This window comes from Rhinopithecus roxellana, chromosome 16 (genome assembly GCF_007565055.1).
Source record: "Rhinopithecus roxellana isolate Shanxi Qingling chromosome 16, ASM756505v1, whole genome shotgun sequence".
In the NCBI taxonomy this organism is placed as follows: Eukaryota; Metazoa; Chordata; class Mammalia; order Primates; family Cercopithecidae; genus Rhinopithecus; species Rhinopithecus roxellana.
This window is the reverse complement of record NC_044564.1, coordinates 391,051-677,140: the sequence shown is the minus strand read 5'-3', so window position 1 is coordinate 677,140 and position 286,090 is coordinate 391,051. Positions and strand designations below refer to the sequence as shown.

At 47.6% G+C, this 286,090-nt stretch overlaps 6 protein-coding genes and 1 pseudogene across 11 annotated transcripts in view; 5 read left to right on the top strand and 2 right to left on the bottom strand.

Moving 5' to 3' along the window:
- GABBR2 (gamma-aminobutyric acid type B receptor subunit 2) overlaps positions 1-49,203 on the top strand; it is a 420,626-nt gene extending 371,423 nt beyond the window's left edge. Inside the window, exons 14-19 of the mRNA XM_010357632.2 lie at positions 24,561-24,671; positions 29,758-29,982; positions 33,139-33,321; positions 37,206-37,335; positions 43,055-43,172; positions 46,544-49,203. Coding sequence (XP_010355934.2) covers positions 24,561-24,671; positions 29,758-29,982; positions 33,139-33,321; positions 37,206-37,335; positions 43,055-43,172; positions 46,544-46,709 — 933 coding nt within the window. The 3' untranslated portion in view covers positions 46,710-49,203. The remainder of the gene's footprint in view (positions 1-24,560; positions 24,672-29,757; positions 29,983-33,138; positions 33,322-37,205; positions 37,336-43,054; positions 43,173-46,543) is intronic.
- A 25,107-nt stretch (positions 49,204-74,310) lies between these two features.
- TBC1D2 (TBC1 domain family member 2) lies at positions 74,311-132,632 on the top strand. Of its 4 annotated transcripts, none has more exons than XM_010357633.2 (13): positions 74,317-75,545; positions 78,843-78,984; positions 86,632-86,767; positions 97,895-98,028; positions 101,890-102,086; positions 109,507-109,902; positions 118,678-118,788; positions 121,050-121,237; positions 122,489-122,965; positions 128,229-128,349; positions 129,988-130,173; positions 131,257-131,378; positions 132,060-132,632. In XM_010357633.2, the coding sequence occupies exons 1-13, from the start codon at positions 75,183-75,185 to the stop codon at positions 132,265-132,267; spliced, it is 2,781 nt and encodes a 926-aa protein (XP_010355935.2). In that variant the 5' UTR covers positions 74,317-75,182; the 3' UTR covers positions 132,268-132,632. The 4 variants fall into 4 exon arrangements, with proteins under 4 accessions (XP_030775955.1, XP_010355935.2, XP_030775953.1 ...); XM_030920093.1 differs by having other exon boundaries at positions 132,064-132,601; XM_030920094.1 differs by lacking the exon at positions 74,317-75,545 and adding an exon at positions 75,556-76,013.
- On the bottom strand, positions 95,868-97,884 carry LOC104657785 (annotated as a pseudogene).
- LOC104657786 (bisphosphoglycerate mutase-like) lies at positions 116,317-118,065 on the top strand. Its single transcript, XM_030920097.1, has one exon. It carries the CDS (start codon positions 116,620-116,622, stop codon positions 117,295-117,297), a length of 678 nt encoding a protein of 225 aa, XP_030775957.1. The 5' UTR covers positions 116,317-116,619; the 3' UTR covers positions 117,298-118,065.
- Positions 132,633-138,294: 5,662 nt separating the features above from the next.
- On the top strand, positions 138,295-206,588 carry CORO2A (coronin 2A). Its single transcript, XM_030920096.1, has 12 exons — positions 138,295-138,501; positions 172,946-173,146; positions 193,115-193,231; positions 196,151-196,300; positions 197,886-198,065; positions 198,807-198,923; positions 200,006-200,110; positions 201,164-201,260; positions 202,335-202,447; positions 202,788-202,878; positions 204,212-204,486; positions 206,145-206,588. Exons 2-12 carry the CDS (start codon positions 172,946-172,948, stop codon positions 206,274-206,276), a joined length of 1,578 nt encoding a protein of 525 aa, XP_030775956.1. The 5' UTR covers positions 138,295-138,501; the 3' UTR covers positions 206,277-206,588.
- A 4,273-nt stretch (positions 206,589-210,861) lies between these two features.
- TRIM14 (tripartite motif containing 14) lies at positions 210,862-254,672 on the top strand. Of its 3 annotated transcripts, XM_030920092.1 has the most exons (8): positions 211,138-211,274; positions 219,944-220,181; positions 220,266-220,361; positions 224,738-224,971; positions 229,511-229,673; positions 232,557-232,649; positions 238,405-238,968; positions 248,913-251,193. In XM_030920092.1, exons 2-7 carry the CDS (start codon positions 220,155-220,157, stop codon positions 238,938-238,940), a joined length of 1,149 nt encoding a protein of 382 aa, XP_030775952.1. In that variant the 5' UTR covers positions 211,138-211,274; positions 219,944-220,154; the 3' UTR covers positions 238,941-238,968; positions 248,913-251,193. The 3 variants fall into 3 exon arrangements, with proteins under 3 accessions (XP_030775951.1, XP_010355936.2, XP_030775952.1); XM_030920091.1 differs by lacking the exons at positions 219,944-220,181; positions 248,913-251,193 and adding an exon at positions 254,570-254,672 and having other exon boundaries at positions 210,862-211,274; XM_010357634.2 differs by lacking the exon at positions 219,944-220,181 and having other exon boundaries at positions 210,862-211,274.
- On the bottom strand, positions 249,802-275,700 carry NANS (N-acetylneuraminate synthase). The gene is made up of 6 exons (XM_010357636.2): positions 275,429-275,700; positions 271,027-271,242; positions 255,931-256,030; positions 254,609-254,763; positions 251,901-252,167; positions 249,802-250,032 (listed from the first exon to the last, which is right to left on the bottom strand). Exons 1-6 carry the CDS (start codon positions 275,558-275,560, stop codon positions 249,823-249,825), a joined length of 1,080 nt encoding a protein of 359 aa, XP_010355938.1. The 5' UTR covers positions 275,561-275,700; the 3' UTR covers positions 249,802-249,822.
- Between the last annotated feature and the right edge of the window lie 10,390 nt (positions 275,701-286,090).

Genomic DNA, 286,090 nt, shown 5'->3' with positions numbered 1-286,090 from the left:
AGCGATTCTCCTGCCTCAGCCTCCCAAGTTGCTGGGACTACAGGCATGTGCCACCATGCCTGGTTAATTTTTGTGTTTTTTAGTAGAGATGGGGTTTCACCATATTGGCCAGGCTGGTCTCGACCTCCTGACCTTGTGATCCACCCGCCTTGGCCTCCCAAAGTGCTGGGATTACAGGCATGAGCCACCGTGCCCAGCCAGATATATTTTTTAAAAGCACAACATATCTTACTATTTTGCACTTAAAATTCTCCAATTTAAAATAAAACCCAAATTTCTTACCTTGCTACAGGTCCTATACAATCCAGTCCCCGCTCTATATCTGACTCCATCTAGTTCCTCTCCCTGTGCTCACCCCACTTTAGCCATGTGGGCCTTCTGTCTGGAGCTCTAACACTCCCACTTTATTCCCAACTTTGTGCCTTTGCATTCATGATTCTTCTGCCTGGAACACTCTTCCTGCAAACCTTTTCATGTCTGACTCTTTCCTGTCATTCAAATCTCAGCTTAAATGCCACCTCCCTGATCACCAAATCCTTAAATGTCCCCCAAAATTCTTTCTCACTTCCCTTATTTCTCCATCACATCGCTTATTCCTCATTCTCTCATCTATTTTCTATCATCCACTAGAATGTGAGCTCCGTGAAACAGGGCCCTTAACTATCTTACTCAGAGCTCTTTCTCCATGGCCTCCCACAGGGCCAGACAGGCACATAGCTCAATATGTGGTTGAATGGATGAGTCAATGAAAGCACAAAGGAAGGCATGCATGAATGAATGGATGGATGGACAAGCTTCCCTGGCGTGATTCTTGTCAGCATTGACAACAGCTGACCAGGTAATGTGGTTGCTCAGTAGCTGGATTGAATATTGGATGAATATCTTGATACTAAAAAGAAACATAAGTAATATTTTAAAGGTGAAGAGGAAGTTTTGTTGTTGTTGTTGTTTAATGATTTCAAAGAGAAGCTAGACTCGTGGTTCTCAATCCTGGCTACATCACCCAGAAAATATCTTTTTGAAAATACTGGCCCGGGTCACACGCCTCAAAATATCTGATTTAACTGGCTTAGAAAGGACACTGTGCATCAGGAACTTTTTTAAGTTGCCGTGGGTTCTGGTGTGCAGCTGGAGTTAAGACTCTCTGGTCCAGACTCTCACAAATCTCTAGGAAGGGCCCAAGACTGTACCTGGGATACCAGGGTGATAAATAGACTCAGGACAATAAATTTTTAAGATTGGAAAGTAAGAGAAGAAAAGGCTGAATCCAGAAAATCTGAAGTCCAGATGGTCCCTGCCAGCCAGAGAAGATGATGATGACAAAAGAATCGCAGACTCAGAGAGAGGCCCACCTGAGGAGTTCATGTGTGCAGACCCCAAAGAGCTACACGGGCCCTCTGGTCTCATATTTTTCTGAAAATCCTTGTGTTAGCATTTGAACAATTGTTTCCCCAGTGGGAGAGAGAGAGCAAGGAAGGGGAAAGAAGGAAAAGCTATGAGGTTTCTATTTCTGCAGCATTGTTCGTTGCAATGGGAAGACAGAGGGTGAGCAAGTTCCACACCAGAACTTTAGGCAGTTTTGTTTGTAAGTACTCTACAATCGCAGGGAAACCACCGGCCACAGAAACCAACAGGGAAGCAAAAGGACAAGGGAGCCACAGTGTCCGGGCACCTCAGCACTCACGGTGGCTCGGAAAGGAACTGCCAGACCTGTGGTGGGATGTTCATTCTTTTCTGCCCTCGTTTAGCTTGAAGTTTCTCCCTAAAGCAATAGTGGATTAAACTTTGAATACTAAGTCGTTTTGTCCTTGACAAAGGATGAAACATTTAATGTGCCCCAAAGATGCTCAGTTCATGTCACAGGAGGCTGAGACAACCTGTGAACCACACCCAAAAGTTCAGGGGACAGAAGCCAGAAGAAACATGATTATTGCTGGTCATGCCCAAATCTCCTTTCCCAGCCCACCCACCCACACTCTTGCCCTTCTCTGGACTGGTACCCCAACTCCAGGCCTACCCCACTCACATACAAGCACTCAATAGTAAGCAAACATATACTATAATAATAACAGTGTCTCACATTTCAACAGCATGGCAGAGTTCACAAAGCACCTTGACATCCCCATTTTAGAGATTCATCAGAGGAAACTGAAGCTGAGTAGGTGACCTGACTGGCCTGAGATAACCTTGCTTGCTACGCATGAGAACTGGAACCCGACCCAAGCCTTGTGGTATTGGATGAGTCAGTATCCCTTCCACTGGGGTTGATCCATTCACACTTCCTGCTTCTTTTTGCATCAGTCCCTTTGTTTTCTTTTTCTTCATTGATGCTTTCAAAATTATTAGCATCCAATTGTGCATAATGTTCTCTTATAAATGCTTAAATCTCTTTCACGTCTGTGATTATCTGGTTGATGGTTCATGAGAGTGAACAGATATTCAAATCCAGCATGTTTAGATCTGAGAGCATCACCTTCCAGTCCAGCTTCATCCTTAGTACTAGATCTACTCAGCCTTCTTCTAGGATTTCAACAAAGCTGCATTGTCTTAGGAGTAACAATAGCAAAAATAATCATAGCAACAGCTTTTCTTGAGTGCATGCTACGTGCTAAGCACTGTTCCAAGTGGTCATTCAATCTTCACAACAACCCCATGTGGGAATTACCATTATTATCCCCGGTCTACAGATGAGGAAACTGAGGCACAGAGGGGTTAAATAACATGCCCATGGTCACACAGCAGGTAAATATACAGCATGTAGCCCTTCGTGGTTAAGCAAGTGGACTCTGGAGTTAGGCTTAACTCCAGATCCCAGTTCAGCCACTTACTATGTGAAGTTAGGTTAGTGGAGTGGGTTGAATTGTCATTCCTCCTAAAAGATACCTGCATCCTTACCCCTGGACCTGTGAAATGTGGCCTTATTTGGTAAAAGTGTCTTTGCAGATGTCATTATGTTAAACATCTTCAGAAGAGATCATTTTGGATTAGCCGGGTGGGCCCTAAACTCAGTGACAGGTGTCCTTATAAAAAACACACACAGAGGGACACAGACACAGGGGAGAAGGCCATGTGGAGATGGAGGCAGACACAGGGGAGAAGGCCATGTGGAGATGGAGGCAGACACAGGGGAGAAGGCCATGTGGAGATGGAGGCAGAGTGATGCAGCCGCAGACTGGAATGCCTGGAGCCGCCGGGAGCTGAAGACACGGCAGGATTCTTGAGCCTTCAGAGGGAGCACAGCCCAACAGACATCTTGACTTTGGACTTCTGGCCTCCAAAACTGTGCAAGGATTAATTGTCTATTGTTTTAAGCCACCCAATTTATGGTAGTTTGTTACAGCAGCTCTAGAAAATGAATATCGTTTCTGAAGGCTTCATCCTTAAAATGGGCCTAGACAGGAAAAGCATCCACCTTATGGAGCTTTGGGGAGGACTAGAAGGGATGCCTGTAACACTTGTCCACACCCGGTGCCTGGAGAGCACTTGATGAAGATTAGCCCTCATACAGAGCATCGTTTATTACCCGGCCTTTGGCTGGCCTGCCCTGAACCCTTGCAGAGCCCACGGAAGCCAGCCCTTCACGTTGCCATCTTCTTGTGTCTGGCTCGTTGCCACTGGGCCCCCAGAGCCTAGCCCAGAGCATTCCTGGCTTAGGAGTCTCAGAGGAATCAAATCTGACTCCCAGACCCAGGCTGCAGAGCCCTCTCTGAGCCATCATTACCAGGGCTGCCAGAGCGAGACTGTGAACATCCACGCGTGGCCTTTTAATATTTCACCCAAGAAGTCATTTTCTTCCATGATTCAGACACAGAAGACTTGAAGAATTAGAGTGAGAAAGGTACTCAGGGCCTGCATGATTTCTGCCGATGGGCGTGGAGGATTTTCCTGTGTCTGTTCAGGCTCTTTCTTTCTTATCTGCGTCTTACAGCAGACGGGAAGCTGGCTGACAAGAGATTGCATGTCCATACCAATTATTAAAAATATATGGCAGGCTTCTGGAAATACATTCACGTGCCAAGGAAATAGAATGCACTCACCAGCCCAGGCCCCTGCACTGTGGGCTTTGGAACAATGCGACAGCTGTAAACACAGTGATACAAGGTTTGGACCAGATTCTGCCACCTCCCAGCTGTGTGACCTTGGGTGAGTGACTTACCCTCTCTGAGCCCCAGTGCCCATAGGGGAAGTTCATTCCTCCCTCACAGATTTACTGTGAGCGTTATTAACTGAGATAACATGTTCAAGTACCTAGTTCTGAGCCTGGCACATAAAAGGAGGTCAATCAGTGTGATTTCTGTTTCCACCCCCTGCCCCAGAATTTCCTGACTCCATAAGAAAACTGACATAACTACCCTGCCAGCCTCCCAGGTCCTGAGGTGCACTGCTGCCAAGAGCAAACGTGCAGGATAGATTTACACCTTCCAGTGCACTTCCACGGCCATCCACTCATTTAATCCTGCAGACTCTGCTGCAAAGAGTGTTCTGTTTCCATTTTGCAGGGGAGCACCTGGAGGGCTCTGAATCACATAGGTGGTAAGTGGGGCTCAGAGGTGAGAAGCCAGGCCTGCTAATCCCTAAAGCTAGGCTCCTTCATACCCCATGCTGACTCTGAAATGAGCTGATGGATGGGAAGTTGCTCCATAAGCAATAGAGCTCTATCCCAGCCTGAGGGCTGGACTGGTGTTATCTCCAGCACCTGTCTGTGATCAAGGCTCTTTGCTACCTTTTTGTCCATGTATATTGTCCTCACTTCCCCCTTCTAGGCATGAGCTGGTTGGATCAGTCTCATTAGGCTCATTCCAAGGCAGTCTGTGAACTTGCCGCATGTGTGGTTAAAATGCATGCATGCTCCCACTCCCACTTCCCATGTGCCTTCTCATGCTCCACACTCTCTGCCCCACCCACACTCACTGGCTCGCACATCCAGGAGGTGCTCAGCACAGCCTGTCCTCTGTTATGAAGAAGGCTTCGTGGAGCTCAGGTGCACCATAGAGCCACTGGAGAGACCTGTGTCATTCATTCATCTGCCAAACCCACATTTACTGGGCACCCACTATGTGCCAGATGCTGGAGCCACAATGAGGGTTAGGTGCAGCCCCTGCTCTCAGGACTCCCCCAGTCCAGGGGGACAAGTTAATTGACAATGGCAGTGTAGGTGGTAAGTGCTAGAATAGCTCCGCCTGGGGCCTTGTGGGAACGCAGAGGAGGTGGCTGCTCATCCTGCCTCGAGAAATGTTTCACCAAAAAAAAAAAAAAAAAAAAAAAAATGGAGAAGAGGGACTTTTCCCCCCAAGTCTTCAAAGAACAAATGGGATTTGGATAAAGAAAACAGAAGCTGTACAAAATAGTTCATCCTTTCCTGAAAACATTAAACAGAGTTACTATTAGGACCCAGCAAGTTCACTCTTAGGTATACACACAAGAAAAATAAAAACATCTGCTCAAAAACATAGACACGAATGTTTATAGGAGCGTTATTTATAATGCCAAAAAGTAGAAACAACCCAAATGTTCATCTGCTGATGAATGGATTAACAAAATGTGGTCTGTCCACACAGAGAAATATTACTCAGCTGCAAAAAGAATGAAGTACTGACGCATGCTATAATGTGGATGAACCTTGAAAACATTATGTTCAGTGAAAGAAGCCAGACGGAAAAGGCCACATATTGTATGATTCTGTTGGTGTGAAATGTCCCAAACAGGCAAATCCATAGAGACAGAAACTAGATTAGTGGTTGCGTAGGGCTAGGGAAGGAGAGATGGAGAGTGATTGCTAATGGATACGGGTTTCTTTTGGGGGTGATGAAAACTATGAGATAGTAGTGCTAGTTGCACAGCATTCAGACTATATTAAAAACTACTGAATTATATACCTAAAATGGTTTAAATTGTGAATTTTGTGCTATGTGAATCTTACCTCACTTTCAAAAAGAAAAAGACAGGAAAAGATACATAAGGACATTCCAGGTAAAGAAACCGTGAAAGCAAAGGTAGAGAGAGGGGACATGCTTTTGGAGAACAGCAAGCGTCCAATACTGGAGCATGATGCACTGTATTTTTCTTCTGTGGCTTCACAGCTTTAGAAGGCGAAATGATTGTCAGGTCCAATACCTGTAGTACCTGTTAGATGTTGTTGGTTGCAAGTAACTCAAACTGGCATAAACAATAGAGGGGATATATTAACATCTTGAAAAGGTCCAGCAGTAAAGTGGGCTTCAGGCACAGTTTGATCAGGGATCAGTTCCATTTCTGTGATTCTTTTGTCCCTGCCCTCCTCCGTGTATGAAATATGTCATTACATTTGCTTCTGAGATGTTACGGAGATATGAAAAGAAAGATGCATTTCAACTAGAGTGACTTTAGAAGGTTTATTGGACAACATAGAATTTTTGCCAGGTCTTCAAAAGATGGATAAAACCTCAAGGAGTCGATATTCCAGGTAGATGAAACCCCTTGAGCAGGAAAATGTAGGGTGTATCTGGAGAAGAGTTCAAGAATTGGTTGGATCTGGCAGCTTACGCGTAGAAAGTAGATGCAGGGCTGGAGGGAGCTTGAACTTTAACCTGGAGGCACTGGAGAGCCATATAGGAAACTCAGCAGTGGAGAATGTGATGAGCTCTTGATAATGCCTACTCTAGTTGTCAGATAATATTATGAAATTTTTAATTTTAATAGATATGATAATATCGTGGTTATGTACCTTCATGCTGAAGTGTCATGGAGTCTGCAATTGACTTTCAAACGGTTTATGGGGAAAAGTGTGCGTGTGTGCGTGTGTGTGTGAGAGAGAGAGAGAGAGAGAGAGAAGAGAAGAAAAGGAGAGGAGAGGAAAGGAGAGGAGAGATGGGGGAGGGAAGGGAGAGAGGAGCAGATATGGCAAAATGTTAGCCATCATTGATTCCTGGAGGAGAATACATAAGGGTTCGTTGCACTGTTCAGCTTTTCTGTATGAGAAAAAGAAAAAAAAATGAGAGTGGGAGAGACAGACCACTCTGAGAGAGGGACAAGCTCAGAAGGTGGTACAGTGAGGGGGCAAGAGAGAGTGAGCCCTGAAGGGCAGGGCCAAGATACCCCATTGGTGAGATGCCTCAGAGGCAAGCCACAGGGCTCAGGGTGGGTGAACGTGGCTGGGAATATGTATAGGCACAGTAGTCCAATGACTCTGTAGCTTCCAGCCCAAGGGTCCAAAAGGACCCTGATGCCTAGAATAGAGCTTGAAGGCAGCAGAGGAGGAGAAGGAGCTCCCAGGCAGGGCTGGTTTTGCTTCCTCCATAATTAACGATTGCCTATGTGACTAGGTGTTGAGTCATAGAATTTCAGAGCTGGAAATGACCCAAGAAATCTAAACAAATCTCTCATTTTCCTGATGGGGAAACCAAGGCATAGATTTACCTGGACTTCCAGGGTCAGATAGGTCTAAGGATAAGCTACCAGTTTAAACCATTCCTACAAACATCCTGGTGACTCTCCACGGCAGAAATGACCTGAGGAGACACCAGTTTGCTCTGCCCTTCTTTGGTGAATCTTTGAAACCTCTTCTGAGTGCATGTGTCATCAGGGAGCTGCTGCCTGGGCGGGCTGCCACAGGGGCATTTCACTCGGGCCAGGCACTCGCTGGTCTAGGGGCTTTATACGTATCGGGCCATTTAATCCTCAATTCTATGAGAGAGATGCTATGTCTAGCCCCATTTTACAGATGGTAATGATAAGGTTACATGGTGGCCACAAGGTCACATCATTTGTAAGTGACAGAATTGAGATTAGAGCTCAGGCAGCCTGGCTCCAAAGCTGGCACCTTTAACCACCTTGCCACCCACCATACCCCCTATCTCCTAGTCGATTGGACTTCCCCACATTCTCAGTGACTGACTGACTGATGAATTGATGTGTTTATTGTCCAGGGAGAGGGTCACCAGGTAATTCTGGCCCCAGCCTCATTGGTATGTCTGCAGTAAGTCAAGGCCTATTTATTACTCATAGAGTATTTTGGGGGTCCATGATAAAGAAAAAATGCAAAACTTAATTTCACTTCCCTGCTACACTGCTCATTCTTTTTTAATAACCCTCTCTTATCAGCCTCCTGGCAGCTTTTGCACTTCCTGTGCATGTTAATTACTTTATTAATTACATTGATATCTTTGGTTCTGCCCAGCATTTCTTGGTACTTTTTGTTTGCAACGTGCACCCATTTTGCCTTGTTCATTGGCATATGCGGGCCCAGTTCCCATTTCTAAAAGGGATTCTTTGAGCCTCGGTAAACACATGGCTTTCAATTAGTCGAGCAATCATCATTTCCCATTTTCAAATCAGCCACGTCACTAATAGAGTGTTTTTAACATTCTCCCAAATAGAGGCTCTGTATTGTTAAGTTTCTGACATTGTTCCTCAATCCTTGTCTTCTCTCCACGTCACAGCTCAAAGAACCCCATACCGCAGCACGGAGTGAGATGCTAGACAGTAAGAAGTCTAGGGGGAGGAAGCAGGGGAATTGAACCCTGGGGCAGATGGAGACAGGGGTTTGTGAGATGAGGCTAGAGGGTGGCCTTGGACCAGGTCCTGGGAGGCCTTAAATGTGACCTTGAGAAGTACGGACTTTATCCTAAAAGCCAATATCCACCCAAAGTATATGGTTTAGAATATTGATCCCATTAGCTGTCCTAAAATAAAAGGGAATGGAAGATCATAGGGTCTGAAGTTTAAGAAATCCTCAAAACTATGTATCTGCCTCTTGGAAATGTGTAATATACTTTTAGTGTGTTAAAGGTTCTGGAAAGTTCTGCAGTTTTATTATTTATTTATTTATTTAATTTTGAGACAGTCTCACTCTGTCACCCAGGCTGGAGTGTAGTGGCGCGATCTTGACTCACTGCAACTTCCACCTCCCGGGTTCAAGCAATTCTCATGCCTCAGCCTCCCAAGTAGCTGGAATTACAGGTGCACACCAGATCTGGCTAATGTTTGTACTTTTAGTAGAGACGAGGTTTCACCATGTTGACCAGGCTGGTCTCAAACTCCTGACCTCAAGTGATCTGCCCACCTCGGCCTCCCAAAGTGCTGGGATTACAGGCATCAGCTACCGCGCCCAGCCTTATATTTTTTAGTTAATAAATTTAATTTTAATTGTTAATGTTTAAATTAGCACTTCCAAAACTTGTTTGGCCATGAGACTATTAGCCAAAGAAGTTTTAGAAATGGCCAATTTAAAATTTTAGCATAAAATTAAAATATGTAGCATATTTATATTACCTATTCTAAGAAGTTGAATTCAGGAAGTGCTGCTGGAAGGGCCAAGGAGCCGCTATGGGTTTTGAGCAGGTGGGGGCAGGCTTAGGTTCTGTTTTAGAAAGTGACACCAGCAGTCGAGAGGGTAAGGGGAGACTGGAGGCAGAGGAGAAAACGAGGAGGCCCCCAAAAAGTTCCCGCAAGACATAATGATGATCTAAACCACAGGTTTCAAATGTTTCCCTGTTTTCTTTCCATTTATTTCAAGCTGCATTGTTGTCTTAAAATTGGAAAATCAGTGTTGCTATAATAAATCATAGCACAAGGATTTTACTCAGGCATAAAATCTGAATGAGAAAGCAATCTGCACAGTCTTCCATCTTCAAAAGAAGCGTTTAGCCCAACAGGGTGTTGAAACACAATAGCCATCTGTTTCTGCAAATCCCCAGAGCTTATCAAGGCTTTTCAATCACACAGACCCAGATTCAGGGCCCACACCTTTGTAGTTCTATGACCCTGAGCAAGTAGGCTTTGCTGCTCTGTGCCTCAGCTTCCCCATATAGTACAAAGAGGAAATAATACTTTTCTCACAAAATAGTTTCAAAAATTGAATGAGGTGACATACACAAAGTGCTTAGCAAAGTGCCTGACTCGTGCTGACATAAAAAAAAAATGTAATTGCCCTTTTGTATTGGCCAGGCCCAATAAGGAACCTCTAAATCTCAGTAGCTCCATGCAACAAGGGTTTATTTCTCGCTCACACAAAGTCCAGCTGTGAAGCCAGGTGGTTCTCCGGGGCAGCCATCTTCCATGAGGCAACTCTGGTCTGGACCACAACACAAGGCAGCAGGCCAATCTTGCAACAGGTCTTCAGTGCTTCAGCCCACAAGAGTCAAATGTCACTTCCACCCACAGCCCATTGGCCAGACTTAGTCACATGATCTCCCACCCCCACCATCTAATTATAAAAAGGCTGAGAATATGCATGAGCAGATGGGATGTTGGTAGGCATCAGCTTCTACCACTCTACCTTTTCTTTGGTCAGTTCCTTGAGCCTCCTTGAGCCTCAGGTTCCTCCTCCGTAAATTAGGGCTAATACTTCCTGTCCTACCTTGCATGGGATTGTTACAGGAGAACATGAGATTATATATGGGACAAATGCTAAGTTGTAGTTAGAGGCAGTTATATGCTCACTGCTTTGCTGTGCCAAAGCTACGTCACCTTCTTTGGTTCACAGAAAAAAATGTACAACTTCAACTTTCCTTAAATCTACATTCCTATTCTTATTCCCCTGGCTCCATCTTTCCTCTGGATTGCCCACTCCCTTCTCTCATTTGGCTCTTCCCAATTACTTGTCGTGAGATCATTAAGGTCGCTATCAGTAGCCTTTGGTAGCCTATTTCTGGAATTTCGCACTAGGCTGCATATCCTAAAAGGTCATGAAGGGTATGACAAGGTGGTCATGAGCGTATTTCTCCCGGGCAGCAGAGGAAAATATTGGCACTTCTGAATCACAGGATGCATGGGCCCTTAGATCTTTGAAGAACACCAAAGAGGTGTGTGTTTGTGCTTGTGCATGTACGTGTATGTGTGAGAACATCACGTGCATGTGTGTGTGACTATTTCAAGCCCCAAAATTCCATAAACGTGAGCATTAACCATGTAGTCTGCTGAGCTCCATGCTATGGTTTGGCTGCCAGATAACTAAGGCAAGTTCAGGAACAGCCCCAGGTGAACAGGGTACTATCCATGGGAAGAGGATAACTGTCTTGCCCTACTCAGATCCCCTTGTAAACCTATAGTTGGCTCAGAGGGCACAACTGCTGTCTTTAACCTCAAAATTGCTGTCCTAGGCCGGGCGCGGTGGCTCACGCCTGTAATCCCAGCACTTTGGGAGACCGAGGTGGGTGGATCACCTGAGGTCAGGAGTTCAAGACCAGCCTGACCAACATGGGGAAACCCCATCTCTACTAAAAATATAAAAATCAGCCAGGTGTTGTGGCATGCACCTGTAATCCCAGCTACTCAGGAGGCTGAGGCAGGAGAATTGCTGAAACCCAGGAGGCAGAGGTTGCAGTGAGCCGAGATCACACCACTGCACTCCAGCCTGGGCGACAGAGTGAGACTCTATAAAAAAAAAAAAAAAAGAATTGCTGTCCTAGAGCCAAGGGAGGAGCCCCAGAGGACAGAGCCTGGGCCAGTGGCAAAGGTCTCTGAAGTATGGATTTCAGCTCAAAATAAGGAAGAATGTTCACGTTTAAGTCCAATCTAACCATAAATGAACTGGACTTCCTTAGGAGTTAGTGAGTGTCTCATCACCAGAGGTATGCAAAGAGGCTGGACAGTAGGCCCTTGGCAGAGACTATACCCTAACAAAGAGACATGAGAGAAGACACTTGAGTCTCTTCAAGCCCAAAAGTTGTGTGACCCTATAAACTAGAATAATGTGACCTCAGAAGACTTATATGTGTGTGAGTGTGTGTGTGTGTGTATGTGTGTGAGTGTGTGTGTATGTGTGTGTGTATAAAGTTCACAGGTTCATTTCTATATATTTGTTGCCAAAGGGTATATGAGAGATGAGTTGAGAACAGGTTTATAGTTAGAATGAAATTGGAGCATTCTGAGCATCACTGGTAACTCCGTCATCAGAGTAGGATTGCAGGCAGGCAAGAACCTGGCCCAGAAAAATGAGCTCCACTGCAGAGCACAGAAGGGGGGATGCACACTCTCCCATGGCCTGCTGCTACCCAGAGATCCCCACACACCGCCAGCATGGCCACAGCAGCCATTACAGCATCCTATTTTGGAAGAGTCTTTGCAACATTGCACTTTTGTGGCTCCCAGTACGCTTGCCTCTCTGAATGACAACAGGAAAATGAAATGAGTGTATTGTTCTGGAATGCACCACTGTGGGGTGTGCGTGTGTGTGTGTCAGCTCTGTAGTCTTTTGTCTTACTGTGCTCTTGCTTCATACTAAGAACAGCCCTCAAAGCAGGTGACCCCAGCATTTCTCAGAGGAGAACCTGGGGCTCAGGGTGAGCATGTCACAGTCCTGGAGCCAGACCCTGGTTCAAGTGCAAGACCCATGGCCGTCCGTTACACCAGGGCGCTGTAGTGTGCCCAGGCTGCCTTTAGCCAAGGACACACTGTAAAATCTAAGATGTAGCAGGGAACAGGAGAAGGAACACTTGAAGTTCATCCAGGCAGCAGCCTGCCTTTCTCCGTGTGAGCTGGGAGTCCCAGAATCAGCCAGAGTCCCAGGGAGGAGCATGAACAACAGACAGGGCCCTGAGCCTGGAGTTAAGATGCTTGAGTTTCAGTTGCCCTGAACTCTTGATATGTGACCTTGGGTAAGTTCCAGCCTGCTCCTGGGCTCAGTATTCTCCCATGCAAAATGGGAGTGAGGCTGATGACTAACCTCCTAGAGTGGTTGGGCAGATCTAATGAAACTGAAAACCTTGACATTGAATGCACACACTCAGCTCTAGTAGAGTAAAATAGTTCTGTCCAGGATCCCGCATGCTACAGAGTCCTGATTTAGAGGATCTTCACACTCTAGTTCTGTCACCTCTCCATTCACGCCAAGCTGGGCTTGGACTTGACAGCAGGGAGTCATGACGAACAGCCAACCCGGTTGTGCACTGAGTTCTCAGCAGAGCCCTGTGAGAAGGTGATGAGAGACACAGCCTCTGCATGGCCACACCAGGATTGGAGCTGGACAGCTTGGGCAGGGCCCTCTGGGAGCTCTACTCACTTTGGGGCCACAGATCTGACCCCAAGCCCAAGGCCAGTTACCACCTTCTCCCCCAAAAAGAGGATCCTTGGCCAGAGGAGTCTGGCCTGGGGTAAGGTGCAGCTGGGTGGGGCACTTGAGCAGGCACTCCTAGGCCAGGCAGGAAGTATGGGGAAGAGGGCTGCCCTTGCTGGCTCAGGGCCACGATCAAGTCTAATTTAAGGCAGGGCTTCTCATCCTCTTTCACATCACAGCACCCAATATTCGCACAGCACCCTGGTGACCACAGAGCCTGCTTGTGGCTGGTGGTGCCTGGCCCACCCATGTGCCCCAAGGCGGAGGAGAGCACTATCTTGGGGCCCTTATACCCAGTCCTGCCACATGACCAGGGCACACTGTTGGAAGATCTAGATTTGTGGTTTAAAGGTTTGAAGAGGTGTTAGGCGGACCTAGGTTCAAGTCACAGCTCCGCTCTCCTTCACTCCTGTGTAACCTGGAGTGGGTCACTCAGCCTTATGGAGCCTCGTTTAATGTCCCCTAAAATGGGGTGGTGCTAGCGCTCATGCCTGCGGTGATTGAGTGGGTGAAATGAGACTGTGTATAGCACACTTAGCAGAGAATCTGGCCCACGGTGAACAGTTAGTGAATGTGAGGGGGTCAGAGGAGGTACAGATGACGGGTGGGAGTGACAGCGAAACCGGAAAGAACCCAACACAGGTACCTCCAACACAGGCTAAGTCCTCCTGAAAAAGGCAGGAAGGCGGGTGTTTGGGACGGTAGATGTGGAGGAGCCCCAGAGGCCTGGAAGAATGGATGCAAGCTTCACCGTGCTATGAAGAAGGGTATCCCAGGGCAAGGAAACCCCACAATAAGGGCACCAGGAGGAGAGATGATGGACTGAGTCATGGCTGAGACTGGGGAATGGGGACAAGTCTGGACAGGTATGGAGGGTCAGATCACAGCATTGGGGGTCTGGGATCATGGGGCCTGGACGTCTTCACTGCAGTCTGGGGAGTCACTGAAGGTCTTGGAGCATGGGATTAGCATAGTGCGGATAATTACTTGGAGGCAACATAGAGGAGGAATGGGATGGGGAGAGACAAGAGAGGAGACCAGGTCCTGACCGAAAGCAAGAGCCTGGGGCAGGAGGGAGGGCAGAGGGGAGAGAACTTCACACAGGTGCACTCACCTGTATGTGACAAGCGATTGGATGTTGGAGCCGGGGTGGACATCAAAGAATGAGAAGGGCTGGAGAGACACCAGGTTCTGGTCTTACCTGGGCAGACAGTGGGCTGCTTTCTGAGCTAGCCAACCTGGAGGAACAGCAGGTTTAAGGGAGAAGGTGATGAGTTCAGACTGGGAGAGGCTAGGCAGGAGTAGAGGATGCCCCTGGTGGCTGGAGGCAGGGAGCGGGTAGAGGGCCAGCCCGGAGGGCCTGGAAGCAGAGGACCAAATAGGGTCTCCTGCATCTGGCCACCAGGAGTTCCCTGGAAATGATGGGGGAGCAATTCAGCAGAACTAGGCTAGAGAGCGGTGGGAGGGGAAGATGATGGATGAGAGTGTAGTCTCCTTTTTCAAGAAGCTCACTGAAGGGGAAGAAAGAGGGAACCAAGAGGCTGAGAAGCAGAAAGCAGGGAAGGAGGAGTTTCAGGCCAGTGCTGGGCTACGGCCCTGGGCAGGGGAAGGAGGCAAAAGCACACGAGAGAGAAGGTGATCGAGGAAGCAAGTAAGGACGAGGTGCTTTTCTCTCCCAGTCATTTAGTACTAGGTATAAGCCACACAACTTCTCCAGGTTTAATTGACAGCTCTCAGGATCTTACTGTACCATACTGTGTCTGAGGGACCAGGCTCCTCTTCAGCTCCTTTTGTCTTTCTCTGTCTCCTGTCATCATTCTCCCCATCGTCTGCCTGCTGGGTCAGGGTCCTCGGTGGCCCCCACCCCCCACCTTGGCTCTGCCTGCTGCTAGCAGGTCAGGCTTGTCCCTGGACCACAGGAAGAAAGCAGGGCTCCACTCTCAGGACAGAGGCGGTTCAGCCACTGGTTGCACCCACGTGCACCCCCAGGCAACACCATCCTGCTGATTTCTGCTAGGTTGGGGCACAAGGGGTCCAGGCTGCCCCATCCTGCTGAGGGTGGGGTATAGGCAAGAGCCCAGCAGCCAGGCCTGGAGCTGTCTGCTCCTGTCTGGTGTTGCTACCACGGAATCACTGAATGTAGGCATGGAGGGGACCTCTGAGGGGAAGGGATTTGCTTGCCTGAGATCAGGAAACAGAACTGTCCACTCAATAATGTGGCTTTGACAAAACTCGGGTGACCATGTGAATAGTTTCTTGTCCCACATCAGCTAGGACCTCCTGGGTGTTGAGATCCAGGAAGGATTGTCTTAGACCCCCAGGGCCGAGTCCTGGGGAGGTCCTGAGCCTGCTGCAGACTCCTGCCCTTTCCCAGGCCTTTCCTGTAGGCTCCAGGTCCTATTCCTGGGTCACAGATGCACAGTGGTCCCCTTACCCGTCAAGCAGTTCCTGAATTTTAGAAGAACTTCCTGAAGGTGAGGAGCAGGCACTTTCCACAAGAGGCATGGCTCTCCCTGGGGACATCTCATCCGGCTGCCAAAACAGCTGCTAGTTCCAGGTTCTGTTCTGGGCCTGCATTTCTCCATCTATAAGAAGAGAAACTGGATCAGTTCAGAAGCCCCTTCGTGTTTGGAAATGGGGAGAGAGGAGGGAGATCAGGGCTGTCACAGTGACTAGAGGACATTCATGGCCTTTAGTACCCAGGGTCCAGGGGTTCTGTGCCCCCTGCCCAGCACAGAATAGTCCCTCACAGCAAAGAATCCCCCTCTGCCTCCCCAAAGAAAAGTGGCTGGAAGTGCCCATATTGAGAAACCCTGGTGAGTGATCTTACATGTCCCTTCCAGATCTCTGATATTGAAGAAAAAAAAAAAAGAAAACACCCAAACTTGTAATCATAACATTCTACAAAAAAAAACCTTACCTTGAAATGACAGCTTCTAGCTTTGCTGCCTCAGAGGTGTGAGGCTGCTGCTGTGGAGATAAGCAGTCCAGCCCCTGAGGGATCTGGAAGGTTCCTCCCAGCTCTAGCACTCTGTGGCTCTCTGCAGCAGGAGATAATAACGATGCTTTCCACATCGGGAGCAGGCTTTCCCGTCTCTCCAGCCTGCGAGTCACACTGCACCTCCTTTGATCATCTTGCCAGCCCTGGGAGGTTGTAGATGAGGAGGTTATGGCTCGGAGAGGCTGGGAGACATGTGCAAAGTCACACAGCTGACAAGAGGTGGACTTGGGATCTGAGCCCTGCTCCTTTCCCCTCCCTGCCTAGGCATCCTTGTTGGCATCCCCCATGTCCCCCAAAACAGGCCATGTTGACTCACCTGCCTTCCCAGGAAAGGAAAACCATCTCAAGACTCTGAAATGTAGCCTGGAAAGGCCAAACATACCCCCTAACACGCGTACACACACACACACACACACCCCCCACACCCCACACATACCCAACACACACACACACCCCCAACACACACACTGACACAAACTCACATTTATATGCACACCTACACTCACCCCCAGCAGAAAAACCTACCAATTTTAGGCTGGGCACAGTGGCTTACGCCTGTAATTCCAGCACTTTGGGAGGCCGAAGCGAGTGGATCACGAGGTCAGGAGATCGAGACCATCCTGGCTAACATGGTGAAATCCCGTCTCTACTACAAATGCAAAAAATTAGCCGGTCGTGGCGGCAGTCGCCTGTAGTCCTAGCTACTTGGGAGGCTGAGGCAGGAGAATGGCGTGAACCCAGGAGGCGGAGCTTGCAGTGAGCCGAGATCGTGCCACTGCACTCCAGCCTGGGCGACAGAGCGAGACGCCATCTCAAAAAAAAAAAAAAAAAAATGCCAATTTTTCCACATACTTAAAAAATCAACATTGGAAATGTTTACAAAAAGAAAAGGGGCAGGGATGGTCCAGGGAGAAAGTTCTACATGCCAGCTTCTGGGAGCTGGTCAGAAGATGGAAAGCACCCCCTCCCTCAAAGGAGCACTGGCCGGGCCAGGCCTAGGAACCCGTTCCAGCCACAGCGGTGGCAGGAATAAAAGGTCCAGTCGACCCCAGCTGAGATCCCCGTGATGAGAGGCAAATTGGGTGGCCCTCTTCATGTGCACCCACTGGACTACACCCTCCCTGCCCGGGCTGTCTCCCCGCCCGGCCCTGACCGCCCTGGCCAGCCCTGCACAGGACGCAGAGAAGACATGATTGTCAAGGTCTGGTCCAGGGTCAGAAACATACAGAGGAGCCCTGTCAAGTCTGGCCTTGTGCTAAGTCATCACTCTATCTGTGTCAGAGGTGTGCAGGTGACAAAGAGAATCTGCATTCTTAACCAGACTGCTTCTAAGTTGAGAACCAAATGTTACCCTATTGTTTAAAATCCTTTAAGGCCTTGCTGCCCAAAGGGTGACCCCTGGATCAGCTCCTCACCTGGAACTGCTTAGAAATGCAGCATCCCAGGCCCCAGCCGGGACTGCGCACCTGAATCTGCATTTTAACAAGCTCCCCAGGCTGTTCGTGCTCACGTTATCGAGTGAGAAGCCACGCTGTCCTCTCACTTATCACACTTCAGCCTCTCTCACCACATGAGGGTTCCTAAAATATACTGATGTCTTTGCATTTCAGGTTCTTTTCCCTTACCATGCCCTCTACCATGTGTGTTCTTCCCCTAGCTTTTCACATGGCTGGCATTTCTCATCCGCCAGGTCTCAGACTAAATGTCACCACTGCAGAGTAGCCATCCCAGGCTACTTGATCTGAAACAACTTCCCCCATTAGCACCCCTCCAAGGACCCGTGGTTTCCTTTAGGAATATTTATCATCGCTTGTATTCACAGGTGTACTGTGTGGTTTGTTGAATGCCTGTGATGAACAGCCCCCATTCCACTGGAATGTACCCTCCAAGAAGGCAAGCACCATGTCGGTCTCATTCACCCTGTACCCCCACACCAACATGGTGCATGACACACAGCAGGCATGTGACAAATCCTCATGGAGTCGATTTCAAAGGAATGAATGTAGGACAAATACAGTCATGAAATGTAGGACAGATAGAGTCATCCCCCAATGACTCAGACTCCCATTAACTACACTGTAAATTAACCCATGGGCTCCCTTCACAAATGGGAAACTGAGGTCTAGAAAAGGGCAGGGATTAGCCCAAGATCATCCAGCAAGTCTGTAGCAGGACCAAGCCTTTTGACCTTTCTGGCCTCAACACCTCCACTCATGCTCCAACTCCCTGCCTGTCAGTTTGTGCAGCCGGACAGAGCGGGATATTTGCAGGGGGCACTGACCTACATTGTGAGTAATTGCATTATGCAGAGGGACTCTCGGGCCAGCTGCTCTCCTTTTGCCGCACAGATGGGAGAGGCTTTCCCAGGCAGCTTCTGCGTGCCTCCTGCTGAGCAGCAGCCTGACCAGAAGTCAGGTGTGCGCACTTCCATCTTCTGGCCGTCCCAAACCGGTGTGACCTCACTGCTGGACACGGTGCCCTGCCAGGCAGGAAAGAGCATTTTATCAGCCTGAGTTCAGCTCACAGCACCAAAGCACAGCGTTCACCCTAAAGCTCTGGGGGCTTCAGGGGAAGCCACTATTGAATGTTTAACGATGAAGTTCTTCCTCCCTCAAATAAGCACTTAGCAGTTTGTAGAACTGGTTACACCCACTGTCTCCTCCGATTTGACACAATGATGCATGTGAGAGGAGGGTACATTAGGGAAGGCTCATGGTGAAGGAGGAAGGAGTGCTGCTTTGAGAGTCACACACCCCTAGGTTGAATCTCAGCCCCGAGACTTACTAGCTGGAGATCTTGGGCAAGTTACTTCATCTCTCTGTGCCTCTGTTTCTTCATCTGTGAAATAAGTATAACACCTTGTTGGATTTTTATGACTTAAACAAGATGACAGGTGTAGAGTTCCCAACCCAGCAATGAGCACATTATTGTCACTCATGAGAAGGCAGCTCTTGGTGTCCTTATGGCTGATATTATCAGGTGAAGTCAGCCCCCTCTTTCTGAGGCTGCCTCTCATGAGAACTGTCCTGGTCTTACTGGAATGGGAGAGCCGTGAGGACAGGGCTCTTGTCTATCCAGGTTATAGCTGCATGCCCCATGCCCAGAACAGTATCTGGCAAATGGTAGTGCTTAACAGTTATTCACTGAATGAATGAATGAATGAATGAATGATTTCTTAGGCAATTGCCAAAGACAGCAACAAGTAAGAAAGAAAAATAAAGAAAAAAAGCAGCCAGGCACAGTGGCTTACGCCCATAATCCCAGCACTTTGGGAGGCTGAGGCGGGCGGATCATCTGAGGTCAGGAGTTCGAGACCAGTCTGACCAACATGGAGAAACCCAATCTCTACTAAAAATATAAAAATTAGTTGGGCATGGTGGTGCACGCCTGTAATCCCAGCTATTTGGGAGGCTGAGGCAGGAGAATCGCTTGAACCCAGGAGGTGGAGGTTACAGTGGGCCGAGATCGCACCATTGCACTCCAGCTTTGGGAACAAGAGTGAGACTCTGTCTCAAAAAAAAAAAAAAAAAAAAAAAAAAAACAGTTGAAAATGTTTGCAGGCCAGTTATCCAGAGCAAGAAAAACGTTCTTAGGGCAGTGCAAATGCTGTCCTGCAGAGAAGAGGCCAAAGCCTGGGCTTAGGCCCTGCCCCTGATGTCTGCAGGATCAGCACCCTGTGCTCGCTGGCCCTGGCCTGCATGGACAGTCTACACTGGGAACAGACCAAGAGCAGTGCCCAAGTATAGCCTGAGTCCTTCCCCAGAAGCCCCCAACAGCTGCTCCAAAAGTGGGGGAGTCCTCCATGGTGCTTGGAAATCTGGCCTCGTGTAAGGCCTTTGGGTGCCTTCCAGAGGAGCCCAAGATGCTGCTGACGGCTCCACCGTTTCCAGCCCCGCCGTGCTACGGTAGTTCTGTGTCCCCAGCAGAGGGTAATCCACCACCACCAGGCTGGACCCTTCACATGGCTCTTCGGTGCCCTCTAGTGGTGCTTTGGTGCACGACAATGACAAGCACTGGGGGTTGGGGGGTGGGTAGCCCACCTGGCCCTGCAGGTTGCATGCTCAGGTGCATCTTTCCCCATGTGTGACTGCACAGACCACTGCGAACTCCAGGCCCAGGCAGAATCGGGATGGATTAGACAACACGCACAGCTTGTACAGTCTGCTTTGTGGTTCAGTACGGGAGTCACTTGATTTTCTTCCAGATGCCCATCCCCAGCCTCACGGGAACAGGAACCTCATCACCCCCAAAACTACCCCAACCCCTGCCACTGTGACCTGTGACCTGTGACAGGGAGATGGGGCTGTGTAAGGACAACATTAGTGACCAGAAGATTTTTGCAGTTGATTTCTGGATCAGTGCCTGAGTATGGGGAAGGTGGGTGTGGGAGCAGCTCTGCCACCCCAGGACCACTGACTTCTCTGAACTCTCAGTGGGCCCATTGTGTTTGCTACCCTCCTGCCAGGACTGTGCTTGAAGTCACTGAGATGGGTGCGGACCTGAAAGGCCAAAGATAAGAATTCAGATTTCAGGATTCAGAGAGGTCAGAGCAGTGAAGGTGGGGTTGGGGGAAGGGCAGCAGCGAAGAGAAAGGCAAAGGTAGCCAGACTGGAATGCCAGCAGCACAGGGGGAAAGACTGGGCTAGCAGCAGTTCTGTGAAAACTACCTGATGGGTCTTGGTCAGCCTGAAGGAACATAGGAATCACTGGTGGAAGATCACATAGAAAGCCAAGGAGATCCCGAACAAGAGGTCAGGCTGACTTGCTCAGCACCGCCTGGAGTGCTGAGCTCCATTCTAAGCCTGTAGGAGTGATAAGTCTGTAGAGCAGTGGTAAACTCCAGCAGGTTGACTGGCAAGGAGGCCTTGTGGAGGACGGCACAGTGGTGTGTCCCCTCTCCATAGATCTTCCCTCCTGTGGAAGGTGTGCAGACGCAAAGAGAGAGCTTGGAATTATTCTGAGGAACCCCAGGGGAGAGATGAGCCCCAGTGAGTGCAGGTCCAGGAGGAGAAGGCTGTGGCTCAGTGCAAGCACTGTGCACCACCTCACCAGGAGCAGGAGGGAGGGGCTCCCTCCACTGCAGTGTGTAAGCCAGACAAGCCTTGTCAGTTTCCTGTGACGAGCACTTCATCCCATTGAGCAATGCTGTGTGACACAACTAATTTTCTCCACACCGAGAATCTAAGACTCCATCATAAATTACTGCTGTTCGTTGTAGAAGAAAAGACATGGTCACTGTTAATGGGTTTGCCATTCATGCATAACTGGAATGGGTCCGTGCTACTGCATTCTGATGTCGGTTTGATTGTCACACATTGGAGAAACTCAGATTCTGCCGCTAAGTCAGTTGACCTTGGGACCAAGCCAGTTCTGTCACCTTAATTAAACAATGAAAGGATGTCAGGAAATCCCCATTGCCCTTAATAAAATGCAGCCCGGATCCTAAGTGGGTGGCAGTGGGGGGGAAATCTCTACCCCTGGCCACTCTGACTTTAGTTTATGGAGATCACCTCCCCCAGGGTGTTTCTCACTGCAGAGCCTTCAGGAAACCATATTATCCCCTCTAGCACTCCAGCCCAAGTGTGGACTCAATGCACATGGACCCAAAGAGGTTGAGCTAAGGCTTTCTGTGGCTTGGGACAGCAAAAGGCAAATCAAGTCTGAGAGAACACACAGCAGGATGATCTGGTCAAAAAATGGCCTGAACCTGCAGGTCCCACCCCTCCTAGCTCCTCCTGCTTCCACGTGGGAGCACCATCTTTCCCCCAGCTCACAGAAGCCCAGGTCACTGCCTGCTTCAAAGGCCATGCCTGGAGAGCAAGACCAAAAAAAATAGTTTCCAAACCACACCTAAGATCTGCCTTCTACCCCTGGGTCCCATCAAAGTAACCCTTCTTCCTAGTGATGGATCCTGGGGATGCCCATGCCTTACCCTCAGGAGTGTGGCTTTACCCTGGGCCTCAACAGCACCACTCCATCAGAATATAACATCCTGAACACAGTTATTTGGTGATATACTGTCAGTGGCAAACAGATGGCAAAGGAATCTTCAACTTAGTAAGTTTGTGCTTGACAGTTGTATGGATGTATCAATTCTGCAACTATTTAGTGTCCAATGTAGGACTGAACAAATGAGTAAATATTTTGATGTTGTTCGAAGCCAGGGATTCCACTATGAGAGAAGAGTGATGAAAATATGGAATGAGGAAGGCAAGCAAGAACTCGGCAGTGTTGGATCTTATCTAGACAGACAGACAGGTAGGTAGGTAGGTAGGTAGGTACATACACATACATACATACATACATACATACATACATACATACATACATTTATTTTAAAAAGAGCTTAGAAGTAGTGACAACTTAGGAACAGTGAGACTATCAAGTGCCTACATCTTGGTTTCTAAACAACATTCTCCACTAAAAAGAACAAGGACTCCTTGGAGAAATGGTTGATTGCAAGGCTGGGAGCAAGAAAAGTTCAAGGAGTACTGGAATCATTACACCAAGAAGTAAGAAAGTGCTCAAAAAATTATGGTGATATGTGGAAAAAAACATAGAAGGTAGCATGAAGTTGTTTTCCACTGGCCAAATCTGGAAAAATTTAAGCATCAACATGAATAAGATAGCAAAGGATTATAAGACATTGAATTAAAAAGGAACGTATTAGGCCAGGCACAGTGGCTTACGCCTGTAATCCCAGCAGTTTGGGAGGCCAAGACAGGCGGATCACCTGAGGTCGGCAGCTCAAGAACAGCCTGGGAAACCCCATCTCTAATAAAAATACAAAAATTAGCCAGGCATGGTAACGGGCGCCTGTAATCCCCGCTACTCAGGAGGCTGAGGCTTAAGAATTGCTTGAACCCAGGAAGCAGAGGTTGCGGTGAGTGGAGATCACGACATTGCACTCCAGTCTGGGTGACAGAGACTCTGTCTCAAAAAAAAGGAACAAACCGATATACATAAATAAATGGGAGGAAAGGAAAGCTCTTCTTTGCAGGAGAATGCCAAGTGTTTAAATAGAATGGTAGAATTAGAAAATCACCATTTTGCAGCTACCAAAGTAATAAATGACTCAGGTAAGAATTATCAATGGTTGCTGAAACCACCGAGTGAACGTTTGTGGGAGAACAAGATACTTACACAGTCTCGAAGTAGCTCCCACAGATTATTTATTAATTACAAAGGGGGAAATAGTACCTTTGAAATGGATATCTGACAGACATCATGTCAACCAAGTGATCACAGATAACATCACAAAGTGCCAGCGCGTCCCCCTGATGTGACTCTTACTTATGTAGGATTCCTGCCAAGAATGCATAAAACCTGAATATAAAACATTCGGGCTAACCCAAATTGAGGGACTTCTACAAAATAACTGAACTAGATTTTTCAGAAACAATGACAGGAAAGACCAAAGTAGTCTGAAGAATTGTTTGAGATTAAAGGAAACCAAAGACACGTAAGTGCAATAATGATCCTGGATTGGATCCTGCATTGGAAAAACCACAGTTGCTTTAAAGGACATTATTAAGCCAATTGGCAAAATGTGAAAATGGATAGTATATTAGATAATATACTGTATCAGTGTTAAATTTTCTGAATTTAGTAAGTGTATGTGATTGTGCAAGAGAATCCCTTGTTCTTAGGAAATACATGCTAGGATATTCAGGGGTGAAGGGTCAGGATATCTGCAATTTACTCTCAAATGGTTCAGAAAAAATTAATGTACCGTAGATATTGTTTCATTCCCTGGGTGTCTTTGTCTTGTTGCCACCATCTGGCCAATTATCTCCCAGAGTTTCCCAATTCAAGTTCCTGCCAGAGAGAATGTGCTCAGGAAGGATCCTCTCCATCAACCCTCATTAGGCAGAGCACTTTGTAGGAGGAAACTTCATAGGTATCTGACAAGCCTCTGGATTGGCTGCCTGGGGTCAGGTGCCCGTTCTTTGTCCAGTCAGCTCTGGCCAAGGATGAGTCATGTGGTTCATAACATGGCTGCCATTACTGCTTCAGCAATGGGGCTGTGGGCAAGAGGGTCTCCTCAGAAGGGTTTGGCAGGCCCCAGGTTCGGCCAGGCCAGTATATCCTATATCTCCAGTTGCACAGAGGTAACCCCGGAGATACCTGAAGACCTCCTGACATAACTTTATACCTCATTCTCACCCTCAAGTCTTTCAACAAATATTAGACGTACCTGCATTGGGCCAGGTTTTGTGTTAGATCCTAGGGGCACAGAAGTGACCCAGTTCCTACCCTCAGGAGCTCTAACTCATATTGGAGAGGCATGAATTATGCAGAGAACTGGAGTGCAGAGTTGAATTGCTACCAACAAACCGAAGGCAGTCAATGCTAGTTGAGGCCTGGGCTCCACACCTTAGCAAAACAGAGATGGGGTCCAAATGGCCCACTGAACAGTGGCATTGGCTATGGCTCACAAGAGGGAAAAGGACTCTCAGATAAGGACCCTGTTGCTGGAAGAGTGTCCTGTGCCATCCCTGGAGTCTCTGTTTTCTCTTTGCACAGCCTGACCCAGCAGGACGGGATATCTCCATCCGCCCTCTCCTGGAGCACTGTGAGAACACCCACATGACCATCTGGCTTGGCATCGTCTATGCCTACAAGGGACTTCTCATGGTAGGTGCAGAGCAGGAGATGGAGTTGGGGGGGACACTTCTCTGTTGGGCCTCTGTCTCCCAGGGGCCTCCATCAATGTAAAAATAAACAGAGCCTCCATGACTAAGCAGTTACTCTCTGTGTACTCAGTGCCTGCCACATGCTATCTCAGTTCCTGCAGCAACCCTATGAGATAGGTACAAATAACATCCTTATTTCACTGATGACACTGAGGCTTGGTGTCTTGCCCAAGGTCACCCAGCTGGTAAGTGGCAGAGTCAAGATCTTAACCAGAGAGTAACCCAAAAACTTGTGGCTGTGCCTCACAGCTGTCACTGCACTGCTCCCAGGAAGAGCAGTCTGCTGCCATCCAGTGCATGTTCATTTCCAGCATTTCAGCGGATCCTCTCTTAAGCCCATGGGAGGTGGGCGGGATCATCCCCATTTAATAGATGAGGAGGGTAAACCTCGGAGAGGCTAAATGATTTGCCAAAAGCTACCTAGTAACCTCCAAACTCCAAACCCAGCACTCTTTCCACTTGACTCATCTTTTAAAATCAAAGATCATGCTAGGGCTATGGCTCATGCTTGCAATCCCAGCACTTTGAGAGGCCGAGGTGGGTGGGTCACCTGAAGTCAGGAGTTCGAGACCAGCCTGGCCAGCATGGTGAAACCCCATCTCTACTAAAAATACAAAATTAGCTGGGTATGGTTGTGGGCGCCTGTAATCCCAGTTACTCCGGAGGCTGAGGCAGGAGAATCACTTGAACCCAGGAAGCAGAGGTTGCAGTGAGCCGAGATCAGGCCATTGCACTCCAGCCTGGGCAACAAGAGCGAAATTCCATCTCAAAAAAAAAAAAAAAAAAATCAAAGATTTTTGATTACCACGCTGTGATATGCCAACATTAGGGAGAACTTGAAAGGTCAGCCCCACCGTATTTCAGCCCAGGTTGATCCTTGAATCTTCTCTCCTATATCCTATATAAACCATGCTTCCACTTAAAGCCCTCCAGTGACACGAAGCTGGTCACTGCACCCTCCTCAGATCTTTCCACAGGGAGGTTAAGCCACCCTTCACCCCTGTGTGATCCCACTTAGAGGCCAAAACTGAAGCCTTCTCCAAAAGTCAAATAAACTGGAATCTCTCGTGCTGCTCAAATGCATTCTTACCTGTTGCCGCATCAGAGAAATGTTAGTGATTGATCCTGTGTCCTTTGAGAGGCCATGCCAGAAGGGTGTGTACGAGGACCCTAGGCAAAGATTGGTCCCCACTTCATACCAGTTGACACCCTTTTATGGTTTTCCAGAGAAGTTTTTTGAGCTCCCAGACAAGCAACAGGACCACTGGGCTGTAATCTGAGCACAAGGGAATGACCCTGGGGGTGTCCACAGGAGGTACCCAATATAGAAATAGGAACTTGAGGACTAGCCAAAGTTCCCGGGTTTGGACAAGGACGCATTCATAGTCACCAGAAGCTTGGAAGAGCTGTCAGCAATGGGTGGCACAGACCTGAGGGCAGAACCGTCAGCCCTAAGCAAAGTTGCTGGAAGGCAGACTCCATCTCCATGTAAAGATGGATTCTTATAACAGGGAGCACTGTCCATAGATGCCATGGAGCCCCTAAAAAGGACAAGCTCCCTGTCATGGGAAAGCATTTCGTGTCAATGACCTACACTTCCCCCGGCCCTGGTTGAATAAAGAGAGTGAATCTAGACACTCTCCATGATCCTTCCAGCCTTGATGTTCCTTGATTCTGAGACTCATTCTGTGAAATTAGATTGTGGTGAATCATATTGACATCTTTAAACTGGACTTATTTGTCATGTTTTGATCATTCATTATCTTCTCCCACCTACTTCCAAAGTGGTTGGAGATGAGAGATGACTGTATGTCTTCCCGTGAAGCTAACAGCTTTAGCCAGCTCATGTCAACAAAAGCTATATTTGATAGCGCAAATGCTTTACCATTTAGAATATGCAAGGAACTGTCCCCAGCCTCCTGACCCTGAAGGTTTATGACTAAAATCCCACTGCCACCCCCCTACTCCTTTTCTATTTTAGAGCCACAGAATCTCAAGGCTGGAAGAAGCACACACAGCCCTTTAGGTCCACCCCACTGTCAGATGTTTTGGCCCCAACCCCCAGCCCACCCTGAGCTTCCCCCAAAGCATTCATTCACTAACTGCTTCTATACCTCCAGTGATGGAGTGCTCATCCTCTTCAAAGGAGCCTGTGCCATTCATGGATAATGTGTTAGTTTCCTTTGGCTGTCATAACAAATTACCACAAAACAGTGGCTTACAAAACAAACAAATATATTCTTTCCTAGTTGTGGAGGCCAGAGGTCCAAAATCCAGACAGTTGTGTTCCCTCTGAAGGCTGCAGGGGAGCATCCTTCCTTGCCTCTTCCGGCACCTGATGGTTCCAGGCATGCCTTGGCTTGTGACTGCATGACTCTAGTTTCCACCTCCGTCTCCACGTGGCCTTCTCTTCTTCTCCCCAATGGTCTCCTTTATGTGTCCCTTATAAGAACACTTGTCATTGGATTTGGGGCCCTTCCAGATAATCCAGGATGATCTCATCTCGAGATCCTTCATTATATCTGCAAATACCCTTTTTCCAAATAAGGTCACATTCACGGTTTTCAGGAATTAAGATATGGACCATCTTTTAGGGCCACCATTCAACCCACAGATGGAGTGCTTTTCTAGAAAGTTCTTCCTAATCCTCAGCAGAAATCTTCCTCAGTGTAACTTGTACCCATGAACCCTCAATCTACTATTTGAGGGCCTAAGAACAAGTTACTTTGTGTTTCCTCCTGACACTCTTTAGAGATTTACAGCCAACAACTAGGTCCCCAGGGTAGCCCACATTTATTGTGGAGACCCTCACAGTGGCTTGGTGGCCCATCGGTAGCATAGCTGATAGAAGGGCACACTGACTCTTGGTCAGAGAGCCCCAGTCCTGATGCCCATCCAGCCCTGATATTCACGCTGTGGGACCCCAAGCAGGTCACCTCTCCTGGCCAAGCCTCTGCTTCTTCCTTTGCAAGATGGCACAGCTACCATGGGATCACAGTGGGTCATGGGTAAAGGAACCAATACAGAACAGGCTTTCAATGGCTGTTGGTTTTCTTCTCTCACTCAGTATCTGGTTCCTGGGCTCCTGGTTCCCTATTTTATTTTATTTTATTTTATTTTATTTTATTTTTTTGAGACAGAGTCTCACTCACTCTGTCACCCAGGCTAGATGGAGTGCAGTGGCACAATCTCTGCTCACTGCAACTTCTGCCTCCCGGGTTCAAGCAATTCTCCGGCCTCAGCCTCCCAAGTAGCTGAAATTACAGGCATGCACCACCGCTCCCAGCTAATTTTTATATTTTTAGTAGTATTGGAGTTTCACCACCTTGCCCAGGCTGGTCTCAAACTCGTGACCTCAGGTAATCCACCCATCTTGGCCTCCCAAAGTACTGGGATTACAGGTGTGAGCCACTGTGCCTGGCCTGGTTCCCCGTTTTAAAAGGAATTTTTAAAAAGGAATAAATCAGGCTGTGAGATAACACATTTAGAGAAAGGATAAAGGACAAGGGAGAGGAAAACAATCATGATTGTATAAAATAAGATCAATTACAAATAGCTTTGAACTTACCTTGGTGCAGACCATTTCAGTCTACAGAGTGCTTTGACATCCATCCTCCCATTTCATCCACACAGAAACCCTGTGACATTGATATTATTATTATTATTCCCCCCAGTCCACAGACGTTGAAAGTGAGGTCCTGAGAGGTGACTGACTTGCCCAGGTCACCCAGCCAACAGATGGCAGAGCAGTTTCCATATCCCCCAGCCTTGTGTCCAGCCCCGCTTCTACCACACAGCACTATGCGGCCATCAAATCTCTAAACACAGGTCCTCGGTGTGATGTTAAATGATTCATGCAGCTGTCAGATGCCTGAAGCTGTCCTGCTGAAGCCACATGGAAGAGGGGCCTTTGTGAGAAGGCCTCTTGGAGGGCTGCACTAAAGCAGAGGTTCCTGTACCAGTCAGCCATCTTGGCTCTTCCTCCTGCCCGCCACACCACCATTCTGCCCTACACCCACCTGCACTGTCCCTGCAGCCCGCCCTCCCCTTAGACCACCCATAAGGGTTAAACCCTCGACACCTTGCTTCAGATCATAGCGGGCCTCTACCCTGTCCACTTCTGTCGAGACATCTATTGGTTATGAGTAGAGCTGCAAATCACAGAAAAACCCAAAATAATAATGGTTGAAGAGACAGGAAATGTTCCTCTCAGGTAAACCTAGTCCAGAGTTAAGCAATCTAGGGCTGGGGTAAGGCTCCCAGAATCTCAGCTCTTTGCATCTTGCAGCCCCCACATCATCATTACACAGGTTCCACATCATAGCCTTGTGATCTAAAACAGATGCTGAAGCTCCACCCATCACATTCCACGCCAGCTGTTAGGAAGGAGGAAAAGCAACACCTCTTCCCTTTAAAGACACTTCCCAGAACATGTGCACACCACTTCTATTTACAGGCATTGTCCAGAAGCTAGTAACACACCACGCCTAGCCTCTAGGGCAGCTGGAAAATGTAGTCTCTGTTCTGGGTGTCTATGTGCACTTGAGGACAATAGAAGTCTCAGACACAAGGGATCTGCTTAGTTTAATAGAAAAAAGACTGGAGTGAATTTCTAAAAACACAGCCCATTTTTGCTACCATATTGCTGTGTGGCCTTGGGCAGACCTCTTCACCCCTTCTGGGCCTTAGTATTCCCTAGAGAGTGAGGAAGAAGGTTGAGATCTTATCTGAAGTTGCCTTCCACTGTGGCCTCGGGCAGGTCTATGCATGAACCAGTCATAGGGGTGCAGGAGAACTGGAGAGCTGTCACATCCCCAGTCTGCATTTGCTTGGCGGGACTCAACTCAGCAGGGTCACAAGTGGAGACAGATGGTGATATCCAGAAGACCTGGCTGACAGCAAGGCCCCCCACCCTCCCTCCCTGCAGCCCACCTCCTGAGTAACCCTCCACTCCACAGCTTCTCAGAGCAGCGGGTGTGTGCCGCCCCTTGGTAACGATCATCTCCCCTTTCTGTTCATCATTTCAGTTGTTCGGTTGTTTCTTAGCTTGGGAGACCCGCAACGTCAGCATCCCTGCACTCAACGACAGCAAGTACATCGGGATGAGCGTCTACAACGTGGGGATCATGTGCATCATTGGGGCCGCTGTCTCCTTCCTGACCCGGGACCAGCCCAACGTGCAGTTCTGCATCGTGGCTCTGGTCATCATCTTCTGCAGCACCATCACCCTCTGCCTGGTGTTTGTGCCAAAGGTACGGGTGCTGGCCCCACCACCTGGCCTCTGCCCTCTGACTCCAGCACAGGGGCATTGCTGGCTTTTCTCCATTCTCTAAAAGGCTTACCCATTCCTTTTTTATGATGAAGACAATTCACATTATAGAAAGTTCAGAAAATGCAGAGTAATAAAGGCCAGGTTTTTCAGAAATCTCCCTTTGTCCCACCACTCAAAAATAATCACTGGTCATGTTTTGTTGGGGTGTTCTTTACTGTTAATGTTTTTCATGTGTTTCCTTCCAGCCTTTTTCTTTTTTTTTTTTTTTTTTTTATTTTTTATTTTATTTTTTTTTTTTTTTGAGACGGAGTCTCGCTCTGTCGCCCAGGCTGGAGTGCAGTGGCCGGATCTCAGCTCACTGCAAGCTCTGCCTCCCGAGTTTATGCCATTCTCCTGCCTCAGCCTCCCGAGTAGCTGGGACTACAGGCGCCCGCCACCTCGTCCGGCTAGTTTTTTGTATTTTTTTAGTAGAGACGGGGTTTCACCGTGTTAGCCAGGATGGTCTCGATCTCCTGACCTCGTGATCCGCCCGTCTCGGCCTCCCAAAGTGCTGGGATTACAGGCTTGAGCCACCGCGCCCGGCCACTTCCAGCCTTTTTCTTAATAGCTAGGATATAATGCTTTTTTTGTTTGTTTTTTTGTTTGTTTTCTCACTCTGCCACCCAGGCTGGAGTGCAGTGATGCAATCTCGGCCTACTGCAACCTCAACCTCCCGGGATCAAATGATTCTCTTGCCTCAGCCTTCCAAGTAGCTGGGACCACAGGCATCACCACCACACTTGGCTAATTTTTTAATTTTTTATAGAGACGGGGTCTCCCTGTGTTGCCCAAGCTGGTCTTGGACTCCTGGGCTCAAGCGATCCTCTGGCCTTGGCCTCCCAAAGTGCTGAGATTACAGGCATGAGCCACCTCGCCAAAAAAAAATCACCGTTTTTAGCAGCCACTTACGTGTTCCATTTATTTGAAGGGCTGACCTTCAGGACCACCTTGAAGAGAGATTTTTCTTCTTCTTCTTCTTCTTCTTTTTTTTTTTTTTTTTTTTTTTTTTTTTTTGAGACACAGTTTCACTCTTGTTGCTGAGGCTGGATTGTAATGGCACATTCTTGACTCATCGCAACCTCCACCTCCCAGATTCAAGCAATTCTCCTGCCTCAGCCTCCTGAGTAGCTGGGATTACAGGTGCACGCCACCACACCCAGCTAAATTTGTATTTTTAGTAGAGACAGGGTTTCACCATGTTGGCCAGGCTGGTCTGGAACTCCTGACCTCAGGTGATCCACCCACCTCAGCCTCTCGAAGTGCTGGGATTACAGGCATGAGCCACCGCACCCGACAAAGTGATTTTTTTCAAACACCATCCTACCTTGCAGTGGGCGGGTGAGCCAGAGGCCTTTCTTCTTAGGAGCCCCTGCAGTAGGGTGATCTGTGTCAAGGGAAGCCTGACCTCAGTGGGTCTCAAAAGTAAAGGAAGGTGGCTGGGCGCGGTGGCTCGTGCCTATAATCCCAGCACTTTGGGAGGCCAAGGCAGGAGGATCACTTGAGGCCAGGAGTTCAAGACCAGCCTGAGCAACATGGTGACACCCTATCTCTACTAAAAATACAAAACAAAATAGCCAGGTGTGGTGGTGCGCACCTGTAGTCCCAGCTACTCAGGAGGCTGAAGTAGGAAGATCACTTGAGCCTGGAGGAGCAGAGGTTGTGGTGGTGAGCTGAGATTGTGCCACTGCACTCTAGCCTTGGTGACAGAGTGAGACCCTTTACCCGCCCCCCGCCCAAAAAAGGAAAGAACAGGACACAGAGTTACAAAGCTGGGAGGGGGTTACTGACCCAATGGGAGGCATCTGCCTCAGAACAGGGGAGAGGAAAGATCGCCTGGGTCCCTTTCAGCAAACAGGCTACCCATGGTGCCTCCATCCTCCTGCGCATGCAGTCAGACCCCAGGCACTGTGAGCTCTGCACTGGAATACCTCTGGTGCACACGCCTTAGTGGTTTACACCCACCCAGACTCCAGGGCAACGCCAGGACTTCCCTGCCTGCACTCTGACATTCTTTCCATCCTGTAAAAGAGGCCAGATGATCTCTAAGCCAAGCTTCAGTTGTGGCACTCTGCTCTGTCACGCTCAATAGCTCCTCATTGTCCTCCTGGCTCTAGGATCAAGTTTCTGACGTTGGGCTGGCTCTCAGTACCCTCGGGTCTCCTCTAGTCTCCCCAGAGAACCCTGTCCACCACCCAACCTGCCCTTCCCCTGCCGTTTCCCCCAGGCTTCCCTGCGTTGGCAGACGCCAGTTCTTCCCTTGCAGTTTCCTTCCCCCCACCATCCCTCCAGACCGTCCTCAGAGCCCAGCAGGCCACGGCACTGTGGTGGGCTGTCCCTGATACCCGCTGGCCTGGTGAAGATTGAGTCCTTCCTTCATCCCCAGCCCACGCCTCTGGACCATGAGGTCCCAGTGAGCAGGGGCCATGGGTCCCTCCACTCCTGCTTTTCAGAGCTGAGCCCAGAGCCTGCCTCGATCATAGATGTTTCTAGAATAAGCGGGTAAGATCAGGGTCAAGTGGCAACTTTTGTTTTCTATACAAAATGTCTTTGGATGCAGCTAAGTGATGCCCGGACTCCTAACTCACGGAAACTGAGATAATAACCAGGTGTTGTTTTAAGCTGCTGAAAAACAAGCTTTTGTCAATGACACAGCTTGTTACCAGCCTGCTTCTAGAACTCATCAATGGTTTAACAAGCAGAGGCCTTCCCTCTCCTCTATCTCTTTGTTGTCACAGCTGTTGCCCTTGGGGCTTATTTTTTCCACAAGGATCAAGGCCTAAGGCAACGTGCTAGGCAGCTGGAAGGAGGCCTCAGGGGCCCTGGTTGGGACGCAGGTGGCATCAGAGTCAGGAGACTAGACTCTTAGTGACCAGGAAGGACACAGAGGCATGGTGAGGGGAAGGGGCCTGCCCAAGGTCACATACAAGTGAGTGGCAGAGTCTGGCCTGAGCCTAGGTCTCCTGACTCCCAGCCTGTGGCCTTCCTGGGGCCTCTTGTCGCCTCCAGAGCAGGATCTGCTGGGAGAGTCTGCCATGTGGGATGGGAGGAAGGACCCAGGGCTTTCTCTTCAACCCTCCCCCCACCTTTGTCCTTTCAGCTCATCACCCTGCGAACAAACCCAGATGCAGCAACGCAGAACAGGCGATTCCAGTTCACTCAGAATCAGAAGAAAGAAGATTCTAAAACATCCACCTCAGTCACCAGTGTGAACCAAGCCAGCACATCCCGCCTGGAGGGCCTACAGTCAGAAAACCACCGCCTGCGAATGAAGATCACAGAGGTACCTCCCTCCGCATCTAGTAGCTGGGGCCCGTCTGCCACTGAAGCCCCTCTGACCCCGGGCAGGGACTCTCAGGCTCCTCTAGACCATCCCTGCAGCATGACCGGGCAGTGTCATCAGCTGCAGTTACAGCTGCGAGAGCCAGGGGCGACATAAGCCACGCAGAGGCGTTTGTCAGAATCCGACATGAGCTCACTGGCCACCTCGCCCAGGCTCTTGGAGGCCAGCACCACCTGATTCAAGCCATCCCCAGACAGAAAGGAACTCAGAGAGATTTGTGAGCTTCTGGATTATTGTAGCTTCCTACGTTAGTGTCTCTTTGCGTCTCTTTGTGTCTCTCTCCCTCTCAGTTTTTCACTCTCCCAGCACAACCCAGCAACCACCACATCTATATGATGTACAAGAGAAGAGAAAGTGAAAAGAAACTTTTCAAGAGAGAGTGCTGCAGACCTCGCCTTTGTCCTAAGGGTTCTCAACTGATTCTTGAATATTCCAGAGAGACCATAGCCCAGATTGCCTTGTGCCCAAGCCTTGTAGACCAGGGAAGGGAAAACAAATGACCTCCCCTCCTCTACCCCTCCCTTTGGGTTGGCGGTATGCCTGGACCCATGCTCTACAGGCTGTGTATTGCTTTAATAAAGGAATTCTGATTAGGGAGGGGGACAGGAAAGGGACCAAGGAAAGTACATTGGTTACAATGGTGGCTAAACAAGACCCCAAAATAAAGTGGCCCAAAGAAAATATGTTTATTTCCCTTTTACCTAATGGCCATGAAGAGAGAGGTCCCGGGTGGGGCAGCTCGGCTCCCCAAGGTCATTGCTGGGCTTGGTTCCTGCCCTCTGGTTTCACCCACTCTCCAGGGTGTTCTCATTCATAGCGGGAGAGCTGGGTGGACGGCATGTCCGGTTCACAGTGTCAGGAGGGGAAGAGATAGAAAGTCCACGTGAGGCACTGCCTCTTAAGCAGTAACACCAAAGACTGTGCACATTTTGGTTCTGCCCTAGTCACATCAGCAAAAACTGACAAGAGCACACCCAGTGACAGAGGAGGCTGGGAAACATGATCTCTAGCTGGACAGCTGCAAGGAAGAAGTGAGACATAGGGTTGCCAGATTAGATACAGGATGCCCAGTTAAATTCAAACTTCAGATCAACAACCAATCACATTTTCAATAAAAGTATAGCCCGAATAATACTGGGATATAATTATACTGAAAAAGAACTCGTTATCCGAAACTCAAATTTGACTGGACATTCTGGGTTTTTATTTGCTAGATCTGGCAGCCCTTTGGGGGGCTCACAGAATTCTGCCACAGAGAGCCACCACACAGTTGTCTGCGCACCTAAAGATGACTGCTTTAGGATGGGGCAACCCACCAGCAGCTGCCAGAGCAAACTAAGAAGGGTTTCTGTCCCCCAAAGCCTATTACAGGCTCTGTTTCCATATCAGACCTCTCATGATGAGTACTACCATGTCACTGTGCATTTTGCTTCTACTTGCACACTTCAGCAATGAAGAGTTCACTCACGTTAGGAAACCCAAGCCACTATTTAAAACTCTAAATTGTTGTGTTATTTTTCCTGGAAATGAATCACAATCTGGCCTCCTGTTGTCCCCACCCTTTGATCCTACTTCTGCCATTTAAGTCACATAGAAAAGAGTATCTCTCTCCCTCCTCCTCCACATGAAAATGTATTAAACAATTTCATGGCTGTATTCCTGACATCAGAACAGCATCTGATAGTTTATCAGATCTCCTCCCTTATACTACAGCAGGATGCTGTTTGGAAAAGTCCTCTAACCATGTTTTTCCTGTGCTCTTGCACCAATACAACAATCAACACAGAAGACTTCTGTGACCACATGTGTGTGGGGGTTTCCCCACCAACGAGCAGCAGGCACCCGCTGGGCGCCTCCAGTTCAATTCCAATACTATGGATCTAGAGATAGCTTCAGATCCCACAGGTTGAGGGCTTAGTCCCCAAGGTTCCCCCTGACCCCCACCCCACCCTCAGATACCGGCCACAAGTCAGACCTCTGGAACTTCTGACCAACCAGCTTCAAGTTGGGACTCCCAGGATCCCCCTTTGGGTTGAATTACTTTGCTAGAGGGGCTCCCGGAACCCAGGGAAACACATTTACCAGCTTATTACCAAGGACACGAATGAAGAGATGCACAGAGCAAGGGATGGGTGAAAGGGTGTGGAACTTCCCTGCCTCCCTGGGCCCCACGCTCCAGGAATCTTCACGTGTTCAGCTACCCAGAAGCTCTTCATACCCTGTTCTTTTGAGTTTTTATGCAGGCTTCATTACACGAGGCATGATTGACAACTGTGTAGAAATGTGATTGGACAAAAACGCATGATCTAAACCCAGCAAGGTCTGTCTGTTCAGACTTTTCTTGGCCTCTCTGTAGTGTTCTTTCCTCCAGGGTATGGGCAGGACTCTCTCTGTGATAAAGGTCTTTTGACCTACAATCAGATTGGAGTCCTGCCTTGAGCAGGTGAGAAAGGACAGGAGAAGGTCAGAGAGCATGATTCTGTTTCATGAGGCCTGTTCCTGAGGCCTAAAATGCCCCAACATTACAACAAAAGACTGTTACAAGAGATACAGGAGCCAGGAATCATGGATGAAAGCCATTATATGTATATAGATATGGTAATATCACAGATGTTCACCACCCACCCCGACTACCACCCCCCACAACTACCAACACTCATATTGCCCAGGCTTCTCTGGGGCTGAATTGCCCCAGGACTTGCACCTGATTTTTATATAACCTGGGAATGGGCCAGGTGCCGTGGCTCACACCTGTAATCCCAACGCTTTGGGAGGCCAAAGTGGGAGGATCGCTTGAGCCCAGGAGTTCAAGACCGGCCTGGGCAACATAGAGAAACCTTGTCTCTAAAAATAAAAACATGGGGATGACTGGAACCCATCCTGATTAACTCCTCTGAGTGAGCCCCTGCAGGTCAGGGTCTCCATGATAGCGAGAGGCTCAGAGCTTGCGAGCCCTGCATGTCTGTCCTCCCCACTATGGGTCCTGTTAAGTATCAATAATAGTAATTATAAGTCCAGGCACAGTAGTTCATGCCTATAAACCCAGCACTTTGGGAGGCCAAAGTGGGAGGATCACTTGAGCTCAGGAGTTCAAGACCGGCCTGAGGAACATAGAGAGACCCCATCTCTACCAAAAAAAAAATAAAAATAGCCAGGTGTGGCGGCGTGCACCTGTAGTCCCAGCTACTCGGGAGGGTGAGGTGGGAGGATGGCTTGAGCCTAGGAGGTCAAGGCTACAGTAAACTGTAATTGTACCACTGCACTCTGATCTGGGTGACACAGTGAGACCCTGTAATAATAGTAATATTATTGTAGTAGCAGGTTGCCCTTATTATGTGTCAGGCACTGGGCTAAACTTTCCATGTATTATCTCGTTTAATCTTCACAACCTCCCCCTGAAGTAGGTACTATTATTACCCCATTCTACAGAAAAAGAAATTGAGACTGGGTTCTCACAAGCCAGGAGAACCTCACTGTAAGTAAAGGGCAGCCTTGGGTTTGCATGAGGCCTGTCCAGAGCCTGAGCTCTTATGTTGTCCCTGCCCTACCTCCCTGGGCTTGCTTGTCTGCTTCATCAAGGCCCAAGCCTACACTGAACACATAATTGCAAAGCCCAGGTCCCTCTCATCATAGCTTCTCCTTGAACAAAGAGCTGTCAGGGTCCTTCTGCATCTCCATACCAACATGCAATAACCCCTCTGATTCTCAGGGCACTTCTGAATACAGGTAAAGGCCCAGCCCTGTGACCCACCTTTTGGCCCTAGTGGCCTAGCTACCAGGGCTGGGCCAGGGACCCTGACTCAACTGGAACCTTTCTCTTCTAGCTGGATAAAGACTTGGAGGAGGTCACCATGCAGCTGCAGGACACACCAGAAAAGACCACCTACATTAAACAGAACCACTACCAAGAGCTCAATGACATCCTCAACCTGGGAAACTTCACTGAGAGCACAGGTAAGAGAGCCAAGGCCCCAGAATGTGGTAGGGACTTTGGTTTCAAACACCAGCTGTTCATCTTCCATTTTTTAGGTGAAGAAACAGGTCCAAACAGGGCACGGGACTCAGACACGCAGAGCTGGCACACCTGGAACCTCTGTCTGCTGACCACAGTTCACTGTCTGCTTTGAGCCTCACCCTGCCTAGGCCTGGGGCTTCAATTTCCCATCCCTCGGCTTCCAGCTCCACACCTACACACTGGGGCCAGCATTCCCAGTGTCCTGACTGGGGGCAGACACATTTTGTTTTCCCTTTTGTTCTTAGTGAATAGTTTACCCTTTCTTCCCTGAACAATATTTCGCGGTTTCAAATATACCTCATCAATGTGCAAGAAAAGAATGGTCAGTTAGTTAGGATAGGATGCTCAATCTCACCACCCACTTGGGAATTGCAAGCTACAATAACACAAACCTGCCAGGCGCAATGGCTCACACCTGTAATCCCGGCATATTGGGAGGCCAAAGCTAGAGAATCACTTGAGTCCAGGAATTTGAGATCAGCCTGGACAACATAGCAAGACCCCATCTCTACAAAAATAAATTTTAAAAAACACACACACAAAAAAAAACCATTTTTGCCTACCTTTTGGAAACAATTTAAAAGGTTACCAGAGTTGGTAAGAGTATTTGGAAATGAGCATTCTCCTGCAATGCATTAGAAGTCAGCCTGGCACTGTCTAAATGCTCCATGTTAAACCTCTTGACCTGGCAGTTCTACTAGCAGGAACCTGCCCCTCGCAAATACTCCCAGGTGTGCAGAGATGAACACAGAGATGTTCATCACAATGCTGTCTGTAGGTGAGAAAAACTAGAATTAACTTAAATGTTCATTATTTGGGGGTGGTTTCATTAATTAAGATATAGCCAAACAGGGTACCATTTTATAGCTATTAAAAAGTGAGGTGAGTCTATTTGTGCAGATATGGAAACATCTCCAGGTGAAAAAAGCAAGATGAAAGCCAACATTATGATTATGGGACACACAAATGCATATACGTGTGTGTGAATGCATTTTTTAAAAGGTTTAGAAAAACAAACACCAAATTGCTAACAGTATTGACTCGTGTGAAAAGAAATGGTATTGTGGAAAGTGAGTGAGAAGGGACTATTTTACATTACCCTTTTTTTTTTTATTTTTTATTTTTTATTTTTTACTTTTTTAAGATGGAATCTCACTCTGTCGCCCAGGCTGGAGTGCAGTGGCATGATCTCAGCTCACTGCAACCTCTGCCTCCCTGGTTCAAGCAATTCTCCTGCCTCAGCCTCCTGAGTAGCTGGGATGACAGGTGCCCACCACCACACCCAGCTAATGTTTGTACTTTTGTTTTTTTATAGAGACGGGGTTTCACCATGTTGGCCAGGCTGGTCTCAAACTCCTGACCTCAAGTGATTTGCCCGCCTCAGCCTCCCAAAGTGCTGGGATTACAGGCGTGAGCCACTGCGCCCAGCCACATTACCTTTTTTATATTTCTCTATGGCTTGGTTTTTTCCATTAGCATGTATTCATCAATTTGTTATAACATTAGTTTAAATCAATGAAAAATCTTTGTTTCTTTTAATTAATTAATTTATTTATTTATTTATTGAGACGGAGTTTCGCTCTTGTTGCCCAGGCTGGAGTGCAATGGCACGATCTCGGCTCACTGCAACCTCTGCCACCCAAGTTCAAGCGATTCTCCTGCCTCAGCCTCCCAAGTAGCTGGGATTACAGGTGCCTGCCACTGCACCCAGCTAAATTTTTTGTACTTTTAGTAGAGATGGAGTTTCACCATGTTGGCCAGTCTGGTCTCAAACTCCTGACCTCAGGTGATCCACCCACCTCAGCCTCCCAAAGTGCTGGGATTACAGGCATGAACCACCATGCCCGGCCTTTTATTCTTATTATATAAGTAATAAGTGGTCTTATTACAGTAGCAATATTCTGTAATTAATATTATGTAACATGGTTATTACAAAAATGTTTAAATTGAGGTAATAAAGAAATTACAAGAATAAAAATTACTTCTAATAACTTTAGTATCTGGTAAAAGTGGGAATTTAAAATTTGTTGGAAAAAAGGAATTATTCAATAAATTTCATTGGGATAAATAGGTAGGCATCTGGAGGAGAATAAGGTAGATCCTAAACTCACAAAAATTAATTCCAATGAATAAAAAATTTAAATATAAAAAGTGAAAACATGAAAGTACTAGAAGAAACCAAAGTAAAATTAAAAAAAAATCTCAGAGAGAGGAGGACCTGTCTCAGTTTGATGCAAAACAGAAATCACAAAAGGAAAGGTTGATAAATTTAGGTACAAAAAGAATGTCTTTCATAATGCAAAAGCCACGATAAGTACAGCCAAAAAAATCAAACAAAGCCAAAAATTAACTCAGATAACAAGCTTATGCCCTTATATATAAGGAGAAATGATATGTAGTAATACAAAAAGTATGTATAATTGTATACCAATTAGTAAGAAAAGACCAACATCTCAAAAGAAAAATGAGCAAAAGAGAGTTCTCATAAAAGGAACTGGAAATCGTTCTTACACTTATGAAAAGATGATCAATCTCATTCCTTATTAAAGGAATGCAAATTAAATCTGCAATGAGATACCATTTTTGCCTCAAAGACTGCCACAGATCAGAGATCAAAAAGCTGCTCAGAGTGCCAGAAAACAGGTTATGAGAGAGGCATTCTCAAATGTTGCTGGTTGAAACAGAAATCATTCAGACCCAGCAATCCCACTTTTGGGATTTATTCTCCATGCCTTAGTCTGTTTGTGCTGCTATAACACAATACTGCAGACTTGGTAATTTATAAATAACAGAAATGTATTTCTTACAGTTCTGGAGGCTGGGGAGTCCTAAATCTAGGTGCCAGTAGGTTCAGTGTCTGGGGAGGGTCCAGCCTCCACTTCTGAGATGGCACCTGGATCGCTGCATCCTCTGGAGGGGAGGAACTCTGCATCTTCATGTGGCAGAAGGAGCGGGGGAAGGGGCAAACCCACTTTCTCAAGCCCTTTTATAAGGGCCCTAACCTCATCCATGCGGGCTCCGCCTTCACGACTTAATTACCTCCTAAAGGCCTCACCTCTTAACACTATCACATTCTTCATTCAGTTTCAACACATGAATCTAGGGGGACAAGTTCAGACCATAGCAGTATGATATACGGTCGATTCTGCTGATTTACAGTAGCGGTAGTTATGTTCTTTCTGTAAAGCCTCCATCAACAGTGGATTGTGAATACTGAACCATTGCTCCTATACAGGATTAGGTTCCTGGGAGTCTCTCACAGGCTGACATCACAAGTTGACATTTTTGTCCACCAATCAACATATAATTTTGTTGTATGCATATTTCTGTTTAAAGACATCTTATTTAGGCTGGGCGCAGTGACTCAAGCCTGTAATCCCAGCATTTTGGGAGGCCGAGGTGGGCGGATCACGAGGTCAAGAGATTGAGACCATCCTGGCCAACACGGTGAAACCCCGTCTCTACTAAAAATACAAAAATTAACTGGGCATGATAACACGTACCTGTAATCCCAGCTACTCGGGAGGCTGAGGCAGGAGAATCGCATGAACCCGGGAGGCAGAGGTTGCAGTGAGCCGAGATCGCACCACGGAACTCCACCTGGAGACAGAGTGAGATTCCGTCTCAAAAAAAAAAAAAAAAAGACATCTTTTTAAATATATATGATTTAATTAGCATTGCACTCATGACCAACAGCACTATAGCTCATGCCTGATGGAAGCTTATCTAACGCATGTATTTTCTGTCCATAAGGCACATCATAGCCCTCTTGCGCTTAGGGACACTAGCCAGCACTTCGGCACTGTGCTTGGGGGCCATTTTCAACAGCAAACTCACCAACACACAGCACAAAATGTGAAAAACATGTCACTAAATAAACCTCCAGAAAGATACTTATTTACAATATAGGAGCTAAGCGCTAAGGCAGTGCATCACCCTGTTCAACCTCAGCTGGGAACGCGTGCATCAGGCAACTCACATTTTCCCACACTGTGCATGTCAGCAAATGACCACAAAAGCATTAAAATATTGATTTGTGGATTACAAATAAATTTTAGTGAGAAGAGGAGGTCACAAATACAAAATTCATGAATAATGAGGAGCAGCTGTACTCACGTAGGTGCAAAATGACATACATACAAGGTTGCCCACTGAAGCGAAAACAAAGACACCAGTGCTCCCTTCCAGACCACATGAATCCGAATCTCAGGTGGGAACCTGATTTTTATATGTCTTTAAATCTCCTTGTATGGTCCTGAAGCACAAAGAGAGTTGAGAGAATTTAAATCACCATGTTTTGTGGCTACACAATATTATTTTGAATGGAGGTCCTATAACTTATGTAACTAATCCATTATTACCAGACAAATTCAGATTAGTTCCAACATTTTAATATTATAAATGATACTCAGAGGCTGGGCGCGGTGGCTCAAGCCTGTAATCCCAGCACTTTGGGAGGCCAAGACGGGCGGATCACGAGGTCAGGAGATCGAGACCATCCTGGCTAATACGGTGAAACCCCGTCTCTACTAAAAAATACAAAAAACTAGCCGGGCGACGAGGCGGGCGCCTGTAGTCCTAGCTACTTGGGATGCTGAGGCAGGAGAATGGCGTAAACCCGGGAGGTGGAGCTTGCAGTGAGCTGAGATCCGGCCACTGCACTCCAGTCTGGGCGGCAGAGCAAGACTCCGTCTCAGAAAAAAAATTAAAAATAAATAAATAAATAAATAAAATAAAAATAAATGATACTCAGTTTGAGGCTGGGCGCAGTGGTTCACACCTATAATCCTAGCACTTTGGGAGGCTGAGGCAGGTGGATTACCTGAGGTCAGGAGTTCAAGACCACCCTAACCAATATGGTGAAACCCCGTCCCTACTAAAAATACAAAAAATTAGCTGGGCATGGTGGCATGCACCTGTAGTCCTAGCTGCTCAGGGCTGAGACAGGAGAATTACTTAATCCTAGGAGGTGGAGTTTGCAGTGAGCCAAGATAATGCCACTGGTGGCACGATCCTGAGTGACAGAGTGAGACTCCATCTAAAAAAAAAAAAAAGAGAGATGCCAAGGTTGAACATCTTGTATATCTCTTTGCATAGATCCTTAATTATTTCCTTAGGATAATTTCAAGAAGTAGAAATTCTGGGTAAAAAGTAGGTCCTTTTATGGTGTTTGACACAGATCAACAGTGCCCACCAGTAAGATGATGTCCATTTATTCTCCCACCAGCAGTTTACTGACTATTCTTTCTCTTTGCAATCTTTGCTGCTCTATGAAAAATATACCTTGGAGTTTTTTTCTTTGTCATTACATCCCTATGTGCCCGTGGAAAAGAATGTTAGAACCTCTTGTTTCTAAGTTATGTTTCCTACATTAGTCGACTTGATTTTCCCCTTTTGTTCTTGGAGAGGAGAACGCGGGGCATGCCACACAAATCCCCAGCACATTGCTTCCATCCCTGACTGCTGACTGCTGGAGGCTTCTCAGCTCACTGCCTGGGTCCCGGGAGAGCCGCTACACAGACCTCAGCTTAACGAACACGGAGGGATAATGGGCTCTTTTGCATTCTCTCTCCTGGGGTATCATCCTACAAAAAGTTGCATTGTTGATTTTTAAAAACTAAGTTAACAGAACGTGTTGTGGTATTGTTTTGCATTCAGATGGAGGAAAGGCCATTTTAAAAAATCACCTCGATCAAAATCCCCAGCTACAGTGGAACACAACAGAGCCCTCTCGAACGTGCAAAGATCCTATAGAAGATATAAACTCTCCAGAACAGTAAGTACCTTCTCCTTGAGAATTATAACTGAAGACTAAATACGTCACTCCCGCACAAGAGTTTGCAATTTGCACCATGTTCTCACATCCATTATTTTATTTGCTTTCCACAGCCATCCCATGATGAAGTCCAATTACAATGCTCTTTTTACAGATGAATAAACTAATATTCAAAAAGAGGAGGTGACTTGCCAAAGCTCACTCAATTGCTACATGCAGGAAATAGGACTTGAACTCACATCTGTCCAACATCAAATCCAATGTTCTCTACTGCAGGACACTGCCTTTGTTACGTGTAAAATTTAACCTTGCTAAATGCATTTACTTGACGGTTTACTGAGACCTCCTGTATGTCAGGCATAGGTGCTAGGGTTACAGCAGTGAAGAAAACGGACTAAAATTCCTATCTTCATGGAGCTTCCATTCTATCTAGAAGGGTGATAGCTTAATAAAAAAGCGAAATATGGCATGTCAAACAATAGGAGCTTTGGAGAAAAAGCAGAGAAGGGGGTCAGGGAGTGTCATTTTAAATAGGGTGGTCAGAGAAGACTTAATGAGATGGTCATATCTAAGCAAAGACCTGAACATCTCTGTTAGCTTTGTTCCCACAGGCTTTAGGCTTTAGGCCTTCCCATCTTATAGCACATCGGAAGCAGAAGTTAGAAATATAAACTTTGGGCTGGGCGCAGTGGCTCACGCCTGTAATCCCAGCACTTTGGGAGGCCAAGGTGGGCGGATCACCTGAGGTCAGGAGTTCGAGACCAGCCTGACCAACATGGAGAAACACCATCTCTACTAAAAGTACAAAAACATTAGCTGGACATGGTGGCCCACACTTGTAATCCTGGCTACTCGGGAGGCTGAGGCAGGAGAGTCGCTTGAACCCAGGAGGCAGAGGTTGCGGTGAGCCGAGATCCCGAGATCGAGCCATTGCACTCCAGCCTGGGCAACAAAAGTGAAACTCTGTTTCAAAAAAAAGAAAGAAAAGAAAAGAAATACAAACTTTGAAACTTGGCCTCTGGAAGTGACAAGCAATAAGGAACCAGCAAAAGCAGCCAAATCACCAATTGCAGCATCATTTGGGGCTCCTTAGTATTAGAGCTAATAGCGTATCAACCCAACTAGCTCCAAGGCCTGGCCAGCTTACCGTCCAGGACAGTGAGTGAGAGTTACATGGAATTTGTCAGCAGTTTGCCTAGCAGTTGCCTCCAGTAGAGTGTAAGCACCTTGAGAGTAAGGTATGAGTCCTTCATGTGTCCCCTGCACCAAACACAGGTTCTGCCAGTGAGTAGGTTCTTGACAAGCATTTGTTGAATGAAGGAAAGGTGAACAGGATCCTCACAGACAGAAGAATGCTCTGACAACCCCAGCACCCACCTTGCCTAGGCAGACAGCCCTGCCCTGGCTTCTTGAACAGGGCACCCTTTTCCCAAGTCAAAGTTTATTCTTCCCTTTTTGTCCTGGACTTCTTGCCAGCATGATCTTGCCTTAAGACACAGACTTCAGCTGACATTATACAGGTTCAACTTTAACTTCAGAATGAGGTCTCCAACACTGTAGTTCCATGCATACCTGTGAGGTGTCTCTTGGGAGGAGTCTTTCTGGAAAATGTGGGCAGCACTTCATCTGTACTCATCTATCTCAGAACCAACCAGTGACCTAAATGAACCCCAAGGGCACACCCAGCTGGCATAAGGCTGCCCCCATGAATTGATTTGCCTCCACCACAAAACAATGTGGTTGAACAGAAGCAGCAAGAATTCCAACTTCCTCAGTTCTGGTTTTGTTTCCATGGGGAAGTTTCCTGAACTCTGTACTCTTCCCTCTTCTTTATAATGGGAATAGCAGTATTTCTTTTGCCTATTGGGTGTTTGTTAAGATCTGGGGTTTTTGTGCTTTGCTTTTTTGCACGTGAGTGGTCAGGGACTGGGAACACAAGAAGCCATAAAAACTCAGTCCCTTCTCTCAAGGAATGCGGTAGGAAAGTTGCACCCATGGAGAGCTGTGCAAGAAGGCGGCTGAGCCAAGCAGAGAAGCAGTCACCTGGGCACATTTGCCGCAAGCAGCCTTTTCAACAAAGTGACATGACAGTCATTAAGACCAGAAGGGTGTGGCAATGAGAAGGGAGTCAGAGGGCAGCTCCCTTTTCCCTTGCTGCTCCTCCATCATTTGCTAACCCACGCCCAGCTCCACCTTGCCTCCAGCTTTTTCTGGCTTCATTTCTGGGTATTTACCAAGGGTTCTGCTTAGCAGAGGAAGGGTTCTCTTAGCAGACAGTGAGCACAAACAAGGTGATATTTAAACTGGATCTTGAAGGAAACACAGTTCATGATGTCAGGAAGCAGAGAAAGAGTCTTGCAGGAGGAAAACAGCAGAAGAGCACCCAGAAGCAGGGTTTCCAGGGAAACTAGCTGCCAGAGGGCAGGGCTTACAGGTGGAGAGAATGGAAGATTCACCTGGAAACTTCTGATCCAGAGACAGAACTTAGGGAGCCCCGAATATCACATCAGTGTCCTTTTTTTCCCTTCCTTGGCTTCCTAGTGTTGGAACGATAACACTAGTTACCAAAGAAGCTGAAAGCCTGTGGGAATTGGCCCAGCAAGAAGAGATGCGGTCCTGGGCAAAGCAGAGGCAGAGGGGAGAGAGGAAGGATAGAGCAGGTGAGAAGTCTTTCAGGGACGGAACTGAAAGCCCTGTGGAGGTTTGTAAGAGTAGAGAAGGAGAAATGTCTGGTTTGCAGCAAAACCCTGTTACAAAGGCAAAACCTTGTCCTTAGTAATACAGTCTCCAACTTACCATTTTCCAGCTTTACAATGGTGTGAAAGTGATACACATTCAGTACAGTATTCAGTAAATTGCATGAGATATTTAACACTCTTTTATAAAATAGGCTTTGTGTTAGATGACATGGCCCAACAGTAAGCTGATGTAAGTGTTCTGAGCACATTTAAGGTAGGCGAGGCTAAGCTAGGATGTTTGGTAGGTTAGGTGGATTAAATGCATTTTTCAACTTACGATATTTTCAACTTACAATGGGTTTATGGGAATGTAACCCATCGTAAGTCAAGGAGCATCTTTTCTGCTAGGACATTTATAATAATCACCAAATCCTGGACCAAAGCTCAAGAAGACTCATCTCCCTTGTTTGTTCCAGTCTCCCTGGTTATTCCCAGGGCAGTAGCTGGTACATATGGGCCCTCATTAAATACCTGCTGGATGGCTGAATGGTTAGATGATTGAATGGACAGATCTTGGATTCAGAGAAAAATATACTCCTGTCATCAGATTTTTTAGCCAAAGCGAGTCCAAGGAACTTTCTGGTGAGCCCCCAGCTAGCCTACACTAACACTCCTCCCTCTCCTTCTCTCCAGCATCCAGCGTCGGCTGTCCCTCCAGCTCCCCATCCTCCACCACGCCTACCTCCCATCCATCGGAGGCGTGGACGCCAGCTGTGTCAGCCCCTGTGTCAGCCCCACCGCCAGCCCCCGCCACAGACATGTGCCACCCTCCTTCCGAGTCATGGTCTCGGGCCTGTAAGGGTGGGAGGCCTGGGCCCGGGGCCTCCCCCGTGACAGAACCACACTGGGCAGAGGCGTCTGCTGCAAAAACACTGTCGGCTCTGGCTGCGGAGAAGCTGGGCACCATGGCTGGCCTCTCAGGACCACTCGGATGGCACTCAGGTGGACAGGACGGGGCAGGGGGAGACTTGGCACCTGACCTCGAGCCTTATTTGTGAAGTTCTTATTTCTTCACAAAGAAGAGGAATGGAAATGGGACTTCTTCCTTAACATCTGCAAACAAGGAGGAGCTGGGATATCAAACTTGCAAAAAAAAAAAAAAAAAATCTAGACAAGGAGAGAGGCACTAGAACTCCAGCTGGAAGTCACGGAGTGACTCAAGCAGCCTTGGGAGGAGGCAAGAGGCTTCTGAAGAAACCGCCTCTGCACTCTGCACACACATCACCGGCTGTGACCCCTCAGGCTAGCCCTTCTCCACTCTGGGGGAGGAGGTGGGAAGGGCCACCAGGCCCCCAGCTGCCAGGCCAGCCGACCCCAGCCTTCCTGGAGCAGGGAGTCTGCAGGAGCGCAGACAGGTACAGCCCTGGCGCAGGCAGGCAGAGCACTGGGGCACCGCAGCAGGCTGACTTACATGCTCCTGATGGGACCTGTGTCACCCAATGAGATGTTTGTTACTCTGGTAAATGCCACACGTTAACACAATAACACCCATTCTGGGGACCGTGGGGATTTAGGGCACGTCACTGCAGACACGCTCTGCAGCATTCACCGACAGTCTGTCATGCACCCACCACGTTGGCCACGTCCTTGTGTTCCTATCGGGTGCTCCCAGTAACCAGGGGGACCACCCGAGCTAATCATGGAATGTCCGTTCCCAGCAAATACAATAAAGAAAGATTGTGCACTTTAACCTCTCTCACCAGGGCCCAAGGGCTGGCTGGGATTTTCTTTTTTCCCACTAACTTTGTTTCTGACCAAAGTGAATCGGAGGCATTCTGTAAAAGACATCCCTGTAGACATAGGGGAGAGAGTTGCTGGCTGAGGGCTTGCCTTGGCTTCCAGAAGGCAGCCTTCCATCCAGACAAGCCAGTGAGCTCTCCCCTTGGGATCACCAGGGTGATCAGTCAGCAGATTGATTCTCATTCATAAGATAATTCTTCCCTTTTAATTGAGCCCCTAAGAGCACTGGCCTGTGAGTCAGACAGACCTGGGTTCAAGTCCTCAGTCCCCTGCCCACTCCCTGCGTGACCTTGATCAGGTCACTAGTGTCTCTCTGAGCCTCAGTTTCCCCTCTGTAACTTGGGGTTGAAATAACACCTGTCCTGCCTACCTCACAAGGTCACTCTGAGGATTGAAACTTGATCTTGTCCAGGAAAACTTTGTACCAAACAGTGCAGCCGCCCTGACCCGTGAGGTATGAGTATGACTCTGACCTTCAGCCCTCCCTGCAGCGGGGGCTGTGGCCCAGAGAAGCTTTCCGCACAGCCCTCTACCCAGAACATCCAGGCTGGAGGGAGGCTCCCAGTGACTTTTCTGACATTCCTAGACAGGTTCATTCTTTGCTCAAGAAAGGCCCGAATGACAGCGTCCAGGATGTCTGCACAACTGAGCAGCTGGCTCACTCCCTAAAGCAACCTATTGGCAGCTTCAACAGGCAGGCAATAATCTCTTCCCAGAACCACTGCAGTCAGGAATAAACTGTTTTCTCCACCAGGCTTTGACAAAAGGGCCCACAGGAATCTTACCGTCGCCAACATTTCAAAGCACCCTATTTCACGTAGCATAGCTTTCTGCTCCCCTTCCCCAAAGAGAGGTTATGGAGGTACTGTAGCTTTTAGGGAAAAAAAAATGTTAACACATCACAGGTCAAGTTGAAGTCATTCTCTGTTTAGGCACTAAAAATCGGTGTTGTCACTCACTGTGTATTACCAGTATTTACTTGCTTTCTTGATTTCACCAAAACCAAATTTAATTTAAAGGACCACATTAATTTTTCAAAGGGAAAGAGACAATTAACTGTACATAATGTATACACACACACACACAAAAAAAATACCTGTAGAAATATTATTCCAGCATACCAGGAAAACAAACAAACAAAAGTATTGGACTGTCGGAGGTGAGCCTGTGCGTCTGTAACCCTTTGTGACTCCTAAGCGTGCGCCGTCTTCTAGGTTAACTCACGAAGTACATTCTCTGTCTTACTGATACTGTAGGTTCACCCATTTTTTTTTAATTTCCTCTCAAAATAACAAGACCCACAGAAGTGACTCTAGCTATTTAATGGTTCTGTTCTTTTATATGCACCAAACACACCGTCCATCTCTGAAGAGGCTTCGGCCTGAAGGCATTTTCCAATGATGTTAGTGCGCAAACGCTTTAAATTAGACTGGAACTGCCAGAATCAAATGTAAATGAGGAATTTCTCGTACCCCTACTGCATGGTATCGATTTTTAATAAATTGTTGCAAATTTGTTTTTATGAATAAAAGGAAAAAACCTGTCGTCTTTAATGCCTACTCATCCCAAAATGCAGGTTAGATCGGGCCATATTCCTCCGCTTGGAAACTCAGGGAACAATTCTGGGGTTGCCTGCTCCGCATTGTCCCTGCCTTCATAAACTGCCCATCCCAGCCTCCTGCGGACAGCGGCAGAGCCTCCCTGTTACCAGGTGACCCCCAACTCTGGCCACAGCTGATTAATTTGAGGGTGGGAACCTGACCCAGGCTGGGCCGGTAAATCACTTCCTCAGGATTCCTCCACGTAGAGAAATTTAGTCTGCCATGAAACAGAAAAAAAAAAAAAAAATGGAGCCAACAGAGAGACAATCAGGACCAAGAGCTGAGTTGATGGTGTCAGAGTACCTGGTTAGCCGTCCCTTCCCACGCTCCTCTGAAAGCACAGGCCTGATTTTGGTAAGGAAGGGGACCTATTGGAACTGAATGTTGCTCCCACCATCCTTGCTCCCACCCCCGGACATAGTGATTGGTTCAGAAATATGCTCATTATCCAAGACCAGCCAATCAGAGCACTTCCCAGGATTTCCGCCAGCTGTTTTCGGGAGGTTTAAAGGCACTCTGGGCCTCTCCTCACCTGTTCAGTTGTTCAGGCCTTCCTTGGATTCTCTGTTCTTCTGATACGTTGCCCTTTTTGCCTAGGTTAGTTCAAGCTGGGTTCCCATCACTTGCAATCCCAAGATTCTTAACTAATATGGAAAATCCACGACCTCCCCAGCCCCGACTCCCCTTCGGGGCCTTGCCAGCCTGTCGAGATTTGGCCCCATGCTCCATTCTAGCCTCATCACCCCATCCCCCTGGAGCCTGTGGAACCACCCCAAAGACTGTTTTATTTCTCCAGGGTGCTGGGCCTCAGCTGGCAGCTCTGACTCATCTCTCTAGATCCCCTTCAATGGGATCTTCCTAGCTCTGGACTGAGGACATTGCCCCTCTCTATGGTACTGGGTACATGCCCACGCTGTCCCCTCCCCATTCTGGACCCTGAGCTCCCTGAGGATGGGACTCATGTCTGCTTCCACGACGTTCCACTGAGCGGCAGTTCCTCCCCGTGGCTCAGAACGGGCTTCAACGAGGCCCGTTGAAGGCTTTGCACAATTGAACATTTTGACCGAGGCGTGTCCACATTGGTTGCTGGGCCTAAAAGGCAAAGCAAAAGCAGAGGTGGCCACAGCAGGCTGGGGAGGCCCGAAGTTCATATGACTGGGTGCAGTCCTAGAAATGGGGGCACTGGACTCACAGACTCCACTGGAGGGCCGGTCCCAGACTGGAGTTTCCCGGGACATGGGATCCTCAACGTGGAGCCTCCCAAGGAGCAGGCTGTCTGAATCCTGGCCCGAGAGACCCCTGCTCAGCGCCTGCTGCTCCACACCCCTGCTCGTGCAGCCTTCCTACGGGATGTGGGTTGTTCAAGGTTGGGAAACAGGCCCAACATGAAGAATACGTACCCAAGGTCACCTAATAAGGCTGTGGCAAAGGCAGGAACAACCAGAATCTTAGGTGGTCTTCCTTTTCTACCTGACCCTGACTCACAGAAATTAGAGCAGAGAAGGATGGCAGTGGTCATCTTGCCCAGCCCCTGCTAGTACAGATGGGGAAACGGAGGCCCAGCAATGAGCCAAGGTCAACCAGAAGGTCACGAGACGGCCAGCATGGAACCCAGATGTCCTGGTTTTGAGACTCAGCTCTTCTCAGTCTACTTCCCAACCTATTCTACCACAGGTAGTGCAACCACAGCAGTGAGACACTGCCCCCATAGAGCCATTTCTCAGCTACCACAGACTGAGAAATTTTTATATAGCCTCACTAAATATGGAGTCAGCCAAGACAACATTTGGTCTCTCCTCTTAACACATCTGAAAGAGAGAAATGCCCCAAGTGTTGAAGATGCTCCTTGTCACATCACTGAAGTGATGCCTTGCTTGGCCATGAGCAGGAAGAGCCCAGACAGCAATGGTGCACTTCACTGCTCTTCATTCTTCTTCAAAAGCATTCTGTCTTCCTTTTGTTATGACTGCCTCACTTCTGAGTTAAAAATAAAATAAAATAAAAGGGTATTTCCCAACCTCAAAGAAAGGCTTTCTGGAGTTGAAGCCCTCTTAGAAAGCTCTGTCTGGGGGTCTCCTCACCCTGGGATGTGGAGACAACACTGGGATCCGCTCTGAGGGAAGAATGGGAGAGGGTTCTGGAAACAGCAAGCCTGGGGCACCAGCCAAGGCCTGCCCTTCCAGGCAGTTCCCTGTGCTCAGCAATTTCTTCTCTACAAGAATCAGGATCCACAGACCTAGAAGCCAGTGCTGGGGAGAGGAGGTGGTGCTGGGTAGATTGTAAAAAGCAGACTGGCGGCCATCAGCACCTCTGCCTCTCCAGCAACCACCTCTGCCTTCCTACAGCTCCTCTGGAAGCACTGCCCTACTTTTGGGGGAAAGCAGCAGGGAGAAAATCTGGAGGGCTGCCCTTGCTTCCACTTCTGGACACAGGATTGGTTCAGGGATATGCTCGTTAACCAAGCCCAGCCAATCAAAGCTTTCCCCTGCCGTTTTTAAGAAATTTGAAATCTTGCCCTCCATGTTGAGGGCAATGAAAAGAGAGAAACTGAGCTCTCATTGCATCATTTGGACTCAAGGACCAGTGATACCTAAAAATACATCCATCCTTGAGCTTCTAGGTTTTAAACTAATACATACCCTTTTCCGCTTACATAGAGTAGGGTTTCTGTCACTTAGAACCAAAAGAAATCGGTGGGATGCAGAGGGGCTCCACGAGGGGTTCACTGTTCTCTGAAACTCTCCTGGTATTAAGGAGATACCAGGAGATATTCAGACATGCAGGAGATATTCACTGGCCTCACACACGCTGCTGAACAGGGAGGTAGGTAAGGATACCCAAAGGGAAGATGGGGCTAAGAAGCCTCAGGAGGCTAAAGAAGGGTCAAGGAGCCAGGCTGAGGGCCAGAGGGCTGGCACCAAGCTGTGTGCCCAGCACTTGTCACCTGCCTGTCCCCTACCTCCTTGGCTTGTCATCCCTTAGCCTTGAGGAGCAAGGTTTGTGAGGTACTGGACAGTAAATGATTAACACTCTCTGGAAGAGAAAATTGGTCCCTCCTCTGCCTCCACCCCACATCTGAAACCCCTGGCAAACCCCAGGGGCTCACTCCATCATACTTGGTCTCCCCTGTCCGTGGTCCTGAGTGGGTCCTGCCCAGAGATGACAATTCACTGGTTCCTCCAGGTCCCACCTTCTGGAGCCCCAAACCCTCAGTGGGGCATCCACTGAGCCCCTGATCTTTGCCAAGGCCTGTGCTAGGTGCCAGGTGAACACTGAGCAGGATATAGGTCTCAAGAAGCTCACACACTAATAGGAAGACAGATGCTTAATGAAGAAATGACAATAGCATGTGATAAGAACCTACTCCAGACTGGGCATGTGTCCTGGGGGACATAACCTCCAAACAGGGCTAGTTTTGGGGGTTTACAACCTATACAGTTTTTAAAGGGCCTCATGTTCAGCTTAATGCTCTGCTGTAACTATTTTGAAATTCTAAATAACTTTTGAAAAGGCTTAGAATTTTATTTTTATTTTTTATTTACTTGTTTATTTTTGAGACAAGTTATCACTCTGTTGTCCAGGCTGGAGTGCAGTGGCATGATCACAGCTCACTGCAGCCTTGACCTCCGGGCTTGAGCCATCCTCCCAACTCAGCCTATGAGTAGCTGGTACTACAGGCATGCAACACCACGCCTGGATAATTTTTTATTGTTTAGAGAGATGAGATCTCTCTAAAAAATAAAATTTTAAAAAAATTTATGTTGCCCAGACTGGTCCTGATCACCTGGGCTCAAGCAGTCCTCCCACCTCAGCATCCCAAAGTGCTGGCATTACAGGCACGAACCATCGTACCCAGCCCAGGGCTTAGCACTTTAATTTCATACAGAAGCCCACAAATTATGTAGCCAATTCTATACCTAGACCTGAAAGTGAATAAAAACTAGCCAACAAAAGACAGAAAGAAGAGGAGGGGAGAGGGAGACAACTAGCAGCCCAATTCTGTGGAATGCATGCATCTGCAGGGGCTGCTGTGGCTGCACCAAGGACAACTAGGTTGTTGTGTGTTCATCATTTACCATGGAATCCATGTGACTTCAGATTGCTGCGTAATCAGACAGCATGCATCCTGTCTGTGTGTGATGACGTGCGTTACATCTCAAAATCATCAGTCTGGTTGCAAATTCCTACACCTTCACTTACCTGGCTGCATGGCTTTGAATGATTCCACCTCTCTGAGCTTCTGATCCCTCATCTGTAAAATGGACATGATACCTCACTCAGAGATTCTCTGACCGCCAAAGAGGCTCATGTAGGAGAAAGTGTCTTGTAAACACTAAGCTTATATTTGTGCTACTCCCAGACAGGAGGAATGTAAAGTGAACAGCTTTAGTAGGTACAGTGGGGCAGCCAACAGCTTAATCTCCTCACAACAGACTGCATCTAGGAAGAACGCCATCAGGGAAAACATCCTGACATGCTATATTAGGGGCAAGGTGAGATTCTAAAGACAAGGCTAAAAGAGAGACAGCAGAACAATTCTGTTAGAAAAAGAACTAGAAATTTGGGGTTAGAAGGAGAGAAAAATGAGAGAGCAGTGGGTGATAAGTAACAGGGCAGTGTGGTTATAAAGCTTTTAAGAATAGGGATGTCAGCTGGGTGCAGTGGCTCACAACTATAATCCCAGCACTTTGGGAGGCCAAGGCGGGTGAATCACCTGAGGTCAGGAGTTCGCAACCAGCCTGGCCAACATGATGAAACCCGGTCTCTACTAAAAATACAAAAAATTGGCCGGGCATGGTGGCACGCGCCTGTAATCCCAGCTACTCAGGAGGCTGAGGTAGGAGACCCACTTAAACCTGGGAGGTGGAGCTTGCGGTGAACTGAGATCATGCCATTGCACTCTAGCCAGGGCAACAAAAGCAAAATTCCTTCTCAAAAAAAAAAAAAAAAAAAAAAAGAATAGGGATGTCGAATATTTGATTTTAAGTCATTTGTGTTGCATGAAGTAAAAACCTCTCTCTTCCCTCTATTTCATTCCCTCCTGCAAAATGTCCCTAAACCTTTGGTTACATTTACTACATGAGTAAAAGCTTTGTGAGTTTTAGTGGAAATAAAGGAAAAGAGTGAATTCTATGTTTAGGTAGAGACCAGAGTAAGGATAAAAAAAAGAAGCAGCCACAAGATGCAGAGGGAAAAATACGTTCTCTGGCTGAGCGCAGTGGCTCTCACCTATAATCTCAGCACTTTGGGAGGCCAAGGCGGGTGGATCACTTGAGGTCAGAAATACGAGACCAACCTGGCCAACATGGTGAAACCCCATCTGTACAAAAATACAAAAATTAGCTGGGCATGGTGGCACGCACCTGTAGTCCCAGCTACTCTGGAGGCTGATGAAGAAGGATCACTTGAACCCAGGAGATGGAGGTTATAGTGAGTCAGGATCACACCACGGCGCTCCAGCCTGGGCAACATATATGACATCGTGTCATATATGTTGTATATATGTATATATTATATATAATGTATATTGTATATGTTATATGTTATATATGATATGTTTCATATATTATATATATACTATTTGCATAAGTGGGAATTTGGAGCAAGAGGTGACCATGAGCCCATAAGCTCTCCCAAAATTCACAGAAGCATTGGAGAGGCACTGGTCTTCTCCAGAGCCAAGTATGGGAGGACTAGAAAGTTAGGATTAATCACATCTAGATCTCACAGGGCATAGTCACCCTTACTTCCATCTAAGTTACATAAGCAACAGGAAACATGTCATCCCATAGAGCCATAAATCTCAAAGATCCTGAATACAACAGTAGAAATACTAGAAAATAAGACCAGCAATAAATGGTCAACTGGATGGCAAAACAATCTCCACACTCAGAGCTTTAGGAATGACATGACATCGGAGAAGCTGCCAGCCTGAAGGCTCTGGCAGTGTTCAAGAGCCATTAGCTTGGCCATCTTTGTTCTCCAAGGTCGTGGCTGTTTTTGGCTACCCTAGTCCACCATGTCTGTAACTGGAGAAGTCTGGCACTATTGTGAAGTTGGGGTTTTTGTGCGAAGAGAAGATACATCTGATTTCCCTCCAACTGAATTCCAATGGAAAAGACCCCAAACAGTGTTTCTCAAACATGAAAAAAAAAATAGGGCCAGGCATAGTGGCTCACACCTGTAATCTCAGCACTTCTGGAGGCCCAGGAGGGAGGATTGCTTGAGGCCAGGAGTTCAAGACCAGCATGGGAACACAGTGAGACTCTGTCTCTACAAAAAAAAAAAAAAAAATTAATTATCTGGGCTTGGTGACATGCCCGTAGTCCTAGCTACTTGGGAGGCAGAGGTGGGAAGATTGCTTGAACCCAGGAGTTCAAGGTTGCAGTAAGTTATGATTATGCCCCTGCACTGCAGCCTGGGCCACAAAGTGAGACCAGGTCATAAGAAGCAAGAAAGTAAGGGAAAAAAAGAAAGAGAGAAGGAAGACAGATAGGAGGGGAGGGAGGGAGGGAGGGAAGAAGGAAGGAAGGAAGGAAGAAGGAAGGAAGGAAGGAAGGAAGGAAGGAAGGAAGGAAGGAAGGAGGAGGAAGGAAGGAAGGAAGGAAGGAAAGAAGGAAGGAAGGAGAGAAAGGGAGAGAGAGAAAGAAGAAAGAAAAAAAGAAGAAAAAGAATGAAAGAAAGGAAAGAGAAAGATGAAAGAAAGAGAAAGAAAGAAAGAAGACAAGGAAGAAAGGAAGGAAGGGAGGAAGGAAGGAAGGAAAAGAGAAAGAAAAAAAGAGAAGAAAGGAAAGAAAGAGAGAAAGAAAGAAAGAGAGAAAGAAAGAGAAAGAAAGAAAAGAAAGAAAAAGAAAGAGAAAGAAAGGGAAAAGAAGAGAAGAGACATATGGACACCTTTTTAGTGTTGAGTTAAATTATTTTTATAAAGAAAGTTACTGAAGGCTGCAGTGAGCTCTGATTGCACCACTACACTCCAGCTTGAGCAACAGAGTGAGACCCTGTTGGAAAAAAGCAGAAAGCGAGAGAGAGAGAGACATATGGACACCCTTTCAAACTGTGGACTTAAATTATGAAATGTGCTCCAACTAGATATAAACTCAGGCTTAGAGCATTCATATAAAATCCAAACAAAATAGAAAAGCCAGTAAAAATCATGTTAACAACATGGATAAAATGGGATAGATGAGGTTTTGCCGAAAAATAAGTGGCAGCTCACCACATGAGCACAGCCCTGACTGCTGCCAGGCATGTTCCTGTGACTTCAGCCAGCCTGGTGTGATGACTCAATTATCACACTGCTTTTCTTTATTTAAACTTCTGTGAAAACTTCATTTATTCAGCATGCTGCAATATCAGTGGGCTGTCCCTGGACTCCAACATACAACTTCCCTATTAAGGCCACCTTTGTTTGTTTTCTCTCATGAGCCATTGACAATAGTGGGGCCATCTGATAATACACACAATTGGAGTCGTGATTGAGTGCAGATGCCCATTAAGCCCCAGGCTAAGTGTTTTGCAAGCATAATCTCATTTAGCTCTCACAGGTCCCCAGGGCAGAACCAGAACCGATTATTACCACCCTTCGACAGCTAAAGGCACTCAGGCACAGCGGGTGAGTGCTGTCCTGGGTCACACAGCTGGGATGTGGAGTGAGTCACAATTTGAACACAGCAGCCTGATCCAGAGTAGACCATCTTTACCACTTCTTTAAACCCTAGTCACGAGTAGCTGGATTCAGATGACCCAGGATATGTTTTTTTTAAAGATTATCTTGAAATAAAAATCCCCCTTGTTTTCATTTTATAGAAGATTTGCAGACCCCCAAGATTCACCCAGGGTATCATCTGAGGCTCTAGGCCCCAGTCTGAGAGCCTCTGACCCAGGCAACATGACCATGAGGAGCCGTTGAGCAAACCAGTGGCTCAGAGCAACACCGGGAGATACACTCCAGGCCCCTGGCCTCCTCAGGCCGACTCATAAACCAGCCCCTGGGAGATCCTGGGCCTCGGGGACACCTGGTTTTGAGGGCAGGGGAGCCTGGGGGAGCAGGGGCAGCTCCATGTTGAGCAACAGTGACAGTGGCAGTGATGACGGCAGTACCAGAGCTCCTGGGTGGCTGTGACAACAGACACCTGTCATGGCTGTGGTGGCCACAGTTCTGAAGGTGCCAGCCCCCCAGTGGGAGTGGAGGTGGAGGTGGGGAGTTGGTCAAAACTAGTTGAAGAAGTAGGCGACCTCCACATCAGGAAGGAGGCCGATTCACTCAGGGCTGGAGGCTGGCAACTCTGCCACAGCAGAGAAGAACCTACGCAGACACAAGCCCTATGCCCAAGCTGCCCATTGACTAGATGCCCCCACCCCAGATCTTCACCCTGGGCCACTCAACCAGGCCTCCAGGATCTAGCAGAAGGACTCTGCCAGCATCCCAGGGCAGGGAAGGCAAGATGGAAGGTGTTCACCCCATCTGCAGAGAAAAGCCAGCTCTGAGTTGTTTCTGTGAAATAAGAGATTATAGACAAACTGATGAGAAAATGGACTGAGAAGAAAAAAGGGAAGAAAGTGGGGAGGGAAGAAAGAAGGAGGGAGGGAGGGAGGGAAAGTTTTGAGATTGGAGGAGTGTCAGAAACCTGCACATTCAACTCCTCTCTCTTTAATTCTTGCTACGATGGCCCAACCAATCAGAGGAAATCCATATCCTCTTCCATAAAGATGATTCCATGCAGATGGTTTCTGAAAATTAGAGAAAATATCCCATACACATCCCTAAAAGCTCAAGTCATTTCCACTGCTCAGTAGAGGGTGAAGGGAGGAGAAGCAACTGCAGGCCACCATCTTCTCACTAAGTGTGGAGAAGGCCACCTGGGGTTAGTTATAACTCAGTAGTGCAAAAGCCACATAGTCTTGGATTTGATTTTAGAGCTTCCATTCTGAGTTCAAAGGACCTTCAGACGTGGGCCGGTATCTCCATGCGGGAGCTGCTGCAAGTCATAATTTCACAGGATTTCTGCAGAACCAGCGCTACAGCATCCACTTTCTCTCACTAGTCACCCCCACCACAGGGAAGAAGAGGAGGCAAGTGAGAGCAGAATTCATGAGCAGCAGCTATCTCTTCTCATCCCATGGGGAGCCGGGAAGGCTTAGATAAGTTCCCCTCCCTCCATAAGATCGGGGATAGCTTAAGTATTCCTCCAGACCCTTTCCCCTTCATCAAGTAAGGGACTGGCACTGCCTTTCATTTGAAAACTTCAGAGCCATTGAACTGCCCAGTGCCCAGGCAGGTCGAGAAAGAGGGCTGAGCGGAGGAAGGAGCACTATGGTAGCTAGTGGCATTCCCACAGCGTGGCGTGGCAAGGAGATGTGGGTTTTCCCTGGGTTGAGTGAGCACTGAGGAAGGTTGGGAGAATTTCTTCATCCTAAGAGGCTGAGAAAAAAAGTAGATGGATGAAGCTCAGTCAGAACTTGCTCACCGGAGGATCATGTCAGAAGGACCCACTGGAAAGCCAGCACTCAGACCCCTGCCTGGCAGAGGGAACAGACAGCCCGATAGGAACAAAAGAAGTGATGCCAGCAGAAAGAAGACTGTAACCTCACACAGGGAGTTACATAAAGCAGTGTTCTGATCCTCTTCCCTCTCCTGCCTCCTTTCCCTGATGTCTCAGAGAAAGTAGAGAACGGGAGAGCAAACCTCATCACCTCCCTCCCTGCCCCAAGCCACGGAAGCCTCAAGTGCCTGCTTGGGAAGAGTGCGCCTTTTTTTTTTTTTTTTTTTTTTTTTTTTTTTTTTTGTACATCCGGAGACTCTTTCCTTTTTATGGCTTTATTGAGATGGAATCCACATACCACACAATTCACCCTTGTAAAGGGTGCAATTCAGCCAGGCATGGTGGCTCACGCCTATAATCCTAATTAATGCTTTGGGAGGCCAAGACAGGAGGATCCCTTGAGCCCAGGAGTTTGAGCCAGCCTGGAAAACGTAAGGGGACTCCATCTCTACACAAAATTTAAAAATTAGCCCGGCGTGGGGGTCGCACGCCTGTAGTCCCAGCTACTCAGGAAGCTGAGGCAGGAGCATCACTTGAGCCCAGGAGTTTGAGGTTATAGTGAGCTATGATTTTGCCACTACAACAGACTGAAATCCTGAAAAAATAAAATAAAATGAACTAAAGTATACAATTCAAAATTTTTAGTATATTCACAGATTCATACAATCATCTCCACAATCTAACTTTGGGACATTTTCATCACTCCAAAAAGAGTTAGATGTCAGTCCCTATTTCTCCCCAAGTACCCCCAGCCTAAGCAACCGTGAAATCTACTTTCTGTCTCTATAAGTTTGGACATTTCACATAAATGGAACCTTGCAATATGTGGTTCTTTGTGATGGACTTCTTTTACTTAAGATAATGTGTTCAATATTCATGTGTTCATTATCAATATGAATACAAAATAATGCATTCATACTGCAGCATGGATCGGGACTGCTTCACCTTTTATTGCCTAATATAGTCTATAGTATGTGTATACGTTTTACTTTATGCAGTTATTATCCATGTTATCAGTTAGCAAACATTTGAGTTGTTTCTACTTTTGGACTATTATGAATAATGATATTATGAACATTCAAGTACAAGTTTTTGTGTGGACATAATGTTTTTGTTTCTCTTGGGGATATAACTAGGAGTGGAATTGCTGGGTTGTATGGTAACTCTAGTTTTAACTTTTTGGGGAACTGCCAAATTTTTCCACTGCAGTTACACCATTTTACATTCTCATCAGCATGTATGAGGGTTCCAATTTCTCCTTATCCTTACCAACATTTGTTATTATTTATTTTTTTAAAAAATTCATAGCCATCCTGGTGGATGTGAAGTATCTCATTGTGGTTTTGGTTTGCATTTCCCTGATGGTTAATGATATTGAGCATCTTTTCACATACTTATTGGCCACTGACATATCTTCTTTGCAAAAATGTCTGTTCAGAGCCTTTGCCTTTTTTTTGGAACAGGGCCTCACTTTGTCGCCCAGGCTGGAATGCAATGGTTTGATAACGGCTCACTGCACCCTAGAAGTCCTGGGGCTTAAAGTAATCCTCCCACTTCAAATTCCCCAGTAGCTAGGACTACAAGTGCAAGCCACCATTCCCTGCTAATTTTTTTATTTTTGTAGAGACAGAGCCTCCCTATTTTGCCCAGCTGGTCTCCAATTCCTGGGATCCAAGTGATCCTCTCACCTCAGCCTCCGGACGTGCTGGGATTATAGGCGTGAGCCACTGCACCCGGCGCCATTTTTAAGTTGAGTAATTTGAATTCTTCCTATTGAGATGTAAGAGTTTGTTAGGTATTCTAGATACAAGTTTCTTATTTGATCCATGATTTGCAAATATTTTCTTCCATTCAATGAGTTATCTTTTCATGTTCTTGAGGATGTTCTTTAAAGCATAAAAGTTTTTAATTTTGATGAAGTCTTATTTACTTATTTTTTTCTTTTATTGCTTATGCTTTTGCTGTCATATCTAAGAAGGTTTTGCCTAACCCCAAATCACAAATACTTCTATTTTTCTTCTGAGAGATTTTAGTTTTAGCTCTTACATTTATGATCCATTTGAGTTAATTTGTGTGTAAGGTGTGCGTAAGGGATGCAACTTCATTCTTCTGCATGTGGGTAGTCAATTATCCTAGCACCATTCATTGAAAAGATCATTCTTTCCTCCACTGAATTGTCTTAGCATTCTTGTGGAAAATCAATTGACTATAAATGCAAGGGTTTATTTCTGGATTCTTAGTTCTATTCCATTGATCTGGATGTCTATCATTTTGTCCAGTGATGCTTGGTAACTCAACATGAAGGGAGAAGCCTGAGATATTATTGAGAGAACCTACAAGTGGGAAAGAGGGTTCCACAGAGTCCAACTGGTCACTGGGAAAAAGTCCATCATTTCATATTTGTGCCTCAAAGAGTTAAGACTCCTCCAACCACTTCTAGTGAAGGAACATTCCCAACCCCAATCATGTCTGCTTTTCCAAATGGGGTACATTGAATGATCCATTTCCCTCAGCTGCTATCATAAATGAGTGTTGCATTTTCATAAATTATTTTTCAGCACTGATTGTGGTTATTCTCTTTTAATCTGTTAATCTGGTGAATTACATTATTAGATTTGCTATAGTAGATATATTTGATGCTTACATTTCTAGGATAAACCTAACTAGGTCATTTTTTATTTAATACGTTACTAGATAAAGTGTGCCATTATTTTGTTTAGGATTTTTGCATCTAAAATCATGAATAAATTTGACCCTTTATTTTTTCTTTTTCATTCTGGCTTTGGAATCAAGGTCATCACTAGCCTAGTAAAATGATTTGAGGGGATATTGCCTCTTTTTCTAGTCTCTGAAAGAGTTGGTATAACATTAGAATTGTCAGTTTGTTTGTTTTTGAGATGGGGTCTCACTATGTTGCCCAGGCTGGCCTTGAACTCCTGGCCTCAAACGATCCTCCTGCCCTGGCTTCCCAAAGTGCTGGGATTACAGGTGTGAGCTACCATGCCTGGCCTAGAGTTGTCAGTTCTTTGAACGTTTAGTAGAACTGTTTTGTAGGTTGATTTTAATCTACTAATTCAGTTTCTTCAACTGTTATAGATGTGTTTGGTTTTCTTTTTCTTTACAAGTGAGTTTTATAAGTTTTATTTTCCTGGAAACGTGTCTATTTCATGGAAGCTTTCAAACTATTAGCATAAAGTTGTTTGTAGTACTTGCTTTTTTTTTAATGCATTGCATTTGTAATTATGTCCCTTTTTCATATGTTATATTGTTATGCGTCCTCTTTCTGGCTTAATTAAAGTTACAAGGTTTTATTTTATTCGTCTATTGAAAAAATACAAGTTTGGGCTTGGTTGAGCATCTCTACTGTGTTTTTCTATATGATTTCATTAACGTGTGCTCTTCTCTTTATTATCTTCTTGGATTTTGTTTTCCTTGCTGCTTAAATTATGGTTGGTTGTTTGTGGGCATGACATCAGTATCTATTAAAATATAAGTGGGTGTATTAGTCCATTCCTGCTGCTACAACAAAATATCTTAGATTGGGTAATTATGAGTAACAAAAATTTATTTCCAGGCCAGGCACGGTGGCTCACGCCTGTAATCCCAGCACTTTGGAAGGCCAAGGCAGGTGGATCAGGAGGTCAGGAGATTGAGACCATCCTGGCTAACACAGTGAAACCCCATCTCTACTAAAAATACAAAAAATTAGCCGAGCGTGGTGGCAGGCGCCTGTAGTCCCAGCTGATCGGGAGGCTGAGGCAGGAGAATGGCGTAAACCCGGGAGGCGGAGCTTGCAGTGGGCAGAGATTGTGCCACTGCACTCCAGACTAGGGGGGAGAGCGAGACTCCATCTCAAAAAAAAAAAAAAAAAAAAAATTATTTCCCACAGTTCTGGAGGCTGGGAAGTCAGTCCACTGATGAAGTCCCCTTTCAGTGTCAGGGGAGGATTTGCCCCTGCTTCCAAGATGGTGCCTTATTGGTGAGTCCTCACGTAGCAGAAGGCAGAAGAACAAAAGGGACTGGGTGCCCTCTTCAGCCTCTTCTGTAAGAGCACTAACCCCATTCACGAGGGCAGTGTGCTCGTGATTAATCACTTCCCCGAAGGCTCCATCTCTTAATACTATCACATTGGGTATTATTTCCAACCTAATGAATTGCGGAGGGACACATACATTCAAATCATAGCAGTGGGCATTCTCTTAGGCCCAACGATTCCACTTTAGTTCTATATTCTATATTAATATTAGAAAATGTTTAAAAAGATATATGCATAAAGTTGGATGTCAGGTGCAGTGACTTATGCCTGTAATCCCAGCACTTTAGGAAGCTGAGGCAGGAGGATTGCTTGAGTCCAGAAGCTCAAGACCAGACCAGCCTGGGCAACATAGTGAGACCTCTTGTCTATTTTTTTTTTTAAAGATGGGCTTTGCAACATTATTTATAACTAGAAACAATTAGAAATAACCTGAATGTGAAGATACAGTCATACTATGGAATACTATTCAGCTGTTAAAAGGAATAAGGCAAATCTAATATCTATTGACTTGAAAAGATCTCCATGATATAATATTAAGGGGGAAGGGATGCAATGAAGAAAAATGGGTAAAGAATGACAACATTTTTGTTTTAAAAATTGCATACGTTCACATATTTATATCGCTATATGTAGTCCCACTGGATGCAGTCATAACCATTTAGTCCTAAGGAGCCACTGCTAATTCCATCCAGAGGTGAGATCCTTCAAAGCTGGGGAAGCCTCATATCCAAGCACGTAGGTGTTCCCTACCTCCGTACACAGCTTCCAACCATAACCTCAGGGCATCACTTCCACCCCTTACAAGTCCTAAGACTGGTTTAGGTGAGAAGTTCTGAGAGGACAAGGTGGGGAGAGGAGTTGGGACTCTGCAGGCCTTGGGAACCATAATGACATTCCCAACCCATGTCCTCTCCCACCCTTTCAAGGTCATTGGTTGTGAGTTATTCATACTTCTCCCTTCCTCAGGGAGGCTGGATTCTGCCCAGCATTCCTTGTGCTCCCCAAAAGTGCCTGGCACCCACTGCTGGCCTCCCAGACAGCCGATCTGATTGACTTCTTCCTCTTCCTGGGTGGGCTTCTCAGGTGGGCTTCCTGGGTGGACTTTGAAGTCCTCAGAGTACCTGAGGTCCCAGGTTAAATGCAAATGTAGCGTCTGTAAAAAATCCCATGCATCAACTTGAAGCAAATGCCTTTCCCAGTAAAATTCTTCTACTTTTCCACGTAGCTTTGCAAAAGTGATATTTTTCCTCTCCCCATTCCCTAATTACCCCAAAATATGTGCCAAAGGGGGAAGTGTGACTTGGCAGGGCAGATGTCCCCATTGCTTAGCATATCAGAGAAGAAATTTACAAGATGTCTGCCTTTGTTTGCCCTGCCATCAAACCTCCAGTTCTGACCATGAGGTTTCTGAAGGAGCACTTTTGGAGGTAGGGAACTGGATAGTGACAAGTTTAAGCCTAGAAACTATGTCATGGGCGACACAGTTTAAGGAAGACTTGGGGATAATGGGGAAGTATGGCATGACAACTGTTACTTCCTAGGGAAACCGTCATATATAAAGCAGGCTGTCTGGCCAGGTGTGGTGGCTCATGCCTGTAATCCCAGAACTTTGGGAGGCCGAGACGGGTTGATCACGAGGTCAGGAGTTTACGACTAGCCTAACCAACGTGGCGAAACCCCGTCTCTACCAAAAATACAAAAATTAGCCAGGTGTGGTGGCGTGTACCTGTATTCCCAGTTATTCAGGATGCTGAGGCAGGAGAATCTCTTGAACCTGGGAGGCGGAGGTTGTAGTGAGCCAGGATCGTGCCACTGCACTCCAGCCTGGGTGACAGAGCGAGACTTCGCCTCAAAAAAAAAAAAAAAAAAAACAGGCTGTTTTACTCTTCAGTTCTCCGAAGGATCAAAGGAGGACAAACTGCAGCAAATTCCAAACAGACAATGTCAGCTCAGTAAACATAACCGTTTACATAATAGAATGCAGAGCCTGGTGAAGAAGGGACCAGCCCATCACAGGAAGGGTTCCAAAAGGGACACTGGAGAGGGAATGTCTGCAACGGGTGAGAGGCTGAAATGGATACAAAATGGATACAAATGGAAACAAAGACCCATGTTGCAGAGGTTGCAAATTGATGATACACATGTCATTTGAAGGAAACAGATGTGTTTTCTTTACTAGTTCAATGTTTGCCTACAAAGCGTTTTTGTGCTGCTTCTTAGTATTATCATTGTATAAATAAAACCTGCATTTCAAAGTTCTCTTGTAAAACATAACAGAGCTGAGAGCCTCTTTTATATGGGACATATGTTCTTCGGTTCACACAGCCTCCGCCACTCCCTATTAATACCCAGTGTCCAAGTATCAATTGACATTTGTTATTCTGCCTACACTGTAGAGCTTTTTTTCCCTTACACTCAGCCCACTTAACTCATATGTATTATTACCTGTATTCTCTGTGTAGGCATTTGAGTGAGTGGCTTTTGTTGCATTCTGTGGTGTCAACCTTCATTTGAAATAGTGATATAGAGCTGTGTTCACCTCACTTCTCCCTCTCACCCTGTGCCTTCTGTCATTGTGAGCTGCCCTGAGATTTGTAGCACATGTGAACAGCACAAGAGGTCAAGAAAAGGCACAGCTCTGTAGCGAGACCCCCGGGAACTCAACAGAAATGAGCAAGGCAGTTCCTTGAACTTGCCACTGGCAGATCATGAAGCCACACCACCTCTTCAGGCCAATGGCCATTTTACATTTTGAAAGGGACATTATTTCTTGTTGAAGGAACATTACTATCTAGTTGACTCCTATCTAGGAGAGCATAGAGTCTCCTGTTACTTAGTGAAATCAGCAACAGGCAGAATATGCACCAGAGAGAAAAACTAGCTTGTCTGCTATCCTGAAATAAAAATAAACAAGAGTTTGAACTAGCCTGGAATAAAAATAAAAGTTTGAACCACAACCTGAATCAAAGGAATGTTGGGAGTTTTCTATTAGCTCAAAGCAAAGTTCCTAGAATTCATAATAATATTGTTAGTAGCTGACATTTGTTAAATGCTTCCTGTGCTAAACACTTGGCACGTTTTATCTCACATAGTCACATAACAACACTATGGGATAGGTGTTATCATTATACAAAGAAACTCAGGCACAGAGAGGTTAACTCCAAGTAAACCTTGAGTGATGGAGCTAGAATTCAAATCCAGGTGACCTGACCCAGAAACATTAGAAAAATATAGGAAAATACTGCCAAGATTTGATATCTAATTTCCCTTGGAAATTTCTTTTCTCTACCCATTAAATGACTTTGCTACATTTCTTGTCAAGCATGCCAAGAACATAAAACACAGAAGTCCAGTTTTTCATTTCTCTGGGTTTTTTTTTTGAGGCGGAGTCTCGCTCTGTCGCCCGGACTGGAGTGCAGTGGCCGGATCTCAGCTCACTGCAAGCTCTGCCTCCCAGGTTTACGCCATTCTCCTGCCTCAGCCTCCCGAGTAGCTGGGACTACAGGCGCCCGCCACCTCGCCCGGCTAGTTTTTGTATTTTTTTAGTAGAGACGGGGTTTCACCGTGTTAGCCAGGATGGTCTCAATCTCCTGACCTTGTGATCCGCCCGTCTCGGCCTCCCAAAGTGCTGGGATTACAGGCTTGAGCCACCGCGCCCGGCCTGGTTTATAAAAATTAAACTAAAAATAGCCCCCATGTTGTTTCATTCTTAAAATATACAATAACTTTAAAAGAAAGTTTCTCTGGAACTGAAGTTCCTTCTGCAGAATCTGTTTCACATTCAGAATTTGAGATGGAATATAAAATAGGAGAATGTTCAATGTCTGCAGTGTCAGATATTTTGCTTAAGGTTCTGTACCTAAATGCTGTGCTTGGCATGCAGAACTGAATTTCCATTATGTTCAGCCAAGCAAGATTTGACTGACGGAGAGGTCATTTATTACAATGATCCTGCCAGGTAGCTTGGGGAGACCATTTTGGCCTCTGAGATCGTGTTATATTTTGAGATATTCGTGCAAAACTAAACTCTCTTTCTCTTTCCTCTAGTTTCCGATAATCACTGTCTGAATCAATATTTATAGAAAAACTATCAGTGAGAAATCCCATTTGCAAATGACTTATAGTTTTAAGTGAACCTAATTTCTTTAAAACATATGTATTTGAAAATCCTATGTGTCAAATAAACATAAATAATGCTAATAATTAATAATGATAGTATTCAAAAAATAGAGATGTGAAGTATATATTTTCCTAACAAGAAAGCCTAACATATTTTTAATAAAACTGTATAACCACATTCCTGTAAGTTACTCCTTCATTAGTAAAAGAGCTAAAATTATCCTGTTGTAAGAGAAGAAAACATTTTGACATGGAAGACAACTCGAAATAGTTTGAAGTATAGTGCTTTATTAGTGCACGTAATAAACTTCTACTGAACACAAATACATAATTTTGCTGATAGAAAATCAGTTTCTCATGCTTTCACTAAATGAATGGGTTAGACAAACATTTAAAATATACTGAATTTAAGGGTGTCAAATTAATAACCTGTACAGGGAATAGTGCTTTGTGCTTTTTTTAAGCCCTTGACAAGAGTTTGAGAACACCAAGTACTGTGTCCCGGAGGGCAGGTCCCACAAAGGCCGCAAGATGTCGCTTTCTGACAGCCTGTTGCTTGCAGCTAATCCTACCACAGCAGAAGGAAAAGAGGGTGAGGAGGAGTGTTGACCATATTTTGTTCTAATAACCAGAAGTGCGTCTGTTAGGATATACAACAATGGATGCGCCTAGATCAACAGAGATTCCCTTATAATATCCCTAAACTTAAAACGTAATTTTTTTTTCTTCTTCATTTTCTTTTTTCACTGGAGCAACCCAGAGTATGTTGGTGTTGATGCAGATGTGGGATACCGAACTAAAATTTTTCCATCATTACTTTCAGTCTTCACAGACATCTGGCAGGATGCCCTGAGGAATATTATAATCCCCATTTTACAGATGAGAAAGCCAAGGCCCCTAAAAATTGCAATTGGCAAATGAAAATTCCAGTGACCAGGTTTCTTAACACCCAACACCCCAGCTGAGGCTTATGCACTCTGCCCCTCTCCCAAGTCCTCATACGGAGGTGGTTGGGGGCAGGCTTTGACTATTTTGCTTTTTGGAAATTGATTTAAAATATTTTATACTAAACTGTCTGATATGAACCCATATTTATTTGTGTGTATAGAACAAGGCTTCAGATAAATTTCGTGGGTGCTCTAAGCCACTTTGGGCTATGTCTGGAATGGGTTTCCCAAGGAAGCTCACTCCATTGTTTAGGGTGTGTATTAGTTTGCTAGGGTTGCCATAACAAGGAACAGACTGGGTGGCTCAAACAACAGAAATGTATTCTCTCACACTTTGGGAGGCTAGAGGTCCAAGATCAACATGTCAGCAGAGTTTATTTCTTCTGAAGCCCCCCTCCTTGCCTTGTAGATGTGTCCTCACATGGGCTTTCTTCTGTGTGTCTATGTCCTAATCTCTTCTTATAAGGACTCTAATCAGATTGCATTTACCTTAATTACGTCTCTGAAGGCCCCATCTCCAAATATAGTCACATTCTAAGGTACTGGGGGTGGGGGTTAGGATTTATTTATTTATTTATTTATTTATTGACAGAATCTTGCTCTGTCGCCCAGGCTGGAGTGCAGTGGCATGATCTCAGCTCACTGTAGCCTCCGCCTCCCGGGTTCAAGCAATTCTCCTGCTTCAGCCTCCCAAATAGCTAGGATTACAAGAGTGCATCACCCAGCTAATTTTTGTGTTTTCAGTTGAGACACGGTTTCACCATATTGGCCAGGCTGGTCTCAAACTCCTAAACTCAAGTGATCCACCCACCTCCGCTTCTTAAAGTGCTGGGATTACAGGCGTGAGTCACCGTGCCCAGCCTCAGGCTTTAACAAATGAATTTAGAGGAGCACAATTCCCCCCCATAACAGGGTGGAAACATTGAGAAGCCTGCATTATCCCTTCCAACTTTTTCCCATGAGAATGAGAGAGTTCTAGTCTGTGTCCTTGTATCTACAGCACCAGAGAGTTTAACGTGTGTCTTTCTTTCTCTAAAAAAGCTTCCTAGTTAATCTTCTATTTGTGTGTGACTCCTTGGTGGCATTTTATGGAAGTGGAGCTGGGAGAAATGATTTCTGATCCCCATTCTTGAGGTAAGGAATTAAATTCAACTTTAAAACAACTTAAATACAGGAACAGATGTATACTTACGAGTATATTTTTTTCCTTAAAAAAGAAGGAAATTCTGCCGATTTGGGACAACATAGATGAACCTAGAGGACATTATGCTAAGTGAAATGAGCCAGACACAGAAGGGCAAATGTTAGATGATACCAGTTATGCGAGGAATCTAAAATAGTTGGACTCAGAGAAGGAGAGTAGAATGGTGGTTGCCGGGGGCTGAGGGGAGGGAGAACATGGGGAGGTGTTGGTCAAAGGATATAGTTTCAGTTATGTGGGATGAACAAGTGCTAGAGATCCACTGTACAGTATGGTGTCTAGAGTTCACAATACCATGGCATATACTTAAAAATGTCCTTAGAGTAGATCTCATATGTTAAGTGTTATCACGAAATAACAATAATAATAAACAGTAACAGGAAACTTTTGGAGGTGATTTATATGTTAATGGCATTAATTGTGGTGATGGTTTCACAGTTACATACTTATCTCCAAATTCATTACAGTGCATACTTAAATATGTACAAATTTCTGTATATCAATCCCACCTCAACAAATTTTAAGAAAAAAGAAAAAGAAACTCTGGACCAGGGATGGTGGCTCACACCTGTAATCCCAGCACTTTGGGAGGCCAAGGCGGGTGGATAATTTGAGGTCTGGAGTTTGAGACCAGCCTGGCTAACATAATGAAACCCTGTCTCTATAAAAATACAGAAATTAGCCAGGTGTGATGGCGGGCACCTGTAATCCAAGCTACTTGGGAGGGTGAGGGAAGAGAACTGCTTGAACCGGGAGGTAGAGGTTGCAGTGAGCCAAGATCATGCCACTGCAGTCCAGCCTGGGTGACAGAGTGAGACTCTGTATAAAAAAAAAAAAAAAAAAAAAAGGAAAGAAAGAAAAGAAAAGAAACTGGCTGGTAATCCCAGCACTTTGGGAGGGTGAGGCCAGCGGATCACTTGAGCCCAGGAGTTCAAGACCAGCCTGGGCAACATGGCAAAACCCTGTCTCTACTAAAAATACAAAGTTTAGCCGGGCATAGTGGCAGGTGCCTGTAGTCCTAGCTACTCAGGAGGCTGAAGTGGGAGGATCACCTAAGCCTGGGAGGTCAAGGCTGTGGTGAGCTATGATCATGCCACTGCACTCCAGATTGGTGACACAGTGTGACCCTGTCTCAAAAAATTAAATAAAATAAAATAAACTCTGTACCCATTAAACAGTAATTCCCCATTCCTCCCTCCCCCAGCCTCTGGTAACCTCTATTATACCTTCTGTCTCTATGAGTTTGCCTTCTAGGTACCAAATACAAATGGTATCATTTATTTGTCCTTTTGTCTGGCTTATTTTGCTTGGTGTAATGCCCTCAAAGTTCATCCATGTTGTAGCATGTGTCAAAATCTCATTATTTATAAGCCTGAGTGATATCCCATTGCATATCTCTTTTTTTTTTTTCATTTTTTTGTTTTTTGAGAAGGAGTCTCGCTGTGTTGCCCAGGCTGGAGTGCAGTAGCGCGATCTCGGCTCACTGCAAGCTCCACCTTCCGGGTTCACGCCATTCTCCTGCCTCAGCCTCCGGAGAGGCTGGGACTACAGGCCCCCGCCACCATGCCCGGCTTTTTTGTATTTTTAGTAGAGATGGGGTTTCACCCTGTTAGTCAGGATGGTCTCGATCTCCTGACCTTGTCATCCGCCCGCCTCGGCCTCCCAAAGTGCTGGGATTACAGGCGTGAACCACCGCGCCCGGCCTGCATATATCTTACAGTTTCACTTTATGTATGTAATTCTCTAATTTACCTAAACTCTATTTTGATAAATGGTGCTATGGTCTAAATGTTGGCATCCCACTCAAAATTCATATGTTGGAACTTAAAACCCAATGTGACAGTATTATGAGGTAGAGTCTGTAGCAGGTGATTAAGCCTTGAGGGTGGAGTGCTGATAAATGAGATTAGTGCCTTAGTAAACGAGGCTTGAGGGAGTCTGTTTGCCCCTTCCACTGGGTGAGAAGGCAGCGGTGGCTGATGTCCTCTGTAATCCCAGCACTTTGGGAGGCCGAGGTGGGTGGATCACCTGAGGTCAGGAGTTCGAGACCAACCTGGCCAACATGGTGAAAACCCATCTCTACTAAAAATACAAAAAATTAGCCAGGGGTGGTGGCAAGCACCTGTAATCCCAGCTACTTGGGAAGCTGAGGCAGGAGGACCACTTGAACCCGGGAGGTGGAGGCTACAGTGAGTCGAGATTCTGTCACTGCACTCCAGCCTGGGTGAGAGAGCAAGACTCTGTCTTAAAAAACTAAATAAAATAAAATGAGGAAATTTAAACTACACAATTGAACAGTATAGGAACCATGCAGATATCATGTACTCTGATGTTGTGATAGGACAGGCACTTCACTTCTATGGTAGTCTCCCCCAAAACATAACCTCATTGAAATCATGAGCCAAACCCAAAGTGATAGTATTCTACAAAACACCTGACTAGTATTCTTCAAACTGTCAGGATCATGAAAAACAAGGAAAAATAGAAATATGTCACAGTGCAGAGGAAACTAAGGGAACATCATGACTAATTATGGAATCTTGAATTGGATCTTGGAACAGGAAAAGGCTATGAGTAGAAGAACAGAAAAAGGCTATTAGTAGAAAACAGACAAAATCCAAATAAAGACTGTAGTTTTGTCAATAATTTTGTACCAGTGTTAGATGTTTATTTCTGCCAAACATATCAGGATTAAGCAAAATATTAACATTAGGGGAAACTGGGTGTAGGGTCTACAGAAATTCTCCCATTGTCTTTGTAACTTTTAAAACTATTCAAAAATAAGAAGTTTTTTTAAAGCCTATTGAGGCCGGGCATGATGGCTTACGCCTGTGATGCTAGCACTTTGGGAGGCCACAGTGGGTGGATCACTTGAGGTCAGGAGTTCAAGACCAGCCTGACCAACATGGTGAAACCCCATCTCTACTGAAAATACAAAATTTAGCCTAGCATGGTGGCCCCATATGTAGTCCCAGCTACTAGGGAGGCTGAGAATAGCTTGAACCCAGAAGGCAGAGGTTGCAGTGAGCCGAAATCGCTCCAGTACACTCCAGCCTGGGTGACAGAGCAAGACTCTGTCTCAAAAAAACAAAAACAAAAAAAACCCTATCGAGAGTTTGCTTGAAAATGTATTAACTGTATGGATTAATTTGAGGAATGTGGCATCTTTACAATATTAACTCTTCCCACTCAGGGACATATTTGTTTTGTCTTATATCCTACTATAAAGCAATAAGGTATTCATTATGTAACTCATTTATGTAAGGGATGTTGTCCATTGTATTTTCCATTTGTTTGCTGCTAGAGACATCTATACACATACGCACAGTTTTTTTAAAACAGGCCATCACTTGAGTTTTTCTGATATATGTAATATATTTGTAATTATAATTATTCTTTCAAACACTTATCATAGCCTAGCTAGAAAACCTAGAACAAATAAGGTATGCCGTTTGTTTTATTAAGAGGTTTTAAAAATCAGGAATGGGGCCAGGCACTGTGGCTCATGGCTGTAATCCCAGCACTTTGGGAAGCTGAGGCGGGTGGATCACAAGGTCAGGAGATCGAGACTATCCTAGCCAACATGGTGAAACCCTGTCTCTACTAAAACTACAAAAATTTGTTGGTTGTGGTGGTGCATGTCTGTAATCCCAGCTACTCGGGAGACTGAGGCAGGAGAATGGGGATTGGAGATTGTGCCACTGCACTCCAGCCTGGGCGACAGAGCAAGACTCTGTGTCAAAAAAATAAAATAAAATAAAAAAATAGAAAAGAAACTGACTGGGCACGGTGGCAGAAGAATCGCTTGAACCCGGGAGGCAGAGGTTACAGTGAGCCGAGATTGCGCCATTGCACTCCACCCTGCACAACAAGAGCGAAACTCTGTCTCCAAAAAAAAAAAAAGAAAAGAAAAAAGAAAAGAAAAGAAATAATTTGTCCCACATTCTGTGCTAAGAGCTTCACACGTATTATTTTACTTAATTATCAAAACAACTCTAAGGGTAGACAGGTGTAGATCCAGGTTTTGTGGGGATTGGAATTAAACAGTATTAAGGGTCTTCTGATTTTAAAAAAAAATTACAAAATTAGGTACGATGGTTATTTAGAATGACAAAATAAATTATAAATGATAACAAATGAAGGGCGGGCGCGGTGGCTCACACCTGTAATCCCAGCACTTTGGGAGGCCGAGGCAGGCGGATCACGAGGTCAAGAGATCGAGACCATCCTGGCTAACACGGTGACACCCCGGCTCTACTAAAAATACAAAAAATTAGCCGGGCGTGGTGGCAGGCGCCTGTAGTCCCAGCTACTTGGGAGGCTGAGGCAGGAGAATGGCGTGAACCCGGGAGGCAGAGCTTGCAGTGAGCCGAGATTGCGCCACTGCACTCCAGCCTGGGCGACAGAGAGAGACTCTGTCTCAAAAAATAAAAATAAAAAACCAAACAAACAAACAAAACAAATGAAGAGCTCTCTAGCATTTAGGAGAAATGCTCCCTGGTTGCAACTTTCCACCTGTTAGACTACAAATCCCAGCGACCCATGCAAGTGAACATAAATTTCATTAACTTCACCGTAAAGCTGTCTGGCGGCAGGTGGGGGGTGGGTGGGGAGAAGTGTTATTATCTCCATTTTTAGGTTGAGTAAATCACTCAATATTGCAGAGCGGGAATCTGAAAATTATGCAAACAGACTCCAGAGCCCTCGCCTTTACCCTCAACGTGCTTCTTGTCAAGATCACTGAGTGCACGTGAGGGTCTCGCTAACGATGGCTGAGGGGGAGACGATGAAGTAAGAGGAGGGGCTGAACAAAGGGCAAGAGAAAGGCGGAATGAAGTTCCTAAAGAGAGGTGGACGGAATTGGGCTCCGCAGCCCTAATGGAGAAACGCGCCTTAGGAAGGAAGGGGAGAAGTTTAAGGGGAAACAGGTAAAATGAGGCAGAAGTTGAGCGAGTTAGTCAAACCCTAAATTCTTTATTTACAAAACAGCCGGGCACGGCGGCTCTCGCCTGTAATTCCAGCACTTTGGGAGGCCGAGGCAGGAGAATCGCTTGAGGCCAGGAGTTCAAGACACTCCTCTCTGCAAAAAACTATTTAAAAATTAGCCAGGTGTGGTTGTGCGCAGTTGCGGTCCCAGCTACTAGGGAGACTGAGGCGGGAGGATGGCTTGAGCCCGGGAGGCGGAGACTGCAGTGAGCTCTGATCTCGCGCCACTGTACTCCAGCCTGGGTGACAGACCCAGACCGCCTCTAAAAATAATAATAGCAATAACAAAATAAAAATAAACAAATGTAATGCACCCAACTACGCCCCGGGAGTGGCACTGGGTTTCCGCAGCGCAGCGGCTGCGCCTGGGCGCCCCAAGCAACACGACCAGCGCCGTCAGGAGGCGAATGGCAGCCAGGACAGAGAGCTGGGGAGGCTACCGCGGTCAGGCGAGAGATAAGAAGGCCGTCTGCGGCGTCATTGACGGGGCTGAAGGAACACCGGGGAGAAGAGTGGCAGACAGCTCCTGAGCCGCACTGCCCGGGCGGCGCGGAAGAGGGGCCTCCCAGCGGTGTTCCTTTCAGCCAATGGCCGCGAGATGCGCCGTCCGACGGTGCCCCGCGCGGCACAGGGAGGGAACAAGCAACCCATGGGGTGCCAGAAAGCGCCATCTTTCTAGGTGACTATGCGAACTACCAGGGAAGCGTAGCCAGGGACAGGCTTCTCTGCCCGCGGTTAACCTCAGTGCCGCCACTACTTTAACCTGAAGCTAGGCAGCACTGCCGCCCTCACTAAAGATGGCTCACTGGCGCAGAGAAAAAGCCGGAAGCAACCGGGCCTTGCGGGGAGCCGACTGAGCGCCGCGGGGGCGTGGCCTGGCGGTGGAGGGGCGAGGCCATCCGCTGTAAGCTGGGCTTGCGGTCTTTCAGTCGCACGCACCGCACCCAGTCCAGACCCTGTGGCGTCCTGGGGGCGGGTCCGCCGCCGGCCGCGCCGCCGCCCTGGTGTCTACCTGTGGGAAGCTGCCCGCCTAGTCTCCGAGATTTGTTCCTGGTGGTCCCGCGGACTCCTCGTCCCTCCGCGGTCTCCGGCTGGCAGCGATGGAGGGCGCCGGGGAGAACGCCCCGGAGTCCAGCTCCTCTGCCCCTGGGTCCGACGAGTCTGCCAGGGACCCACAGGCGCTGCCTCTGGAGGAAGAATCGGGGGACTGCGCCCGGTCCCGGGAGGCCAAGAAACTCTGTGGGTATTTAAGTAAGTTCGGCGGCAAAGGGCCCATCCGGGGCTGGAAATCCCGCTGGTTCTTCTACGACGAAAGGAAATGTCAACTGTATTATTCGCGGACCGCGCAGGATGCTAATCCCTTGAACAGCATCGACCTCTCCAGTGCAGTGTTTGACTGCAAGGCGGACGCTGAGGAGGGGATCTTCGAAATCAAGACTCCCAGCCGGGTTATTACCCTGAAGGTAAATTCCTGGAAGGACTTTCTCCTTCCCAGCGGCGCGAGGTCGCCTTTTCGCAGGGCACGGCTGGGCGCGAGTGTGTGGTGGACACAGTAAATTGATTGGAACTGGCGTCACCGACTTGTTCAAAGAACTTTGTGCTTTGCAAAGGGCATTCCCACCCATTTCCTCATTGGGTTCCCACAAGGCAGGGACGACAGACCCATTCTACGGATCAAGAAACTGAGTTAGAGGGAGATGAAAGGACTGGCCCGAGGTCATGCATCTAGAGAGTGGGGTAGCTTGGAATCCCGTAGTCTTTCTACCTCTCAGACCTCTCAGTGCTGAATCAAAACTTTTACTTTTGGGTGTGCCTGACAGTGCAGTTACTTTAACTTTCTTACCTGGAACCTAAGGAAGTCAAAATATGTTCTTTGCAATCCTCTCTCAAGGCCAGGATTCTGATTCCCGTTTCTTGATGTTTTGGCCAAGGTCAGTGAATGCTGAGAAGAGATTGGCAGGGATTGGTAAGATAAATACTTAGGTTTCACTAATCAACCTAGATTGTTCATCTAGGCATGCCTAAACCTGTTTTCCTATCAGCAGCAAGGGGTAGGTTTTGTTTTATCATCATGTTTAACTGAGAAAGCCCAAAGCAGTAGAAAGGCCACATTCTTTGAAATCAGACGGGCTTGGATTCAAATTGTACGTTTGCTACTTACTAGCTATGTGACCCTGGACAAGTTACTTTACCTCTCAGAACCTAGGTGGTTTGTAAGCATTTGACACATCACAGGCATATACAAATTGCTGAATTAATTTCATCACCTAGAGTACAGCCTGGTACCTAGTGGGGTACTTAATAATTCTTTGTTGAATAAACACACGTGCACACACAATGTGATGGAACCAAGGTCAGAGTGCTCATGTCAAGAGGAGGTGTCTCATAATTTAATTGGAAATACAGATCTGGGCTAAGTGTTCTATGGGCATCAGAGAAGAATGTGCCAGGAGATAGCCTTCCCCACCCCATCCCCATCTTTCCACCCCTCCAACCCCACCTCCAGCTAAGTGGGTATCTGCCCCCGGGTTCAGTTCCCCTTTACTGACTGGGCTTGGCTGGTGACCAGGCTGGGGGACTTGGTTAAAATAATGAAACTCAGGAATCCCTGGCCAAGGAAGGCATTTATGAGGTCATGTGGTTCCTGGGTCTCTGTGTCTCTTCCACAGGTTGACTGCTGTATACAGGGTCTCCAACACATGGTCTTTATAATACTATTCCATTGTTCCTGGCTCTGCGCCAGGCTCTGGGGTGTGAAGCTAAAGCACCTCTGCCCCTGGTTCTCAGACAGCTTAAAGTCTGGTGGGAGAGACTGATGGAGAACCTGCATGAACCCTAAAATGTTCTGTAGAGACACTGTGGTAAGTCTGTGCAAGACGGTGTGGTGACAGGAGGAGTCATTTCCACCGAGTGGAAGGGGCTAGCCCGAAAAGCATCTGGAGGAGGGATACACCCAAGGCTTCAGAGAAGAAATAGGTGGCAAACAGACAAGAGGGAGAAAGGTATTCCAGGCCAAGAGAGCACCGTGAGCAAAAGTAGGGAACCATGATAGAGCCCCGAGTGTCCAGGCAAATCACATGAGCCAGAAAGACAGAGGGGCCCAAAGGATGGAGTTGAAGAGCAGAGCCTGAGGGCGACTTAGGCCAAGTAGCAAAAGCCCAGTCTGACTATTGGGTAGAGAAGAAACTAGGGGAAGGGCAAGGCTGGTACTCAGGGAGCCCATCAGAAGGTGATCAGGAGAGAGTAACAGCTGAACTAGAGCTGTGGCTATGGGGAGGGGGCCAATGGAGGTGGCTCGGGATAGTAGGGAGGTAGAATGGGGGAGATGTCAGGAGTGGCTGGAGTAACTGGCTGACTGCCTGGTTGGGTCAGTCACTGACAGGAGGGAACTCAGGATGAGGAGCCCATGGAACATCCAGGTACATGTCCCCTGCAGGAGACTCTCAAGTTCCAAGGGGACAGGGACCATGTGTGTTGGCTCACCCCTGTATTCAGTGCCTAGCACCATCTCTGACACGTATGTCAGTGCTTAGTATACCCTTGTCAAATGAATTAATAAAATGGGGTATTTGGGTTTGGCTGGAGCTCATCAGCATTAAGGTCATGGGGAAGACCTGGGAGGTGCTGTGGTCTCTCTGGGAGAGTGTATGGAAAGAGAACACTGGTGGGCATCATGTGTCCTATTGGTACCTGCATGACAGCCTCACGGTTTCTTTCACAGACCACCCCCCATCCCCACCCCGGCACAGTGCACACCAGTGAGCCCCTGAGACAGTCAGCTTGCCTCTGTTGCCATGTAGCCTGCTGCTATTCTCATGCGGCCTTTTTGCAGGCAGTTCTGTGAGAATACCCATCCATGCCCGGTGAGCTGTCCATCTTCTGCAGCCCACCTCAACTGATCTCAGGCCTTCTTTATGAAGCCACTAATCTCCTGGCCATAAAATCCAACTTATAGACCAGGGTTTTGGGACCAGCTCTATCACCACATGCCTGGGCGACTTCAGAGGTTTAGTTTCTCCACCTATAGAAAGGGCTGCTCACTCCTGCCTTGCCTCCCTCCTGAAGAATCCAGGAGTTATTGGATGTGAAAGTGGATGCTTGGACCAGCCACCAGCCAGTGCTGGGAGACTAATGACTAGCATTTACCAAGAACTTGTTTGGAGGGCCAGAGCACCTGGAAGGTGCCACCATATCGTCACCATGTGCATGTGGCTTTCCAGTCCCCATTCATATCCGTGATTCCGGTGCATCCCCAAGGCAAAAAGGATTACTCCCATTCCACAAAAGGCAGCAAAGACTTGGAGATGTCACACAGGTGAGATACCATCTCACCTGGGAGATAGTGATGGTACCAGGACCCCACCCAAATCAGAATTCAGTGCACCTCCCCTCTTTCACAGCACCTCCAAATTCCTCTATCCAGTGAGCACATTTTGAGCACCTACTGTGTGTCAGGGACTGTGTGATACCCTTGTCTCATTTCATCCTCATCACTGCCCTATGCAATGAGTCTTATTGTCACCAGAGTACGGATCAGATGAGGAAACTGAGGCCCAGAGCAGCTAAGGAGAGATCAGCTGAGTGGGAGATCAGAGCCTGATGATCTTCTGTGGCCAGGAAGCATACATACCTACAGTGACCCTTTTTTTTTTTCCCTGGGAAAAGAGCATTCCTAAGTCTCCCACAACCTTCCCCTCTTCCCACACCTAGTGCCACCCTGCAGGCACAGGGCCTTGCCAACTAATCCTTGTGCTTCTCAGGCCGCCACCAAGCAAGTGATGCTGTACTGGCTGCAGCAGCTGCAGATGAAGCGCTGGGAGTTCCACAACAGCCCGCCAGCACCTTCCGCCGCCCCTGATGCCGCCCTGGCTGGGAATGGGCCCGCCCTGCACCTCGAGCTAGGTACCCAATGGGCTACCCTCCTGCCTACACATCCAGGGCTCTGGTGATTAAGCCTTTACCCTCCTGCTGGGAATGAGCGGGAGGAGCCCTCTGCTAAGGAAGCAGAGAGCCAGGGATATGACTCAGGATTAGTTAGGGCAAGAATTTGGGCTGAGACCAGGCTGCCTGGGTTCAAATCCTAGTCCTATATAATTTTAGGCAAGTTGTTTAACCTTTCTGAGCTTGTTTCCTTCCCCATAAGATGAGGTTTATAAATTATCCCTACTTCTTAGGGATGTTATGAGGATTAAATGAATTCATATACCTAAAATGGTTAGAACAATGCCTGCACATGGTCAGAACCCAATACAAGTGAGCTATTATGATGATGACTCAAGAAATCAAACTTTCACAGAATTGCCGTGAGGAGGGTTAATAAGAAAATGCAGTGTTGTAGATTTGTGTCATGAGTTGGGTAGATCAGTGATTTTTTTTTTTTTTTTTTTTTTTTTGAGATGGAGTTTTGCTCTGTTGCCCAGGCTGGAGAGCAATGCGCAATCTCAGCTCGCTGCAACCTCCACCTCCCAGGTTTAAGCAATTCCCTGCCTCAGCCTCCCAAGTAGCTGCGATTACAGGCACCACGCCCAGCTAAGTTTTGTATTTTTAGTAGATACAGGGTTTCACCATCTTGGCCAGGCTGGTCTTGAACTCCTGACCTCATGATCCACCCACCTCAGCCTCCCAAAGTGCTGGGATTAAAGGCTGAGCCGCCACGCCCGGCCAGATCAATGATTTTTATCACTGGTGTTCCCATAAGATAGGATCCTTTCCCCCAGGATGACTCACGAATGAAGTTTCTTGATCCCAAATCCTGTATCATCCCAACGTGGAGGAGTCAGGAGACCACTCCCTCCCACCCCCATGCTGCAGCCAGAAACATGATTGGCAGGTTTTAGGATCAGTGTGGACCACCTCACAGCTGCCCCTGCAAGAACATGGAAAATCAGGTCCCACTACAAAGCCACAGAGTGTCTAAAGTGCTTCATGTTCAGTTGACAGGGAGGCCAAATAGGCAAGGGCAGGACTTGTTACCAGGTTACCCCCGGACCTCTGTACCTGGGTGCTTTGCATGTCCAAAGCTGAATACATCTGCCCCAACCCTTCTTCCCGTTTTCCTTCCCTCGTCTCGGTAGATTCCCTGCCGTGTACCCACTAGGAGTTGCCTTCCACCCTTCCTCAATTCCAGCCAGTGAGTCCAGTCAATCACTGTGCTGGCCATTTTTGCCCTCTGACCCACACATCAGACTCAGGTCTTTCTTGCCACCACTGCCCAGGTCAGACCTCATCTCTCAAAAGTCACAGCAGCCTCCTCTCCAGTGTCCCCATGTGGAGACCTGTGCCAGAACCCATACCCTTCTCTGCAGCCTGAGTGAGCTTTCTTAAATGAGAACCTGAACCCGCACTGCCATCCAAGGCCACCCCCCACCCCACTCCTGCGCTCGGGGCTTATCCCTCCTGATCTCACCTCTGCCTGCTTCCCCAGTTGCCGCCCTGGGCTTGATGCTTCAGCAGAGTCTCTGCTCTCTCTCTCCTTTGCCTGGCAAATTCTTGCTTATTCTCTATGGCCAAGCTCCAGCATTGCCTCCTCCTCTTGCTAGCCTCCTCCTGGAAGCCTTCTCAGACTTTGTCAGCTGGATTCTTTCTGGGCCCTCAACCCTTTTTTCAAACACTTCAAGGGAGACCTGTTCCATTGTGTTCTATTAATAATTACCCCTGTCCTTGTCCATCTCCACACGTTCCCCTTAAGGGCGAGGACCTTTTTTGTTGTTGTTGCCTGTATCACCTCCCTGGTGTCCTGCCTGGCACATTGGATATTTGCGGAGTGAATGTGTAAGGCAATACACTAAACCTTATAATTAAATGAGGAAAGGAATGTAAACCCCTTAGCATAACCTCAGGCACATAGTCAGTGCTCAATACATGGGAGTTGTCCTAATAATATTGTTATTCTATGTGTATATGTCTGTGCATAGAATACACCCATGCTATTACTATCATAATAGTATGTACACAAACATATATACGCTATCACTATTATAATAACCGTTCCTTTTATTCTTAATAATCATTAGGAATTTCTTTGGAGTTTCTGTGGAAGGGTTTCTTTGCTTCTGCATTCTCCTCCAGCCCTTACTCCCCATCTGCCAGGGAGCCAGACAACCCTGGTTTTGCAGAAAACTGCAGCCTGGGTTGACGCCGCTGCAAAGGTCAGCATCAGGCTAGAGGCCAGGTGAAACCTCTGCAATAATAGAATTCCTGTGTGTCTTAACTGAAATTTGAAGAAGCAGATTGTGGAAGCATGGCTCTGGGATCCTCAGCCCTCTTCTGCTGTGGCGAACCTGTTGCAGGTTCTTTAATTCTGCGGCTTTGCTTCAGCACACACGGTGGGCCTCTTCCAGGCCAGCCCCTGCTGTGGGCATTGGAGAAAGGCACGGAGCTGCTGTGATGACCTGGGTTCCAGTCTCCTGAGGAGGATGCTGCCTGAGACTCAGGAAGCAGGGACATGAGTTTCTCCTCTTGAAGCCTCTCCTCGCCTTGCAGCAAGCCTTCACTCTCCTCCCAGACCCAGGGCCTGGCATAACCTTCCTAGCCCACCTAGAAAGATGTTTCTGGTGTCTTGGGCAAGTCAGCAAGGCCTGGATTAGCCATGTGGAGCAGGCTGCCCCACCTCACCCGCCTCCACCCTTCCTGAGGAAGCAACAGCCCACTCCCGCGTCACTGAAAACCTCCTGACCCACATCAGACTTTGAGTCAGAGATTCCTGGTAAAAAGCGTCTCGTCACTGCTCTTGAGCAATCTGCAAGGCATGTTCTCTCCTGCTTTTAAGCATTTACAACTTCATTTTATACTTTACCTAAACAACGGTCTCTGCAGAGCCAAGAAAGATCAAAGGGAACCCACGAGATTTATAATAATAAGAATAGCAAGTTGCCACAGTAAGCTACAGTTTACAAAGGACCTGTATAAATGTGTACCGTCATGAAATATGCCTGCTGCCCCAACACTTTACATGCATCATCTTATTTAATCCTCACAGTAATTTTATAGGGTAGTTAGTGCTGTTTCCATTTCATAGACCAGGAAACTAAGGCTCAAAGAGGCCAAGAGACCTGTCCTGGGTCATGTAACAAGAAAATGTCAGTGCTGAAATTCACAACCCAGGCTGCAGAGACTCATAACCTGCCCTCCCAAAGCTGAGGAGCAACCAGGCACTCAGCCAGGGCCCTCTAGGGAGGCAGTGACGTCCTGGGCCAGGCCCTTTGTCTAGGCAGTGACTTCTTCCCAGTGGACGTGGGGCAACCGTCAGAGCTTACGCAAAAGGAGAATTACAAATAAATGCTGCTGAAAATCCTCTGTGTGGTCACAGAGATTGTGGTCACAGAGAAATGGAGGGCATTTCTCCAGGGTGCCCCAGACTATAGCCTCAGGTCATTGATTCTGCCTCCTGTGGAAAGCGCTGGTTTCTGTTGGGACATCGCCATCATGTGCCGCCCGTGCCTTGCACACTCCTTTGTACTGGGGGCTTGTGCCTTCATGGGTAGCCCCTCCTATCTTAGATGACCTGCTTGTTAGAAAGGCCGCTCTGATAAGCCACACGGTTTAGTGGGAAAAGCAAAAGTGGGGACTGTGTTTGAGTCTATAACAGTGCCACACACTAGCTTTGACTTTGGCCACAAAACTCACCCTCTCTGAGTGGCTATTTCCTCATTGGTAAAACCCACCAGTGATGGCAACCCCCAGGACTTGGCTCTATGTAGTCTCAGAGTTGATCTAGGGCCACGGGTGACACTTACAAGAAAACAGATATTAGCAGTTCGGGAAGTACTGCTAAGATATCAAAATCTTAGAAAAATTGTTAAGGTTTTTTGGTTTGCTTTGAATGAAAGAGAATAAGATGGTTAAAGTATTGATAAATAAGAAAAATTCATTTTGAATCAGCTCAGAGTCTGGCTTAACGGCTACTTTGAAAGATGTGAGTCCAACAATATAGGGCTTTATGGCTTATTTTTTTATTTTTTTGAGACAGAGTCTCGCTCTGTTGCCCAGGCTGGAGTGCAGTGGCGCAATCTCTGCTCACTGCAAGCTCTGCCTCTTGGGTTCAAACAAGTCTCCTGCCTCAGCCTCCCGAGTAGCTGGGACTACAGGCGTGTACCACCACGCCTGGCTAACTTTTTTGTATTTTTAGTAGAGACAGGGTTTCACTATGTTAGCTGGGATGGTCTCGATCTCCTGACCTTGTGACCCACCCACCTTGGCCCACCAAAGTGCTGGGATTACAGGCGTGAGCCACCGCTCCTGGCCTGGCTTTATGGCTTTTTAAACATTTTTGTATACATTAACTCTGAAGGAAACACGGTAGAGAGTATCCTTCTTCTTTTTGTTTGTTTTGTTTTGGTTTGGTTTTTTGAGACAGAATCTTGCCTTGTCGCCCAGGCTACTGGAGTGCAGTGGTGTGATCTCAGCTCACTGCAACTTCCGCCTCCCAAGTTGGAGCGATTCTCCTGCCTCAGCCTCCGGAGTAGCTGGGATTACAGGCACGTGTCACCACGCCCGGTTTATTTTTGTATTTTTAGTAGAGATGGGTTTTCCCATGTTGGCCAGGCTGATCTTGAACTCCTGACCTCAGGTGATCAGCCCACCTTGGCCTCCCAGAGTACTGGGATTACAGGCGTGAGCCACCGCGCCTGGCTCTTGTTTTTTGTTTTGTTTGTTTGTTTTAAGTGATTTGCAACCAGGTCACAGCACCCTCCCCACAGAAACGGGGCCCAGCTACAGATCTTCTACCCAAAGCCAGGTTTGGTTCTTCAGCCACCTGCTCAAACCCCTAGGGGCTCTGGTTTCCATCGTGATGAGATCCAGCCACTTACCCACACCCGCTTCTATTTGGCCTTCCCCACCTCATCTCCCCAGGCTTCCTCCCCGCAAACTCAGTTCTGGGTCTGAAACCCGTTGCCTGTATGCTCTGCACAGAAAGAGCCTTCCTGGTTCCTCCTGCAGGTTCAAATCAACCCCAGTCCTTAAGGCCCAGCTGCAGTGCCCCTCCTCCAGGAAGTTTTCCCTGACCTGGATTGGAAAGACTGTCTCCACCTCCCAGAACTGCCCTAACCCAGCACCTGGGGTTCCCCAGATGTGGACTTCTTCCCCTTCCCTACTCCTTAGGCTGTGAGTTTCTGCTTTGATTATTCTCTTTCTCCAGCCACACTCACAAGCCTCAGGGTAAACACCCAGTCCATGTTTGGTGAGAGGATTCATGGAAGGGTGGACCTCAAAGATGTGGCATTTGAGGAGTGTGAGTACTGGCCTGCCTGCCAGATCTGACGGAGCCTGTTAGGAATGTACAAATATACTGTCTGTTGTTGTTTGAACTACTGCAAAGCTTCTTAGGTAGGTTGAACAGCTTCTCCTGGCCCCCATCATTATATTTAATATTTTTATACCCACACCCTTTTTGCAGATATAGTGCAAAAACAAATCTCCACTCCTAAATATTTCAGTCTCCCAGTAAGAGGGTTCCAAGTGGAAAGTGTCTGCTGCCCTGGTAGGTCTCAGGGGCTGTCTAATCAAGCTTATACCATCCCGTAAGTGGTCCTGGCTCTTTTCTCCTTTTTCTAACACTTAATTTCTAAATATTTCACCTCCCCTCTCTTATACTTCAAATAATTTCCTTGGCCTTGAAAGCTTGCTTAACATTAAACATTTTAAAGTATTCACTGTAGAAGAATCACTATTTACACAGAACATTTGGAAGACTAAAAAGAAAAAGAACCTATAATCCTATCACCCAGAGGTAGCCAGTATTAACCTTATGTTATGATCTCCTGCCTGCCTTTTATTTAAACATGTTTCAGATCATATAGTAATATAAAATGTCCTACTTTGTTTTTTGATACTCGGTAATGTGACCCTAATATTTGCCTGTGTTTTAAAAATCTCTGTATAAACATCTATTTTTGATAAATACATATTCTTTTTCTGTTTATAAAGTAACCCATGTTTATGTAGAAAATTTGGAAAAAACAGTAAAATACAATGAGAATAGCCTGCTCACTTCAAATCCCATCACGCAGCTGAAACCACTATTAAGATTGCGGAGTATAGTGCTTGGGAGTACAAGGGCCAAGAATATTAGATTCTGCTTGGTCATCACAGTATTAAACATCTTCACGATGCATAGAACACACCACCTTACTGCCTCCCAGCAATCTCCAAGATTCTCTACACTGGGAGAGAGAAAAAGCCCAGAAATGGGTCTGGGATTGGAAATAATTTTACAGAGAAGCCTGTCCCTGCCTTTTAAATCACTTAATCAAAGTTATTTTCCTAGAATTGTAATTAATATTTGAAATTAGATGATTTAATTCCAAAAAAAAAAAAAGATTGCGGAGTATATTTCTTTGAGACCTTTTCTGTGCAATTGAGATAATACTATAACGCCAATTTTTTTTTTTTTTTTTTTTTTTTTTTTTTTTTTTTTTTTTTTTTTTGAGACAAGAGCTTGCTTTGTTGCCCAGGCTGGAGTGCAGTGGCACTATCTCACCTCACTGCAACCTCCACCTCCTAGGCTCAAGCGATCCACGCACCTCAGCCTCCTGAGTAGCTGGGACTACAGGCATGCCCCACCACACTCGGCTAATTTTTCTGTTTTTTGTAGAGATGGGGTTTTGCCATGTTGCCCAGATGGTCTCAAATTTTCGGCTCAAGTGACCCACCTGGCTCAGCCTTCCAAAGTGGTGGGATTACAGGTGTGAGCCATAGCACCTAGCCTTCCAAGTTTTTTTTAATCTGGCTTTTTCCACTCAGTACTATATTCCATACAAGTTTCCCTGTTTATAAGTAATTATTCGCATAGTTTTTGAATGATTAATATTCTATTATATGAAGACATTCTGATATACTTAACCTATTCCCAAGTTAGATCTTTTCCAACTTTGAGGCTATTTGTGACAATGCTAGAATGAACCTCTTGGCACATAAAGTTTTGTCTGCACTTCCATCTTTAGGATGGACTCTCAGATGTAGAATTAACTGTAGGTCTGCATTATTTTATTTTTTTTCTTTTTTTCTTTTTTTTTTTGGTTTGAGACGGAGTTTCGCTCTTATTGCGCAGGCTGGAGTGCAATGGCTCCAGCGCGGCTCACCGCAACCTCCACCTCCTGGGTTCAAGTGATTCTCCTGCCTCAGCCTCCCAAGTAGCTGGGATTACAAGCATGCGTCACCACGCCCGGCTAATTTTGTGTTTTTAGTAGAGACAGGGTTTCTTCATGTTGGTCAGGCTAGTCTCTAACTCCCCACCTCAGGTGATCCGCCGGCCTCGGCCTCCCAAAGTCTGGAATTACAGGCATGAGCCACCACGCCCAGCTAGGTCTGCATATTTTTAAGGGGTTTGCAGGAGGGCTGTACCAGCAAAATGCATCATTTTACTGGCTGCAGAACATTTTGTGAAAAGCTTATTTTGCCGCTGTTAACCTACAGGGAAGGCCTGCTTGCCCCTGCAACTCTCCAACTCCAGCCTGTTCCCAATCAGGGCTGCACCAGTAGCATCCCACCTGACCTGTCTTTCCAAGTACAGTGACCTGGCTGATTGATTTCCCTTTTCTTTGTTCCCAGGGCAAGAAGAAGCAGAGCTGGAGGAGTTCCTGTGCCCTGTGAAAACACCCCCTGGGCTAGTGGGTGTGGCAGCTGCCTTGCAGCCCTTCCCTGCCCTTCAGAATATTTCCCTCAAGCACCTGGGAACTGAAATACAGTAAGTGCCAGAGGGACTGAGGGGCTAGCCAAGCTACAGGCAGCCCCTTCGGTGGAGCTCAACCCACTATGATTCTCCTGCAGGGAGGTGGGCCCCGGGAGAGGGTTATGGGCTTTATTTTCAGTTAATCACATCATCACTTTAAAATATTACATTTGGCCAAGTGCGGTGGCTCGTGCCTATAACCCCAGCACTTTGGGAGGCTGAGGCGGGCAGATCACCAGAGGTCAGGAGTTCGAGACCAGCCTGGCCAACATGGCAAAACCCCATCTCTACTAAAAATACAAAAATTAACCGGGCATGGTGGCAGGTGCCTATAATCCCTGCTACTCAGGAGGGTGAGGCAGGAGATTCGCTTGAACCCAGGAGGCAGAGGTTGCAGTGAGCCGAGATTGCGCCATTGCACTCCAGCCTGGGCGACAAGAGCAAGACTCTGTCTCAAAAAAAAAAAAAAAAAAAAAAAAAAATTCATTGTTCTGATTGGAAAAGTAGTACATGTTCATTATAGGAAATCAGAAACATCTGGAAGGGTATAAAAAATTACTCACTGGACAAGGTGGCTCACAGCCTATAGACCCAGCTTCTAGGGAGGCTGAAGCAGGAGAATCACTTGGTTATAAATAAAGTATTTTTTAAATTATCCATAATCCTATCACCCAGACAAATATTCTTAGCATTTGGTATATTTCTTTCCTCTATGTTTTCTGTATACATATTGCATAAATGAGATCATGTTGAGTGTGATGTAGTGATGGTTTCACAAATGTCTATACATGTCAAAAGCATCAAATTACTCATTTTTAACTTGTGCGATTTATTGTGTCAATCATATCTCAACTACTTTTTTATTTAATAATATATTATATCTATACCTTACTATTGTCAGACTTTGTTTTAGATAATATCTAAGAAGGTAGCAGTATGGGCCAGACGTGGTGGTTCATGCCTGTAATCGCAACACTTTGGGAGGCCAAGGCAGGAGGATCACTTGAGGCCAGGAGTTAAAAACCAGCCTGGGCAACTTGTGAGGCCCTGCCTCTACAATAAGTAAAGTGAAAAGTTAGCTAGGCATAGTGGTGTGTGCCTGTAATCCCAGGCCTATGAAGTCAAGGCTGCAGTAAGCCATGATCATACCACAGCATCCTAGCCTGAGCAACAGAGTGAGACCCTGTCTCAAAAAAAAAAAAAAAAAAGGCAGCAGTGGGGCCTGGATTTTGGAAGCAAACTGCCTGGGTTTGTATCCTGGCTCCATCAGTCATGGCTGTGCTGCTGTTGGCAAGTTGTTTCTCAGTGCTTTGCTTACCTTGTTATTAAATGTAAATACAACAGCACTTGCCTTACAAGCTTAGCATGGTAATTGAAGGGGTTAATTCATGCAGACTGCTTTAGAACTGTGCTTGGCAGTCTTAAGCATGCAATACATATTAGCTGCTGCTGCTATTGTTACTCTAGTTGAAGGGGTGGAAACTTTCAGGAATTCAAACTATATCCAATAGTGATCCTTTGGGTGTTTCTTTTCTTTTCTTTTTTTGAGACGGAGGCTCACACTGTCGCCCAGGCTGGTGTGCAGTGGCGCCATCTCGGCTCGCTGCAACCTCTGCCTCCTAGGTTCAAGCGATTCTCCTGCCTCTGCCTCCATAGTAGCTAGGATTACAGGCACCTGCCACCACGGCCAGCTAACTTTTTATATTTTTAGTAGAGATGGGATTTTACTGTGTTGGCCAGGCTGGTCTCAAACTCCTGACCTCGTGATCTGCCCACCTCGGCCTCCCAAAGTGCTGGGATTACAGAGGTGAGCCACCACGCCCAGCCTGGGCATTATTTTCTGTGTGGACTTCAGATGAACTTAGAGCTCTTAGAAGGCAAAATAGATTGCTCAAAGGACTTGGATTAGGGACCCCTGGTTCTGTGTGACTCAGGCAGAGTATTTCCCTCTGCTGGTTTCAGTGTCTGAATTTGCTTGAGTGACTAGGAGGGTGGTGACGTCCTTTTCAGGAGAGAATCAGGTTTTAGGGAAAAGATGATGAGTGTTCTTTGAGGTCTGCTGGCTGGAGATAGAGCTACCCTGAAGGCATTTGGATGAATGACCTGGAGCCCAGGAGAGAGATCTAAGCTCGAGAGAGAGGCTTGACAGGTATAGGGCATGGTTGAGCCTCCCAGGGTAAGCGGACATGGAGGGCACCCTGCAGGAGATCATCTATTGGGAAGACCTACAGGTAACTGGGTGCATTGGGAGCATGCTGGGGTAGAGAGGGCCTGAGAAGTCCAGCTATCCAGCCAGCATGTACCCAGGGCAGCCTCACCAATATTAAGCCGAGTCCATGCCTGATAGAGGCCACGGCAGCAGAAGCGGAACACAGAAAATGCAGAGACCAAGAAAGGAAGGAAGCTTCAGAGGGTCATAGAGCAACTTCCCTCCTGTAACTTGTCATAGCCACAGAAGATGCCAGGCTACTTTGCAAGAGAAGTGCCCTGGGCTGCTGAAAGCTCCAGATAACTTGGTGAGATGAGAGCTGCCTTTGTGTCCTACACCCCTTTGCTCTGGCTGGTCTTGGAACTCACTGTTGGTGCTTCCATGAACCCAGGTCATACTCAGGGAAGGGGGTAGGGAGCTTCCTGAGCACTGTGTTGGGTGCTTTATGCTCTCGAGTTGTCTGGACAAACCTATGAAGTGGTGTCAACACATGGTTAAGTTCTCAAACCATGGAGTTAGTCATCCAGGGCTGCTGAGCCCCACCACCTACTTGCTCTGCAGTTTTGATTACTTATTCTCTTCGAATCTCAGTTCTCTCTGTCCAATGTGGGGAGAATAGTATTTACTTCACTGGTCTTGGGAGGATCAAGTGAGTGGAATGCATCATAGTGTTTCGCTTAGAACTTGAGCCATGGAAGGGTCCATCCAGTGTTCATTATGGATATGTTCGACATCCCCATTGCAGATGAAGAAACTGAGACTGAGGGACGATAACTGGCTTGCCCAAGGTTATCCTTTCAGAACAAGTCTTTAGGACCACCACTCCCATGCTGGCCAGGCCTTGCAAGCCTGGAATTAAACCTAAACAGAAAATGGTCCATGAACTGCTCCAAGCAAAGTTGATACATTTATGAAATAGAGACAGCTCTTCCAAGCATAGTGGTTTAGCTGGGTGGTGACCAGCCAGACAATTTCAGAAGGTAGTGAGCTCCCCGTTCCCAGAGGAGATGTGTGCTAGGGCTTAGAAGGCCTTTTGCTGCCTTTAAGTTGTGGTTTCTGTGCTTTCCCACACCCCAAGGAGGACTGCTTATCAGACCCAGGACGTGTCAGGGAGGGAGCAGTTCCTGGTTAAAGTGTGGGCAGTAGTAATGGTTATCCCACCTAGCCAGTGCCTCTAGCTATAGGGATGTGGCCCTGCGTCCCTTTCCAACTCATGTGACTTGTGGTTTATGAAATCCATGTAACAGGGCTCAGCACAGGACCCAGCATAAAGTGATGCTCAGTAAATAGTAGTGCCTATCATGATCATGGTGATTCTCTTCAATGAAACTACATTCTTGTATTTTCAGATGGGGAAAGCAAGACTGGGAAAGGGAAGTCACTAGGCCAAGGAGTCAGGGGCTCCCCTTATAGCAGGAGCCCTTAGTAATTACAGCAAAAGATCAGGTATTGGGAGTGCTGAGTTCTAATTTCCTCTCTGCTCTTAATTCAACTGATGAATTTTTCCTTCCATCACTCAGCTGTACTATCCATGAAAGTATAATCTCAGTATTTTCTTATTCTGGGCCCAACTATACAAAACACACACACACACACACACACACACACACACACACACACACACATACACACATACCTGGATCTTGTTTTAAACTAAGTTAGAGATCAATAGAGGTTCTTTGAAAAGAGCAACAAAGTTGACAAACCTTAAGCTAGGCAGACTGAGAAAAGAGAGAAGACTCAAATTAGTAAAGTCAGGAACAAAAGAGAGCATTTCTACCAACCTTACAAAAACAAAAAGGATTATATGGGAATACTGTGAACAACTATGTGCCAACAAATTTGATAACTTCAATGAAAATAGACAAATTCCTAGAAAGGCACATTTACTAAAATATACGCAAGAAGAAAATCTGAAAAGACCTAATTACATAGTAGAGATTGAATTAGTTAAATAAATAAATAAATAAATAATAAATAAATACCCATGAAGAAAAACTCAGGACCAAATGACTTTACTGGTGAAGTCCACCAAATATTTAAAGAAAAATTAATACAGATTCTTCACAGATTCTTCCAAAATATAGAAGAGGAGGGGGCACATCCCAACTCATTTTATAAGACTAATATTATTCTGATACCGAAACCAAACAAAGACATCGTAAGAAAAATACAGACCAATATCCCTTGTGAAGGCAGATGTAAAAATTCTCAACAAAATATTAGCGAACTGAATTCAGCAGCATATAAAAAGGATTAATCCACGATAAAGTAGGATTTATCTTAGGAATGCATGGTTGGTTTCACATCTGAAATTCAATTTATGTAATACACTACATTAATAAGATAAAGGTGAAAAACCACATCATTTTCAGTAGACTGAGAAAAAGCATTTGACAATATGCAACACCTCTTTGTGATGAAACCACTCACAAAGACTGGAAAGGGCCAGGCGTTGTGGCTCTTGCCTGTAAACCCAGAACTTTGGGAGGACGAGGTGGAAGGATCGATTGAGGCCAGGAGTTTGAGACCAGCCTACAAAAAATTATAGTGAACCCCATCTCTACAAAAAATTACCTGGGTGTGGTGGCACATACCTGTAGTCCCACCTACTGTGTAGGCTGATGTGGAAGGATCACTTGAGCCCAGGAGGTCAAGACTACAGTAAGCTATGAGCATGCCACCACACTTCAGCCTGGGTGACAGAGTGAGACACCATCTCTAAATAATAATTTTAAAAATAAATAAATAAATAATTTTTTTTTTTTTAAAGTCTAGAAGAAGGCCAGGCACAGTGGCTCACACCTGTAATCCCAGCACTTTGGGAGGCCGAGGTGGGTGGATCACTTGAGGTCAGGAGTTTGAGACCAGTCTGGCCAATATGGTGAAACCCTGTCTCTACTAAAAATACAAATATTAGCCGGCCATGGTGGTGCAGGCCTGTAGTCCCAGCTACTCGGGAGGCCGAGACAGGAGAATTGCTTGAACTGAGGAGGCGGAGGTTGTACCACTGCACTCCAGCCTGGGCGACAGAGCAACTCTGTCTCAGAAAAAAAAAAAAAAATAACGAGTAAAAGGAAACTTCCCCAGCTTGATAAAGGGAATCAATGAAAACTGCAAAGCTAACATACTTATATTATATATACTGAATATTTTCCCCCTAAAATCAGGAATAAGACAAGGATTTTCACTCCAGCTGTTTTTATTCAACATTGTTCTGGAGGCTTTAGCCAGACCAATTAGGCAAGACCATGAAATTAGGCATCCAGATTGGGAAGGAAAAAAGTAAAACTATCTTTATTTGCAGTTGACATGATATTTGTTTACAGAAAATCCTAAGGAAGAACTACTAGAGCTAAGAAATTAGTTCAGCAAGATTGCAGGATTCAAGATCAAAATAGAAATACCAGTTGTATTTCTATACACCTGTAATAAACAACAAAAAAATAAAATTATGAAAACACTCCATAACAATATTAGAAAAAGAATGAAATATTTAGGAATAAATTTGACATAACAATGCAAAATGTATGCTCTGAAAACACCAAACATTGTTTAAAATAAAAAAAGGCTTAAATAGCTAGAAAGATACCTCATGTTCATGGATCAAAATACTTAATATTTCTAGGCTGCGCGGGGGCTCACGCCTGGCTCTAGGTTTCTGGAATCTATTCTGGGCAAGCATATGTCCTAGTTAACCTTCACCATAATAATGCTGCAAACAAACCACTTCTAGATTCGGTGTCATATAATAAAAAGCATTTGTTTTTTACGCATCTGGGTTCAGCTGATCTAGGCTAGGTTCACTGGGTCTTGGCTGCAAGCTATTGGTAAGATCTAGGTTGACCCCATGTGTTTCTCATCTTCCATGGAGCAGCAGCTACCTGAGGCATGTTCTTCCCATGATGAAAAGCAGGAGTACTAGGCAAGCCTTACATACGAGCGCACTTTAACTCTGTGTTTACACCATATCTGCTAACATCAGTTGGCCAGAGGAAGTCCACACTGTAGCTGCCTTGACCCAGAGTCAAGAAGCAGAGGAGAAAGAAGCTGTTCCCATGGGGGTGCGGAGAAGGGAGTAGATATTTACTGAACAGTAATCTAATCTACACGTTTATCTTCCTCTTTACTTCCCATTTGAGTTTCATATCCTTTTTCATGTTCAGTCCCTGAGTTTCCCTTCCTTTCCTTTGCCTTACACTAGATCTTAATATGTTTTGGTATTTGTGGAGTAAGAGTTTTTCAGAGAAATCTGTCCATCACATAACCAGAAGTGTCAAGAAGCAGAGTCAAGAAGCAGAGGAGACAGAAGCTGCTCCCATGGGGGTGCGGAGAAGGGAGTAGATATTTACTGAACAGTAATCTAATCTACACGTTTATCTTCCTCTTTACTTCCCATTTGAGTTGCATATCCTTTTTCATGTTCAGTCCCTGGGTTTCCCTTCCTTTCCTTTGCCTTAAACTAGGTCTTAATATGTTTTGGTATTTGTGGAATTAAGAGTTTTTCAGAGAAATTTCTCCATCACATAACTAGAAGTGTGTGTTGTATGTAGAGATTACATAACAAAGCCAGGTTTTCAACTTTTGACTTCCTTTTTTTTTTTTTTTGAGATGGAGTCTTGCTCTGTCACCCAGGCTAGAGTGCGGTGCCACGATCTTGGCTCACTGCAGCCTCTGCCTCCCAAGTTCAAGTGATTCTCCTGCCTTAGCCTCCTGAGTAGCTGAGATTACAGGTGTACACCACCAAGCCCAGCTAATTTTTTTGTATTTTTAGTAGAGAAGGGGTTTCACCATGTTGGTCTGCCTGGTCTCGAACTCCGGACCTCAAATGATCCACCCGCGTTAGCCTCCCAAAGTGCTAGGATTACGAGCATGAGCCACCATGCCCAGCTATGACTTTGTCTTTTTTGACCACACTGTAGCTGCCTTTTAAGTAAATGCCCTCCTGATAGAGTGTTTTTCAAACTGTTAGCCATGGCCACAGTAAAAACAAATACATTTTTCTGTCATACTCACTACACATATATGTAATTCACAAAATATTAATGCTGACTAAGCAAGGTGCACTCTGATATTTTCTTTCTTTTTTTTGAACAAAACCTGACTTTCTTTTTTTCTTTTTTTTTTGAGACGGTCTTGCTCTGTCGCCCAGGCTAGAGTGCAGGGGTGCAATCTCTGCTCACTGCAACCTCTGCCTCCCCGGTTCAAGTGACATCCAGCAACTATCTGGCCTCAGCCTCCCAAGAAGCTGGGATTACAAGCATGAGCCACCACGCCCAGTTAACTTTGGTATTTTTAGTAGAGACAGAGTTTCACTATGTTGGCCAGGCTGGTCTCGAGCTCCTGGCCTCCAGCAGTCCACCCGCCTCAACCTCCCAAGGTGCTGGGATTACAGGCGTGTGCCACTGCGCCCGGCCAAAGTCTGACATTCTTAACAGATTTTATTATATTGACTGGCATGCTTTAAATTCATAAAAGCTTTGGAGAAATCGTCAATTCCCAACCCCATAAAAAGTATTTTGAATGCGGAAAAAAAGATGGAAGTAATGATCTACACAGATACAAAGCATGCCTTAGTTCCTCCCATATCCCCAACTGCTATTTGGTGATAAAGAATTCTCAGAAAGTAGAGTGTTTTTGATACTTTTCAAGTAGAATCTCACCAGTGTAAAGAACCAACAGCATTGATCTGGTGCCTCCGCTCACTCTTTGCAAACTATTTTTGGAATCCTAAGGTGTAATTATACATTTCACAGACATTTGTGAGATAAGATAAACATTATGTTTATATCCAACATGAGCCAGGCTTAAAGGTTTTCTAAAAACCATGTGTGGCACTAGAAACTTCATACTGTATCAAGTCAGTATAAGTATCAAGCTACTGGACTCTAAATGAAATATTATAGATAAACATTTACTGAAAATCAATATAAAAATCTGGCCCAGACCGAGTGCAGTGGCTCACGCATGTAATCCCAGAACTTTGGGAAGTTGAGGCGGGTGGATCACCTGAGGTCAGGAGTTTCAGACCAGCCTGACCAACATGGCAAAACCCCGTCTCTACTAAAAATACAAAATTAGCCGTGTGTGGTGGCAGGCACCTGTAATCCCAGCTACTTGGTAGGCTGAGGCAGGAGAATCGCTTGAACCTGGGAGGTGGAGGTTGCAATGAGCCGAGATCGTGCCATTGCTCTCCAGTCTAGGTGACAGAGTGAGACTCCATCTCAGACAACAACAACAACAAAATCTGGCCTAGAAAGACCAGTATGGAAATATGCAGTCTTCTTAAGATGGTCAAAAGTGTGTGTGTGTGTGTGTGTGTGTTTTAATAAAATTTTTAAAAGCTCTATATAGTTTAAGACAAGTATGTGTAAGATATGTGTGTTTTATATGTGCTGACTTGATCATGACAACTCGCCAATTCTATTTTTTTTTTTTTTTTTTTGAGACAGAGTCTAGCTCTGTTGCCCAGGCTGGAGTGCAGTGGTGCGATCTCGGCTCACTGCAAGCTCCACCTCCCGGGTTCACGCCATTCTCCTGCCTCAGCCTCCCGAGTAGCTGGAACTACAGGCACCCGCAACCACGCCTGGCTAATTTTTTTGTATTTTCGGTAGAGACAGGGTTTCACCGTGTTAGCCAGGGTGGTCTCAAACTCTTGACCTCATGATCTGCCCGCCTCGGCCTCCCAAAGTGCTGGGATTACAGACGTGAGCCACCACGCCTGGCCAACAACTCGCTGATTCTTATGAAGAATTAGGGATGCACATCTTCAGCAATGCACATGAGAAATAAACTCTGAAAAAGACAATTTCTTGGGGTTAGAAGTATTTTGGGAAGTACTTTAGAGAAACAGACAGTAAGTCTAGGATTATAGCTGAGAAGGACTGGAAGACTTCAGGAGATGCTTCAGCTTCTAGATTTTGAATGTTGAATAAATCATTGAAGTGTGATACCTACGTTATCCTTTGCTTTGCAAAAAATTGAGTAGTAGCACATTTCTTTATCCTGAATAGCAGACATTCATTTTTTCAATTAGCTGTTTCTCATCCAAGGCATTAGGAAGATCTCTCTCTCTTGTTTCCAAGTACTAGCACTGGAATTCCTTGTAACTATGGTTTATCTAGATTATGTAGCTTGTTTCTCAAGGCTTCTATCTTTTCAGAATCTGCAGCACCTGTTATGTAAACAATAGCGTTGACTCCTCTGCAATACAGTTCCTACATGCTCCAGAATTGGGGTTGTCCTTCCATGTCCCAGATCTTTTTTTTTTTTTTTTTTTTTTGAGATGGAGTCTCGCTCTGTCACCCAGGCTGTAGTGCAGTGGTGCAATCTTGGCTCACTGCAACCTCTGCCTTCCAGGTTCAAGCACTTCTCTGCCTCAGCCTCCCGAGTAGCTGGGACTACAGGCACATGCCACCACACTCAGTAATTTTTTATATTTTTAGTAGAGATGGGGTTTCACCATCTTGGCCAGACTGGTCTTGAACTCCTGACCTCGTGATCCACCCTTCTCGGCCTCCCAAAGTGCTGGGATTATAGGCGTGAGCCACCGCGCCCAGCCATGTCCCGGATCTTTACTGTGATGTTACCTTTAGTTACTTTCCTCATGGCGAAGCTCACTGTGGGTATCATGTTTTCACTAAATTGACCTGATGCAGTGATATTCACAAAAGTGATCTTGGCCCAAGTCCTGCAGCCCCGCAAGCATCAGTTCTATCTCCTGCTTCCAAAAGAGCAAACTGAACTAGCACAGCAGGCAGGAGATGCGCACCAGCATGACAACCACTGGGAGAGAGGATGGATGGGAGAGCTGGCAAGCAGAGGCGAGGATGACTTCCACACAAGCCAGCCTCAGCCTGTACCACCCAACAGCTCCTCGGGACCCCAATGCAACACAGGTGGACACAGGCAGGTGGCAGCAGCCCTGATACTTTGTATTTCATTTTTTAAATGCTGGTCATGACACTAAACTGGTTTTACAATCTACCAATGAGTTGGAACCTTTGGTTTTGAATACACTGACCTAGTGAACTCCTTTCATCATTTTCCCTTCCCTGTTATTAATCTTATCTCTTTGCAAGGGAGAATAAACTCCTTGAACTGTTTTTACATCCAGCTCATTATGAACTTCTCTGTGGTCTGTGATCTCAGGTCAGCCTTTGGTACTATCTAGTTCCTTTCTGTAAACCAAACATGTATTGAGCCCGGCTCTGGCACATACAACCCAGTGTTGGGCACCAGCAAACATGCAGGTAGGTTAGTACCCGGTTCTTAAAGAAATTACATCAAGAGGCTTCAGCCTAGACACGTACTTGGCCAAAGGGTGACCCAGCTGTGAAGTGCACTAAGCCCCTTGGAGGCCATGAGATGGTCAGTGAAGGCTGCACAGAGGACAGATCTGAGCAGGGAAAGAGAGCAAACAGGGAAAGATGTCAGGAGGTGTTTGCAACTTATCTCAGCAGAAGTCGGGAGCCACTGATGGTTTTTGAGCCTGAGAGTGATGAAACCAGATGAAGGTTTTGGGAAAGTTAGTGTAGCAAGTCCATTCGGCATTCATCCAACACACCCGTACTAAGCACCTTCTACATTTTGGGCACTGTTTAGGCATTCTAGGTGCATCAGTTAACAAAACAGACAATACTTCTGCCTCATGGCATTTATATTCCAGCTGCAGGGTTGGGGGTTGAGGAAGTCAAGCTTATATTACTAACAAGCCACATAGTGTGTGGAAGATAAGAATGCGAAAGACAGGTAAAGGAGATTGAGAGTGCCATGCGTGGGGTGCATCATGTAGGGTGCCTGGAGTCTGGGAGACCAGTCGGGATGACAGGGTGTGGGGATGAGACCTGAGCTGCACCAGTGGCGGCAGGAAGGACAGAGGGGCAGAAAGGCAGAGTTCAGCCTCATGCTCCTCTGTTCTCATCTCCTTTCAGAAACACAATGCACAACATCCGTGGCAACAAGCAGGCCCAGGCAACAGGCCGTGAACCTCCGGGGGAATATTCTCCACAGAGTGGGGAGCCTCAGAGGGAGGAACGGCCCTCGGCCTCTGACCCCAGCACCCCAGGTGAGCCTCTGTCCAGGGCTGAGCTGCCTTCAGGGACCAGCTCCTCACGACTGGCACAAGTGCCTTCTTTCCTTCCAGTGAACCAGCATTGGTGTGTTTGTTTATCTTAGTTGGCTTGGGCTACTTACTAAAACACCATAGACTGTGTGGCTTAAATAACAGACATGTATTTCTCACAGTTGTGTGGAGGCTGGGAGGTCCAAGATCAAGGTGCCGGCAGATTCAGTGTCTGGTGAGGGCTCCCTTCCTGGCTTGCACATGGGCGCCTTCTCACTGTGTGCTCACGTGACTGAAAGAGCTCTGGTCTCTGCTTCTTCTTCTAAGGGTACTGATCTTATCAGGGGCTCCACCCTCATGACATTAAATCTGATCACCTCCCAAGGGCACCACCTCTTAATACCACCACTCTACTAAAAATACAAAAGTTAGCTGGGCATGGTGGCTAGTGCGTATAATTCCAGCTACTCAGGAGGCTGAGGCAGGAGAACCACTTGAACCTGGGAGGCAGAGGTTGCAATGAGTCGAGATTGCACCACGGCACTCCAGCCTGGGTGACAGAGTGAGACTCTGTCTCAAACAAAACCAAAAACAAATGTACACGTGTGATAAAATGACGTAGACCTACGCACACATGTTGTACCAACACCTATTTCCTAGAATTGATAGTGTGCTATAGCTGTGTAAGATGTCACCATCGGGGGAAGCTTGGTGAAGAGTACTTGAGACATGTCTGCACTGTCTTTGCAACTTCCCGTAAGTCTAATTTTTTCAGAGTAAAAAGTTAAAATAAGGCTGGGCATGGTGGCTCATGCTTGTAATCCCAGCACTTTGGGAGGCCAAGGCTGGAGGATTGCTTGAGCTCAGGAGTTCAAGGCGAGCCTGGGCAACACAGGGAGACCCTGTCTTTACAAAAAAATTTAAAAATGAGCTGATCATGATGCGAGCCTGTAGTCCCAGCTACTTGGGGTGCTCAGGTGGGAGGATCACTTGAGTCAGGGAGGTCGAGGCTGCAGTGAGCCATGATCATGCCTGGGTGACAGAGTGAGATGCTGTCTCAAAAAAAAAAAAAGAAGAAGAAAAGAAAAAGCACCCTTTGGAGCAGTCAGTGCCTGTCAAAGCCCCAGAGAGCATAACAAGCAGTCCAAGAGAAGGCCAGTGCTATATCGGATCAATCATCATCATTATAATGCTAGCAGTTACTTTGTGCCAGTGCTGCAGTAAGCATTTTTTTTGTAATAACTTTATTAAGATATATTCATATACTATACAATTCACCCATTTAAAATGTGTAACTCAGTGGCTTTCTGTATATCCACAGAATTATGCAGCCATCACTATAATCAATTTTAGAACATTTTTATTACCCCAAAAAGAAACCTGCACCCTTAGTCATCAACCTTAATCCCCACTGCCCCATAACGCTAGGTGGCCACAACCTTTCTTTCTCTATGGATGTGCCTGTTCTGGACATCTGCTGTGAGTAGAATATACCATGGAATATACCATGCTGTGACTGGCTTCTTTGACTTAGCAGAATCTTTTCAAGTTTTATCCGTGTGTACCAAGCACTTTACCTACATTGACCTATTTAATTCTTACAGCAACTGGAACTGTGTATATTGTTATTATCCTCATTCAATAAATAAGGAAACTGAGGCATGGAAGGGTGGAGTGACTTGCTCACGGCCACAGAGTGAGTGACAGAACAAAATCTAATATATAAAGCAGATAAAAGCAGAGCTGAGGCCTGAGTGGGAGTCTGGACTCCTCCTCTGCTCCTCTTACTCCACCTTCCCCTCCTGGTCAGTCCTTGAGGCACTCCCATGAAATCCAGGGCACTGATTGAATGCCACTGTCTTAGGCCTCATTTTCTCTAATTATAAACTGGGCACTGTGAGGCCTGCCCTGCCTTTCCTCAGAGTTGGTGCACAGTCGTGTATCAAAGGGCAGCAATGCTACAGGGAGCTTCCCTGCTCCCCTAGACCCCATCACAGGAAGGAGAAAGAGGTACTACATACTTCTGAGCTCTGTGGGCTGCCTTGTACCCATGGTAGCCTGATTTCTCTTCGATCTGGAACAAGACTGTTCTGGTTCTGCACTCAGCAAGGCACTGTTGTTTTGTTTGTTTTGAGTCAGAGTCTCGCTCTGTTGCCCAGGCTGGAGTACTGGCATGATCTCGGCTCACTACAACCTCTGCCTCCCGGGTTCAAGCGATTTCTGCCTAATTTTTGTATTTTTAGTAGAAATGCGGTTTCACGATGTTGGCCAGGGTGGTCTCGAACTCCTGACTTCACGTGATCTACCCGCCTCGGCCTCCCAAAGTGCTAGGATTACAGGCATGAGCCACTGCGCCTGGCCGATCTAGGTACTGTTTTTGCACTCAGTGTCTGTTTCCTATCACCTACTGGAGTAACTCGTTATCTGTTCAAGACTGTTTGGCCAGCCCTTGGCCTGGTCTCATGCTACGTCATTTGGCCTATCCCCAAAGCCCTGTGTATCCCCTATCCTGGGATCCCATACCACATTCTTATTTTCAATACCTTTAACACTTTAGTCCCAAGAAATAGTTAATAGTTTACTAAAATGCATACTCATACAAATGAGTAATTTGGGTTAGGAGATTTAGATAAGATCAATTTATGATCCTACAAAATATCTGATGGTAGGCAGTAAATGTGACTTTAAGCTCAGCAACCAAGGCAAAGAGGGAAATGCAAGCAGCTAGATTATTTCCAGTGTCCATAAGACTAAAAACATATTTTCTTATAAGAAGCAAAGCTTTTCTTGGAAGTTCCTAGGGCTGAAGGGAATTTCTTCTGCTGGGGACTCATAACAGGCATGATGTATATATCCTATGTGAACAAGCTTCTCAAGGGCCCTTGGCCACATAATCAGGCCATTAAATGTCCCTTGATGCAGGCTGATGGCAGAGACCAGAAGCACAGCTGGGTCAGGGCAGGATAAGGCAACCCAAGGGAATGATTCTCTGATGTTGGGTTTGATTTAAGAATAAAATTTTAGTGACTTGAAAACAGTGGGTGGCAAACATTTTTTGTAAAGAGCCAGACAGTAACGATTTGAGGCTTTGTGGGCCATAGGGTTTCTGAGGTTTAAGCACTCAGTTCTGCCTTTGAGGTGTAAACGCAGCAATAGACAGCACATAAACAAATGGGCATGGCCGTGTTCTAATAAAGCTTTATTTATAAAAGCAGGCTGTGGGCTGGATTTGGCCTGTGAACCATAGGTTGTAACCCAGGAGATAAAAGGACTATGCATCCTTGAGACAATCAACTGTGGGGGGAATATGTCTCTTAACTTAGCTTGGAATAAGAAGAATCAAGTTAAATGTTTGAGCTGCTCTCTGGAGCAAGAATGCAGAGTACAGACATTCATTCTGTGTTCCTATCATCAGACAGATCTGTGTGCTTTGAAAATCTCCTAACACATAGAGGTGGGATCCTGAAATAAGGAACAGAACATCCTGCCAGGGCTTGTGCCCGAGGAGAAAGCCACTTGGCAAATACCAGCAGGGTGGCATGAGAGACCCATCCAGGCTGGGTGGGATCTGAAGGAAGGAGACAGGCACAGTTTAGCAGATGGGCCAGCACAGTGCAATAACGTTTATGTAGGCCAGTGGTTCTCACAGTCTAACCCCTGGACAAGCTGTGTCAGCATCACCTAGGAACTTTTTAGAAGTGCAAATTCTCAAGCCCTGCCCCAGACCTATTAAATTCAGAGCTCCGAAATTAGGGCCCAACCATCCGCATTTGAACAAGCCCTCCAGGTGCTTCTAAAGCAAGCTCAGGTTTAAGAACTGCTGATGTCATCCGTCATAACTTCTGCGTTTCTCCTCTTGAGCAGGGAGAGAGCCAGAGGATTCTCCAAAACCTACGCCCAAGTCTTCTCTGACCATCAATTTTGTTCAGAAAGCCAAGCGCCAGAACAACACCTTCCCATTCTTTTCTGAAGGAGTCACATGGAACCGAACTGCCCAGGAGAAAGTGGCAGCCTTGGAGCAACAGGTTCTGATGCTCACAAAGGAGCTGAAGTCTCAGAAGGTGAGGTCTGGTCCCAGAGAGGCCCCAGGTTCCAGTAGACCCCTCCAGTTCCTAGAGCCTTTCGGACAAACTAGATGGGAAGCAGTAGCCCTGCTGGGCACCAGCAGGTCTGGTCTTTAAAGGCCAGCAGGCACCAGCTCTGGTCTTTAAAGGCCAAACTGTGGAAGGTTGAAATATGCTGTTGATTACTCAAGAACCTAATGTCACTCAAAGCAAGTCACAAAAAGGCACCAAGGGCAGGTATCTCTGGAGATCTACTCTAATAACTGTCTCTTGGACCCCTCCTGGAGGGCATGCATGGTCTCACCCGCTACCCAGAAAATGACAATACTTAGAGGCAGGTGATCTGGATCTAGGGTCATGGGAGGAGCTGTCGATAGAATTGGGGGGAGGCTTTGACCTGGCAGCTGATATCTGGGCACAGATATCTGAATGACCGTCACGAGACTGTCACAGGAGAAAGCAAACAAGCAGCATGTGTGTGGCCCAGGGCTAAGCCAGGACCGACACAGAACAGTGACAGGAATATTTGGGCTTAATATGGTAAGAAGTTAATTATGAGAGTTACAAAAAGGAATAACTATATAGTCATTGTAGAAAACAGATCTCACACACACAGACATTAAAACTACTCCAAAATCCTACATCCCAGAGAGTAAATGGTATTAAAAGCCAGGGGCTACCTTATGAAGTAGTGAGGGTCCCAGGGTGGGGATGCGAGGGGGTTTCAGCTCCGGGCGGGAGCCCCTCTTTAGAGTGATAAAAGGGACTAAGTTAGGCAGTTACATAAATCCCAAGGGTGGGGCCTGGTGGGGCCTGGTAGGGCCTGTGGTGGCAGTGGCGGGCTCCCCTGAGGGCCTACACTCCTTTTCCTCTGGAGGAAGGCCTAAGCTTTTGTGTTTGAACTTTGGCTGCCTAGAGGCCTTTTCTGTTTTGTTTCCCTGTCCTGACTCCAGAAGACTTAGGCTGGGGAGGTGGGGCTTATGCCCTACTGCCTTCTGAATATTTCTTATAACTTGTACATTTCTTTTCTGCCCTGTTTTGGGGGGAAGAAATCTAGAAAAAATGCTCTCCCTATACCTAGTTTGGCCCCTTGTCTGCCTTTTCTGCCCCTAAGCAGTGACCACTGTCAGCAGATCTCAGGGGAACTGGCAGAGGCTTCATTCCTGGCATGTCAGGAGTGACTTTTTTTTATTTTTTTTGAGATGGGGTCTCACTCTGTCATCCAGGCTGGAGTGCAATGGTGCAGTCTTGGCTCACTGCAACCTCCACCTCCTGGGTTCAAGCAATTCTCCTGCCTCAGCCTCCCAAGTAGCTGGGATTACAGGCGACTGCCACCATGCCCAGCTAATTTTTTTTTTTTTTTTTTTTTTTTTTGTATTTTTATTAGAGACTAGGTTTCACCATGTTGCAAGGCTGGCTTCGAACTCCTGACCTCAAATGATCTGCCCGCCTCAGCCTCCCAAAGTGCTGGGATTACAGACATGAGCCACCGTGCCCGGCCAGGAGTTATGTTTAATGAAGCAACTGGTGATTAGAGATTAGAGTTCTTAAAGGAGGGGCCTCATTTATTCATATGTTCTTAACTCATGTGTTTATTCACCAAATCTTTATTAAGGGCCTGTTACGTGCATGTAGTGTTCCAGGTGCTGGGAAAGAACAGTGAGCAAAAGGCATAGACTCTGCCCTTACAGGGCTTGCATTTCATGGCAGAGACAGACATTAAGCAAAGCAACACCCAAATGTGTAGTTATAACACGTGAAGTCCCCTCTGCTTCTGCTTAGCAGCCCAGCTGTCTTTTCCTCCTGTCATCATGGTGCTCCTGTTGTGAGGCTGCTGGACGCTCCTGAGAGCTGAGAGGGCGTGAAACAGAGCCATAGCAGCTACTCGATCCCTGGACTGGTAGAGCTTAAATCCCAAACCCAAACCTGGAAAGAAGAAGAAATCCTGAATATATGGGCAACCTCCCTTGACACAGTCTTTCTTTCTAATACATTACAAATTGTCAGATGAAGTAGAAAGGCCCCGGGAGACCTAGATTTCATGAAAGTTTGCCCCTGATTGCTCTGCATCTCTGGGGGACTCGTCATTCTTCAAAAAATAAAGGCAAGATTCTTGGCAATTAATAAGGGTTGCCCAGGCTATTGACAACTCCCATATATTCAGAGGGAAATTATCAGGAGGAAGTTGATGCATTGAAGAATCTGGATTTTTTTTTTACCAGGTAACCTTCAACCAGACCTCAACTTTGTGTCCTGGGACAGACGGTCAAAAGGAGAATGAGTTGTGATTTATTTAGTTTATCTATTTATTGTGCAATATGAGTGGATTTGTGTGTTCTTCAACCCATTCCACAAATGCACTTCAGTCTTCAGGATGATTCAAAGCACCGGCCTTTAAATAAGACAGCACAGGCTCAAATTCTGGCCTCTCTAAATTTCTTAACCTCTCTAAGCCTCAGTTTCCTCTTCTATAAATGGAGTTACAGCCATGTTTACTGGAGGGATCTGTGCCCAGATTCATAAAGCCCAGTACCTGGCACCCAGCAGCTGCCCAATAGATGCAGGCTCTGGTTGTTCTGGCAATTACTGCAGCCCTCCTTACCCTCCATGTCGATCTCTTCCTGCCCTACCAGCAGTGAGGTGCCCTGCTGAGGGGCTCTGAGACAAGGCGGGAAGTGAGAGCCCATCAGTGCCTCCAGGAAATGTGCTGTGGGGCCATCGCAGTGATCAGGGAACTTCGGTCTTTATTCCACATTAGGAAGGGAGGAACGGCAGTCCTGTCCTCTAGGGTTTCACCTATAGCCCAGATACTGAAACCAAAGAGGTGAGACAGAAAAAGCCAGCACAACTTCTGGGTGCCCAGTGGTGCCCCCAGGCACTCAGAATGCTGTTGGGAGAGCCGCTGTGCCTCTGAGACCCTCATTAGAGTCCCATCCATCAGCTGGGAAGATAGGCACCTGGACTCTCAGGAGCTAGCCCTGCGAGGTACCTTCCTGCCTTTCTTTAGTGGGAAGGCACCTCCTGTCTACCTCAAGCTTCAGGATGACATGGGAATTCGGCATCTTATCCTGGCTCACCTGGCCATTGCCAATGGCTTTAGTGACTCCTTAGGACTTTCTATCTCAAACACTGTGAGATGCTCTTGAGAGCACACTGGGGACAAATCCCTGCCCTTGGGCACCTCACCGTCTAGTAGGGCACCTCACTTCTCTGGTAAGAGAAGACGTGAACACGGGAACTGCTGGTATGAAGCACGGCCCCAGGACTGTGCTGAGCCTTCCCATGTGTTTTCTCTGTCCTTACAATAGTCGTCATCCCCTTTCTCTGAAAAGGAAACTGAGATTCTCCGAGCGTCTGCATGCTCAGGGTCTCCCAGAGGCTGAGCCAGCATTTGAGGAGCTCAGAGGAGTTGGGTGACTTGCCCATGCTCAGGCAGCTAGAAAAGCCAGGATTGGGGCCCTAACCTCCTTCTCCAGGTCTAGAGGCTGGGCTGCCTCCTCTCCTCCATAATCTCATGGTGAGTCCCAGTATGAGACACAAGCACCGAAACTGATCTTGAGAAAAAAATGAATGTACTCCCTGTGTACCCCCTGGTGTCATATCAAACCATGGGGCGACTCCAATACCCATTAAGCCATTATCTGTCCCCACACCTGCAGCACTGGCCCCACAAGAGGTTTGGGCTCTAGGAGATAGCACCAGATGGCTGATTGGCCGGGGACTGACCCTTGGAGTTGACAGAACTACACCCAGCCTGAAGACCGTCTGCTCTGGCAGATGGAAGGCTGTTGTCTGTGGTGATGTTGACCATCTGTTGGCAGCTGGGAATGATGAACCCCTCTGGAACCCTGCCTGCAGCCCTCTGGGGCCACCTTACTTCAATCAGGATTACTGGGTAAAGGAACGTAATTTTTTAGCAAACTTGGTGGGGCAACGTGCAGCCTCTTACTTTCCTAGAACTCCAGCCAAAAACTTCAGAGGACATGAAAGAGGGCTGGGAGGTACTTTGGGCATGTCAGCTTGGGGAGGGACACTTGGCACTTTCTCTGTCATGCTAGAGGCAGTTCTGAGTGGAGGAGGAACCTTTAGCCCCATTCACGAGAAAGCAGAGGTTCAGTGAAGAGGCCCCCTGAGCCACCCTCCTTAGAGTCACCTCATTAGATACACCCCCACGGATCCAGAATGGGAACCAAGGCCTGTGCAACTCCAAAGCGCATGCCCCTTCATCTGACCCCTGTGGGGCCCACCACTGATGAAAGTAGCAATGCTCTAAAAAGATAAAGGATTATTTTTTAAAGATGATTTGTTGACTTTTAAAAATTTAAATAAAATAACAACTTAAGACCAGGTATAAAAATCTGAGATGAACCAAACAACTCGATTGAGAGATATTAAAAGTACTACTTGGGCCATGCATGGCGGCTCATGCCTATAATGCCAGCACTTTGGGAGGCTGAGGTGGGAGGATCTCTTGAGCCTAAGAGTTCAAGACCACCCCTAACAATGTAGGGAGACCCTGTTTCTACAGAAAATAAACTAATTAGCTGGGCATTGTGCATGCCTGTAGTCCAAGCTTCCAGGGAGACTGAGGCAAGAGAATCACTTGAGCCCAGGAGGTTGAGACTACAGTGAGCCGTGATTGTGCCACTATACTCCAGCCTGGGCAGCAGAGTGAGACCCTGTTTCAAAAAAAAAAAAAAGCTTCATTTCATCAACCCCTCTATTTTTAAGAATTGGTCCTAAGACATTGCTTATAATCCAGACTTTAGGTTTCCTGAATTCATGACATTCTCACTCCTCATCTTACAGGTCCTACTGGGGCTCCCTCCCTCTGCCCTGGTTCCTTTCTTTCAAGCCTATTTTATTCTGGTACAAGAATTCTGGGGGTGGGAGGAGAGCCTCCTGGGCTGTTGTCTTGGTCTTAGATTCTGGGAGCCAAATGCGTGAAGGAGACAGCTAGATGTAATGAAATGAGCTTTAGAGTCAACTCCCCAAAACTGAGGGAAAGATACCCACCTGGTTCTGCTCCTAGGGCAAGTCTGAACAATGATGTCTGTTGGTTATTTTACTGGGCAGTCATTCAAGGTAATCTCCAAATCTCAACTGAAGCAGAAAATGGCCTAGGCTCCCAGTTATCCTGGAGCCACAGGAATGTTAATCTCTCTCCACTGAGCCCTGAGAAGCTGACTTCTTCATTCTGAACATTCCAAACATTCCCTTTTGGTTTGCAATCACTGTGCTGTCCTCGCCCCACCTTCCTGCCACACCCCAGGGCTCCCACAGCTTCATGGTAGTTCTTTCCTTCCTCCAGGTCTTTACTGGGGCTGTGGCTTGGCCACATTCGGAGGGCTGTCCCCACCCTCGTCTCCCACCTGCTGCTTGACCATCTCTGGCCCTTCTCATTCTTCACGGTTTCATTTAAATGCTCTGGACTGGTATTCCCCGCAACCTCCACCCCAGACAGAAGTCATTTCCTTTCCCACGAACACCCTTGTTCCCCTGACTTGCAGTAGATCATTCCACTCCGGTGGGTCATGTTCATTCCCACCAGCCTTTGCAGTCCTTGGAGGTGGGAACTCTCACCAGTCCCTCTCTGGGCCACAGCACCTGGCTCAGGGCCTGGCCTGGCACCCAGTGGTGCTTGGTAAAGGTTGGACAGATAGATGGGCGTGTGAAAGGAAAAGAGAGAACCTGAGAAAGGATGGTCACTAGTCCTAAGGTTTCAGAAGATGCAGGCTAAGGTGGTCTTGTCATTAGCTTCTCCAAAAAAGTCATGGTTTCTGGCAGTTCTCCTCTAATATAGAATTGTTCTTAGCAAATAAGCCCATGCAGCCAATCCATTTGTTTTAATACTTTGGTGTGGTATAGTTGACATGTCTCTAGGAAACCATGTTTTTCCAAATGAGAAGCACAGAGCAGGGCAGTGTTGCCTGAAAGTCATACCTACCTGGTATGAGGTCCACGTGGGCCTGGCTGCTGATGTCTTCATCCTTGGCCCAGAATGAATTCACAGCCCTGCTTTAGGACAGATAGGCCTGAGTCCAGGCATGGCCCTCCCTGGGGACATTACAGGCTTAAAGGCACAGGGAGCTGAGCAGACCTTGAGTTCCTGTGTGAATCAGTTGCCCCTGCTGAGGAATAAATCAAGCTCTGTTGTGTCTGAACTTTCTAGAGTTCCTTCTACCAGCTTTGCAGGCATCAGCTGGTGGGCTGGAGGGAACTAGGCACAAATGGGTTGAATGAGGCCCTCTGTGCATGGCTTTACTTGGGGATTGCCAGTGTATTTCCTCTTTAATGCTGCCTCAACTTGATTGGTAGTGACTAGATGCTATATTGAGAAGGATTCTGAGGCCTCAACTAGGCTGTGCAGGAAGAAGTATGGGAGATGAACTAATAATGTCTGCCACAGGGATGATGAGGGAAAAGTAATGCCACATAGCTGCCACCCCTGGTTTTATTAGTGACTGAGCACAGGCTTTGGAATCTGGCCAATTGAGACTGAATTCCACTCTACTCTCTGCTGGGCCTCAATTTGTTCATCCCTGAAATAGATGTGTATATGTCAGGGTATGGGTTCAGCTGCTATAACAAAAACATCTCCACTGGGCATGGTGACTCACACCTGTAATCCCAGCACTTTGGGAGACCAAGGTGGGCAGATCATTTGAGTCCAGGAGTTTGAGACCAGCCTGGCAACATGGCAAAACCCCATCTCTACAAAAAAAATACAAATATTAGCCTGGTGTGTTGGCACGTTCCTGTGGTCCCAGCTACTTGAGAGGCTAAGGTGGGAGGATCAGCTGAGCCCAGGAGATTGAGGCTACAGTGAGCCATGTCCGTGCCACTGCACTCCAGACTGGGTAACAGTGTGAGATGCTGTCTTAAAAAAAAAAAAAAAAAAAAAAAAAAAAAAACCGTTCAAAGCACTGTGGCCCAAAACGAGTGAGAAGTTTCTCACTCACATTAAAGAACCCAGAGGTAAGTAAGCAACTCCGAGCTGGCGAGCAGCCCTTTCTCAACACGTATGTTCTGCTGTGGCTCTGAGGCGGCCGTGCTAGTTCCTGCCACTTCCCAGCCAAAGCAAAGATAACTGGACCAGGGGAGCATGTGTCTACTTGTTTTAAAGGTAGGACCCAGAAGCTGCCCATTTCACTTTTCATTTCCCATTTAGGCAGAACAGTCACTGGGCTACACCTCACCATGGCTTGGCTGGGAGATGCAGTTTGAAGCTGGGGAACCATGTGCCCAGCTAACACTCACTTGAACAGAGAAGGAGAAAGTGTCAGGATGAGGTGCTGCAGGGATGCTGCTGGACACCTCTCAGGGTGGTTAGGAGAACTACTGATAACATACGCCCCGCTCTGGCGCCCAGCAGGCCCTCCCTGAGCTCACAAGATGCTTCCCTCTCCTTGCCCAGGAGCTGGTGAAGATCCTGCACAAGGCACTGGAGGCCGCCCAGCAGGAGAAGAGGGCGTCCAGCGCATACCTGGCGGCGGCTGAGGACAAGGACCGGCTGGAGCTGGTGCGGCACAAAGTGCGGCAGATCGCGGAGCTGGGCCGGCGGGTGGAGGCCCTGGAGCAGGAGCGGGAGAGCCTGGCGCACACAGCGAGCCTGCGGGAGCAGGAGGTGCAGGAGCTACAGCAGCACGTGCAGCTGCTTATGGACAAGAACCACGCCAAGCAGCAGGTCATCTGCAAGCTCTCTGAGAAGGTCACCCAGGACTTCACGCACCCCCCTGACCAGTCTTCTTTGCCCTCCGACGCTGCTGACAGGGACTTCCTGAGCCAGCAGGAGAAGATCGAGCACCTGAAGGTAGGGGCCTTCCCTCCAGGGCCTGCCCGTCCTGCGGGTCCTCTGCCCCGGCCCTCAGGAAAGGGGTGCTCTCCACCCCTAAGGCTTTGCTAGGTGGAGTGGGGGATATCCCTTCATCCTAAAATATTCACATTAGAAACACATGTTGATGGGAATATTACTCTACACTTCTTCACTTTCTTCACCACAAGGCCCAGTGCAGTTTGCCTGGGCCTTGATTGACCCATTAACCAGTAGCCCTGGTATCCTGGGCTACTGCAACGTAACGGTGCCTCTAGATTATCAAATGAGAGATGAAAGCCCAAGACTAGCTGAGTTTGGGGCCTGGCCTGGTCAGCCTCCCTTAGTGCCATCCCAGTGCACCTGAGAGCCCTAAGGGACCAGCACAACCCTCCCCTCACAGTCCTGTGCCTGCACAACATACAGATGACCTGCAGCTGGCAATAGTCACCGCTCCCATCTGTAGAATTTATAGGGTGTTTCCTGTGTGCCAGGCACTGCCCTCGGTGCTTCGCCGCATTTAGTCCTCGTGCCAGCCCTGTGAGGTGAGGCAGCCACTGGTGTGCTCCCCCTTTACAGATGTGAATGCTGAGGCTGAGAAAGGTTAAGGAGCTTGCCCAGGCTCGTGTGCTGAAGAAGTTAGGGAGCTGGAGTTGGGTTGGAGCTCATGTCTGCGGTCTGGTCTGTCTGCTCTGCTGCCATTTGTAGCTACTGCCACCATCCCTGCTCCCCCTTTCCTCTCCTTCCTTCCCCTTCTCTGTCCCTCTTTCCCTAGGCTTCCCCATCCCACAGGGACCAGTGGTGTCACAGGGGGTAGGAACTTTATGTGAGGTGTGTTGCCTGCCGTGACCCGCAGCCTCCTCTCTAAAGGGTTGTGACAGGAACTGTCCCTCTGGAAGGCCTGTGACTGTGGAGTGCACCCATAGCCCCCACTGTCCCTAAAGGGCGCCATACAACCAGGGTTCGTCCTGCTCCAAACCCTGCCACTCACAACCACATATGTACAGTCAGATGCAATATAATAATGGGCTGCATGTATGGTGGTCCCATAAGATTACAATGGAGCAGAAAAATCCCTATCACATAGTGACATCATAGCCGTTGTAACATCCTATCACAACACGCTACCTTTTCTATGTTTACATGTGTTTAGGTACACAAATGCCATTATGTGACAGCCACCTACGGTATTCAGTACAGTAACAGGTGCACAGGTATGCAGCCTCGGAGCAATAGGCTACACCATCTAGCTGAGTGCGTAGTAGGCTAAATCAACTAGGTTTGTCTACGTCCACTCTATAATGTTAGCACAACAATGAAATCAACTAGCGGATCACAAGGTCAGGAGTTCAAGACCATCCTGGCTAACACAGTGAAACCCCATCACTACTAAAAATACAAAAACCTAGCCGGGTGTGGTGGCGGGCACCTGTAGTCCCAGCTACTTGGGAGGCTGAGGCAGGAGAATGGCGTGAACCTGGGAGGCAGAGCTTGCAGTGAGCTGAGATTGAGCCACTGCATTCCAGCCTGGGCGACAGAGTGAGACTCCATGTCAAAAAAAAAAAAAAAAGGAAAAAAAAAGAAATCACCTAATGATGCATTTCTCAGAGTGTATCCTCATCATTAAGTGACACGAGACTGTACATATAGACATATAACCTTGAGAACTCTCGTACTACTCTATCAAGGAACTAGTGGGTGAGGGCAGATGGAGAAAGAAAAAAGACAAAGAAATCAGGAAGCTTTTGAGAGAAAAACTCTCAGTGGGCAGTGTTGAACAGTGGCCACCACCCAAGCTTTGAAGTCCGACTGACCTGTTTGGCTGTTGGCTCTGCCTCTTTCTAGCTGTGTGACTTTGGGCATGTTATCTCACCTCTCTGTCAAATAGCCCAACTAGTCCTCTTGACTAGGGCTGTTAGAAGGATAAAGGAAAAGGACGTGAAACCTGATTCACTTCCCTTTCATTCAGCAAAGACCGAAAACCCACATAACCAGTTCCTGAATCTTTTCCTTTATTTAGTCTGAAATCGAGATTCTTTTGGGTTAAAATAAAACATAACCTTTCCAATGCAAATGCAGCTAGATGACTAGAAAGCTCTGAGCCCTCCACACAGCAGGGAAAACTGCTTCCATCTGATTTTCTACACTGCCTGCCCCCAGCCAGGCGTCTTCCTCTTCTCTCCACCCATATTGCCAGAATCCACTATGCAAGCCCTGGTAGAGCAGCACAGGGGTCAGAAAGATTGGTGGTGGCGCACGCCTGTATTCCCATCTACTCTGGAGGCTGAGGTGGGAGGATCGCTTGGGCCCAGGAGGTAGAGGTTGCAGTGAGCTGAGATCGTGCCACTGCACTCCAACCTGGGTGAAGGAGTGAAACACCGTCTTAAAGGAAAAATAAAAATAAAAAAAGACAGAAAAGGAAAAAGAATTAAAAAAAAAAAAAAAAATAGAACGCTAGATCAGCCAGGTGGCTTCAGACAGCCTGAGAGTTGATTGTAATCATGGACTCACTAGGAGACTGAGTGTGCCCCTGAATTTACATATTCAGGAATTTTCTTGATCAGAGAGCTCAGCTACATGGAGACTCTGGGTATGTGGTTCACATTAACCAAGAATACACGAGCGGATGATCCTCAGAGGCCCAGTGTTTTGTGCTTTGTGCTTTAAAGGGTTGCATAAGGCCAAGTGTGGGTGGCTCACACCTGTAATGCCAGCATTTGGGGAGGCTGTGGCAGGAGGATTACTTGAGGCCAGGAGTTAGAGACCGGCCTGGGAAACATAGCGAGAACCCATCTCTACAAAAAAATAAAAATAATTAGCCAGGCGCAGTAGCATGTGCCTGTAGTCCCAGCTACTTGGGAAGCTGAAGCTAGAGGATTGCTCAAGCCCAGGAATTCGAGACCAGCCTAGGCAACATAGCGAGACCCTGTCTCTAAAAAGAAATAAAATAAATTCGTTAGGCATGGTGGCACCCGCCATAGTCCTAGCTACTCAGGAGGCTGAGGTGGGAGATCACTTGAGCCGCCCAGGAGTTCGAGGCTGAAGTGAATTGTGATCATGCCACTGCACTCCAGCCTGGGTAACAGAGTAAGACACTGTCTCTATTAAAAAAAAAAAAAAAAAAGAAAAGAAAAGAGAAAGAGTTGCATGTAGTTGGTGTTCCTTATCTTTCAGCTTGTAGAAGACCCATCAAATATCCATTGTCTTGAGTTTGAGGATAGAGTGTGTTCAGATTTCCTGCCTGCCCTGTGATTGAGGAACCCAACTTTAAGAAATGCCCCCTTGTTATTCAGACTTTGGTTTTGAGAACAGGATCATTGACCTCTTGAATATCAGATCAGGAAAGACTTAGAAATCTAGTCTGCCCCACTCCTTTTCTGGCAGGGACAGCTAAGCTGGGGTGAGGGGGAAGGACTGGCCCAGGGTCAGGCAGCAAGAGGCAGGGCTGCAGCCAGAACCTGGCCTCCCACGCCCGGGCCGCTGCCTTCCACAAAGCACAGGGCCTAGTCCACGGGCATGGCCCAAAGAGAATTCCCGGGCTCCCACTTCCTGTAAAGGCAGGCAGGCTGGCTCTCTTCTTCCCCAGTCCCCCTTCTCCAGGGTTTTCCTTCTTTCGTTCCACTGGTGACTGTCCTATGGCTTTTCTCTTTTCTGAGGTTTCTCTTTTTCCTCCCTACAGTTCTGAGCCAAGATGAGCACTCAAGGTAGGGCACCCAGCTGGAGGGAGAGGTACTGCCCAACGCCGCCCACTGCCACTGCTGTTCCAGGCTGTGCTCACTCTGCCTCCCTGTCTGGCATGTCTGTGCCTTCGCTGGGGCTGGAAGCAGGGTATCTCATGTGACAAAAGCCTTCTTTCCAAAGCCTTAGAAATACCAGCGTGTGGCCGAGCATGGTGACTTGCCCCTGTAATTCAGTGCTTTGAGAGGCCACGGTCGGAGGATTGCATGAGGCCAGGAGTTTGAGACCAGCCTGGGCAACATAATGAGACCTCGTCTCTATAAAAAATTAAACATTAATTAGCTGGGTGTAGTGGCGCACACCTGTAGTCCCAACTACTTAGGGGGCTGAGACGGGAGGATCACTTGAGCCCAGGAGGTCGAGGCTGCAGTGAGCTATGATCATGCCATTGCACTCCAGCCTGGGTGACAAAGTGAGACCCTGTCTCTAAAACTAAAAAAGAAAGAAAGATAAATATCCATGAGCACGTCTAGGCCTAGGAGGAGGAAGGGGTGGTATTAAGGAGGGAGACCCAGCGGTGTGGAGCAGTGGCCGGTGCCAGAGATGGGTCTGCTTTCTCTACGCAGTGCCTGCTGGGCACCTGCCATGGGCTGAACACACCTGGGTTTGGATCCTGGCTGTCTTTCGTGACAAGGGGGACTTACTTTCTCTGTGTGTGTTTCCTCATCTGTTAAGTGGGGATTAGGGCACTTTAATATTTATCCCACAGCCTTGTGGATGTGAGGGACATGGGCCAGGTCGTGTTAGGTCCTTTCCCCCATTGCGGGGGGCTTGTTGTATGTTCCCGGGCGTTGGATTCGGAGCTCTGTCAGCCGACTGAGGGGGTGGGTGCGGGGTAGGGAATAGTAGCCCTTGAGCTGTCATGCAAACTCAGTGAGGGAGACAGTGCTCACGTTGCACTTGCCACATGCCAGACACTGTTCTGAGCCTTTTGCACATATTAACTCACAGAATCCTCTCCCAGCCGCATGAGGCAGTACTGTTATTATCCTCATTTTCCAGATGAGAGGATGCGGCACAGAAAGGTTAAGTAACTTGTCCAGGGGCTCAGCGGTCAAGACAGAATTGCCACCCAGACAGTGGGGCCGCAGCATTCATGCCGCTAACCACCAGGCAGTGCCGGTACATGGCCAACGCCAGCATCTTCAATGTGGTGTTGTACTGTCTGATGGTGGGAGAGGTCACACAAGCCTGCATGCGTGTAGCCAGAAGACACCAAAGGACAACTCTTGGAGGGCAGGGACTAGAGTGTGGGCATCCAGGTGGATTCCAGCTGGTGGGGAGCTCAGATGGTGCCCAGCAGGAAGTTTGGTGGTTGGTGCTTTAGAATGAAACAGTCCTGGCCAGGCACGGTGGCTCACGCCTGTAATCCTAACACTTTGGGAGGCTGAGGTGGAAGGATTGCTTGAGACCAGGAGTTGGAAAATAGCCTGGGAAACATAGTGAGACCTCGTCTCTACAAAATCAAAAAATTAGCTGGGCGTGGTGGTACGTGCCTGTAGTCCCAGCTACTTGACAGGCTGAGGTGGGAGGATTGCTTGAGCCCAGGAGGTCGAGGCTGCCGTGAGCTATGATCACGCCACTGCACTCCAGCTTGGGTGACAAAGCAAGACAAACAAAGGGAATTAGACAGACCTGGGTTTGGTCACATCTGCCTTATACTGGCTGTGCCTTAGGCAAGTTACCTACCCTTTCAGAGCCTCTGAAGCCTCATCTGTTATAGGAATAATAAAAGAACATCCCTTCTAGGATTGCTGGGAGGATGAAGTGAGAGAATATATGCCTCATGGTGTTGGTGAAGGGAGTGATGCAGGAAGCCTGCACAGCCTCTGTATTCATATGTTTCTGTATCTCCAGACACTAAAGTGTTACACTCCAGAGAGAGTGGGGCATGGTCCTGGAAAGGCCTGATGCTCATACGAGACTGGTCCCTGCACCACAAACAAGATTTTCACTTCTTGCCACATAAAGATAGGATATGGGGACCGTGGAGAAGAAGCAGGCAGAAACTTGCCAGCAGAGTGGCCGGCACACACAGCAGCATTTTGGAAAGACAGTGAAGCTTTATCTAGGTCAGGGACAGGATTGGATAGGTGGAGGAGGGTGGTGCCAGGGGTTGAAACTGCCAGGGTCTAGCCAGGAGAAGGAAGAGAGCAAACTGAGTGGAGGCACAGCCTTTCAGCCTTGGCACAGTGAGAGAGATGAAAGCAGGGGTGGCCGGGGTTGGGGCATCACAGAGAGCCCCAGGGGAGCGGTGAGTCGGGGATGACATGATGAAATCAACGGGGAGCATTCGTTCCCTGCCCTGGGAGCAGAGGCCCTTCTAGTGTGTCAGGGTCTGGGCGGAGGGCATCAGCCCCGGGCATGCATCGGAGCTTCCAGGCTGGGAAGACCTTGGCGATCATCTTGGCTGGAGTGAAGGCTCACACAGGGAGGGCCAGGACCACCTGTGGGCTGTGCACATGTGACCCTGATGAGGAAGTGCCCCAAACTCTGTGTGATGTTCTTTATTTCCAAATCAGGCCATGTTGGAGTCATCCCTGCTGCAGCATCGCTTGCATTCGCCTCCAGCCCATACGACAATGGGAGAGAAAGGGCCTGAGTTTCAGCCAGTAAATACCCTGGAATTGTGAGGTATAGCTCTAAGCGTGTGTTAGGTGACTGAACAGCTTCCGTACCGTCCATCCGAGCAGAATTGAGAGCCACTACTATAGCTGATCCTTCTCTGAGGCTCAGGTCCTAGCTTGAACCTTCCTAGTGCTTGTCCAGCTTCTCCTTGTATGTCCCAGCAGCAGGGAGCTCATTCCCTCCACTGGATGGGCAACTTACAAAAGGCAAACTCAGAGGTGTTCATCACAGCATTATTCATAATCAAAAACCAACTGCAAACACCCCGGGCTCAAATTTTAAAATGACAGCTGGGTGGATTTAAAAATTTAAAAATGTAGCTGGGTGGATCAGAAACTCAACAGTGAAGGCATGGAGGAAGCTCGGAACTGTGGGAAGCAACTCAAAGCATTAAACTTTGAGTTTGATCTTGTATTCACATCTGTCCTTAATCGGTCCATTCACACAGCCTGGCTGATCCTGGAAGAGCTAGGGCAGGAATGGGTGCCCGTGGAAAGCTCCTGGCGTCTAAATGAGTGTCACTATGGGGCCTTGATTGGTCTCAACAGGGAGCAAATGGCTTTGAATCATGGTGAAGAACAAGTGAGGCTCTGGAGAAGAAGCTACAATGTAACCCCACCTCCCATTGAGGAGTCTCATCCTTACTACCACGAAATCTACAACGACCGGAAGTATAAAGTATGTGATGTGCCCTTGGATCAACTGCCACAGTCTGAAAGCTTAAAGGATGTTCTGGAAAGACTCCTTCCCTATTGGAATGAAAGGATTGCTCCTGAAGTCTTACGTGGCAAAACCATTCTGATATCTGCTCATGGAAATAGCAGTAGGGCACTCCTAAAACACCTGGAAGGTATCTCAGATGAAGACATCATCAACATTACTCTTCCTACTGGAGTCCCCATTCTTCTGGAACTGGATGAAAACCTGCGTGCTGTTGGGCCTCATCAGTTCCTGGGTGACCAGGAGGCGATCCAAGCAGCCATTAAGAAAGTAGAAGATCAAGGAAAAGTGAAACAAGCTAAAAAATAGTCTTTCCCAACCATTGGCTAAGAAGAAATGCAAAAGAAGTGGCATAGGAGTGTGTTATGGGTGCTGAAGTCTCTCTCTTTTTCCCCGGTTTTCCAGAGCTAGGCTGTGGAGTAGAGTTTGTATAGGTAACTAGGTAACTTATCGTGACCCAGATAAGGCTTTAGGATGCCTCAGTGCTTATGTCACAGCCTTATGAGTTAGCTTTCCTGCTAGCCCCCTAGTCAGTCACTAAACTAGTAACTAATGGGGTTTAATGAAGGTCATAAGTTTCTGAGATGGGAGAGCAACAAGTAGAGATGAAGTTAAAGGTATTTATTATCCAAGAAATCATTTTTGAGTCACCATTGACAGGCACTATTCCAATTAGTAGTTCACTTTTATATTTAGTAAGATTTTCTGGGATGACAATAAGAGATATTAGATAATATACCATATGTATTTATTACTAGTCTTTTCCTCTAGGAAAAGGGATGCTTTGATAATTAAGGCCAGCAGCCCATTAAATTAGAAAGTCACAGATATATTTCTCCAAGAAAGCCAACAACCGCCACCACAATGACAAATGACAAGGCCCTTTAACTTGTCTTCTAGTTTAGCGACATCCTTCATTTGACATTTAGTAGAATTCCTCTTTGGCCACAAGAATAAGCAGCAGATAGACAACTATTGAGGTTCTCATTTTGGTTTGTTTTAATTTTTTGAACTTCAATGTTTGGGTACCTGTAATTAGTTTAAAAATAAAGTTCCTGATAATAAAGTGACTGAAAATGGCAATAAATAAATAAATAAATATGACAGGAAAAGGATTATGAGTAAGTTCTGGTAAATTCACCCAATAGAATCATCACCGGAGGTTGAAAATGATCATTGGGAAGCTTATGTAGCAACATTGAAAGGTTTTTCAAAGTGACACTGAGTTAATTTTACAATATGATTATAAATATATGATAAAATATGTTGATTTTAAAAACAAACACTAGTGGAGCACTTGCTTTGTTTTGGTCCCTGTAGTTAGTGTTATCACACATTATCTCACTTAGTCTCCCAACTGCCCAGTAGGTTAGTTGGTATTTGCCCCTATTACAGATGAGGAAACAGAGGGTCAGAGTGGTTCAGTGGCCTGCCTGAAGCCTTCCAGCCAGGACATCACCCAGGGCTTAAATTCAGACCTGTTGGTCCCTTTACCACATCATGCTGACATCGAGAATACAGAAGGGGGCTATAAGTAATTTTTTTTTTTCTTTCAGACTTCCTATTCTGTTGCCATTATTGGAAATTTCTAAAGAAAAGAAGCTTTGGGGGCTCATTTGAGGGTGTGACTCCCCAGGACCAGGGAGATGTTTATGTCCAACTCATAACATACTTCGCTCTCTTCTCCAGGATGATATGGAGGCTTACCGGACCCAGAACCACTTCCTCAACTCCGAGATCCACCAGGTCACGAAGATCTGGAGAAAGGTGGCTGAGAAGGAGAAGGCCCTCCTGACGAAGGTGTGGGGTGGGACCCTGTTCCTGCCATCTCCATCCCCAGCCCCTCTGCTGGTCCCCATGCTGCCCACCCCGTCTCACTCTCCTCATTTCCTGTCTGCTGCTCTCCCTCTGAACTGACCCCTTGTGAGCAGGGCCCATATCAGGTTCTTCTCCAGACCCCTGTGGTCTGGTGATTGAGTCATTTGTTCAGCGGCGTTCACTAGGTAGCTATGGGGTAGGGACATCAAGACCAATAAGGCTGGTACCTGCCCTCAAGGAGGGTGTAGACTAGTGAGGGAGTGTAACACAATCAAGATGCACTTGGGACCGGGTACGGTGACTCACATCTGTAATCCCAGCACTTTGGGAGGCCGAGGCGAGCAGATCACGAGGTCAGGAGATCAAGACCATCCTGGCTAACACGGTAAAACCCCGTCTCTACTAAAAATACAAAAAAAAAAAAAAAAAAAAAAATTAGCCAGGCAAGGTGACGGGTGCCTGTAATCCCAGCTGCTCGGGAGGCTGAGGCAGGAGAATGGCGTGAACCCAGGAGGTGGAGCTTGCGGTGAGCCGAGATCGAGACACTGCACTCCAGCCTGGGTGACACAGCGAGACTCCGTCCCCACCACGCCCCCCAAAAAAAGATGCACTTGGGCTTGTGGGATTCTTGGGGGTCCAATTCAAAGGTACCTTCTGAATTGGGTTCTAAGGATGAGTTAATGTTACCCAGGCAAGCAGTGGAGAAGGACCTTCCAGAAAAACAGATAGCATGGTAAAGATGTGTGGTCTGAGAGGCAGGGGGCAGGGCTGGGGAGAGTGAGACATGAGGCTGGAGGTGAGGAGTTTGGAGTTTACTCCAAGGAAACTGGGGAGCTGAAGGATTCTGAGTGGAGAAGTCCTCAATCAGACTTCTGTTCCTGTTCCGAGAAGACTGCTGTGACTGCTCAGGAGGGTGGGCTTGAGGAGGTGAGCCTGGAAGTGGGGAGACTGTTTGGAATCAGCAGCAGAAATCCCTGAGAAGGGGCCAGGTGCAGTGGCTCGGGCCTGGAATCCCAGCACTTTGGGAGGCCGAGGCAGGTGGATCCTTGGGCCCAAGAGTTCAAGACCAGCCTGGGCAACATGGCAAAGCCCCGCCTCTACCAAAAATACAAAAATCAGCTGTGCATGGTGGTTCACACCTGTAATCCCAGCTACTTGGGAGGCTAAGGCACAAGAATCATTTGAACCCAGGAGGTAGAGGTTGCAGTGAGCCAAGATTGTGCCACTGCACTCCAGCTTGGGTGACAGAGCAAGACTCTCTTAGAAAAAAAAAAAGCAAGCAATCCCTGAAACAGGTGTTAATGGCGGGACTCAGGAAGCAGCCCAGGCGACAGAGGTGGGCACCAGGTGGGATAGGTAGAAGAACAGGCACAGAGGATGGCTTGGAGCTGGTGCCCAGCAAGTGTTTGGAGATGGCAACCCGGCAAGGGTGCAGCAGAATTGTTCCCTTGCTGCCACCCCAGGATGAGATAGGATTCGGGGTGGCCCAGAGGTCATGGCAGTGCTATGAGCAGATTTTCACTGTCCCCATCTCACAAAAATGGAAAACAAGGAACTTGCCTGACTTGCCTAGTACCACCCAGCTTGTATAAATGGAAACACAAAAGTTCAAGGCGAGGCGGGGTTGGAGGGGCAGTGTCCCAAGCAAGGGAAGAGGGTGCAGGAGGGCTGTGAAGTGGGAGGGATGTGTGTTGGAGGAACAGAAAGAGCCTAGGTGGTGGCAGCAGAGGGCAGGCACAAGGGCAGTGTCTGTCCCCTGGGAGCTGCTCAGTCATACCACCTGCAGAGCTTGCTCTGTGCCAGGCACCCTGGGAAGGGCTTTACACACATCGCTCATCTGATCCTCACCCAAATCCTGAGGCAGACTCTGTATGATCCTCATTTTATGGATGAAGAAGTTAAGGCACAGAAAGGTTAAGTAACTTGCCACAGGCCACATAGCTAGCAGTGACTGAACCAGGATGGGACCGTAACCTGTGTAAGAGCTTGTGCTGTCTCTGCACACCCCTCTCCTCTTTCTTCTGAACCAGCTCCAACCTGGGCCTGGTCCTCTCTTGCTTGCCTTGCTGAAAACCACTGGCCTCAGGGCCCATCTCCTTTCCCTTATACGAAGGTCTGGGAGTCGGGAGTGGGGCAGATGAGAGCTGGAAGGGCTGTGCTGCCTAAAGCTGTTCAGGCCTCAGGCTTCTGGGGCTGCCCAGGTCCCACCAGGTAGCCTGACCAGCCCTGACCACTGTTTGCAGTGTGCCTACCTCCAAGCCAGAAACTGCCAGGTGGAAAGCAAGTACCTGGCTGGGCTAAGAAGGCTGCAGGAGGCCCTGGGGGACGAAACCAGCGAGTGCTCAGAGCTGCTGAGGCACCTTGTCCAGGAGGCACTGCAGTGGGAAGCCGGGGAGGCCTCATCTGACAGCATCGAGCTGAGCCCCATCAGGTGAGCCTGGCGGCCCAGGCAGGGCTGGTCTATGTTAGCTGGCAGCTCTTCCCCAGTTTCCCTGCTGCCAGGTCCTGCCAACCATGTGCAAGTCCTGCACAGCATTACCTCCTCTGATCTTCACATGCATGAGCGTGCTGCTGCAGCTGAGATGGTTCACACTCAGAGGAGGCAGCCCCCTGCCACGGCCCTACAGTACATTTGTGGCACAGGCTGCCTCCAGAGCCCCGTGCTTTCTGTTTCTCCAGGCTGCCTCCCAAATGTGGCTGCCTCCCAGATGTGCCTGTCTCCCAGATGTGCCTGTCAGGGAGGGGAGGAGGGGAGACAAGCAGGTCGTCTCCTCTGCACCAAGCCCTTGCTGCGCACAGTGGACATGGGCGGTTAAATACAACAGAAAGGAGAGTGGCTATGCTCGAAGGCCCCTGGAGGCTGAGTAGTCCAGTGGCAGAAGCTCGAGCTTTGGAGCCAGTCCTGGCTCTCTCGATGTGTGACAATTCCCTTTACCTTTCTGAGCCTTGTACTCGGCCTCCATAAGATGTGTGCAAAGAGCTGGACACAGTGGCTCACGCCTGTAATCCCAGCACTTTGGGAGGCTGAACTGGGTGGATTGCTTGAGGCCAGGAGTTTGAGACCAGCCTGGGCAATATATTGGAAGGGAGGAAGGGAAGGGAAGAAAGAAGGAAAAGAAGATATAAGATTTGGGCAAATACACCGGCTTTGCAGGATCATTAGGATTAAATGAGATTGTACAGGCAGGGCATAGAGTGGAGGTGAGTTGAATAAATGAAAAGCCATCTGGAATGGGTCCCCAGCTCTCCCACCTCTGCCTGTCATTGGTGCCATCTGTTCCCCGTCCATCCCTGGGCTTACTGGCTGTGGTAAGTGGGGTTCTGTATGCACAGTGCGGGACTCCTTGGGCCTAAGGCTGCATGGAGTAATAAGAGGGTCCTTTATATTTGCATAGAATTAGTAAATATCTCTTGAGCATTTACTGTGTAACCAGGCATTATCTAGGCCGCCAGCATCTTATAACAGAGGATCTCATTGGGTCTTCAGGTGGCAGAGCAGGGATTCCTATACCCGTTATACAGATTCGCAACCTGAGGTTGGGAGAACTGAAGTGACCTGCTGTGTGGTTAACCCTTAGTGAAGGCAGGGCAGGAACCTGGCCTGGGGGCCTCCCTGTCCCCACCACCCCTTAGCTAGGGAAGGGCTCTGCAAGGTGTTGCTAACATGGACTTTCACTGGCAGTGAGTATGATGAGTACGGCTTCCTGACGGTGCCCGACTATGAGGTTGAAGACCTGAAGCTGCTGGCCAAGATCCAGGCACTGGAGGTGCGCTCCCACCACCTGCTGGGCCTCGAGGCTGTGGATCGGCCGCTGCGGGAGCGCTGGGCTGCCCTGAGCGAGCTTGTGCCCTCAGCTGAGCTCAAGCAGCTACTGCGGGCAGGAGTGCCCCGTGAACACCGGCCTCGTGTCTGGAGGTGGCTGGTCCACCTCCGTGTCCAGCACCTGCACACTCCAGGCTGCTACCAGGAACTGCTGAGCCGGGGCCGGGCCCGCGAGCACCCTGCTGCCCGCCAGATTGAGCTGGACCTGAACCGGACCTTCCCCAACAACAAGCACTTCACCTGCCCCACCTCCAGCTTCCCCGACAAGCTCCGCCGGGTGCTTCTGGCCTTCTCCTGGCAGAACCCCGCCATCGGCTACTGCCAAGGCCTGAACAGGTGAGCCACCAAAGCCCAGTGAAGGTGTGACCTTTACCTTTGGGAGCACAGGTCCCCAACCCTCAGACCATGGACTGATAGCCATCTGTGGCCTGTTAACAGGGCCACACAGAAGGAGGTGAGCGGTGGGCGAGAGAGTATTACCACCCGAGCTCCGCCTCCTGTCAGATCAGTGGCAGCATGAGATTCTCACAGGAGCATGAACCCTATTGTGAACTCTGCATGTGAGGGATCTAGGTTACGTGTTCCTTATGAGAATCTAATGCCTGATGATCTGAGGTGGAGCAGTTTCAAAACCACCCCTCCCCCACCCCAGTCCATGGAAAAATTGTCTTTCACGAAACTGGCCCCTAGTGCCAAAAAGGTTGGGGACTGCTGTTTTAGAGCACTGCTCTCGCTCTCTCTTTGGAGCCTCCCAAGAACCTGGAGACATGAGCCCAGGTTCCCCAACACAGGCTGGTGAGAGGACATGTTTAAGACAGAGATGGGCCAGAGCTCAGAGCTCCAGGCCCCTTGTCCCTGCTCTCTCCTTTGATTTGTGCTTGGGAAGGTACGACTCACATGGCATCTCCAATCTTGGCTTGCTGGAATCTACAGGGTATGGCCCCACTCACGTGGCAGGACTTTCTGGGTCAGGAATCATTTGCTTTCAGTGAAACCCACGCAGAAGACCCTGGGAAAAGGGACTTTCTAAATGTTACAAGGGGGTTTCACAGAAGCCAGGAAAAGAAAACAGAGCTGAGGACCAGATGGTCATTGGAAGCCAAGGCAGCTGCTCTCTGCAGCAGGGCCACAGCCCTGCATAACCCCAGGGGGCAGCCTTCATGCCACAGTCCTGGGATGCCATCCCCTGAGCTCATATAGCACCAAGGTACCGCTCTGCTGCCCTCTGCGGCTGCATGGCCTCTGGCCTCTCTTCATTATGTGTGTCTGTTTCCTTCTCTCTTAGCAGACCAGCCTCTGTCCGTTCATTCTGTGGACATTTAGGGACCATCAAGGCTGTCAGAATGGAGACCTCAGCCCCTGAGTCTTGGGCCTTTCAGCGACTCTTCCCACCCCACCCCTTGTGTTCCAGGCCTAAACTCCCCAAAGAAAGAATCTGATTGGCCCAGTCAGGAATAATTTCCACTTCTGGTCCAATTGGTGGGGGATGGAGGGAGGGACTGGGGATAGGGGATGAGGTTACCTGGTTCACAGGGCTGTCTCCCCTCCAAGACTGTGAGGGACTGTCATCCCCCTACTCCAGCCCCAGCTATTTCAGTAGAAGCTGCATAGTTGCAGATATTTTCCCAAAGCAAGTTTTGACTCCATTTACTTTAAACACACGTATACCTAAGCAAAATTTACATAAGCCATACTGCTCTTTTTTCAGAATAGGTGGTGTGTGACATTTATTTAACACAGAATCAACATTCAGTGTCCTTACTCAAATTTGAGTGGTTTCCAAAGGTAGATATTTTTCATACTCTATTTCCAGCCTAAAATTGGGTGAAATTGAGCATGTATATGTACAATTCCTGAGAATTAAGAGTTAAACTCCAACAGTAATGCCTCTCAGTCAAAGCCTCCTTGGAAAATATGTTCAGATTTCATGCCACGCTAAATGCCTGCCACAAGTCAGGTCTGTAGAAATTTCATTCATTCAACAGTCTGACAAAAGTCCCTGTACTTCTCATTTGTTTGAACATGTTAAAATCCAGGAGAAATAAAACCTGCAAAGCCTCTTGTAAGAATAGCTGTGAAGGGAGCTGGAAACTATGAGATCAGAATGAATAATAATTTTTGCATTTCACACAAAGGCCAGGTAGGAAGTAATGCATAATGGGAGCCTCTTGGATGCCAGGTGTTTAACACCTGATGGCGTTTAATCCTCACAGAAACCTTCACTGGTGCCATGCCCAGATGAAACATGAGAGGGTCTGAGAGGCTGAGGAACCCGCCCATTGCCTCACCACAAATGCTAGCCCAGCCACCTGCTTACCCTGGGCCCTGGCTGCCCCCAGCCCGCAAACCCAGTCCTTTCTACAACCTGCCCTCTCTCCAAATAGCAGTAGTCAGAGGCTGTGCTGAGGCCCCACAGAAACCTTTCTCTTCTGTAGATGTAACCTTCTTGAGACCTGCTTTTGAAGTTCAACCTGTGCTGAAGGGGCAGAGAAAAATCCTATAGCAGGAGGGGCACTTGAGATAAGCCTCATAGAAGGCGAGAACCTTCTCCCTGTGTAGAAGGAGGCAGCACACAGGCCACAGAGGGGTGCAGAAGGGACAACTGAGACCAAGAGAGGCAGAAGGTCCCCAGACGGATTTTCTAAAATATCTTTCTCTGAATGGTATTTTTACTTAAATTTGATATGCAAGTGCAGATAATTGGTGTTCATGTAAACATAATAGGCCAGGCGCAGTGGCTCATGCCTGTAATCCCAGAACTTTGGGAGGCTGAGGTGGGCGGATCATGAGGTCAAAAGATTGAGACCATTCTGGCCAACATGGTGAAACCTCGTCTCTACTAAAAATAGAACAAATAGCTGGGCGTGGTGGCGGGTGCCTGTAGTCCCAGCTACTCAGGAGGCTGAGGCAGGGGAATCACTTGAACCAGGGAGGCAGAGGTTGCAGTGAGCTGAGATCGCACCACTGCACTCCAGCCTGGCGATAGAGCAAGACTCCATTTCATAATAGAAAGCCTGTTCAAATGTGGCATGTGCGATGTATTCGTTTGAAGGCTCTAAGCCCAAGCCTGTAGGTCCCTGACACATGTCTTCTTTGCCATCTAGTGGTAGCCGTTAGAACTGCATGTGTGGGCCGGGCGCTGTGGCTCACGCCTCTAATTCTAGCACTTTGAGAGGCTGAGGTGGGTGGATCCCTTGAGCCCAGGAGTTTGAGACAGCCTGGGCCACATGGCAAAGCCCTGTAAAAAAAAAAAAAAAAAAAAAAAAAAAACCTAGCCAGGCGTGGTGGCACATACCTGTAGTTCTAGCTACTTGGGAGGCTGAGGTGGTAAGGAGGCAGAGGTTGCAGTGAGCCATGATCATGCAGCTGGACTCCAGCCTGGGCGACAGAGTGAGTCTCCATCTCAAAAAAAGAAAGGAAAAGAAAAAGAACTGCATGTTTGATGTCTCAAGATGACAGACCCTGCCTCTAAGGCAACAAATCCAGCTTGTTTAGATAGTGATGGAGACCACCTTGATGAGCTAATGCTAATTTAGAGCAAATGTTTTAAACCCATTTCCCTGTGATAATAAGTACAGTGCTTTAAAAGTAGTTTGTTTTTCCCCCATCAACACACACCTTTCTTTGCAAGCCTACCTGGGCCCTGAATGCCCTTAGGTTCGAATTCAGCCATACCCCTGAGCAGTTAGTAAATCCTAGCCACCAGCCTCAGATAACTGACTTTTTAGCATGTGCTGAAGTCTAAAGCAATGCTGGCAGCTAACCCCTAGACTGAGGCCATCCTGAGGCTCAGGGGGAACAGGGTGGGATAGAGTGGAGAGAGCACTGGGCTAGACTTTGGGAGCCCTGGGTTCTATTTCCACTCTGCCGCCAACTGACTGTATAATGTTAAGCAGGTAACTTCTGCTTTCTGGGTGTTGGTTTTTCAACCACTGCAATAAGGAGTTTGTCTAGACCAGAAACGACCAGTAGGAAGCAGCTGCCTGGAGCCTTGTTTCTGAGGAGAGTTTCTGAGGCAGCCTTCAGACTCAGTGGGAAAGAGTACTGTGATCAATTACTTATGTCTACCATGGGCTTAGGCAAAGGGAATGCTGCCATGATCAGTTAGTTATGTCTGCCCTGGGCACAGACAAAGAGAATAGAGGCCAGTGTATGCCACATTTGCTATCCTTGAACTCAGTGACCTGTGAAGGTCACTCCAGACCAGCTCTGAGAGAACAGAGCCTCCTATTTCCCAGGAGACCTGTGAATGTTCTCTTCATCCACTCAGCTTCAACTCAGGAAGGTTTTGTACAAATATTTGAACCATAGTTGGGAGAAATTCCTTCCCACTCTACTGGGGAAAGAGAAGGGATATTTCTTTTTTCTTTTGAGATTCAACCATGTTTCTAAGAGTTGTGAGCCTTAAAAGAAGGTGGAGGTCATGATCTAATCTAGAGAGAACCCAAAGAAGCATGAGTATATGGATGATGGAATGTGTTCCTTAAATGCTCGTTATGACCATAGAGTCAGAGACTTTCTAAAGCAACATCTCCCCAGGGTCCTCTGAGGAACATTCGTTCTACTCAGCCCCCATGGGTGCAATGGACAACAGGGGTTCTGTGGACCCCCCGGGTGACGCTGGGTTAGAATCAGCCACACAGGATTTTGTTACCACAGGACTTCTCAGAGGCTTTACTAAGACTGTGTGCATCATAAGCCTCTCAGGAGCTAGAATGTGCAGCATTCCCCAGATATCTTTGAATATAGAGCCTTGTGTTCACCTTGCATCTTGGGAGACCAGTAGTCCCTGGAAAGACATTTTTTGGAAAATGTCTTCTTGGACTGGCCCAGGATGGGAGCTGCCAGGGAAGATGGGAGAAGTAGAGAAAACAGTGCTTATCCCAGGAGGACTTCCCTGCTCAGCCTTGTGGGTTTTTGTTTGTTTCTTACCCATGATTTCATTAGAGCCTTATGCTAACTTGGTGGGCAGGGGAAATAAAGGAGAAAAAAAGTTATGTGCATTGAGCACCTGGTAAATGCCAGGCAGTGAGCGAGGCACGGTAGGTCTGTCTCAAGACGCCTCATGGCCCTGGGGGGATAGATATTGTTAATCTCGCTAACAATAAATATCTAATCTCAGATCATGAAACCAAGGTCCAGAGGTTAGCGTGCTTGCCGAGGTCTCAAAGCCTGTGAACATTAAGGTGCGGATAGCTCACATATATAAGGAGCTCACTGTGTGGCAGGCACCGTGTGGGGGCACTGAATGAGCTCTGTTCATCCTCAAAACAGTCCTGTGAATATTATGAGACTGAGGCTTAGAAGGGTTCTGTAACTTGTCCCAGGTCACCCAGGAAGCCGCAAGATCAGGATTTACCCAAGCAGCCTGACTCCAGAGCCCCTGCTCTGAAGCGATCCCCATTGCTCTGGAAAACGCCAGTCATCCTCCCCCGAACTCAGGTGCCAGGAGCACCAATCTGGTTAGGGAGTGAGGTTGCACTGGTGCTCACATGGAAGGACTTTCCCCCTGGAACCCAGGAAGCCACCTCTGCCACGTGCTGCCTGGCAGGGCCACGACTTCTGTAATCAATCCAGGCCTCCTTTCCTACCACTCCAGGCTGGCGGCCATCGCTCTGCTGGTCCTAGAGGAAGAGGAGAGTGCCTTCTGGTGCCTGGTGGCCATTGTGGAGACCATCATGCCCACTGATTACTACTCCAACACACTGACGGCATCCCAGGTGAGTGGGGCAGGAAGGGGACTTGGCAGCCATGCAGGGCAGTGCCCCAGAGCTGTTCCTAGAAGCCTGTAGCTCTCAGGAAAGTTGGGAATCTGTCAGGCTTCCTTTTCTCCCTCTGCACTGTGGGAGTGCATTTGGCTGCATGGAAGAGAAGCCCAACCTAACAACAGCTTCAATGGCGGATTATTTTTCTCAGATAGTGAATGACCAGGCAGAACCACAGGGTTCAGGCTCCTAGCTCCCTGCTCTGCCATCTTGGTATGTGGCCTTCATCCTCACACCCATCACCTCCTGGTCACAAAATGGCTGCATTGCCTCCAGCACTGTGGCCATGGCCTAGGCCAGGAGAAGCAGAAGGTGAACACCAGGAGCTGGCTCCCTGACCCAGCAACTTCTACTTGCAGTTTACTGGTCAGAACTATTTCATGGCTGTCCTAGTTGCAAGGCAGGCTAGGAAATGTACGTATTTAATTTTTACATCTTAACATCTCTGAAATTGATGTGTGTTCTATGACCCTTTTATTCATATTTTATTATGAAAAATTTCCCACATTCAAAACAATAGAGGGAATAGTATAATTAACCTCCATATGTCCATCACCTGGCTTCAGTTATCAACCCAGGGAGCCAGTGTTATTTCTTCTGAACTCCCATCCGCTCCTCCTGCTTTATCGCAAAGTAAATTTCTGGCATTGTATCAGTTCATCCATAAATCCTTCAGTAGGTCAATGGCATCTCAGACTCAGGGAGTTACCTTAGGTTTTGAACTGGACACTTGGCCTCCGTAGATGACCCAAGGTTCTGGGTGAGGGAGGATGGGAGCTACTGGCTATTTGTCACAGCTGACGCTAATGCCTGGAAGAGGACGTAAATGAGGGGAGAGGACTGAGCAACCAGCAGTTCCAGGAAGGAAGAGCAAGGGGAAACTAAAACGGGGTCATCACAGAGGGAGAAGGAAAACCACGAAAGAACCATGTCTTGGAGCCAGGGAAGGAGCCAGTGCTGAAAGTGGTTAACCCACCCAGTGAAACAAGGACAGAGGCATGACAGTGGCCACAAGGAGAGGTCACTGGCCACTGTCGCCAGGAGCACCCTGCTTTGAGAAGATTCCTTGGTGTCTGGCGAGGCAGGACATTATGCCTTCCCACACACACACCTGTCCCTGGACCAGACATCCGCCTAGCATCTTAGGTGTCAGGCACAAATTGGGTATAGAGAAGGGGCTGTGGATGTCAGCTGATATAAGCCTAAAGACAAAGTTTCCATTTTGCCAAGGCCTGTGGGCATGAGACCAGTGTCTCTGAACTGCCAGGAGGATCAGCTGGCCCCTGAGTTCCTGCTTGGCTCAAGGGATTCAGATGGGTGAGGTAGCTGAGAACGTGCCAACCCACACGGCTCCACTGCAGAGCCCAGTGCCCTGGTCCAGAGGACTCTGGCCTATGTCAGGAGCAGTGGAGTGATATGATGCTGTATCTGACTCCCAGCTAGATTGGGCTCTGGCTCCCTGAGGAGCAGGAAAGAACCTGCCCAGAGCAGCTTCAGGACTGTGTGTGGACTGACTGGGTAGGAAGGCTGGGCAGGGAGGGAGGCAGCCTTATCCTCGGGCTGCGGATGACAGGCTCTCTCGCTGGCTTCCAGGTGGACCAGCGGGTGCTCCAGGACCTGCTCTCGGAGAAGCTGCCCAGGCTGATGGCCCACCTGGGGCAGCACCACGTGGATCTCTCCCTCATCACCTTCAACTGGTTCCTCGTGGTCTTTGCAGACAGTCTCATTAGCAACATCCTCCTTCGGGTCTGGGATGCCTTCCTGTACGAAGGGACCAAGGTAGGGTGCTGCCAGGGGATGGCGCCCCTGAGCAAGTTCCTTCACCCATCTGGGTCTTAACTCTGCCCCTGGAGAATGGGAAGACAATGCTTACTTGTCAGGGCTGTTGAGAACGTCTCCTGAGAGCATGGCTTTGTGAACTGTAAAGTGCTTTGCATGTATGAGAAGAAGTAGTGGTTCTGCCTCTGAAGATATATCCTAAAGTTGGGGGATTTCCTTTCCGTGGAGAGGAGGTGTGAGCATGATCAGAGAGACACATCCCTATGCTGTCCTTGCCCCCCAGTCACCTGGGGCCTCCTTTTCTTCCTCCTGTTTGGACTAAGCCTTGGATTAAGAGACCGGAGCTCAGGTCTGGACCCAGCTCTGTCCTGACCTTGCCCGGAGACCCTGGGCAGGTCCCCCAACTCAGCCCTAGTTTACACCTCAGTTTACAAAGCACCCAGAGATTTTTTTTTTTTTTTTTTTTTTGAGAAGGAGCCTTGCTCTGTCGCCTAGGCTGTAGTGCAGTGGCGTGATCTCCACTCACTGCAACTTCCGCCTCCCAGGTTCAAGCAGTTCTCCTGCCTCAACCTCCGGAGTACCTGGGATTATAGGCATACGCCACCAATCCTGGCTAATTTTTGTATTTTTAGTAGAGACAGGGTTTCATCATGTTGGCCAGGCTGCTCTCAAACTCCTGACCTCAGGTGATCTGCCCGACTTGGCCTCCCAAAGTGCTGGGATTACTGGCGTGAACCACCGCGTCTGGCCTGTTGTTTTGTTTGGTTCCTGCCAAAGCTCCACGTAAAGATACAGATTAACTCCATGAGATTCCACAGGGGCATGCCTCACCCACAGTCATGGGACAAGACAGGCTAGAGCCAGGACTCTGTCCAAATCCCCAGATTTCAAGCTGTGCGCCCCCTGGGGGTATTCAGTCTCCCCCAGCCCTCTGGAGCCCTCCCCCGCGCATTGTGCCTCCAGGCCTCAACTCTGCAGCCAGTCCAGGGTCTTCCATACTGCCTGGGTCTATCAGGTTCCCTCCCTCCAGGGATGACCTGCCTGGCCTCCCATGCCCCACCTAAGCCCCCACTCTACCCCCAGGTGGTGTTTCGCTATGCCTTGGCCATTTTCAAATACAATGAGAAGGAGATCTTGAGGCTACACAATGGCCTAGAAATCTACCAGTACCTGCGCTTCTTCACCAAGACCATCTCCAACAGCCGGTGAGGACCCCCCACCCCCCTGCCACTCCCACCACTTACCTACCCCCAGGACACATAGCAGAAGGGAGGCTGATGTTTGCAAGTAGAGATTGGTAAGTGATGCTGATGCTCCTATTAATAGCTTAGAAATCTTCGGGGAAGTCTGACTGTCTGAGTGATCTGTCTGCCCCCTTAATATATGGCATTTGAGGCCTCCATGGAGTTTCATTTTTTGCCCACCTTTCCCTACCCTGAACATCCACGGCCAGTGTTCCTGGAAAACAGAATTATACGAGTTCCTAGGACAACCCCACCTCCAGGCTTTTGCCCTTGCAGTTTCTTCTACTTAGAATGCCTCCTTGCCACTTCCACCACTACTATCTTCTTTGCCTGATCACCTTTTATTCATTCTTTAAAACTCAGCTCACATGTCACCTCCTCCAAGAAGCCCTCCATGACCAGCCCTTCCCTGCTGGGTTAGGTGTCTTTCTTCTGATCTTCCTCCTGCCTCAGTACATATCTCTGTGGGTGGAAATCATCTTATTCATTGTTTCCTCCTGAGGGCAGGGACCAGGGCTCAGCCACAAGGGCAGAAGGAATGCGGGGATGTCTGTCTGGGAGAGCCTGGTAAATGCCAGCCAGGTGGGTAAACACCAGCCAGGTGGGGTGACGTGCTCTGGGCTGATTGTGCCCTCCTCCCAGGAAGCTGATGAACATCGCCTTCAACGACATGAACCCCTTCCGCATGAAACAGCTGCAGCAGCTGCGCATGGTCCACCGGGAGCGACTGGAGGCTGAGCTGCGGGAGCTGGAGCAGCTTAAGGCCGAGTACATGGAGAGGCGGACATCCCAGCGCAGAGCCGTGTCCGAGGGCTGCGCCAGCGAGGACGAGGTGGAGGGGGAGGCCTGACTTGGCCACCTCCCCTCCCCAAAGCCTTCCTCACCCGTGGAGGTTGGGCACGGACCAGTGGCCCAGCCCTGGGTGTCCCATCACCATGTGACCCTGGACATGTCCCTTCCCCTCTCTGGCCCTCAGTTTTCCCACCAGCACATTGTGTGCTGCAAAGCCATTGGTTGGGCTACTTCTTCATAGGCATGCACTTACCAGGGGTGCCACCCTTTTGTCACCTCTTCCACGAGCACTTTGGCATGTAAACAAGCAAGAACACTGCCTCTATAGGGTAACCTGGAACATTCTCTAGGTTATATCAATATGAAACAATGTAAATGGTGGAAATCATTCATAAGCTTTGGGACTTAAACAGTTCTCAGTTACCAATTGTTCCTGGATGGGCCCACGGTGCCAGGGTGTGCCACCACCAGCCTTCCAGCCTAGGGCATCTCTGGCTGCTATTTCTGTGAGCATCTGTAGGGCCAGGCCCTGCCTGCTTGCCTGAGATGTTAGGGTTTTGTCTTTCTGGGTAGCAGCTTCTTTTCAGTGCTGCCTGGGTCTGCATCCAGGATGCTCTCCGTGTACTGAAGCCTGTTTCCTCTTTTCTGCTCACAGTCCATTTTGGGGGGATCCCAGGGAAACCCCCTGTGCTGCACCACCAGGAACTTGATGTGGGGGTTGGGCAGAGAGCCCTGGGTCAAGTGCCCCACTTGTGACCTCCCACTGCCCACTTCACAGGCTGGGGCATGGAGGGTTACCTCTCCTCTGAAAAATGGGTGGTTGGGAGGGTAGGAGAAGGTGGCAAGTGGAGACTGCTGCAGCGCAAGCCAGGGCTGGCTCGTCACAGCACCCACTGTGTCCCCAGTGCAGGGTCAGGCTCCTCCAGGTCCCTCCTCAGCAAATAGAGGCTTCAGTCTGTCCCCACCTGAGGCAGGGGGTCAAGGCCATACCAGTGACTTTGGCAACTCATTTCTCAGCAAAACCTCTGTCTGTGCTGGCCTGGCCTTGAGTTGGCTGTGTTTGGTATGAAGGACTGTGTGTGGGGGGTTCTCACAAGGAAGCCTCCTCTCTGGAAAACCACCCAGGATTAGGGGACGCTGCCCTGGGACCTCCTGGCTCTGATCTGAGGCTCCCATCTGGGCTGGGGAGGAAGCTTTCCCCATCACTGGGGACCATGGACAGGCCCCGTGGTGGCCCTGGCTGGTCCCTAGCCCCACTGTCACCCACAGGTGTGAATTTGAGGGGTGGTGCACCAGGATCCCAGTTCCCTACACTGCACCGCCTGTGCAGCCTCGGGGAGGAGACGCTCAGGGTTCCTCTCCTCCCTGTCCACGTGGGCTCCTGGCTGGCCCGAGGGCCCGCTTTTCTGTGAATACCCTGCACTGTGGCTTGACTGCCTTTCTCATTCTTGCTCAACTTCTTTTATCTGCTGAGGCCCTTTCACCACCAAACTGTTGATGAAGTGTGCTGGTGGCTTGAGGGCGGCCGAGGGGCCCAGCTGCACCCTGCAGAGGCTGGATACCGTGCCCCTAGGTTGGTCGTCGGGATGATGAGAGGTCCAGCCCCATGAGGCTCCTAGGAGGGCTAAAGCAGGTAAACTGGTGCAGAGCCTGGAGCCTGGCACAGAGGAAAGTGCCACCGACAGGAACGAGCAGCCCAATTTTTTTTTTTTTTTTTTTTGAGACGGAGCCTCCCTCTGCCACCAGGCTGGAGTGCAGTGGTGCAATCTCAGCTCACTGCAACCTCCGCCTCCATGGTTCAAGCGATTCTCCTGCCTCAGCCTCCCGAGTAGCTGGGATTACAGGCATGCGCCCCCACGCGCAGCTAATTTTTGTATTTTTAGTAGAGACAGGGTTTTACCATGTTAGCCAAGATGGTCTCAATTTCCTGACCTCGTGATCTTCCCACCTCAGCCTCCCCAAGTGCAGGAATTACAAGCATGAGTCACCACGGGCCGGGGCTAAGCAGCCTCTTATGAAGGAAACACCACCTGTGGGGCCCTGAGGCCTGCAAAAGCCCCAGCTGCTGGGGAGCTCTGGCCCAGGGGGTCCCTCTGCCTTTAGCCTTGGAATTCACATTCCCTCTTCAGCAACAGCAATCAAAAAAGAATCAGACAATGGGCACAGGGGCTATTGGATAAATGGCAGCCCGCCTCTACCTTTTTCCCTCCCCTTCCCTGCCCCTCCTCCGCCTCTTCCTTCCCTCTTTCCTTCCCCCTCCTTCCTCCCCTTCCTTCCCCCTCCTTCCTCCCCTTCCTTCCCCCTCCTTCCTCCCTCATCCCCCTTTTCCTCCTTCCCCATTCTCCTCTCCTTCCCTTCTTCCTCCTTTCTCCCCTCTTCCCCCCTTTTCTTCTTCCCTCTCTTCCTCCTCTCCGCTTCTCTTCCTCTCTCCTCCATCTCCCCACATCGCCCCAACCCCAGGCAGAGGAGAAGCTCTGCTCAGAGCTGGGTGCTATGCTCTTTCCCTGCCCTCCTGGGGAGAGGGGTGGGTGGTACTTTGCATTTGACCCAACACTATGGAACCTCTGGCTCCTACCTGGCTGCACCTTAGAATCACCTGAGTAGCGGTCACCGTGGCTCACGCTTGTAATCCCAGCACTTTGTGAGGCCAAGGCACGTGGATCACTTGAGGCCAGGAGTTCAAGCCCAGCCTAGCCAACATGGTGAAACCCTGTCTCTACTAAAAATATAAAAAATTAGCCGGGCGTGGTGGTGGGTACCTGTAATCCCAGCTAGTTGGGAGGCTGAGGCAGGAGAATGCTTGAACCTGGGAGGCGGCGGTTGTGGTGAGCTGAGATCGTGCCATTGCACTCCAGCTTGGGCAACAGGATTGAAACTCCGTCACACACACACACACACACACACACACACACACACACACACACACAAATCACCTGAGTAGCTTTTTAAAAATGTTGGTGCTAGGTTCCTATGCCTGGAGCCTGTGGTGGGGCCCAGGCATGCTCATACACAGAAGGGTTGGGGACACAGGACAGTGAGGACTAACTGCCCCCTCAGGCCCTGACAGAGAGCTGGGATTGAGAACTGCCTGTCCTACAGCATCAACTCACCCAGGCCAAGCTCAGGTTACCAATGAGTAGACAGGGCTCAGAGACGTTAGCTAACCTATCCAAAGTGACACAGCCACCGGTGGAGCTGTGCTCCAGCCTAGAGCCCTTACTGCAAAGCCAGGGAGGACTCCCCCTGCTTTACCCCACCTCTGGAACCTAGAACACCTTCCCCAAGGACCCAGGGAAGGGGCATGCTTGGCCTGTGGCCTCCTGGGTTATACCCTCAGAAGACAGTTCTAGGCCAAGGAAAACTAGAGGAAGAACTTCCTCATGGTTGCCTCAAGCTGGGATTGTAGCACTATTTCTCCCCTTCATCAGAGACAACAAGGGAAGCGTGATACCCACATGGCAGGGAGGCTGAGCAGAGACCAGTGGGCCCACTCTAGAGCATCTGTGCCTGCTGCTACTGCCCCTGGGGCACCTACCCGCCCTTCCCTGGTCTTTCTGGAGGGTGTTTGGGGCCCACTCCTGGTGTCAGGTTCCTGGCCCGCACCACAGCTGTCATCCCCTTCCCCCAGGGCTGCTGCCTTCCAGGGCTGGAGGATCTGATCCCTCCCAGCCCCACCTTCCCACCCTAGGGGACAGGACCTCAAGCTCAAAGCATGCCTTCCCCAGGCCTTAGGCCTCCAGCAAGCTGTGGGCTGACCTGCTCTATAGGAGAGGAAAAGGGAATAACCCAGGGAACCTCCCTGGGGCAACATCCCTAAGAATAAAGGGACTGGGTCAAAGGAGGTGGAAGGCCCCCCTCCCAACATCCCCCAACAGAAGAGGTACTCACTCACTTCCAGAGATTGCCCGTGTTCAAGGCTGCTATCCTCCAAACACAGACACCCCGCAGCCCCCAGGCACTGTCTCCTCATTCTTTCTCAACCCCCTCCCTCATGGACATGGGGCCATATCATACAGAAAGTTCCACGTGGGGCATATAGATGAAGAACTTGTCCCCCACCCCCACCACACACACGTATGTTCTGGTCCTGCACAAGATGTTTACCTACACATGGAAGATTAACAAAGCCGGCCGTTGGGTGCGGTGGCTCATGCCTGTAATCCCAGCACTTTGGGAGGCTAAGGCAGGCAGATCACGAGGTCAGGAGATCGAGACCATCCTGGCTAACACAGTGAAACCCCGTCTCTACTAAAAATACAAAAAATTATCTGGGCGTGGTGGCGGGCACCTGTAGTCCCAGCTACTCAGGAGTCTGAGGCAGGAGAATGGTGTGAACCCGGGAGGCGGAGCTTGCAGTGAGCTGAGATCATGCCACTGCTCTCCAGGCTGGGCAACAGAGTGAGACTCCGTCTCCAAAAAAAAAAAAAAAAAAAAAAGCCAGCCATGTGGGTGCACTGGGAAGGAGGAAGAGGGAGGTTTCCTGGCCCATCCCAATCCACACTAAGGCCTAATAGAAGGTGCCAGCAGATGGGCCCAACTTTGGAACCAGACGTGCTATGTGGTTTTCTAGCTAGGGGATCCTGGGTAGGTCATGCCCACTGTGGCCTCAGTTTCCCCATGTGTGCAATCCTGCATCTCGGCTCGCTGCAACCTCCACCTCCCAGGTTCAAGTGATTCTCCTGCCTCAGCCTCCCAAGTAGCTGGAAATACAGGCGCATGCCACCACACCCGGCTAATTTTTGTATTTTTACTAGAGATAGGTTTTCACCATGGTGGCCGGGCTGGTCTTGAACTCCTGATCTCAAGCAATCCACCTGCCTTGGCCTCCCAAAGTGCTGTGATTACAGGCATAAGCCACCGTGCCCAGCCATCCATATGCTTCTTTGAAAGTTTAGATACCCAACTCTTGCATGCTAACACCGGAAGCATGCGTTCAGTCTGCCTGCTGGGCAGTCCAACTCCAGAAGGCCTGAATCAGAGCTGTAGGCTGAGGGTTTTCAGGACCATACTGTACACTGGGCTTTGGGTAGTAGGCAGGGAGCCCGTCCATCTCTGGGCAGGGGAGTGGTGCAGTGGACTATGAAAGCTGAGTCACATTCTAAGGAGAGAATCAAGAGCTCCCCAAGTACCTTGCCACTCCAAGCCTCAATTTTCTTATCTGTAAAATGGAGGTAATAATAGTGGCTAAATAAAGGGGTTGGTAGGCTTAGAAGACATGATACAGATATGTAAAGTAGTAATAGTGTACTGTTATCCACTCCACAGCTATATATTGAGTGCCTACTATGTGCCACGGAGCAGTTCAAGGCCCTCAAGATAACGGTCTTTACTGAACAAAACCAAGAGCTCTTCGGTGACGTGGTGTGGTAGAGTGGCTGTTAGCTTAGCAGCCCTGGGAGCCATACTGCCTGGGGTTGCATGACTAGCCGTGTGATCTTAACCTAGGTACTTAACCTCTGTGTGCCGCAGCTTTCTTTTGTGTCAAATAGGTGAGTAATGGTATCAACCTCATAGGCCTGTGTGACAGTGAATGGAGGTAATGCACAGAAGGCGCTTAGAACAGTGCGTGGCTCAGTAGTGTTCGGTGGGGGTGGTACCCAAAGGTAGGGCCTCCCCATTGTCTAGTGTCCTCAGGGCTCCCCAGCCGGCGAAGCTGGGCAAGCAGCGCCCCCGCTGGTCCCGAGAGAAGGAAGGGCGTCCTCCTCTGCTCCCAGCGGCGCTCCCGGCTCCTCTCCTCCCTGCGAACTGGGAAGCCTGCCCGGTCGGGCTCTGCGCGCCCACTGTACCTGTCCGGGATTGTCACATCCAGGGCTCAAACAGCCTTAAGAGGCCGACGCGGTTATTGTCTCCATTTCACCACAGGGGAAACTGAGGCTCCCGGAGGTCAGGTTCCTCATCCCACACCACGTAGAGAGGGCACGGCGGGACGTGGGGCCGGCGGCTCTGCTTGTCCCCAACCTCCGCCTGGTGGCCAGCAGCCCGCCCCAATCACTGCGACGTGTGCGCGCCTGTTCCCAGCACGTGTGCGCGCCCCGAGACCCGCCCCGGGAAGCCAGGAGCGCGGTTGGGGTCGTGGGGGCGGAAAAGGGTGGCCAGGGCGGACCCGCGGGGCGGGCGAGAGGGCGGACCTTTGGCCGGGCCCCCGCCCCGCCCTCCAGCCCCGCCCGCCGGGCTGCAGAGGGAGGCGGCGGCGGCTCTGGGCGCCGGGAGTCCGCGGGCGGCGAGGAGCGCGGAGCCGGAGCTGGACGCCGCCGCCGCCACCGCCACCACCACCTGCGCGGCCGTCATCAAGGTAGGGCGGCCCCGCGCCGCCGGCCGTGCCTTCCTGGTCTGCTTTATGGGGGCTTCGGGCGGGACGTGCGCGCTGAGCCCCCCGCGGCTGCAGCTCTCGGAGAGGGAGGGATGCGGGGCTCGGCGCGCGGGGGACCTGGCTTTCAGCCCCTTTGCGTGACCTTGCACAAAGCACTGCTCCTCTTCAGGCCTCAGTTTCCCCGTCAGGATAGCGGGCTCATTGGTGGCCCCCTTCTCGCGGGGTTGTTGGGAGGGCCCGCCTCGAGGTCCGGGCTCCCGACGGCTCGCTGCCCGCATGAGTACTGTCTGCACCGCCCACCCCTCCGGCCCGCGGTGAGGGAAGCTCACTCTGGGCGCGGCCAGCCGGTCCCGACAGGCCCCTGCTGTGGCCCGGGTGCTCCATGGGACTCTTGTCGGGACCCTCCCCCTCTTGGCTGCGTTACCTGCTGGGCCTCAGCTTCCTGGTACAGGAAACGGTGGGGTGGGGGGCATCCCCGGGTCCCCGCCAAGCCGGCCTGGGCGTGCAGGTGGGGCATCAGCCGGCCTGCCAAGAGGGTTTACTCGTCTGGGGCTGGAGGAGCCCTAGGTTGGAGGTGGCTGGACTCCTGGCGGCACGACGGCGTGGACCAGCCCCATGTAGGCACCTCGATTTACAGAGTGGTACAGGACAGCTCCTTCCCCTTCCCCACCCGGGCCAGGTGCTGGTGCTTAGCTCTGTGTCCCAGAGCTAGTGTGTGGTAAGGTGTGACACACACTAGCTGGTGTGACAAGGGTTGACTGGCGGCCACGCCTGGACCTCAGAGGGATAACAGTGCCAAGGGGCTGTGTCTGCGTGGCATTAAGGGATGGGACAGAGCACAGGTCTGAGGGACTGTGGTCCAGGCTCCCTAGGTAAAGAAGACCTATGGCATCTGGCCCAGCCCCTCTGTAAGATCCCCTCTGGAAGGTCTTGCTGCCCCCTTGTACACTCCTTGTGATGGGGATCTCATTAGTTGTAAACCAGGCTGGAATCTGCTACCCAGTCACTTCCTCTCCTGCTGGTCCTGCTCTGAACACACAAACAACCTCTGACCCTTCCTCCCTCACCCTGGAGCAGTGATCAGGTCCCTTAAGTGTGCTCACCTCCAGCCCCAGCAGTTTCTCCCATCAAAGCCCAGGGAGCCAAGGCAAGAAGAGGGAGCTGAGGTGTCTGCCCTGGAGCAGACTGTGGGACCTCTGCTTTCCTGGGGCTTGTTCAGAACCCACGTGTGTGTCAGAACTGGAATGTGTCTCCCCAGCTTCCTGCCCCTCCTGGGGACCTTCTGAGAGGTCTGGAGTGAGGAAAGCTGGAGCCCCTCTGCAGGCCTTTCCTGCCCCATGTGGCCTCCTCTCCACCTCCCTGATGCCTGCCCTGTTTGAGGGAGCGGTTTCTAAGAATCACTTCTCAGCCTTCTGGACTTTCTTATCCCCTTCATGACCTGCCCCGCACCCAGGGACTTTCTTACAACCAAAAGAGGACAGGAGGCCCCTGGACAGGTAGTGAGCTCTTTGTCATCACAGGTATTCAAGCAGAACCTGGGGTGAGCTACCTGGGACTGAAAGTTTGTGGAATTCTAGGGCTGAAGTAGTGCCTATGACCTTGCCCTGCGGCCATGGTGGAGCTGCACAGGACTGGGAGCTGGACCACAAATGAGTGTTATTATCCCCTCGTAAAAGCAGGCAAAGTATATGTGCTGGCCTATGAGCCCAGCTCCAAGGCACAGGCTTAAGTGCTACTTGGGTCTCCTGTCATCTCGACACATGTATAATCTGGGCCCTGTTTTCCTGCTTGCCTAGTTCAAGCCTTTTTAGCCTGATTTAGGAGCATGGCAGATTCGGGTTATTAAAAAGTCATGCTATGACTTTAATTGCTAATAATTTTTAAGTGCACCATGGAATTATGGAATGTCTGAGCTGAAAGGAGCCTTAAGACGTCATCTCATTCAACCCCCTCATTTTACAGATAGGCATCCCCTGTCCCCAGAGGGGATGTGACTGGGCAAAGGTCACACAGCAAACCAGCAACCGAGCCCAGGGATCCTGATTCCAAGATTGGAGTGCCTTTTTTTCCCCCAGAAAACACATAGCATTTAATAAATGAAAGGAGTCTGTATTTATTCCTGTAAAATTAGGAAAAATAAAAATAAAAGGATGAAACTCTGTGCTGGCAAGGCTGTAGGGATTTGCCTGTGGCATTTTAATTTTGCAGAGCAATCTGGCAGCCTGTTGTCATGAAAATGACCCTACTTGCCCTTTGCCTTTAGCCAGCTACTTTGAGGGCTTTATCCTAAGGAAGTACCTGTAGAGAGAGACATATGTAGTGCTGTTATTTGTAAGAAGTTGTCTTCTGGCCGGTCGCAGTGGCTCATACCTGTAATCCCAGCACTTTAGGAGGCCAAGGTGGGCGGATCACCTGAGGTCAGGAGTTCGAGACCACCCTGGGCAACATGATGAAACCCTGTCTCTACTGAAAATATAAAAATTAGCCAGGTGTGGTGGCACATGCCTGTAATCCCAGCTACTCGGGAGGCTGAGGCAGGAGAATCACTTGAACCCGGGAGGCAGAGGTTGCAGTGAACCGTGATTGCGCCACTGCACTCCAGCCTGGGTGACAGAGCGAAACATCTCAAAAAAAATAAAATAAAATAAAGAAGTTGCCATCTAGTGAAAAAGTGTTCAGTGTTTTATCTGAGGCTTAATAAACATTTCATCTGACAAATACAACTTAAAAAATAGTGGCACTGAAGCTTACAGTACCGGAGTCTGGCCAGCATAGAAACAGTTTAATCCAGAAGAAAGACCATGAGACTAAAGTCAGCAGACATAGATTCCAGGATGAAGTGTTCCTCTGCCCTACCTTGGGCCAATCCGTTCCCCTCTCTGGACCTCACTTTCCCCATCTGTGAAAGGGGGGTAGACTCAGCAGTTGCTGAATTTGTTTGAGCTCTGACAGCCAACCTCTTAGAGTGAACAAATCTCAGTAGCCAAGCCAAGATTGGAAGGAGATCCGTTAATTGAATCTCCTTAGAGGCAGGCAGCTAGCTCCCCACCGAGGGGTTTCAGCCTTAAATCTCTGCTATTTCAAAATGACCAGAAGCTGGATTGTTTTACAAGTTGGTGTGTTTTTATCTTCTCTATTAAATCTGAGGAGGTCCAGAAAATAATTGAGCAGAATCTTCTTGTATTGTAAGTCTATAATCCGTGCCTTGCCTCCTTCAGAACAGATTGGACGTGCTTTGCAATCACACCTGGTCTGAAGGGGCAGAAGTAAGTGACTTTGCTTCTGTGGGCAAACTGTGCCTCCTGGGGGTCTGCAGGCTGCTATGGGAAACTTACTAGGTTAAACCACATGAAATGGCCAGTATGTGACTTGTTTTGACTTACAAGAAATGGCAATTTCATTTGGTTCAGCCTAAATGGAAAAAGATATACAGGTATTTAAAGAGTGGTATGCTCCTTACTATAATTGAGAGATAGGCAGGGTGTGATGGGGACAAGGAAGGGGTGATTATGAGCTTGAAGAAGTCAAGGAGGAGGGACATGGGAGCCTCACTTTGAAGAATCACTAATAGTAATAATAATAGCTAACATTTGTTGAGTATTTACCACCAGCCTAATTTTGTCCTAAGTGCTTTATGTTCATTCATTTGTTTGGTCATTCAGCCAGTATTTATTAAACACCTACATTGTACTAGGTTTTTTTTTTTTTTTTTTTTTTTTTCTGAGACAGAGTCTCGCTTTGTTGCCCAGGCTGAAGTGCAGTGGCCGGATCTCAGCTCACAGCAATCTCTGCCTCTGCCTTCTGGGTTCAAGTGATTCTCATGCCTCAACCTCCTGAGTAGCTGGGATTACAGGTACGTGCCACCATGCCAGCTAATTTTTGTATTTTCAGTAGAGACGGTGCTTCGCCATGTTGGCCAGGCTGGACTCGAACTCCTGACCTCAAGTGATCCGACCATACCGGCCTCCCAAAGTGTTGGTATTACAGGCGTAAGCCACCACACCCAACCTGTACTAGGTATTTTCTAAGTGCTGGGGAAAGGGGGAAGGTGCTAACATTAAACAAAATAGACCAGAAAGATCTTCCCCCAAAGAACTTACAATCAGATGCAGGGAAAGGCAAATGAAAAACAATAAGTAAAATAGATGAATAGGTGATAAATAAAATCGATGATAAATGAGATGGAGCAAATATAGGAGGGGTTAGGGTATGCGAGGGTGATGGGAAGAGGGGTTGCAGTTTTAACGAGGGTGGGCTGGGGGCCTCATTGAGAAGGTGATTTTTAGGCAAAGGCTTGAAGGAAGAGAGGGGTGAGTCAGGCTCATTTCTGGGGAAACAGCCATTCAGGTGCAGGAAACAGCTGGGGCAAAAGCCCTGAGGCAGGACCATGCCTGGCGTGTTCAGAAAAGCGCGAGCTGGAACAGACTGATGGTAAGAGAAGAGGAAGAGAGGAACAGGCAGGCTCTGGGCTAGACTGTGTACCCCACCATGCTCACGATGGAATCCTGCAAGTGTATGAGGGAGCTACTCTTTTTATCCCTCTTTTCCAGTTAAGAAAACAAAGATACAGAAAAGTTACGTGGCTTATTGAAACTGTGTCTCATGGAGAATCTAGGACTTTCAGCCAGGGTCAGTGGGGAGCCATGGAAGGCTTTTGAATTAGGTAGGAGCATGGCCAGATTTGAATATTGGTGTGATTCCTGTGAGATTGCCATGGTCTGAATATTTATGTTCCTCCAAAGCTCATATGTTGAAATCTTACCCTATAAGGTGACAGTATTAGGAGGTGGGGCTTTTGGGAGGGAATTAGGTCAGGAAGGCAGAGCCCTCATAATGGGATTGGTTTTCTTATGAAAGAGGCCCCAGAGAGACCCTCACCCCCTCCACCACATGAGGACTCAATAAGAAGGCGCCGTTCTATGACCCAGGAAGTGGGCCCTCACCAGACTCCAAATCTGCTGTCTTAGTCTTGGACTTCCATCCTCCAGAACCGTGAGAAATACATTTCTGTTGTTAATAAAGCACCCTTTTTTTTTTTTTTTTTGAGATGGAGTCTCCCCCAGTTGCCCAGGCTGGAGTGCAGTGGTGCAATCTCTGCTCACTGCAACCACCGTCTCCCAGGTTCAAGCGATTCTCCTGTTTTACCCTCCTGAGTAGCTGGGATTACAGGCATCCGCCATCATGACTGGCTCTTTTTTTTTTTTTTTTTTGAGATAGAGTCTCGCTCTGTCACCCCGGCTGGCTGGAGTGCAGTGGCAGGATCTCGGCTCACTGCAAGCTCCACCTCCCAGGTTCATGCCATTCTCCCGCCTCAGCCTCCCCAGTAGCTGGGATACAGGCACTCACCACCACACCCAGCTAATTTTGCTTTTGTATTTTTAGTAGAGACGGGAGTTTCACGATGTTAGCCAGGATGGTCTCAATCTCCTGACCTTGTGATCCACCCTACTCGGCCTCCCAAAGTGGGATTACAGGCATGAGCCACCACGCCCGGCCAAAGCACCCAATTTATGGGATTTTGTTGTAGCAGCAGCAATGGACGAAGACAGGTGCAGAGAGACGGCTGTAGAAATAGTCCAGGTCTGGAGTGCTGCGCTGGGACCTGGGCAGTGAACTCAGTGCTAGGGGAGAGGTTGGGGTCCAGGCCAGGTGAGCAGGAGGAGGATGAGGAGGAAGCCAGGCTGGCCCTGGGCTTATTTATTTAACAAACACTTATTAGCACTTCTTACCACCATCTGATATTTTATGTACATTAACCCAATCCCCATAACAGCCTATACGGTAGATACTGTTACTTATTATTTCTCCCATTTTAAAATGGATATATTATATGTAAATGATATCTCATAAAGTTAATTTACAAAGAAAATACATTTTTAAAAGTATAAACACTTGATAATGGAGAATTTTAGAAAAAGGCAGGAAAACAGACAAAATAAATTACCATATCTTCTCTTCTTCTCATCCCACATAATCAATATAAACATTTACTTTCTGTCTTTTTTCTACTATCATTCCCATTTTATAGATGAGAACACTGAGGCCCAGGGAAGTTGGGTAGCTAGCCCAGGATCATACATTCAATCCATGTCATCTGCCTCCAGCATCCAGGGTCTTAATCACCATCCCCTGCTGCCTATAGTCAATCCTGGGAATGTCAGAGTTGGTGGGTTCCATTAAGATTCCATCCCCCAAACCTAGCCCCTCCCCGCCCAGCCACCGCACTCATGGCATCATTTCACAGATAGGTAAAGTGAGGCCCAACGAGAGATGGGGCCTTGCTCAGCATCTGTCAGCCAGTCAGGAGCAGATATGTGAAGTCTCATTCAAATAAGAAATTGGGAGCTGAGCATTTGTGCAGGGTTGATATGACAGCTGCTTCTAGCCTGGCCTTGAGCCTGGAGTTTGCAGGGGTCTGACAAATGGCATGTCCCTGTCCACAGGCAGTGCAGGGGACTACCAGGGCAAGCATGTGTTCCCTGGGCCCAAGAGTCTTGTCCCTCCAGCCAGCCCTGGGTGGGAGGTGAGTTTGGGGTTTTGCCCACATTGCAGGCCCCCTGAGAGTTGTCTCCTATACTCTGACTGTGCATTTATTTCTGGCTCTGGTGCCAGCAAACTCCTGGGGCTGCCTGCTGCCAGGGATGCAGCCCTGGCTTCTAGCCCCATCTCAGACACTGAGTGGCCTTAGGCCAGGGTCTTTCCTGGCTCACCTGCAAAATGGCATCATAATGGCCCCAGCCACAGGATGAAGTAAGAAGTGCAAAGGAAGTTCTTGCACAGGGTGTGGTCCATGGCGTGCTCAATAACTGGGCAACTCCTGTGGTTGTTCCTAAGGCTGCACCAGGGTGTTGGCCCAGGCTGAAGAATTGAGCCCACTGCAGACAGAGCCTCTCTCCTGCCAACCTCCCTTTCACACCTGGCTGACCAGGTAGACCTGCCTGAGAAATCAGAAACTAGCCTCCAGCAATGGTTTGGAGTCTAAGATTGCAGACAACAAGGGATACAGTGGAGCAAAAGAACCCAGGCCTCTAAGGAAGGAGAGGTGACCCTGCTACTGACATGCTCCTTAGGCAAGTCTTCACCCTTCTTTATGACTCAGTGTCCTCATCTGTGAAAGGGGGAGAATAATTCCTGCCTTAGTCATTGAAATGATCTTCACCCCAGCAACCATCTATAGATGTTTTTCTAATGCTTGGGGAGTGTGAGTGTAGACAAGCTAGACCCATCACAGCTGCGAGGGCCCATAGCCTGGCAGGAGCACTACGGTTATCATAGGGAAGCCCAGGAGCTGTGGGGCCTCCAGGAGGGGCACCTAACCCAGCCTAGGGTGGAAGTGGGGGGTCGGGGAAGCCTCCCTAGAGGAGCTGATGCCTGAGCTGGGTTGTTAGTGGGATTTGGAGATGGCCAGACTATGAAGGGTAGAAAAATAAGGGAAGATATTGGGTCAGTCACTTCACTTCTCCAAGTGTCAGTTTCTTCATTTATAAAATGGGGATAATAAATACGTGCTCTGCCTAATTTATAGGCTTGTTGTAAGGCTATGAATTGGATAAAAGTAAGGAGGCACTTTATGAACTACAAAATGCCAGGCACCTACCTATTCATTATTTATTGTGATTTCTGGGGCCCCTAGGGGTTAGGGAAATACCAGGCCAGCATCTGGGGCTGGGAGAACTTCCAGTTGGTTTTGAAAGGGCTACAATCAAATCAGACGAGACAGGCAGCCACCATTAAACACACCCCTTGATTTAAGAGTTCTGGAGTATTTCTGTACCTGGGTACGGCTTTGTTTGGTGGGATCCCTGAAGGCAGCCATGACCGCATCGCAGATCACAGCCCCATTCTGAGGATGAGGAGGAACAACGTCAGACCCAAAGCACTACATCCCTGTAGAGGCCTGGGACCTGCTAGGGGTAGGGATAGAGGACTGGAGCACCGTGGGGCTGCCATGAAGGAACCAGTCTGTTTAGAGAGAGGGCCACCATGTCATGGTAAGAGAAAGAGTAGTATGTGTGGAATGAGCCTGTTTGGGTTTGAATATGAGAAAAGAATCTTTCCCCAGCATGCAGACATAGCAAAATATTCAGACAGACAGACATCAAGCTAATTATCACTAGGTGGTAGAATTTTGTTTTCTTTGGTCTTTTCTACATTTAAAATGTTTTGGCTGGGCATGGTGGCTCCTCCTGGTAATCCCAGCACTTTGGGAAGCCAGGAGTTTGAGACCAGCCTGGGCAACAAAGTAAGACATTGCCTCTAATAAATAAAATAAAATAAAATAAAATGTTATACATGATAGATAATTTATTTATGTAAAGATTTTGGTGATATGTGTATAGTCATTCCCAAATATTCAGCTTCCAGGACACCCAAGGATATCAAAATCTATGGATATTAAAATCCCTGATATAAAATGATGTAGTATTTGCATGTAACCTGCACACACCCTCCTGTATACTTTAAGTCATCTATAGATCACTTACAAAGCCTAACACAATGTAAATGCTATGTAACTAGTTGTTATACTGTATATACATATTTTTAAGACAGAGTCTTGCTCTGTCACCCCGGCTGAAATGTAGTGGTGCAATCTTGGCTCACTGCAAACTCTGCCTCCCGGGTTCAAGCAATTCTTGTGCCTCAGTCTCCCAAATAGCTGGAATCACAGGCATGCACCACCATGCCCAGCTCATTTTTTGCATTTTTAGTAGAGATGGGGTTTCGCTATGTTGGCCAGGCTGGTCTCGAACTCTTGATCTCAAGTAATCTGCCTGCTTCAGCCTCCCAAAATACTGGGATTACAGGTGTAAGCCACCATGCCTGGCCTGTTATACTGTATTTTTAAATTTGTATTTTTTAATTGTTGTATTGTTATTTTTGTTTAATTTTTTCGCATATTTTCCATCTGAGGTTGGTTGAATCTACAGATGCAGGACCCACAGATACAGAGGGCCGACTATGTAAGCAATGTAAGTTATAATGATATTTAGATAATAAAATAATCAGGCCGGTCTGACATCACCAGGCTGCAGGGATGAAGGCAGCACTCACAGCATAAGGACTTTGGTGAGGCCTGGATGACATCCCCAGTGCTGGCCTTTGGAACAGTTGGGAGCAGAGTCCAGGGATGGCTTGATGGAGTCACACTGGAGGAGACGTCTGTGGGGGTTTCTGAAGGTGGGAGCTAGGACTCTTTTCTTGAGACAAAGACTTAGGGTTTTGGGTGGCTACAAGCACAGTAGCATTGTGACCAAACTGTCCAACTGTGGAACCGACCGCATCAGTAGCAACAGAGGGTCAGAGGCAGAGGTGAGGGTCCTGCTGAAGTTTGGGCCACTTTCTGAGCAACACTAGGACAACTGAGATGGATCCAGAGGGGCGCCAGGCCAGGGCCTGAGCCTGAAGCTTTGGAGATCCAGGGTGAATGCTAGGCCTCAACAGACCCTTGTCCCTTAACGATTTGTGTTCTTGGTCTTTGGTCCTATCTCACAGGCGTTCCAGCCTCTTTGCAAGGGAAGTAAAGAATCTAAGCTACTGTGGTATTTCATTCAAAGCAGGGCTTATCTGTTGTGAGATGTACCCTTATTTTATAATCCATTAAGAAAGAAAAAGCAACAGAAACTATTATTGTAAGTTGCATCCCAGTTTCAGAGATGTTAAAATGTAAACAACTGTCTTAGAATCATGTGACATGTGGCAGGCCCCCAGTGAGACTCTTAGCATATATTCACTCATTGCATCTTCACCATCGCATTGTGGCTAGATAGTCTTGTCCTCTTTTTACAAATAAGGAGGCAGGAGCCCAGAGAGGTTGAGTAAATTTGCAAGGTCACAGAGCCAGCAAGAGGCAAAGCTGGGCTTTGAACCTGGTCTAATTAGATTCCACTTATTTTTCCTCATCCAACCCCACAAAGAAAAGGCTCCTGGGTCCTGGCCCTTGGGAAGAACAGAATCTCCACAGTGCCAGCTCAGAAATGTTCCAGTGGCCTGGTCATTAAAAACCTGGTACTCTGAGTAATGGGGGTGGGGAGTGTGGAGGAGGGGTGGGGAGTGTGGAGGAGGGCTGGGGAAATAATGAACAGGAAGGAGCTTTGAGAGCTTGCTGGCAGGGTTACTAGCCTCATCCTTGTTGAAACCATTCCAGGAGTGGCTCGGCCTGTGTGGCCTGCCCTGGAGAAAGGCTGTAGAGATATCTGCCCCACACAGATCATCCTGGAGCCTCGCCCAGACTGACCCATTCATTTGTTCCCTAAAAAGTTATCTTTCAATGTAATTTTTTGACTGGGACCTTTGTTCACAATTGATTACTCTCTGTATGTAAAGCATTAGAGATACCGAGCACAGCAAAACAGACATAGGTCCGTCTTTGAGGGCTCACAGACCAAACGGGAGATGGACAGTAATCCTAGAGTCCCACAGAACCTGGAGGAGGAGAGAGGAGTGAAGGGCGTGCAGAGTAGAGAATGTGCTGAGTCCAGGGTCACTGAAGAAGGCTGCAGTCCAGGGCACAGATGGTGCAGGTCAGGGAAAGGAGGGTATTTGGAGATGAGATGGCTCTTTTAAGGAGGTGAAACTGAGGCTCAGAGAGGCCATAGGACTTGTCTGAGGTCACACAGCTCAGAAGTGACTCTCCTTTTATGGTTTTCTGTGTTGTGGGTTCCTTTCTTGAGTTTTCCTTTGGAGATGAAAACATGATGCGAGGGGAGCCGTGGCCTGCAAGGGGATGGTTGGGATGTTCTAAGGAAAGGACGTTGAGCTGAGATCTGAAAGATGAGGAGGGGGTGACCAGGTGAGGGTGGCGAGGGAGGCATGCTGCACAGGAGAAACAGCCTTGCAAAAGCTCTCCGGCTGGAGGAAACAGGCCTTTGAGGAACTGAAAGCACCATGTGCAGCTCAGATCCCTGGGCAAGGTGAGGCTGGGGAAGTAGAACAGTGGCCGCCGAATGGTCTGCTCACATTTATGTATTTCGAAAAGATCAAGGGCAAGATGGTTGGTGGCTGAGACTAAATGACCAAGTTTAACAGATGTTTGGAGCCAGGCACCGTGGCTCACGCCTATAATCCTAGCACTTTGGGAGACTGAGGCATGAGGATTTCTTGAAGCCAGGAGTTCCAGACCAGCCTGGCAACATAGTGAGACCTCATCTCTAAAAAAAAAGAAGAGAGAGAGAGATCATTTGAAGGTGGGACAGGAGGCTGGGATTAGTGATGGATTGGCATTGGATACAAGAAAAGGGAGGCCACATGGGTGCCCGGGGGTTCTGGCTTTTCCGGCAGTGCCCTTCTCATGGCCTGACTTGCAGAGAGAGTCGTGCTGGGGGACACAAGCAACATGGGAGCAGCCTTCACCGCACTGGGGCCTTCTGCCCAGGGCTGGTTATTGTCCACCATTTTCCTCCCAGCTGAGCTTGGATATCCTGGTTTACCCAGTGCTGGGGTTTGCCAGATGATGTGAAAAAAAGTCAGTGGGATGAAGCATTTTAGGGTGTTGGTAAGAGTGAGCTGATATCCCAGGTTACTGGGGACAGGAAATGGGCTTCCACAGCACGCCCATGGGAATCACATGGCCCCCACACCATCCCTGGAGCTGGCCTTTCAGCAAAGCTGTTGCTGAGCGTGGTGGTGGAGTCGGGGCATTGCTTGATGCATTGTGTCATCCTGGAGAAGGGTCTCTGGTGTCTCTGGTTGTGGCTTCCAGGGCCCTCTCCTCGGGCCTGAACCTATTTTTACTGATCCATCAGAGGGGACACTGGCAAAGGGCTGGTCACATCTGGCAGGTGACAGGAGGCTGGAGGTGGGGAGGGTGCAGTCAGGAGGGGTGCTTGAATTAGTAACTTTGGAAGCAGGTGGGGCCTTTTCACCCAGTGACAGAGTTAGTTCACTGTGTGGTCAAAAGAAGGGATGGTGCAGGTCAAGGAAAGGAAGGTATTTGGAGATGAGATGGTTCTTTTAAGGAGGTGAAACTGAGGCTCCAAGAGGCCATGGGACTGATCTGAGGTCACACAGCTCAGAAGTAACTCTCCTTGTATGGTTTTCTGTGTTGTGGGTTCCTTTCTTGAGTTTTCCTTTGGAGATGAAAACATGATGTGAGGGGAGCCATGGCCTCTGAGGGGATGGATGGGAATGCTTGCAGGAAGACTTCCTGGAAGAGGGAGCATTTCTCTAAGCTGAGCCTTGTAGCAGCTGGTCATACAGAGTGGTGGATAGGGCATTACTGGCAAAGGAAACGATGTAACCCAAGGACTGGAGAGGGGAAAACTTACTAGGCTTATGTGGGATGCGATGAACATGGGGTTTGGTTTGGTTTGTCTCAGTATAAGAGGCAAAGCGTAAGGTATTTGCCAGATGCCAAGGGCAGGGAGGTAGGTTGCAGCCTGCCCTGTCAGGGAGGAGTGTTTTGGCCCTGACGTTGTTTGTAATTGCAGGCACATTGTGATCGTAAAATGTCAGACTTTGAGGCAGTTTTTTGTTTGTTTTTTTTGTTTTGTTTTGTTTTGTTTGAGACGGAGTCTCACTGTGTCACCCAGGCTGGAGTGCAGTGGCGTGATCTCAGCTCACCGCAACCTCTGCCTCCTGGGTTCAAGCAATTCTCCTGCCTCAGCCTCTTGAGTAGCTGGCATTACAGGCGCCCACCACCACACCTGGCTAATTGTTGTATGTTTAGTAGAGACGGGGTTTCACCCTGTTGATCAGGCTGATCTCGAACTCCTGACCTTGTGATCCACTTGCCTCGACCTCCCAAAGTGCTGGGATTACAGGCAAGTGCCACCATGCCTGGCCTATTTTTAAGTTCTCTGTTGAAAATGCACCTCCTGAGTGTCTGCGCCCGGCCGACTGCTCACCTCCCTCCTGCCCTCGTCCCTGCCACTTCCCCTTCCCTGCTTGCCTCACATCCCTTCTTGATATACTCCTGGGCCACACCTTGGCTTTGAATCCCCAGCTGAGAAGCTATTGAAGGTTTTGGAATAGAGGATGCTGCCACCTACCAGTAGCCCAAGTGGGGTCTCAGCTTTAGAGAGGTGGGATCTGAGATGAGGACAGCCTGGAGAAGGCAGGAAGGACCTGGAAGATGGGGAGGATGAGAGATAGGAGCAGGATTGCAGGTCATTGCTTCATGAGACCCAGGACCCATGTCCACAGCTGCCCACCAACATGCCAGGCCCAGGCCAGCACAATGCTGGGCAGCAGGAGCTTGGCGTCCTGCAGAGTCACTATTGTGGCTGGTAGGCAGAGGCAGAATCCTCATGTTCTAGCAGTCCCAGATCTTGGCCACTCAAGTAGGACCTTCCAGAGCCTAGGGAAGGGTTTCTTCCCAGCCCACAGATGTCAGCGAGACTTTACGGGCACTCAAACAGCAGCCCAAGAGCTGGTTTGATTCGTTCCATTTTACAGATGAGGAAAATGAGGCTTCAGAGTGAAGCCAACCGAGAAGCACAGTAAAGTAAAAGGACCAGTAAAGAACTAGACTGTGGCCACTTTTAGCAGCCATTCGTAGCATCAAGGTCTAGAGATGTGCATTCTCTCCAGCATCTGCCACTGACCAGCCAGGTGACCTTGGACAAGTCACATCCCTTCTCAGGTTCTTGTTTCCTCACCGGCAAAGTGAAGGGTAGACTAGATCATTTCTGCCATCCTTTGAGCTTAAAAATTACCTCTGACTCTTTTCATCTTCTATCCCAATTGCCTCCAAAGTGATCTATGCAAGATGCACATTGGGGTGCAGGAAAAATTATCTAAACAAATAAAACAAAAAAATTCAGCTTTACTCACATTTGCCAGGTGGAGACACACTCCTCAGCTGGGGTGTCAGGCAGCCTCGTGTCTCATGTGGTCCAGGACTCTCCAGAGAGAAGGGGAAACACTCTGAGAAAGGGTAATGACCTTACTCTTTGGTCTGTTTTTGGAAGTTATCCCAATTAATTAACCTGGTTAATTAATCCAGGTTAATCCAGACTAATTAATCCAGATTGGATTTACAAATTATATTCACCACTTTAAGCTAACTAGCCCTTACAAAATGGATACGTGGTTTTTAAAGATTCCTACTGAAAAATGGTGACTTGTTAGTAGTGCTTACTTACTATGCTAATAATGCTAGTACGTGAAGACAAGGAAATGGAAGAGGTTGAGTGCCGCCTGTAATCCTGGTAATTTGGGAGGCCAAAGCAAGAGGATCGCTTGAGGCTAGGAATGTGATACAAGCCTGGGCAACATAGCAAACCCCTGTCTCAAGAAAAAGCTTAAAAATTAGCCAGGCATGTTGGCACATGCCTGTCGTCCCAGCGACTCAGGAGGCTGAAGCAGGAGGATTGCTTGAGTCCTCCTCAAGGGAGTTGGAGGCGACAACAAGCTATGATGGCACCACTGCACTCCAGCCTCGGCGACAGAGTGAGACTCTGTCTCTAAAAAAATTTTTTTAATAAAAACAAATTTAAAAGAGAAAAAAAGTGAGAGAATTAACACTGGGGTTTCCAGTGCAATCACTTCATCAGCCACAAGACCCAGGACAAAAACAGTGACAAGCTAATAAGTCTGACAAGAAGTTAGCTCAAGTTTGTTTGTTTATGTTAGGGGACACTTTGAAATACGTATTTACAGTCAGTCTGGTTAGTGATGAATGTCACTCAGTGTACGTTTTGTCTGGCGAGGTTTGGTAATGATTACTTATATAGAATATAAGATAATGGGGTGTGAGCTCAGTTTTTTTGTTTTTTTGTTTTTTGTTTTTTGTTTTTTTTTCTTGCAGAAGAAGTGAATGATCAAAAAAGTCTGGAGATCACCTGAGGTCAGGAGTTTGAGACCAGACAGGCCAACATGGTGAAACCCCATCACTATTAAAAATACAAAAAAAATTTGTCAAGTGTGGTGGTACATGCCTGTAATCCCAGTTTCTCAAGAGACTGAAGCAGGAGAATCGCTTGAACCTGGGAAGCAGAGGTTACAGTGAGCCAAGATTGTGCCACTGCACTCCAGCCTGGGTGATGGAGCCAGACTCCATCTCAAAAAAAAAAAAAAAGGTTTGGAGCCCATTGCTCTAACCTCCTGGTCTTTTCCTTGCTCCTGCCACCTCTGACACGCCACCACGTTTGTGATCAAGCATTGTTCCAGTAGAGTAGGATTTCTCTATTTTTCTACCCATTCCCAGACCCCATGGGAATACCTCCGTCCATAGAGCCCAGCACGAGGGCTGTCTCCAGCTGGGCACTTGGAAAATGTGGGTGGAGTGAATGTGCTCCAGTTTTCCCCTCGCATCGTGGGGGCTGCTGATGCTCTGCCGGCCTTTCTAGCAGAAAAGACCTAAGGTCTGCCATCATTCCCAGCCTAAAGCACTCTCTGGAGAAACACAGTTCACCTTTCAAAGCTGTGAGTCCAGGAGAGCCTAGATAAGGCCAATGAGCCCTAAGCTCACAATTATAAGGCCTTTCTTTCCTAACCATCTTTGGAATTTGTCCCTCCACAGACGAGTTTCCACTATTACTTAGAGCAACACAGATAAGGAACAAAAATGTTTGGTACTGTATCCAGGTATAGGAGGACAGGACTCTGTTCTGTGTTTTAGCGCACTCTTTTGGACTGGGAGGCTGGAGACCTGGATCTTGTTCCTGCTTCTGCCCTGTATGGGTGGCCTTTGGCATGCTGACTCCGTTTCCTCTTTCTGTGCCCCATGGTCTCTTGGGGTCTGGCTAGTGCTGTTTTTCTGAGATGTGACGTCAAGGATCCTTTTGGGGACCTGCGCTACTGAGGAGTTCTCAGCCCCCATCTGCAGAGTTCGAGTATGACCCGGAAGACAGGGACAGCTTGGAGCATATGGGCAACCAAAATGGGGAGGACGTGGGAAACCAAGTCACACAAGAAACTCCCCAACCCTGAGTGGAGCCATCCCAGGGACCTGAGTCAAGAGGTCTTCGATCTCTGGAAGGCTGTCATGGGGCAGAAGCAATGGATGTGGCTGGCGGGGCTTCAGGAACAGATAGGGCAGTGGGGAAAATGGTAGATTTCTGTTCAGTAGATGCGAGGAAGTCCACTGGTTGAGCATGTCTTCTCCCCATCACTAGACTGGTACGAGCCAAAACCCTCAGACTCTTCAAATGGGGTGCTGGAGAAAGAAGAGCAGAATTCTGGGGTATTGTATTTGGTGCTTGCCCCTAGATGTAATAAAAATCATTTGGGAGAGAGTTAGTGGGTCTGGCTAAAAATTGAAGAATTAGAGTTTTAGATTTACATCAGCACTCATGGGTTGATAAGGGGCACAAGGCTTTCTCTGCTTTCATTCGATTCAGAGGGTTTTGGTGCTTCCCAGCACAGGTGACACCCCTCACCCCTCCCCTGAATGTTTAGATCTTTAGATATTGCTGCTTTGAGGAAAAATAAAGGACCATGAACACTTTGTGCTTCATAGTTTAATCTGTAAGCCCTGTTCAAAGCCCATATTCATTTTTATTAAATGTTCATTTCAATCCATGAGTTCAGGTAAATAGCTTAGGACAGTGCCTGGCTCACAGTGAGTACTCAATAAAGGTTACCATTATTTACTTATTTGGAGTTTAGTTATTTAACAGATACTTACTTTGAGTTTACCATGTGCCAGGCTGGGTTCTAAGTGCTTGACAGATATTAACTCATTTATTGTTATCATCCCCATTTTATGGATGAGAAAACCTAAGTCCAAGAGAGGTAGATAACCGGCCCAGTGTCTCCCAGCTGGTGTGTGGTACGACTGATGTCTGAGCCCGGCAGGCGGGTTCCCGACCATGTCAGTAGCCACTGTGCTGCTGCCTCTCGATGCGATTGTGTCGTGTAATAAATAAACCAACCCCTCTGCATCCATTCTCCCTCAGAGCCTCCCTACAGCCTCCGGAGGGCGACAGGCAGGGATGCTCCTGCCCATTTAATGGGTTGAGACACTGGAACCCAGAGAGAGGCTTTCACAGCATCACACAGCAAAAGGAGGCAGAGCCCACTGGAACCAGGTCACTGACCTTGGAATATCTATGTGCCCTCCCTGCACAGAGCAGGGCTCCCTGCTGAAGCCCAGTGGGAGTTGGTGCTAATTAGGGGGGCCCTGGTCCCTCAAGGGGCCCTTCCTTCACCGGGAGGAGGGAGGTTGGTGGGAAGAGCCACAGCCACGACTCTGCCAGGGGCCTGGGGAAATATCGTCCAGGCATGTCCTGAAGCAGGGGGCTCCTGGTGTCTGGGGAAATAGCAAGGCCTCTTCACCCTACCAAGCCCCTCTGCTGGGCCCCTGGCAGAGATGGCCCTGAATTGCCAGGAGTGAAAGGGGAAGCAGACAGGGAGGGCCATCCCGCACCCCACCCCCTGCTTTTGAAGTCACATCAGGGACCAACTCTAAGGTCAAGGGTTGGAAGGGGCTAAAAGAAGTAGGAGCTCCGAGGAAATCAACATGGAAGCAGAGATGCAGCTGCCAGGGAGTTCAGGAAAGCTGTGGGCTGATACCTAGGTGCTGTTATTTCTCTTTTCTTTATTTTTTTAATGATGGTGATATATACATACCAAAGTTTACCATTTTAACCATTTTTAAGTATAAAATTCCATGGCATGATGTACATGCCCATTGTGCAGCCATCTGTGTTAGTCCACTCTCACACTGCTATAACAACATACATACCTGAGACTGGGTAATTTATAAAGGAAAGAGGTTTAATTGACTCACAGTTCCACATGGCTGGGGAGCCTCAGGAAACTTACAATCATGACGGAAGGTGAAGGGGAAGCTGGCACCTTCTTCACAGGGCTGCAGGAGAGAGATAACTCACAGGGGAAACTCAACCATCAGATCTCATGAGAACTCCCTTAGTAACATGAGAATGACCTGGAAGAAACCGCCCCCATGATTCAATCACCTCTCACCAGGCCCCTCCCTCCACACGAGGGGATTACAATTCAAGGTGAGATTTGGGTGGGGACACAGAGCCAAACCATATCACCATCACTGCCAAGATTTTTACATTTTGACTTCACAGTAGCCTACTCTATTCTTTAATGTTTTTATTTACATCTGTCAATGAAGAGCCTATGTTCAGACTGAAATATATTTGACAAAACAGGAACGTACACGTAGGATACTAACACCTGGCTGGGCCCTTGTCAAGCACTGCTCTGAGGCATTTTATATGAATGAACAACTCCTTGATAAGGTAGGTGCCATCATGGACCCCGGTTTACAGCTTAGGAAACTGAGGCACAGAGAGGTTTAGGAAAGCTACTCAAATGCTTGCCTTGGCCCACTGGTTGCTGCCATTTGTTGAAAACTTTACCATGGGCCAGGGCTACACGCTTTTTTTTTCATTTTTGGTGGGGGGTGGTGGAGGCAGGGGGACAGAGTTTCGCTCTTGTTGCCCAGGCTGGAGTGCAGTGATGCAATCTCGGCTCACCACAACCTCTGCCTCCCAGGTTCAAGCGATTCTCCTGCCTCAGCCTCCCAAGTAACTGGGATTACAGGCATGCGCCACCATGCCCAGCTCATTTTGTATTTTTAGTAGAGACAGGGTTTCTCCATGTTGGTCAGGCTAGTCTCGAACTCCCGACCTCAGGTGATCCACCCGCCTCGGCCTCCCAAAGTGCTGGAATTACAGGCGTGAGCCACTGCACCCGGACCAAGGGCTACATGCTCTGCTCCTTGCTCATCTCATAGCAACCTGGCGATGTGGTACCGAGACTTAGAGAAGGGAAGTGAGTCTGGATTTGGATCCACGTTTCTCTGACTCTGAAGCCCGTATCTTAAGCACGTGTACTGGGCTGCGAAGCTGTTATGGGACAGCAGACACAATAAGTGGGTTTTGTTTCAGCTGTGGAGCACCACGAGAAGGAGGATGGAGAGGATTGGGACTCCCGGTTCTGGAGTGCTGGCCTCAGAGCATGCAGTTTATATGTTGAGAAGAAGACTTAAGAAAGCAAGCCAAGGAGCAGAGCCGCAGTGGCCACCAAGTTGGGGGGTGGTTGAGTGCTCATGGAGCTCTTGGAGTTTGGACAGGAGTTCCTGCTGTTTATTAATCGCGTAACCTCAGAAAACTGACACCGCTGCTCTGCCGAGTGTCCAGGCCACACTCACAAAGTGGAGATAATCCTCCGCACCCCCAGGTGGTTGTGAGGGGTAAACTGAGCAATAGTTGTGAATCACAGAACTGGGCTGTACAGCAGTAGTTCTGAAAGAGTGGCCTCTGGGCCAGAGGCTTCCTAGTCACCGGGAACTTGGTTGGAAATGCAGACTCTCAGCTCTCACCCATGCTGCTGAATCAGAAACTCTAGGGTGGGGCCCAACAATGGGGGTTTGTTTGTTTGTTTGTTTTTTGTAGAGACAGAATCACTGTGTTGCCCAGGCTAGTCTGGAACTCCTGGCCCTAAGTGATCCTCCCACCTCGGCCTCCTAAAGTACTGGGTCACAAGTGTGAGCCACCACCTAGGTTTGTTTTTTTCCAGCCCTCCAGGTGACTCTGAGCACCCTCAGATGCTCTGCTGTGACACAGCAGGCAAACACATGTAAATGCGATGGGGCCACGTGTCCTCACAGCCAGTCTTGCGGGCAGAAGTGCCTTTCCCGCAGGGGCACTGACATCTTTCCTGCACTCTTTTCATCCTCATAAACCCAGACTGCTGGCACTGGAAATCTGAGAAGGGCAATCAGTCTGGCCTCCTGCCTTTCTGGCCTGCAGGCCCAGCCTGAACAAACAATTTAGGTGGAGCTCCTGGAGGCTGGAGGCAGAGAGGAGGTACCTGGCCATCCTCTCCTGCCAGCTGTTGCAGACTCTGCCTGGGGAACCGATTACGGGTGAGCAGAGGCATTTATCTCCATGTTAACAAGCAGGTGAGAGAGTAACTTCCCATTACCTTCCCGCTGTGGGGCCGAGCTTGGAAGTGGGGCATGGGGTCGAGCTCAGAAGTGGGGTGTGGGGCTGAGCTCGGAAGTGCGATGTGGGACTGCCAGTATCTGCAGAAGCAGGCAGGCCCTCAGTCGTATCTAGGGACTCTTGTCGCAGGGCAGTCACACCGTTTTCCTCTTGAGTGCAAGCACAGAAGGCCTCAGAATTCTGCCCCTCCTCCTCATGGGGATCCGCAACCCCTCCAGCCCACTGGAGCTGGACATAAAATGAAACCCACTAATTTCTTCCTTAGATACCAGCCCAAAGTTGAGGAAAGAAAATCGTTTCCCAAGCTCAATGTCCTAACTTCCTAATTTCAGGGGTTAAGTCAACTTCGGCTCTGACCATGTCACTCCCCCAGTTACAAACTTCGATGCCTCCCCACTGTCTCAGGCGCCACCTCAGCACTGCGCCCCAGCCTCTTTCCCAGCGGCAGCCCCATTACTGGCCTGCATTTGCTCACACCCAGCCTCCCCACCCCAGCGCAGCAAGCTCCTGGCTCCATCTCCGCACACCACAGCCAGGCATGACCTAGCACAGCGCCTTCTACCCCGGTGCCTCCCCTTCCCTCCTCTGCTGGGCTTGCTCTACTTGACCTTGAAGGCTCAGCTCAGTCGTATCCTCCCGGGGACCCTCCCTAACTCCCCAGATTTCCATCTCCCTGCTGCAACTTGCAGCGCTGGCTTTAGCCCTGGTGATCCTGAATTGAGCTTGCTGATTATGTGGGGGCCTCCCCCATTCTCTGAGCTCCCCCATAACTGACGCTGTCTGGGTCTGTCCATGCATCTCCCCTACAGTGCCCAGCATGGCATCAAGCTCAGAATGGGCACTGATGATGGCGTCTGAACTGACTCTGGGCCCAGGTCCCTGAGGCAGGCAGAGTGAGGGCTGATTTGTGGGTCCATGCTGAGAACAGAATGCAGGACCCCTGGTTGGATGCCCACCCCAGGACCAGAGTTACCGAGCTTCAGCCCTGCCTCGGGCTGACTGTGGGACCCGAAGCAAGGCGCTCTTCCTCTCTGAGCCTCAGTGTCCCTCTCTGTCCAAAGACAGGTCCGAAAGCTCTGTGCCAGAAAGTGGACAGTGAGCAGGAAGTGGAGCCATCAGATTTTCAGCCTCCTGGAGGTGTCTTGGAAAATCCCCAGTGACCCTTGTTACTTGAAACTCCCAGATAAGGAGACTGTGGGGCAATAAACCTGTGTGGAGTTTTGGTCAGGGCTTGATTTGGGGGATTAAACAGAAAGAAGCTCTGCTCTGTCTCCAGAAGGTCCAGGCAGGACAAGACCTTCTCAGGACAGCTGACGGCTGGACAGCTCTGTTGCCCTTGTGGTCCCGCGTGTGTCTGGTGTGTACAGGCTGCAGCGCCCTCCACAGACTGTCCTAACAGGTGGGCAGGGCAGGGCTGTTACTATTATATGGATAGAAACAGAAAGCGAGAGAAGGGATGAGATTTGCCCAAGGTCATGGAGCAAATTGGTGTCAGAATTAGGATTCTCGGCTGGGCTCGGTGGCTCACATCTGTAATCTCAGCACTTTGGAAGGCCAAGGTAGGCGGATCACCTGAGGTCGGGAGTTCAAGATCAGCTTGCCCAACATGGTGAAGCCCCTTTGCTCTACTAAAAATACAAAAATTAGCCAGGCATGGTGGTGCACGCCTATAATCCCAGCTACTTGGGAGGCTGAGGCAGGAAAATCACTTGAACCCCGGAGGCAGAGGTTGCATTGAGCCAAGATCAAGCCATTGCACTCCAGCCTGGTGACAGAGTGAGACTCCGTTTCAAAACAACAACAACAACAACAATGAAAGAATTAGGATTCTCTAGCCTGACCAGCACAGCTCCTAGCGCCCCAAGGAGGGATTGGAAAGAAGCTGCTGGTGTGAGTGAAAGCTCAAGCCAGGAGTCAGGTTGGCCTCCCCCTGGGTACCCACAGGGCTGTAGGTGGGCAGCAGAAGGGAGAACCATCTAGGTTGACAGTCCTGGTGTGTTGGTGGGAGAGGAAGGAAGAGAAGGAAAAAACGCAATGGGCAGGAAAGGAGGAGAGGAGGGACGCTTCCATGAGATGAGCTCCTACTTTGTGCCGGACAATGCAAGGTCTTTTACGTACATGATCTCATTTAATCTTCTAGATTCTATGAGAAAAATATGAGGATACTCTAATGCTACGGCATAGAGACAACTAGGGGTCCAGGGCTTGAATCTGGTGCCTTCTTTTTCCCTGCCTTTGGCTACTTCCCCAAATGTCAGGATGGGACCGCATGGGATGGAGAGACTGCTCAGTCTGAGAGCTGGGGAGGCTCCCTGGAGGTGGTTCTGTTGGAGCTGGGCCAGGAAGGTGGGGTGACAGGAAGGGGCTTTCTAAGAGCCCTGCTAAGAGCCACCCAGCGACTTACCTGGGCTGGCTTAGTTCTAGGTGGAGGGAGGGGGTGTGAGCAAAGATGGATTATCTGGGGAAATGATGCTTCTTTATTTTCTTTTTGCTTCTCCCCTTCTCTTTTGAAAACCATGATGCTTTGAGGGGAGAGCAGACAGACCAGTTTGTCTCAGAGAACAGGTCTGGGGAGATGAGAAGGAGGTCAGAGACTCGGGGAATGTAGGGACCTCAAAACCCAAGTCCAGCAGAGGACTTTATCCTGAGGACAGAGGTGACCCGGGGTGGGTTTTAAGGGAAAGTGCAGGCCCAGAGTTGGGGGTGGAATATGTGAGGCCTGAGTCCCCAAGAAAGAAGGCTGCTCAGGCCTTGGCATGGCCTGGGAGAGGGGTAGAGAGCAGGTGGGGGCCGTGGGGGCAGGGCTGGGGAGGAGGCAGGACAGGAGGAGGTGGCTCTGGGCAGTGTCAGATGTGGGAAGAAGGCACTCCCTCAGGCCTAATCTCATCAGGAAGAAAGAGGCCTTGTCTTGGTTTGCTCTCTGACTCAATCTGTACTTCCTGTGGGCCTGCAGAGAGGCATCTGTGCTGGACCAGAAGGATGGGCGGCGCGGGGGTGGGGAAGGCGGAGACCTGAGGACAGGACTGTTTGCATTTGCTGGCTACAGACAGCTTCTGCCTCACTGGTGATGGTCGATCCCCAAAGGAGGGTCCCTGGATGGCTGCACTCCTGCTTCCCTGCCTGGGCTGTGCTGATGGAGAAAAAGCAAAGGGCTCCTTCCCCCGCCCCTTCACCTCCTCCCAGGCCCCTCAGCACTAGGGCAAGGCGGGGCCTTCTGGCCTCCACCCGGGAAAGCCCAGCCCAGAGAGATGCACAAATGCACTCTCTTGGATTCTTTTTGATCAGTAGGAATTGTCAGCTAGCCTTCTGCATGTGTGTGTCTGTTCCTCCATCATCATGGTTTGCACCAGGAGTTGGAACTCTCCCGAGCCACTCAGCCCCTGGCAGGCTGCTTTATGCTTTCTGGTTTGGGGTTTTTACTTAGATCCCCAAAATGCTGGGGCCCCGGCATGTACCTGTTGTGTGTTAAATCACATCTCAGTGTCCTGTACACATTGGGACCACAACAATCTTACTAGCCAATGTCTTTTGAACACTAAGTATGCACCAAGTGTCACTCTGCATGCTGTGCGTCTCACCTTATGTAAGTGTCCAGGAACCCCTGAGAGAGAGTGTGGACCTGTGACTGAACAGCCTGGCTTCAGATTCCAGCCCAGCCACTAACTAACTATGTGATCTTCGGCAAGTTATCTAACCTATCTGTGCCCTGTTTCCTCATCTTAAAAGTGGGGCTACGACAGTACATGCATGAGGGTTGAGTTAGTATGTGGAACATACTTAACACCTAATCAGCAATATAGGTGTTAGCTATTATGTGTATTTGTAGTGCCTGGTTTTCCTGGTGAGGAAATAGACACATTAAGTAACTTGCCCAGAGTGGCAGATAGGAAATGATAGAGCAGCACTGTCCAGCAGAACTTTGTTCAGAGATGGGTGTGTTCTTTAATTACAGTGTTCATTGGGTGTTGCTTATATGGTTTCATCTGTGATTATTAAGCACATGTGGCTTTTGAGCTCTTGAAATATTGCTAGTGTGACTAAGGAGCTGGATTTTACACTTTATTTAATTTTAACTCTAATTTAGAAGCCTTGTGGGACTAGAGGTTCTGTGTTGGACAGGGCCATTTAGAGTCAAGATTAGAACCCTGACAGTCAAGCTCCGGGGCCTGGGCCACTTTTGTGCTCTCCTGCTTCTTTCTTGCTTAAATGTTTTACAGTGGAAATGTAAAGACACATACAAAATTAAAGAGAAGATTCAAATAAATCCTCTTGTACCCTCACCCACTTTCAGTAGCCATCAGCAGCCTGTTTCATCTCTACTTGCTTATTCCCTCCTCCTCTGTCCAACAACCCCAAGTTATTTTAAGATAAGTCCCAGATGTTATATCATTTCATCTGAATAGTAGGTATATGTCTCTAAAAGATAAAGACTGTTGTCTAATATAAGCACAGTATTATTACCACGCCTGATGGCAACAATTCTTTAATACTGTCATACTGTCAGGTGCCCACTCCGCTTTCCCTGATTGCTTCCTGATGCCTTTTTGCAGTTGGTGTGTGTGAATCTGTATCCACTCGGGATCCGCACATTGCACTTCCTGCTATGCCTCTGATCTCTTCAGTCTCTTCTGAACTATAATGACCCTTGTCCCTTTTTCCTTGTCATCTTTAAAGAAACCAGATCTTTTAAAATATATATATGTATATTTCATTGTGCTAAAATACCCATAGTATAGTATTTGCCATCTAAATCATTCTTAAGTGTACAGTTCAGTGTATTAAGTACACTCATACTGCTGTGCAGCCACCGCCACCATCCATCTCTAGAACTCTTTTTATCTTGCAAAACTGAAGCTCTATATCCATTAAACAATAACTTTTCATTCCTCCCTACCCTCAGCCCCTGGCAGCCACCATTCTACTTTCTGTCCCTGGGATTTTTGCCTACTCTAAGTAACTTATATAAGTGGAATCACACACTGTCTTTTTGTAACTGGCTTATTTCACTTAGCATAATGCCCTCAAAATTCATCCATGTTATAGCATGTGTCAGGATTTTCTTCCTTTTTCTTTTCTTTTCTTTCTTTCTTTCCTTTTTTTTTTTCCCTTTGAAACAGGATCTTGCTCTATCACCCAGACTGGAGTGCAGTGGTGTAATCATAGCTTACTGCAGTCTCTAACGCCTGAGCTCAAGTGGTCCTCCCACCTTGGCCTCCCGAGTAGCTGGGACTACAGGTGTGTGCCACCATGCCCAGCCAATTTTTTTTATTATTATTATTTCTAGTAGAGATGAGGTCTTGCTGTGTCACCCAGGCTGGTCTTGAACTCCTGAACCCAAGCGATCCACCTCATCCTCCCAAAGTAGAATTTTCTTCCTTTTGAAGGTTGAATAATATGAATATACCACATTTTACTGATCCGTTCATCTGTGGACGGACACTGGGGTTGATTCCACATTTAAGCTATTGTGAATAATGCCGCTATGAACGTGAGTGTGCAAATATCTCTTCCAGACCCTGCTTTCGTTTCTTTAAGGGTGTATATTCCAAAAGTGGAGTCGCTGAATCATATGATCGTTCTATTTTTAAATTTTTGATGAACTGCCATACTATTTTTCATAGCAACTGCACCATTTTACCTACCAACAGTGCACTAACTCAGATTGTTTCAATCAAATTGTTTGCTTGCTTGTTGTTGAGTTGTTGGACTTCTTTATATATTCTCAATAGTAACACCCTATCAGATAGATTTGCAAATATTTTCTCTCATTCCATACGTTGCCTTTTCACTCTGTTGCTAGTGATACAAATACAAACAAGTTGTTAAATACAAACAAGTTGTTAATTTCCATGAATACAGTTTGTCTATTTTTTTTTCTTTTGTTGCCTATTCCTGGTGCCATAACCAAGGAATCATTGCCAAGCCCAATGTTGTAAAGGTTTTGCCCTTTGTTTTCTTCTAAGGTTTTTTATAGTTTTAGCTCTTCTGTTTAGGTCTTTGATGCTTTTTGAGTTAATGTTAAAAACCAGAAAATTTAGCATGTAGGATTTCCTGTGTTTTTTTCCTGATTGCATCTGTGTGGCTGTTGAACATGTTTCTCCACACTCTGTGTGTGTAGTTACATACAAAGACTCGGTCAATATTGGGTCTCATTTTTTGGCGAGGCCACTTTATAAGTAGTGTTTCCTGTTGCTTCATATTAGCAGCACATAATGTCTGGTTATCTCTTTTAGTGATGCTAAGATTGGTCAGTGGGTTCAGGTGTTGCCAAACCATCCATTACACCACTGAGTCTCAAACTTGAAGCTGAGGGGCTGGTTAAAGCAGAGTGGTGAGCCCCGTCCCTAGAATGCCTGATTCAGTAGGTCTGGGATAGGAGGCTTGAGAATCTGCAACTCTAAAAAGTTCCCTAGTGATATAGTTAATGGGGGACTGCACTTTGAGAACTACTGCATCACATCCATGATGTGTTTCTGTTATCCTTGCTCCTAACATGCACTGGAATCACATGGGAAGCTTAAGCAGTGCTGGCATCTGGGTTCCCCACCCAGTAGTCTGATTTAAGTGATTCTAAGGTGCAAAGTTGCAAGCCCCTGCCCTGCATGTTAGCAGTCCCTCAAGGTCACACCATCTCATCTCTTCCTGCTCTTGGCCATTTTCCTAAGAGGTATGAACATGTGGAGAGCAGTGACTGAATTATTCATTTCTGACCCCTCCGAGCCCTGCTCCTGGCACGGCTTGGCGCAGAATAAGCACCAAGCCAATATCGGATGAAGATTGGAGATTGAATGAAATCCTCTTCACCTCTCTTTATAAAGCTTCCTGGATTATTCTGCTTTGAAATTTCTATTCTCTGGTTCAGTATGTTAGGCTCTTTAAGAAGTGGATTCTAGCGCCTCCTCTCTTGCAGGCAACTTGACAAAGTCAGGGCTGCTAGGGATTTACAATAGAATTGTTATGTGTAAGCGAGGCACAGTGGCTCATGCCTGTAATGCCAGCACTTTGGGAGGCTGAGGTGTGAGGATCGCCTGAGGCCAGGTATTCAAGACCATCCTGGCAACAGAGTGAAACCCTGTCTTTACAAAAAAATTAGCCAAGCATGGTGGTACATGCTTGTTCTTAGCTATTCAGGAGGCTGAAGTCATAGGATTGCGCGAGCCCAGGAGGTTGAGGCTGCAGTGAGCTGTGATCACACCTCTGCACTCCAGCCTGGGCAGCAAAGTGAGGCCCTACCTCAAAAAAAAAAAAGAATTGTTACACACAGACCTTGGTGGTGCTGGTGGTGGGAGAGTGACCAACTTATCCCTGTTTGCCTAAGTGAGACTTCCCCCAGTTTAGCACTGTAAGTCCTGCATCCCTGGAACCCCTCCACAATCCCAGGCAAACCAAGACAGTTACCCTACTTCTGTGGAGAGTGGCAAGGACCCTTCTTGCTTTGAAGGAGGGAGGAAAAATTACCCTGTGGGGTGAGACTCTTAGGTCCTAGCACCCTGGATCCCGCTGTATCACTTCAGACCTTGTTGCTGGCCAGTACAAGGCAAAAATTAAGACACCTTGTGCCAAGAGGTGGTGGTTTAAACCAGGGCCTGGCCTCAGATTCACAGAGGCCAGTTGTGAATAAAATCCTTACAAAGGAGAAGTAGCTGAGCCTTGTATTTGTTTTCTTCCTGCCTGGTGAGAAAGGAAGGTGCTGTGGGAAATGGTTACTCAGATGCCTAGGTTGGCAGCAGGGTGGCCTTACCCTCCATGGGCTTGGACTTCAGAGCCAGATATCCCTCCTGCAATGGGTGGATCAGAGACCCCATAAGGACTCTGGATGACAAAAAAGAGCTTTCCCAGCAAGTCTGGGGCCAAAGCCAGGATCAAGATGAACTGTGACGGATAATAGTGGGTCAGGGATTGGAGTCCAGGTGAGGGACCCCCATAATGAGATGTGGACTGTGTGAATTCTCAGCCTTCGTAGAGCACCTTCACATAGAGCGGTCTTTATCCTGATAAATGGTGACCTCTTTTCGATTTTTTGAAACAACTGGGTAACTTGTGGTTCTAATCTTCCCTAACTGTGGCTATGACATAAGTGTGATGGTTCAGACTCTCTCACCAGGCACTTACAGGTGGCAGCTCACTGTGCCCACAAGTCAAATTTTAAGAGAGAGAAAAGATAAAACTTCAAATATTATATGTGAAACCACAAATTTACAAAGGGGAACTGGTAGCCAGCAATGCCTACCCATCCTGTTCAAAGACCAAATCAGGTCATTTCATTCTTTCCTTAAAGCCACAAACGATACAATTCATGAATAATCTATTATAATGGTTTGCACCACACCACACCCAGTTTGGGTTCAGTTTCAGCCACCCTGCAGCTAACCCTTGTCCTGCAATGAGTTTAGGGCTGGGCAAGGAAGAGAGGCCTTTGGAACAGGCAGGAAACTCTCTCTGTTTCTGTCGCTTTCTCTCTCTCTCTCTCTCTGTCTCTCTCTCTCACACACACACACACGCACGCACACCCCACATGTATGTCACAGAGGAGCACATTGCATAGCAGGAAGCGGGGGTCTCTGAACTAGTCCTCAGACTACTTCCCACCTGCACTGCTCATCATAACTTGACTTCAGTCTAGTCACTTCCCTTGCACCTCAGTTTTCCCATCATCAAATGGGGAAAATAATCCCCACCTACCTTGCAGGAGAGTTGTGAGCCACTGTCAGGCATTAAGAAATAAACTCAAGGCCAGGCACAATGGCTCACGCCTGTAATCTCAATACTTTGGGAGGCAAAGGTGGGTGGATCACCTGAGGTCAGGAGTTTGAGACCAGCCTGGGCAACTTGGCAAAACCCTGTCTCGACTCAAAATACAAAAATTAGCCGGGCACAGTGGCACGTGCCTGTAATACCAGCTACTCTGGAGGCTGAGGCAGGAGAATTGCTTGAACCCAGGAGGCGGAGGTTGCAGTGAGCCAAGATAGCGCCACTTCACACTCCAGCCTGGGCAAACAGAGCCAGACTCCTTCTCAAAGAAAAAAAAAAGAAATAAACTCAGTGCGATGCAAAACCCAGAGATGACTAAATCCTTTTTAGGAGTGGGGAATTCACAGGCCTCGGAGCCTAATCCCATGGCATCAGGCCCACCAAGCCTGCATGGGATTGCAGCAGCAGAATGGATGCCATCTCCTGCCTTGTGCCCCAGCAGTCTGTCCCAGAGTGCCACACCTGAGAAGGCCTGCTGTGGCTTTGATGTGGGCCCAGCCAGATGGAATGGGGCAGGATAGGACGAGTGGCCTGGGATAGACCTGGCTTGAATAGGCTGTTCTGGCCCAGCCTGTGGGTGAAGGGCCCGCTACAGTACTTACTTGTGGGCAAGTGCCTGCTTGTAGGGAAAATGAAACTCCTGTTCTCTGAATTGCTGAATCATTAAAATCATGCATGCAGTGATACACGCATGCGCTCATGCACGTGTATATACACAGCCTCGGTTAAACATCCAAACGGATGCACATGTGCATGCACACCCACAAGAGGACACAGGCACTCATGAACATCCTGATGAATGCGGTTCTTGTGCACACACAGTACACACACAGGCCAGCACGCATGCACAAGCTTCACCCATGCATATACGCATACACTTCCATACCACACACAAAGGGAGAGGTAGCTGGCCTTGCTAGCGGCTGCCCCACCCCCTGCTTGTGTAATTTCCCTTCATGGCAGCAGGTCTGGAAGAATCTTAGCAGTGCAAATAAGAGTTAGGGTGGGGAGAGGATTGGGGGGCGGGCAGAAGGGCATTGATGTTCATGCTTCTTTGCTGTCAGCTGGCTTCATTCATGGGGAAGTGGGTTGCCTTTCTAGAGGGGTCTAGCTAGCTTCCTGGGCCTCCTTTTCCTTCTCTGTAGAGTGGGGATGGTCATGATCATGACAGTTCCTCTTAGGGGCAGAGGTGAGATCCAGGGCTGTGATGGGTCTGAAAGAGCTATTATCATCATGGGTATTGTCTGTGAGGACCTGGAGCTGCAGGCTCAAAAGCTGCAGGCTTGCGACAGCTGAGTTCAGCCCCCAGGCCTGCTGTTCACTAGCTGTGTGACCGAGTTACTGGCCTCAACACCTACATCTGAACCAGGGAGCAAGGTAGCACCCACTTGCTCTATTCATGCATGGAAAGCATTTGGAATGGCACCTGGCAGTTTGTAAGCACTCAAAAACTGTGACTACTTATTGCCACAGAGGTGACTGTGAGCTTGGGAGGTGTTGCCCAGGCCTTTCACGGCCTCCTCACTCCTCCTGGATGGGGAGTGGCTCTCGGGAGTTGGGCCAGACCCCAGGTACCCCCTACAGGTGCACAGACAGGCTGTAGAGGGAGAGAGCTCAGAGGGTCCAGAGGGGCCAGGGCTGTTGTTAATGTAAGGTCGTGTGGATTTCAGCGACTACCCCAGGCCCGCCACGTGCACTCAGGCAGCACATTTGGTTGATCCCACCTCCTTGGTATTTCAGTAACATCCTCTCCCCACCATCCTGCCCACGTCACTGCCCTACTTCAGCCCAGGTGACCATTGCCTGTCACCTGCTCTAACCTTTCCTCTGCTCAGTAGTCAGAGGAAAGTCTGAAAATTAAATCTGTTTCTCTATCTCCCCTGCTTTATTTATTATAATTATTATTAATTATTTTTGAGACAGAGTGTCACTCTGTTCCCTAGGATGGAGTGCAGTGGTGCTCACTGCAACCTCTGCCTCCCAGGTTCAAGTGATTCTCCTGCCTCAGCCTCCAAAGTAGCTGGGACTACAGGCCACGCACCGCCACACCCGGCTAATTTTTGTATTTTCAGTAGAGACGGGGTTTTACCATGTTGGCCAGGCTGGTCTCAAACTCCTGACCTCAAGTGATCCACCTGCCTCAGCCTCCCGAAGTGCTGGGATTACAGGTGTGAGCCAACACGCCCAGCCTCTCCCCTGCTTTAATTTCTCCAGTAGCTCCCCACTGCCCTCAGAGTTCGGGTACCTGAGACAATCTGGGTCCTGCCTCCTTCTCTGTGGCCATACCAAGCACAGGCAGCCACTTGCCATCTCCATGGGCCAGACTTGCATAGGCTGTATGAGTCAGGATGGGTCGCTGTGCTCCATGACAAAGAACCCCTTATCTCACAGTTCACTCTACAAGTGTATTTCTCTGTTGCACTGTAAGTCAGTAGAAGAAAGTGCTCTGCTACACATGCTTCTTGAGGGACCAACCACCTTATGGCTGCACCATCTGAAACATGCACCCTTCTCATCCCTTCGGCCAAGGACGAGAGTCCTCGAGGGTCACAGGCAGATTTCATGTGCTTTGGCCTGGAAGTGGCACACATCACTGCCTCCCATGTGTCTAATTAGACAATGGGTCATGGGAGGCAGTGATGTGTGCTATGGCTGCCTGACTGCAGGGGAGCAATGGGATGTCTGGTGAGCATCACCAGCTGCCACAGACAGGTGCACTCCCGCCACCCCCAGCCGTTGCTCAAGGTGAGGCAGAGGTGGGGGACCTGGAGCAGAGCCTGCTGACTTGCTCCTCGCTTTCCCACCCCCAGCCCAGGCCCAAGGCGGCTCCTCCGCTGCCACCAAGTTGCCAAGACCCTAGGGAGGTCATTTGTCCTTGTTGTTCCTTTCCAAGGGGACCCCCAGTACCCATTTCTCTCAAAACTCACTATAGAGAAAAGATGTGCTGCTCCTTAGCAGCTTGTGGCTTTTATCTTATAGACATCAAATAAATCCCTTTCTGATTCTGTTTTCCTTGTTGAATTGGCCACTAGGAAGCTCAGACCCAAATCTAAGGTCTACCTCCTCTGTGTAGTGGACCTGGCAGCACACCTAGCTTAACTCCTCCTGCATTTCAGGTGATCTCTTTTTACCTGCGTTTTCCTTGTGTCCCTATTTTTCCTCTTGTAGCTTTTTCATTTCCTTCTATCTTGTATTCTGTTTCTGTGAGTCTTCTTAAATCCTTTCTGGAATCACATGGGCATTAATTAGTCAGTCCATCCCATCCCTACATTCTGTGCAGCTTCCTGTAGCTCTGGCAAGAGCAGCCCCGGTTTAGGGCAAAGCTCCCGAAAGGAGAGTTGGAATTTCTGAGCTTTACGGGATACACAAGCCCCTGCAAGGTTGACCTGCTACCTGGTTCTGTCTAAAGGGCTTGCCTCAGGGGTCAGGCCCTGATCGCTGTGACCTGCCTGAAGTCACACAGTGTAATCTCGTGCTGAGGACCTGAGCGCAGAGAAGAGCCTCATGGGTCAGCTGTGTGGGCGGGGTAAGCACCTTCTTTGTCTCGACCAGTGTAGGTCCAGCCAAACCTGCCTTCCCACAACTAGGGAAGGTGGGGGCCCAAGGGGGGTAGACACTGTGCTGGATACTCCTGGAGCAGAGCCTTCTCCGAGGAAGCTCCAAGCCAGCAGAGAAAATGAGAACTGGCCCTGAACCCCAAATCAGGGTAGACAGTGTCAAGGGCTAAGGGCAAGGGGAGAGATGGCTGTCAGGGAACAGAGGAGAGCAAGATCTCTGCTACTTGGGGTATCAAGGAGGACTCTCTGGAGGAAGTGGCTTGGGAGCTAGGGAAGGGTTGGATTGGGATTTGTGGAGATGGGAACAGGAGGTAGGGGGATTGGAAAGGCAAGCCAAGCAGCAGGAGAGGGAAGGGCAAAGAGCCAGAGGGCTGGAGATGCAAGAGCAGGTGCTGAGGAAGCTGGAAGGTGCCGTTTAGAAGAGCTGGAAGAAATGAATCTTGGAATATGGAATGAGACCCCAGCCAGAGGTCTTGAATGCCAGGCCAAAGGATTTGGCCTTGATCCTGCAGGGCAGCAATGAATGGGGAGCATCAGAGGGTGATGTGAGGCCAGGGGCAGTGGCTCACACCTTTAATCCCAACCTTTGAGAGGCAGCTACAGGAGAATTGCTTGAGATCAGGAGGTTGAGACCAGCCTGGGCAACATGGCAAGAAAAAAAATTTTTTTTTAATTAGCCAGGTATGGTGGCATGTACCTGTAGTCCTAGCTACTTGGGAGGCTGAGGCAGGAGGATCCTTGAGGTCAGGAGTTTGAGACTGCAGTGAGCCATGATGACACCACTGCTCTCCAGCCTGGGTGACAGAGCGAGATCCTTCCTCAAAAATAATAATAAATCAAGGGTGATATGAGGTGGGGGTGGGGTGGGCAGGGCTTGGTATTCAGAAGGGTCCCTCTGGCCAAGAGGAGGCCCCCTGGTGTTATGGGTATGGGCTTGGCCACAGAAGAGGCCTAGACCCTCTCGCAGGCCGCTCGTGATCTGGCTCTCCTCGCCCCTGTCTTTTATTCGTTTCATTCACATTACCCAATATACATGGGGTGTGTGTGTGTGTGTGCGCGCGCGCGCGTGTGTGTGTGTGTTTTCTTCTTTTAAATTTCTCTTTGATAATCTTACTAAACTACATGTGGTTTCCCCAAACTGTTCTGTCTGCCTAAGACACCTTCCCCCAGCTCTCCCTCATCCTGCCTACATGACCAACTCCTACTCATCCTCCAGGTCACAGCTTAGTTGTCACTTCCTCTGAGAAGCCCTCCCTGACTGTCATGTGCAAAGCTCTGTTATTACACATAGTACGGTGGGTCCCAGTGGCCCAGACTCTCCTAGTAGCCTCACCCAGAGGACTCTTCACTCCTGTAAAGGCTGGGCTCAGGCCTACTGTTTCCAAACTACCTGGTACCTGGCACAGGGCCTAGACACACATGATGCTTGGTAAATATTGAGTGAACAAATATAAGGCTGGACGAGGAGCAAAACAAGCTGAAGATGCCCAGATGATACTAGTGGTTGTGATTGCCACTATTGATCAAGTATCTGCCATGCGCCAAGGGGTCTAAATACATCATCTAACTTAATCCTTATGACAAGTCTATGAGACAGATACTTTTTTCAATCTCTCTGTCTTTTATTTTTTTTAGAGACAGGGTCTCGCTGTGTTGCCCAGGCTAGTTTTGAACTCCTGGGCTCAAACAATCCTCCTGCTTTGGCCTCCCAGAATTCTGGGATTACAGGCATGAGCCACCATGCCTAGCTGAGACAGATACTTTTGTTACCTCATTTTACAGATGGGGAAACTGAGACTCCAGAGGTTAAGTCACTTGCCATCCAGCTGATAAGAGACAGAGCTGGGATTGAAACCCAGGCAGGCTGGCTCCAGAGAGCACAGTGGTACCTACTTAGTTGGGCTGAGGGTGCTGGGCTGTCTGGTGAGACGGCAGATGGGGGTCAATGTGGTGGATTCTCTCTGTGGTTTTTCTGCCTTTTTACATTCACACTCAAAGGGATGAAAAGCCTTAAAACATCAGCAAGCAGGTCAGTGATAGCTATACATCATCCCATCTTATCTCACCAGGTCTATAGAAATAACAGTAATTAGAGTATTTTCACTTGGTCGCCCTTCACAGTGCGTCACCGTCCACGTTGAACTGACCACTGTCCTGCTTGTATCCTCTTATGTACTCTTAAGACGAGAGCTCCGTGTGTCCCATGATCAGGGCAGGGAGCCTCATACCCTTTGTCCCATTTGTCTCTTGCAGATGTCATGGCACCCCCAGTACCGGAGCTCCAAGTTCCGTCATGTCTTTGGCAAACCAGCCAGCAAGGAGAACTGCTATGACTCCGTACCTATTACCCGCAGCGTTCACGACAACCATTTCTGTGCTGTGAACCCCCACTTCATTGCAGTTGTGACTGAGTGTGCTGGTGGAGGGGCCTTCCTCGTCATCCCCCTGCACCAGGTAAGGACACCCCCAGGCCCAAACAGCTCTCTGGAGACAGTGCAGGACAGAGGGAAAGTGGAAAGAGCCTAGCTTTCTAGAAATTCCTAACCCTGCCCATTACTAGCTGTGTGACCTTGAGTAAGTCATTTCATCTCTTTGAGCCTTGGTTTCCTCACTGGGAAAAATACATCTGTCCTGAATTTTAGCCTCTAGCAGTTGGCCTAGCTACTCCTAGCACCTCTCCTCTTCTCTACAAAATAATTCTGCAAATTAATTTCCTTCTGAATAAAATATAATTTTTTAATGCTTTACTGGGATTACAGGAAATTGAGAAAGTCTCCAAAGCCACCTTCCCCACCAAAGAAAGGGAAATAAACATTGAGTCAAAACTAGCTAGGAGAGGCAAACAGTAAGCAAGCAGGAAGAACAGGCTTGTCCTGAAGGCAAGAGTTGCTAGTATAGGTTGGACGATATAAAATTGTGGATATTCAACTGGTTTTGACCCCAAAAAAGCAACAGTTTCACATAGGTCAACCTAATAGCAAGTCCATTCAGGATGCCAACCCTAAGTCTCTACTTTAAGGCAGAACACCTGAAGGGGCTAGAGGGATCCCAGCTTAGTAGTGCCACTGGCTCACAGCAGAAACCGACATGAAACCTCTCCAGAGGAAAGGATCCACAACGTGGACATGATCCCCACAGATGAAACACAGGGAAATGTGAATTCACAAAGATCACAAAACATGTACACCACCATGAGTGAGAGTCAGTTGAAACAACAAATAGCAGACTTAGACCCCCAGACGACTTCAGAAGTTAAAAGATTATACAGGATTAGAATCTCATAGGCCAGGTTTCCTGAACACAATGCAATTGAGTTAGAAATCAATAACAAAAGATAAATCTTACATTCCCATTCTTTTGGAAACTTAAAAACATATTTCTAAATAATTTATAGGCCAAAAACAAAATCCAAATGAAAATTTAAAAATCCTTGGAACTGATAAAATGAAATATATCACAACACTTACGAGATGTAGGGAAAGCAGGGCTTCAAGGGAAATCTAGAGCACAAATGCTTATATTAGAAAAGAAGAAAGCCTAAAAAGTAATGACTAAACATTCCATCTAAGAAGTTGGAGCCGGGTACAGTGGCTCACACCTGTAATCCCAGCACTTTGGAAGGGCAAGGCCAGGGGATTACTTGAGCCCAAGTGTTTGAGACCAGCCTGGGCAACATGGTGAAACCCCATCTGTACAAAAAATACAAAAATTAGCTGGGCATGGGGGCATTTGCCTGTGGTCCCAGCTACTCAGGAGGCTGAGGTGAGATCACCTGAGCCCAGGGAGGTTGTGAGCCATGATTACAACACTGTACTCCAGCCTGGGCAACAGAGTGAGACCCTGTCTCAAAAATAAATAAATAAATAAAGTCAAAGAGCAGCAGGATAAACCCAAAGAAAGTTTGAGGAAGGAGAAAATAAAAAGCAGAAATCATGGAAGAGAATCTAAGGATATATTACAGAAGATCAAAAGGGCCAAACGTTTGTTGATAGACAAGCCCCTGCAGAGACTGGCCAACAGTAAAAGAGAACGGGTACAAAAAGCATCAGGAATGAGAAAAACAATATCACAGCAGAACTTTGAAATCTAATAAGACACGAATACAAGCAACTGTATGCCAATAAATTTGAGAACATTAACAATATGGGCAAACTCCTTAAAAAATACAATTTGTCAATACTGATTCATGTAGAAATAGAAAGCCTGAATAATCCTTTAAAGGAATAGTCCTTTAAGTACTTTAAAAATTGAGCAATAGGCCAGGCACGGTAGCCCATGCCTTTAGTCCCAGCACATTGGGAGGCCGAGGCCGAGGCTGGCAGATAATGAGCTCAGGAGTTCGAGACCAGCCTAGCCAACATGGTGAAACCCCGTCTCTACTAAAAATACAAAAATTAGCCATGCACAGTGGCGGGCGCCTGTAATCCTAACTACACAGGAGGCTGAGGCCAGAGAGCCGCTTGAACCCAGGAGGCAGAGGTTGCAGAGAGCTGAGATCATGCCACTGCACTGCACTCCAGCCTGGGCAACAGAGCCAGACTCCATCTCAAAAACAAAAACAAACAAACAAAAATTGAGCAATAAAAATTTCCCTTAAAGAAAATAGCAAAAGGAAAGGCAAACTATAGAGTGGAAAAGTATATAATAAACATGACAAAAGACTCATTTCTTTAATGTATAAAATGTAGCCAAAAATCCATAAAACACTGAACCAGCACTTCATAGCAAAGAAAATCCAAATGGCTAATAAGCATTTGAAAAACTACTCAACCTCGTTAGTAAACTAGTGCAATACCACTACACATCAGATTGTCAAAAATGACTAACACTAGTAAATGACAGCAAGTATACAGAGTTGTGTAAACTATCAGACACTTCTGATGGGAGTGTAAACTGGCACACCTGTTTTGGAAAGAAGAAGAAAATGCATATATCTGTGACCCAGAAATACCACCCATAGGTTTATACCACGCAGTGTGCACCACTGGAGCTTCTGTGCACCAGAACAGAAGCATGAGAATGTGCAGAGTAGCGTTGTTCGTATTATTGCAAAACTGGGAAAACCTGTATGTCCAAGAATTTCATAAATAAATTATGGCATATCCATACTAGTGAATATACAAAACCAGGAAAAGGAGTAAAGTGTAGTTATATACAACAACATGGTTGAGTCAGAAAGATAAGGTTGAGTGAAATCAGCCAAACAAATTTTAAACTATATCATTTAATTAACCTTAAATTAAAAACTGCTTACCCTAAACCATATTTTAATAGTTGCATAATTACATAGTAAAATTTTAAAGAAAAAACAAAGAAGAGACTACCGTGAAAAACAGAATGGCAGTTACCCCTGGGGGATGGAGAGGGTTACGATTGGAAAGCATCTCATGGGAGACCTCCTATGTGCTAGTAATGGTTCATGTTTTGGCCTGGGAGGGTAGCAATTATGAGTAATTTATTTTCCAGTAATTTGTTAAGCTGATAATTTTCATTCTTTACATTTTTGCATGTTTCTTATGTTTTACATACACACACACACACACACACATATATATATATACACACACACACACACACACACACACACACACACACAAACACATAAGAAAGACTCCAGGCCTAGATGGTTTTACAGACAAATCCTACAAAACTTTCAAGGAACAGATTCTAATCTTTTACAAACATTTCCATGAATAAAAAAGATGAACAACTTCTTTCCTCATTCTGTGAGGCAATCTTGACACCAAAACTAGGCAAGGAGGACAGAATAAGAAAGAAAAAAAATATATATATATTGATCGGCCGGGCGCGGTGGCTCAAGCCTGTAATCCCAGCACTTTGGGAGGCCGAGACGGGCGGATCGCGAGGTCAGGAGATCAAGACCATCCTGGCTAACACGGTGAAACCCCGTCTCTACTAAAAACTACAAAAAACTAGCCGGGCGAGGTGGCGGCGCCTGTAGTCCCAGCTACTCAGGAGGCTGAGGCAGGAGAATGGCGTGAACCCGGGAGGCGGAGCTTGCAGTGAGCTGAGATCTGGCCATAGCACTCCAGCCTGGGTGACAGCGCGAGACTCCGTCTCAAAAAAAAAAAAAAAAAAAGAAAGAAAGAAAAAAATATTGATCAATCTCACTCATGAAGATGGATGCCAAATTACTAGCAAATTACAGTAAATAACAAAAGATACATTTGGACCAAGTTGGATTTATTCCAGAAACTAAAAGTGGTTTAATATTAGTAAACCTATAAAGGTAAATCATCATATTAGCAAGTGAAAGAGGAAAAACCATATGATCATGTCATAAATGGAGAAAAAGTGTCGATAAAGCCCAATACCCAGGCATGAGAAAAACTCAGCAGCAACAAAAAGAAAATTAGCAAATGAGGGATAAGAGAGAATTTCACTAACCTATAGCAAACAGCATTTTAAAACCTTTTTATCTTGAAACAATTTCAAGCCTACAGAAGATTTGCAAATAAAATTGAACTAATTCCTGATTAAGCTTCACCTGGTTTACTGGTTTTAACATTTTGCCTCTCGGGGTGTGTGTGTGTGTGTGTGTGTGTGTGTGTGTGTGTGTGTGTGTGTGTGTGTATGTATGTTTGGAAACAGAGAAGTTATAGACATATAACCTGCGCAGCATAGCAAGACCCCATCTCTTAAAAAATTGTTTTTTAGTTAGCTGGGCACAGTAGTACACACCTGTAGTCCCAGCTACTCGAGAGGCTGAAGCAGGATAATTGCTTGAGCCCAGGAATTTAAGGTTGCGGTAGCTATGAAAGCACCACTGCACCCCAGCCTGTGTGACAGAGTAAGACCTCATCTCTTAAAAAAAAAAAAAAGTTATCAGCCAGACATGCGCTGGCTCACGCCTGTAATCCCATCACTTTGGGAGGCTGAGACAGGCAGACCACTTGAAGTCAGGAGTTCGACATCAGCCTGGCCAATATGGTGAAAACCCATCTCTACTAAAAATACAAAAAATTAGCCAGGTGTGGTAGTGGGTGCCTGTAATCCCAGCTATTTAGGAGGGTGAGGCAGGATAATCGCTTGAACCCAGGAGGTGGAGGTTGCAGTGAGTTAAGATCGTGCCGTTGCACTCCAGTCTGGGTGACAGAGCAAAACTCTGTCTCAAAAAAACAAAAAAAGAGAAAAAGTTATAGAGATGACCCTTTTCCCCCAAATACTGTACTTTGGTCTGTATCTTCTAAGAACGAGAATATTCTCTTACATAAACACATTCTAGAAATTTAACACTGATACAGTGCTAATTATAATATACAACCCAAATTCAAATTATATCAGTTGTCCCAGTAATGACCTTTATCGTAGCTTTTTTTTCTGATCTAGAATCCAATTCAGGACCACGCATTAATTGTCATCTCTTAGCCTTTCTTATTTCATGATATTAACATTTTTCAGGAGTAAAGGTCAGTTGTTCAGTAGAATGTTTCTAAATTTGGACTTACCAAATTGTTTCCTCGTGATTAGAATCATTTATGTATTTTTGGCAAGAATATTGCATGAGTGGTGCTATATCATTTTTAGATCATTATGTCATGGGACACATGATGTCAGTTTGTCACATTATTCATACTATTAACTTGACTTATTTGTTAAATAGTGCAAACATCATTCATAAAGGGGAAATGTTAGAAGCATCTACAGACCAGGCAGGGTGGCCAACACCTATGGGCCCAGCACTTTGAGAGGCCAAGGTGGGCGGATCTCTTGAGCCCAGGAGTTTGAGACCAGCAACATAGTGAAACCCCATAGCTACAAAAAATGCAAAAATTAACGAGGCATAGTGGCGCATGCCTGTAGTCCCAGCTACTCAACAGGCTGAGGCAGGAGGCTCCCTTGAACCCAGGAGTTCCAGGCTTCATTGAGCCATGAACGTGCCACTGCACTCCAGCCTAGGTGACAAAGCGAGACCCTATCTCAACATAAATAAACAAAATAAAATAAAATCAGGAATAAGATAAAAGGTCATGTCCTGCACAGTAAGACTAGGAAAATGTAACTTGTCAATACTGATTCAAGTAGAAACACAAAGCCTGAATAGTCCTCTACCAAACACTGAGCAATAAAAATTTCCCTTAAAGAAAAGACAAAAGGGCCGGGCGCGGTGGCTCACGCCTGTAATCCCAGCACTTTGGGAGGCCGAGGCGGGCGGATCACAAGGTCAGGAGATGGAGACCATGGTGAAACCCCGTCTCTACTAAAAATACAAAAAATTAGCCGGGCGAGGTGGCGGGCGCCTGTAGTCCCAGCTACTCAGGAGGCTGAGGCAGGAGAATGGCGTGAACCCAGGAGGCGGAGCTTGCAGTGAGCCGAGATCACGCCACTGCACTCCAGCCTGGGCGACAGAGCGAGACTCCGTCTCAAAAACAAACAAACAAAAAAGACAAGAAAAACAGCAAAAGAGGCCGGGTGCGGCGGCTTATGCATGTAATCTCAGCACTTTGGAAGGCCGAGGCGGATGGATCACCTGAGGTCAGGAGTTTGAGACTAGCCTGGCCAGCATGGTGAAACCCCGTCTCTACTAAAAATAAAAAAAATTAGCCGGGCGTGGTGGTGCATGCTTGTAATCCCAGAGGCAGGAGGATTGCTTGAACCCAGGAGGCGGAGGTTGCAGTGACCCGAGATCGCACCATTGCACTCTAGCCTGGGCGACAGAGCAAAATTCCGTGTCAAAAAGAAAAAAAAGATGGAAAAAGAAAAACAAGTTGAAAGTTTTAGGATGGAAAAGGAGGAAATAAAACTGCTGTTATTTACATATTTAATTGTCTACGTAGAACTCAGAAGAACATGTAGTCAAATTATTAGAAAAATAAGAGTATTTAGAAGGTAGTGCATACAAGAATCAGAACACAAAAATGAATTGCATTTGTACATACTGGGAATATTTAGATGATATAATTAAACATTTGCAATAGAATAAAAGAAGATTGGATACCTAGGAATAAACAAGCAACACCTAGAAGGAAAATGATAGAACATTGTTAAAAGACTAATAAAGATGACCTCAATAAATGGAAATATTTACTATATTCATGGATAGACACTTTTACTTCCTCCCTCAAATTCCCACAGCATTCTCTTTTATTAGGACATATTCCAAGCCTATTTTTTTCCTTAGACCCATGCCCTGACTACTTTGAATTAGAGTCATTTGTGTTTTTCTGCTAGTACCTCCTAATGTAGTTGGGTGCATAATTGTTGCTCATAAATTTTCATTGACTCCACAAATTATCTAATGGTTGTTCATCCAGATAAATAGGGAGGGCATAAATGGCCAAGGGAAGGGCATAAGCAAAGGCATGGAGGTGCAACTGTATATAGAATGCTCAGGAAGCAATGCAGAGAACAGCTGTCCAGCCAGAACAAATAAACAATCTGTGAAGGAGAAGAAGGGGAGTACCCTGAGGAAGTGGACGGGGGCCAGCTGAGCAGAGACTTGAATGTTGGGGTGAGGCATGTGACCTGTATCCTAAAGAGAGAGAGAATGTTTCAAGCTGGGGAGGGACAAGTGCAAAATGGGATTTGTAGAAAGACATAAAATGGTAAAAATGGGACGGAGCCCTATAGATGGCCCATGTTGCTACTTGTTTCTTCCAAGCTCTGCATGCTTGTAAAAGATTATGTCCACCAAACAAACTGCATTCTTAATTGATTCAATAATTAGTTGGTTTTCCTGACTTTTATTACTCAAACTCTCAGAACTGTCACTGTTTCTCACTTGCATGAACTGCTCAGTGCAAATGGGTACTAACAACTGATATAAAGAAAACGTGATAGAGTGTGACGTGGGTGGGGAGAGGGGACCTAGTTTAGGCAGGATGGTCCGGGAAGACATTCCTGGGAAGGTGACCTTTGAGCAGAGAGCCACTTGAGGCTCTAGAGAGAGAGTATGCTGGCAGAAAAAATAGAGCATGCAAAGGCCCTGAGTGGAAATGGGTTTGGTGTGTCTATGCATTGTCAGCACGTCGGCAAGAGTGGTGGGAGGAGGTGAGGTCAGACTGGAGAGTAGGGCCTGGACTGTGAAGGTGTCGTAAGCCCAGGCAAGAGTCTGGACTCTATCCTGTGTCCAGTGGGAAGCCACTGGAGGGTTGAAACTCGCTTGTCGGCTGGGCGCAGTGGCTCAACTCTGTAATCTCAGCACTTTGGGAGCTGAGGCAGGCAGATCATGAGGTCAGGAGTTCGAGACCACCCTGGCCAATATGGTGAAACCCTGTCTCTACTAAAAATACAAAAAATTAGTTGGGCGTGGTGGCAGCCGCCTGTAATCCCAACTATTTGGGAGGCTGAGGCAAAAGAATTGCTTGAACCCAGGAGGTGGAGGTTGCAGTGAGTCGAGATTGCGCCACTGCACTCCATCCAGCCCAGACAACGTGCAAGACTCTGTCTCAAAAAAAAAAAGAAAAAAAGAAACTCACTTGTCCTGCACAGCCTGATCCTAGGTAAAATGTGTGATTCTCTTTGGGCTTTTTGAAATATCATAAATAGCTCAAAGACACCTGTTAATCGCTGTCATCACAGACTCCTAGGAATCCAGACCCAGCAGGAGCTATGATACAGTTTGGATGTTTGTCCCTCCAATTCTCATGTGGAAATGTGATCCCCAGTGTTGGAGGTGGGGCCTGATGGGAGGTGTCTGGGTCATGGGGGCAGTTCATGAATGGCTTGGCGCCCTCCTTGTGATAATGAATTCACCCAAGATCTGATTGTTGAAAAGAGTCTGGGACACCTCCCCGCCGCCTGCTTTCTCCCTCTCTTGCCATGCGGCACACCTGATCCTCCCTTCATCGTCTGCATGATTGGAAGCTCCCTGCAGTCCTCACCAGAAGCAGATGCTGGTGCCAGGCTTCTTTTGCCGCCTGCAGAACTGTGAGCCAAACAAACCTCTTTTCTTCATAAATACTCAGTCTCACATATTCCTATATAGCAATGCAAAATGGACTGACACACCCAGGAGCCACTGATCAGAACTTCTCACACTTTAGTGTTACAACACAGATTCTGATGCAGTGAGTCTGAAGTGGGGCCAGGGAATCTGCATCTCCAACAAGCTCCCAGAGATGCCCAATAAAATACAGGATGGCCAGTTTAATTTGACTTTCAGATAAACAATAAATAATTATTTTTGATTTTTTCTTTTTAATTAAAAGTTTTTTTTTTTTTTTTTTGAGGCGGAGTCTCACTCTGTCGCCCGGACTGGAGTGCAGTGGCCAGATCTCAGCTCACTGCAAGCTCCGCCTCCCGGGTTTACGCCATTCTCCTGCCTCAGCCTCCCGAGTAGCTGGGACTACAGGCGCCTGCCACCTCGCCCGGCTAGTTTTTGTATTTTTAGTAGAAACAGGGTTTCACCGTGTTAGCCAGGATGGACTCGATCTCCTGACCTCGTGATCCGCCCGTCTCGGCCTCCCAAAGTGCTGGGATTACAGGCTTGAGCCACCGCACCCGGCCAAAAGTTTTATTTTGACATCATAGTAGATTCACAAGCAGTTACAGGAAATAGTACAGTGCAATTCTGTGTAACCTTTACCCTGTTTCTTCCAGTGGTAACATCTTATAAGACTACAGTACACAGTACAGTATCACTGCTGTGATATTGGCATCAATGCCGTCAAGATACAGAACATTCCATCATCACAAAGATCTGTTCCCTCCACCACCATTCCCTCCTTAACGCCAGATGGCAATTAACCCGCTCTCCATTTCTATACTTTTCCCATTTTAGGAATGTTACATAAATGGAATCATATGATATGTAACCTTTTCAGCTTGGCTTTTTTCACTCAGTGTAATTCTCTCACAATTCAGTTGGGTTGCTGCATATATTGAGTATTGATCATGTTTTTTGGGATTTTTGTTTGTTTCTTTTTTTTTTTTTTTTTTTTTTTGAGACAAGGTCTGGCTCTTTCACCCAGGCTGGAGTGCAGTGACGTGATCATATCTCACTGCGGCCCTGAAGCCTCCCCTTCCTGGGCTCAGGCAATCCTCCTACGTCAGTCTTCCTAAATAGCTGGAACGACAGGTGCATGCCATCACACCCAGCTAATTTTTGTATGTTTTTTATGTAGAGGTGGGGTTTTGCTATGTTGCCCAGGTTGGTCTTGAACCCCTGAGCTCAAGTGATCCACCCACCCCAACCTCCCAGACTTCAGGAATTACAGGTGTGAGTCACTGTGCCTGGCCTCAATTGTATGTTCCTTCTTTCTTTTTTAAATTTATATGTATTTATTTATTTACTTTATTTATTATTATTTATATGTATTTATTTATTTACTTTATTTACTTTTTTTATTTACTGCACTCCAGCCCAGGCAACAGAGCGAGACTCTGTCTCAAAAAAAAAAAGTAGATAAAAATAATATGATGACCTTTCCTCAGCCCAGATTCTAGAAGTATCAAGAGTTTTCCCTCTTGCTTCACCCATCCCTTTTCCCTGAAGTGTTTTAAAGCAAATCCTGGACGTTTTGTCATTTCAACCTCTGCCCCCCGCCCCCCGCCCCATGTCAGTATGCAATAAATAAAGTAAATAAATAAATAAAGTAATAAAGTAAATAAATAAAGTAAATAAAATAAAATAAAATAATTATTTATTTATTTATTTTTTTGAGACAGAGTCTCGTTCTGTCACCCAGGCTGGAGTGCAATGGCATGATATCGGCTCACTGAAACCTCCGCCTCCTGAGTTCAAGAAATTCTCCTGCCTCAGCCTCCCAAGTAACTGGGACTACAGTCACACACCACCACACCTGGCTAATTTTTTATACTTTTAGTAGAAATGGGGTTTTGCCATGTTGGCAAGGCTGGTCTGGAACTCTTGACCTCAGTTAATCTGCCTGCCTCACCCTTCCAAAGAGCTGGGATTACAGGCATGAACCACCTTGCCTGGCCTCTTTTTTTTTTTTTTTTCCAATAGAGACGAGGTCTCAGGATGTTGCCCAGTCTGGTCTCAAACTCCTGAGCTCAAGTGATCCTTTCACTTCAGCCTCCCAAAGTGCCAGGATTACAGGCATGAGCCACCACTCCCGCCTCTGTGTTCTTTCTTATTGCTGAATAGTATTCTGTGGTATGGATGCACTACAGTTTATATAACCATTCACTCACTGAAAGCCAGTGGGTTGTTTCGAGTTTGGGGCTATTACAAATTAAGCTGTTACAAACATTTGTGTACATATTTTTGGGTGAATTTAAGTAAGTCTCCATTTCTCTGGCATAAAGGGCCAGGAGTGCAGTTGCTGAGTTATTAGGGAATTGCATGTTTAGCCATATAAGAAACTGTCAATCTATTTTCACAAATTTTTGGTGTAAGTAAAATATTGCATGGGACCTACTTACACTGAAAAATTAGTTGTTTATCTGCAATTTGAACTTTACTGGGCATTCTGTATTTTACTCGCTAAATCTGACTTCCCTCCTCCTAGATGATACCAATACTACTTATTTGCCAATTGCATTTTCAATAGCAAGGCTCTAATCTAGCTCATGTTCATAATTATGGAAAAATCTCAAGCACAAAAGTAGATAAAAATAGGCCGGGCGCGGTGGCTCAAGCCTGTAATCCCAGCACTTTGGGAGGCCGAGACGGGCGGATCACGAGGTCAGGAGATTGAGACCATCCTGGCTAACACGGTGAAACCCCGTCTCTACTAAAAAATACAAAAAGCTAGCCGGGTGAGGTGGCGGGCGCCTGTAGTCCCAGCTACTTGGGAGGCTGAGGCAGGAGAATGGCGTAAACCCGGGAGGCGGAGCTTGCAGTGAGCTGAGATCCGGCCACTGCACTCCAGCCCAGGCAACAGAGCGAGACTCTGTCTCAAAAAAAAAAAAAAAGTAGATAAAAATAATATGATGACCTTTCCTCAGCCCAGATTCTAGAAGTATCAAGAGCTTTCCCTCTTGCTTCACTCATCCCTTTTCCCTGAAGTGTTTTAAAGCAAATCCTGGACGTTTTGTCATTTCAACCTCTGCCCCCCGCCCCCCGCCCCATGTCAGTATGCAATTCTAAAACCAGGGACATTTTCTGACATAACCATAATGCCAGGATCACATTAATAATAACTCCTGTGTCACCTGATTCCTAATTCATGTTAAATGGTCCCTGGTTGCCACATACATGCCACTTTGCTTGTAGTTTGTTTGCCTCAAAGTCCAGATGGGGTCCACATCTTGCATTTGATTGATGTTTCTTTTTTATTTTTTCTTATTATAAATAGAGATGGGGTCTCACTATGTTGCCCAGGCTGGTCTCAAACTCTTGGGCTCAAGGGATCCTCCTGCCTCAGCCTCCCAAAGTGCTGGGATTATAAGCATAAGCCACCACACCTGGCCAATATGTTTCTTATTAAGTAACCACATCCAGTACTACTGTGCAGGTGCCATCCCAGAGCACTTACCTGCACAGACAGGCCTTAGAGGCTCTTTATTGTGTTGTAACCAGGCTTGGAGCGATTATGCTGATGCCTTATGAACATTAGCCCTGTTTATAGGGGATCTTGCACCATTGCACAGATGAGGTCGCTGAGGCTCAGGAAGATGACTTCCCAGAGGATCCTGTGCAGTGTGTCCAGGACCCGAATGGGAGCCGAGACCTGGGTGTGGCCTTGCGGCCTTGCTCTCACTTCACTGACCTGCGGCTCCTGAGGTTTGGTGCTGATTTGCATCAGCTTCTACTCATTACCAGGATTATATTCCGTGCCAGGCAGAGAGGTATCAGTAGGCGAGTGATGTGAGAACAAGGAAGGGACAAGCTAGCTAATGATTTAATGAAGTACATATATTGCATTGAGATCGGGAGATGTCTGGCCTTGCCACAGAGTCCAGGAAGTCCTTCTCAGAGGGGCTGGGCTGCCCCAGGCAGTTTCAGATGTCCCAGAGGGAGTGACACTGCAGACAGGGTCCCTCCCTCTTGCCTGTTGTGACCCAGGGTGAACTGGTTAGAGGGAGGCTGGAGGTGAGTTTCGCAACCTGCAGCCTTGGCAACCAGGGACGGTACCCAGGGAAACAAAGGCAGCAGGGGAAGGCTGGGGAGAGGCCAGGACTGTGCTCCTGAACCTGGGGCCCAGCCTGCCGCAGAGTCACTCCAGGGAGGGGGTGAAGAAGGTGGACTTTGCTGTGAGGTGTGGAGGGTGGGGAGGAATGAAAGCAAGAGCAGGCAGAGTCCCTGGGGGTCAGCCCTGGAACCCTGCTGGGAGTAGACAGGCCAGAGGGGACGTGGGCCTGAGGGCGTAATGGACACCGTGGCCTTCAGGTGCCTGGGAAAGGCACTTCACTGCCATGCTCTTCAAGGCCAGCCTTAGCCAGCACAGTGCCTTACACCTGTAATCCTGGCACTTTGGGAGGCCAAGACGGGAAGATCACTTAAGATCAGCAATGTGAGACTAGCCTGGACAACATAGTCACAACCCATCTCTATTTAAGAAAAAGAAAAAAAACAAAAACAAAAACAGGCCACACTCAGTGGCTCACACCCGTAATCCCAGCACTTTGGGAGGCCAAGGCAGATCACTTGAGGTCAGGCATTCGAGACTAGCCTGGCCAACACAGCGAAACCCGGTCTTTACCAAAAATAAAAAATCAGGTAGGTGTGGTGGCACATGCCTGTAGTCCCAGCTACCTGGGAGGCTGAAGCAGGAGAATCACTTGAACCTGGGAGGCAGAGGTTGCAGTAAACCAAGATCGCACCATTGCATTCCAGCCTGAGCGACAGAGCAAGACTGTCTCAAAAAACAAACAAACAAACAACCAAGGCCAACTGACCCTTCTCAAGCTGATGTGTGTCCACATCACTCAGCTGCTTAGATGCCTCCCAGGGCTCCCTGTTGCCTATAGATAAGGCTCTGCCTATCTCATCAAAGCCCTCTATGCCCTGTCCTAGCCAACTGTTTGGAACCTCAGAGCCTTCCATAGCACATATCTGTTCCATCCACACAAATTCCCCTTCTAGAAAGACAGGGTGTGGGCTAGTCTGATGTTTTGGAAGTCTCTTCCAGTTCTAGGAGCTTGTCCAGCCTGGAAAAGAACATACTCAAGGAATGGGTCCTTGATGATAACCATGGTGTGAGGACAGCAAGAGCAGACCAGGCCATAAGAGGAAACATTCCCAGTCCTGGCTCTGCTGTCCTTAGTACATGATTGTCAACCTCTCTGAGCCCCAGCCCTCTGCGCTTGTAAATGGGGAATTCTTGTACTATGTCCTGGGGTGGTTGGGAGGTAAATCAAATAATATGATCAAAGCACCTGGCACTGGGCCTGGCACATATATGACTCCCTAGCTTATGGTTTCTAAAGAAAAGCTTTTTTTTTTCTTTCTTTGAGACAGGATCTCACTCTGTTGCCCAGGCTGGAGTGCAGTGGCATGATCATGGCTCACTGTAGGCTGGAACTCCCAGGCTCAAGTGATCCTCCTGCCTCAGCATCCCGAGTAGTTGGGACCACAGGTGTACATCCCTACGCTGGACTAATTTTTGTAATTTTTGTAGAGATGGGGCCTGTTGCCCAGGCTGCTCTTGAACTCCTGGCCTCAAGCAATCTGCCTTGGACTCCCAAAGTGCTGAAATTACAGACATGAGCCACTGTGCCCAGTCAAAAAGCATTTTAAAACCTATTTCTTATAGACATGGGAACATGTCTGATCCAGCTGCCTGCGTTCACCAGTAGGAAAACAATCAAGCCACCAGTTCATTCACGGAGGGCATGCCTGGAGACACTGCTGTGTAGGAAAGGATGGGAGTCCCCCAGCAGAACAGTTTGCCCCCTCAGGGAGTATATCCCCTGGCCCCTGAAACATACCGAGCAACAATGAAACTGGGTAATGGTAATGAACTGTGACGAGCTTCTCCTGGCTAATATACTGAGCACGTACGCTTAGCAAGTACCGGGCCCTGTCTTCAGTGCTTTACTGTGAATGAGGTGCTACTACTGTTGTCATTTTGTAGACAAGGAAACTGAGGCATAGAGAACTGAGGTCACTTGCCCAAGGCCGCACCGTGGTAAGCGATGTGGCAGGGATTCCACCCCTGGAAGCCGGCGTCTGCCTGCCCGCTTCACCTCTGCTACGTTGTGTGTCCTCCCTCTGCCCATCCTGCCACCCCTGTCTCCCAGTCTCCACCCTGAGCTGTTGGGATGCTCATTTGAGGTCGTGACTATGATGCTGTTGTAGAAACAGCTGCTCCCTTGAGTGCTGACGGTTGTGACAGTGGCCTCACGACGTCTGCCTTTCTGGCAACGGAGGTCTGCCCTAGAGCGTCCCCAATCCGGTCCCCCACCTGCCTGGCTTCTCCTGGGTCCTTCTGTCCTGTCTTCCCCCTCTGCCCCAGGGCAACCCCTTGGAGACTTGGAGATGGTGCCTCTCCAGGCAGAGCAGCCCAAGCTAGGGTTCTGTGGGGTCTGTGAGGGGAGCAGGTGTGTCTCCCCTGATTTAGAGCTTGTACACCCCATCCATCAGAAGCCTATTTCTGGCTGAGTGCTGGTCTAATGGGCAGAAGGTGGAAATGGCCTCCTGATGATAAATGCCCCTGACAGGCTTTTAGCAGCTCAGTCAATAGCCCACCAGGCTGGCTAATGTCTGCTCCTGCCTGTGGTCCTCAACGTAAAACCCTTTTAGAAGCAGAGCAATCTGCCAACCCAAGGCAGGGCAGGAGAGGTGGGGCAGAGAGGAGGGGTGGGGTGGGCTGGGGTGTGATCCAGCACCTTCCCTCATCAGCTGAGAAGGAAGAGAAGGCTGAGAAGGAAGAGAAGCTGTCTAGGGCTAGGCCCTCAGCCACGCCTAACCCTAAGGCACCTTCCCGGAGTCTGTGGGAGGCGGGAGGTGTGGGTCTGAATGAGGCTCCTGGGCAGTTTGCCTCCCGTTAGCCCGAGGGCAGCCTGACAATCAGCTCTTCTGGCTTTTCTTGAGAAACCACACTGCAGAAATTAGGGCATGGCCGTGGGCCAGAGTCTAGAGATAAAAGCCCTGAGAGCAATCAGTGCCCCACAGTCAAAGACACAGTACTGCTCTTGGCCTTCGACCCAGGAAACGATCCAAGAGAAAGGAAAGGCTGTGTGCAGGAAGGAGACCAGGGCATGGACTCACAGAGCACTGGTGCTCCCCCAGAGCACAGGAAGTACAGCACCAGGCTTACACTTGGGGGGCCAAAGGCCTGGGCTCAAGCCCAGCTCTGCCCCTCACCTTCGCAGTGACCCTGGGTGACTGCGAAGGGTCACCCAGGTTTGCTGGGTTTCCCCAAGTCTGCGGTCCAAGAGAGGGTGCTGGGATCCATTTGAGATGCCTGCCACAGGTGCGGGATAAGGCAGTGCAGCTGTGGGCTCCATTCCTGGTCTCTAGAGCCCTTCAGGAACTACAGTTTTATAACAGAAGTTTTTGGCTAATCCTGGATGGACCAATTTTTTCAGAAAATCTGTATTTTTGTTTTTAAACACCTTTTTAAATTGCAAAATTTACATAGCTAAAAAAAAGACAACGATATTAAAGCCAGCCATTTATTCCACCGTCTAGATATAACCATGATTAACATTTTGGCTCATTCCTTTTAGTTTTTTTTTTTTCAGTTTTGACATACAAATATACGTACGTATACATATAATAAGAGCTTCTGTTGCTGAGCATTTATAGTAACATCTGACTGTTGGGCTCTTCATGCATAGTATCTCATTTAACTCTCAACAATCCTGCAAGGAAGAGATTATTATTCATTCACATTTTACAGATGAGGAAAAAGAGGCTTGCAAATTTTGAGCAGGTGCACAACACACTCAGGTTTTAATTTTCGAAAACTCACCTTGAGGACAGTGTACAGGATGTCCTGGAGGCTAAGCAAGAGGTCACTGGCAGCTGGGCGCAGTGGCTCAAGCTTGTAATCCCAGCACTTTGAGAGGCCAAGGCGGGCAGATCACCTGAGGTCAGGAATTCAAGACCAGCCTGGCCAACAGGGCGAAACCCCGTCTCTACTAAAAAATACAAAAATTAGCTGGGCGTGGTGGCGCACACCTGTAATCCCGGCTACTCAGGAGGCTGAGGCAGGGAGAATTGCTTGAACCTGAGAGGTGGAAGTTGCAGTGAGCTGAGATCGCACCACCACACCCCAGCCTGAGCAACAAGATGAGACTCCATATCAAAAAAAGGAAAAAAAAGAATGGTTAGTGGCTTAAGCGTTGGTCCCGTGGAGACCTGGGCCAGAGCCTGTAGGTGCAGTGTCCTTCCAAGACCCTAGCTCCAGGTACCGCCCTGCCAGGGCAGGGCAGGAAGCATGTACCTCTCTCCTCTGTCCTGCTGTGAAGGAGGCAGAGACCGCTTGAAAGAAAGAAAATTTTCACCTCCCTCCATGTACATCACAAACGAAGGACACAGTCCACATTCTTTCCCTTTTTTTGGTTCTCTTTCTCCCTGTGAATGTGTAGGTGTGTGTACAATTTTTTGTTTTCAGAACCATTTGAGGGTAAGTTACATCCATTTTAGCCCTTTATCCCTAAATACTTCTGTTTCCTAAAAATACAAATATTCTCTTACATTACCCTAGTACATTATCAACTTCTATAAGTTTAATGTTGTGATAATACTTTAATCTACCGTTCTTGTTCAGATTTGTTAAATAATGTCCTTTATAGCGTTGTCCCCTCCAGTAGGGGATCCAGTCTAGGGGGAGGTGTCTGATCACTTTTTCCTGAGGGGAGAGAGCTGGATTAGCCAGAGTATTTCCAGAGGGAGGCACAGGACCACCTCCTCTGTTTGCAGAGCTACTAAAATGTATGTATAGGCCAGGCATGGTGGCCCATACCTATAATCCCACACTTTAGGAGGGCAAGGTGGGAAGATTGTTTGAGACCAGGAGTTTGAGACCAGCCTGGGCAACATAGCAAGACCCCATCTCTACAAATAATTTTAAAAATTAGCTGAACTTTGTGGCACGCCTGTAGTTCTAGCGTGGAACTTGGGAGGGTGAGGCAGGAAGATTGTTTTACCCCGAGTTCCAGGCTACAGTGAATCGTGATTGCACCATTGCACTCAGCCTGGGAAACAGAGCGAGACCCTGTCTCTTTAAAAAAAAAAAAAAGTACAGTGTTCTCTCTACACAGATGGGGAGGTGATGGAGGAAGAGAAGGTTGGGTGTTCCCTGAGTCCACCTTGTTCTTGAAAGTCCCTCTAGAAAAAATCCTGAGACTATTGATTCTGCAAAGTCAAGGACTATGTTGTGTGTTCACCTTGCAATCAGCCCCTCCACAGTACCTGTGCCCTGGGCACCTCGGGAATATTTGTGGGATGGATGGATGTTGGCCAGTTTTCTTCTCAGCTGTCTCTTTCACTTAGATATAAAAATGGTTGGGAGAGCATTCTGGTGGGTAGCTGAAGAACCTGGGACTAGATGGTGGATGTGGGCTGCATTGGCAAGCCGAGGGCCTGGGTCCTGGTCCCTCTTCTGCCAGGGCCATGCAATGTGATATGCAAAATGAATGGACTGGTCGCTGCCAGTCCAGGGTTCTGTGAATGAACTGGTGTGGTTTCTCTATGACCTCAAGAAATCCAAGTCTGTTGGTGGAGTTGGAAATAGCTTCAGGGCTTTGTGGCATGGGCTGGGGGACCTGTATGTCCCTCCCAGCATCTATATAGGAATTCTCATCAGGAAAGGGGAAAATGAAGGAAAAGACCCTTCTATGTAATTGAGATAGAATTCACATGCCAGAAAATTCACCATTTTTGGTTTTTTGTATTTTGTTTAAGACAGGGTCCCCTTCTGCTGCCCAGGCTGGAGTGCAGGGGCACAATCACAGCTCACTGCAGCCTCGACCTCCCAGGCTCAAGCAATGCTCCCACCTCAGCCCTCCAAGTAGCTGGGACTACAGCCATGCAACACCATGCCTGGCTCTTTATTTATGTATTTATTTTTGAGACGGAAGTCTCACTCTTTTGCCCAGGCTGGAGTGCAGTGGCACGATCTCAGCGCACCGCAACCTCTGCCTCGCAGGTTCAAGTGATTCTTCTGCCTCAGCCTCTGGATCCACCCACCTCGGCCTCCCAAAGTGCTGGGATTACAGCCGTGAAACACCATACCAGGCCTAATTTTTTTATTTTTTGTAGAGACAGGATTTTGCCATGTTGCCATGTTGGAAAATTCACCATTTTTAAGTGTACAGTTCAGTGGATCTTAGTATATTCACAAGGCTGTGAATATACTGTGAATAAACTGTCACCACTTCCTAATTTCAAAATCATTTCATCACTCCAAAAAGACACCCCTCACCCATTAGCAGTCACTCCCTATTGCCCCTTTTCCCAAGCCTGAGGCAACCGGAATCTGCCTTCTGTCTCCATGAATGTATTGTTCTGCATTTTTCATATGCATTACTTAGGGTTCCAGATACCAGGTACCAGGGGGATGCATTAATGTGCTCAGGTAATGAAACCACATCTGGAACATCATCTAAGTGGAATCACACAACGTGTGGCCTTTTGTGCCTGGCCTCTTCTTCTAGTGTTTTCCAGGTTCATCCATGCTGTAGCAGGGACCAGTACTTCATTCCTCTTTTTGGGGACAGTGGTATTCCGCTGCATGAATGTACTGCATTTTGTGTGTCCATCCTTCACTTGATGGGCATTTGGGTTGTTTCCACTTTTTGATATTATGAAGAATACTGTTGTGAACATTGGTGAACCAGTTTCTTTTCTTTTCTTTTCTTTCTTTTTTTTTTTTTTTGAGACATAGTTTCACTCTTGTTACCCAGGCTGGAGTGCAGTGGCGCAATCACAGCTCACTGCAACCTCTGCCTCCCAGGTTCAAGTGATTCTTCTGCCTCAGCCTCCCGAGTAGCTGGGATTACAGGTGCACGCCACCATGCCTGGCTAATTTTTATATTTTTGGTAGAGACAGGGTTTCACCATGTTGGCCAGGCTGGTCTCGAACTCCTGACCACAGGTGATCCACCCACCTTGGCCTCCCAAAGTGCTGGGATTAGGTGAACCAGTTTCTTATAGACTTATCTTTTCATTTTCCGTGGGGATAGACCTAGGAGTGGAATTGCTGGGTCATGTGGGAACTGTTTAACCTTTTGAGGAACTGCCAGACTATTTTCCAAAAGAGCTACACCATTTTACATGCCCGCCAGCAGTGTATGTGGGGAAATGCCCTTTTATTGAACATCTGCCATGTGCTAGCCACAGTGCCAGACCTCCCTCCCATGATCCTCACACCAACCTGTGAAATACCTGTGATTGCTCCCTTTTACTGAGGAGGACACCAGAGCTCAGAGAAGGAAGTAACTCCCCTGGATCACACAGGGAATAAGTAGTAAGGCCTAGATTCACACCCAGCTCTGTCCCTTACATGTTCCTGTTGACTGGTTGCTGACTGATTACGTGACTGTCCAGATGCTAATGTGGAATCCACTTCCTCCCCAACCCTCCTGGGCACTGTCTTGCAGACAGGGAAGTTGGACCCCCACTACCCAAAGGTCTGCGGGCACAGAGGGAACGTTCTGGACGTCAAGTGGAACCCTTTTGATGATTTTGAGATCGCCTCCTGTTCTGAAGACGCCACAGTGAGTGTCAGCCGCTGAGGGGCTTCCCCTTCCTGAAGAGTGGGATTGGGGTGGGTGGGGTGGAACGGTACCTGTTCTTGGCTCTGGTGCCCCTGACTCCATCGCGGAGTTGAGGTCACTGTGTGGGGAGGTGTTATGTTAGGTAGAGGAGGAGACATTCTAGGTGCTGTAGGACTAGGGGCACCACCCCTCCTCTCTATGGGCCTTAGTTCCCCACCTATAAAATGGGCATAATAGCTCCACCCAGCTAATAAAGCCCAGTGAAAACGTATATTCCGATGGGAAAGCCTATCCTTTTGGGGGGCTATAAAAGGCTACAAGAGGCATTTTTCTGGTGATCAGAAAAGATGTTCCACTTAATCCCACAGTGAAGAAGCGAGCTGTAAAAGGCTGTGAGGGCCTTGGATGAATGTGGACACTAAAACCATTCCAGCAGCTTCAGTCTCACTCACTTTTTTGAGCCTGTGTTCTGTACCAGGGTTATCATCCCTACCCCAACAATGTGCAGTGTTACTTATTTATAGTTCATTTTGTACCCACTTCTAAAAAGAACCACAGATGTGCCAGGTTCAGTGGCTCACACCTGTAATCCCAGCACTTTGGGAGGTTGAGGTGGGAGAATCACTTAAGGCCAGGAGTTGGAGACCAGCCTAGGCAACATAGTGAGACCCTGTCTCTACTAAAAAATTAAAAATCACAGATACGGCCGGGCGCGGTGGCTCACGCCTATAATCCCAGCACTTTGGGAGGCCGAGGTGGGTGGATCACAAGGTCAGGAGATGGAGATCATCCTGGCTAACACAGTGAAAGCCCGTCTGTACTAAAAATACAAAAAAATTAGCCGGGCGTAGTGGCAGGCACCTGTAGTCCCAGCTACCCGGGAGGCTGAGGCAGGAGAACGGCGTGAACCCAGGAGGCGGAGCTTGCAGTGAGCTGAGATCGCGCCACTGCACTCCAGCCTGGGCGGCAGAGCGAGACCCCGTCTCAATAATAATAATAATAATAATAATAATTCACAGATATGATCAGATGATTAAAATAAAGATAAAAGTTGTTATCACCATTTATTGTGAGCCACTGTATTCCTCACTGTCACCATACTCATTGTCTCACAGTCTCCCCAGCAACCCCACAAGATAGGACATTTTTCTAATGGAGAAGCTGAGGATCAGAGAGGTACAGCAACGTGCCTAATGTTTCACAGCCTGTGGGAGGCAGAGCCAGACTGAGGCCTGATTCCAGAGCCCATTCTGTTTCCAATGTGCCGTGACACATCTTTAAAGAGCAGCAGCCACAGATGGAGAAAGTGAGGAAATACTAGAAATGATGGCTAAGAGGGGTTGCAGCAGCCAAGCTCCTAGCTTAGCTAAGAGCTACCTGGCAGCCAAGGCAAAATGGGCAATAGAATGTATTGCAAAACCTTCAGTTAGATCAAAAGAAGCAGACCAGTTCATCAGGAAAGGAAAGCAGAAAATTCAAAGAGGATTTGTGTCGGTTTCCATATAGCAGATGCTGAGGAACGTAAAGGACAGTGTCTGCCGAGGTGATTTTACCAAAGGGACAGTCAGGTCCTGTGAGAATTGGCCCTGTCCCTAGGGAGTACAGGGCCTCTGGCAGGATGTCAGATGTCTGAAACTGTCCCCACTTTTGTAATACCTGCCTTTTCAGAACTGCTTTGAAGTCTCCCATCAAGATCTTTATTAAATCTCTTGCTAGCCTCATTGCCTGCCACTGTCCCTTCCCCGATGCCCCAGGGCAGGACATAACTGTTGGGAGACTGAAGAAGGAAGGGGCTTTTCTCCCCGAAGCTATGCCCACAGTGAATTTATGGAGTGAATTCATTCCTGTTCCTCCCTGCGTTCAGGGCCTGGAGGGCACCGTTGCTCCTCTAGCACTGGGGAGTCTTCTCTGCTTCAGTGTTGTGGGTGGTACCTGCATCTTCCAAACACACCTGTTCACAATGTGTCTTCCTCCTGGGGTTCTATGTAGTGAGAGCCCTCACCAAACTGAAGTATCTGGAACCTGGCACTACTTTTGTGGGGTTGGCTTCCTGGTTTTAAATCCAAGATGACCAGGAAATAAATATTTGCTGAATTGAAAGCAAAGTCGTCTACCTGAAAAACCTGTATAACTCTAAGGGAAACAGTGTGTAAAATCAACTAGGGGCCAGAGAACCTTGCAGAACCAATAAGGAAGGTCAAGTCAGCAGCATCCCAGGCTTGCCTTGTACTCCATTTGTATGCCTCCGTGACAGGGAGCTTACTCTCCACCATGGCAGCCCCCTCCATCTTCAGACAACACTACTCTGGAAGGAAGTCCCAGTGCCTCTCCTCAGGCCCTCACCATGAAATACAGGCCTCTGACCCCATCCAGTCCAGCCTTCTGACCTTCAGAGTTTCCTCTTGCAGGCCATCCAGGGTTGCACCTGCAAAGCAAGAAGTTTGTCCCTGCCCTGCTCCAGAGACCTCTCTGGCTCCCTAGTGCCCTGAGGATGCAGCCTAAACCCTTCATCCTGGCATTTGAGGCTCTATCCTGGGCCTTTGGGACAAGAAGCATGTAGAACACTGTACTGTGGGGGATATCCTAGCTTAGGAGGCCTGAAACCCAGCCACCTGCCCACCACCTCAGGCCAGCAGGGTGACAAAGATCTCTCAAGGGCAGATTTGGAGGCCTAGACTCATCCCTGGTCAGCGCTGACCCCTGCTCGGGCTGGAGGAGCTTGGGGAAGCCCCTGTCCCTCTGAGGACCCTCAGCTGCCTCTCCACTGCCCCTCAGTGCCCATAGCCACTGAGTGGGAGGTGACTATGGAGAGAGCTCCCTTGGTCCTTCTGCTGGTCACTGCCAGATCTGTGGCTTAGGCTGGTGATGGTGCCAAGGTGCCCTGGCTGATGCTCCCTTGGGCCATGTCTCCCCTGCCAGATTAAGATCTGGAGCATCCCCAAGCAGCTGCTGACCAGGAACCTCACGGCCTGCAGGAAGGAGCTCGTGGGCCACGCGCGCAGAGTGGGCCTGGTGGAGTGGCACCCCACGGCCGCCAACATCCTCTTCAGTGCGGGCTATGACTACAAGGTGAGTCTGGGTGTTCTTCTTCTGGGGCAGCCCCTACAAATTCCCATGAACTGGAATACAACAGAAATTTATTCTGTCACAATTCTGGAGACCAGAGATCGAAAACCAAGGTTTTGGGAGAGCCAGCTCCCTCCAGATGCCCTAGGGAAGAATCCTTCTGTGCCTCTCCCAGCTTCTGGTGGCTCCAGGCATCCTTGGCTGATAGCTGCGTCACTCCAGGCTCTGCTTCTGTCTTCACACGGCCTTCTCTCTGTGTGTCCGTCTTCCTTATAGGAAGAGGAGAGCACCTGTCATTGGATCTAGGGCCCACCTAATCCATTATGATCTCATCTTAGCTAATTTCAGCTGTGAAGACCCCATTTCCAAATAAGGTCACATTCTGAGGTTCTAGGTGGACGTGAGTTTTCAGGGGACCCTGTTCAACTCATTACAGCTTGCCTGGAGGGGATGGGATGGCACTGCCCAGCAAATCATTCCCCTCACCCTGCTCCACTGACAACCAAGCATGCAGGTGGTAGGCTTTGTAGATTGGGACCCACAGTACAGGAGACCTCGATTCTCTTCCGACTCAGTCTCTGACCTGCAGTATAGCCTGGGAAAGTGCCTTGACTTCTCTAGGCCTCAGTTTCCCAATCTGTACACAAATGGAATTGGTGGCACCATAGCTATGGCCTTTCAGTTCTTTCCTTTTGACACTACAGGGATTTACAGAGGCACCTCGGGACCCTCTGTGATGGATAAAAGGAAGGTGGGGGCCGAACATGGTGGCTCACACCTGTAATCTCAACAGTTTGAGAGGCTGAGGTGGGAGGGTCACTTGAGCCCAAAAGTTTGAGACCAGCCAACATAGTGAGACCCTGTCTCTACAAAAAAATGGAAAAAATTAGCCAGGTGTGATAGCATGTGCCAGTAGTCCCAGCTACTCAGGAGGCTGAGGTGGGAGGATCACTTGAGCCCAGGAGGTTGATGCTACAGTGAGCCATGATATGCTACTGCACTGCAGCCTGGGCAACCCTGTCTCAAAAATAAATAACTAAAATGGTTGTGGGGAGCACTGAGGGAACCTGGGCCCTTACTCTTCCGATCAGAAGTGCTTTCTCATCTGTTTGTACAGGGTGTCTGCAGAGCTGCTGCATGTGTTTGTGCTGGTTGTTCTATACACAACTTCAAGGGGCACTAATCACGTCCTAGGCTATAGGAATGGATTGCCCTGGAGCTCTGCATGCACAGCCTGTGCAGCTAAACATACAGCCCTGTTGGTGTGTGGGAGGCGCAAACTGTTGCTAATAACTGAAACCGCCTGGATTAGCTGGTTCCCTGGGGTCCTCCCAGCATGGATGTTTTGTTGCTCAGAGGCGGGTGGCGTTTTCCTTTCACCACTAGACAGCCTGGCCCTGAGATTCCCCCTCCTGCGACAAGCAGCTTCAGCCTGCACATCATCCTCCCACCGAGGCTTCTTGGCCAGGCTGCCAGCTGCGCCACCCTCCCGGGGATACTGTATTTCACTGCATCCTGGCCAGTGTGTGACTGTGGGGGCCAGGGGCGGGGTGGCCCCTGTGCTCAGAGTTGGCTCTCTGCCATGCAGGTGATGATCTGGAACCTGGATACAAAGGAGTCTGTCATCACAAGCCCCATGAGGACAATTAGCTGTCACCAAGATGTGATCCTCTCCATGTCCTTCAACACCAACGGCAGCCTGCTGGCCACCACCTGCAAAGACCGCAAGATTCGGGTTATCGACCCCCGAGCAGGCACCGTCCTCCAGGTCAGTGCTGGGTCAGGGACTGGCTCAGGCTCAGAGGAGCAAGGGGCAGAGTGGGGACAGGGGGAGGCTTCAGAGAACAGGACAGTGATGCTGTGAGCGTCTGGGCCACGCCTTCACAGGCAGCATCCCCGTGTGTCCTCTCGGGATTGCTGGAAGGTGGGATATGCCCTTTCCATTTTGTAGGTGTGAAAACTGAGGCCCTTGAGAGATGAAATGACTTTACCCACATGGAGAGCTGGAATCTGAACCTTGTCTGACTCCAAAGCTTGTTGGCGTGCCTCAGCTCTGGCCAGGGGGTCAGGAGAGCCGACCATACCACTGTTTAGCCACTGTGCAGCCTTGGGCAAGCACTTCCTGCTCTGGACCTCTGTTTTCTCATTTGCAACAATGGGCTGTTAGTCCTTCCTCTCTGAGGATTAGATAAGACAGTCCAGGTGGCAGTGCCCACCCTTGTAGGGGTGCCTGATACTTTTTCAGCAAAAACAGGGAGCTGAGCAGAAGTTTGCTTCTGTTCTTGCTCAGAAAAATAACTCTTAACAAAGATAGCTGGGAGAGACTCCATGTGGATGACAGGGATCCAGGTGGTGCCCCTGGAAGAATCTCCAGGCAGAGCTGGGGCGAGAAAGGGAGGCCTTCCAGGTAGAGCGGCAGCATAAGCAAAGCAGGGAGACCAGAAACCCTAGCTGCCCCCTGAAATCCCCTCCAGCGTTTCTCCAATACCAACTGCACATGTCCCTCCAGGAGGCCAACTACAAAGGGCACCGGGCCAGCAAGGTGCTGTTTCTGGGGAATCTGAAGAAGCTGATGTCCACGGGCACATCCCGATGGAACAACCGGCAGGTGGCCCTGTGGGACCAGGTGAGGGCTGCACCCCATCCCTCACCATCACCCCTCAGCTGAGAGCCAGTGTCATTCATTCATGCATGCATTCATTCAGACACCCATTTATGTCTCACACATTTAGTGTAGACTGCCAGGTGCCGGGGATCTGGGGATGACTAGCAGGGAGATGCCGATAGCCCCGGGTGAACCCAGACCCTGTGCATCTTGCCACTCTAGGGAGATGGGTCAGGATCCAGGGGATGCCCTGGGCTAGAGGAGGAGAGGTAGCTGAGTCTGGGACCACGACTAGGAGGAAGGGAGAAGGAGAGGGCCATCTGGGCAGAGGGGGCACCTGGAGCAAATGTGGTACTAACAGGTATGGGGAGATTTCATCAGGACAGCTGAGGGTGGGGTGGGGCGAGGTGAGGGCCAAGCTGGCGGTAGTGTTTTGAGGGAGCATTTGACAGGAGTTTCAAAGATTGACAAATCACACTTTCTCTCTGAGTCTCCTTCATCTATTAAAATAAATTTTAAAAAACAGGTAGGGGAAGATTGGAATGAGATCAGGTGTGTCAAAAGTGATTTGTTATGGCCAGGCATGGTGGTACGTGCATGTAATCCCTGCACTTTGGAAGGCCATGGTGGGAGGATCGCTTGAGGCCAGGAATTCGAGACCAGCCTGAGCTACACAGCAAGACCCCCATCTCTGCAGAAAATCAGCTGGGTGCAGTGGTGCACGTCGGATCGCTTGAGCCAAAGAGTTTGAGGCTGCAGTGAGCTGTGATCGCACCACTGCACTCCAGCCTGGGTGACAGAGTTAGACCTTGTCTCAAAAAAAAAAAAAAAAGTGATTTGTTAAGGGCAGAGAGCTCACAAAATAGGTGGCAGCAGCATTTTAGTGCCTTTAAGATGTCATCTCCACCAGAGAGTAGCCCACACATTGGAACCCAAGAACCAGAGACATCTTCCCCCAGCACACACATAGAAAAAAATCTCACTTTTTCTCTGACACACACACTCTCGCCCAGAGCACCATGGCAGGAATTCTTATCTCTGGGAGCACCACTGAGGGCCCCCAGGAGTGACCCAGGCCTTCCCTGCCTCCCCTTCCCCTGCAGGATGACCTCTCTGTGCCTCTGTTGGAGGAGGACCTGGACGGCTCCTCGGGCGTGCTGTTCCCCTTCTATGACGCAGACACCAGCATGCTCTACGTGGTGGGGAAGGTCGGCTTGGCACGGGAGGGAGGTGACTGCCTGGACCCCTGAGACAGGGGCAGACAGCAACCTGGGGCTGTTGGGAGCACGGGGCAGGGATGGGCAGGCCACTCGTCCCCTGTGAAAAGGAAGCCCTCCCACCCTCCTGGCCCCCTAAGAACACCTGGAGCCAGGGCTCTGGCTGGACACCTTGAGCTTGTCCCTTCCCAACTGCAGGCCCAGATATGGGGAGACCATTGGTGTTTCTCAGCAGCGGCATCTGCTGAACTGGGGGCAGAACAGGTCTCCACTGGGTAGGACTATCCCATATCTGGCAGCCCTGGCTCCTGCCCACCAATGCCAAGAACAGCATCTCTCCCCCTCCATCCAAGTCATTATGACAACCAGAAATGTCCCCCATGGTAAGACCTTCTGGATGATCTCTGAGGCCACCCCAGTTCTGACCTTTGCTGCTGCTCTCAGATAGGAGCGGGATTTGGACTTGTCTTCCCAGAGCTTCTGTCTTAGAGGAACAAGGGTGGGCTTTGGGTCATGGTGGGGGAGGACTGAATTTTAAAATAAGGGCCTGGGCCCAGCACAGTAGCTCATGCCTATAATTCCAGCACTTTGGGAGGCCAAGGTGGGAGAATCAGTTGAGCCCAGGAGTTCAAGACCAGCCTGGGCAGCATAGTGAGACCCCATCTCTACGAAAATGAAAAAATAAAAAATTAGCCAGGCGTGGGCACACACCTGTGGTACCAGCTACTTGGGAGGCTGAGGCGAGAAGATGGCTTGAGCCCAGGAGGTTGCAGTGAGCTGTGATTGCACTACTGCTCTCCAACCTGGGCCATAAAGTGAGACCCTGTCTCAAAAAAATAAGACAAAATATAAAATAAGATGAAGATCCCCCCCATCACCCTACTGCCTTGGTGACAGGGCCCCCGGTTTCCTGGTGTTCCCTTGAGTGAGATGGGTTTGCCCATCATCAAAAAAAAAGCCAGGTTTTTGCTGCATTGCTGGGTTGCTGATGAGCTGATGAGATCCAGCTCTGAATCTCACCCTCCCCTTCCTCCTCCTCCTCAGGGAGATGGCAACATTCGCTACTACGAGGTGAGCGCCGACAAGCCTCACCTGAGCTACCTGACTGAGTACCGCTCCTATAACCCACAGAAGGGGATCGGTGAGTGAGGGACACTGAAGTTCATGCCTGTAATCCCAGCACTTCGGGAGACCGAGGAAGGAGAATCAGGGTCAGAGCTTCAGTGCTGGGTCTGGGGAGACAGGGATGAGTCAGATGGGAGGAGAAACAGCATAGCAACACTCTGACTTACGGGGGCTGTACTTGAGGTGGGCAGCAGCACAAAGGAGGAAGTTGAGGAAGGCTTCTCAGAGGAGGCAACATTGGAGGAACTGAAAGAGGAAGCAGAGCCCAGCAGGGGAGAGAGGGATGTGTTCTAGGTCAAGGTTAAGCAGTTGCAACAAGAGCAGAGATGGAAAGGGCTGACCTAAAAGAGCCTCCAGGAAGCAGTCCTCAGCTCCTTTCTAAGTGTGTCTGAGGATAAAAACCCAGCTATATTTCTGTAATCTACAAGAAACCCACTTTAAACATAAAGACATGGCTAGATGAAAAGTAAAGGACTGGAGAAAGATGCACCATGCTAACCCTACTCAAAAGGAATCTGGAGTAGTTTGATTGAGAGCATTTGGGTCACAGGAGCTGTGGGGATGGAGATGGAGACCCTTAAGCAGAGCAAACTGCCTATGAAAGTTCAGCTAATCCATCACTTTAGGAGGCCGAGGCTGGAGGATCTCTTGAGCCTAGGAATTCGAGGCTAGCCTGGGCAACAAAGTCAGACTCCTGTCTCTACAGATAAATAAAAAAATTGAGGTTCATGCCTGTGGTCCCAGCTACTTGGGAGGCTAAGGCAGGAGGATCGCTTGAGCCCAGGAGTGTGAGGCTGCAGTGAGCTATGATCGTGCCACTGGACTCCAGCCTGGGCAACAGAGTGAGACCCTGTCTCAGAAAGAAAAAATAGTTTAGCTAAAATAATTTAAATATTTGAAGGTGAAGAGTCTGATTAATTCAACTCTGTTTCCCAGCATAGGGCCCAGTCCAGTGTAGGTATTTGTCCCTGAGCTCTTTTCTGGGAGGAGGCTGGCCTCTGTTCAGGTCCAGGTGTGCATCCTGGCTTTGGCCCTTGCACTGTGGCCCCAGCCCAGCCAGAACCTCTTGGCCCTCCCTGACTGCCTGCAGGTGTCATGCCAAAGAGAGGACTTGACGTGTCCTCCTGCGAGATCTTCCGCTTCTACAAGCTGATCACAACCAAAAGCCTCATCGAGCCCATCTCCATGATTGTGCCCCGGCGGGTAAGGGCAGTGGGGACCGCGTGGGAGGGAGGTGGGGAACCTGTCCTGGAGAAGACAGATCCAGGGCTGTCCGGTACCAGAGCATGGAGTCCACATTCATGGGGCAACCACAGAGCGAACTTTCTCACAGCCAGGGTGACATCAGTGGGCGTCAGGAATCCTGGGTCTTGGCCCACCTCTGTTCTTGAGCCGCTGCGTGACCTCGGGCAAGTCCCTTTGTTCTCTGGGCCTCGGTTTCCTCAATTCAGCAGGGGTTGGGGAGAGCCTGCAGCTCTAAGGGCTCTTCCCATCTGAGCAGCCTACCCTACCACCCTCCTCACTGTCTGGATTTCTCCTGCAGTCAGAATCCTACCAAGAGGACATATACCCTCCAACAGCAGGGGCCCAGCCCTCCCTGACGGCCCAGGAGTGGCTCAGCGGGATGAATCAAGGTGAGGAAGACAGAGGAGAGGCCCAGACAAAAGTGGCAGGAACATGGAGTGCCCAGTGGCCCCAAGCACCTGAGAGGCGTTGGGCCTGGATTTTTATTCTCTCATAACCTCAGAGGCCATGCCCTTGACCTTCAGTCCGCAGTGGGTAGCATGGTCACATACAGGTCCGGGAAATCAGGGGGCTTGACCCGAGGGCTCAGGAAACTCCAGCTCAAGGGACTTTGCCCCATGGAAAGCTTCTTTACACTCTGGGGCTATGCGGGGTGCCTGGACCACCTCAGCCAGACTCCCCATCCCCATTCCCCACCCCTAGCTCTGCAATTCTTTTTTTTTTTTTCTTTTTTTTTTTTTTTTGGAGACAGAGTCTCGCTTTGTTGCCCAGGCTGGACTGCAGTGGTACAATCTCAGCTCACTGCAACCTCCACCCCACCCCTGCATTCAAGTGATTCTCATGCCTCAGCCTCCTGAGTAGCTGGGACTACAGGCACGTGCCACCGTGCCCAGCTAATTTTTTGTATTTTTAGTAGAGATGGAGTTTCGCCATGTTGGTCAGGCTGGTCTCAAACTCTTGACCTCAAGTGCTCCACCTGCCTCGGGAAGTGTTGGGATTACAGGCGTGAGCCACCGTGCCTGGCCTTTTTCGATTCTTCTTGACCCAGGAAGTCCTCCAGGCAGCAACCCCCACCCACCCAGGTCCCTCTGCCTGCTCTGCCTGTCCTGAGCCACTCTCCCACTCCTGCCAACATGAGGGCAGCCCAGCGGAAGCAGCCGCTCCCTCTCCCTTCCAACCCCCCAAACTTCCTTCACCCCCACCCCAGTGGCTGAGTGAGCCTCCTGGTGTACTGGAAGAGCCTCTGCTTTGGGGGACGGGGACCAGTGCCAAGTCCTAGTTCTGGATAACCTTAAGTAGGTTTTGCTCCCTGGGCCTCAGTTTCCTCATCTGTAGCCATGATGCCAGCCTCCCCTGCTTCTTGGAGGTGGTGAGAGAACTAATGGACTTGGTAGACGGCAGGTGCAGTGTGGGTGGGACTGTCCTTACAAAGCAAGGGCAAGGTCTCACGTGAGCTTGAAGTGTTTGGGGGCTGCTCCAGTGCAGGCACCGTGCTGTTCCTACAAAACAAGCTTCACTTCGAGGGTGGCGCTTGTGGGTATTTGTGTCTGTTAGCCCTGCTCTGTGGCTTTGTGCCTGTCCACATGTAGCTGTATTTCCCACACCTGTTGCATGGGTCTGCATGGCTCTGAGTATCTCTGCATGCTGCCTATGTCACTGGTGCCCTATATGCCCATCTGCCCATGGGCACCCAGTCCTCACACAGCTCTGCTTCCCTTCCAGACCCAATCCTGGTGTCACTTAGGCCTGGCTCTGAGCTGCTGAGACCCCACCCACTGCCTGCAGAGAGACCTGTCTTCCATTCCATGGCCCCAGCCTCACCCCGGCTCTTGAACCAGACAGAAAAGCTAGCTGCAGAAGATGGCTGGAGGTCTTCCTCCCTGTTGGAGGAGAAGACGCCAAGATGGGCAGCAGAGCACAGGCTGGAGGAGAAGAAATCCTGGCTGACAAATGGCTTTGATGTTTTCGAATGCCCCCCACCAAAGACAGAAAATGAGGTGTGAAGGAGAACAGGGTGGGCCTTTCACATGGGGCAGCTGGGGTGGAGGGCAGCAGATCCAGGCTGAGAAGAAGGAAGAAAATGAGGCATGAGAAGAATAACCATCTGTTTGGCCTGGCCTGGTTGCTTGACTCATTTTGTTAATTCATTCAACAAACAGGCAGTGAGCTCCGTCTTATGCCAAAATAATGGGCATAGATAAAGATGGTGGGAGGCCAGGCACGGGGGCTTACGCCTGTAATCCCAGCACTTTGGGAGGCCAAGGCGGGCAGATCATGAGGTCAGGAGTTCGAGACCAGCCTGGCCAACATAGTGAAACCCTATCTCTACTAAAAATATAACAATTAGTCGGGCGTGGTGGCACGCACCTGTAGTCCCAGCTACTCGGGAGACTAAGGCTGGAGAATGGCTTGAAACCGGGAGGTGGCTGGAGGTTGCAGTGAGCCAAGATCATGCCACTGCACTCCAGCCTGGGCAACAGAGCAAGACTCCATCTTAAAAAAAAAAAAAAAAAAAGATGGTGGGGACCAGGTGCAGTGGCTCACACCTGTAACCCCAGCACTTTGGAAGGCCAAGGTGAGTGGATCACTTGAGGCCAGAAGTTTGAGACCAGCCTGGCCAACATGGTGAAACCCTGTCTCTACTAAAAATACAAAAGTTAGCTGGGTATGATGGTGCGTGCCTGTAATCCCAGCTACTCTGGAGGCTGAGGCAGGAGAATCCCTTGAACCCAGGAGGCAGAGGCTGCAGTGAGCCAGGATCACACCACTGCACTCCATCCTGGGCAACAGAGTGAGACTCCGTCTCAAAAAAACGAAAGAAAGAAAGATGGTGGGAAACCATCTGTAAAATGAAGAGGGTTTGACCTGGTGGGTATCAAAGTTTTTCCAGTTCTGACATTATAGGATTCTCTGTGCTTTCAAAGTCCGTATTTGTTCAGTGCCTACTGTGTGGCAGATCCTGGGGTAGGCACTTTGATATAGCATGTGATTGAATTCTCTCAACAGCCCTGGAAGTCAGTCTGAAGTGGCTAAGAACACAGAGCCTGGCATCTCACAGATGGATTCTGATCCTGGCTCTGCTGAGTACTAATTTAGGGTCTCAGACCCAGAGACTGAATGTCTCTAAGCTGCCGTTTCCACAGTGGTACAGTGGGGACACTGGCACTGCCACCCTTATAGGGGTGTCAAAACGTTCCAGTGGATAACGAAGGCCCTTAGGGCATCACTAAACATCTAACACCCATTCTGCACAGCGGCAACAATTATGATAATGATGAGGGCAGTTTTTTGACCCCATTTCCCAGAGAAAGTAATGGAAGCTCAGAGTGGGTAAATAACTTACCCAAGGTCACACAGTTCAGTGGTGGCAAAAACACCAATCCCCAGACTTCAGAGCCAGGCATCCTTTCCTCTATTTCATGGAGGATCTCTGGAGGCAAAATACATCTGAAACATGCCAGTCTTCTTGAATTTCATTTACGGGGTGAAGAAAACAAGGTGTTTGTAAAAGATCTATGCAGTGACAGCCTCATCAGCCCTCAGCCATGTTAATGTAACCACCTCCACATTTCTGAGTCAAAGAGGGATAGTGGTTTAGCTTTCAGCTGGTGTTCTGACACCCTGGTGATCCTGCCTTCCAATCTTTCTTCCCCAGTTGCTGCAGATGTTCTACCGGCAACAGGAGGAGATCCGAAGGCTCCGGGAGCTGTTGACCCAGCGAGAGGTCCAGGCCAAACAGTTGGAACTGGAGATCAAAAACTTGCGGATGGGCTCAGAGCAGCTCTGAGCAGAGACTTCTGCCCTCCTCACCCTCAGGGACACCACTCGGCTCCGTGGGGAGGTTTAGAACCAAACCACAAGTCCCCCCAAGAACAACCACTATTTCTATATTTTTTACCAGAAAACAAAACTCTCCATCGCTGAAAGAGATTCCAGTGGGACATGGTGCCGTTTTTCTATTTGCCTTCTTGCAACAACAGTTTCTGAATTGACTTTGTTTTCAGATGATGCCTTCTGTTGAATTCTGTTATTAAGGGTCCATGATGAGCTGTAACTTCTCAAGAGGAAGGAACACAGTAGAAAACTAGAGCTGGAAGGACCTAGGTTGACCTGTCTGTGATTTTCAAACTGTGGTTCAGAGAATAGGGGAAGACTGGGCCAGACACAGTGGCTCATGCCTGTAATGCCAGCACTTTGGGAGGCCAAGATGGGCGGATCTTCTGAGGTCAGGAGTTCAAGACCAGCCTGGCCAACATGGTGTAACCCTATCTCTACTAAAAATACAAAAATTAGCTGGGTGTGGTGGTGCATGCCTGTAAACCCAGCTACTTGAGAGGCTGAGGCAGGAGAACCGCTTGAGCCTGGGAGGCGGAGGTTGCAGTGAACCAAGATCATGCCACTTCACTCCAGCCTGGGCAACAGAGTGAGACTCCGTCTCAAAAAAAAAAAAAAGAAAGAAAGAAAAAATTAGCCAGCCGTGATGGCAGGTGTCTGTAATCCCAGCTACTCAGGAGGCTGAGATAGGAGAATTGCTTGAACCTGGGAGGCAGAGGGTGCAGTGAGCCAAGATTGTGGACTGCACTACAGCCTGGGTGACAGAGCAAGACTCGATATCTCAAAAAAAAAAAAAAAAAAAAAAAAAAAAGAATAGGGGGAGACTAAGTAGGAAGGCTGTGTCTCCCTTCCCCACACTGTGTTCCAAACAGATAGCTCCCTTTTATTTTAGTTTATATGTTGGGCTAATATGAAAAACAATTCTGCTAGTAAAAAAAAAATTTTTTAGAAGTTTGAAAACTAGTGATTTGACCCAAGTTCCTCATTTTACAGGTGAGGAAACTAAGGCCCAGAGAGAGGCAGGTGATATTTGTTTCATGGCAGGGCTGGGCTGAGATCCTGCTTTTCTGGGTCTGTCTTTTTGTTGTTTTGGGTCTGATGCAGTTCTCAGCCCACAGAGTAGAAATCTGTTGCTTCTGGCCTCAACTGTGCCCCAGCTTACTCAGTGACCTCTTGCAAGTCCTGCCCTCTCTGGTCTCAGTTTCTTCGTCTGAACAAGGGGTACCCTGGAACAAGCTGCTGTCTGCAGGATCTGCCACCTGAAACCTTGATCTAAGGGAAAACTACCTATGGGGTGATCTGGGTTTGCTGCAGAAACTAACAGACACTGGCAAGGAGCCAGGAACATTCAACCCAATTCTACAACACAGGCAGGAGGTCCAAACCAACCTTTCCAACCAGAAACCAGCCTGATGTGGGTAGATGCTGTCCCTTATGGAGGGACGCAGACTTCAGAGCTGTGCCCATGACTGCTGACTGCCACCACCAAGGCCCTCAGGTACACAGCCTGCCTCCTGCAGGATGATGTGGGCAGATTTCAGCCCTAGTTAACAGAAGAGTCCCCCAGGAGGTAGGGGGCCCCCATCCCTGGAGGCATGCCAGTAGAGCCTCTGGCCACCTAACCAGGAGGACTTCTGAAATGACTCTATGAGGTAAAGAAGTAGGACCAGATGGTCCCAAAGTTCCCTTCTAGCCTGAAAGCTTTTATTTGTCCCTCCTAAGTGAATCTGTGTTCTGAGCCCTACTCTAAAGTTCAGTGGTCAATACAATAGTCCACCAAGAGACTGGGAATGATTAGAAGTGAAATTGGTCCATCCTTACCAAGGAGGGGCAGATGATCTCCATTGCACAGGGCGATTAGATTCTGGAGCTGAGATGGGGACTGCAGGAGGCCACCCAGCCTGGTAGGTTTCAACCCAAGCTGTGTACATTAGAATCCGCTTGGGAGCATGCAGGAACTACAGATGCCCTGGCCACATTCCAGACCAACTGAAGCTGAATCTCCAGAGTAGGGCCTGTATGTTCATATATGCTCCACAGGTGATCTGCAGTACAGTGAGGATGGAAGACTGCGTGTGTACCTATTTCAAGATGAAGAGGACAGCAAGCTCCAGACAGGAGCTGGGACTCAAGCCAGATCTCTTAAGTCCTGGCTGGTGGCTCCTTAAGTCTAGAAGTGTTGTCCCAAGCCCTCCCTCAACATCTCTGGGAACCGCAGCTGCAGCACAATGGGGGTTCAGTGCCCCTGTATGCCCCTTCCTCAGCCATGGTTTATTCTGCTTGTCTGTCTGCACAGGCCAGATGCTCATGTTCCTTGTCTTATTCTCCATTTACTCAGTCCCTGGGGCTCACTCCCGTCTGATGCGCCAGCCAAGATTGCCTTAGTGTGCTCCAGAACAGAAGGCCAAATCCCAGGCATTGCCAGGGCAGCAGAGCTCTACAGGATAGGCTTACCTTTCCCACCTGTGTGGCTAGCACTTCACAGTTTACAAACTCCTCCCACCTCCACTCACTGACACATGCTATTCTAACACAGGTTAGGCAGGTATTCCAATCCCCATGTTCAGAATCAAAGACCTAGCCTCAGAGAAGTGAAGAAACATCATGCCAAGGTCACTGACTGCCAAGCGGTAGAGGTGGGGTTGCATTCAGAGAGCTTCCCGGTATGCCTCTGCACAGCGCCATTCCTTGGCCAGCTCTCTCCACCCCAAAGGACCCAGACTGCACACTTAAAAACAGGACACAGGTATCTTTGAACAAACTTTTTTTTTAATTTTTACATCTAGAATAAATTATTTAAATTATTTCACAGCAAGGGAGAGGGATAGGTAATTTTTATCAGATATTTTTTTAAACTATCTGTTTTTTAAATTACGTTTTTGTTTATGTTCTTGAGCTGAGGTAGTGGAACTCGCCCAGCACATTCAGGGCCCAGCCAGTTGGCAGAGCATGCCCTCATCTCCTTATTCCATACCCCGGGCGTCCCCTTTCTGTTGACTCAGGAACTTTCTGAGAATGAGGACAGCATTAGGAGGTGAGCTTTGGTGGGCATCCATCTTAACGCTACCGCAATTGTGCTTCCTGGAACAAAACTTGAGATTGTATCAGAGAAGGAAACAGGAAGTCCGAAATCAAATCTATGCTTTTAATTGAAACCGTGCCTGAAACAGTTTGAATGCTTGTTTTAATGTTGTTTCTGAAATTCCTTGTACCTTTGTGAAAAATAATAATAATAAAGTGAAAATAAATAGATGTGGAATGTGCAATGGAAATAATGTCACAAAATAATAAACATCTGGCCATTTTACTACAAGGAGCTTTCACTTGTCTTGATTTGTTCCACAAATACCAATTAACTATCTACTGTTGGAGTCAGATACCAAGCTGGAAAACAGGCAGAACAGACAGTCTTTGCCCTCTCCAGTTTTCAGTCATGGTTGGGGTAATGGGGAGGGCCAGGATAGGGGAAACCTAGGCTGTTCTGGAAGGAGAAGCAGGGAAGGTTTCCTGGAGGCAAAGATAGTAAGGTAGAAATCTGCAGGATAAGTTGGAATACTCAGGGCAAAGGGCATTTGGAAAGAAGAATGTTCCAAGCAGGGTAAACTGCATGTCCTCCAGTCTTGAAAAAGCAAAGGGTGGAGCATAGGCAGGGCGGGGACCAAGGATCTTAAGAAAGAGCCAAGGGCTTTAAAAGTGGGATTGGAGACTTGAGCCTGGGGGCAACTGGAATTTGGGGTGGGGGTGTGTGTGTGAAAGTTGTCAGTACCAAAACAGGGTCACTTACGTCAAAACCAAACTAAATGGTGCTCCTGTAGTCCCAGCTACTCCAGAGAATGAGGTGGGAAGATCACTTGAGCCCAGCAGTTAGAGGCTGCAGCGAGCTTTGATCGCACTACTGCACTTCAGCCTGGGCAACAGAGCCAGACCCTGTCTCAAACAAAATAACTAAACGGTGCTGGGAGGCCATGAAGTGGGGGGCCCTCACCAACGATTTGCCTGGTAACAGGAATTATTATTGCAAGAGATTCCACCAAACTGCAGCCTTGCACAAAGAACCACAGCCTTGCACAAAAGCCACGATATGAGGACATCTGCCCAGCAACTGCCTGTTCAACTTTTGGATTAAAGCCACCCGTATTAATTCTTGTAATCAAGTATCATTATTTTAAAACAATGTATGCAATCCTCCTCCTTTTGCTTTTAAAAGCCTCTGCTTTCCTTTGCCTCCCTGCGTACTCCGCGCCCCTACCCCTTGGGTGCCATGGCACATTTATTCCCGAATTGCAATCCTTCTGCTGAGTCCGAAATAAACTCAATTGGAGAATCTCTGTGTCGTTATTTGAGCTTGACTATGTTTCTTATAGTTGTGGGAATGATTATCTTTCCCGGGAAAAGGGCAAGAGAGGATCAAGGGAAAGTGAGAGGAGCACCCCTGGAAGGTCCAGCCAACTTTGGTCCCATCATCAGGGCTGCAGTTTTCTGGGCGTTACTGGACCAGCGTCATTAAGCAGGAGGCCCACCCTCTTCCGGCTGGCTCCTTAGGAGCCTCCCATTTCTGCTGAGGCCACCTCCTGGCCTGGGCGGGCAGAGGGAGCACCCTGCTGGTCGTAGGATGCCCCCTGCAGACCGTCATCCTCCCAGCCGCCCGCCGGCCGACCTGGAGCCGCCCCGCCCACGGCCGAGGTTTCGGTTTCCCGTGGGAGACCCGCCACGTGCCCCGGGGAGCCGCAGGTGGCGGAGATGAATGGCGGGCACGGCGGCCAGCAGCCGGACCCCTGGGGGGTCGGAGCTTGTCGAGGGATGCGGCTGGCGCTGCCCGGAGCATGGCGACCGCGTAGCTGAGCTCTTCTGTCGCCGCTGCCAACGCTGTGTGTGCGCGCTTTGCCCGGTGCTGGGCGCGCACCGTGGCCACCCGGTGGGCCTGGCGCTGGAGGCGGCGGTGCACGTGCAGGTGGGGACGGTGTGGACGGGGTTCGCCGCGCGGGAGTTGGGGGAGCCAGTCCAGGCATAACGGCTGAGGAGGGGAGGTGCCTGACCGTGGCCAGTGGCGGGTTACAACCTGAAAACCAAAGGTGCCCCAGAGGGCGTCTAAGCGGTCGACCGAAAGTTCAGAGGGGCAGACTGAGACCCAAGGAAGGGCAAAGGCAAGCCAAAGCCATCAGTTGAGCTTCAGAAAAGGTGGGTTTAGGAGTGAGAGGTTGGGAGCCCAGGCTGGTACCCAGATGTCCTTGACCGTGTTCACCATGGCTGGTCTACCACACTGCTATTGGGCTGGAAGATAGTCTGCCTTCCAGTTAACAGAGGTGCAAACTCTCCCTCTTAATCAACAGCCCTATGTAGCTAAGAAAGCCACACAGACATCTTGGGTTTACTCAATCTGCAGTCCACAGAAAGGGCCTGTGAACCTTGAGTTGAGGACAGCTGATTGCCCTTGGAGCAGCCTCAGCTGTCACTACCTACCTCCTCTCCCCTCCCCGGCCACGCAGACACTCCCATTCCTACTCACGGCAGCCTTGGGTGAGCCATTATTTTTACAGCCATTTTATAGGCCACAAGAGGAAGGCTCTGGAGGCAGGGTCAGGCCTTGAACCCAGGACTCCATTAGCCAGATGCCCCCAGTAGAGCCATTGTCACCATAGAACCCTCACCCATGTATAATCCTAACAGTGCCCAGGGGCTTTGGGCTCCTGCTCCAGCTTTCCAGCTGACTTGTTCTGTGGCTCCTCTCAAATCCTTCCCTCTCTCTGGGTTTCATGAAGCCTGGGCGCAGTAGGCCCTCCTGTCTGACAGATGTTGATCCTACCACTTCCCTCTCTGAGAAGTCTCTGTGATTAACTCGGCCTCATCTTGGGCTTTTCCCTGGTACTGCATGACTCCAGACTACCACATTGTGACAACCTTGGAACTCCAAGGTGAAAAGGGGATCATGGGGGACAATCCAGTGGAGTCGTGGGCTCAAGACCTGTCCCTGCCACCAGACCCTTCCTTTTTTTAGCATATGAAATGGCTGTAATTATAATAATGGCTGCTTGAAAAACCTATTCAGAACTAACAAGGCTGCTTTCCACAGACCTGGCTGAAGAGTCTCACCCATCCATTTGTCCATTCCCCTACCCACTACCTACTGTCAACTTGAAGTAATAAGATTCAGAAAATATGATTAAGTACAGAGTTTATCCAAGCCTAAAGCTTGAGGATGGCCAACTGGGACCATAGATTCAAATTTCCGAGACTATCCACTCTGATTAGCAGCAGTTACATATAAGTTTTTAAGGAAAAAAGAAGAGACAGTTCCTAAATTGTTTACCAAGAATTTACATTAAAATGACATAAGCAGTCGGGCACAGTGGCTCATGCCTGTAATCCCAGCACTTTGGGAGGCTGAGGCAGGAGGATCACATGAGGCCAGGAGTTCGAGACCAGCTTGGCCAACATGGTGAAACCTCATCTCTACTAAAAAATATGAAAATCAGCCAGGTGTTGTGGTACACGTCTGTAATCCCAGCTACTCAGGAGGCTGAGGCACAAGAATTGTTTGAACCCGGGAGATAGAGGTTGCAATGAGCCGAGATCATGCCACTGCACTCCAGCCTGGGTGACAGAGTGAGACTCTGTCATAAATAAATAAATAAATAAATAGAAAAAGAATCTCTATGGCAGAACAACACCAAACCTATTCCACTGGAGGGTCAACTAAAAACATCATGAAGAAAATCCCAAGCCTTCTTTAAAATCCAGGAATTGGCTTCTAAAACTTTTTCTACAACCTTCCTTGTTGTAGCCAGGAAATAATTCAGGATTTAGTCCAAACTGTAGGAAAATACTAAAAACTCAAAAACAATGGCCAGGGCTGGAATCTAATAACAGGAATAACAGGTGTGCAGCACTAACAGGTGTGCTAAGATTTTCTTCTGAAACATCATTTTTCTCTCTCTAGTTCCCTGTTTTTAGCAAAAATGAGTCTTGATAGGACAAATTTACTTGCAAATTAAGTTTCAGTAGTATACTTGGCCTGATAATTTGCATTATTGGAACTTTCATAAGGAATTTTGGATTTCACTTTTTTTTTTTGACACAGGGTCTCACTCTGTCACCCAGACTAGAGTGCAATGGCATGATCTTGGCTCACTGCAACCTCCACCTCCCAGGCTCAAGCGATCCTCCTACCTCGGACTCCCAAGTTGCTGGGACTATAGGCGTGCACCACCACACCTGGCTAATTTTTTTTTGTATTTTTTTTCTTGTAGAGACGGGGTTTCACCATGTTGTCCAGGTTGGTCTAGAATTCCTGGGCTCAAGTGATCCTCCTGCCTCAGCCTCCCAAAGTGCTGGGATTATAGGCATGAGCCACCACGCCTGGCCTGGATTCAACTTTTAAAAGCCTCACAGCTAAAAAGCCAAACCAAGGATTCACCATCAGACTATGCCTGTGATACCCACACACACTGGGCGAATTCTTCTCTTCTCAAGGTTCCAAAATATCTTGAGGTTTCTAGACCTGTCAGAAAGTGACATTCTTTACTTACCACAAGGTCGGGAACCTTGTAAGGGAACTATGTAGACAAGGTACCAAGCCAGTCCAGTCTTTCCAAGAGTCTTTTTTTTTTTTTTTTTTTTTGAGACAGGATCTCACTTGTTGCCCAGGCTGGAGTGCAGTGGTGCAATTTTGGCTCACTGCAGCCTCTGCCTCCCAGGTTCAAGTGATTCTCCCACTTCAGCTTCCTGAGTAGCTGGGACTACAGGTGTGCACCACCACTCCTGGCTAATTTTTGTATTTGTTGGTAGAGATATGGCTTCACCATGTTGGCCAGGGTGATCTTGAACACCCGAACCTCAAGTGAACTGCCCACCTCAGTCTCCCAAAGTGCTGGGCCCCCTTTTATTGTATTTTATTTTATTCTTGTTAACATTTTTTAATAGAGGCGGAGTCTCACTATGTTCCCCAGGCTGGTCTCAAACTTCTGGACTCAAGTGATCCACCTACCTCAGCCTCCCAAAGTTCTGGGATTACAGGCCTGAGCCACCAAGCCTGGCCACCAACGGTCTTTTTATGGCTCTGTAAAGTCAACTTCAGTTCCTCAAAGCAGTCTGGTCATATATGAAGATACATCATTTCAGTCAAAGCCTTGGTAAAATTACCAGAGTCTCCAATGTGGCCTGTTATGAAAGAAAACATATTCTTATTGAACTTATGCAAATAATTATATTGTCATAAAATTACAATAGCCAGGTGCGGTGGCTCACGCCTGTAATCCTAGCACTTGGGGAGGCTGTGGTGGGCGGATCAGTTGAGGTCAGGAGTTGGAGATCAGCCTGGCCAACGTGGTGAAACCCCGTCTTTACTAAAAATGTAAAAATTCTGCTGGGTGCAGTGGCTCACACCTGTAATCCCAGCACTTTGGGAGGCCAAGGTGGGTGGATCACAAGGTCAGGAGTTTGAGACCAGTATGACCAATATGGTAAAACCCTATCTCTACTAAGAATACAAAAATTAGCTGGGCATGGTGGCGGGCACCTGTAATCCTAGCTACTCAGGAGGCTGAGGCAGGAGAATTGCTTGAACCCAGGAGGCAGAGGTGGCAGTGAGCCAAGATTGTACCACTGCACTCCAGCCTGGGCAACAGAACGAGACTCCGCCTCAAAAAGAAAAAGAGAAAACTTAGCCAAGCGTGGTGGCATGTACCTGTAGTCCCAGCTATTTGGGAGGCTGAGGCAAGAGAATTGCTTGAACCTGGGAGGCAGAGGCTGCAGTGAACCGAGACTATGCCACTGTACTCCAGCCTGGGTGACAGAGCAAGACTCTGTCTCAAATAATAATAATAATAATAATTTTAAAAATGAAAATAAAAAATAAATACTCACAAATAGTTTGCAAATTTTGGAGAAATCAGGTAAAGAGAAAGACAAATATTTCAATTTTGCTCACAAAAGTATACTTTATCCAGTTGCTGTGACAAAAGAAAAATTTTTTTGTTTTTGTTTTTTTTTTTTTTTTGAGACGGAGTCTTGCTCTGCCGCCCAGGCTGGAGTGCAGTGGCCGGCTCTCAGCTCACTGCAAGCTCCGCCTCCCGGGTTCATGCCATTCTCCTGTCTCAGCCTCCCGAGTAGCTGGGACTACAGGCGCCCGCCTCGTCGCCCGGCTAGTTTTTTGTATTTTTTTTAGTAGAGACGGGGTTTCACCGTATTAGCCAGGATGGTCTCGATCTCCTGACCTCGTGATCCGCCCGTCTCGGCCTCCCAAAGTGCTGGGATTACAGGCTTGAGCCACCGCGCCCGGCCAGAAAAATTTTCTTTACTGAAAAACAAAATAAAAAGAATCAGCAATGTTTCAAATTTTTTAAATCATAAAAATCACTTTTATCCTCTGTCAGTTTAGTCCCATGTAAATAATTCTTGCTCTGTTTGATGTTGGGTTATCAGTCTTCATGAATGCCTCAAGTTTTTATTAGAGTTCTGGAAGCTTTTACTTAGTCCAGTGGTATGATCTCTGAAGTTACCAGAAACCTGTATTCAAGAGTACTTGTCAGGGTTTTTTCCAAAGATATCCTTAAAGAAGAAGCAAATTTTGGTGTGTAGCTGATTATAAATGACTTTTTTTTAAAAGAATCAAAGTAAAATAAAAATTGTCTCTGGATGATAAAAGGCTTAGAATAGCCATGGTCAAAGATGAAATTGACTAGGATATTTGGTTATTTGTGTGGCATACGACACTTTATCATAATAATTATGATAATGATATACTGATAACATATACCAAGACATATCAGACTTTTAGGAATCTCATACAATTTTGGAACACATTAGTAATACACTTTTATAAATATAACTCAAAGAAAGTTAAACAGCATTTCTTATTTGACAGTATTTCCCATATGACTTTGCCATACCAAACAAGCTTAATGTGTCTCTTTTGGACTTCCAGGGGTTCCGGTTATGCCCAAGTTAGCTTGGGTCAAAAAGACTTAATTTTTGAATTTAAAATTTAATTTTGGAAAGTCTCTCAAATATTAAAGGTTTAAAACACTTGATATAAAAATAAGAAAGGTTTAAAATACATGTTCAAAATAGAATCACAGGTCGCTACAAAATAATGGTAATTAATTTAGCCAAAATGATAATTCAAAGATTTCAAAAAGCAAAAATCACTCTGATAAAGGAGATTCAGGTCTCAATCAAGAGACCTAAAAAAGACAGCATGGGACAGACTCTCCACTGTTACCTTTTCTTTGCCATCTATGCAAAAGTAAATACATCTTTTACCGTCTCTTATTAATACTGCATTACATTTTTATTCAAAGGAGAGCAACAAGTTTTACTTTTAGGCCAGGCACAGTGGTGGTTCATGCCTATAATCCCAGCCCATTGTCAGGCCAAGGCAGGCAGATCACCTGAGCTCGGGAGTTCAAGACCAGCCTGAGCAACGTGGTGAAACCCTGTCTCTACAAAAGATACAAATTAGTTGGGTGTGGTGGCATGTGCCTATAGTCCCAGCTACCTGGGGGGTTGAGGCAGGAGGATTGCTTGAGCCTGGGAGGTCGAGGCTGCAGTGAGCCAAGATTGCACCACTGAACTTCATCTTGGGTGACAAAGTGAGACCCTGCCTCAAAAAAAGAAAAAAATTACTTATGCATTAGTATATTATCAATCATCCAATTCAGTCAGTTTTGATTACACAAGATAAGATTTCCATAAACCTTCAATAATCTCTCACCATTTTCTATTAAAGAGCAGATCAATGTTCTGATAAAACCCAGTGGTTGTTCCAACACAGGAGCCCAGATTCTGGCCTTACATGAGTATACTTTTGATATTAATACTTAAGTTTTAGAAAAACTTATTAAAATTTTCCTTCTTTTTTTTTTTTTTTTTTTTTTTGAGATAGAGTTTCGCTGCTGTTGCCCAGGCTGGAGTGCAGTGGCATGAACTGTCTCACTGCCACTGCACTTTCATAAGGAATTTTGGGTTTCACCATGTTGGCCAGGCTGGTCTCAAACTCCTGACCTCAGGTGATCCACCTGCCTCGGCCTCCCAAAGTGGTGGGATTACAGCCGTGAGCCACCACACCGGCCATTTCCTTCTGATTTATTTTTTTTTGGAGATGGAGTCTTGCTCTGTCACTCAGGCTGGAGTGCACTGGCGTGATCTCTGCTCACTACAACCTCCACCTCCCAGATTCAAGTGATTCTCCTGCCTCAGTCTCCTGAGTAGCTGTGATTACAGACGCTTGCCAACACACCTAGCTAATTTTTGTATTTTTAGTAGAGATGGGATTTATCCGTGTTGGTCAGGCTGGTCTCAAACTCCTGACCTTGTGATCTGTCTGCCTCAGTCTCCCAAAGTTCTGGGATTACAGGCATGAGCCACTGCAGCCAGCCATTTCCTTCTTATTTTGACCAATTTGATCACATACAAAATGTCTTTTATGAGATTAACCTTCCACAGACCTTCTAGAATTTGCTTAAATCTTCAGTTTTGTCCTATACTTCCTTTTTATTTTGGCATTCTACGTTAGGACAAAAATTTACTTCCCTTTTCCTGTTATCATTTTGACTACACAAAGTTCTCTCTCATGCAAAAGAAAAATTACTCTTTCAAAAGTCTTTACCAAAAACACATCTGACTTTCTCTATACCCTCTGTAAATAGAATTGTTTCTTTTATATCAAGTAGTTTTAATCACATATATTAACTATAATTTTCACTCTTAGTAACCCAAATTTCCAGTGAAAAATCTAGGAAGTAAGTAATTTTTAGCTGTTTTCTACCAGCATTTGTAGATGAAAATAATTTCATAATTTCTAGAAAGATGGCTCCTAAATATTTTTTGTTAACAGATTGAAATATATTTAGCTTTTCTATACCATACAAATGATTCAGACATTTTATGATGACCTATTACTTAATTTAACATAACGTGATACTAAGTTACTGAAAACAATTTTTGTTTGTTTGTTTGTTTGGTTTTGAAACGGAATTTCACTCTTGTTGCCCTGGTTAGAGTGCAATGGTGCGATCTTGGCTCACTGCAACCTCCGCCACCTGGGTTCAAGCCATTCTTTTGCCTCAACCTCCCGAGTAGCTGGGATTACAGGCATGCACCACCACGCCTGGCTAATTTTGTATTTGTAGTAGAGATGGGGTTTCTCCATGTTGGTCAGACTGGTTTCGAACTCCCAACCTCAGGTGATCTGCCCGCCTTGGCCTCCCAAAGTGCTGGGATTACAGGCATTAGCCACTGTGCCCAGCCTGAAAACAATTTTTAAAACTATGAAATGTTCATTTATAAACTTTTATCCCATTTACATTTATTTTATTTTTTCATTCTTAACTATTTTGCCTGAATAGTTCATTAAACAAAGCTAGCCACCATCAATTTATTTCTTTGCTAATCATTTCTGTAGCCTGTGAATGTCATCCTCCCAAGCAGCTGGGACTTGAGGCATTCTCCACCATGCCCAGCCAGGTTTTTTGTTTTGTTTTGTTTGTTGATTTTTGGTAGAGATGGGGTCTTGCTATGTTGCCCAGGCTGGTCTCAAACTCCTGGCCTTAAGTGATCCTCCCACCTCAGCCTCCTGAGTAGCTGGGATTATAGATGCAAGCCACCACGCTCAGCTCTTGAATCTCATTATGTAAGGTTGACACTGTGAGCACTCATTTTGCATCCACATACCCAGTTTCCTATCCATTCACCCATTATTCATTCATCCATCCATCATTCACCGAACATCTATTCAGCATACATTTTGGGCCATGAGTCAAGGAATAGATCAGATCCTTCCCTGATCTGGAAGAGTTCCCTGGCTGGTTGGGGGAGAAGCTGGCAGCTCCCGACGATAAATTCTTGTTTTTTTTTTTTTTTTTTTTTTTTTTTGGAAATAGGGTCTCACTCTGTTGCCCAGGCTGGAGTGCAGTGGTGTAGTGGCATGATCATGGCTCACTGCGACCTCCTGGGCTCAGGTGACTCGCCCCGACCTCATTCTCCCAAGTAGCTAGGACTACAGGTGCATGCCACCATGCCCAGCTATTTTATTTATTTATTTATTTATTTATTTATTTATTTATTTATTTATTTATTTATTTGCAGTAGAGGCAGAGTCTCACTGTGTTGCCCAGGCTGGTCTCGAACTCCTTGGGCTCAAGTGATCCTTCTACCTCAGCCTCCCAAAGTGTTGGGATTACAGACATGAGCCATCATGACTGACTAGCCCCTGATAATTCTGTTCAATTCAGCAAACACTTCTGGGTCACCCCCTGGTCCCTGTGGGGAGTGGGAATGAAGCAAGCCTGCCCTCAAGAAGCTCCCAGTCAATGGGGCAGCCAGATCTGGGCCCAGCAGCTGAGTGTAAGGCCAGCTGTAAGAAAGGCTAAGATGGAGGTGAGATCACACCCTTAGGGAAGGGGAGTGCAGAACAGACTTTGGGGAAAACAGCAATTTCAAAAAGCAGAGATATGGAAGGTGGGAAGAGCAGGAAGCATGAACCCCACTGACCTCTCATGTAGTCCAGGGCCAGAGGGTCACAGACTCCCTGGAATGTATGTTTCATGAAGGCAGCACCAGGAACAAGGCCCAGCACATAATAGGTGCTCAGTTAATACTCAAAAAGTAGATGCTCTTTTCCAGACTCCAAGCTGTTTGCCTTAAAGTCCTACTTGAAAGACTGGGAAAGCAAGTCACAAGCAAGACTTGTCCTAGATAAAGTAAAGTGTGAGGAGGGGGTGCAAATCAAGATTTGAGGCATACCTGATGCGGACCTCCAAGGATCAGAGAGGTCCTAGTCCCAGCTCATCCACTAACTTGCCACTTGACTTTGGGCAAGTCACCTCACCTTCAGATGCCTCCATTGGAAAAGAATACAAGGGTAAGAGGAGGTGACCCCTGCGGGGGGCCTGTTATTTGGAAAGTGACAGTATTATGACTTTTTTCCTAACTCCCTCCTGTACAGAAACTCAGCCAAGAATGTTTAAAGCAGCTGGCAATCAAGAAGCAGCAGCACATTGACAACATAACCCAGATAGAAGATGCCACCGAGAAGCTCAAGGCAAGTGGACATTTCTTCCTCGTTTCCATGGAAAGACCCACATTTCCCCCCAGACACAAGGGACCCCCAATATGGAGCCAGTGAAAAATAAAAACCAACTGCGAAGGGGCAGATGGAGTTTGGTGGGGCCTGGAGCTACTATAATTCAGGGTGCTTTAGAAAAAGAACACAAAATTACAGACAAAATTAGGTGCAAGACCATGATCGGGCTCTGCAAGTGAGGGTCCCTGAGCTCCGGTTTCCTTTGCTTTGTGGCAAATCTCTGGTTCCTTAGTGTCATCTGCCACTCTCTTGGAGTAACTAGCCCATTATCCCAAATTGCCTTAAACAAAGCAAAACACAGCTTAAGAAATATGCAGATATCTCTTTAATTCCACTGCCATGCTGAAAGAAAGCAAGTAGGGTGTAGATCTGTTCCACAAATAGATACTTTCTTCACTCTCCTTTCATAATGATGTTTGGATTCTCTGTGGATTTTGAATGGAAAGTTGAGACTGACGTTTTTCTAAGTAACCATTTTGACCGTGACAAAGTTGTGTTTTTAGGCCTCAGGGGCTGGTCCCTTCCCCTTGCATCCTCTGTTGCTCCCTCCTCGCAGTGAGGGCTGGGGTGGGAGGCCCTCCTGGGGTCTGTCCCACTGAGAGCTGGAAGAACACTTGCTCTGCACTTTGGGAGGCCGAGGCTGGAGGATCACTTGAGCCCAGGAGTTCGAGACCAGCCTAGGCAAGATAATCAGACCGCCATCTCTACTGAAAATAAAATAGCCAGGCATGGTGGTGCACGCCTGCAGTCCCAGCTGTTTGAGAGGCTGAGGTGGGAAGATCACTTGAGCCCTGCCTTAGCCTCCTGAGTAGCTGGGACTACAGGTGCCTGCCACCACACCCGGCTAATGTTTTGTATCTTTAGTAGAGACAGGGTTTCACCATGTTGGCCAGGATGGTCTTGATCTCTTGACCACCCGCCTCGGCCTCCCAAAGTGCTGGGATTATAGGCATGAGCCACAGTGCCCAGCTTTAGTGCTTTGTTAATTGTGTAAATAATACCTGAACAAATGGTCAGTTTTAAAATTTGAACAATGGTATGGTATGGAACTATATAAAGTACAAAGTGAGAGCCTCTCTTTTTCCATACCCCCAATCCCATGCCTCTTGCCAAATATGACCACTAGTAACAGACATTTTAATTGCACTTGCAAATATATAGATGTATACATACATCCATATACAGGTTTTGTTTTATTATGTTCTACATAAATTTGGATCGTCTTGCATGTATTATTCTGCAGCTTGTTCCTTTTCACCTTTTTGGAGAACTTTCCCTGCTAGGACATATAGGTCTACTGCATTGTTTTTGGTTGTTGTTGTTTGTTTTTGGAGACGGAGTCTCGCTCTGTTGCCCAGGCTGGAGTGCAGTGGTGTGATCTCAGCTCACTGCAACCTCCGCCTCCCGGGTTCAAGCAATTATCTGCCCCAGCCTCCTGAGTAGCTGGGATTACAGGCACCCACCACCATGCCCGGCTAATTTTTTTTGTATTTTCAGTAGAGACGGGGTTTCACCATCTTGGCCAGGCTAGTCTTGAACTCCTGACCTCGTGAGCCACCCACTTCAGCCTCCCAAAGTGCTGGGATTACAGGCGTGAGCCACCGTGCCTGGCCTACTGCATTGTTTTTGTTGTTACATTTTCTTCTTTGTGTTTTTTATGGTGATAAAATATACATAACATAAAATTTGCCATTCTAACCATTTTAAAGTATTCAATTCAGTGGCATGAATTATATTCACAATGTTGTATAGCCATCACCTGTGTCTACTTCCAAACCTTTTTCATTATCCCAAACAGAAACTCTGAAACCATCAAGCAATTACTCCCCATTTCCCCTCTCCCAGCCCTCAGTAACGTCGGCTCTACTTTCTGTCTCTATGAATTTGCCTGGTCTAGATATTTCATGTAAGCGGAATGATAAATTATTTGTCCTTTTGTGTCTGGCTTATTTTACTGGGGATGATGTCTTCAGGGTTCATCCATGTTGTAGCATGCATCAGCACACTGCATTCTTTGTAATCGCTGTAAATTATTTCATTGTACAAATGTAGCACAATTTATGTAATGAACCTATATACATGTCCCATATTGAAAATTGTGGCAAGTATGTCATGGTTAACAACTGTCTAAGGCTGGTGCACAAGGGGATAAAATAATTTACCACAACAGTATTGAGTTTAGAAAGGCAGATTTATTTAGAGAAAAGGGGGAGATACATTGAAAGGGAGCAACGGGCCAGATGGCAGAAAGAAGGCTGTCTGCAAAGAGGCAGGGGCTGGAGGCAGTTTTCTAAGGTTGTGCTGCTTGAGCTGAATGCTTGCAGACAGGATGCCTGGGTGCAGGTGGACTGTGAGCTGAGTGCTTGTAACAGGATGCTTGAGTGCTAGTGAGCTGTTTGTGGTTGACCCTATTTCTTAGAACATTCACTCCCCACTACTGTTGTTTCTGTTTCTGCTAGTAAAGCCCATTTTTCAATTTTTCAATTTTTTTTTTTTTTTTTTTTTTTGAGTCAGTCTTGTTTTGTCGCCCAGGCTGGAGTGCAGTGGCTCGATCTCAGCTTACTGCAACCTCCACCTCCCTGGTTCAAGTGATTCTCAAGTCTCAGCCTCCCAAGTAGCTGGGATTACAGACACCCACTACCACACCCAGCTAATTCTATTCTCTATTCTCTATGTGCAGAAGCTATATACAGAGAATCTTGGTACACAGATCTTCATGCACATGTGAAAGCACTTTCTAGGATACAAGTAAAGTAAGAGGAATTGCTGCATGAAAGAATAAATGTATTTAAAACTTTGAGGCCAGGTGCAGGGGCTCATGCCTATAATTCCAGCACGTTGGGAGGCCAAGGCAGGCAGATCACCTGAGGTCAGGAGTTCAAGACCCAGCCTGGCCAACAGTGACTCTCTGTCTCTGCTAAAAATACAAAAATTAGCCGGGCATGGTGATGGCCACCTGCAGTCCCAGCTACACGGCTGAGGCAGGAGAATCGCTTGTACCTGGGAAGCAGAGGTTGCAGTGAGCCGAGATCTTGCCATTGCACTCCAGCCTGGGCGACAAGAGCAAAACTTCATCTCAAAAGAAAAAAAAAAATTGATACCTATTGTCATATTGCCCTCTAAAAGCAAAGAACCAGTAGACCCTACCACCCACAGTTTATATCAATGCCCTACTTCACATACCCTTACAGACTATATTTCAGTCTCTTAAAAGTCTTCCAATCTAATGATCAAAAACTATTTTCTGGGCTGGGCATGGTGGCTCATGCCTGTAATCCCAGCACTTTGGGAGTCTGAGGCAGGTGGATCACCTGAGGTCAGAAGTTCGAGACCAGCCTGACCAACATAGTGAAACTCCATCTCTACTAAAAATACAAAATTACCCATATGTGGTGGTACGTGCTTGTAATCCTAGCTACTCAGGAGGCTGAGGCAGGAGAATCACTTGAACCTGGGAGGCAGAGGTTGCTGTGAGCCAAGATCACGCCACTGCACTCCAGCCTGGACGAGAGTGAAACTCTTTCTCAAAAAATAAAAATAAATAAATAAAAATTGTTTTGTATTTCATCTAATTGATTTATTCTTTGGGCTTTATGTACAGTGTTTTAGTTTAACTGGACCTTCTCTTTTTGTTTATTTTCCTTAACCTTTTATTGTGGAAAATCTCATATTATTTTAATTGTTTTTATTTTTATATTTTTAGTACAAAAAATACAAAAATGTATTCTAAAATGCCACTGTTACACCACACATACATACACACATTTCCATATATAATCTGAGTTCTTTTAAAAGCTCTTTATTTTGTGCTTTTGACCTCTTATCTATGCTTGAGCCACATGGTTTTAGATCCTGTAGATTTATCATTTGTTACAAGATAAGGCAGATAACCTGTTACCAGGTTTCTCTTTATTGATTGTTTTAAAGCAACGTTGGCTTTTCTTATGCTTATTGTGTCTCCTAATGATTTAATAATTTTTAATCAGCATGTTAAGATTTTGATTGGAATTTCATCAAATTTATAGACTAATTTAGAGACAAATAATAACTTTATAGTAACGAACCCTCCCAGTCACAAATATGGTTTTGTATTAGGTTTATTTCCACAGATTTTGCTGTTTTTTCTCCCATTTTCGAAAGGATCTTGATCTCTCCGTGCACTTTACTATTGGTGAGGGTTGGTGCTTAGGAAAGCTTTGGTTTTTATAAGTTGATCTTGTATCTGGCTACTTTGCTGAATTCACGTTTCAGACGTTATAATTTTTTTCATGTTGATTATTCTGGATTTCCTGGTTGGCAGACATGTCATCTGCAACTGGTTTTTCTGTTTTCAGGCTAATGCAGAATCAAGTAAAACCTGGCTGAAGGGGAAATTCACTGAACTCAGATTACTACTTGACGAAGAGGAAGCTCTGGCCAAGAAATTCATTGATAAAAACACGCAGCTTGCCCTCCAGGTGTACGGGGAACAAGCTGACTCTTCCAGAGAGCAACTTGACATCATGAACGATCTCTCCAACAGGGTCTGGAGTATCAGCCAGGAGCCTGATCCTGTCCAGAGGCTTCAGGTAATGCTGGGGTCACTGCTCTTACAGCGGCCACCTACCACCCACACTTCGTCTCAGGTATTGTGGCATTGAGCACAGTATTGACACACTAAGCAAGTACACGGAATATTGTCTTGTCACCATGTAGACTGTCTTGTCCCCACACAAGTGGTCAAGAGAATATACATTGTTAGGAAGAGAATACACATCTTGGGCTAATTAAATAATATGAACAGCCAGCAATTTCAAAGGCCCCTGTGTTCTGAGCACTGTGTAGCTCAGCACTAATATTCACCAGAACTCTGCAAAGTGGGCCCACTCATTTTATAAACAAAAAATTGAGGCTCATTGAAGTGACTCACCCGGTCTCACATAGCTGGTAGGTGGTAGAGCTGATATCAGGTCTGGCTGTCTGTCTAGGTCTGTCTGACTCTAAACCCACAAGGCACCTTGACTGGCCCTCTGCCTATATAGTCTTTTTTATTTTTTTTTTGAGATGGAGTTTCTTTCTTGTTCCCCAGGCCAGAGTGCAATGGTGCGATCTTGGCTCACCACAACCTCCACCTCCCGGGTTCAAGCTATTTTCCTGGCTAGCCTCCCGAGTAGCTGGGATTACAGGCATGTGCCACCATGCCTGGCTAATTTTGTATTTTTAGTAGAGACGGGGTTTCACCGTGTTGGTCAGGCTGGTCTTGAACTCCTGACCTCAGGTGATCTGCCCACCTCGGCCTCTCAAAGTGCTGGGATTACAGGCATGAGCCACTGTGACCGGCCTGCCTGTGTAGTCTTAAATTGAGACACCCCTCCTGAAAAAGCAGGTGTCCTTGCAGTTACTGAGCACATTTCAAAAACTGAATCACAGCTGGCTCAGTGGTACTCTTTGGCCACAGGGCTTTGTGGAGGAAGAGTCTAAGAAATAGCCCCTGTGGCAGATCACTTGAGGCCAGAAGTTTGAGAGCAGCCTGACCAACATGGCAAAACCCCCTCTCTACTAAAAATACAAAAATTAGCCGGGTGTGGTGGTGCACACCTGTGAGGCTGAGGCGGGAGAATCACTTGAATCAGGGAGGCAAAGGTTGCAGTGAGCCGAGATCGTGCCGCTGCACTCCAGCCCAGGTGAGAGTGAGACTCTGTCAAAAAAAAAAAAAAAGAAAAGAACTAGCCCCTGCTATACTCATCGCTACATTTAGGGAAAGCATGTTGTTGAGAATGGTGTTCCTGTCTTTAGGGAACCGTGGAAGAAACTCTTGTCTGCTGTCAATATCCCTGTGCAGTCACTTCTGCACTAGAATTGCTTTTCTACTAATAGAGCTCCTCCTGTTCCCTTCTTTGCCTTGGGAAGTTCAGAGCCAAATCTGCCTTGACTAACCAGACTAAGGCTTCATAGCAAACACTTTGTGTCCAGTTTTCTCTTTGCTTCATTTTGTCTCTCTATAAAGAAAAATCTTGCCTTATTAGAGGACTTTTGCAAGACACTTTAAAGGCTGTGGGACAAGGCAGGGTACGACTAAAAGTGGCACCAACTCTAACCACAGATTAGTATGGGCTCTGGCTGGAAAATCAGACAGACAAATAAGCTAGTCAACAAAACCAGCCAAACCAGTCCCCGGCTGGGGATTTCCGCTCTTGTGTCTTTATGTGGCGTCAGTCGGTTCAGCCTGTGTCTCATTGTCAGCTGTTTCAGCCAAATTCTGGATGCAGTGCTTTCCTAGGCATAATGGGTATTGTGCTTTAAGAGGGGCAAGATGCACAAAGTGATACATTTAATTGTCTCTTTTTAAATAATGGTCGTTTTTAAGGCTTTGGAATACAAAGGAATCCTTCCATGGGGAAGCATGCTATTCTCACATCAGAAAACGGTTTCAGGGCTTTGTCATCTGTTTTTTTTCCGAATTCTCTTGTGCCAAAGCTACTGATTTTAATCATTCACCATTCCCACCTTCTATGTGTTGATTCATACGTACTGAGCCAGGACATTAGGAGCTCACAGTTGCGTGGGGAGACTTGCTCAGAAACAGTTATTTACAATACAGCTTAAACAATTTTGCAAATATGAAGTTAGCAAAATTATGTCCAAGAAAGTCTGACACTTTAGCTGGGAGAAGGATGCAGTCTGGGAAGACTTCTAGGAAGAGGTGATGGTAGGGCTGGGTGCTAGACAATGAGTAGGAGCACACTGTATATAGAGAGGATGCAGAGAGGACAGACAGGAACATTGTACATGTGAGAGCTTCACAGGCTGGGGAACCAGTTGGGGTGCATCCTGGCTTGAGGAGGGGTAGGTGGATTGAGAGACACAGCTGGATCCATAGGCCATAGTTAGTTCATGAAGGCCTTATGTGCCATAGAGTTCAGACTTTGTCCTGTAATGAGATAGGAGACAGGAATGTTTGTTTGTTTGTTTGTTTTTGAGACAGGGTCTTACTCTGTTGCCCAGGCTAGAATACAGTGGCTCAATCTCAGCTCACTGCAACATTTGCCTCCCAGGTTCAAGGGATTCTCCTGCCTCTGCCCCTTGAAGAGCTGGGACTATAGGCACGTGCCACCATGCCCAGCTAATTTTTGTATTTTTAATAGAGATGGGGTTTCACCATGTTGGCCAGGCTGGTCTCAAACTCTTGACCTCAAGTGATCCACCCACCTTGGCCTCCCAAAGTGCTGGGTTTACAGGCGTGAGCCACCCACGCCCAACCCGGGGGAGTGTTTTGAACTGAGGGATGAAAGCGTTCACATGGTCAGATTAGTGCTTTAGAAAAGTCACTTTAGAGACAGAGTGGAAGATGGACAGGGGAGGCCAGGATGGGAGACTGGAGGGAAACTTGGGAGGAGGCCACAATGTCCAGGAGAGAGATGATGGACCAAGACAGGGGCAGTGGGGGTGGGGAGAAACAGGCAGGTCAAGAGATGCCACAGGAATGGAGATTGGAATTGGAGAATGAGTAGGGGGAATCCTGAGATGATGCCTGGGTTTCTGGCCTGAGAGATGAAGGGCTGGGGTTTCTGTTCTCTGAGTCTGCAAAGGCAAAATGTAGCTGTGCTCGGTTTCATGCATGTATTTATTCCATCATACATATGTTTTGAGAACCTGTGTGTCAGGCCTGGTGCTAGCCGCTGGAGTTTGGGGTTACCAGGTGGTGCCATGTGTCCTCTATTGACCCCTCATCCTACCCTACTCATCTGCCCTCTAAGTCCCCTCTCACCTCCTCGGAGCTGCTCCCTGCCCACCCTGGACTTCCTGCTAGTGCTCAGTCTCCCTTGGCCAGCTCCATTCCAGCTCTCTAGGTGTGACGTTAGGCCTGGTTCCCCACCAAAATGAGGTTGGACCCTAGACTCCTGGCCTCCTAGGCTGAATGGGGCTTGGAGGCCATCTCACAGCCTCCTCCCAATGTACAGCATGCTGCCAGGTGGGGCCTGCCCCTGCCCAACAGCTGAGTGCTAGGCCACCCTCCCTCCCTCCTGAGGCTCCCGTCTGTCCACCCCTTCTTGGATGGGCAGCACTGCCACTGCGAGCCAAGCCTGATCACCTGAGGCAGTCAGCTTCCTTCCAACTCCTGGCCAGGACAGCCCTTCAGAAAGTGCAGCCATGGTTCTTACCTGCAAACATGAGAATCCACTGGAACTGTTTTAAGCAAGAAATGAGTTTATGGAAGAGTATGAGGTAGCTCATAGGATCTCCAGGAGGGTCAGAGAGTCGGGATGGAAGATGGGCAGCAGGAACGAAGTCCAGGGGTTGTTGCCACTATAGGCCCCATGGCAACTCTGCTGGGCAAGACATCACCACTCACACCACTGACCAGAGCCCCCACCACTGCTGTCTCTGAGCGCCTCATGCCACCATCACTACCTTCACCCTCATTTCCAAATCCACGCTTTGGCTTGGAGGCGTCTGGTCACACTCCTGCAGGAAAGGTGCAAAGGCAGCTGGGAGGGGGAGGTTTCTAATTTCTCCTTAGTGAAGCCACACACCACAGGAAGGTATTGAAGAGGGGCTGTCCAGACCCAAAACAGGACACATGTCCCTTGCAGTGGCCACACCCCTTCAGTCAGCACTGCAGCTGAACCTTGCCGGTCTTTGGCGTCATTCTTAGAACATGGTTTCCTGCTCCACCTTTGAATAAGCTCCAGGGGCTCCTTCCCCAGGGAGACTGACCTCTCACTCTTTTTGTACCCGAGGCAGACCTGTGGTGCAGTGTGTGTGAGGCTGAAGCCTCTCTGGGAAGGGCCCCGTGTCAGCCTGACCCCGCCCTCTGCCCACATAGCTGGCACAGAGTAGGCCTCAATGAACACGGAAGGAAGGAAGGAAAGGAGGGAGGGAGGGAGAGGGAGGAATCCCCAGTGCCAGCCCTGAAAAACCACACCTCCGCATGGCTCCCACCTCAGGGATGCTGTGTGGTCGCTCCAGGGCTCTGCTCCTGGGGGCATGGCCTGGGCTGACCATAGGTGCCAGGCCAAGGTGGAGCCTGGGCATGCTGGTGTGGGTTTGTTCCTGGGTGCAGCACAGGAGGCTGGGATGCTGCCTGCATCTCCCAGAGCCACCCTCACCCCCGTGTGCCCACACAGGCATACACAGCCAGCGAGCAGGAGATGCAGCGGCAGATGAGCCTTGGGGAACTGTGCCACCCCGTGCCCCTCACCTTTGAGCCCATCAAGAGCTTCTTTAAGGGCCTCGTGGAAGCCATGCAGAGTACATTACAGACGCCATTGGACATTCGCCTTAAGGAAAGTAAGTCGCCAAGTGACCAACTTTGTGTCCTTAACTCCCCTAGTGCCCTTTAGCCCAGAGGCAAACGCAAAGATCATCTGCCTACATCCTGTCTCTCCCACCCTGAGGCCCTTGGCTGGGCGGTCAGGGGCTCCTGGGCCTGGTGCCCAACCCACCCTCACCACTTCGCCTCCAACCCTTCCTGAGACCGAGACCTGCCCTTCTCCAGTCACACTGCGCTCCTTCTGCCCCCAGATCGCTCCTGGGAGCCTGCCACATCTCAGCCTTGCTCTGGGCTCCCAGCTGGAATGACCAACTCTTCCTCCTCCTCTTCCTCTGGCTGGGGCCAAGGCCTGGCACCCCTTCAAGGCAGACTGGCACAGCTGCACCCACCTGGGAAACCCTTTCCTGCCAGCCCAGCCCTGACTCACTCCCTCCTTTGGCCATCTCCCCCTCCCTTCCTGCTCCAGTGCCTGCCCATGTCCTGCTGGAGGGTGCTCATGAAGTGGACACATGGACCCCTCCTTGCCCCTTGTAAGCATGTGAAGGGCAGGAACCAGCTTTAGGTCCAACTCTGAGGTCCCTGCAGGGCCTGGCACAAACCATGTGCTCAAAAATATCTGTTCTTTGATTCATTTATGCGTTCGTTCGTTCATTCATTCATTCATTCACCTCTGCTGTCATGATTCATTCAGAACATTTATCAAGTCCCTCTTATGTGCCAGGCATAGCAGGGCACAAAACAAAGCTCCTTCTCATCTTTTGGTGCTCATGGTCTTTGTAGGGGCAGACAGACAGTACATAAACATGTCAGGTGACAGGAACTGCTATAAAGAATAATAAAGACCGGGTGTGGTGGCTCACGCCTGTAATCCCAGCACTTTGGGAGGCCGAGGTGGGTGGATCATGAGATCAGGAGTTTGAGACCAGCCTGGCCAACATGGTGAAATCCCATCTCTACTACAAATACAAAAATTAGCCAGGCGTGGTGGCATGCACCTGTAATCCCAGCTACTCCGGAAGCTGAGGCATGAGAATTGCTTGAACCCAGGAGGCAGAGGTTGCAGAGAGTTGAGATCATGCCACTGCAAATCAACCTGGGTGACAGAGCAAGACTCCGTCTCGAAAATAATAATAATAATAAAAAACCAGGGCAGGATGGAAGACAGGAAAGTGACAAGGAGGAGGAGCTGTTTTATATAAGCAGTTGGGAAGGCCTCTGAGAAGGGGACACTCAAAGTGGCCCAAATGAAGCGCTCATTCTGCAGGTTCTGTGGCTCTGAAGGGCTAGAGAGCACAGTGGTCACAGGCACAGCCTCTGGAGCTCGGCCTCCTGGGTTCCTATTCCAGGTCTACCACGTGGAACCCTAATGAACCCTGCCATCTTAGACACGGCCCCTTCGTTTTCCATGCCTCTGTTTCTGCATCTGTAAAGTGGAGACCATAATGCAGTCGCCTCTCCTGGGCAGCTGTGAGGATTAAATGAGCTCTTACACATAGAGCACTCAGGCGTAATAAGCACCATGTACGTCTTGGCGATTGTGATTGCTGCTGCTGTTACATGTAGGGGAGGCATTCTAGACAGAGGGAAAAGCAAGGGTGGAGGTCCTGAGGCGTGACGAGAGTGAGCTGGCCATATCGAAGGAGCAGCAATGGAGACAATGGGGACAACAGGAGTGGACGTGGGGTCACAGGGGAGAGAGGAAAGAGATCAGAATCCAAGGAATTTGACGTGGGCAACTCGCAGAAGGAAACTGTCATTTTCTGAAGTGAGAAAGAGCATTTAGGACTGGAGGGAATGAAGTATTTGAACCTGTGAGATTTGAGAAGTTGGACTTCCCATGTGGTGGTATCGCCTAGGCAGTAGGACCTATGATTCTAGAGTTCTGGGGAGAGGGGAGAGGCTTTTGCCTTGATGAAAGAACAACTTCAGCCAAATTAAATTTAAAGGAGTTTAAATGAGCAATGAACGATTCATGAATCCGGCTGCCTTCTGAGCCACAGTGCGCTCAGAGACTCCAGCACAGCCATGTGGTGGAAGATTTAGGGACAGAAAAAGGAAAGTGACGTACAGAAAACAGAAGTGAGGTACAGAAAGAGCTGGATTGTTTACAGCTCGGTGTTCGCCTAATTTGAATGTAATTTGAACAGTTGGCTACATCTGATTGGCCAAAACTTGGTGATTGGCACAAGTGCAGGCTACGGTCTGTTTACACCTCCACTTGTTATTGTTCACGATGTACAGAAAAATCTTCAGGCCAAACTTAAAAGATGTAAGGAGGAGCTTTAGGCAAAACTTGATTTAAACAGCCTGCAGGTGGGCTTCCCAGCTCTCTGCAGGCCCCTGTGATGAGCGCTGGGAGTGATGGGGGCGGAAGGCACTTCTGGGGAGGTGCTGAGTGAGCTCCAGCCCCAACAGCTGGGAAGGAGGCAACCTGGACAAGGGGGGAAGGGTGGAGGGGGTGCTGTCCAAGCAGAGGGCACAGCAAGTGCCAAGGGCCCTGGGTGCCCCTGCTGTGCCTGCTTGTTGGGATAGCCTCCCCTCCTTCCTTCTTTCTGAGCACTCAGACCTTCCTGAGGACTGAGCTCTACTTCTTGTTTTCCATCTTTACCCTGGAATTTGCAGAACTCCCCAGAACACTAGAATCCCTGAGTCACCGCCCATCCTTGAGTGCTGGATCCAGTAGTTGTTTGCTCCTCAGCTCCTCCTCCTGTTTAGGGCTCTCCCACACCAGCCTCCTCATCCTGGGGTTTTCCTATCCCTGTGAATTTACATAAATCCCTTAAATCTGTGTGGCTCTTGGGTGAGATTATGCGACTCTCCAGTTGTGTGGTATTTTTAGCATGTCTTATTTGTCTGCTTGCAAGAGCTCCAGGCGCTCATTTCTCAACAATTCCTTACAGGCATGAACTGCCGGCTCTTGGACCCTTCTAGCACCAAGCCAGGTACCTTGTTGAAAACCAGCCCCTCACCAGAGCGATCACTCTTCCTAAAATGTAAGACCCTCGGGGAGTGGGGATAGGGTGGAGATGGTGGAGATGGTGGGATGCTGGGTGGAGAAGGATCATGGAAATGGAGGTCCCTCTTTTTTTCTCATTAGAATTTGTTTTTTTTTTTTAAGAATTTTTTTTTTTTAAAAAATGTTTATTATTAAAGACAAGTAAAATAATACATGTTCATTGTAGAAAAATGAGAAAACAAAAGAAAAGAAAAAATTACTCATAATCTCTCTTCTGTGAAGAACTGCTGTTATTATTTGTCCTTTTAGCTTTCTTTAGCACATATAATATGCATATAATGATATATTTAATATATCTTTTTATTTTACAAACATGGTGTCATACTATACATTCTGTTTTGTCATCTGTTTTCATTTACTAATATATTATGAACATTTTTATTCTCTTAAAAAATTGTACAGGTAGGGCCAGGCCTGGTGGCTCACACCTGTAATCCCAGCACTTTGGGAGGCCAAGGCAGGCAGACAGCTTAAGCCCAGAAGTTTGAGACCAGCCTGGGCAACATGAGGAAACTCTGTCTCTACAAAAAATACAAAAATTAGTTGGGCATGGCGATGTGCTCCTGTAGTCCCAGCTACTCAGGAGGCTGAGGTGGGAGGATCACTTGAGCCCTGGAGGCGGAGGTTGCGGTGAGCACGCTACTGCATTCCAGCCTGGGTGGCAGAGTGAGACCCTGTCTCAATTGAAAAAAAAAATTATACAGGTAATGCATGCTTATTGTAGAAAATCAGCAATCACAAATATGTAAAAACAATGGCCCCTCCCGAAGAACGCTGTTAATATTTTAACATATATTCTTTCAGATATGTGTGCAGATTTTTTTAATGGGATAGTATTATAGATATTCTTTGTAATTTTTTAATTAACAGTATAGCTTGAACAATTTTTAAAATTTCCCACCCTACACTGATGTGACAATTTTCTATATCAATAAATACATAACTTTGTTTTTTGAGGCAGGGTCTCACTCTGTCACCCAGGCTGGAGTGCGGTGGCACAACTATGGCTCCCTGCAGCCTCGACCTCCGGAACTCTAGTGATCCTTCCACCTCAGCCTCCCACATAGCTGGGAACACAGATGTTTGCCACCAAGCCTGGCTAACTTAAATTTTTTGTAGAGACGGAGGTCTCCCCTGTTGCCCGTGCTAGTCTTGAACTCCTGGGCTCAAGTGATCCTCCCACCTCAACCTCTCAAATTTTGGGATTACAGACATGAGCCACTGTGCCCAGCTAATATTATCACTGTGTGTGTGTGTGTGTGTGTGTGTGTGTGTGTGTGTGTGTGTGACAGAGTCTTACTCTGGAGTGCAGTGGTGCAGTTATGGCTCGCTGCAGCCTCGACCTCTTGGGCTCAAGTGATTTTCCCACCTCAGCCTTCCTCATAGCTGGGACTATAAGCATGTGCCACCATGCCCAGCTAATTTTTTATTTTTATCATTATTTTTAGAGGTTGCATGACCATTGCATTGAATGGATGTGTCATATTTAGCCAATCTCATAATGTTGGATGTTTACATTTTCATTTCTAAAACAATGCTGTAATAAACGTCCATTCTTGTACACATTTGTTGAATTAATGAATGAGAGAATGAACACACCATACCTCATTTTTAGATTTTTTTTTAGGAGTAATTTCTCAAAATGGAATTACTGGGTGTCAACCTAAAGAAAACTCAATCTAAAGAAGGTTCAGTATCCAGTTAGCAAAGTTTATTCAAGTGCAAAGTAACCATCAGAAGACAGAGGGAAACCAAAGAATGCTGATCAGTGCTCCTGGTGTTGGGAGGGGGACTGAATATCAAAACGGAGGCACTGAGTAGATTTACATTTTCCATACAAAGGCTAACATACAGATTTAAAGGCCAGGCACGGTGGCTCACGCCTGTAATCCCAGCACTTTGGGAGCCCAAGGCAGGTGGGTCACTTGATGTCAGCAGTTCGAGACCACCCTGCACAACATGGCGAAACCCTGTTTCTACTAAAAATACAAAAATTAGCTGGGCTTGGTGGCAGGCGCCTATAATCACACCTACTCAGGAGTCTGAGGCAGGAGAATCGCTTGAAACTGGAGGTGGAGGTTGCAGTGAGCTGAGATCACACCACTGCACTCCAGCCTGGGTGACAGAGTGAGACTCCGTCTCAAAAATAAATAAATAACATACTGACTTAAGATTTGATTCTCTACTATTGATTACACCCTAACGGGTTAACATCCTATTGAAAACAGGTAACAATCTAAAGAGTCTCTATCTCCAATGCCATTTAGTGTAGGTCTGAATGAAGAATAGGGAGTCTGGTTAATGTATAACATCTCCACACAAAAGTCAGGAAGTAATGGTCACGCACCAGAGAAGAAAAACAGCCACATTATGTGACTTAGTTTCCGGGGCTTAACTTTTCCCCTTGGCATAATAAATTAGGAAAGTCCTGAAATTTTATTTTCTTTTTATACTAGACACGAATTTTTCAAGTAAACTTTAGTTGAAATATAACATGCGTAAAGAAAAGTGTACAAATCGCCAGGCACGGTGGCTCACGCCTGTAATCCCAGCACTTTGGGAGGCTGAAGCGGGTGGATCTTCTGAGATCAAGACCATCCTGGCCAACATGGTGAAACCCCGTCTCTACTAAAAATACAAAAATTAGCTGGGCATGGTGGCATGCACCTGTAGTCCTAGCTACTCAGGAGACTGAGGCAGGAGAATCGCTTGAACCCGGGAGGCGGAGGTTGCAGTAACCAAGATCGCACTACTGTACTCCAGCCTGGCAACAGAGCAAGACTCCATCTTAAAAAAAGAAAGAAAGAAAGAAAAAGAATAAAGAAAAGGGCACAAATCAAAAATGTGCAGCTCAATGATTTTTTAAAAAGGAAACATAACCACCTTCAGATCAAGAAATGGAAATTTCCATTCCCCAGAAGTCTTCCTCATGTGCCTTCCTGTTTACTATCCCCAAAGGGGAGCCACTCTCCAGACTTCTAGGACTATAGGTTAGTTTTACCTGTTTTTGAACTTTCAGTAGATCATTCAGACTATACCCTTCTGTGTTTTGCTTCTTTCACTCAACATGATTTATCCATTTTGTATACTGAGTGGCTGTTATAAGTTCACGTAGTACTTCTAAGCTATCTACAGATTATTTGGGATTTTCTGTAAATAAGCACGTCACCTATGAATAATAATCTTTCATTTCCCCAATCTTTATTCTTGCCTTTCACTTCTTTTTTGTGCCTTGAGTTACTGTCTACTACATTTAGAACATTGTCGAATAGAAATGGTTATAATGAGCAGCATTTTCTCCCATCTTGGGTATCAATATATCCAACAGAAATGCATACATATGTGAATCAAAAGACCTGCACAAGAATGTTATGTGACCGAAACACAGGTTCAGTTGCTCAACACTTTGCAGAGTTCAATTAACAAGAGCGAGGTCTGGTATAAAGAAAGTGGTTTTATTCCAAAGCTTAGCTTAGGGGAAGAAGTACAGGCTCCTCCTGCCCTTAACGGTACTGCCTCGCTTTTAGGGCGGAAAGCAGAGAGTTTTAAATGGGGACTTTGTATGAATGGCATGCAGGGAAGGAGCAAGCAGATGGGGGTCTACATGACTCATTTTGGTGCCTTTTCTACCAGGTGGTTGAGCTGATGCCATTGAGGGCAGAACTAGATTGTAATGAGGCTGTTGTCCTGAGATCCTGTCCAGGTGGAAGAGTTCTGTTGCAGGCATACTTTAGGTTGTAAATTGACTGTTGTCTCTTAAGGCAATCTCTTGGTGGGAGAAAGTTCTGGTTCTGGACCCTCTAAGTAGGTAGATAAGTTTGCCCTGTAGGGAGTATCTGGTGAAGGGAAGGTAATGGTTATAATTACATTTCTAAAGAGCTAAGTAGAGGCAGGGCACAGTGGCTCAACGCCTGTAATCCCAGCACTTTGGGAGGCTGGGGCAGGCGGATCACCTGAGGTTAGGAGATGGAGACCAACATGGCCAACATGATGAAACCCCGTCTCTACTAAAAATACAAAAATCAGCCAGGCATGGTGGCAGGTGCCTATAATCCCAGCTACTAGGGAGCCTGAGGCAGGAGAATCGCTTGAACCCGGGAGGCGGAGGTTACAGTGAGTCGAGATACCACCACTGCACTCCAGCCTGGGCAACAAGAGTGAAACTCTGTCAAAAAAAAAAAAAAAGAGCGAGAGAGAGAGAAAGAAAGAAAAGAAAGAAAGAAAGGAAAGAAAGCAAGCAAGCAAGCTAAGTAGGAAGTGGGAGACAGGAGAAAAGGGGTGGAAATCTTAAAAACAACTCATTTTCTTTCTCTTAGAAAAATGCTCTATTTCGGCTGGGCACGGTGGCTCACGCCTGTAATCCCAGCAATTTGGGAGGCCGAGATGGGGCTATCACGAGGTCAGGAGATGTGAGACCATCCTGGCTAACACGGTGAAACCCCGTCTCTACTAAAAATACAAAAAATTAGCCGGGCATGGTGGCGGGCGCCTGTAGTCCCAGCTATGTAGGAGGCTGAGGTAGGAGAACGGCGTGAACCCAGGAGGCGGAGCTGGCAGTGAGCCGAGATCACGCCACTGCACTCCAGCCTGGGCGACAGAGCAAGACTGTCTCAAAAAAAAAAAAAAGAAAGAAAGAAAGAAAAATGCTCTTTTTCTTAGAAAACTCAGTCTCTTTCTGTTACACATTTACAGTTACAGCAACATTAGTCACAATAGGCAACACCGAAACAATCCAAATGTCCATGGAAAACTGTTTAGCATTGTTTATGAAAGCTGAACATACACATACCCTGTGATCCAGACCAAAAAAAAAAACTTCATATGTACATACATGGTGTAATGCAAAGAGAAATGTTAATGGGAGTTTAAATCACCACAAACTTTGGGGAGGATAGTTTTGCAATAGGTATCAAAGGCCTTAAAAACAATCATACCCATTGACCCAGCAATTCCTGTTTTAGGAATATATTCTACAGAAGCAATCAGATACACAAAAATGTTATTATATTAGTAGTTTCAAAAGGTTTTTAAACAGACTAAATATTCCAAAAAATATAGGACTAAGTTATGTCTCCAAACATCAAAATCTTAGAATCTCCACTAAAATGCTCTTGTGAAAGGCTGTTATTTGATGTGTCAAAATGCCTCACAAGTAGCTCAATCAATTTTAAAAAGCAGATTACCTAACGCATGTATGGTGTGACACCAATATTAAGAAAAGCTATAAAAATTAGCTGGGCGTGGTGGCGGGCGCCTGTAGTCCCAGCCACTCGGGAGGCTGAGGCAGGAGAATGGCCTAAACCTGGGAGGCAGGGCTTGTAGTGAGCCGAAATCGCTCCACTGCACTCCAGCCTGGGCTACAGGGCGAGACTCCGTTTCAAAGAAAAAAGAAAAGAAAGAAAACCTATAAAGCAGCAAGGGGAGGGGAAAGATAGGAAGTACACACACCCTAATGTTAACAGTGATAGGATTATTTTAAATTAAATTTGTATTAATTGGCAACAAATTTCACGGCACAAAATACAGACAGTATAAGGGATGTGCAGTGGAGTGATTTCTGCTTCCCCTTTCCCCAAGCCCGCGCCCCAGGGGCAGTCGCGGTTTAAAGGGGTCTTTCACTCCCTCCTTGGGCCATTTCCGCGCTTCGCATTTTGTGCTTTGGTGGGATCCTGGGGGCGGGGCGCCGTTCTGGCCCCGCCCACCAGGTGCGTCCTTTATCTCGCCCCCTGCAGACGCGCGCACGCCCACGCTGGATCCGGACACGATGCACGCGCGCCTGCGCCTGTCTGCAGACCGCCTGACGGTGCGGTGCGGCCTGCTGGGCAGCCTGGGGCCCGTGCCCGCGCTGCGGTTCGACGCGCTCTGGCAGGTGCTGGCTCGCGACTGCTTCGCCGCCGGCCGCCACTACTGGGAGGTAGACGTGCAGGAGGCGGGCGCCGGCTGGTGGGTGGGCGCGGCCTACGCCTCCCTTCGGCGCCGCGGGGCGTCGGCCGCCGCCCGCCTGGGCTGCAACCGCCAGTCCTGGTGCCTCAAGCGCTACGACCTCGAGTACTGGGCCTTCCACGACGGTCAGCGCAGCCGCCTGCGGCCCCGCGACGACCTCGACCGGCTCGGCGTCTTCCTGGACTACGAGGCCGGCGTCCTCGCCTTCTACGACGTGACGGGCGGCATGAGCCACCTGCACACCTTCCGCGCCGCCTTCCAGGAGCCGCTCTTCCCGGCTCTGCGGCTCTGGGAGGGGGCCATCAGCATCCCCCGGCTGCCCTAGGGGCCAGGACCGGCGTCACAGCCTCCAGGTACGCCGCAGCTGCCCAGTCTCGCCTAATCTACCTAGATCAGCGTGGTTGCTCCCCTTACTCCCTGCTTCTTAGGGCCCACTCCCTGCCCCACCTCTCCCCGACCAATCACGCCTACAGTGCTTTGAAGGTTTCCTCTCCTAGGCTAGTTTCAAACAGGCCTTAAACAAGTCTGCTGCTGCCTTCTCATCAGACCTTCGCACCCCCACCCCACCATCACTTACACTACTTTAATCCAGTTCCTTCAAAGTGATAGCGCCACAGGTAAGCCCTCAGCATGCTGAATACATCATCCGCAGCCTGGGAACCTTCTCCCTCGTACAACACAGGAACCTGGCACATAGTAGGCACACAGTAAATGTTTGTGAATGAATGAGAGTCATCCAGCCCTGACTCTTCTGTCTCTTGAGGTCCCTTGAATCTACCGCTTCCTCCCCACCGATTTCAGCTTGTCCACATCACAGCTCCCTCCAGAACAGCTGCAAGAGCTTCTTAGCAATTCCTGGTCTGAACCCTCTCCCAGTCCTCATCTTCCACCCTAAAACTAGAGTGATTTTCCTAAAACTTCACTTAACCTCTCAGCTATGAAGAGGCTTCCAGGAGTTACCATGAAAAAACAAACAAACAAAAAATACAAGTGCCTCACCTTAGCATTCAAGGCTTATCTAGTCTGCCCCAAATTACTTATCCTCACCTAGCTCCTACCACTCTTCTTAGAGACTCTCCAGTCAGAAATATGTCGCATAGCTCCACCTCCACACCTCTTTGCTGCCAGCACATACATGCAGAAAAGTTTTTTCACCTGTGTCAGTCTTCCCCAGGCTTACCTGCGCCAGGAAGTCTAACCAAGGAACAAGAATCTCACTATCAGAGCCACAAATCTGGGACCCTATCTTTCCAACTAAATTGGAGGCTTTGGAAGGGCAGCTTTGTCCTATACTCTCTCCACCCTGAAAAGTTCAGAAAGCCCCTTCCCTCCCAAGCAGTGAATTAATAACCAGCAAGTTCCCATCACTGAGTCACAGGTCACCCAGCCAGATCTCATTGTACATTTGGGGAGTCTCTGAGGGCCTGAAGGAAATCAGTTGTGTAAAGTTACCCCGTGGTGATATGGGGGGGCCAGATGTGTGCCCCATCCGCCCGCCCCCAAGCAAGCATCTGACCTGTCCCCTGGCCCAGCCCTTAGGCCCAGCTTTCAACCTGCTTATTCATTTCTCAGGGGATGCTGGGAAGGAATAAGCAGGTGACAGTTGCTAAGCAAACAAAGGGGGTGGTGTTTCCCAACTGTCCTGGGACAAAAAGGGAAGAGCACCCTTAGATCCAGACGTTGCCAAGGAAACCCAGAGCGCCCAGCTGTCTGGAATGAAGTGACAGAAATAGAGAACGGTAGGATCTCACAGGGAGGCCAGCTCCTCTAGCAGGTAGGGGGAGGCCTCTTCCCAGGGCCTACGTCTCTGTTCCGAAGGTTCCGCGTCCTGTTTTGTCAATTCCCTAGACGGTTCTGAAGTTATGTTCTGTTAAAGCATCTTCGTAGGTGCTTGGTGGGAGGCCAAGGCCGCCGAATCCTCGTAGTTTAAACAGACTCTCAGTGCATTAGTTTGAACGATATAAAACTGACCATTTTCAATAGTTTTTGAGTTTAAAATGGCACTTTTGATATAAGACAATGTAGCAGAACACCAGGCAGACAGAACCTTGCAAACGCCTTAACTTCTAACCAAAGACTGTAAAACTCTGGCTGGACAGAGTTTTAAAGCACTATGCTGCAGGAATTGTGAGAAAAAGGGGAAATTAATTCTACTAGGAGATGGCCCAAACTGAATTGTGACAGGCAGAGGGCATTCCTGAAAGAGTGAAGATGAATACACTTGACCCCAACATCTCTGTCCATCCCTGATGACCAAGACCTCTTCCCAGACCCACAGCTGCAGGGGCCAAGTAATAACAGCTCTTACTAGCTTATAATGCACTGTTCTAATGCTTTACAACTAAACTTACCTGATCCTTTCATCATCCCTAGGGGGTAGAAAGTTATCCCAATTCTACACATGGCAAAATGGAGACCCAGAGTCACTTGCCCAAGGTCGCACAGCTGGTGGTGGAGCTGGGGTCTGGGCCCAGGCTGTGAGTTCCAGGTCTGTGCTCATGGCCACCAGGCCCTACTGCTCAGGTTGAATGCAGCTGGTCTCTGGCCAGTGCCTAGTGCTCTGGCCCCTCTCATGGAGCTACTGCCCATGATGCTTTCCTAGCGCCTGGTTATTCTATGACACTTGAGTCTACATTTCGACTGCCTTCCTTAGGGTCTAACATGAGGCCTTATTGCCCAGAGGGAAACTTGATTTAAAAGTTTGGGATTCGGCCGGGCGCGGTGGCTCAAGCCTGTAATCCCAGCACTTTGGGAGGCCGAGACGCGGGGATCACAAGGTCAGGAGATCGAGACCATCCTGGCTAACACGGTGAAACCCCGTCTCTACTAAAAATACAAAAACTAGCCGGGCGAGGTGGCGGGCGCCTGTAGTCCCAGCTACTCGGGAGGCTGAGGCAGGAGAATGGCGTAAACCCGGGAGGCGGAGCTTGCAGTGAGCTGAGATCTGGCCACTGCACTCCAGACCAGGCAACAGAGCGAGACTCTGCCTCAAAAAAAAAAAAAAAAAAAAAAGTTTGGGATTCATGTAGCAGAGACAGAGCTAGACCTTAAAGGTCACAAACTAGCTGTGTCAAGGCCCATGATAGCCAGAAAGCAGCAGTTTCAGTCCATAATCAATTGTGTGACCAGGGCTAGTCACTTTTTACTTCTCAGTGCCATCTATAAAATGGGGATAATGCCACTACTTACCAGTGCTGTGAGGCTCAAATGAGCCAAAGGTTATAAACTTGCCTTAAAAAATATATTCCTATACAAAAATTAGCTGGGTGTGGTGGTGCGTGCCTGTAATCCCAGCTACTCAGGAGGCTGAGGCAAGAGAATTGCTTGAACCCAGGAGGCCAAGATTGCAATGAGCTGAGAATGTGCCACTGCACTCCATCCTGGGGGAACAGAGCAAGACTCTGTCTCAAAAAAACAAAAACAAAAAACTATAGTGCTGTATCATGCCAGGATTTATCAGCATTCCCAAGGGAGCTTGCGCTGTACTGACTGAGTGCTGAGACTACTGGTATTCCCAGCTGCCATGTGGCAGTAGCAGGAGCTACTAGAATATTCTCAGCACAGGAATGAAGCTTCCTTGGTTTCCATGTTGGTAAGGGTTACTGATCACTTATTCTCTTTCAGACTTGAATCTGTAGACATTTCTTTATTGATATGGCAAATTGCTTGCAGATATTTTTAAATGACAGCAATTTTCTAATATTTGGTTTAATAAAATGTGAATAGTGCCCCTTTTAACCATGGTCTTCACTGGGAGTTCATGTTGCTTCAAGTCCCTAGCACCCAGACCCGGACGGGCCTTCACTCATAGCCTATTCCTTTTTTTTTTTTTTTTTTTTTTTTTTTAAGGCGGAGTCTCGCTCTGTCGCCCAGACTGGAGTGCAGTGGCGCAAAATCTCGGCTCACTGCAAGCTCTGCCTCCCGAGTTCACGCCATTCTCCTGCCTCAGCCTCCTGAGTAGCTGGGACTACAGGCGCCCGCCACCTCGCCCTTAGGCAGCCTTCTGGTAGTAGTCAGCTGCTCCCTGATTAACTATCTCCAGGGATGGGGCATTCACTGCTTCTGAAGATAACTCACTAAAGTTCTCGCTTATGTGTAAACAAACCCTGACTCCCACCTGTTCCCATCCAAGATAGTATTATAGCTTGAACTCCTGGTCTCAAGCGATCCTCCTGCCTCAGCCTCCTAAGTAGTTGGGACTACAGGCTCACACCAGCATGCCTGGCTTACATACTACCTTCTTTTTTTTTTTTTTTATTATTATACTTTAAGTTCTAGGGTACATGTGCATAACGTGCAGGTTTGTTACATATGTATACTTGTGCCATGTTGGTGTGCTGCACCCATCAACTCGTCAGCACCCATCAATTCGTCATTTATATCAGGTATAACTCCCAATGCAATCCCTCCCCCCTCCCCCCTCCCCATGATAGGCCCCGGTGTGTGATGTTCCCTTTCCCGAGTCCAAGTGATCTCATTGTTCAGTTCCCACCTATGAGTGAGAACATGCGGTGTTTGGTTTTCTCTTCTTGTGATAGTTTGCTAAGAATGATGGTTTCCAGCTGCATCCATGTCCCTACAAAGGACGCAAACTCATCCTTTTTTATGGCTGCATAGTATTCCATGGTGTGTATGTGCCACATTTTCTTAATCCAGTCTGTCACAGATGGACATTTGGGTTGATTCCAAGTCTTTGCTGTTGTGAATAGTGCCGCAATAAACATGGGTGTGCATGTGTCTTCATAGCAGCATGATTTATAATCCTTTGGGTATATACCCAGTAGTGGGATGGCTGGGTCATATGGTACATCTAGTTCTAGATCCTTGAGGAATTGCCATACTGTTTTCCATAATGGTTGAACTAGTTTACAATCCCACCAACAGTGTAAAAGTGTTCCTATTTCTCCACATCCTCTCCAGCACCTGTCATTTCCTGACTTTTTAATGATTGCCATTCTAACTGGTGTGAGATGGTATCTCATTGTAGTTTTGATTTGCATTTCTCTGATGGCGAGTGATGAGCATTTTTTCATGTGTCTGTTGGCTGTATGAATGTCTTCTTTTGAGAAATGTCTGTTCATATCCTTTGCCCACTTTTTGATGGGGTTGTTTGTTTTTTTCTTGTAAATTTGTTTGAGTTCTTTGTAGATTCTGGATATTAGCCCTTTGTCAGATGAGTAGATTGCAAACATTTTCTCCCATTCTGTAGGTTGCCTGTTCACTCTGATGGTAGTTTCTTTTGCTGTGCAGAAGCTCTTTAGTTTAATTAGATCCCATTTGTCAATTTTGGCTTTTGTTGTCATTGCTTTTGGTGTTTTAGACAGGAAGTCCTTGCCCATGCCTATGTCCTGAATGGTACTACCTAGGTTTTCTTCTAGGGTTTTTATGGTATTAGGTCTAACATTTAAGTCTCTAATCCATCTTGAATTAATCTTCGTATAAGGAGTAAGGAAAGGATCCAGTTTCAGCTTTCTACTTATGGCTAGCCAATTTTCCCAGCACCATTTATTAAATAGGGAATCCTTTCCCCATTTCTTGTTTCTCTCAGGTTTGTCAAAGATCAGATGGCTGTAGATGTGTGGTATTATTTCTGAGGACTCTGTTCTGTTCCATTGGTCTATAGCTCTGTTTTGGTACCAGTACCATGCTGTTTTGGTTACTGTAGCCTTGTAGTATAGTTTGAAGTCAGGTAGCGTGATGCCTCCAGCTTCGTTCTTTTGACTTAGGATTATCTTGGCAATGTGGGCTCTTTTTTGGTTCCATATGAACTTTAAAGCAGTTTTTTCCAATTCTGTGAAGAAACTCATTGGTAGCTTGATGGGGATGTCATTGAATCTATAGATAACCTTGGGCAGTATGGCCATTTTCACGATACTGATTCTTCCTATCCATGAGCATGGAATGTTCTTCCATTTGTTTGTGTCCTCTTTTATTTCACTGAGCAGTGGTTTGTAGTTCTCCTTGAAGAGGTCCTTCACATCCCTTGTAAGCTGGATTCCTAGGTATTTTATTCTCTTTGAAGCAATTGTGAATGGAAGTTCATTCATGATTCGGCTCTCTGTTTGTTACTGGTGTATAAGAATGCTTGTGATTTTTGCACATTAATTTTGTATCCTGAGACTTTGCTGAAGTTGCTTATCAGCTTAAGGAGATTTTGGGCTGAGACAATGGGGTTTTCTAAATATACAATCATGTCATCTGCAAACAGGGACAGTTTGACTCCTTCTTTTCCTAACTGAATACCCTTGATTTCTTTCTCTTGCCTGATTGCCCTAGCCAGAACTTCCAACACTATGTTGAATAGGAGTGGTGAGAGAGGGCATCCCTGTCTTGTGCCAGTTTTCAAAGGGAATTTTTCCAGTTTTTGCCCATTCAGTATGATATTGGCTGTGGGTTTGTCATAAATAGCTCTTATTATTTTGAGGTACGTTCCATCAATACCAAATTTATTGAGCGTTTTTAGCGTGAAGGGCTGTTGAATTTTGTCAAAAGCCTTTTCTGCATCTATTGAGATAATCATGTGGTTCTTGTCTTTGGTTCTGTTTATATGCTGGATTACGTTTATTGATTTGTGAATGTTGAACCAGCCTTGCATCCCAGGGATGAAGCCCACTTGATCATGGTGGATAAGCTTTTTGATGTGCTGCTGAATCTGGTTTGCCAGTATTTTATTGAGGATTTTTGCCTCGATGTTCATCAGGGATATTGGTCTAAAATTCTCTTTTTTTGTTGTGTCTCTGCCAGGCTTTGGTATCAGGATGATGTTGGCCTCATAAAATGAGTTAGGGAGGATTCCCTCTTTTTCTATTGATTGCAATAGTTTCAGAAGGAATGGTACCAGCTCCTCCTTGTACCTCTGGTAGAATTCAGCTGTGAATCCATCTGGTCCTGGACTTTTTTTGGTTGGTAGGCTATTAATTATTGCCTCAGTTTCAGAGCCTGCTATTGGTCTATTCAGGGATTCAACTTCTTCCTGGTTTAGTCTTGGAAAGTCCAGGAAATTATCCATTTCTTCTAGATTTTCTAGTTTATTTGTCTAGAGGTGTTTATAGTATTCTCTGATGGTAGTTTGTATTTCTGTGGGGTCCATGGTGATATCCCCTTTATCAGTTTTTATTGCGTCTATTTGATTCTTCTCTCTTTTCTTCTTTATTAGTCTTGCTAGCAGTCTGTCAATTTTGTTGATCTTTTCAAAAAACCAACTCCTGGATTCATTGATTTTTGGAGGGTTTTTTGTATCTCTATCTCCTTCAGTTCTGCTCTGATCTTAGTTATTTCTTGCCTTCTGCTAGCTTTTGGATGTGTTTGCTCTTGCCTCTCTAGTTCTTTTAATTGTGATGTTAGAGTGTCAATTTTAGATCTTTTCAGCTTTCTCTTGTGGGCATTTAGTGCTATAAATTTCCCTCTACACACTGCTTTAAATGTGTCCCAGAGATTCTGGTATGTTGTATATTTGTTCTCATTGGTTTCAAAGAACATCTTTATTTCTGCCTTCATTTCGTTATGTACCCAGTAGTCATTCAGGAGCAGGTTGTTCAGTTTCCATGTAGTTGAGCGGTTTTGATTGAGTTTCTTAGTCCTGAGTTCTAGTTTGATTGCACTGTGGTCTGAGAGACAGTTTGTTATAATTTCTGTTCTTTTACATTTGCTGAGGAGTGCTTTACTTCCAATTATGTGGTCAATTTTGGAATAAGTGCGATGTGCTGAGAAGAATGTATATTCTGTTGATTTGGGGTGGAGAGTTCTATAGATGTCTATTAGGTCCGCTTGGTGCAGAGATGAGTTCAATTCCTGGATATCCTTGTTAACTTTCTGTCTCGTTGATCTGTCTAATGTTGACAGTGGAGTGTTGAAGCCTCCCATTATTATTGTATGGGAGTCTAAGTCTCTTTGTAAGTCTCTAAGGACTTGCTTTATGAATCTGGGTGCTCTTGTATTGGGTGCATATATATTTAGGATAGTTAGCTCTTCCTGTTGAATTGATCCCTTTACCATTATGTAATGGCCTTCTTTGTCTCTTTTGATCTTTGATGGTTTAAAGTCTGTTTTATCAGAGACTAGTATTGCAACCCCTGCTTTTTTTTGTTCTCCATTTGCTTGGTAGATCTTCCTCCATCCCTTTATTTTGAGCCTATGTATGTCTCTGCATGTGAGATGGGTCTCCTGAATACAGCAGACTGATGGGTCTTGACTCTTTATCCAGTTTGCCAGTCTGTGTCTTTAATTGGAGCATTTAGTCCATTTACAATCCATTACAATTTAAGGTTAATATTGTTATGTGTGAACTTGATCCTGCCATTATGATATTAACTGGTTATTTTGCTCGTTAGTTGATGCAGTTTCTTCCTAGCCTCGATGGTCTTTACATTTTGGCATGTTTTTGCAATGGCTGGTACCGGTTGTTCCTTTCCATGTTTAGGGCTTCCTTCAGGGTCTCTTGTAAGGCTGGCCTGGTGGTGACAAAATCTCTAAGCATTTGCTTATCTGTAAAGGATTTTATTTCTCCTTCACTTATGAAGCTTAGTTTGGCTGGATATGAAATTCTGGGTTTAAAATTCTTTTCTTTAAGAATGTTGAATATTGGCCCCCACTCTCTTCTGGCTTGTAGAGTTTCTGCTGAGAGTTCAGCTGTTAGTCTGATGGGCTTCCCTTTGTGGGTAACCCGACCTTTCTCTCTGGCTGCCCTTAAGATTTTTTCCTTCATTTCAACTTTGGTGAATCTGGCAATTATGTGTCTTGGAGTTGCTCTTCTCGAGGAGTATCTTTGTGGCGTTCTCTGTATTTCCTGAATTTGAATGTTGGCCTGCCCTACTAGGTTGGGGAAGTTCTCCTGGATGATATCCTGAAGAGTGTTTTCCAACTTGTTTCCATTTTCCCCCTCACTTTCAGGCACCCCAATCAGACGTAGATTTGGTCTTTTTACATAATCCCATACTTCTTGCAGGCTTTCTTCATTTCTTTTTCTTCTTTTTTCTTTTGGTTTCTCTTCTCGCTTCATTTCATTCATTTGATCCTCAATTGCTGATACTCTTTCTTCCAGTTGATCGAGTCGGTTACTGAAGCTTGTGCTTTTGTCTCGTATTTCTCGTGTCATGGTTTTCATCTCTGTCATTTCGTTTATGACCTTCTCTGCATTAATTATTCTAGCTATCAATTCTTCCACTCTTTTTTCAAGATTTTTAGTTTCTTTGTGCTGGGTACGTAATTCCTCCTTTAGCTCTGAGAAGTTTGATGGACTGAACCCTTCTTCTCTCATCTCGTCAAAGTCATTCTCTGACCAGCTTTGATCCGTTGCTGGCGATGAGCTGCGCTCCTTTGCAGGGGGAGATGCGCTCTTATTTTTTGAATTTCCAACTTTTCTGCCCTGCTTTTTCCCCATCTTTGTGGTTTTATCTGCCTCTGGTCTTTGATGATGGTGACCTACTGATGGGGTTTTGGTATAGGTGTCCTTCCTGTTTGATAGTTTTCCTTCTAACAGTCAGGACCCTCAGCTGTAGGTCTGTTGGAGATTGCTTGAGGTCCACTCCAGACTCTGTTTGCCTGGGTATCAGCAGCAGAGGTTGCAGAAGATAGAATATTGCTGAACAGCAAGTGTACCTGTCTGATTCTTACTTTGGAAGCTTCCTCTCAGGGGTGTACTCCACCCTCTGAGGTGTGGGGTGTCAGACTGCCCCTAGTGGGGGATGTCTCCCAGTTAGGCTACTCAGGGGTCATTGACCCACTTGAGCAGGCAGTCTGTCCCTTCTCAGATCTCAACCTCCGTGTTGGGAGATCCACTGCTCTCTTCAAAGCTGTCAGACAGAGTTGTTTGCGTCTGCAGAGCTTTCTGCTGCTTTTTGTTGTTGTTGTTTAGCTGTGCCCTGTCCCCAGAGGTGGAGTCTACAGAGACAGGCAGGTTTCCTTGAGCTGCTGTGAGCTCCACCCAGTTCGAGCTTCCCAGCGGCTTTGTTTACCTACTTAAGCCTCAGCAGTGGTGGGCACCCCTCCCCCAGCCTCGCTGCTGCCTTGTGGTTAGATCGCAGACTGCTGTGCTAGCAATGAGGGAGGCTCCGTGGGCGTGGGACCCTCCTGGCCAGGTGTGGGTTATAATCTCCTGGTGTGCCCGTTTGCTTAAAACACAGTATTGGGGTGGGAGTTACCCAATTTTCCAGGTGTTGTGTGTCTCAGTTCCCCTGGTTAGGAAAAGGGATTCCCTTCCCCCTTGCGCTTCCCAGGTGAGGCGATGCCTCGCCCTGCTTCAGCTCTCGCTGGTCGGGCTGCAGCAGCTGACCAGCACCAATTGTCCGGCACTCCCTAGTGAGATGACCCCAGTACCTCAGTTGAAAATGCAGAAATCACCTGTCTTCTGTGTCGCTCGCGCTGGGAGTTGGAGACTGGAGCTGTTCCTATTCGACCATCTTGCTCCCTTACATACTACCTTCTAACATATTGTGTGACGGAATCACTGTGGGTTATAGGCCATGTTTTAGTTTCTCTGTCAAATGGAAACTATCCTGTCAGATGACTGTAAGGATTGGTGATATTATAGAATGTACCTGGAACATAGAATGCTCTCAGTAGATGCATAGTGTATTGATTTTTATGCATCTGCCCCCATCTGAATGAAAGTTCCCTGAGGAAGGGATCGGGGCTGTTCATGGCTATCTCCCCTGTGCCTGAAGCAGTGCCTGGAACACAGATGGCCCTCAGTATTTGTTCAGAGAAGGAACACATGCCATTTCCCTCTTTGCTCTGAGAGGAGAACCTTCAGCATTTTTCTGCCTACAAGATCCTTTGACCAATCCTTTCTCTGATGTGGAGTGACTACTATACAATGCCAACTAGACACAGAGGCCAAGGGCAGGAACGGGATAAAGGCAATGGAGAAGTAAAGGGCTATAAGGAAGTGAGATTGAAGGCTTAAAGGAAAGGACCTGCGCAGCCAGCTCTCGCCCCTCTCTGCAGCCACCCAGCAACTGGAGGATATAGACTTGGTTTGGAACCACCCCCTCTTCGAAGCTGGCCAACTTGAAGCAGAGACTGCATCACTGGATCTTTTTCTCTCCAGTGGGCTGACACAGTGCCTAGCCCAGAAACGTCTGCTAAGGAGCGGGTGGAGGTGGATGACGGCCAGGTCCCTGGAGACTGCCATTCCTGCCCCCGCCTCACTCAGACACACCCGATAGCACCAGCAAGGGAACTGAGAATTCACAGAATGGCACTTTATTTTAAGACTTGATTTTTTTGCCATGATTATCTACCAATTCTTCCATGATGGTGTCATCTTCTTCAACAGTGACCAGGACCTTCTTGCCCACTAGATTAAAGATGTCTTCAGGAGGATAGCCTTTGGGCTCACCCACCTTTACGGTGAGCATGTCCATTGTTAGAATGGTGCCTTCCGGAATTTTCACTTTGGCCACCACAGACTTGCCCAGCTGTGGACAAAATGAACATTCAGTGCCAGCTTCACAGAAGTAACTAGTGTACACTGCTTTACATTCCAGGTCCCTGATCAGTCCTCCCCAGGCAGTACCTTGGGAGCAGGGACTCTGTTGCCACCTACGCTGCTCAGAATATCTCAGACATGGCAGGAATTCAACCAGTGTAGACTGAATTCAGAGACTCAGAGGAAGAGCCTTTACAATAAAGTGCAAAGGAAAGGGCTCAGGGCTGCTCAGAATATCTCAGACATGGCAGGAATTCAACCAGTGTAGACTGAATTCAGAGACTCAGAGGAAGAGCCTTTACAATAAAGTGCAAAGGAAAGGGCTCAGGCTATGTAGGCGGAGCCAGGTTCAAATCCCAGTCAGTAGGGTATAGGCCATGTTTTAGTTCTCTGTCAAATGGAAACTATCCTGTCAGATGACTGTAAGGATTGGTGATATTATAGTATGTACCTGGAACATAGAATGCTCTCAATACATGCAAACTCTGATTCCTTTGGTCACCATCCAGCTCAATATCTCATTGTAAACATGGGGAAACTGAGGCCCACACAGGGTGGGTGACTTGGCCAGGGTTGCAGACAGCCAAGATGAAACATACGAATGAGATTCTCAACTCCTGACGCACTGTTCTTCAGGGTACACACCTTACCGCCACTTTGTTTGGTAAAATAGATATATGAAGGACTCATAAGATGGTGACTGTGGCTGTTATGCAGATGTCAAGAAAAGGAGTCCCTGAGGAAGGGGCAGATAGGACAGGCAGGTAAGGGAATGAAGGTTACCTGAAGCTCATGACCAATGTTTGTCTTCTCCATAAATACTTTCAAATAAATTATGTGTTTTATTACTCTATATCCTCCACATGAGAGTGCAAGGAATCAATTCTGCTTGGAATGTGGTGCCAGGGAAAAATGTCTGTCAAGTGATAATCATGCATCCTGTTATGTTTCACTGTCTGCTCAGAGAGCCAAATTAAGTGCTCAGCTGTTATAAAACTTAAACCCTGGTTTCTGGTCTAATTCTCTCCTATTTCCTTTATAAAGAAACTATTTCTTTTTACTTTATTTTAATTTCCTGGTATCGATGCATCTTTGATTTGGGGAAGCAGGTAGGCCCCACTAGAATAAAAGATGACAGCAGTCCCAGGCATGCCTGGTGTTTGGTCTTTGTCTTGACCCCAACATCCTGCAGCAGGTTAGGTGTGTGTGTGCCTGGCAGTCCCAGGATGCCAGCCTGGCTCTGTGACTCAGACGGCAAGAAGGTCCAGGCCACGGCTTCCAGGAAGTCCTGACAGTCAGCAGGCCAGGCAGTGCTTCTAGACCTACCAGTCCCTCTGTGTGAAGGTCAGTGCTGCACAAGGAATAGCTGCATCATCACCCACCCACCTCTGCAATGACTCACTGCCCTTTCCACCAGTGCCACCCTGGCTTAGGAAATGTCACAGGCTCTTCTGGTACCTCAGGGAACACCTCGCCTAAATGTTTCTCAGGGTTTACCTGCTCCAAGGGAGCCCAAACTTGACTTATTCCAGGGCCTCATCCCTGTTACATATTCTGTAGTCTAGGAGTACTGGGGCCATGGGCTTCAGATAATTAGTGGAAGACTCTAATGTGACCCTAGGTGGCCAGAGAAACCGCTAAAGTTCCCTTTAGATAACATGTTTCTCCCGCTGCTGCTACCGGCCAGAGTGACACGCACTACTGAAGAGGAGCCTGAAGAAGCTGACAGGGGTGGCAGCACATTCATCATTTCATCGGCCTGGCTCAGGGAGTGGTGGTTCTGACCATCCCTCTCAGGCCAGCCCATCCTGTTTCTGCACACGGCAGCAGAGCCGAGTGGAGTCCAGCAGGACGTACCTTCTCATTGCAGGCCATCTCACAGGGCAGCAGCTGCTTGGTTGGGGAGCCCAGGGCACGCTCCACAAGACGCACTGACCGCACCAGCTCGGCCAGTTCTCCAGGCTCCAGTGAGGCTGAGTGGTCACTCCCCTTCCAGGTCTTGTCCAAAGTTATGTGACGTTCCAATACCTTGGCCCCCAGAGCCACTGCGGCCACAGATATTGCTATGCCTGTTTCATGCCCAGAATACCCTATGGGAATGTCAGGAAAGAGCTTCTGATATTCCTTTAAAATGAAAAAAGAAAAATAAGGTTAAATATCATGGTGCTTTATGCATATTCTCCAGGGTCAAGCATATCTGGTTGAGCCCTGGTTTAGCCACTCACTAGTTGTGCAGCTAGGGGCAAGATACTGAGGTTTTCTGAGCCTCTCTTTCCTAGGGATGATGATAATACCTGCTGAGTATTGCTGTAAATGCATGAGAAGCACTCAGCACATTGTAAATGCTCTAAGAACAACGGTTACTGTTACTATAAAGAATGCATTTTAAGAACGTTTCATATTGCACAATACACTGAGAATAACAACTGTAAATGAATGTCTAACCTCATTCAAAAACCATCTGTCACATTTAATTAGCCTGAGCTACGGAAAGCAAGTGTGCTATATGCACAAATATCATCAATAATATACACAGCCCAATCTCAAAACAATCCTTTGGTGGAAATGATAAATAATCCATTATCTATAATTCACTGAATGCAACAAAAGACACTTTAAGATGGGTGAGTCTTGTTGGTGAGGGTGACCAGAAAGCTGAGTACAGTAGAAAGACTCAGGTAGGGTGTATTATTATTTTATTGTTATTTCTTTTTGAAACAGGGTCTCGCTCTGTTGCCAAGGCTGGAGTGCAGTGGTGTGATCTTGGCTCACTGCAACCTCTGCCTTCTGGGTTCAAGTGATTCTCCTGCTTTAGCCTCCCGAGCAGCTGGGACTACAGGTGCCCACCACCACGCCCAGCTTATTTTTGTATTTTTAGTAGAGATGGGGTTTCGCCACGTTAGCCAGGCTGGTCTTGAACTCCTGGCTTCAGGCAGTCCACCTGCCTCAGCCTCACAAAGTGCTACCAGCGTGAGCCACAGCATCTGGCTTCAGGTGGGGTTTAACAAAAGACTAGGAGAGTTAGGTGGCAAAGGCCTTGAAAACCAGGGTTAAGGGTGTGTGATGGAGTGTGGATTGCTAAGTTTGGAAATTCAAACCACTGTACTATATGCAGGCCCAAGATGGGATAGGCCGGCAGAATAACTCCTGCAATGTGTAGTGTCAAGAGAGAGGACATGACAGCACCTTGAGTGGGGACAGAGATACACTGAAAAGAAAAATAATTGGGGTCACGTCTACTAAACTGTTAATTATCGGAATCTCTGTGGGATGGGAGTGCAGGGGATGTTTACTTTTGACATTACATGTTTCACAGAAATCATTTTTAAGTTTTAAAAATAACATGATTTAGATAAGCTATAAGCGAAGCAAAAACAACAAAAGTTTAGGTAAAAAAAGAAAGTTTAGGTAAAAAGAGAGCAATGTCAGTTTTCAAAAAGGCTAACTTTTTACAAGTTAATGGCTGTATAGCAACATGTAAGAAAGCTTATGGGAAAAACAGAATATCAAATACTATGCTGAAAGGAAAAACAAAAACAACTGCAATATCAGGATTGTAAGTATGTGTGGATGGATAGATAGAATTCCATTAATGTTACTATAATGGTTTTAATGATAATTACATACGTATTTTTGAATGAAGTTAAATTTCCAGTGCTACAGGAGGAACTGAGAGAGATGGCATGAGACAATAAGAGACAAAGGCCTAGGGGGACATGCCTAGGTTCTAGTTCCAGCTTTGCCACCAAGCTGCTGTGGGATCTCAGGCTTCCCGACTTGGGACTGGACTTCACCATCTATGAAATGACTGTGTAGGCAAAATCCTGGGAGAGAGTAATTTCCCTCAAGGCTGTCACTGTAACTAGTTTGAGTCTCAGGGATGCTAAGAATTAGAAAATAAGAGAGGCAGCAAATAACAAAGCAAAAAAAGCCATAAGTTTCCAGAAGGCCTCCTATAACTCAGTATGAAAAAAGATAAATATTTATCTGTACACTAGTGTTCATAGCAGCATCACTCACAATAGCCAAAAGGTAAAATCATCCCAAATGTCTGTTGATTTTTTTTTTTTTTTTCCCTGAGACAGTCTCACTCTGTCACCCAGGCTGGAGTGCAGTGGTGCGATCTCGGTTCACTGCAACCTCTGCCTCCTGAATTCAAGCGATTCTCCTGCCTCAGCCTCCTGAGTAGCTGGGACCACAGGCACGCGCCACCATGCCTGGCTGATTTTTGTATTTTTAGTAAGAAGAGGTTTCACCATGTTGGCCAGGCTAGTCTCGAACTCCTGACCTCAGGTGATCTGCCCACCTCAACCTCCCAAAGTGCTGGGATTACAGGCATGAGCCACCGTGCCTGGCCAAGAAAATTTCATTTATAGTCACCCTCTTTAGAATGTTATGTGCTTCCTCAACTGCTTAGCTAGAATTTGATTGAGTAACAGCAAGACTGTCAAAGGATGTTCAAATTATAAAGTATGCCATCGTTTGTTAGAATTTTGGTTATAAAAAAGACTACGTCTTCCCCATAGTAAATGGCCCGAGAAGGGAACCCCCTCCCTCCTGCTCACCGAGATGACCCGCAGGTTGACATCCTCAGGCTGGAGCGGGTACGCGCTGGTACACTGCAAGAAGCAGAAGTTGGGGTTGAGGGGCTTCACAATCTGATAGACTTGCTTCATGGTGTCCATCGACTGCATCCCGCTGGAGATCACCATTGGGCGACCTGAGTAATCCAGCACCAACACCATCAGCACTTTCTCTTTAGAGGTTCTGACTCTCCCCAACACATCCCAACTGCTGGTCTCATCATTCAACTGAACTCCACAGACATCTCTTAAAACACTGTGCCAGCCACTGTGGGGGAACAGAGAGGAGCTTGTTGGGTTCCTGCCCTCAGCCACAGGGAAGGTGGGCTCCCCTCTGCCCCCCGACAGTGTTCTTGAGCAAAACGAACTGAATTAAAGAGGCAGAGGAATTTCACACTTTCAAGAGGAAAATGAGTATCTCATCTGATCAACAGGTTGTATACCATGGCAGTACAGTACAATGAGTGCTGATTCAAGAGTGTGAGTGTGAGGTGTGGAGCTGCCGCTTCTAGCTGTGCCTGGGCAGAGCACTGTCCGTCTCTAAGTCTCAAAGGCCTCCCCTATGAAATAAGTATCAAGCATCATAATCACGACCTGTTTCAGTCCTAGGGGTGTTACGATGATCAAATGACATTGTTCATGTTGTAAAACCACTTTAAATGATCATGGCCTGCTGCAGTCTCAAACTCAAGCAATCCTCCTACCTCTGCCTCCCGAGTAGCTGGGGCCACAGGTATGCATCACCATAGCCAGCTAGGTTTTATATATACTGTCATATCCTTCTTATACATTTTAATTAAAAAATTTTCTAAGACAGGTGCAGTGGCTCACACCTGTAATCCCAACTCTTTGGGAGGCCTAAGTAGGAGGGTCATTTGAATCCAGGAGTTCAAGACCAACCTAAGCAATGTAGACAGACCTTGTCTCTATAAAAAAAAAATAAATTCTTAAAAAAAATTTTTAAATGTCTTATAAAAACTCATATTCTTAATTTATTTTCTTTCAACTTAGCATACAAAAAGTGGAAGTACATGCTGATTGAAAAGAGGTTGCTGGCAGGGCACAGTGGCTCATGCCTGTAATCCTCGCACTTTGGGAGGCCAAGATGGGAGGATTGCTTCAGGCCAGGAGTTCAAGACCAGCCTGGCCAACATAGAGACAACCCTGTCTCTATTTAAAAAAATGAAAAGACGCTTCTAAAATTTGTCTTCATGAAATCTGCCTCAAAGTGGGCCACCATGCAGGGAGTAAACATATGAAGGTTTGGACTCCCTTGGATTTTATGTCAAAAATTAGACACTTACCTTTTTTGGCTGTCTTTTCCAGATAAGGAAAATTATTAGTGTCTCCAGATCCAACTTTGAAAAATGGAACATTCAGTTCATGCAGGAATTCAACTGCCATCTACAAAAATCAAAGAGGGAGCTCCTTTTCACCATTGTTCAAAAACACTGTTGTCATGACAGGTGAGGAATAACATACAGATAGAAAAACCCCTCTTATGCAGCAGAGGGACTCTCAACAACTTGAAAGCGAGCAAAGATTTGTTCTCAGTCGTTCCATTCAAATGCAAACATTCATTCTTATCCACCCATCCATTAGTCCAACAAACATTTGGTGCTGGTCTTTGCTGGTGACAAGAATCTGGAAAAGGGCCAAGCACAGTGGCTCACGCCTGTAATTCCAGCACTTTGGGAGGCGGAGGCGGATGGATCATCTGAGATCAGGAGTTTGAGACTAGCCTGACCAACATGGTAAAACCCCATCTCTACTAAAAATACAAAAATTAGCTGGGTGTGGTGGTGGGTGCCTGTGATCCCAGCTACTCAGGAGGCTGAGGCAGGAGAATGGCTTGAACCTGGGAGGTGGAGGTTGCAGTGAGCTGAGATCGTGCCACTGCACTCCAGCCTGGGCCACAGAGCGAGACTCCTTCTCAAAAAAAAAAAAAAAAAAAAACACAATCTGGAAAAGAATCTTTCCCCTGGCCAAACCCTACCTGCCCCAGGGGCCCAAGGGCAAATGAACAAATATGAAACAGTCATGACCTAATCCTGACCCAGAAAACCAGGCAGTGAAAACGTGAATAGCCTCAAAGACTTTCCCCTCTACTTAGCCAAACGAGCAGGAAAAGGGGCTATTTCAATCCTTGGTGAAAGGGGGAAAATGGAGCATTTTTTCACCCGGCCTTTACACAAGGATCCATGGCTGGCAGGGCCCATTCAACCTGAGCCCTTTCAGGCCTCAAAGCACGCTGCCCACAGAAAAGTGAACCTCAGTCACGTTTTCAGATACAACGTCACTGCCTGAGGTTACCTATTTAGGGCTCTTCAACATCCTTCTCTAGTATTCATCAACAAGACTCAGGAAACTGGTAAATGTCAGCAAACGCTTGCTGAAGGAATCAGTGCATCATAAGTTATAAGAGTAAAATCTCAGTTTGCTGTCAAATTATAAGAACTCAAAAACCTTTTATTATTTCTTTCCAGCTTCAATAAGGTGTAATTGATATACTAAAAGCTGCACATAAAGTATGTAATTTGGTGAGTTTGGACTTAAGTATACACTACTGCTACCATCACCACAGAGTAATAAACATACGCATCACCTTCAAACGTTTTCTTGAGTCCTTCTGTTTTGAATTGAAGTTGGAAATCAAAAGTCGAAAAAAATCAATGTCTCTGAATGGTTCCAAATATCTTAGTTCTAAAATGATGCCTGTGACTCAGAAATAAGTTAGGGCTTAATGAGTTTCTCACACCTGATCACGTGCACACAAATCTTTCCCTCTCCCAGGGATGTTGCTAAAATGAAATGCAAACTCTGATTGGTCTAGGACCGACCGACCGACCAACCTACCTCCCTTCCTCCCTCCTTCCCTCCCTTCCTCCCTCCCTCCATCCCTCCCTTTCCTCCCTTCCTTCACCATTCTTACTACTCTTCCTCTCTGCTTTATTTTTAACTCTTCTCCTTTCCCCTTCCATCTTTTTCTTTTCTTTTCTGGTAGAGACGGGGTCTTGCTATGTTGCCCAGACTGGTCTCAAACTCCTGGGGTCAAGCATTCCTCCTGCCTTAGTTTCCCAAGTAGCTGGGATCACAGGCATGTGCCACCACATGTGGCTATTTTTTTTTTTAATTTGCTGTAGAGATGGGGGTCTTGCTATGTTGCCCGGGCTGTTCTCAAACTCCTGGCCTCAAGCAGTTGTCCCATGCTGGCCTCCCACAGCGCTGGGATTACAAGCTTCAGCCACCATGCCCAGTACCTTCCATACCTTCCTGTTTGTGTCTCATAACACTGCTAACTAGCCCTAAGACAGAACTGAAAAAACATCAGTTTTAAATATATTTTTTGAATAAAGTCTAATTTTCCTACCCTTCTCGCTCCATATGGCAGGTGAAGAGATTGCTTTCTGTTTAAAGAAGGAACCTTCCACTGAGTTTTCTTTTGTATAATGTTCACCTTGTGGGAGTGTGGTGTGGCCCTCCAGGGCATAAACAGATGCAGGAACCCCCTCAAGAGAAGGGCAGAGCGATCAGGGGCAAGGAGTGGAGACAAGTGCAGAAAAAAAAAATTTTGCAGAAGCTTACCTACAGAGACTGTAAAATCTGCATGGAATTCTATAATTTTCAAGTAAGGAAAAGGGCCAATTCCTGCTGGAAAGGGAAGGGGCGTCTCATTTTGCCACCTCCTGGGGAGCCACCGCCACTCAGTGGCCATTTAGAAAACTGCCACTCAGAGCCATCCTGCAAAGGGAATCTGAGAAATCTGGAAGATTCTTTCAGCCCTAAGACAGTATCGCTGTGCCTAGGGCTACTACAGGCTAGGTCAGCAACTGGTGACCCCTTTCTCTCCAGGGACTCCTTGACTTCCCCTAGCTTTCCCACCCTGCTATTGGGTTCCCTCTCTATCTGGGGTTCTGTGCAGCCCGACAGCCTCAGCACTCCTCTCTCCCTCCTGCCCCATAGCACAAAGTCTGTGGGAGTCTGAAGGGAGCTCAGCCATGTACAACTATCCTCTGGCTCCCAGCTGAGTTCAACATGCAGAAATAGGTCCCATGGATTGCCTCATTTGGGAGAAACACTACCCTGCCTTAATGCCTTCTGAGGGTCCCAGTAAATCAACTTAGCTGAGTTCCAAACCCAGTGTTTCCCAAACTTACTCGACTCAGAACTTTTTAAATTCTGGCCAGGCACAGTGGCTCATGCCTGTAATCCCAGCACTGTGGGAGGCCAAGGCAGGAGGATCATTTTAGCCCAGGAGTTTGACACCAGCCTGGGCAACATGGCAAAATCCCGTTTCTACAAAAACTACAAAAATTAGCCAGGCGTGTGGCATGTGCCTGCAATCCCAGCTACTGGGGAGGCTGAAGTGGGAGGATTGCTTGAACCCAGGAGATCAAGGCTGCACTGAGCTGAGGTCGTGTCACTGCACTCCAGCCTGGGTGACAAAACAAAAAACAAACCAAAAAACCCTTTATTGATTCTAAATTAATGAATGAGGGTGGACAACACGTGCCCACAGAACCCCCTTTCTGTACTGTGTCCTGTGGGACACTCTGGGAACCGCTGATCTGAGTCAGGGGTAAGGAAAGAGAGGAGTAGAGCTGAGATTTTTCTAAAGTCCCCCCCTTTCCCCTCAGTTTTTGGACCCTGCAGGATAAAAAAGAAGCCCAGGCAAGGCACGGTAGCTCATGCCTGTAATCCCTGTAATCCCAGCACTTTGGGAGGCCGTGGCGGGCAGATCACGAGGTCAGGAGTTTGAGACCAGCCTGGCCAACATGGTGAAACCCCACTTCTACTAAAAATACAAAAAGTAGTCCGGCGTAATGGCATGCGTCTGTAATCCCAGCTACTCAGGAGGCTAAGGCAGGACAATTGCTTGAACCTGGGAGGTGGAGGCTGCAGTGAGCCAAGATCACGCCATTGCAGTCCAGCCTGGGTGACAGAGTAAGACTCCGTCTTAAAAAAAAAAAAAAAAAAAAAAAAAAAAAAAAAAAAAAAAAAGCCCACGGTGATGAGCTGGGGAGAACAGGGAGTCAGGGGAAGGGTGTAGCCACAAATAGGCTGGGCTGGCCTCAGGGCAGCGGCCTGTCAGAGGGCACCGTGCCTGGGACACAGGCAGGTGCTGGAGGGAAGGGCGGCTCTGCTGGGATGGCCACTGTGTGTGAGGGGAGCATATCCCTCAGGAGTCACCTCTTTGGTCATGACTTCCATTTGCCTTCTCAAAAGAACTTTCCTTTTAGACTAAAGACATTCTGCTATTTCACCTGAGTTCCACAGCCTTGGTGCAACTTTCAACCAGAAGCCCTGACAGTTTTCTTGGCCTTAATAAAATTCTGCCACACCTTAACCTTTCCTCAGCACACAGAGAACGCCCTAGAACAGCATACAGTGTGGAGAAAATATGCACTCAATAAATGCCTGTTTCTATAAGGAAGTTAGGGTAGGTAAACACTGGGAGCCACTTGCTAGGTAAATGCAGAACAAGGAACCAATGTACCTCCAACAGTTTAACGGCAAGGTAAATTAACTCTTGTAAAGGCTCTTAAAGAATGCACTTTCCTGTGGGGCACGGTGGCTCACGCCTATAATCCCAGCACTTTGGGAGGCCGAGGTGGGTGGATCATGAGATCAGGAGTTCAAGACCACCCTGGCCAACATGGTGAAACTCCGTCTCTACTAAAAATACAAAAATTAGCTGGGCGTGGTGGCGGGCGCCTGTAGTCCCAGCTACTCAGGAGGCTGAGGCAGAGAACTGCTTGAACCCAGGAGGCGGAGGTTACAGTGAGCAGAGATTGTGCCATTGCACTCCAGCTTGGGTGACAGAGCGCGACTCCGTCTCAAAAAAAAAAAAAAAAAAAAAAAAAAAAAAAAAGCACTTTCCCCTCACTGCCTGTGCCCTAGGTCAGGCAGGGGACTAGCTGGGGACAAATGGCATTCCTCGTCCAGAGAAACCTACCTGCCCAAATAGGCTGAAGCAGAAAAACTCCAAAGGGTTCTGAGCAACAGAACAGCCATCGCTGGGTGAGTGCAGACCTGGCCCTGTGCTGACACCCCATGGGCTTAGCTCCCTGAATCCTCCGGATAGCCCCAGGAGCATCTTAACAATCCTGTTTTTACAGACGGGCGGCAGTGCGGCTCCAAGGTTACATGAGGAGCCCAAGCCACATAGAGTGTGAGCACCAGGAGCTGAGCTCAGAGAGCCTGGCTCTAAAACACACAAACCAGACACCAAGCAAATGGGCTGCCTGGGGAGCAGAGGGAAGGAAAACCAAGAAAGAGGGAAGCCCCGCTACAAACACCAGACTGACTCCTCCCTATCACCCAACCACTCCGGGTTCTCAACCGATGCCACCTGCAGGGCACAGCCTAAAGAAGCGACTTCGCCTTGGCAGCCTCACGGGGCAAGGAGGCACCTTTCTCCTAGGTTGGATCCAGGAGCTCAGGGAGCTTGCGTTTCCAGGAAACGTGGGCAGAAGCCAAAAAGTCCCCATTCCAGGTGCCAGTCACCTTGATGACATCTTCCCTGGTTCTGTGCGGACTCAGGACATCAGAAGAGGGAGAGTCGCTGGATGGCAGCTGGGTCACACACAGAAAAGGAAATGGAGGCCCAGGCAGGGAAGGGATTCACCGAGGTCACACTGAGAGTTTAAGGGCAAAGTCAGGGCAAGCACCCAGATGTCCCAGCCTCCAAGTAGCCAGATGTCCCAGCCCTTAGCCCAGGTTGCTTTCCTTAATTGTAACTAACACTCACTGAATACTGATTGTATACTATGCTTTATATTAACCATCACATTTAATCTTCAGTTTCCCTCCCAGATGGGTTCTGCTACGAAGCCCACTTTACAAATGAAGAAAACAGGCACAAAGAGTTAAATAACCTCCGCGTGGATATACCAGAAATGATAGGCAGAGCCATATTCAAACTTAAAAATCTGACCCTAGAGTCCATTCACTTGGCCACAGGGCCATATAGCCCACATATGGGCCACATAGCAGAGATGTGTACCATAGAGCTGGGGTGTGCATCATACAGTCAGGGGTATGTACCATACAGCTGAGGTGTGTACCATATAGCCATGCCATCATCATAGAGCCAGGGTACACACCACGTACCTGGGGTATGTGTAAACAGCATTCAGCATGGGATCCCAAATGTTTTCATCTTTAGATTCTTAAAAATTACTGAGGAGGCCAGATGCAGTGGCTTACACCTGTAATCCTAGCACTTTGGGAGGCCTAGGTGGGAGACTGTTTGAGGCCTGGAGTTTTAAGACCAGCCTGGGCAACACAGGGAGATCCTGTCTCTACAAAAAATTTAGAAATCAGCTGGTCGTGGTAGTGTGGACCTGTAGTCCCAGCTACTAAGGAGACTGGAGGATTGCTTGAGCCTGGGCCGTCTAGGCTGCAGTGAGCCATGAGTTATGACTGTGTCACTACTCTCCAGCCTGGGCAACAGAGCAAGACCCTGTCTCAAAAAAAAAAAAAAAAGAAAAAAAAGTTACTAAAGAGTCCACAGATCTTTTTATTCTTTTTGATGTGGGTTTATTTATTCATATTTACTGAATTAAAAATTAAAATTAAAAAAATTAAAACTGTGGCTCATGCTTGTAACCCCAGCACTTTGGGAGGACAAGGTGGGCGGATCACCTGAGGTCGGGAGTTTGAGACCAGCCTGACCAAATGGTAAAACCCCATCTCTGCTAAAAATACAAAAATTAGTCGGGTGTGGTGGCGGGCACCTATAATCCCAGCTACTCAGGAAGCTGAGGCACAAGAATCTCTTAAACCCAGGAGGCGGAACTTGCAGTGAGCCAAGATCACGCCATTGTGCTCCAGCCTGGCCAACAGAGTAAAAAATAAAATAAAAATTTTGGGCCGGGCACGGTGGCTCAAGCCTGTAATCCCAGCACTTTGGGAGGCCGAGACGGGTCGATCACGAGGTCAGGAGATCGAGACCATCCTGGCTAACCCGGTGAAACCTCGTCTCTACTAAAAAACACAAAAAACTAGCCGGGCGAGGTGGTGACGCCTGTAGTCCCAGCTACTCGGGAGGCTGAGGCAGGAGAATGGCGTAAACCCGGGAGGCGGAGCTTGCAGTGAGCTGAGATCCAGCCGCTGCACTCCAGCCTGGGCGACAGCGAAACTCTGTCTCAAAAAAAAAAAAAAAAAAATTTTAAATTAAAGCTGGGCATGGTGGCTCACACCTGCAATCCCAGCACTTTGGGAGGCCGAGGCGGGCAGATCACCTGAGGTCAGGAGTTCAAGACCAGCCTGGTCAACATGGTGAAACCCTGTCTCTACTAAAAATGCAAAAATTAGCTGGGCATGGTGGCACATGCCTGAAGTCCCAGTAACTTGGGAGGCTGAAGCAGGAGAACTGCTTGAACCTGGGAGACGAAGGTTACAGTGAGCCACAATTGTGCCACTACACTCCAGCCTGGGTGACAGCGAGACTCCGTCTCAAAAAATAAAATAAAATAAAATAAAATAAAATTGAGGAATCTTTTCTTAATTTTAAACGTTGAATTGTGAGATAATGGTAGATTCACTTGCAGCTGTAAGAAAGAATACAGAGAGATCCTATATACTCTTCCCCCAATGGTAATGCCTTGTAAAACTATAGTACAATATCATGACTGGGTGAATGACGTTGACAAAGTCCACCAATCTTATTCAGATTTCACCATTTCTACATGTACATTTCTGTATGCCTATATTTAATTCTATGCAATTTTACCCCATGCACAGATTCATGTGACCACTGCCACGGTCACCATACAGAAGGTACCATGATGCCACTGCTACAAGGATCCTTCACGTCACCCCTTTATAACCACATCCCCTTCCCCTTACTAACCTTTGGCAACCACTCATCTGTTCTCCATTCTCATAATTCTTTTATTTCCAGAATGTCATGGAAGCAGAATCGTACAGTATGCACCCTTCTGTGTATGCTGCTTTCTCACTCAGCATCATATCCTTGAGATGCATCCAGGCTGCTGCATGCATCAATAATAGTTCATTCCTGGCTGGGCGTGGTGGCTCATGCCTGTAATCCCAGCACTTTGGGAGGCCGATGTGGGTAGATCATGAGGTCAGGAGTTTGAGACCAGCCTGGCCAAGATGATGAAACCCCATCTCTACAAAAAATACAAAAATTAGCTGGGCGCAGTGGCGTGTGCCTGTAATCCCTGCTACTCAGGAGGCTGAGGAAGGACAATCGCTTGAACCTGGGTAGCGGAGGTTGCAGTGAGCCGAGATTGTGCCACTGCACTCCAGCCTGGGTGATAGAGTGAGACTCCGTCTCAAAAAGAAAAAAAAAAAGAAAAAATAGTTCATTCCTTTTGATTGCTGAGTAATATTCTATGGTACGCATGTACTACAGTTTGTTTCACCATTCACCCGCTGAAGAACATTTTGCTTGTTCTAGTTTTGAGCTACTAAGAATGAAAGTTGTAATGACACTCACATACAGGTTTTTGTATGAATGTTAAGTTTTCATTTCTTTGGGGATAAATTACCAAATGACAACTGGTGGATCATATGATAAACACATTATCTAGCTTTATAAGAAACTCCCAGTCTACTTTAAGTGGCTGAATTGTACAGTATATGAATTATGTCCCAATAAAGCTGTTTAAAAAAGAAGGAATGAAACTGCCATACTGTTTTCTAGAGTGACTGGATCATTCTACATTCCCACCAGCAATATATGAATGACCTATTTTCTTTGTATCCTTGACACCATGTGGTGTTACCACTTTTTTTTTTTTTAAACACAGGATCTCACTCTGTTGCCAAGGCTGGAGTCTGGAGTTCAGTGGTGCAATCATGGCTCACCACAGCCTCAAGCTCCTGGGTTCAAGGAAGCCTCCTGCCTCCCTGCCTCAACCTCCCAAGTAGCTGAGGCTACAGGCACACACCACAATGCCTGGCTTTTATTTATTTATTTTTTTAACAGATGGGGTCTTGCTATTGTTGCCCAGGCTGGTCTTGAACTCCTGGCCTCAAGCGATCCTCCTAACTCAGCTTCCCAAAGTACTGGGATTTCAGGAGTGAGCCACTGCATCCAGTCAACCACTTTTTACTTTAACCATACTGACAGCTGTGCAGTGATATCACATTGTGGTTTAAAACTGAGAAATAAAGGGAAAAAAAAGCTAAAATTGGCTGGGCAAGGTGGCTGATACCTGTAATCCTAGCATTTGGGAGGCCAAGGCAGGCAGATCACTTGAGGTCAGGAGTTCAAGACCAGCCTGGCCAACAAGGTAAAACTCCGTCTCTACCAAAAGATTAAAAAAAAAAAAAAAATTAGCTGGGCATGGTGTTGTGCACCTGTAATCCCAGCTACTTGGGAGGCTGAGGCACGAGAATCACTTGAACCTGGGAGTTGGAGGTTGCAGTGAGCTGAGATTACACCACTGCACTCTAGTCTGGGTGACATAGTGTTACCCTGTCTCAAAAATAAAAATGAATGAGAAATTTTTAAACCACATAAATAGACAAACACAGAAGAAAAAATAGATAATTTGGACATCATCAAAATTAAAGATATTTGTAGTTCAGAGGACACTATTGAGAAAGTGAAAAAGGGCCAGGCATGGTGGCTCATGCCTGTAATCCCAGCACTTTGGGAGGCCAAGGTAGGCTGTTCGCTTGAGCTCAGGAGTTTGAGACCAGCCTGGGTAACATACTGAGACCTTGTCTCTACCAAAAATACAAAAATTAGCTGAGTCTGGAGTCACATTGCCTGTAGTCCTGGCTACTTAGGAGGCTGAGGTGGGAAGATTGCTTGCGCTCAGGAGGCCAGGGTTGCAGTAAGCCAATATTGCACCACTCTGCACTCCAGCCTGGGCAACAGAGCAAGACCCTGTCTCAAAAAAAAAAAAAAAAAAAGAAAAAAAAAAGGAAAGAAAGAAAAGAAAGTGGAAAAGACAACCCGAAGACTAAAGGTTTTTACAATCATTTATCTGATAAAGGACTTGAGGACTCGTACTTAAAATATATAAAGACAATTCATTGGAAGGATATACACGAAAAAATAAATTTCAAAAGAATATATAAAGAAAAATCCAATTTTTAAAACTGACAAAGGATCTGAATAAACATTCTTCCAACGAAGATACGCAGATGACCAACAGGCATATGAAAAGATGCATCAGAGAAATGCAAATCACAACCACAATGAGATGGCTAGAATCAGGAGGTAATAACAAATGATAAGGATGTGAAGCAACTGGCACCATCAAACCCTGCTGATGGGAATGGTGCAGCCACTTTGGCAAACAGTCTGGCAGTTCCTCAAAAAAGTTAAACATAGAGTTACCAGGTAACCCAGCAATTCCACTCATATGTATGAGAATGAAGAGAAATGAAAACATGTCCATATAAAACCTGTACATAAAAGCTCATAGCAGCATTATTCTTAATAGCCAAAGTAGAAACAACCCAAGTGTCCACCAACTGACAAAAGGGTAAATAAAATGTGGTACAGCCATAAAATTGAATTATGAGTTAGCAAAAAAAAAAAAAAAAAAAAAAAACTGATATATGCTACAACATAAATGAAAACACAATGTTATGAAAGTTATATGAAATGTTATATGAGTCAGACTCATATATTGTATGATTCTATTTATATGCAATATCCAGAATAGGCAAATTTATAGAGATAAAAATTTGAGGCCGGACACAGTGTCTCACACCTATAATCCCAGCACTTTTGGAGGCCAAGGCAAGTGGATCACATGAGGTCAGGAGTTCAAGACCAGCCTGGCCAACATGGTGAAACCCTATCTCTACTAAAAATACAAAAATTAGCTGGGCAGGGTGGTGCATGCCTGTAATCCCAGTTACTTGGGAGGCTGAGGCAGGAGAATTGCTTGAACCTGAGAGGTGGAGATTGCAGTGAGCCGAGATCTCGCCACTGCACTCCAGCCTAGGCAACAGAGCGAGACTCTGTCTCAAAAAAAAAAAAAAAAAAAAAAACCCGATAAGTCATTGCCTAAGCCTGGGAGAATTGGGGCAGCTGAGGAGTGCTGCTAATGGGTAGCTTTTCTTTTGGGGATCATAAAAAATGTTCTAACGGTAATTGTGTTAATGGTTGCACAACTCTGTAAATATTACTAAACACCACTGAATTGTATTCTCGACCGGGTGAATTGGATGGTGTGTCAATAAAACTGTTCTTTAAAAAAAAACACGCAACACACCTTTCATTAGGTGAGCCGCTGCCAAAGGAATGATGTCATCACACATCACCTAGCCTCTGGAAAACTCCACTATATACTTGTGAGAATGACAATGGAAAGGACAAATAACATTTGAGTATCATTATGGAAATAGTTTTGCCTTTGTGGACCTCCTGAAAGGGCTCATGAATCCCCCAGGGGTTCCCGAACCACACTTTGGAAACCGCCTTCATATACTTCTCATTACTCTGATTAGTTATTGTTTTTAATTGTCAGTGCAATGAAATGCCCACATAACATTTCTCCCTACTATGGATTCAACACTAGGTAAGGTCAAGTTTTAGGAAAACTGTGTCCTGGGGAAGCAACTAAGGAGGAGGAGGGATGACAAAACTACTAAGCCTAATTATTTTTAACAAACAGGTTAGGACTTAGTCCTCCAAATGAAAGTGCTTCTCAAAGTGATTACTCTGGGGAAGGCTGTATGCTGTAATTGGACTTAACAGTTTCACATGGTTGGGGAGGGCTCAGAATCATGGTGGGAGGCAAAAGGTACTTCTTACATGGCAGCAGCAAGAGAAAATGAGAAAGAAGCAAAAGCAGAAACCCCTGATAAGCCCATCAGATCTCATGAGACTTACTCACTATCACAAGAATAGCATGGGAAAGACCAGACCCCATGATTCAATTACCTCCCTTTGAGTCCCTCCCACAACACGTGGGAATTCTGGGAGATACAATTCAAGTTGAGATTTCAGTGGAGACACAGCCAAACTGTATCACCCTGTCTCCGGGTGGGGGGGGGGGGAAGGCAGCTGGATGCGGTGGCTGACACCTGTAATCCTAACACTTTGGGAGGCCAAGGAGGGTGGATCACCTGAGGTCAGGAGTTCAAGACCAGCCTGGACAACATGGTGAAATCCCCTCTCTACTAAAAATACAAAAAAAAAAAAATTAGCGGGGCATGGTGGTGAGCACCTGTAATCCCATCTACTTAGGAGGCTGAAGCAGAATTGCTTGAACCCAGGAGGCAGAGGTTGCACCATTGAAACGTAATTGCACCATTGCACTCCAGCCGGGGCAACAAGAATGAAACTCCGTCTCAAAAAAAAAAAAAAAAAAAGCACCAGGAGTGACCAATACTTTAAAAGAATAATATTATTTAACCAGAAGCTAAACATTGTGATTAGTCTGTTGAAAAACAATCCTGTTTCTTTAGAGGACGCCACATACAATCTCAGAAACTCTCCCCAGGCCGTGAGTACGCCCAGAAGAATTAATACAACAATGTCCCTTTGGTTCTGTTGTTGATAGACAATAGAAGACCTATTCCTTTCTGAATGGAGACTGCTATGTCACCAGTTCAAACTGAATTTGCGCAAACCGAGGTCTCAGATTTGAAACTGGATGCAGAGTGAGGCCCCTGCCCCAGGCTGCAGGGCAATAATTAATGGAAGATCAGCAATATATCTAAGTAAGCTTTTTATCTAGGTTTTAAAAAAAAAAAAACATCTATCCTCTTACTCCCAAGGCAGCTCCTGGGCCCAGAGACTCTCCAGCCAACTTCAGTCTTGAACCGGTACCGAGCGTGGTGCATGCAGAGACGCTGCTGAGCTTTCAGGCATTCACAGTGGGAATCTACGCTCTGGGAAGCCTGGGTTGCCAGTCAGGCAGCAGCAGCTGCGGGACTGTGGAAAGCACACTGCTCTAGGCATCAGATCTGCTGCCTCCCAGCACTTTGGAAGGCTGAGGCGGGCGGATAACCTGAGCTCAAAAGTTCGAGACCAGCCTGGCCAACATGGTGAAACCCCCCCCCCATCTCTACTAAAAATACAAAAATTAGCTGAGTGTGGTAGCAGGTGCCTATAATCCCAGCTACTCGGGAGGCGGAGCCATGAGAATCATTTGAACCTGGGAGGCGGAGGTTGCAGTGAGCTGAGATCGTGCCACTCCACTCCAGCCTGGGAGACAGAGTGAGACCCTGTCTCAAACAAACAACAACAAAAAATAAAACTGGGCTGGGCACAGTGGCTCACACCTGTAATCCCAGCACTTTGGGAGGCTGGGATGGGTGGATTGCCTGAGGTCAGGAGTTTGAGATCAGCCTGGCTAACATGGTGAAATGCCATCTCCACTAAAAATACCAAAAAAAATTAGCCAGGTGTGTTGGTGCATGCCTACTCAGGAGGTTGAGACAGGAGAATCACTTCAACCTGGGAAGCGGAGGTCACAGTGAGCCGAGATCATGCCACTGCACTCTAGTCTGGGTGACAGAGCGAGACTCCATCTCAAAAAAAATTAAATTAAATTAAACTGAGGAAGCTTTTCTTTTTTTAATTTTAAACTTTGATTTTGAGATAATGGTAGATTCACGTGCAGCTGTAAGAAAGAACACAGAGTAATCCTATATACTCTTCCCCCAGTTTTTTTGAGACTCTGTCTCAAAAAAAAAAAAAAACTGAAGTAACTTCCATGTCCAAAAGTAGAGGAATGATTAGGTACAGTATAGTCCATGCTCCAAAAGAAGTATTACGTTGCTATTAAAATATTTAAGCATAAGGTGGGGTAAAAGTTTGTGCTATAATGTTAACTGAAACAAGCAAGCACAGAACTCAATGTTCACCAAATAGTACCAGCAGCCAACAAAACAAGCATATAAAAAGGCTTCAGGAGGAAATATGTAAAAAGAACTGCTATAGAGGGATTATGGATCAGTTTTTTCCCCTTTTTCTTGTTTTCGAAACTTTCTGTAATATTTTTACAACTAAAATTTTTTTACATTTAAAAGAACACATGAAGGAATTCTAAGGAGGCAGGTCACAGAGCAGACGGGACCCGAGACCTGGCACCAGCTTGGTTTTGGCCAAGCCAGAAACCACCGGTGACCATCCTATAAGCCATTCCCTTCTGGACAGTGCCAGTGTCCCCCCTCTCAAGTCAGTCAATGCTAGTAAGCAAGGGGCAGACTCCAGAATTATGGTTTCTTTGCTCTATTTTTTTTTTTTTTTTAAGAGACAGGATCTTGCTCTATCACCCAGGTTGGCGTGCAGTGGTCCAATCGTGGCTTACTGCAGTCTCAAATACATGGGATCAAGCAATACTCAGCCTCCCAGACTACAGGAGTATGGCCACCACGCCTGGCTAATTTTTGTATTTTTTGTAGACATAGGGTCTCCCTATGTTCCCCACACTGGTCTTGAGCTCCTGGCCTCAAGCAGTCCTTCCAGCTCAGCCTCCCAAAGCTCTGGGATTATAGGTGTGAGCCACCACACCCAGCCCCTGGTTTCCAGACCATTTTCTACTTGGAGAAACCTGGCCCAGTGGGGGTGTCCCTACAGCTTGGAGGGACTCTGGGATTCCAGTGTGGCTGACCCCTACTTCCAGAGACAACTTGCTATTGTTGTTATTATTTATTTATTTATTTATTTAGAGACAGAGTCTTGCTCTATCACCAGGCTGGAGTGCAGTGGTGTGATCTCGGCTCACTGAAACCTTCACCTCCCAGGTTCAAGCGATTCTCCTGCCTCAGCCTCTCAAGTAGCTGGGACTACAGATGTGCGCCACCACACCCTGCTAATTTTTTGTATTTTAGTGGAGAAAGGGTTTCACCATGTTGGCCAGGATGGTCTCGATCTCTTGACCTCGTGATCTGCCCAGCTTGGCCTCCCAAAGTGCTGGGATTACAGGTGTGAGACACCACGCCTGGTGTTTTTTTTTTTTTTTTTTTTTTAATTTGAAATGGAGTCTTGCTCTGTTGCCCAGGTTGGAGCGCAATGGCATAATCTCGGCTCACTGCAACCTTCACCTCCCAGGTTCAAGTGATTCTTCTGCCTCAGCCTCCCAAGTAACTGGGAGGCACGCACCACCATGCCCAGCTAATTTTTGTATTTTTAGTAGAGACGAGGTTTTACCATGTTGGCCAGGCTGGTCTCGAACTCCTGACCTCAGGTGAGCCATCCCCCTCGGTCTCCCAAAGTGCTGGGATTACAGGCATGAGTCACTACGCCTGGCCAGAGACAGCTTGTTTTTAAAACAATGGCATCCTTCCCACAGATTCTCACTGGGCTTTGGCGCCTGCTAGCCTCTCCAGTAGTTGGGAACAGAAAAGATGAGCAAGGGCTGGAGCTGGCTCTAAGCCGGAAGTCACCAGGCTGCCTGCTGACCCTTGATCTGCTAAAGTGACAAATGACAGAGCAGCAGAGGACTCACCTCATCCATGCCAGAGGCAGTGAAGAAGATCCCAACCTCCTCAGCGTACCTCTGCAGCTCCCTGTACTGGTCATGGTTGAACTCCAGATGTCGTTTGTGCTCCCCGTACGTCTTCCCCCAGGAATGCTTTGAGGTGTATGGCCTCTCCAAGGCTTTCCGATTAAACTTGAATTCTAGCTCACTCTTCTGGAACTTGGCACAATCAGCCCCACACTCCTACAACACACATTAGGACACCTTTCAGTGACTGTCGCAGATTCTCAAAAAAAGAAAAAAATTCTGGGGCAACCGCTATGACATCACCATCTTTATTTATTTATTTATTTATTTAGAGACAGTTTCTCTCTTTCACCCAGGCTGGACTGCAGAAGGCGTGATCTCCACTCACTACAACCAATGCCTCCCGAGTTCAAACCATTCTCCTGCCTCAGTCTCCCAAGTAGCTAGGATTACAGGTGCCCACAATGATGCCTGGCTAATTTTTGTTGTTTTTAGTAGAGACAGCGTTTTGCCACGTTGGCCAGGCTGGTCTTGAACTCCTGACCTCAGGTGATCCACCCGCCTTGGCCTCCCAAAGTGCTGGGATTACAGATGTGAGCCACCACACCCAGCCTACATCACCATCTTTAAAAACAACATAGATTGACAGAGACTTTAAAGACCTCCAAAGAAGAGGAACAGAAAAGGCAAGAAAGTCTGAAAGGAAGAAAAGGTTGTTTGGAGATGGGAGACCCCCCCCCCATTTTTTTCTCTTAACATGCCAAAAGAAAAAAAATGGGGTTTTTTTCCTTTGTTTTGCATTGTAAATATTAAAAATACTGGATCAAAAAATTAAGGAAGATTTAAAGTTATATAACTCAGCAAAGAATAGTAAAATCAGCACTGGACGAGAATTTAGTAAAGAAAGATTCTGGCTTAATTTTTTTTTTTTTTTGACGGAGTTTTCGCTCTTGTTGCCAAGACTGGAGCGCAATGGCGTGATCTCGGCTCCCCACAACTTCTGCCTCCCGGGTTCAAGCGATTCTACTGCCTCAGCCTCCCGAGAAGCTGGGGATTACAGGCATGCACCATCATGCCCGGTTAATTTTGTATTTTTAGTAGAGACAGGGTTTCTCCACGTTGGTCAGGCTGGTCTTGGACTCCCGACCTCAGGTGATCCACCCGCCTCAGCCTCCCAAAGTGCTGGGATTACAGGCATGAGCCACCGCGCCCGGCGATTCTGTTTTAACTTTGACCCTAACTCTTAGATAAGTCACTTCCCAGCTCTGGACTCAGTTTCTCCATCTATATAAAAGCAGTTTGAGCTACCTCCAGGACGAAACTGTTCTAATGAGGCCCTCTTAGGGACAAGAAAATCCAGGGACAGTGCCCTGTGCCTCTTTCTCTGATTTCAACAATAGCAACTCTGCTTTTAGCTGCTTTGCACTGGCACTTTTCTCCATGACATTTTCTTTGAACAGGTTACATGTCGAAAAGCAGAAAAACAAAACAAAAATGCCCCAGCCCCTAGGTGACTTCTACTGAGCAGAGACAATAATGTAAAAGCTGGATTGTTTGACTATAAAAGCTATTAAAAAAACAAAACAAAACAAAACAAAACAAAAACACATGGCCAGCCGTGGTGGCTCCAGCCTGTAATCCCAGCACTTTGGGAGGCCGAGACGGGCGGATCACGAGGTCTGGAGATCGAGACCATCCTGGCTAACACAGTGAAACACCGTCTCTACTAAAAAAATACAAAAAACTAGCCGGGCGAGGTGACGGGTGCCTGTAGTCCCAGCTACTCGGGAGGCTGAGGCAGGAGAATGGCGTAAACCCAGGAGGCGGAGCTTGCAGTGAGCTGAGATCCGGCCACTGCACTCCAGCATGGGCGACAGAGCAAGACTCCGTCTCAAAATAAAAAACACAAAACACTCAAGAGGTCAGGCACAGTGGCCCATGCCTGTAATCCAAACACTTTATGAGAGGCCAAGGTGGGAGGATTGCTTGAACCCAGGAGTTCAAGACCAGCCTGGGCAACGTAGTAAGACCCTGTCTCTACAAAAAATGTAAAAATTAGCCAGGCGTGATGGTATATGCCTGTAGTCCCAGCTACTCAGGAGGCTGAGATGGGAGGATCGCTTGATCCCCAGAAGTTGAAGCAGCAATGAGCTATGATGGTGCCACTGCACTCCAGCCTGAACAACAGAGTGAGACTCTGTCTCAAACAAAAACAACCTACTCAAGAAAAAGAATAATTAAAACCCACTAAAGTCCCATCTCACTGCCATTTCTGTAGACACAGAGGTATTCATGCTATTAAAAACTTCTTGGGTCCAGAAATGTCAGTGCTGAGATCACTATTCTTGCTCTTGGACAAATCATAAGATGGTAAGGTCAGGACTTGATGCTGGAAAGTTCGAAGAACATTAGAACTGAAAGTGACCTTGGGCAACAGAGCTCTCATTGTCTAGATAAAGATCCCAAGGCCCAGACTAACCTGACTAAAGTTGCAGTGTCTCTAGCAAAGCTGACCAGATCCCTTTCCTAAAGGCTGCAGCCACCTAGATTCCAGCTCAATGGAATTAGAGACAAGGTCTTGCCATGTGGCCCAGGCTGGTCTCGAACTCCTGAGCTCAAGCAATCTGCCTTCCTCAGCCTCCCAAAGTCATGGGATTACAGGAATCAGCCACTGCACCTGGTCGGTATAGCTTTGTTTCTATGGCTTCAATATCTCCAGATATTTTTCAGTATCTCCAGATATTTTTACAACTTTAGCATTCCAAGAGGAAAAACAGGCTGCTCCTTCAAATTAAGAGTGGGAATTTCCCTCTAGAAAACAATGTTGCATAAGAAAGGCTGGAGCCCTGTGGCTTAGGAGCAAAAACTGAAAAACCCCTTACTGTATTTATTATACTAGCTGTGTGCCCTTGCCTAAGTCACTTATTTTCTCTTAGCCTTTAAAATGAAATCGGCAGCATCATGGCATTGGGTTGTTGTAAAAATTAAATGAGATGGTGCATGTACAGCATTTAGCTTAGTATCTGGTAGAGTAAGCACTCAAAAAATGTTAGCAGTGTTACTTCTGTAAAGTATTTTTATGATTCAGTGGTTAGGTTTCCATAAAATCAGTCCCGAAGGAACAGTAAGGGCCAAGGGTGGTGGCTCACACCTGTAATCCCAGCACTTTGGGAGGCCAAGGCGGGCAGATCGCTTGAGCTCAGGAGTTCGAGACCAGCCTGGGCAACATGGCCAAACCCCATCTCTACAACAAAATTAGGCCGGCATGGTGGTTCATGCCTGTGGGTCCCAGCTACTCGGGAGGCTGAGGTGGGAGAATCACTTAAGCCTGGGAGGCAGAGGTTGCAGTGAGCTGGGATCATGCCACTGCACTCCAGTTTGGGTGATACAGAGAGACCCTGTCTCAAAAAAGAAAGAAAGAAAGAACAATAAGAGAAAACCTGAGTGACAGAGCAAGACCCTATCTCTAAGACAGACAAATAAACATTTAAAGAACCTGTCACAAATGATACAAAATCAGTTGAGCAGCATTGATGAAGGGAAAGGAAAGACGGGGTGAGCTACCTCTAAACCAAAGAATCATAGTGCAGGCCAGGCCTTATGCTAGGGGCTGGGGTCGTAATGAAGAATATGGCAGTCCCAAGAGAAGAGGGAGCACGGAAAGCTATAAACATCGTATCACTAATAGCTCGCATTTACCAACTCCTATGTGCCAAGTGCTGGGCTCAGAGCTCTGAGAATCTCATTTGATCCCCATAACAACTCCATGCGGAAAGAACTGTTGTTATCAAGCCCCGCTTTCAAATGGGGAAACGGTTCACGGAGGCTAAATAACCAGCCCACGTTCACACAGCTAGTAGTGGTGGAGTCGAGATTTGAACTCATAGCCCCGGCTTTTAACCACTTCATATTCCACATACAGGGAATGGCGGGTGAGAAGAAACCACAGCAACTTCCAGTAACTGTCATTCCTGAAAGTAACTCTGTGCCGCTGAAGAATGTCAGAGAAGAATTACAACGGGCTGGAAGGGGCCCAGTAATTAAAATCTTGAAGGCTATGTTAAATGGTTTCCACTCTACCAGCGGGCAGGAGGGAGCCTCAGAAGGTGCCAGGCAGGGGTAATGGTCTGATCAAGTCTGAGTTTTAGAAAGATTATTCTGGCACCAGAACGGGGAGGAAAAAGGTGGGGTTAGGAGGCAGCTGCTGTAATGCAGAAAGGTCAGGAGGGTGGCGGACGGGGTGAGGAAGAGGGATCCGAAGGATTCCGAAAACGGAACTGGCAGGCGGGAGGAGGCCGGACCAGGGTACCCAGCTGGGGAAGCCGTGTGGCCCTGGCTCCCCGCGGCCCCGCCCCGCCCCGCCCGGCGCCCGGATCCCGGGTCCCGGGAGCTCCCGCCTCACCTTGGCCATGCGGATCATGCGCTTGGCCACGTCCAGGTCGCCCTGGTGGTTCTGGCCGATCTCGGCAATAATGAAGCACGGGTGTTGCCCGCCCACCCAGCGCCCGGGACACAGCTCCAGCTCCAGCGGCATTGCGGCGGCTCGGGGTCCGGCGCCTCACTGTCAGTCTGGGTTCGCCCGCCGCCGCCGCCGCCGCCGCCGCCTCTACTCTGTTCTGTGAGCCGCGCTACAAGACCCACACGCCTGCCCGCCACGTCAGCCCGCGGCCGCCGCGCAGCCAATCCCCTAGGCCTCGCCTCGCTCCCGCTAGCCAATCAGGGCGGGGGGCGGGGGCGGGGGCCCCTCGCGGGAAGAGCGGCGGAGCTGGGCGAGGAAGCTCCGCGCCCCTCTCCTGTGCTAGGCTTGCGGCTGGCTGCCCCAGAGCGTGGTCTCGGGCCGTCGCGGGTTCCGTGTGTACACCCAGGAGCAAGCATTCCCTGCAAGAGGCGGACGGCTGCCTGCGCAGGGCATAGTCTGTGTCCAGCTCTCAGGGGAATGAGGAGACCGCGTCCTGTGGTGTAATGGAAAAACCAGGGTTGCTAGAGTTAGAATCAGGGCGCTGGATCGAGTCCAGCTTATGCCACTCACCAGCTCCTGCTCATATTTACGTTACTCAGTCTTCCTGAGCGTTTTCTTTCTCTCTGAAGCAAAAAAAATGAAATAGAACTGTGAGATGATGTATAGAAACCCCTGATCACAATCCTTGGCTTGTAGTAAGTTTTCAAGAAGTGGCGGAGGTCCCTATTATATGAGAGGCAACAGGTTCGAGAAGTTGCACTGGCTTGTCCAAAGCCATCCAGAAAGCCAGAGCAGAGCTGGGACTAGGACCCGGGCCTCCCAGCCCAGGGCTCTTAAAATTCACTCACCTGGCCGGGCGCAGTGGCTCACGCCTATAATCCCAGCACTTTCGGAGGCCAAGGCAGGCAGATCACCTGAGGTCGGGAGTTCGAGACCAGCCTGACCAATATGGAGAACCCCCGTCTCTGCTAAAACTACAAAAAAAATTAGCTGGGCATAGTGGTGCATGCTTGTAATCCCAGCTACTGAAGAGACTGAGGCAGGAGAATCGCTTGAATCCGGGAGGTGGAGGTTTCAGTGAGCCCAGATCACACCACTGCACTCCAGCCTGGTGACACTGCAAGACTCTGTCTCAAAAATAAATAAATAAATAAATAAATTAATTAATTAATTAATTAAATAAAACAAAGAAGATAACAGTTATTTCCCAAAATAAACCTCCTTCTTGCCTGGAGACTAGACTGCCTTTGTAGGACTAACAAATTAGCCACAAGATTAGAAATGTAGGAGTCATGCAGCTGGAGGCTACAAGATTCCGACCCTCCCCAAATTGCTCCTGGGGATAACATCACTATTATAAAACCTAAGATAAGTGCTTGAGATATTTTGCAGACACTGCACTTGATGCATCAGCTGGCACGATCAGACTGATAAACTGGTACATCTGATCTTGTGGCCCCCACCCAGGAACTGACTTGGTGCAAGAAGACAGCTTTGCCTTTCTGTGATTTTATCTGCAACACAACCAATCAGCACTCCTGACATACTGGCCTCTCTTAACCCACCAAATTATCCTTAAACACTCTGATCTCCAAGGTGGGGCATAGTGGCTCACAAATGTAATCCCAGCACTTTGGGAGGCTGAGGTGGGTGGATCACCTGAGGTCAGGAGTTCAAGACCAGCCTGGCCAACATGGTAAAACCCTGTCTCTACTAAAAATACAAAATTAGCCAGGTATGGTGGTGCATGCCTATAATCCCAGCTACTTGGGAGGCTGAGGTAGGAGAATCACTTAAACCTGGGAGGCGAAGGTTGCAGTGAGCTGAGATTATGCCATTGCACTCCAGTCTGGGCAACAAGAGCAAAAACTCCATCTCAAAACAAACGAACAAAAAACCCCAAAACCTCTGATCCCCGAGTGCTAGGGGAAATTGATTTGAGTGATAATAAAACTTGTCTCCTGCACAACTGGCTCTGCATGAGTTACTCTCTCTATTGCAATTCCCCTATCTTGATAAATTAGCTCTGTGTAGGGAGTGGGCATGGCGAACCAGTTGAGCAGTTAAAAATTTGGGGGCTCATTCAGGGTTGCCCTTGTGCTACCTGCCCCTGATTCTGTACACCCCCTCTGGTGATGGATCCAGAGGCCAGCCCAAACGGTCGCCTAGTTTTGGACTGGGGGCTGACTCTGGCTTCGTCTCTATTGGCAGGGCACTACTAGCCCAATGTGTATGGAGTACACTTTGCAATAGAGAAATTGTCCTGGGGAGATGTCCCATAACTAGAGCTCCATGGCGAGGTATCTGTCTGTAGCTCCACCATGGGGTGCCTGTAACTGTAACCTTATCACAGTGTCTGTTTGTAGCCCCGTCGTGGAGTGTCTGCAGCTATAGCCATGGGTGTCTGATTTGGTGAGTATTCTAGGCGCTGCCAACACCCCTTTCCTTCTCCCAATTGGTTCAGCTTCTTCAGGGGTCTTGGTTGGCTCTCCCTAATTAGTAGGAAGAGTCTTGGTTCTGGACTTCTCTTCAATCAGTAGGATTTCGGGGAGATTTCTCAGACAGAGAATAGGAGGATAGTTTGGAAGGAATACTCTTGGAATTCTTGGTTAGGGATCTTGGTTTGGAAGGCCTTCTGTCTGTCTTGTCTTTGTGTGTGTGTTTGTATATGTGGAGGGGATCTCTGAAGGAATTTCTGATGCAAGTCCAGCAGGCCTAACTCAGAGACCCCTCTGTATACGGTCACAGTCAGTGAGCTCTGAAAAGAAAGCTTAACAGGCCTGACTCTTAAGGGGTAACTGTCTGCTCTTCGCCTTGCCCTGAGACTACTCATTGATGCCATCCCTCCTCACCTTGAATGGATCAAAGATGATAGAGACCAAAGAGAGACAGTTTGAGCCTTGCTAGGTTGATACCGGATGCCGAATGAGGTGTAGTATCTGTTTTGTTATGTGTATTTTGCTTCAGCTGAGATGGAAAATGTTAATTCGGTTCCCCATGCAGCCCGTTGGGCAGCATCTTAAAAAGTTGTGAAGCTTTGCCTATGGTTCCATAAAACAGAAAAGGATGATTTTTATTTATTTATTGATTTTGTAGTGAGGCTTGGCCCCCACAGCTATAGCATCGTAAGCAGAGTGATCAAAGGCTGCTCCGTTCTTCTGGAAGCTACAGAGAAAGAGAACCTGGAAACTTGGTATGCCAGAAAAAAGGGTAAGAACTTCTTACTAGCCAAGTTTTTCTGGCCTCTCTGTGTGGTGTGTGTGCGTGTGTGTGTGTACGGTAAACATCACTGTTTGTCTCCTCTGCAAAGGTCTGATTAATAGAAAAAAAGACTTACGAGACTAGTTTTAGGCTATAGAAAATCTGGTATACTTAGTGCTATGAGTTTGTTTTTCTGTGTTGTTCTATAATGGGGGGGCATCACAGGATGGAACGTGGACTTAGGAGCCGTATAAGCCAACTGTCCAAGCCAGTTCAGCAGGCTGGTCACTTACAAACTTTTCTGTGAGTCCCTGAAACCAATACCAGATGCAGCTGATCTCTTATGTTGTTTTAAGTCCTTGAACTTAACCTTGTGACCATATGAGGATTCTTTATCTTGGATTCTGCCATCCAGAGGACAGGAATTTTTGGATTCATGTCATAGTTAGCCCTAAAAATTATCTTGAGCAGTTAAAAGACTTTGCAAGCTCAAAATCTTCCTTCTGGGAAGAGCAATAGAAAACACTTAATGCGGTAGCTCAGTCCTAAGGCTTTGGCATTTGACAATGGTGGCCTAGGTTCAATTCTTGGCTTAGGGGGTGTAGGGAGTGAGCCCTTTCTGGTTTGTTATTTGTGTAACTTCTTGTCATTTATTGATTCTTTTCCCCCATGGACTGATTCTGATTTCCTGTCTTTATTTTTTTTTTTTTTTTTTTTTTTTTTTTTTTTTTTTGTTGAGATGGAGTCTCGCTCTGTCACCCAGGCTGGAGTGCTGTGGCCGGATCTCAGCTCACTGCAAGCTCCACCTCCCGGGTTCACGCCATTCTCCTGTCTCAGCCTCCCGAGTAGCTGGGACTACAGGCGCCGCCACGTCGCCCGGCTAGTTTTTTGTAGTTTTTAGTAGAGACGGGGTTTCACCGTGTTAGCCAGGATGGTCTCGATCTCCTGACCTCGTGATCCGCCCGTCTCGGCCTCCCAAAGTGCTGGGATTACAGGCTTGAGCCACCGCGCCCGGCCCCTGTCTTTATTTTTACTTTTGCTGAACTACCTTTGGGGAGACTCCAATTATTGTAAAACAAAAACAAAAACTGCTTATCATCTCTTTAAGACATTGTATGCATCCATGGCTATGACCTTAGTTAAAATGTATTAATTTCACATGGGAGGTTACCTGTGGTAGAATTCAAAAGTCAGAAATATTGGCTGTCCTGGCTACAGTCTGCTAATAAAAGATTTTAGGCTGGGCACGGTGGCTCACGCCTGTAATCCCAGCACATTGAGAGGCCAAGACGAGTGGATCACCTGAGGCTGGGAGTTCGAGACCAGCCTGACCAACATGGAGACACCCCATCTCTAATAAAAATACAAAATTAGGCCGGGCGCGGTGACTCAAGCCCGTAATCCCAGCACTTTGGGAGGCCGAGACAGGTGGATCATGAGGTCAGGAGATGGAGACCATCCTGGCTAACACGGTGAAACCCCGTCTCTACTAAAAAATACAAAAAACTAGCCGGGCGTGGTGGCGGGCGCCTGTAGTCCCAGCTACTCGGGAGGCTGAGGCAGGATAACGGCGTAAACCCGGGAGGCAGAGCTTGCAGTGAGCTGAGATCCGGCCACTGCACTGCAGCCTGGACGACAGAGCAAGACTCCGTCTCAAAAAAAAAAAAAAAAAATTAGCCAGTCGTGGTGGCATGTGCCTATAATCCCAGCTACTTGGGAAGCTGAGGCAGGAGAATCACTTGAACCCGGGAGATGGAGTTTGCAGTGAGCCCAGATTGTGCCACTGCACTCCAGCCTGTGCGACAAGAGCAAAACTCTGTCTCAAACAAATAAAAGAAAAATTTAATAGTTTTTTAAGAAAAAAAGAGTTATATGGTTAAAATCAGCTTAATAAAAAGTGAATATCCAAACTGTACATATATTTTAAAAGCCTTTATGTTTGTTTTATTTTCTCTTCTTATTTTTCTGAAGGAAAATTAAAAGTTTTTTTTTTTTTCTTCTCAGTCAACTGAATTGTTTTTCTGCATTTTGTCTTCTGGCCATTCTTGATGTCCACATGAGAGAACCTAAGATAATTACTAACAGCCTGGGACTCCTGGGGAAAAACAGAGAAGGTGTCACAGACCCCATTCTAGGAAAAACCTCTGTTTTCCTCATGTAACCCCAGGAATTGAAGGAGGATAGAGTCCTCTCAAAATCTAAGGCTCTGTTCTGTTTTACATTACTTTACCTGACACTTTTGACTTTGGGGTGGGGAGGGGGTGTCCAAAATTACTTTGCGTTGTGAGAGAGCTTTTAGCCTTGGTGTGTAATAACCAGGTAGGAAATGTATTCTAAGGGATGGCTAATGGCAGTTACAAGGGATACTTGGCTCTTTGCACGCTTGTATCAAAGAAGCATGCTCTTGACCACCTAGAAGCATGGAAACATCTCCACCCCACCCCCTCACCCCTGCTAGATATGAGACTTCCATAGGGGATGGGCTGATTACAAAAAGAGCTGATTAGCTTTGGGTTGCCTTGCAATGAAATCCACAGTAGAAGCATTGCACTGTCTTCTTCGGTAGCATTTCCCTTCTTTTTGGGGATCCAGGATCCAGTATAAAAATGGGACCCTTAATTTTGGGGATCTGTTTTTACCTTCCAGCTGTGGCTGCTTGTTAGATTGGCTCACTCCTCTTAACCCACATCATGGGTTAAAGAAATCATTGCCAGGAGGCCTTCACTCCCCTAGAAGGGCATCATTTGTTAAGTGGTTTTTCTATGGTTTGGAGTAAAAGGGGCAATGATTAGAAATGTATCCCCCATGATAGTTTCTATAGCAGATTCTACCATAAAGTCTATGGTTCCACAACAGACTTTATCTTATGAAAGTTATGCTAAATAATGGAATTGCTCTAGATTACTTACTGGCTAAACAGAAGTATCTGTACAGGGGCTGGCACTTGTAGCCTAAGGATAAATACCTCACATCGGGCATTATAGAGATTCAGTTGTAGGGGATTAGTGAAAAGACTGCTTAGTTAAGCGAGTAGACTCTTCATCTAGCTCATTCTTTGATCTATTTAATTTTAGGTGGTTTGGTTTGTGGGGGCCCTGGATAAGGAGAACAGTCCAAACATTTGGTGTTATCCTTACGATAGTCTCCTTGGTGTGCTGTATTCTCTCAAAGGTTTTACGTGTTTGCACACAGCCATCTTTAGAATGTCAAATGGGCTCTCTTCAGTTGGAATGACAAGAGATGAAAGAAATGTGCAACCATGCCGGGTGTTGTGGCTCACTCCTGTAATCCCAGCACTTTGAGAGGCCAAGGCAGGTGGATCACGAGGCCAGGAGTTCGAGATCAGCCTGGCCAACATAGTGAAACCCTGTCTCTACTAAAAAATACAAAAATTAACTGGGTGTGGCAATGCCTGCCTGTAAACCCAGCTACTCAGGAGGCTGAGACACGAGAATCACTTAAACCCAGGAGGTGGAGGTTGCAGTGAGCCAAGAGCACACCACTGCACTCCAGCCTGGGTGACAGAGTAGACTCTGTCTCAAAAAAAGAAATGTGCAACCATGAGGACACCATAACCTATGAATGACACGCTGAGACCAGAAACCCAAAATAATGGGAACTGAGAGTGGCATTAAGGCCCTAAGTTTTGGTCACGGTCTCACCTAAGTGAGAACTCTCACCTAAGTGAGAATGTGACCAAAAAGGGGGAATTTTTTTAAACAAAATTAGGCGAGGCCATTGTTTTGGAATGAGCTCTAGGCCCCAAACCAAACCAAAATGGGGTCGCTTGTGCTAAATGTGACATAGTGATACTAAGACTTTAAGGAACACATAGGTCCTAGAACAAACCAGGTTTTGTTTTTCTTCTGTAAAAAGGACGTTCCAGCATAAGGAGGTACTCTACTCAGTCCTTGTTCCCACCTTGCAAAACTCACTCTTCTATTGTTTCCCAGTGGGTTTCAAGACCAAATAAGTATATTTATGCTGGGATAGTGACATCAGTGACTAAAGTTTTGGTCAGTCTCTCAAAATTGAGAAAGTGACCAAAAGGGGGGAATTGTTAAATCAAATTTAGCCTAAAGCTGTCTCCTTATATATTTTAAGTTCGGCCTAAAGGTGTTCTGTACATCATGAACTGTAACAAGTGGAGACGTAAACAGACTGTAGCCCATATCTGTGCCAATCACTGAGTTTTGGTCAATCAAATGTAGCCAACTGTTCCAACTGTGTTAAAATAAGGCAAACACTGAGATGTAAGCAATCCAGTTGCTTCTAAACCTCATTTCTGTTTTCTGTACTTCACTTTCCTTTTCTTGTCCATAAATCTTCTTCCACCACAAAGCAGGGCTGGAGTATCTATGCCTAAAGGCTGCCCAATTCATGACTTGCTCATTGCTCAATTAAACGCCTTTAAATTTAATTCAGCTGAAGTTTTTCTTTTATCACCATGGCAGAGACGTTTGAACCAGAGTGACTCCATCTTGAATGGGGCTAGATAAAATAAGGCTGAAACCTTCTGAGCTGCATTCCCATGAGATTAAAGCATTCCCATGAGATTAAAGACAGGAGATCAACACAGGGTACATGTCACAAAGACCTTGCTGATAAACAGGTTGCGATAAAGAAGTCCGCCAAAACCCACCAAAACCAAGATGGCAATGAGAGTGACCTCTGGTCATCCTCACTGTTCATTATACACTAATTATAATGTATTGGCATGCTAAAAGACACTCCCATCAGTGCCATGACAGTTTATAAATGTCATAGCAACGTAGAAAGTTACCCCATATGGTCTAAAAGGGGGACGAACTCTCAGTTCCAGGAATTGTCCACCCCTTTCCTGGAAAACTCATGAATAACCCACCCCTTCTTCAGCATATAATTAGGAAATGACCATAAAAGCGGACAGCCAGCAGCCCTTGGGGGTGCTCTACATATGGAATAGTCATTCTTTTTTTTTTTTTTTTGAGACAGAGTCTCACTCTGTTGCCTAGGCTGGAGTGTAGTGGTGCAATCTTGGCTCACCGCAACCTCCACCTTCCAGGTTCAAGTGATTCTCCTGCCTCAGCCTCCCGAGTAGCTGGGATTACAGGCATGTGATACCACACCCAGCTAATTTTTGTATTTTTAGTAGAGATGGGGTTTCTCCATGATGGTCAGGCTGGTCTCAAACTCCTGACCTCAGGTGACCTACCTGCCTTGGCCTCCCAAAGTGCTGGGATTACAGGCATGAGACACCATACCCGGCCAGAATAGCCATTCTTTTATTCCTTTACTCTTTTTTCTTTTTTTTTCTCCTGAGACAGAGTCTTGCTCTGTCACCCAGGCTGGGGTGCAGTGGCATGATCTCGGCTCACTGCAACCTCCACCTCCCAGGTTCAAGCAATTCTCCTGTCTCAGCCTCCTGAGTAGTTGGAATTACAGGCGCCCGCCATCACACCCAGCTAATTTTTGAATTTTTAGTAGAGACGGGGTTTCACCATGTGGCCAGACTGGTCTCGATCTCATGACCTTGTGATCCACCTGCCTCGGCTTCCCAAAATGCTGAGATTACAGGCATGAGCCACCACGCCCAGCCTATTCCTTTACTCAAGTTGAACAATTTTCAAAAGCCAAAGAAGCAGTTTATAACCTTGAAGCATTTAGCAAACCTAATATCTGACCTGCCTAAATTAGACCAAATGTCTTTATTTTACCAATAATCTTTAAAATTGTTTTTATTTCCCAAAGGTTACTAAAGTCATGTGAACTAAAAGGCATTACAGTTTTTTTCTTTCAAAATACTTAAGTGCTTATTTTTCTTCAAGCCGATTAATCAGAGCTCTTTTATATAAACATCACACACAACACATGTATAACTACACAGTATATATATATAACTACACAAAGTATATATAACTACACAGACAGGTAGATGGAAGAAGAACCAGTAGTTGTAGGATTTTTACATTTCTTAATTGGATTACTGGCTTTAGAGTGGAGCCCTTCGAAGAACAGGGTGAGGAAAGCATGCAGTTTCTAGGGCCTAATAAGCAGGCACACCTGGAAGGTAAAATGGATTCCCCCAATATTAAGGGTTTCATTTTTAGATCAGATCTCAGATCCTAAAAGGAGAAATGCTATGGAACAAGACAGTGCAATGATTTTACCATGCATTTCATTGCAAAGCAATCCAAAGCTAACCAGTCCATTCTGTGACTAGCCCATCACCCACGGGAGTCTTATCTCTCAGCTGGGGGTGGGGGTGACATTTCCATATTTTCTTTTTTTTTTTTTTTTTGAGAAGGAGTCTCACTCTGTCACCCAGGCTGGAGTGCAGTGGCATGATCTCAGCTCACTGCAACCTCTACCTTCTGGGTTCAAGCGATTCTTCTGCCTCAGCCTCCTGAGTATCTGGGACTTCAGGCATGCCACACCACACCTGGCTAATTTTTGTATTTTTAGTAGAGACGAGGTTTCACCATATTGGCCAGGCTGGTCTCAAACTCTTGACCTCGTGATCCGCCTGCCTTGGCCTCCCAAAGTGCTGGGATTACAGGCATAAGCCACCATGCCTGGCTCATTTCCATACTTTCTAGGTGGCCAAGAGCATGCTTCTCTGATCCAAACATGCAAAGAGCTGAGGATTCCCCCATAACTGCCATTAGCTATCCCCAAAACTATATTTCCTACCTAGCTATTACACGTTAAATTTCTCTCATAATGTGAAGTAACTTCTGATTCCCCTAAAAGTCAAAAATATCAGATAATGCAATGCAGAAAAGAACAGAGCCTTAGATTTTGAGAGGGATCTAACTGCTTCCAATTCCTGGGGTTTCACGAGAAAAACAGAGGTTTTTCCCAAAATGGGCTCTGTGGTGCCTCTTGTTTTACCCAAGGAGTCCCAGGCTGTTAGAGCTTAAATATCTGCTTTTAATTAAGCTGACTTTTAACCACAGTGCTCTTTTTAAAAAGTCCTTTTAAATTTCTTATTACCTAACTTTAGCCAGGCCAAATGGCCAACATTTTTGACTTTTAAACTTTGCCAAAAGGAACCTCATAAGTGAACCACCAAGCCTCAACTAAGGTTATGAAATAACCACAAGTGTATGAGGTATTTTCATTTTTGGGGTTTGTTTGTTTGTTTGTTTTGAGATGGAGTTTCGCTCTTGTTGTCCAGTCTGAAGTGCAGTAACACAATCTCAGCTCACTGCAATCTTCACCTCCTGGGTTCAAGTGATTATCCTGCTTCAGCCTCCCGAGTAGCTGGGATTATAGGTGCCCACCACCACATCCGACTAATTTTTGTATTTTTAATAGAAACAGGGTTTTGCTATGTTGGCCAGGCTGGTCTCAAACTTCTGACCTCAGGTGATCCGCCTACCTCGGCCTCCCAAAGTGCTGGGATTACAGGCATGAGCCAAG

Coding starts and splice junctions, on each gene's coding strand:
- TBC1D2 (XM_010357633.2), top strand. CDS start 75,183: ATGGAGGGCGCCGGGGAGAACGCCCCGGAGTCCAGCTCCTCTGCCCCT. Junction 121,238..122,488: donor ATCGAGCTGAGCCCCATCAG/GTGAGCCTGGCG, acceptor TTTCACTGGCAG/TGAGTATGATGAGTACGGCT. Junction 130,174..131,256: donor TCCTGTACGAAGGGACCAAG/GTAGGGTGCTGC, acceptor CTCTACCCCCAG/GTGGTGTTTCGCTATGCCTT.
- LOC104657786 (XM_030920097.1), top strand. CDS start 116,620: ATGGAGGAAGCTCGGAACTGTGGGAAGCAACTCAAAGCATTAAACTTT.
- TRIM14 (XM_030920091.1), top strand. CDS start 211,068: ATGGCGGGCACGGCGGCCAGCAGCCGGACCCCTGGGGGGTCGGAGCTT. Junction 229,674..232,556: donor GGACATTCGCCTTAAGGAAA/GTAAGTCGCCAA, acceptor AATTCCTTACAG/GCATGAACTGCCGGCTCTTG. Junction 232,650..238,404: donor GCGATCACTCTTCCTAAAAT/GTAAGACCCTCG, acceptor CGCCCCCTGCAG/ACGCGCGCACGCCCACGCTG.
- NANS (XM_010357636.2), bottom strand. CDS start 275,560: ATGCCGCTGGAGCTGGAGCTGTGTCCCGGGCGCTGGGTGGGCGGGCAA. Junction 271,243..275,428: donor GCATGATCCGCATGGCCAAG/GTGAGGCGGGAG, acceptor TGTGTGTTGTAG/GAGTGTGGGGCTGATTGTGC. Junction 254,764..255,930: donor GGAAAAGACAGCCAAAAAAG/GTAAGTGTCTAA, acceptor TGGATTACTCAG/GTCGCCCAATGGTGATCTCC.
- CORO2A (XM_030920096.1), top strand. CDS start 172,946: ATGTCATGGCACCCCCAGTACCGGAGCTCCAAGTTCCGTCATGTCTTT. Junction 193,232..196,150: donor CCTGTTCTGAAGACGCCACA/GTGAGTGTCAGC, acceptor CTCCCCTGCCAG/ATTAAGATCTGGAGCATCCC. Junction 198,066..198,806: donor GAGCAGGCACCGTCCTCCAG/GTCAGTGCTGGG, acceptor ATGTCCCTCCAG/GAGGCCAACTACAAAGGGCA.